Below are 288358 nucleotides of genomic sequence, written 5' to 3' on the forward strand. Positions count from 1 at the left end.
AAGAGCTCAGGGGGAAATTGAGGCACATAATGGAAACGTAATGGGCTTAGTGTCACTGTCGTGCAGACAAGCCCACGGAAGATGCCGTCAGCGGCATTGACCCTCCCCCAACTCCAGTGGATTTATGGAAATTACCGGAATAAGGGACAAACAGCCTTTACAAACAAACCGATACCTTAATTCCTGCCTGTCTATGGAATATCGAAAGCGACAGACAGAGTATCTTGCTCTTGAGAAAGAATGCAGCTCTACAGGCCCAAACCCGGCTAATGTTTCTCATTCCTCCACTTGAGACATATAACCCATTGTTTGTGAACAAATGTGTATCAGCTGTAGAGATTTGGGTAAAATAAAATTTGGAGATGCACCGATGTATCGGCCAACAATCGGTATTGGCCGATTTATTTCACTATTGGCCATCGGCCGATTGTTCAAAATCAGCTGATGATCAGGGCCGATTATATCCTGTCAATCAAAAGGTGGTGGAAAAACGTGTCAGACTGCAACTCATACTGTGAGTGAAGAAAATCTCTGTTGAATTTAGGGCTGTCAAAATTAACGTGACAATAAGGCATTAACAGTAAAACAAAAAAAGCGACATTAAAGCAGGCTCTATTTGACCAGATGAATCACCCCGTAGTTCAAGCCAACATTGCCAGATCCGCAGTTTTTCTCTATACCAAGCATTTGTAGTACGCCTTGCATCCAATAATCACAAAGAGCTCTGTGCTTTCTTACTTGTGATAAGAAACAAACTCTCAGCTTTCAAATCCTGTACATTCTATCACGAAATACAAACATTGAATACCGTTTTGACGCTTTTAAATGTGACGTGACCGATCGCCATTGCACCTCACTTCAAGTTCAAGTCTCTTCCAGTTCAATAAGTTATAGTGTAAAATACACATGAATGTACATAAGATGTTGAAAGATACAGTATGGCTTACCAAAATGTATCATGTCTGTCTAATGTAATCGCTCAATCAGTGTTTCAACCACGTAAAGATGCCCATAAAACAGACTGTGAACAGTATGTCACTTAACATGACATTTACCTCAGCAAAGTTATTCCGCTGTTCACAGTTCATTAGTTAGCTATAAAACAACATTGAAGAGGAGCTTTTTTACTTGATTATATATGTTTGAATAAATCTGGCATTGTTATTTATGAAGAAAAAAGGAAAGTTTATGTTTAAGTTTATGGTAACAAAAGTGGTTAACATTCAACCTGTTCTTTTTCATCAGTATTATTTGTGATTTTAATTTTGTGAACGGGAGTTCCTTTTTTGCTGTGCTTTAAGCTGGGCACAAATGCGACCTCGTCAAATTTGAACTCACACATAACTATCGGCATCGGGCGATATTCTAAATAATCGGCTATCGGCAGAGAAATTCAGTATCGGTGCATCTCTAATAAAATTTGAGAATTCCTATGTTGGCGGATTGAAAAATGTTAAAAAACACTTCAAGTCACTCAGTGTATTTGTTGTTTTAATAAAAATTCAAATAAGGCTTCACCAACCAAAAATTCAAAGAGGTACTTCATGCCATTTACCCTCCAGAGACCAATGAGTAGAAAAACTAATGTAGTATAGAATTGTGCTATTTACTATTAAAGGAATAATTAACCCAAAAATTTACTCATCCTCAGGCTATCCAAGATGTAGATGAGTTTGTTTCTTCATTGGAACAGATCTGGAGAAATTTACCACTTACCAGTGAATTCTCTGCAGTGGATGGGTACCGTCAGAATGAGCGGTCTCTTTTTGGATTTTGGCCAGAAATATTAGTTTAAAGATAAATCCCCTTAATGATGGATTTCTCAAAAAAAGGCAGCTTTTCGCTTCACAAGATGTTAATTGATGGACTGGAGTCATGTGGATTGCTTGTGGATTATTGTGATGTTTTTATCAGCTGTTTAGACTCTCATTCTAACGGCACCCATTCACTGCAAAAGATCCATTTGGCGAGCAAGTGATGCAATGCAAAATTTCCCCAAATCTATTCCAATGAACAAACAAACTCGTAATCCATGTCTTGGATGGCCTGAGGATGAGTAAATTTTACATTTTTATGTACTGTAACTATTGCATCTTTAATGTCGAAACTGACAATCAAAAAGAGGTTTTAATATCCATTAAATCAGGAAGAAAATTTGTATGCTTAACAAACCTCAATTCCTTAAAGTCCGTGTAAAGTGATATTAAAATATGTTTTCTGAGTTTGTCACACAACAGAAAAATGTGTTATTAAGCACCCAGCCAAATTTTAATGATAAAAAAAAACACCAAGTAACTAAAATAAGTTATCAAAATAAGTTTTTAAATTTTATGCATTCTGCCACATATTGATGTCTCTGGGCTAAGACCCGGGTATCCATTCCCCCTAGAACCGTCCCTGCCTAGAATCTGTATATCTAACATCACAGACATTCAAAAAGACAAACTAAGAAGAACTTTACCTCTCACTGTAGTTATTATAGTGTTAGGGGCAAAAAGTCCTGAACACAGAATTGGTGAAAAACTGTTTAACGGTTTAACTCCACAATTCAGTACTACATAGTTCAGAGTCTTTGTAATGTGTTTCAGCAATACATTTCTAACATTTGTAATGTGTTTAGAAACAATTATCAGAATTCTCTTTACACGGACTTTAAGGTTTCCCCCAGTTTTGGAATCTTTTACATAATATAATAATTGGCACATTTGTTTACATCTACCATTTTTGGTAAATTTAAAACAAGTAGCAAACAAGACACCATTGTAAGATTCCATGTCTTTAATAGTAACAACAATAACACATTCATTGGAATGTACCATTCTAGGACGGGGGAGGACAGGCTGTCTGAACTTAACTGTTTGAAAGTATAGCATCTGTGCTTCCGAGCCAAATGGAATCAATGATAATAGTTCTAGAATGCTGAACTGATTGAGTTCAGTTCTGGAACTAGTGTTAGTTTGACAGCAGACATGTACCATTTGGATGAGGAGCCCAGTTTGTATGAACTTTTAACTTGATCATGTGGGTTTGGTTTGATTTTGTGGAGTGAGATTTCACAGAGTGAGATTTAGCCTTTAGGAGCAGTGTACTGGCGCAGGAGAGAGGAGATAGCGCTAGACTCTGTCACCTCCTCTGGAAGGGAGCCTTCTTGATCTTTGATTGACGGGTCAGCTCCGGCCTTCAGGAGTAACTCAACTATTTCTGCAAACTCACAAGCTGAGGCTAGAGAGGGAGAACACAAGAAGAAAAATAAAATTTATACTGTTGGGTAGTATATTTGCATTTTGTGCAAGGGAGTCAGTCAGACACATTGATAGAATAGCACTTTAGCGGGAAATGTGACTATTTTCTCAAGTCAACTAAAACAAACTATATTAATGTATTCTAAAAATTTAATAAAATTATAATAATAATAATAATAAAGTAACTGCAAAATTACACAGTATATAAATACTAGAATATTTTAAGAATATTTTTCATAATTTAAATAAAATTACTATTTCATTAAATAAAAAACATGAATTGAAATAAAAATACTTATTAAATACTAATTATATATTCTAAATACTTATTATAAAATACTTATAAAAATGTAGTTTATTTCAGCTAGATGCCAAGCCAATAAAAATAATTAAATCTGAAATAAAAATGAATAAAAACTTTATAAATATATTTAAAAAATGCTTAACAAAATTACTAAAATAAAAATTAAAACAAAATATTAAAATAAAAACGAATTAAAAATGTAGAAAAAGTATAATAGTACCTCAATGATACTAAAATAACACTGCTACCAGTTAAAAAAAATTATCCAGTCCTGTTTTCTCTCCCGTACACTTAAAGTAATTGTCACAGTACGCATGAAGACTGAATGTGCAAGCTGCACCTGTAGTTGAGCAGCACGCTTGCATTTGTGCCCCATTAGGAGGCTGCAGGGCCAGGAGGGGCGGCACTCCTGTAACCCTGTTAGTGGTGCCTGCCACGCTGATGCAGGGACATTCTTCTAAGCTTGAGTGCTTTTTCACGTCTATGTCAACTACTGCCTTCTTTTAAAAAGGAGGGAAAAACGCTCTCCTTATTCTTTCTCTTAGGTGAGTGGCTGATGTCAGCAGGAAAACCTTGAGTGACAAAAGTGGCTTTTAACCTCAGACCCCCGACCACGAGAGAATGAGGGAAGGGAGAGGAAACGAGAACGAATAAGAGTGAAGGAGAGTGAAAGGGAAGTTAAGTACAAGAGTGTTCTGAGCATGTTGCCATGTGGTTGATGCTGTAGATTGTTACCAAGTGGATGCTCACTGGCCAAGTCATAAGAGCCCATCTTAAGAGTGCCCAGTCTCTATGATATCTGGTCTCTATACATGGATCAGGTCCCACTTCAGTATGCAGTACAGTTTAAATGTTTAGGGCTGGTATGATTTTTAAATGTCTCTCACGCTATTTAATAAAAAAAATACAGTAAACCCAATAATATTATAACAGTTTAAAATAACTGTTTTCTATTTGAATGTAGTTTATTCCTGACATGGCAAAGTTGAATTTTCAGCTGCCAATACTCCAGTCTTCAGTGTCACATGATCCTTTTTCTGCTCAAGAAACATTTCTTATTATTGTTAAACACAGTCGTGCTGCTTAATATTTTTGTGGAAACCACTAAATGTTTTCTCGAATTCTTTGATGAATAGAAAGTCAACAGCATTTATTTGAACTATAAATCTTTTGTAACAATGTAAAAGTCCTTTACTGACACTTTTGCTCTATTTAATGTATCCTTGTGGAATAAAAGTATTACATTTCTTTAAAAAATTAAATCTTCCTGAGACAAATATTTTGAACAGCAAATATTTTTTCATGTTTTATCATGTGGCAGGTAAAAAACTAAATTTGTAAAAAAAAAAAAAAAAAAAAAAAATAATAATAATAATAATAATAATAATAATAATAATAATAATAATTATATATATATATATATATATATATATATATATATATATATATATATATATATATATATATATTTCAAATTAATTTGAAAATAAGAAAAGAAATTAAGTATTGTGGTACAGTTTATATAGTATGATAAATTGCTTTTCTCTATATGACCTTCCTTTTTGTGTGTAATAAAAGTTGATGTAAAATGTCCAAGCTGCTTTTTTTCTATACATTGAAAGTGAATGGTGAACATGGTTGTACTTAGTCCCCATTTACATTCACTATATGGAAATCTCTTTTAAAAAGTCAAACAAGTCTCTCTTTTAAAAAAGTCATACAGGTTTAAGACAACATGAGACTGAGTAAATGAAGACAGATTTTTCATTCTTGGGTTAACGGTCACTTTAAGTAGGAAGAATAAAAGGAAAACATTTCGATTTTTTTTCTCTAGTCCATTTTTTTTGTTACTGTATTTTATTTTCGGCACGTGTGCGGGTCCTTGGGCAGTAAAGCCCCTAGTGCCTCTGGGGAGCTGTAGAGAAGAAGAACAATTTACAGCGTGCAGTAAACCCCTCAATTAATCATGTGTCAGCCGCATGGCCCCACACAGGGAGAGGTGGAAATGAATTTTCATTCTGTGCTATTCGTCTCTCTGAGTTCATCGCTTATGTTTATTAGTCACTTTTTTATATCCCATCCCCCCATAATTTTTCTGCTCCCCCTCCCCAAGGGGTGCTCGTCTTTAGACGTCCACCCTGCCACGCGACCAACCTGAGGACAGATGGCAAACACACACACACATAGAGAACAAGGGCCTGGGGGCCGCCCATGTGTAGTGTCACATGACAGAGGAACACTGTTGATTTCCTCTGGGACAACTGGTGATTATTACAGGTCCTATTTGCCACACATGTGGCTGTGGACAAATGTGCCCATGCTCTCACACACACACACACACACACACACACACACACACACACACACACACACACACCTTCCTCCTGTAACCTGTGAGGTGGATAAGAATTTCATTCAGAAACCATTTTAGATAGATTTCATAGAGATTTAAAAAATACTTTTGTTCAGCAAGGGCACATTAAATTGATCAAAATAGTAAAGACATTCATATTAATGTTACAAAAGATCTTTCTATTCTTCAGGGAATCCTGAAAAGAAATTAATCACAGTTTCCACAAAAATTATTATGTAGCACAAATGTTTTCAACATTGATAATTGATAATAATAAGGAATGTTTCTTGCAAACAAACACAGTATATTATAATGATTTCTGAAGGATCATGTGACACCGAAGGCTGAAATAATGGCTGATAAAATTCAGTTTTGCCATCACAGGAATAAATTACCTATTAAAATGTTAAAATAGAAAACAGTTACTTTAAATTGTAATATTTACTGTATTTTTTAAATCAAATAAATGCAGCCTTTCAGAGCTTAAAATACTTATTTAAAAAAAAAACATTTTTTAAAAATCTTACCAACCCCAAACTTGGGAATGGTGCATAATAATGTCTCATCTCTCAATTAATAAAAATGTTTACCAGCTTTGCATAGTCATATTAAAATAGATTTTGAAAATTGAATACAACCTGTTACAAAGAAGATCCCAGTATTTTAAACACATAGTCTATAGTTTTTAAACAGTGTATTAAAACATTTATCCCCATGTAATGCTTTGCTTCCTGGACGTCTATTGGAATGGAACGAACAGAAATTGTTATATTCTCTTATTTTCGTTTTACATCATGGCAACTTGGTTTAAACTAAAATATTCCTTTAACATATATGACTCCCATTTGAATTTTAAGAGTAAAAAAAAGTATTGCCACAGCATAGTTCTGTTCTTACCATAGTGCAGTGCAGTCTGTCCTTCATCATCCTGTGAAAAAGAAAAAAAGAAGTTTAGAGCTATAAAAGATATCGACCATTACAACTATACATCTACTGTGAAACTCTTTAGACACTTTCTAATCTTTTTCCATAATGACTTCGATTCCAAAAAGAACCATAAAACAAACAAACATGTTCAAGTGTAAGGTCTGCCTGTTGAGTTCAACTAACGCCACATGATACAGCCTAAAACAGGTGATTTCGACTTGGAATAGATTAAGAGAACTGATTAAACATTGATTTCCTGTCAGATAAACAATTAGATCCTTTAACCTCCAAAACAGACTTTTGAACAAATAACCAAGATCAGAGGAGCTTGAGGACTTTGTTTAGATGGACATATAAACCAGTTTAATATGAACAAACCTTTGACCCGCGTGCTTAACGAGGCTATGAGGCCATCATGGTGTATGTGTATAAAGCTCTAGGATGATCTATTCATTGTCCCCTGCAGGGACCGTGTCCGATGCATTAGCCACGGGGACCAAGGGCATCACACAACAATAGATGCTTATACAATAGGCCCAATCTGCCTGGTGTGCTGGTGACAAATTGCCACAGCTTGTGGTATCAGAGGTGCAATGCAGAGAAAGCCATATTTAGGCCAAGGATTAAGGATCCTGCGTGTGTGTGGATATAAATCCAGTGGAATGCAACACTCAAGGGGCCGGGAAGTTCTGCGGATGACACGTGCCATCGGGCGAAATTCTATTTTAATTGCTACTTCAATGTGCCTTCTCACCCTAATAACGATGACAAACGGCATTATTGTTTTGGCTGGGTGGTTGGGGGAGATCATCAGAACCCAATGAGAACTACAGAGAGTTTTTATGTCTCACGTTTGCCCCTCTGACACAACATCAGCCTGCATTATCCTCCATAGACAATATCATTAGCCACTGTACAGACTCTTGCTCAGAGGATTTACTCTACAGGTCATGCATAGTGTTTAAATTGCATTTGACAATAGACTTGTTATCATGTTGAAAAGCTTACAGAGCAATACTCTAACAAGTAAAAAAAAATACTGAATTATTAAATAAAGTAGAGCAGTTTAATGCTTAATTTAACAAGTTACTTTTCAGTATTGAGTTAATAGAAGCATTTTAACATTTTTCAGAAAATAAGTCACACCTGACTATAAGTCGCATTAGGCTAAAAATGGCATTGTTGAAGTCGTTTACAAACATTATAAACACTACAAACTGGTATTTTATTTCTTACTACTCCAAAAAAATTTACAGTATTCAGAATAGAAAAGAATTTTGAAAATTAAGTATAAATTAGTATATTAGTGTAAAATTACATATATTAAGTGCCATTCTGTATAAATAACATTTATTATAGAACACCAACGTGAAATTTAAGCCACATAAAATGCGAAGGGCCACAAATTACCATTTGCTTCATCAGACTTTATTAAAGACAATATTTGCCGTTTTACTGATTTGGAAATGTAGTTTATTATTTATCTAAGTCTTGCTTGTCCTTATCCTATTTAAATTAATACTGAACATGAAAATAAAATAAAAATATCTGGAACAAAAAAATGGATTAAAAGTTTGTTTTTCTATATTAATGCAAAAAAATCCATTCATACTCAGAGTATTGAACAAACTCTACATTCAAGGAAAACATTCTTGAGCAAATATAGTTCACAAATTTCTTTAGAGAAAAGTATTTTTACTGTTTATGCCCAAAATAGGGCGGAGTGCACATCACTAAGCACTAAACACATGCAATCGGTTTCATACTGGACACCAAAGGGCACCCTCACGCAGAAACTACACGTATGCATTACAGACATAATAGAACTCATGACACTCCAGGACATCCCTAAAATGAGCAAAGGCATCTAGCTATAGCTATGACTGAATAAAAAGAAGATTTAAATGCTTAAACTGATCAAACAAGAATACAGTAAACACACAAATGACAATATATGGTTTATCTGTGTTCTTCAAGCCATCTCTGGTATTTTCATAAAATTAAAGTAGATTTATAATCCAATGCTAATCCAACGCTGGCCGTCTGTTGAGTACCCTTTAGGAATATAAGACACAGAATATTTATCAGATGATAAAAATAGTGTTTTATGTTCTGGAAAACATGGTATAGTAACATTTCTCTGTCCGCCATTTGAGCTTGTTGCAGTACATTCTGGGAAACATGCTGCAAAACAAGGTATTTTGCAGATTATATTTCGAAACAGGCTTCGCATCAGGAGAGCCTATAATGCCTTAAAATGTAGGTTTTGGAAGAGGCATTATCAATTACCCAAAAGTGATGCTATCGATCAGAACTTTGTTCTTTAAGCTGTAACCGATTGAAATTTCTTCTCCAAAGTAGTGAGCCAAGGTGGATGGCCTTGTCAGTCAGATGCTGCTAAAGTCTGATCCCACTGTTCCTAATACAAAAATCTTCATCATACCAGGGCCAGGGCTTTCAAACGATCCTAGAGTTAGATGCTATTGTTTATGGAGAGGCGAGAGAGCGACTCCAGGGGCTCTCTGATTGGATTAGCTAGTTAAAATCCCACTAGACGAACAGAATACTGATGCAGTCTCTCTCCTCACCTTCTTTGATACAGTTCTCTCTGAACAGGATACGGAGTACACGATTATCAGTTAACAATAAAATGCGACAACGCAGTTTTTTTTTTTTTTTTTAAGAATTTTTGTTTTAATTTTCACATTTTAGATGAAGAAAATAATTTTCATAAATGTGATACCTATATATAAAAACTCTTTATATTCACCATGATGACCATAGTTTTCAACAAAATTCTAGTTACAATAATTTTTGCAACCATGATAAAACTGGGGTAACTTTAAAACAACAAAAAATGGTTTGATTTTACAGTTGCAACAATAACTTTTAACTATGTTATTTTGACAGAACAAATCATGGTAAGGGAAACATTGCAACTTAAACTTATTTTTAAATATAGAAATTAGTCAATGACAATATTTATCATTGTCACATGCATTGTTAAAAAAAATCAGAAGAAAAAAAAAAGTGGCAGATGTTTATGAGAATGGTTGATACAGTGTATGGAGATTTAACATAAATACATATAGCCATAATTAAACAGTGTGGGCTTTACGTAACAATCTTCTTTCACTAATCTTGCATGCAGGCAACATCCGCATTGGCCCATAGCTTTAGAGCATGGACACAAGAGGCAATGTGTGGATGGAGACTGCAGACAAACAGGTTGGCTAGAACATAAACTGCTATGATTCATGGGAAATGGATACAGACATACACCTGTTAAAGTTAGTCTATTCACACCTAGTCTATACTACTTTTTTCTCTTTTTTAGAATAATAGCAGAATCATTTACAGTAATATTTTAAGTATACTGTTCAATCCTGGGATTCTTTTTAAACAGTACAGAAGAAATTCATAAGTATGCTGAACACTTATTAGATGCTTCTCCTTCACTATCGCCTTACTATTACTCAACTAACTCATTTCAACAAAACAAAACAAATTTTCTAATGTTGCAAATTAAAAACATGCAGCTCAAACATGCAGTTCTGTGTGTGAGTGCATGGGTTCATGTATGTGTGAGCGCATGCTTATATGTATTTATGTGTGTGCCTGTGTTAGGGGGTCAGAGACTAATGTCTCTAGAGCAGTCTGATGGAATCAGGCTTAAATTGGATTGTCCTCCATTTGGTTTTCAAGGGAGAAGCGGAAAAGTCAAGTAAGAAGCCAGCATAGCATTTTTCCCAAGCAAACTCCATCCTAATCAGGAAACTACATAGAAAGAAACTGCTAGACCTCTAGGTTTCCTTGCCTTGCAGAAAACACGAATATCCCTGTGACACGTGTGAGAGCATACATATACATATATACAGTATCTCACAGAAGTGAGTACACCCCTCACATTTTTGTAAATATTTTATTATATCTTTTCATGAGACAACACTGAAGAAATGACACTTTGCTACAATGTAAAAAAATAACTCAAAATAACTCAACACACAGCCATTAATGTCTAAACCGCTGGCCACAAAAGTGAGTACACCCCTAAGTGAAAATGTCCAAATTGAGCCCAATTAGCCATTTTCTCTCCCCGGTGTCATGTGACTCGTTAGTGTTACAAGGTCTCAGGTGTGAATGGGGAGCAGGTGTGTTAAATTTGGTGTTATCGCTCTCACTCTCTCATACTGGTCACTGGAAGTTTAACATGGCACCTCATGGCAAAGGACTCTCTGAGGATCTGAAAAAAATAATTGTTGCTCTACATAAAGATGGCGTAGGCTATATGAAGATTGCCAAGACCCTGAAACTGAGCTGCAGCACGGTGGTCAAGACCATACAGCGGTTTAATAGGACAGGTTCCACTCAGAACAGGCCTCGCCATGGTCGACCAAAGATGTTGAGTGCACGTGCTCAGCATCATATCCAGAGGTTGTGTTTGGGATATAGACGTATGAGTGCTGCCAGCATTGCTGCAGAGGTTAAAGGGGTGGTGGGTCAGCCTGTCAGTGCTCAGACCATACGCCGCACACTGCATCGAATTGGTCTGCATGGCTGTCATCCCAGAAGGAAGCCTCTTCTAAAGATGATGCACAAGAAAGCCCGAAAACAGTTTGCTGAAGACAAGCAGACTAAGGACATGGATTATTGGAACCATGTCCTGTGGTCTGATGAGACCAAGATAAACTTATTTGGTTCAGATGGTGTCAACCGTGTGTGGCGGCAACCAGGTGAGGAGTACAAAGACAAGTGTGTCTTGCCTACAGTCAAGCATGGTGGTGGGAGTGTCATGGTCTGGGGCTACATGAGTGCTGCCGGCACTGAGGAGCTACAGTTCATTGAGGGAACCATGAATGCCAACATGCACTGTGACATACTGAAGCAGAGACTGGGCTGGAGGGCAGTATTCCAACATCATAATGACCCCAATTATCATTACCCAGTGATGTCATCATGGAGGAGTGGAAGAGGACTCCAGTGGCAACCTGTGAAGCTCTGGTGAACTCCATGCCCAAGAGGGTTAAGGCAGTGCTGGAAAATAATGGTGGCCACACAAAATATTGACACTTTGGGCCCAATCTGGACATTTTCACTTTTGCGACCAGCGGTTTAGACATTAATGGCTGTGTGTTGAGTTATTTTGAGGGGATAGCAAATTTACACTGTTATACAAGCTGTACACTCACTACTTTACATTGTAGCAAAGTGTCATGTCTTCAGTGTTGTCACATGAAAAAAACAATCAAATATTAGCAAAAATTAGCAAACATGTGAAGGGTGTACTCACTTCTGTGAGATACTGTATATTTGTATACAAAAACCAATTCACATCCCAATGTGGATCATAGAAACTTATATTATTGAAAGACAGGAAAAAAAAGCAGTAGGGTTCAAAAGTCCACGATGAGAGCCTGTAATTCAAACTTTAAATTCATTTTTCTTCTCTTGTTTTAATGCTGACAATAGCAGTAAGTAAAATGCAGTGTACTTTTGTACAAAATACACTACCATTGAATCACAGGCACTTAGGGCACTTTTTCTTTCAAAAAAAATGATTGCTTTTATTCAGCAAGGATGCATTAAATTGATAAAAAGTGACAGTAAAGACATTTATGTTGTTTAACCTATGTTCTTTTGAACTTTCTATTCATCAAAGAATCCTGAAAATAGTAATGTTTCCTTAAAACTGTTATTTAACATTGATAATAACAAGAGAGTGCACCAAATCAGCATATTAGAATGAATTCCGAAGGATCATGTGACGTGATCCTAAATATTCAGCTATACCATTACAGGAATACATTATTTTTTTTAAATCGGTGGCCGAGAGAGCTCAACATGCTGCAAATAGAAAAAAACACCTGCAAATTAAGAAAACAACATCAATTTAACAACACGTGCTGCAAATGCTCACAACACAAACAAATAAAGAAATGCACTGCAAATAGAAAAAAAACACCTGCAAATTAAGAAACCAACATCAATTTAACAACACGTGCTGCAAATGCTCACAACACAACCAAACAAAGAAACGTGCTGCAAATAAAATTATTTTGCAGTATTTGCAGTACCTGCTGTCAAACTGATGAGGATGTTTTCTTGATTTGCTGGTGCTTTTTCTATTTGCATGCGTTTTCTGAAGTTGCAGCGCGTTGAGCTCTCCCGGCCACTGTAAACCCGTTTATATTGTACACTTATTCACTATTGACTACGACTTTTCCCTCAATAAATTCCTAATTTGCTGCTTATTAATAGTTAGTAAGGTATTTGTTAAGTTTAGGTATTGGGTAGGATTAGGGATGTAGAATATGGTCATGTAGAATAAGGCATTAATACGAGCTTAATTAGTACTAATAAATGGCTAATATTCTAGTAATATGAATGCTAATAAGCAACTAATTAAAAGACCCTAAAATAAGGTGTTCTCTTTATTTTTTTAGTTCAGCATCAGAATGATTAATTTTTATTTTAAATAATATTTCACCATACTACTGTTTTACTGGATTTTTGATTAAATAAATGCAGCCTTGCTGAGCATAAGAGGCTTCTTTAAAAAAACTTTCTTACCAACTCCAAACTTTTGACTGGTATGCAAGCTTATAAAATCTAAACTTTTCTATTCACACCAACAAGCCATCACAGATCGGCATCAATATACACTCAAAAGTGCACTGGAACATTTCTCTTTCCCATTACTGTCAATGTATTTCAAACCATTCAGGGAGCATCATCTAATGAGATTAACCCAAAGAGGAATACCTCAAAACAGCTCTCTGATGACAACACAAAGGGGAAGAAAGTGAAAACAACAATATAAAAGCGATTAGTGGAATAAGGGCAGTGTATCAGGGTAAAGTGGGAAAAAAAAGAGGAAGAAATGGAAGAGAAATAGCAAAGATGAGGTGAAATGTAATAGTAAAACGGATTAGACAATGTTTCTGCGGCATCTGTGGTAGAGACTGCAGTCGTACCATCTGTGTAGGCTTCAACGGGAGCTGGCATACATACGCTGCCCACCAGGTCACTAAAAGCTTTCATGTTTTCATACCAGCACAACCCGGCAGTTCCCTGCGGCATATGGTAGGTGTGCTGGGAGCCACCATCACAGCTTTATCTAGCACGACTAAATCTCTCACAGGAATACCCTTTCTCTTTTTATCTCCCTCTCTCACTTGCTTTCTTTCCCTCTGCTGTCCCGGACAGAAACATTAAACAAATGGGGGAAAAATGCACATGCAATTATGATTTATGATGACTGTATGCAGGGAGCACAGGGTTTTTTTAAATGACCCTGGCAGTAGACAGGAGGAGGAGAGAGGGATAGACAGAGGAGTGAATCGATATAACCACACGGCATTCATATGCAGATACGCTTATGATGAGCAGGTGCCATTAATCAGAGCATGCAGAAAATGCAGCCGTATGCATGATCATAACACCTATAGATATACTACAAGATTTATGAATATCTGGGTTCCTTCTTTACACTAAAGAAGTTCTTGTTCTTTTGCATATATTAAACGGAAGATATTCAAGTTGCAAAGAGGAAATGGTTGTATGTAAACATTTATGGTTATTGCTATTATGCAGTATCTTTAGTAATGTTCAAAAATGAATAAGCTGGCCTGTAATTTAAGGAGGTATTTTTATAAAAGGTATTTATGGTATAATAAATTGTGAGATTTTTTTTTTTTGTCAAATCAAGGCACTTAATTAACATTTCTTTTAAATATTCATAATTTAAACATTGATAACATTAAAAATAGTTTCTCAAGCACCAAATCAGCATATTAGAATGATTTCTAAAAGATTATGTGACACTGAAGAATGGAGTAATGGTTGCGGAAAATTCAGTTTTGACATCATAGGAATAAACTGCATTTATAAAATTTAAATTGTAATAACATTTCACAACATTACTGTTTTTTAACTTTATTTTTGATCAAATAATTGCAACCTTGGTGAGCATAAAAGACTTCTTTCAAAATGTTACAGAAAGTGAGAAACACTAATACCACAAAACAAAGAATTTGTTAACTTTAATTTTTTATATTTTCTGATGCTCGTGTTGTTTTCTTACCGAAAATTCTGTAATTTCCTGATGATATAATTAAGGACCTTAATACATTAGCAATTAAAACAATATGTGACCCTGGATCACAAAACCAGTCTTATGTAGCATGGGTATATTTGTAGCAATAGGCAAAAATACATTGTATAGGTCAAAATTATTGATTTTCTTTTATGCCAAAAATCATTAGGATATTAAGTAAAGATCGTGTTCAATTAAGATATTTTATAAATTTCCTACCGTAAATATATTCAAACTTAATTTGAGATTAGTAATATGCATTGCTAAGGACTTCATTTGGACAGCTTTAAAGGCAATTTTCTCAATATTTAAATTGTTTTGCATCCTCAGATTCCAGATTTTCAAATACTTGTATCTGGGCCAAATATTGTCCTATCCTAACAAACCATACGTCAACGGAAAGCTTATTTATCCAGCTTTCAGATGATTTATAAATCTGACTGGTTGATCATTGACCCTTATGACTGGTTTTGTGATCCAGGGTTACATATTCTCAAATGAACACGGCTTTGTTTGGACATTTTAATGAGAGAAAGGAAAAAATGAAATGTACCTGGAATGTGTCTTAATAAATTGCTGGTGTAAGTGTATAACACCTGTATAAATAAATAAAAAGTGAGTTTAATATTTTAACCGATATATTAAGACATATGAAGAAGACACGAAAATACTGCATAGTAGAACTGACCCATATGAGTGTGCACACAAGGATACTTTCTCGTTGGGAGAGCTGTGTTAAAAGGATCAGGCGGGTGGACCGCTCCTAATTGAATCTATTTCACCTCTGTGTGCAGTGTGTTAACCTTGCCAGCCAGTCTGTGTGTGTGAGTTTTAGCCTGTCAGTGCATATCACTCAATCCCAAAATGTCCTTGACAAACCCTCTGTAAAGATCAGGTCAGGCTTTTTCCCCTCACAGTACCATCTCAAAACACTCGAACATCTTCACTGAGGCCGTTCAACAGAGGGCATCCATCACACCACAATCAATTATAAACATAATGCAGATGGTGGATACTATATAATAAAACAGAATCTGAAATCTGATTGGATGGTTTGGAGCAGCTATTAAAATATACACCTGTGACTGCACATCAATTATTAAAGCAGTGAGTCTATACAGTATGAACAATACACAGTTTGGATAATGAAGTATATTATTTGATGGATGAAGTTATTATAATGTAAATTAGTTATTGAACACTGGTCAATTTTTATCATACTACTGTTGCTGCCATTGCATAAAATTTAAAAAATCATTCAAGTTACCAAAGGTTCTTGTGACGTAGGCCTATTATTTGACTAAATCCTTAATCCTGAGAATAAGTATGCTAAACTGAAAGTATAAACACAATGACATTATCTGCATGTAGATATCTTGCCTATCAGAGTTAAATCTGTGCCTTAGCATTAAAAAAAACACAAATCGAGAGAGATATAGAAAGACGTAGACACAATTGTCTACACTTATGGAAACACTTATAGAGGATGGGGCTGTTTAAGTTGGCTGTAATATTCAGAGGGAGATTGATTAGTAGCAGCACGACTGATTGATTTTTTTTTTCTTTTACAGTCAATCCTGGAGGCAGAGCACCTCTCTTCTCTCTAATGCACAACAGCATACGTATGTTAATCAGCTGCATAACCAGCACTCACGCCTTCCTACAACCGCATTAAATCATTGTCTGGGTTTTGTTTTTGTTCTTCTTCAATTAGTGACTCTCTTTTCCCATTGACAGTCCTTGGGTAAACGCAGAGCATTTAAAAAGAAGCGCAAATGAAAACAAAACACATTCGTGGAATTCAGTCCCGCCCCCCTCTTGCCCGTGTCTGCATCTCAGTGTCCACCCCAAGGGACGTCTTAGGATCCATTAAGCAATTTCACATGAGCCAAGAGTGGCGGAGAATTACCATGGGCAAGTCCAGGATCATCAGAGCAGTTCAAAAAGAAATACATAAAATAAATAAATGCATAAACCGCTCTAATATGAAAATCAATGTTGCAGGCGCAGCTAAATCGCTGTGGGGGAAAAACTAATAAACCACAGGGCAAGCTCTGCCCCTGCTGGGAAATATGCTCAATCTCTCTCTCTCTCTCAGCACACAGCTGTGGACAGCTTTAATGTCCTTCACAATTTATGTGGATGGTTTGAAAACAGGAAGAAAACTGTTGAGTGTACGTATTGTGGCAAGGCGGCAGGAAGAGGGAGAAACAGATGGTTCTGGAGAGGCTTTTCATCAGAGGAGTTTAGCTGCCTGCGGCTAGAATGAAACACTTCGCTGAGAATGAATTGAACCCGCTGATAGCGTCGTTTATTTTCACGTGCTTTCTGCATTTTTGTGCACGATTCACTGAAGGAATTATGCAAATCAGGAGATGACGCAAAAATATGTGCCGAATTGTGCGATTCTGGTGTACTTTAATGGGACTTGCAGCAATGTGTCATAGTTGCATGTGTATATTTCTCATGCTTTCTATGACCTTGGTGTCAAGTCACTTTTATTTATATAGTGCTTCATACAATACAGATTCTGCTGCTAGCACCTGCTTTCTACTTTTTGAGCTGTATTTTTAAAATAAAGGTTTACTTATTAATTTACAATGCGATATAAACATGGACCAGTTATGCTTTTCTCCATTCATGAATGATCGTAATTTGATAATTAATGCTGCTACAAACATTCAGTTTTTTTAAACAAAACTGCACTACTCCTTCAAACAATGTTAAAGGGATACTCCACCCAAAAATGAAAATTCTGTCATCGTTTACTCAACCATGTCATTCCAAACCTGACATTCTTTCTTCTGTGAAACATAGAAGATATTTTGAAGAACGTTGATAAACAGTTTTGGTTCCTATTGACTTCAATTGTATATTTGTCCATACAGTGAAAGTCAATGGGAACTGTCAGGTTACCAATAAGACGAAAGAAAGATATACAGGCATGGAAAGATACAAGGGTGAGCAAACGATGACAGAATTTTCATTTTTGGGTGGACTGTGCCTTTAAATGTGACAGGCAAAAAGTGGCCACTTTTGTGAATAATAATCCATATTTATAAAATAAATTCCATAATAAACCTAATTTACATAAAAAGGAGGTGAAAAGAATGATGATTATGCTAATGCTTACAGGATTCTTGTAGCTCAAAGAGCAAAGAATAGTACTGGCAACACTAAGATCATAAGTTTAGCTCCCAGGAAATGCATGAACTGGTGCCAATCATAAAAGTTAATAATTAGCCATTGATTTGCAAAGTGTTTGTAAATCACTTGTCTGCTAGGGAGAATGCTGGAAGTCAAACTAGAACCATAAACAAATATTTGATCGATTCTATTTCACCTACTTGGATAAACAAAGTGATGAACAGCAAAAACATGTTTCACTTACAAAAAAAAAATGCAGAGCAGGGACTTCTGGGAACACTCTTAAATAAGACACACAAATTGCTTTTTTTCTTTGCTTTTGCTAAAATGAATTGAACTAGCAATCAAAACTAGAGAAACCAAAATCACTGACTGCCCCGTAGTTCTGCTCTCAGCTTCAAATGTTACCCTACAATGATTGCAATTTGTATAGCAAAGCCAGCCTCAGATCAGAAGCAAAACTCTTCTGAATGAGCTGTAAGTGTGTGACTCTCAGGTGTTTCACCCCATGCGGCTAAACCCTCCCACCACTGAGCCCCATTCTCATGCAGCTGGCGATTGGATGCCTCTCCTCGCCAATCTTATGACAGATTGCTTTGGGTATTTGTTATGACGTGGAGGATTGAACCATTTGTTATAGTGGACCTGTGGCAGCAGCAGAAGGACCTGAATGTGTAAGAATGTTCTCAACAGGGAATTTTAAACAGTTGCTAGGATTAAGAATGTGTGTAGAAACACAACTATTTTTTTTTTCCCAAACCTACCTAATCTGTAGTCTTCCAACTACATAATTTCATGCATCATTTTAAAATAAAATTATGTAACGGGTGACATTTTGTAAAACCAATCAAACCCTTAAAACTGCTGGTCAGGAACATGCACGAATGCGAAATCTCAAATTAGCTTTCCATTTCCACAGCACCACTAAATTACCTGTAAATAAACAGCATCCTTTCTCTGTCCCAAACAATTCCTCACCATGAACTACTAGTAGCCCAGGCAGATATTTATCACTATTGATCTACCTGGTCCTCGCCAGGGCCTTTTGTTCTCTCGGCTCCAGGCTCTGACCTCAATTAAGTTATGAATTTCAATCTGATGGACTGAGAGCGTGTGGCCAGCGCAGCCGTGCAAGAAGGGGAGTGGATTAATTAGACACAGCGGCTCTGGGATTCACCCTCCACTGCTAGCGGCTCGTGTTGTTTTCATAAGAAAACGCACACAGAGAGGAAGGACAAAGATGAGAGAGAAGGACAGAGAATTAAAAATACAAAGAAAGAGGGAAAGCAGTGGCTCAAGCTAAATATTACAACTGCATTAAACTTGATGTTTCAAAAAAGGCCACAATACAGCTGACTGGCAAATGAGTTCAAATATCAAACTGACTATATAAAAATCTTGCTTGCATTTCCAAAACATAATGCACTTTTGAGGCAGCAAACAAAGTATAAATTATTAATTAATGACCAATCACAAATCATTATGCAAACAGAATTAAGGAAGACCAACTGTGAATATATCTTGCATCACTGTCTGTCACTGTCTGTTTTGAATGCTTAGATGAAACACATTCTATCAGATGCCAAGAATTTTGGATCTTCAGTCTCTAATTTCTAAAAAACTATAACGTTTACAATGAGAATACATTGGTGTAGAAACAACTTTCACTCAAAAATTGCTACATTTCACAATTACAAAAAAACGGCAAGTAACACATTGAATTAAAAGTGAATTTTTAAAGAAGAAAGTTCACAGTGAACCAAGTTTTATGTCAAAGGCTGAAATAATCTACAAAACAATGTTTGAACTTAGTCTGTACATAAAGCGATTCAAACTAAATTAATTGTGGAAGATTTATACTTGGGACAGAATATTTGTAGAAATTTTTTTTTAACTCTAATAATTGCTAATAAATTGAACGATTAATTAAAAAGAAACAGCAAGTAACACATTGAATTATACATGAAATTTTGAAGTCAAAATTGTTTCTTATACTCTAATAAATTTCATTTACAACTTTGAAAAATTACTTTTTTTTTTTTACAGCGTACTTAATCTGAATACTAAAGGAGTGTCACTACAATGCTGCCTTCCAAGCAATGCAAAAAATTGACATTATACAGAGTGTTAATCAATGACTACGTTTACATGCGCACGAATAATGCGGTTATTTCCAATAATCAGAGTAAGGACTTAATCGCATTATGATGTTTACATGTCAAGAGCAATGCTCTTCACTCCCGCTTACATGCAATTTACATATTCTTATTATTCGCTATGAATTGTGGTTAATTTTTTACTGCCATTATTCACATACCCCACTGCACAGCACAAATGATGGACTCAGAAAGAGCAGGTGTGTTTGGCCGCTGTTTTAATTTTTTTACGTCTAATGCATAATGATTTTGTATGGCTGTATTCCATGCTTTTTCGGCACCATAGAAATGTGATGGAATTAGTTTGCCTACGCTGCCGTCACGTTCTACACACCGTTTCTGGATGAGGGTAAGGAACAGAGACTGGTGGCAGCTAGTTGTGTTTTCCCCAGAAATGCAATGCTTTCTTCCCCGTCATCGTTTCTAATCTGCGTATTATTACAGGTGCGCATCACGTCATTCATGAATGACACAAGCGCATGCGCACTTTGGTCAGAGCGGCAATACTGTGACTAAGGCAGGGGCGTAGCCATCATTTCAAAAGTGGGAGGGACGGAATGTCTAGTGTTATACCTGTTTTTTTGTTGTTGTTTTTTTCAGTTAACCCTTGTCTAATTGACAGGTTTTATTTTTAATCATACCTTTTTGCTTAATATGCTTTAAGATTATATTATTATGTATGATTATAAAATAGAAGGAAAGAAAGATAGAAAAAAGAAAAAGAAAGAAATACAACAGCTTGTCACTGGGACAGTACCCTTAAAAGCACATCTTTGTACCTTATTTACCCCAAAAAGTTTCATAGTTGTACATATTGGTACTCTAATGTACGAATATGCACCTTTTTGAGTATAAGTTACAAAGATGTCCTTATAAGGGTACTATTGTTTACATATTTCAGATTGTATTTTGTGTGTGTTGTATGTAGAGTACATGACACACAGTAATGGATACTTGCACATTCACATACTCCTTTATTCTGTTCTGTTCTATTATACATTAGTCTGATTACTCTATGTTAAAAGAAATATCTTATCATAGACAATGCTGTAAATAATCTTTACCTCTGAAGCCTCACTGAAACTTTCTGCCTCATTCACTCTCAACTGTGAATTCACTTCTGCCTCCGTCTATAGCAAATAAAGTAGTGTTTGAAACATCTACATACAGGGAATAGTGACATACAGAAGAAAATGACACATTAAGTACACTGCTGGACAATAACCAATCATTTGTATCCTAAATTAATTTTTAACACTTTAGAATGATAAACACATTCACTATTAACTATGACTTTTGCCTCAATAAACTCTTCATTTACAGCTTATTAATAGCTTGTAAGGTAGTCGTTGTAGTTGTTAAATTTCATCAAAACTTGCTAATTATTCAACAAGAGCAATAGGCAGAGTCACTCAACATTGTGCAACACTATTCGGATCCCACATGCCAACTTACGCTGCTTGACTTCTTCGTAAAAAAGGAGTGAGAGTTGAACTCATCTCGACCTCTAATGAATGATGGATACAGCGCGGGACCGCGGGCGCGAGCCTGGGCATGTCGTGACGTCACAAACTGAGTGACTGATTGCCATGGAAACGTAAACGTCATGTATAAATTATCTTGTCTCTTTGAATTTTAAATCATTCTGCATTTATATACATTGCTCCATTAAAACCTCAACATGCCGAGAACACAACTGTCCAATGAAAAAGAGCGGGGGACGAATTTACTTTTTATAAAAAGTGGGGGGGACACGTCCCCCGCGTAATCTACGCCCCTGGACTAAGGTGTTTACATGCCTGTATATTTCGATTAAAATCGCGTATGTTAATACGATTATACTTGCTGCGATTGTGAGCTTAATAGCATTATTTAGATCGAAGTATTGCGTTTACATGAGGTAAAGTTTAATCTTGCCAAAATCTTATCATAATCGCATTAAGAGGGTGCATGTAAATGCACTCGACGTTTTATATTTTCACAGAAGTTTCATCAAAAGCATGTTTCTTTGTTTGAGAGAAGCGCTCATTAGTCAGGCCTTTGAGACTCAAAACATCCTTTGTGGTGTTAAGCTCATTAAGCTCTATGTGCCATGCTCTAATTGCTGATCATGCCACTAAAACTGTTTATACATTGTTTAACATGCAAATAACTTGCAAATCATCTGCCCCTGAAAGAATAAAGAACAGTTTAGAACTGTGTGTGTTTGTATACATCCATTTTGAGACCGAAGATACAGCTAGGACAGCATGAAATGGAAATGGAGGGTCTGACATCTTAATTTGTGTTCCGAAGATGAATGAAGGGCTTACGGGTTTGGAACGACATGAGGGTGAGTAATTAATGACAGAATTTTCATTTTGGGGGGAACTAACTCTTTAAAACTAACGATGAGAAGTTTTTTTTGTTTGTTTTTTAAAATAATGAATTAATTGATGCAAAACCATCAACACATGATATCTGTAAAAAAATAAAATAAACAAATCCAACTTATTTCAGAGTTCAGACATCAGAAATTTAAAAACATAAAAGCATGTCATGACGAAAACACATTGGATGCTTTCAATACACTCCGCTTCATTGATTTTAATGAGAATACTAAGGTTTTGATGCATCAGGCCTCTCATATAGACTCTCATACACAAGAACACATGCCCATAGTTGACTGTGTTCTACTTCCTCTGCAGTGCAGTTGAAAACAACAGATGCCTGAAATCATGAACCCAGACTTTAGAGTTCAAATCTGACTCTACCACACATGAACTACATTCTACGAGCATGGAAAACGAATCCCCCCCCCAAACTCTCCCATGTGTCCCAATTCTGTACAATTATGCAGAGAGAACTGAATATATGTTGTCGTTGTGATGTTGTCCAGGTGGCTGTTGACAGGTGGCATATGAGCTAATCTGAGAGAACAAGGGGACTTTTTGCTCCTATTGTGGTTCCCCTTGATCCAGGATTACACCAAAACACCACCATATTCAAACTCCACGACCACCGCATCCATCAGCTGATTAATTTCAATACAATTTTCATTGAAGACATAATAGCCTTTTTTCTCCCGTCCCCCTTTTTCAATCAACAAATTAAAAATATAAACCACTTTTATCTTTATTTAACACTAAGCAGAAATCAGATCACAGGACAGATGCGTGAAAATGCTGCCCTCGCTCACAGTTCATGGTTCACCCATTACTATTTTCATTTATAATGTTCTACCTTTAGTCTTAGATTTTATATAATCAAAGTCACTTGGAAAATATGAATGTATAAGTCTCAGAAAACATTTATGAATAAGAAAAGACATCTAAACTGAGCTATTGGTTTTTTCTTTGTGTGCTTTTCAAATGCAGTCATGGCTCACACTTGAACCTAATGAGTGGCTACGAAGTTTTATATTGCAATCAAATCACACTTCCTGAAAGTATTAACATAGGATAATAATTTTGGCAGGAGCAGTAGCATGATTTAATACGGCCATATTTTCTCTCATGCCACCTGAACGCTACTTAATAAATCTGCCCTCAATAATTCTCCTGCTGTGGTCCAGCAATATTCACCTTCTGCTGGTCAGTGCAGTAACCCACAAGAACTTTTGAAGGAATTCTGTAGATTCTACAGTAGTTGTAGTATATATTTATTTAATGCCATGTCAGCATCTTAGGCTATTTTCATGGCTAAAACTATAAAAAAAATACATGTATAACATACAATAAAAACCAGCAAACAAGTTATATTAAACAAGATTTTTTTACATTAACATAAGATAAAAATCCTAAAACTTTTCTATAGATTCTACAAGGCTGATCCAAAACGAACATCAACAAAAAACAGGCCAATTTATGTCCAAATTCAAGTAATGATTTTATTTCCAAGGAAATACAGTTCTTGGCTCCAAAATATATATGTATTATATATTTATTTATTTTCACATATTATAAAATATGAAATAATAGATTTTATTATATGTGACCCTGGACCACAAAACCAGTCTGGTTTTATTTTGGGTATATTTGTAGCAATAGCCAAAAATACATTGTATGGGTCAAAATAGATTTCTTTTATACCACAAATCATTAGGACAGTAAGTAAAGATCATGTTCCATGAAGATATTTGGTAAATTTCCTACTGTAAATACATCAAAACTTAATTTTTGATTAGTAAAGGCGATTTTCTCAATATTTCGATTTTTTTTTTGCCCCCATAGATTCCAGATTTTCAAATAATTGTCCTATCATAAACCATAAATCAATGGAAAGCTTATTTATTCAGCTTTCAGATGATGTATAAATCTCTATTTTGAAAAATTGACCCTTATGACTGGTTTTGTGGTCCAGGGTCACATATATTTATGCTATACAAGGCCGGTGATAAAATGTCTGTTACAAATAATATTACGTAATTTTATGTTGTCTGTTGCAGTTCTAGTGGAGATTTCACATTAGTCTAACTGTTAAAATACAACAATAGAACAGCATTGATTGTTGTCTAGGCCAAGCATTTTCTCTCCACCCACACAAATTAAGGTCCACAGCCACCAAAAAAATAAATAAATAATAAAAAAGAGAGTAATTTGCAAATGTTCTGATTATATGGGTTGTATAATGCAAACAATTTGGCTGATTACTTCCAATTGATTTGTCTTAGCGAGAATCAGATCAAGCCAGTGACCGCATAACTGTACTTCACCGTATTAATTTCCCAATGCAGTATTCAGCCAGCTTAAAACAAAGCCAAATCTGCCATTATGACCTGTAGTGTTTTTTTTAAATACAGCTACCTGCTTATAGTGTGTTGCTTAACGCCCACCGAGATGCTGATACGATATCTCTAAATGATTAAAATACAGCCGCTGCTAAGCTCAGGGATAGAGGATGGCCGCAGGACTTCCCATTTCACTGTTCTCCTAGACTAGTGATGAGGAGGGTCTATCAGCGCTGGGATCGAAAAGTTAAATATGTACTTCTATACAAAATATTCAGAAGTTCACACTATTTTGCTCAATTTTGAGAAAATTTAAAAAGTTACATTTAAGACATTATTAGGGTTTTTAAAGTTAAATTAACTTTAGTTGCATTATTTATCTGAATGTTAAAATATAGGAAATGGGCATGCACAATTAAATATTCATTATCAACTGATACAATAAATAAAATAAAACTCTTATATTGACCTATAACCAATATATTGTGCACCCAGAATACACAGTATATTTGTCACCATACTGGATCCAGTATTGGTCAAATATTAGGACTATCAAATAAATAAAAATATTCAATAAATTAATTGCATAATATGCAGATTAATTCATTAAATTTTAATTAAAAAACTTTTTTTTTGTATTCCATATCATTGAACCTAAACCCATTACTTGTCTAACAGTTCACAGCAATCCATTTTGCAATTGAATAAAAATGAATAAATGTTAATTTCCTTTTTTTTTTTCCTACACTAAACTTTAAAATGGTAGTCTATCACAGTTTCCATAAAACTATTAAGCAGCAAAAACTGTTTTCAACATTGATAATAAGAAGAAATGGTTCTTGAGCAATAAGCATAAGTGCATAAAAGAGACTTAATTATAATTGAATGTTTTTGCATTTCTGATCAAATAAATGCAGCCTTGGTGATCTTAAGAAACTTAAACACTAAACTTGTGAACAAAAAAATCTAAATCTAAATAAATAATTGCACATTTATATGTATAAAATCAGTAACCAAACTTTTTTACAGCATTTTTACAACATAACTGTAATTTAAATGATGGCAAAGGTAATCTAAAATGTAAACATATAGAAAATGAGCATGCACCATTAAATATTCAATACCAACCAATACCAATATATTGTTTGTTTTATACCATATCATTGAGCCTAAACCCATTACTTGTCTGTAGTTCACAGCAATCTATTTTGCAATTTAATTTGTCAATCTGTTTGTTGATGGACAAAATAACTATTTTGCCATCTCAGCTTTAGCATGAAAATGATCTTGTCATCATTGATTAGCCAGAATGTCTTAATGTGTGTTTACAGACTCACCTGGCTATTGATATCAGCGTTGTTCTGCAAGAGTAGAGACACCAGGTCTTTGTGGCCCCTGTCACATGCCCAGTGTAGGAGAGCCCGCCCCTGAAACACACAAATAATTCATTACCATGAAAATTTATAGAGTAAAAACTCATGGTTTAAATTTTTTCGGCTCGGTTTTGCTTCAGACAATGCACAATACATCTTTTAGTCACTCTAGGGCAGGGGTCGGCAAGTAAGTTTGGCATCGGGCCAAAAAGAATTTCACCACTAGATGGTGGGCCAGAATATAGTCAAAGGATAATTTAAGATATTAATTGATGAAAAGTGCAACCAGAATTGCCTATGACTGACTGTTACAGTGTATTTTGTAACTGGTAGTGAGCTGTTACTCTGTGTAAAATCCTGCACAGTCATTAACAAAAAGCCACATTTGTGTGGCGGTGTCCGATCAGCAGTGACGGCACTAGGGCGGGGCTTGCTTAGCTTGCTCATTACCATTGAAAAATAAACATTAAAAACCTAAAGAAAGTGCCTAATATGTGGCCTATAAACAATTGATATTATGGGGGAGGGGTCAAGCAACTCAAACAAGCAACGCGCAAACTGTACGCAAGAGTTATGCCGGTGAACATCAGTCAATTCACTATAGAGAAAGAGAAAGTTTAAAACAAAGAAACTGACGGCTAACACTACATTAACGGCGCATATTCTCTCTGAGACAACGAATCTACTCTAACATATGCTGATAACGGTATATAATTGTCTTAAATTATTCCCTTAATATTTCTCTTGTGGCTCGTATATAGTGAAAAACATGAGAAGAAACGTTTTTGAAAAATCATGAAATAAAGCTGCTCTGAATTTTCATTGATGACTGCAGTGTTAATAATAATAATTATAGGCCTATTAATAGAGTATTAGAGTAAATTAATAGAGTATAAGTTTCAATGAGGAGTGAGCTATAGCCTATTTTATTATCCTCACAGCGCATCATGCAGTGATGCGCTATAAAATTATTGCAATAATTTAATGTAATTTATTAATAAAAGTACTCTAATAATAATAATAATAATAATAATAGGCCTAATAATAATAAGAATCTAACAGGCCTACATTAATTGGAAATGCTAAATCCTTTTAATATTGTCAATTTTTGATGATATTGTAATTTTAATCAACACAAGGAGGATATCACCTGCAATGTGTGCCCGTGTGGAAATAGTTTATTGAATTGAAAAAGAAAAAAAAAACAACTTTCTCTCTTTTCTATATTCGTTCATAAATTATATTACTTTGTAAGTGTCATATTTGGCAGTTGGCATTAGTATATTACTAATAACAGTGGCAAATGAGAAGTTTAATACCACAGGAAAAAAGTAAAATATGCCTTTTTAGAAGCTGCTGTATATAAAAAACTGATAGCTAAAGTTTAGGTGTTCATTACTTTCAATTTAATAATTTTTTTTAGCACCCCTTCTGAACTGTTAAGCCCCCCCTTTAGCACCCCCAACAAAAAAATCCTGGAGTATGCCGATCAGAGTATGTGAGCGGAGTGGAGAGTCAACAATTTCCCCTCCGTGCTCCGCGTCTAAAGCATTTCAGTATGTTTCAAATATCACAGTCCCGTTTCCGCCACTGAATAAAAAATTTAAAAGTTTATTGCGACTTTTTACCTCGCAATTCTGACTTTTTTCTTCTTCTCAGAATTGTGAGATATAAACTCGTAATTGCGAGTTATAAAGTCAGAATTGCGAGTTAAAGTCCAGTTTTTTTGGGGGGGGGGGGGGGGGGGGGACTGATATGTTCTCAGAATTGCGTTTATATCTCAGAATCATTGACTTTTTAACTCGCAATTGCGAGACCAGATATTATTGCTGACGGGCCGCTTGTTGCCGACCACTGATCTAGGGCGTTCGATCCCATAATTCAATCCTTTACTCCGATTTAGATACAATTTTTTCATAATCTCTCTTTCTGGCTTTGATACGGTGCATAAAAATGAGCACCAGCCAAGAGGCGTGGAGAATATTCAATAACATCCCGTATTTGCAAAGGACCTTTGCTACCCAAAACCATAGATGTGTTCACAGACCACACAACCTACAGGTCGACTCCTTCAGATGGATGAATCCCTCTTCACCTCTAACACGTTCATTTATTCCCTTTTGTTATGTGGACCTCTATAAAGTTAACTTCACAATAGATTTCTCTCCTCCAGAAAAAATAAATTATGCACAACAATTTATAGCTCAGAGCCTTTAGACCCAACTATTTAACGACATGCTGACAGGATGAGTTCTTCTCTGGCCACCGTGCAGGCGAGAGAGAAGGGCATTGTGGGAGGGAAAGATCATGGGCGCTCCAAAAACAAATTGCAAAGGGACGGGAGACTCTTTAGCAGTGATTGATGCGGTTCTGGGGACAAAAAGAGAGCAGACCCTTGATCACCAGTGCTGCCCCCCAGGCCTGAAGCCGCTTGTCCCTATCAAGGCTGCAGAGTTCATTTTTCAGTGAAGGCCAATTAGATAAAGCCAAATCCTTAAGTCGTATTCCATGGCTGAAATTATATTGATCTCCACTGCTGCATGTTAAAATTGATATTTATGAGGGAGTCTGAAGCCTTACACCCTGAGTTTTTTTTTTTTTTTTTTTGAGAGTAGGGTATCCCCTGGACTGTTTGTCAAATTTTCATCAGAGATCTAGCCAAACATTTTTCTTTTCTCCTACTCTCCTCCCAAGACATATCATTCTCTGGATCCGTAGCCCTTGACTAACAAATTGTACTACATTGGCTTTTTGGACATGGCTCCATGATAATACCATGGCTTCTAGACATGGTATTTTTGAAGCACTGTGTAAATAGAAAAGAATCGCACATGAATATATACCATGGTATATAGTAGAGCACCATTGTATTACAACCCGAATTCCGGAAATGTTGGTACGCTTTTTAAATTTGAATAAAATGAAAACTAAAAGAGTTTCAAATCACATGAGCCAATATTTTATTCACAACAGAACATAGATAACAATTTAAACTGAGAAATTTTACAATTTTATGCACAAAATGTGCTCATTTCAAATTTGATGCCTGCTACAGGTGTCAAAATAGTTGGGATGGGGGCATGTTTACCATGGTGTAGCATCTCTTCTTCTCAAAACAGTTTGAAGACGTCTGGGCATCGAGGTTATGAGTTTCTGGAGTTTTGGTGTTGGAATTTGGTCCCATTCTTGCCTGATATAGGTTTCCAGCTGCTGAAGAGTTTGTGGTCGTCTTTGACGTATTTTTCGTTTAATGATGTGCCAAATGTTCTCTATAGGTGAAAGATCTGGATTGCAGGCAGGCCAATTCAGCACCCGGACTCTTCTACTACGAAAGCCATGCTGTTGTAATAGGGAAAGGGAAAAGGGAAAAGGGAAAGGGAAGTGGTGTGTGGCCAAGTATGGTGACCCATACTCGGAATTTGCGCTCTGCATTTAACCCATCCAAGTGTACACACAGTAGTGAACATACACCCGGAGCAGTGGGCAGCCATTGCTGCGGCGCCCGGGGAGCAGTTGGGGGTTCGGTGCCTTGCTCAAGGGTCTCACCTCAGTCGTGGTATTGAGGGTGGAGAGAGTGTTGGTTATTCACTCCCCCACCTACAATCTCTGCCAGACCTGAGACTCGAACCCACGACCTTCGTGTTACAAGTCCCAAGTCTCTATCCATTAGGCCACGACTCTCTATCCATTAGGCCACATAGCTGCCGTGTGTGGTTTTGCATTGTCCTGCTGAAATACACAAGGCCTTCCCTGAAATAGACATCGTCTGGAGGGGAGCATATGTTGCTCTAAAACCTTTATATACCTGTCAGCATTCATAGTGCCTTCCAAAACTTGCAAGCTGCCCATACCGTATGCACTTAGGCACCCCCATACCATCAGAGATGCTGGCTTTTGAACTGAAGGCTGATAACACGCTGGAAGGTCTCCTTCCTCTTTAGCCCGGAGGACACGGCGTCCGTGATTTCCAACAAGAATGTCAAATTTGGACTCGTCTGACCATAGAACACTTTTCCACTTTGAAACAGTCCATTTTAAATGAGCCTTGGCCCACATGACACAACGGACCATGTTCTGGACCATGTTCACATATGGCTTCCTTTTTGCATAATAGAGCTTTAATTGGCATCTGCAGATGGCACGGTGGATTGTGTTTACCGACAGTGGTTTCTGGAAGTATTCCTGGGCCCATTTAGTAATATCAATGACAGAATCATGTCGATGAGTGATCCAGTGTCATCTGAGGGCCCGAAGACCACGGTCATCCACAAAGGTCTTCGGCCTTGTCCCTTACGCACAGAGATTTCTCCAGTTTCTCTGAATCTTTTGGTGATGTTATGCACTGCAGATGATGAGATTTGCAAAGCCTTTGCAATTTGATGTTGGGGAACGTTGTTTTTAAAGTATTCCGCAATCTTTTTAAGCTCTCTTTCACAGATTGGAGAGCCTCTGCCTCTCTAAGACATCCCTTTTATAGCTAATCATGTTACAGACCTGATGTCAATTAACTTAATTAGTTGCTAGATGTTCTACCAGCTGATTTTTTTCAAAATTTCTTGCTTTTTCAGCCCTTTGTTGCCCCCATGCCAACTTTTTTGAGACCTGTAGCAGGCATCAAATTTGAAATGAGCTCATTTAGCGGATAAAAGTGTAAAATCTCTGCTTTTAAATATTTATGTTCTCTATATTCTATTGTGAATAAAATATTGGCTCATGTGATTTGAAAGTCTCTTAGTTTTAATTTTATTCAAATTTAAAAAACGTCCCAACATTTCCGGAATTCGGGTTGTATTATTACATAATTTGTATTATCACATAATTTTGGATTTACCAAAACTGAGTTACCAACTATGTTTTTGTCAAACTTGTAATTAGAAGATACAAATAACAAGCTAAATGATTTAAAAAGCGGTTTAAAAAGTAGTTAGGAAGTTGCTGCTACATCTTTTTCAATTTCATATGTCATTTTATCATAGCTTATTTCTGCCTTGGAGTAAAAAATTAAATGAGGTAATTGTAAGATTAGATATAAAATAAGTTGCCATTATGAGAAATAAAGTAAACTGCAACTGCAAAGTAAAAAGTCACTGTAAGTTATAAAGATAAGACTATAATAATAATTAGGTCAGTAATTTTATTTTTGTTTTTTCAAAGAAATTAGTCATTTTATCTAGCAAGTATCAGTTTCCACAAATATTATTTAGAAGCACAACTGTTCTAAATATTTCTTTAGCACCATATCAGCATAATGACATCTGGCAGCTGAAAATGAAGTTTTTCCCTCACAGGAATAAATTATATTTTAAAATGTTCAAATAGAATACAGTTATTTAAAATTGTAATAATATTCCACAATATTAGTTTTAACTGTATTTTTAATCAAATAAATGCAGCCTTGGTGAGCGTAAGACACTTCAGAAACAAAAAAAAATTTAACAAATGTATAGACTTGTGAACAGTATATATATATATATATATATATATATATATATATATATATATATATATATATATATATATATATATATATATGAATTTAAAGAAATTTTGAACAACTTCAGTATTTTGCTGTAAATAAAGACATGTACAAATCCATGTTATTATTGAAACAAATGATTTCCTAGGAAATGAAACACTCAGTAATTAAGAAATTCTACTAAGATGTGAATGCAGAAAGGGCTAAAATCATCCTTCCGGTGTAAGGGTGTGCGATATGACGATTTTTGATTGTGGACGATAAAAATGTCTCCACGTTCTGCTTTTAAAGAAATATCATAGTATCGTGCTACATCTCTATATGCTGTACAACGCCACATGCATTCATCAGTGTAGAGTTACTCTCACGGGATACTGCACTTATTCGCAATCACAAAATTATATTATTTGCGTGTATTATTAGCCTTGCTGGTTAGATTTTTCACTCACGTGCTGGTCTGACGTGCTCTTTTTCTGAGCCTGTACACCCGAAGCGCGTGAACTAAAAAGCCTGTCTAACAGTGCCTGATTACTCAACTAAGTTATCTTTTGAGCTAATACTGTCAAAACACAAAAGGTTTACATATAGACTCAGTTGGTTATATCTAAAATGAAAGTAAACAGTTGAGAGAAAAACGGATGCGTGCCTGTATATTAGATGCGTGCAGGTCTTAAAGGGACAGAACTAAACATTATTAATTTCTTTCATGTGGTGAACACAGAAGATATTTTGAAGAATGAGGGTAACTAAACAATTGCTGGTCCACATTGATTTTGATAGTAGGGAGGAAAAAAATACTATGGAAGTCACTGTGGACCAGCAACTGTTTGGTTTTCCACATTCTTCAAAATAGCATTTATGTTCAGCAGAAGAAAGAAACTCATTCAGGTTTAAAACTAATTTTGAGTAAATGATGGTATAAATATAAAACACTGACAGAATCGACAGACAGATGACAGAATTTTTATTCTTTAATGTTAAAACAACAAAACACAAAGAGAAAAAAAGTAACTACTCTTGACTGAAAATAAAAGTTACTTTAATTGGAATCAGATTTTCATCTCGCCCACTTTGGCCTAAATATCCACCATTCTTTTTTATATTTTGTTACCTTGAAAGGATTTGTCTTTATAATAGGGAAATTAGTTTGGCTGTACTGCTCAGAAAAAAATAGTAAAACCAACATGACAAAGAATTGTGATAAAATCGTGAAATTTCTCAAAAAAAAAATTGCGATATGATATTTTTGCCATATCGCCCACCCCCTGGTAACAATGTCTCAGCAAACATAACTAACACGCAGAAAAACCTATATCATCTTCCCTAATTTCCTTCCTGCGAAGCGGAAGAGCTGTAGAAACAGTAAAGAGATAGAAATCCCACTGATTACACCTTCCTGTCCCGGGAGAGAGCTGTGGATTAAGTGTGACAGGCATTTACTCTACTGCGGGGCGGTACATTGAGCAGGGCTCAGTGCAGATGAATAGGAAACCTCTTGCTTTACAATGTCCTTGCCAAAGAGGGTGGAGAGCTGCCGGCTCAATTGCCTGTAATTGATGGGGCTGTTCCAGCACAAACAGAGAGAGAAAAGGAAAGCAAGAAATTCTTGGGACATTTGCACAAATGAGTCCGGCCCTCTTTTGTTCAGGCGGAGGGGCTCGTGCCTATCAGAGGCGTGTGTAGACCTGTCGTCCTCAGGGCATTTAAGATATCACCATTATAAGACAGAAAAAACATGACACACAGTGCATGTCATAACAAAGCAGCAGAAAAAAAACACCTAAATTCACACTGACAATTTAAGAAAAGCTCTTCAATGTGTCAGATATAAGTGCATGAGTTAGAGCGCTGTTGTTTTCAGTTAACATGATCTAATTCAGAAATAATATACTTTAAAACATTATGTGGTGGTAGGGTGATGGTATGAGATTGTAATATCACAGTACTTTGAAATATACTGTTGAATTTAAAAAAAATATTTTAATATAGACAATGTCCTTAATTGTTTTAAATTCCTGTATAATATAATTACCGTTAATATAAAACGTTTGGATCCAACTGTATATTGACCCCCCCCCCCCCCCCCCACTATTTATTATCCTACTATTTATCATTTATAAATAAGATTAATATTATTATTATTATTATTATTCTAGCATCATCAAAAGTCTGAGTCCACTAGTAAAATACTTACATTTAGCATTTTTGTATTATTTTAATAGCATTTTTTTCCATTACACATTATATTGTTAGAAAAAAGTCTAATAAATAAATGAATAAATTTCCCTCATTAGAAGTAAATAAATGACCTTTTTTAATATATTTTTTTACAAACAAATGTAAGATAATTTATGTCTTTGTTTCAAATTCAAATAATATAATATATTATAATGTAATATAAAATAATATTTTCTCAAACATTTGAACCCCACTTTACATTCAAATTATTTATCATCTAAGCTGTCATTTATAAATAACATTAGTAGTAGTAGTTGTAGTATAATAATGATAAAAGTGAAGGATTAATATGAATAACTTTTCATATCATTGTGGAAATATTAGTGAGTGTAGATCAAACTAGTATTTTTAAGACAGAGCAGTTTTTCAGATTATAGTATCATGTGGAACTACAGCATAATCAGTCAGTGTGTCTCTCAGATTGCAAAACACAAGGGCAACCCTAAATAGTCACGTCCACCTTCAATGCGTGGCCATGGTTGTGCAATCCATTCCACCGTCTCTCCAGTAGTGAAGTGTAAAGCGCGTGGTATCCCCCAGGTCCCAGCACCCCTCTGGTCTCCATCCACTATCATCCCACATGGAATAAGTTTTCCAGTTTATCCTGATCTATTGTCATCATCATTGAGATTATTTCCTCGCTGCCCTGCACTCAGCTGCACTTGTACATTAAGGGTAATGTATTTCACCCCTGCAGAGTCGGGCCAAGCTCTAGGAGGTCAAATGGCAGCTATGAAGCTCATCTCAGCCCAAATTAAACCACTGGCAACAGCCTCTGCTGAAAACATCAAATGGCATTATGTTCAGAACAGAGCGCATACGTCACTTCTTAATGCTGCAGTGAGTTAGAGCCATGCGACGACGTTTAGGACTTCAGGTTGGAAGCAAGGCCTCATTCCTCACAGGTCTGACCTTGAGCATGCAGTGGAAGATGGGAAGATGGCAGAAACATACATATATACATCCACGTATAAATACATAAAGCAGATTTTAAAATTCAATAGTGCCCTCTAGAGGTTAATCTGTTGAACTGTACTAGCAGGACAAACAATGGTGGATTGACAATGGCTGCCATCTGGCCGACCCGATGGTGAGCCAACTGGTTCCCCACTTTCAGAATTGGAGTGCTGAAAGAAATGAAACGGGCCAGTTGGTCACGATGATACATGAATAAAAATGGGTTGAGCGGATGGATGGTGCATGCAGTGACCTTTGGAGTTTTAGTTGTGTGGGAAATGCACGGATAGACAGAGAAGTAGGGTGAAAGTGAGAATCTGCGCTTTGATTCACAGGGTCCCTACGCAGTGTTCAGTGTTCTCTTTCCTTGATTAAACTTCCCAACAAACACACTTGAGTCACACAGATTATAATTTTTGGGTATACTTGTGTAAATACATACATATTACATAAAATAATAATAAAAAAATACTTCTATATAAAATAATACTATCTGTAAGATGTTTTTGAAGATGTGATTTGTTTGACCAAAACGTATAGTAAAAACAGTAATATTTTGAAATATTTGTATAAAGTAACAGTTTTCTATTTTAATATATTTTAAAATGAAATGTATTTCTGTGATGGCAAAGCTGAATTCTCAGCAGCAATTACTCCAGTTTTCAGAGTCACATAATCCTTCAGAAATCATTCTAATGCTGTTAATTTTATTTTTATAATTTATAATAATGTATTATTGGCAAATTATATACACAATGTAAAAATACGTAAAAGTTTATTACATTTTAGAAATGTATCATTTCATTTATTTCATAAATTAAAAAAATTAAAAGCCTACCTCTTCATCCCTTGTATTCACGTCCAGTTTCTTGGAGCTGATGGCCTTGCTGACATGCTCGATGTTGTTCTCTCGGCAATAGTCAAAAATATTTTTGTCCTCTTCCCTAAAGTCAAACACAACAAGAGAGAAAATACTCTGAAAGAATGTAAAGCAATGATCACAACTTTTATGAGATTTCATAGAAATCAATTAAAGAACATTAAATCGTAGTAAGGAATTAAGAAACACATTAGTCTTATCTTAAATATTACATAACCAGGGTCAGGGCTGTTGCTAGAAATTCTGGGCCCAATAAATGTATATTGCTGAGTGATCACCCAAGAAGGAAGATAATGCCAGACTAAACTGATGTGCACAGGTGCCACAAAAATCATGTCACTGGCAGGCGTCTCACGGTCACACGCTCATCCACCTCTGTGGATGCGCATTCTCAGGAGTCTGGCGCTCACAGCAGCAGTTTTAATTATTTTCCCCTCTAATCACCTTGTGGCATTTGGGCCAAGCCAGGCAGAGCAGAGCGAGAGATCAAGAGAGAAAGAAAAGGGTTATAGGGGACGAGGTACAGTTGGTTGGAGAAATCTCATTAAGAGATTTACCCCTGCCCCTCTTGCCCATGCAGGATGGCAGATTAATTGCATTTGGAGCACTATTGTGTGGCCACCCCTCACTCTCATTACAGGGGCAGGGCAGATGAGACTGGCAGCAGACGGGACCTCCGTGCCTGAGAGATACAGGAAATAGACAGATTGCCCAACCTAAATGAACTGATTTCTGAGAGTGAATCAGTGCAGTACAGAGTATGTCAATGTTATAGAATCAATACACTGACACAAAATAAATAATAAATATAATATTAATAATATTAGTATATTTGAAATATACATACAACAGGGGAAAGGTATGTGACAAGCAAATTATTTTCATATTCTAAACAAAATACATCAATACATTAATCTAAAAATCTACAAAAATGCAATAAACTACTCACAGTAAGAAAATAAACATTTATAGCAGATTCCACAAATGTGACCCTGGACCACAAAACTAGTCTTAAGTCGCTGGGGTATATTTGTAGCAATAGCCAAAAATACATTGTATGGGTCAAAATTATAGATTTTTCTTTTATGCCAAAAATCATTAGGATATTAAGTAAAGATCATGTTCCATGAAGATATTTTGTAAATTTCCTACTGTAAATATATGAAAACTTAATTTTTGATTAGTAATATGCATGGCTAAGAACTTCATTTGAAAACTTTAGAGGCGATTTTCTCAATATTTAGATTTTTTTGCACCCTCAGATTCCAGATTTTCAAATAGTTGTATCTCAGCCAAATATTGTCCTATCATAACAAACCATACATCAATGAAAAGCTTATTTATTCATAAAAATGTACCCTTGTGACTGGTTTTGTGGTTCAGGGTCACAAATAAGGTACAAAAAATGGCCTGGATTTTATATAAAAATGTATCAAATAAATATGAATGGAAGAACTTAAAAACTTAAAAATATATTTACTTATTTTAATTTGGCTTAATACTTAATATTTAATACTTAATATTTAAGTTAAATATGCTAAATTTATAAAATTAAAAACAAAAAAAACCTACTATGTCAGAATGGATACTGGAGAAGGAAATTTAGTTTTTTTACTTTAAAACTACATCATACATGTAAGTAATAAAATAGTTTATCCAACATATCTGAACAAATTCAAAAACTAATGTGTTTTAAAAAGTAATGGTGGTACAACAAAGAGCACAGTTATCATGGAAATTGGCGTATCCCTATATATGCATGCAGTAAACCTGGCCTTATCTCCGTTGTAGTAAATAAGGCTGAATATGTGAGCGTGTGTGGTCTTTTACCGTGACCCAGTGTGTCTGTGCCATGTGGGCATCATTCGTCTCCCGGGGCAACTAATCAATAAAACTGCTCATTCGTCAGACTGATGCTGGCCTGTGCTCCTAAAGCCCTAGTACACACGCGCACACAAGCGCACGCTTACACCTGATTAATAGCCCACTGATAAACGACATGGCATCAGCAATGCCGCTGAGCATGCTGGGAAGGTCACTGGCTACTCTGTCATTCCACACAGCTTGATCAACATTTTCTGACTAGTGAGAGATCAAACAAAAGATCTATGTTGATGTTTTCACACACAGACTCCAAATGCAGATTATAGAGGTGAAACTGTGTGTAAATCTTCAAATATTAAAAAACAGATATTACAATATAACAAACAACTCTTTAATACACAGCATGAGTCTTTTAATACTCACCAGCCCATGCTTAAGAGATCCTAAAAATGAAAAATCTGTCATTTTTTACTCACCAAACATTTCCTATTGATTTCCATTGTATTTCTGTACATATAATGGAAGTCAGTGGGAACCTGAAACTTTTTTGGTTACCAAAATATCATGTTACATGAAGAAAGTCAAACAGGTTTAAACAACATTAGGGTGAGTAAATGATGACAGAATTTTCATTTAGGGGTGAACTATTCCTTTAACACCTTGTCCAAAAAAGCACTACCCTCAAAATAGCCTCAAACTATTCTGAAACTGACACCTCTGCTCCCATCAATCAGATCAGATCAATCTGATTCATTTCTCTCCAAGGCGTCCTCACAGAACAACTCATCCATCATGCATTCTTCAGAGGAGAAAGATTCCTCATTCTTGACTCCTCCAAAAGCACAGGGTTATGCAACTCATCAGCTGTTGTTTCCTAAGTGAGTTTAAGCTAAAAAATAAAACAATTAGATGGCCTTGGAGTTACAGGTCGTCTGGTTTAGCAATCGGGCAATGCAGAAGCCATTAAGACTCTCTAATCAAATGCTAACGAGAGGTTTGAAGGAGGGCTCTCAATCACCGAGCTTGGAAATTGGAAAGCAGCGAAGCAGTCTGCATGGCAGTCTGATTGGGTCACGCCCAAAATGGGCCGCTCAGCGAGCGACAAATGGGAGGAGAGGAGGGGGAACGGGATGTTAATTGCCTCTTTGCTTTTCCGTCCCCAATGAACGACTCACATTCTCCTGGGACACGTCAACTTGGGGAATGAACCCCTGTTGCATTGATACTTCCATATATTTCTTTTATTCATCCATGCCTGGATCCATTTTACATTCTTATCATCGATATAATCATAAAAAAAGTCATTAAACTCTACCGCTTCCTGAGGCCTCTTCACCCCCTATGCATGCATACTAATACTGTTAATTTAAGAGGTAAAACCATGTGAATTCAACCCTTAATTTGTCTTGTTAAACAGAAGAAGCAACGGGGCGTCTGGTATATGGGAGTTCCATGAGCAAGAAAATGAATTATGCCACACTGATGCAAGAGTGATCACTGGATCAAATAAAAAAACTGAAGGAAATTATAATACAATCATCATATTCATAAGCAGGATTTGTTACCTTATCTTTTCCTCTTGGTATAGAGAGCTAACCACTGGCCCGCCAAATCCAGTTCGCTTCTCTCCTCTTCGCTCTGACGACTGAAAGAAAGACACAAATTATGGCACACACAAAGAAGAAACAGGAAACTTTCATAATGCCCGCAAATGAAGCCAAGAGATCCATTTTAAGGTTTTAAAGGAGTAGTTCACCCAAAAATGAATATTTCATTGAAATGTACAATCAAAGATGTAGATGAGTTTGTTTCTTCATCTGAACAGGTTTGAAGAAGCACTTGCTCATCAGTGGATCATTTGCAGTGAATGGGTGCCGCCATGATGAGAGTTAAAACAGCTGATAAAAACATCACAAGTAATCCACACAACGCCAGTCCATCAATTAATGTCTTGTGAAGTGAAAAACTGCGTTTGTAAGAATCTCCTGATTCAAACAAAACAACTTGAGAATGCAATATTATGGATAGAGGACTCATATTTTAACTAAAGCAACAAATTATAGTTAAAAACATCTTAATATGTATTTGTTTATAACAAACACTTAACTGATTACCTACGTTAATTGTGGATAATGGTGATGTTTTTAAATCAGCTCTTTGGATCCATTTGGATGCAATAATGTGCAAGTGATGTAATGTTAAATTTCTTGATGAGGAAACAAACTCATCTGCATGTTTGGATGGCCTGAGGGTGAATAAATTTATAGTAGATTTTAAATGTCAAAAACATGACAGAAAACTGGCAGGACGCTGCACGTGTTACTAAACTTGTGCTAGACAGGTTTTGTATTTTTTACCTTGTTATATTCCCTTTTCTTCCCTTTTTCAGACACAACAGCATTGATTTGGCAACAGCAAGAGAGAGCGCACAAAGGAGGAATAGATTAATATTGCCTTGTGCAGCCAGCCAGCTCTATTATACAGCAATTTTAATTCAATGACTTAAAAATATTACCGTTTCGAGCAGAAAAGTGCTGCATCTGCACTTCTGTTTGAATAGTAGGCTTGTATTAAAATACCGTAAATTCGTGCACTTTTCTTTTGTTCCTCCACAGCAGGTGCACATAACAACAGAAGTGCACAGGAGGTCAGGAACAAGCTATTGTCTCTCCTCCCTCCCCGGCTCTTTCTCTCCATCTCATAATGGAGCTTCCTGCCCTCTTTTAACACACTAACGCAATCAGTTCATTCTGTAAGGTGGGGAATTTGTTTATGTGCTTTTGTGCCGGTCTGGATGGCAGTCAGATTGTGTTACCTGCAGCAGTATCAGTGAAAGGGATGTGTCCGCTTTGACATGGGGATTATGGGTAAAAAGCAATAAGGCAGAGGAAAGGGAGATATGGAAAGTATACAAAAGCAAAAGAGAAAGGAAGAGAGTAAAGCTAGAGAAAATTAAGCTTAAAAGGAAAGGATTTGAGTTAAACTTGACTCAAAATATATTTGGATATTATTTTATTTATAGCTGTATAATTAGTTTCTTTCTCTTTTATTACACAGACAGTAGAGAGTGACAGGAAATTTACACATTGCAGGTTGGTCTTAAACCTGCATCACTCACATAAGCACCATGACTCAATGGAGCTTTGCAATAGCAAGATAAAGGTTTTGCATAGGAACTGCATTATTCCTGAGGAATTTTATAACGAACATGAATCATCTACAGCTCCAATAGAAAAGTAGCAACTCTATTTCTGATATCTTTTGAGCATTATTCTCAACATCTATTTCAGAACAACTGCACAATCAGAGACTGCCCTCTTCTGGACATGTAATTCAGTAACATACAGAACAATGCCTATAGTTTACCAAAAGACAAATCCACTTACAATAAGTATAGTGTAATTGTAAAAACATACTAATTAATGTTACGCTTAATCTAAAAAGCAAAAAAAAAAAAAAAAGACAAGTGAAAATCTCTCCAAAACAATATAATTCACAACTGTTTTCAATCATTTGTCTGGGGGGACTGGAACTTGTGAATATCAACAGATAGTAAATCAAACTATTTAACTGCAAAAGAGAAAGAAAAATCTTGTTTTACATCCCATCATGCAATGGCCCCTACTGTAGGTTTAATCCTTACCTTCTGGCTGCCTTCTGGATCCAGGGCCCGTACACAGGACACATACTCCTGCATGGCCTGCTCCGCACTCATGTCCCCCATCTGTTTCCATGCTGACCTGTGAACAGGAAGCACTCTGTTGGATTTTAAAAACTTTTTTTTTCTTTGCTCCCAAAAAGCTCATGTTATTGGACACAAATTGAATTTACATTTACATTCATTTATTGAGCAGTCGATTTTATCCAAAGACTTACAGTTACGGAAAACCGCTAGCAATTTGTCATAAGAGCCAACAATTTTGATAGTACTAATCAAGAACTGATTAGAGTTCTGAAGACATCAGATGTCACCATCAACAATGCAATGTCCAAATCAAAATTCAAGATTTATCAAGAAATGCATGGCTTGTTAAGAGACTTACCATTTTCTCTGACCCTCGAAATCGAAGAAACCAGGTTTTGGTGTATTGCACTTTCCAACTTTGACCTGTCAAACATAAGTTTATTAATATATTTATGGTTTACTTAATAATAACAAATGTTCAAATAACTCAAATGTCAAATATTTTAGACTATAAACCAATCTAAACTTGACACAAAATAGATCTGGATATTTTGTTATTTATAGGCAGAGTGGATCTTTATTAATTACTTATAATTCATCTTTTTTTTTTTTATTAACACACAGCAGAGAGTGACAGAAAATGTATTGGAGAGAGAAAAAGGCAATACATCAGGGACATAAACCTGCATCACTCACATAAGCACCACAACTAATAACTAATATATTTAATACTTACTTAATAATAATTACTGTCCAGTCTTAAATAAATAAAAGTAAGTAAAATACCAGACAATCTCCAAGTTTAGTATCGTGTTTGCAGGTGATCTCCTATTAATATATCATCAGTCCAGTATAAGACGGCTGGGTTTACCTGTTTGAACCTGGCGTACAGATACAGCAGCTGCTCTCTACCGGCTGTCTGGACGAGATCTCTGACCCGGTCCGCTGCCGCCTCAAATTCATTCTCTAGACCGGCTCCTTCTAATCGAAGCGATGTATCCCCAGCACCACAATCAAATTTCCCTAATCCGAAATCTGAATCTGAATCGGATCCTCCACCGAGCGGCTCTCCGGTGTCAGGCCGGGCTGGATCAGTCCCGGAGCCCGTCGCTGAGTCGGGGGAGGAGGACGGAGATCTAGACGCCATTGAAGACAATTAAGATACCTTATAGGGGTAATCAACAGTATTTTACCTTAATTAATATTAAGTTATAATAAAAACAGCGCAGGCAGTTGACTGCTTCAGTACGTTATCCGTAATCCGATTCAGTCGGACTTGTTTTGAGAATTGGTCCGTGAATGGTACGCCACAATAATAAGCACGAGTGCGTCCTGCGACTACTGCTAACAGTTCCAGCGGTTTTAGGTCCTACCAGTTTTATAGTTGACGCATGACGTGTGGAATAGAATACTGCTACCGCACTAGAACTTTTATTCGCATTGTCTATTAAATCCATAGATACATATCTATGATTAAATCTCTCACTTTATATTCTGCTATATTATATTACCATACACTATATTACTACTATCATATTTAGCTATCGTTTCAAAACTTTGAAAGAATTTCAACTTAAAATGTAATTTACATGATATGGTTAGCAACAAATATTCTTATTTGCTCTTTTCTTGATATTATTTTATCATTTAACATTGATTTATGCGCATATTTTTGCAATGCAGACATTGGCCACGTGATGGCACACAACTCATATTTTCCTGAGCGAATCCCGATATAACGGTCCCACTTCTATTTTATTCCTGTTCAACAGCGTGCTATGCCCCTTTCTTATTTCCTCTCCCTTTTTCATATTTCTGACTAAATGCTCAGAGGGACTGAATTTGATTTTTTCTTACATTTCCTTGCTCATTTCTGGCTTGGAGTGTAGTAGTAGTCCAAAATGTTTTATTTACACCTCCCTGTGTTGCCCAGAAGCTGTAAGTGCCACCCTGGTGCTCTAAAATATACCAACATAAAGCAGGAATGCAGGCCTCTTAAATCAGGTCTCTATGGCCTTGAGTCAGCAAGCAATCTATCAGTTAAATGTAAGAAAGCAGATTCTACATAAACTAGAGTAAAGGGCTCAGATGGACTGCTGGATGGCTAAATAACTTTTTTTTTTTTTTTTTTTTTTTTATAAATAAACCACTGCCATTGGGCCTATGTGTATAAATTATATGATTTTTGCATATTGTATCTACATATTATGTCATAAGCATTCATTTTTTTTTATAACAAATAAAAATAATTAGTAATGTCTAACAATTACTTTTGCAATACTTCAACTAAAAGCTTTACTGTTAGCTAGCTACTTGTTTCCTTCTGGCCTGTAAAAATCATTCTAGACCAGATAGGCTACATACATTTGACGACACAGTAAAAATATCGAAATAGTAATAAATGGCGTCAAACATTATTACAGATTATATACAATATTATGCTTATTATAAAACATAATTGTTTTAAGAAAAATCAATAGAAAATGTACATTAATAACAAAAAGTATTATGTACTTTTAAATATTCTAAATATTAAGACAAAAAGCATGATAAGATTAATGACAAACAGCTATTTGGAAAAGCTCCTCACGGCGCGCTGTGACGCACTGATGCGCGCGGATGGAGGACAACAGCTACTTCTTCAGACGCACAGAGTCACTCCCAGAGACGCCCGACCGGGGCTGTAGCGCTGTCATTTAGGCACCTGTTTTGGGAAGTAGAAGGAGGTTACTTGTAGTCCCTTTTTGTTTCAGTTTGAACGGGGTAATATGTGGGACCGGGGAATAGTGGACTGTGAAAGACCGGACAGGATTTAGACAACGCGCGCGGCTCTGTAACTTAGTGACAGAAATAACAAAAGCCCCAAAAGAAGACGCTGCCCGACCCGAGGACATTATTATAGTCCGACTGTGGATATCTGCTCCGCCAGCATGAAGTTTGCGGAGCACCTGTCTGCCCATATTACTCCAGAATGGAGGAAACAGTATATTCAGTACGAGGTAAGAGATTTATGTATTTTACTTGATGCATGTAGTCCGTCGTTGCGTGCCAGAGACTGTGAAGCTACTCGGCGGTACCAGTAGGCTATGAGCAAAACTTCAGCGGGTTATTTGATTTGAACAGTTTGTAATTGTGCAGATTGTGCGAGCTATGCATTATTGTTTAAAGGCTTAAGTTAAATGATCTATTTTTTTTTTGTAAACCGGATCAGACCTAACTTGAAACAATAATGTGTCTGGAAAATAAATTGCTAAATGTTTTTTTATTTATTCATTTAGTTTAGTTAGTTATTTTATTTATTTATTCGTTTATTTTTTGCAGTTTTCCATTGAAGCATGCTATATGATAGCCTACTAATATAGTATGCATCATATACATAATTTGTTCTTTGACATTTATTAATGAGGGAAGCATTGGCAGCTTTTATATGCAGACTTTTTTATGTTTAAATGTATTTATTAGTATTTTCCTTTTTTATATTTCAGTTCATAGTGATTTTATTCTTGTTTCTTGACACTCACAATCAGTGCATCTGGAGCATTGTCAAACACCTGCCTGCACATTTGGGACAAAGAAGGAGAAATCACCTTAAAAATCTGTATATTATATTCTGTTTTAATATAACAGAATTATAAAGTTATATTACGTAAACTCACCTAAATTCTTTCTTAAGTTTTTTTTTCTTTTTTGGGATTAAGCCAGAAAGGTCATTTGATGTAATTAGTCTGCTCACCCACTTTATATCTGCAGCAATTAATTTGCTGAGGGTCGGAGTTCAAATGATTTCTGCAGTAAAATCTTTTTTTATTTTTTATTTTGAATGAACAAGGCTTGATACAACAGCATATAATATATACAATAGCCATGATTTCTTATTGTTCTTATTAAATATATAATATTGCATGAAAGCAATATCATGAAATATATTTATACATTTCCACTATATAAGGTAGGTTTAAAATGCACTTCCTTTTCTTCATTTATGAAAGGTTTAACAAAGCTGCAGTCCATGGCTTCCAAGGTTTTCATCCACCATTAGTTTTATGAATTATAAACAAAGGAAAGAGCTCTGAGAGATTCATGGTATATCCATCACTAAATATAACATGCACCACTATCAAGCCTCTGCTTCAGTAGAATGTAATTCAACTTAAAATAAAGTGTAATTAGGAAAACTTTCTCAGTTAAAATTAAGACCTTTAAGAATTACTTGTGTTAAGAAATTATTGTTATTATATAGAGTATGTTTAATTATTTTTTATGCTGTTTTATTGACCTCTAAACAGTAGATGGAAAAATGTTGGACTGCTCATTCAAACTGTTGAATAATGAATGTTTTTAAGAATGATTTTAATCGTATGTTGGTTTATTTATTGTTTCTGTGCTGTGAAATTATTGACTGCACCCTTAGACAATAAATCAATGTTATTTGTTGTGTGATGGTGGATGGACAGAGCTTCAGCGTCCGTCTTGGCGCAAAGGAGGAGAAATCCTTTGTCTGGAGCACTGAATCCGTAATCAGACGCAGAACCCAGACAAACATGAACTGTTGGAAAAACTGTAAACAAAACGTATTAATCCAAGAAAATTGCAGTGATTGCTTATAAAGAATCACGGCAGTAATCTTTTGTTTTTACATAGCTTGGCAGATTGATTAATATCAGACCATTTAATAGAAAATAGATGCATCTGTTGCAGATATTCTCAGGTGCTTTAGTGAATTCTGCCTCTATATCTGTTGCATCTAAGATTGATTGGGTGGACTTTCATTGTCAAACCTCAGTTACTAGCCGCATGTGCCAATTTGCATGTGCAAATGGACTGCAGTGAGATTCCAGCTTGATCTGTCAAGGACAAGACAAAGGACTCAAGGAAAATTTTTAATTCATAATGATCAACCTGCCATTTGATACTACCTGGGAATGTTATATGGCTCTGCGAGCTGTAGTTACACCGTTTACATGACAGAGATATGATTAGCAATATCCTTTCCAGCACTGTACAGCCTTATCAATGAACTGTCTGATTCTATTCTTTACATGCATTGATAGATTGTGCAGAAGTGGGAGTCTAGCTCTGATTTTCTCTTGACAAGATGAAGACGAACATCTTTTTTCAGCTACATTCAATATAATATGATCCATAGCAGCTCTGTCTTACGGAGTGTATTCCAAAGAAAAGCAGAATTTATTATTGTTTGGTCATTGAAGTCCCTCTGTGAGCAGTTAAGTCATGATTACTAGATGGACTCGGTCTCTGCTCATCTATTGCTTTGCTGCCTGTGGCTGACAGTGCCATAGAAAGTCAATGGGAAGCAGCCCCACAGGCTCTACGCAATAAAACTGAGTCCATAAACTGATTTTAGGAGGTTTAAAAAAAAAATTTCTTAAGAAAGCGACAAGCTTCTTTAATCCTTTCCTTAAAACTTTGAGCAATGCAACATGTGTATTGTTTAATATTTTAAATAACATCTTAACAACAAATGACCTTGAAAATATTATGACACATTGAGTGATTTACATGCTAAAATGGAAAGAAGATTGCAATAATAGAAGGGTGAAAGAAGATTTAGAGGAACATAATTATGATTGTCAATTGTACAATCATTATATATACTGTATTTAGCAGTATCATGTTATAGTTGAAACGACTTCATCAGGAGATTCATCTAATGTCAATACTGATTATTTTAATGTGCTCGTTCATTTTTTCTTAATTATAGAAAAGCAATACCACTCTCCACCAGAGAAAATATGAGTGGTGGAGGATGGTGAAGTATATTTAACACATGTTCACTTTTGTGTGAATGGTAAGGTGTTGTGGGTGGTTGCTAGGGTGTTGATATGCATTTCCTAAGTGTTCTAAAAGTACTTGTTATTAGGGTTTTCTGGGAGGTTGCTACATGGGTGATTCTATCCAGTTGCTAAAGTCTTCTGAGTGGTTTTCTGTGTGGTTGCTATGTTGTTCTTGGCAGTTTCTTAGTTGTTGCTGTGCAGTTACTAAATTTTCTGAGAGGTTCTTAGTGTTTTGCTATGTGGTTGCTACTCTGCTCTAGGCATTGGAAATGTTAGGCTTTTGCAGAGTGCAAAATGAGAAGAGTCAACCAAGTATTTGTGATCCCTAATAAGGGCTTGGATCCTTCCTTTTAGGGGTGGGTGACATGACCAAACTCTTATATGAGTAATTATGAGTAATTTTACTTCACCATAACAATATATATAATAATATAGTTATTTTTGCTTTAAACACAGTCTTTAAATAAGGATATGACCAAAATCTTATTTCACAATAGGAGTAAATTTATTTCACAGTAACAATATATTTCACAATATAGTTATTTTTGCTTTAAATAAGGTCTTTATTATATCACAATTTTTGATACCATTAACATTTTATAATTCTTGTCACCAGTGACAATATCACAAATGCAAGTAAACTGAAGACAACTGTTTGCGATTAAATAAGAATAAGAAACTAGTTACAAGCAATAGGACAAAAAATTACAGTAGAACAAATAAGAAATGCTACATACACTGCATAATCAAATGTATAACAACACTGTATATTCTTCACTGTGTAAATTAAATATATATATTATCCTTACTAGAGTTACAAAAGAGATATAGTCGAGAGCAGTGACAGATTTTCTCTTTTGTTGTTTGATTAACATGAATGACAGACAGCAGGAATATTCGACTGCTGTAACTTTAAGAGCTGCCCGGATCCAATACAGTGTTAAATGTTTGTTTTTCTTTTTTCAGCTGTTTGCTTTCACTTAAGACCTAAATTACTGTGTTAATGATGATGCTTTGAAAGAGCCATTTTGACATAAAATTGTGTGTATTTAACCGTTTAAGGCCTATAAAGCAGCAAAAATAAAAATCTTTTCAATACTCCCACGTCCTATGAGCACCATCTTCATGTGCGCGTGCCTCTCAGACAGCACGTGCATATAGCGAATTGAGTTATCATTCACTGTTGATTGCATTTCAACTGCTTAAAATCACTTGTTTTTAAACCAGAATGCTAAAAATCGTGCTGTTTCACATCACGTGAGTGTGAAACAGCAATAAGAACGATAGTCCAAAATCTCTACCAGTTGATAAATTTCTACTGGTTAATTATGTTTACCGCTATATCACCCACCCCTACTTCCTTTAATGTACATCTGTAAGATTAATTTAACCTCTTTTATTGTCATCTGGGTGAAAATATTATTCCAATCATTTGAAGTAAAATTCATGTGTGTAGCACAACAGAACGAATCAGGTTTTGGGGGGCAATTTTTTTTAACTTGAAGGATTGATAGGAATAAATCACTAAAACTAACAATGTAACCTTGAGCGATAGTTCTAGTGATACTTGCCTTACCAAATATATAATATATGTTGTTTTGAGCATGCATACAGTATATTTCTTCAAAGCAGCCGGTCTGCTTACTGGCTGGGATGTATGGATCTTGCTGGCTGACTTCACAACCTGCTGTTCACACATGCACTGACACACACTTACACACACAAACACATATACACACAGGGACTTGTGCTCCCTCTCCCACTGGGATGACATCTGCTGTCAGGCTCGCTGGATGCAAAGATCTGCCCAAACCTCACAGAGACGCATGCACATATTTCTGGAGGATGGGCAGATGTATAGTGTAAATGTATCCTGGTTACAGTCTTTGCTTGTATAACTTGAATACTCTATAGAGCACATCTAACCTTTGTGTCATCATCATCATTGCCATGGCAATGCCGCCATCTTGACGATTCTCTTATTTCATTTATTGATTGACACACCGACCAGGCTTTGACCTTGAGTGTGAGATTTGTTTATAGTGGAAAGAAGTGTTCACAGCATCTGGACAGCCCCATGTTAATTGGCTTTGGTTGGTGTTTAGCTTGAACGAAGGATGTCTGCTTAGCAAATAAATGTTCTTGATTGTGATTTTGTCTTTTTTTGTGTCTAGATATGCATTTCAATCTATGTATATTGACTGAGCACTTCCCTGCACTGACAGCAGCTTGTGTAGTAAATTGCCAGATAATGTTTCATCCCCTGTGTGCTAAATGTTTATGTTGACTACATCCGATAGATCTCATTTTATTATATAGAGAAGTGAGTCTGTAATCTTCCACTGTAGAAGTGTGTTTTGTCAGGTAAATAAAAAATGAGCTTGATAGACTAAATTAACTCATTGCATTCATGTAAAATATATTACATTCATTTCAATATATCAAATGATTTATTTTACATGACTAAAACCAGTTAATTTAATCCAAGCTAATTTTCATTTACCTGACAAAATTGGTCTATATTTTATGTATAATGTATTTTTTAATTTACATGCAGAATTTATAATGTATATTACTATGAATAATTTCAGGTCAGGTAGAAATGGATTTAATTGTCCTTAATATTGCAATTGCACTTTTTTAGCAAACATTTTGATATTTTAAAGGATACTTGTCAACTTTATAAAAAAAGTGAAAAGCATCTTAAAATGATGCATTATCTTCAAAACCTCCCTGAGTTTAAAAAAGTCAGTTTTGTTCTCGAATGAATGAAACTACACCAATTACTGAGATTAACCTTGCTGTCATGAAATCAAATGCATTCAAATTACTGAGACAGCCCTATAGGAGAATCTATCAAAGACCTTTGGGATGAAGTTATATGTTTCACAGCCAGAAGTATCTGGAAACAGACAATGCTGAATTGTCCGATGTTTTTCATTATCTGCAAGGTTAATGACATGCTAAGAGAAGTAGGTAACCATATTCCCAAAGAACTGAAAGTCACCATTTCACACAGAGTTTAATATTCATGTTTAAAGAAACAACATGGCCCTCATAACATGCTAGATGAATGTTTGAAGTAACCTCAATTAGTCTACATATTCAGCCAAGTCAACTCTCTTTGCCATGACAAGTTGCCTTAATAGGCTGTGTAAGACTTCGGTACATCATTGCCCTATTGACCTGCACCATAAGACTGTGATCTCATCATTACCGTATCTATTTTTCTGACACAGGCTTTCAAGGAGATGCTCTATGCGGCCCAGGACCAGGCCCCATCCATAGAAGGTAAGGAAACTCCCTTCTGAACACGTAACCAACCAAACCCTCTTTCCATTCTTTACTCGTTTCCACCACCATAGAATGAACTCCTACTATAAATAGAAGAAATTTCAGCACTGCTGCATCTCTCGCAAGACAGTGGGTCAGCTCGGCATAGCTATAATTAATACAGTACGTCAGATGTCCGCCGAGGCGTGAGGGTGACAGGGGAAATATTTTATCTGAGGCACTGTTGCAAAGAAGTAAACAGAGTTCTTGGATTTCAAGTCATTGAGTCTCAAAGTGACGCAGCGTTGATGTTGTTCTAGTGCTTTTAAATTAGTCTGTTACCTCTGATTTTCTATATGGTGATTGTTTCAAGGTGAATGTTTGGTTGGAGACATCAGTGATGAAGTTTTATGTCTTGGTTTCATGTGGCGTTTAATTACATGACAAAGCATAACACAACATGCTTTGCCGTGACATGAAATGATATGGTGCGACTATGAATTATAGTTTAAAGTGTCCTATGAGACAGTTGGATCATGAGCGACTGGACGTATGTTTTGCCAGAAACAAGACTGAGCAAGCCATTCATAACAGTGCCAGACACCTGAAGAAGGTCCACACAGTTTGGCATCCATCTCTTGGAGAACTAACAACAAACAGCCCTCAGGAGATTGTGTGTGTGTGTGTGTGTGTGTGTGTGTATAAGGTCCTGTCAAACTAAAGAAGAGATGTTCTTTCCAGTCAGTGCTTCTGTATGTCTCTGTCAGACTTTGTGTGTGCGTCTGGCAGGCCACTTTGACCTTGTTTTTGGAATTCAGGGTTTCGTTGAAGTGGGAAATGAAAGCAAAGTTGGCATGTCTGTTCCTCAGTATAACAGATTTATTGTGTTTAAAACGTTTTGGGTGGAAAAGAGGAAAATGCCTGAGCTGCATTTTAACTGGGTTTTGCTTACTGGCATACAAATACTTTTTCCTGTATGTAGTCACCCTGGTTTAACATTACTTCAATCCACAGGTTGCTTGTAACTGTGATTTACTCAATACAAACACATGAATTGTTGTTATTAGAGGTGATTTCTGTGGCAGGAACCTTATACTTAGGGTTAGACATTTGAACTTAAACTTAGTGATATAATTCATCCCACATATTTGCTCATGCAGCCTATTGCAGAGAGTGTGCTGTTACTTTTGTCAAATGGGTGAATAATTAGGCATGCGATAATCACCATATCGGTTACAGGCCAATATTACAGATTTTATTTAGTTTTTATTTTAGCGATATTGTATTTTTTAGTCAATATTGGTTATTGAAATATTAATGCTTATTTCACAATTTTTTATGTTTAGATTACCTTTGTTGTCATCTAACACTCACTTAAAGTTAATATTTAAAAACACCCATTATTTAATATCACCGTTAAATGTAATATTTATCATATCTCAAAATATATATTATATATTATTATACTGTACATTATAATATAATGTTGTAATGCATAAATACTCTTCTATTATTTAAAATGGCTGATTTTAGTTTTTTAGTATTTATTGAATTTTTTTTTTTATACAACATTTATAAAATTTTTAAAAGCAGTAATTTATCTGAAAATAATTACTGGCTTGTCGTATAAACCAGAATTTTTATATTGGTTCATCTCAAGACAAAAATACCGTAGACCTACACATAAGGTAAAGTATACTTTTAATTACTCAAGTTACATCCTAGGATCTGAATACTTTGGATGCAAGCGGTGATCCATTGAACAACAGTTGTGATATCATGTAACTACTGGATTAAGCTAGTTTAAGTCTTAATGATAATGTGGCCAGTATATGGTATTATAATCAATGCCAGTGTCTAGATCCAGCAGATAAGAATTAATCCATTAAGATCAATGGCTTTCTCGCTTTCCCAGCATTCAGTTGAAGCCCCACACAGTTTCCAGTATCAGTGCAGCTGTGGTGCCGTGGTCTCTTCTTTCTTTCAAAACCGCTTTGATGTCCCTCTGCAGGGAAAGTGGATTGATGGAAAATGAAAGGGAGGAAAATAGAGTAAAGGAATAGGCAGACTTATTGAAGCACCTGTCATGTGGTTTCTTGTCTATCAAAACTCTTAACATGATTTGTGAGGATTAACGCAGTAGTTTTTCACATATAGGTTTGCAATGTCAGAGTCTGTTGAAATCAAGTGATGATTTTATTAAATAAACCTCCAATGAAACGCTAATTACCACAGCTAGATTTATGAGGGAGTTTTTTTCCTTCACAGTCTGCGGAGTAAAAAAAAGAGGAGTTTTGATATTCTGTGAACACACTGGTGCCCCAGGGAGGCAATTTATTGGGTTATTACGGCCCTCTTTCTCTCTCTCTTTCTCTCTGGCCTGATCTGATATAGTCATATTGAAAGCTCAATATTGAGAGAGGGGCAGTTCAAAGTGTCAGCATTCCCTTACGCTGTCAGGAACACAGATTGGCTCAGTATGCTAACGTGTTCAGGCACGGAAATAAGCAGTTGAGGTCCCTAATGGGTCTGAGGTACGTGAGAGTTTTTATAAATTCTTTGAAAGACAGAGGATGAAAGATCACTGTAAACTTGCTGTAGACCCTTATGCAAGACCCTTTTTTTGTGCAAACCTAGTGTACCAACACTTAAATGCACTTTAAAAGGGAACCATGAAGAAACTCAGAATGTAAAGCAAGTTCAGTGATATACAAAAACAATACAAAAAATTATTTGGCTAATATTGTTGTTTATTTTCATTTTTCGGTTATTTGAGAAATGGTTCATTAGCTTAGCAGCATGCTAACATAATCAACTGTGAGCAGATTTGTGGCAAACAAAGCTCATTAGCATGTGTAAATATGAACTTGAGCCAGAGGGGTTTGCCAGGACTTTTTTTTTTTTTTTTTTTTTGTTGTAAGGGACAGGAATGGTTCGCACATGGTTACCTAAAGGTCATCTGACTCCCACTACAACATGATTCATAACATTGTAGTCCTGCCTCTCAGCCTAGCTTGCCAGTTTAACACTCTTCAGTTTAGATGTAATTGAGGTGAGTGCATTCAAATTGCCTTCGTGTGCGCTTTCCAAGACTTTTATGGATTTGGAGTCTCATGCGTTATTTAACCTGCACTGCGGACCTTTTGTCTGAGCCTAGAGATTTTAATTAAAGACGAGACAGCAGTGAAGGAAATATGAGCGCTAGCTTTCTTTTTTTGCTTGCTTAATTTCTTGCTTGCATGTATCTGTTTTGGCCAATTGAGATCTAGATGTAGATGCATCTTTATTGATCTTCATAGGAGGAATTGAATTGGACACAGCAGCAACACAAAAAACCACAGAAAATAAAATAAATTCTAAGAGTACCAACAAATATTAATATAAAACTTAAAATATGATATTAAGGCACGCATATGAAAGCTGGAAAATGCTTCCTCAACAGGCAGCATACGGAGGAAGGCAACATTGCACATCCGAATCCAATGACTGCAGCATAGATGCGTCCTTCGCTGTATATGATACACTATCCTGTGCAGTCAATTCTGTTACATTCAAGATAAAAAAATAAAAATGGCATATGAAAGTTGAGGTCAGTTTGATGTCATTTCTAGTGAGAAATTAGTAACCAAATCACCAAGGTTTTCTTGTAAATCACTAAGCTGCCTTAGGGCTAGTTCACACCGAACACGTTTTTTCATTCCACTGCACTACTTTTCCATTATTTTTCTATGTAAGCAAGGTAGATGGATGTGTTTGACTATGTCATGTCAATCTAAAAGCGCAGCACTCAAGTTAAAAGGAGTTCAATTTATTTTGGACACAGAGGGGCTGTGCGATATGACGATATATATCGGATGAACGAAATAAAGTCTATCGTTTCATATCATGTTCTATCGTTTATTTTGTGGTGTTCTAAAAATACATCGTTTACGGTAATACTTTTTCATAATTTGGATGACTGTGATCTTTACATGCCACCATGGGGCGTGAAGGGAAGACAGAACCAGGTGGAGAACGACCAGAACAAAACGAGGAGCTTGTTCCTAAACGAGGGACTACATCTGTAGCATGGACATGCGTTTTTAAGCACTGCAGTTTTAAAACAACCGATTTTAAGCCATTGAAACACAAACAACAGTAATATAAAACTGCGTGCGCAGTCTCCGTTTCTGTGTGAGAGGAGCGCGTTTTGTTTTTTTTGCCGCTTTATTGGCTTTGAACGTTTACATAAACACACTTATATGCTTCAGAATCCCCGTCTTTGCAAGTATCCTCATAAGCACAGTGATTTAGGTCTTAAGAGAGAGTAAACAGCTGAAAGAGAAAATGCATATGTAACAGTATATTGGATCCGGACTTCGGTCTTAAAGGGGAAGCTGTCCAGTATTCGTTCTGTCTGCCATTCATATTAATCATAGCACATTGCTAGAAAATCTCTCACTGCTCTTGACTAAATCACTTTTGTAACTTTAATAAGAAGAAATAAAAAAAATTATAATAATGATATATGTATATATATGTATAGATCTATACATAATACACGTGTTAATTATATCTATCATAGATAGATAGATAGATAGATAGATAGATAGATAGATATAATTAACACAGTGAAGACTGAATGTATGTAGCTTTTCTTATTTATTGTAGTTTTTTGTCCTATTGCTTGCAGTTAGTTTCTTATCCTTATTTCATCACTGACTGTTTATTTATCTTGAGTGAGCTTTTTTGTTTTTGTTTTTTTGGTCTCTTTTAAGGCTTGTATTAGTTTGATATTGACATTGGTGACAAGGATTATGAAAATTCTATGGTATCAAATATTTTAATATCTTAATCTTTTTAAAAGAAAAAAAATTACTATATCATGATATATATTGTTATCGTGATATAAAATTAGTTATATCGTGATATAAGATTTTGGTCCTATCGCCCACCCCTAAGACAATGTATATTAAGTCATGATATGAGATCAAGTGACAGTAAATTAAATTGATCATTACTTCAGATTTACAAACAATAACCACAGTAATAGACAAAAGTGAGTGCAATTTGTTCTTGTGAAAGTCAGGGGCATAGCAAGCCACCAGTGTAGAAATTTCTACATTCAATGATACTTGATTATATTTTATTACGGAGTGTTATTGTGTATGACCACACTGAAAATTGTGGAAAACTGTGGCAGTCTGGTACAGCTGCTCAGCCACTTATTTTGGTTAGGAACTGTGTACTTAAACAGTATGACGCTGTACGACTGACATAACATTACCATCCACAGTTTTTTCTCTTTTATATACTGACGTTATTTCAGCTTGTCATATAGAAATCACTTTTCACAATACAGGCAGTTCCAGAATCAAATAAATAAAATCAAGTCTGTATATTTCTCATGAGTCTCTTCATGCATTTTGAAATCTCTCTTTTTTTATGTTTCTGTCTTTGTATGGACAGATTCAGGACCCATTCCCATTGACTCCTCCAGCCTTTCAAGGTTTAATGATGCTGAATCAATACCGGCAGAAAAGCAATCGTGTGCATCATCTTCTACTCTATAGGTTAAGCTCCTGGTTGGCTGGCTGCTCGGGCACACCTCCAGTAATCCAATAGAGCGAGAGAGATGAGATGGAATGATCTTCCTTGTTGGAATGAACACAGGGACATAAGAAAGCATCTAGTATAGAGTCCTGCTCTGTATAGAACAAGAAACAGGGGAACTGGGTGACCTTGAAACTTGTATCTGTAGGTCACACACTCCTTGCAAAGTTTTGTTAGAGACAACTGCATTTAAATGATCTTTCTACAGTGTAAAAAATGCTAGTCATTTTTACAGAACAAAAACTTAAAATGCTACTGTAAAATATTTAACTGGTATATTACCGTACCATATCCACCTTAGTTTTAACGTAAGGTGAGTGCGGCCATTTGGAACTTGACCGTGCTAAGTTCCCAGTGTCGTTGACTTCCAGTTGTTTTACCTGAACAAAAACAGTCTGTTATGCTGCTTGATATTTCTGTTATTTAATTCTTAATTATAAACCCACTGCTTCATAGCACAAATAATGTTTAATGTTTTTAATGTTTACTGCACTCTAATGAATAGGATGTCTCGCACAAAATAGCTTACTTCCATGGTGCAAAATAAGGTGAATATTGTGAAAAAATGTAAATGGTCGAACAATGTATTATATATACAATATATATTATTTTTTTTACTGATTATAGCAGGATGTATTTGACTGTTTTGTATGTGTGTGTTGTACATTACGCTCCCACAGCTCATTTAAAGCTGAGTATGGCTCTTGTCATGGGGAGCTGTGAACAGCTTGTTGCCCACTGAGAGAGCAGCCAGCGTAATTAGTGTTTGGGGCTCGTTCTGATCAAAGAGCAGCAAACGGTATCATTCTCTTACTTCCACTTTGAGTCTGGACACTGTTCACACGCACACACACAAGTTATGATAAACCTTGGTTGTCTGGTTCATAGTTTTTTTTAAATTATCCATTTATATTATTCAGGCACACTTTATTCACAAATGATTCCGTGCACATTTATTAAAACAGATCAGACCATATTTACCTTTCATTCTGCTTTTTGTTTGCTAATTAATCAGGTTTGAATCAGCCGTTTTAGAGACCATCTGGACTACCTACGATTCCTAAAAGAACATTTGAATACAAGGTTCATGTAACCCAATTAATTAAAGCCATTGCATAAATAATAATGGCATTTTCATTCTCTCAGCTCTTCTGCAGTGGAAGTTTATTTTCAGTTTTGTGTCCCTCCATCCTGTTTTAGACTGCTGTTTTGACAGACATGTGGTGGCTCATTTTAAGTGTAGGAGGTCTTGTTGTTGTTGTTGTTATTCGGCACACGTGTGGAGGTGCCGAGTCTCTCATTAGCACAGATTCCGATCGGGGAGCTTTGGGAGTGCGCTGTTCCTGGTTGTGCTGGCCCAAGGACACGAGGCCAGGCAGGGGCCATGTTCAAGGGGGCCGCTAGCTTGGCAGAATCAGCACGGCGCCAACCCCCCCAGTACTCTGCATTATTGATGGGCTTCTTCACAAGCTGCCACTCAGATGTGGAGCTCGATGCTAATTGTGCACTAGCTAGGTTGTTTTTACTTCCTTCTTGGTGGAGAAACAAAAACACTGTGATGAATAAATAAAAAAACATTTTTAATTGTTATAAATATCAATACAAAAGTATATTTGTTATAATAAATGTAGTGAATTTGTTCTGTTTGTGAAAAGCATTTATGCTAGGGATATTTGTAAGGTGGATAAACATATATTAGTGCAGATCAAATGTTATGTGCGTAAATTAACTTGCATTTTCAATGTGTTTAACTTCAATGGAAATTCAGTGGGAATTTCAGAATATTCAGTGGGAAATAATGTAGAGCAGTACATGATTTATTTATCTGGATTTGATTTGATAAATCAAATTTATTTTTATATTTTATTTTATTTTAGAGAAATTCAGGGGGATAAAGGTGCATTTTTCAGAGAAATTCAGTAGGAAATTCAGTTTATTTATTTTATTTTAGTTGTCTCTTTGTTTTTGTCTTGTTTATTTTATCTTGTTTATAATATTTTTCTTTATTTATGTGCACTGATAAATCTTGTGCAATAAAACCATGAACACTTAAGGAAATGTAGGCATGCAGGAAAGTGAAATTTAGACGTAGGAAAGTGAATAGTCAATTTTGATTTCATGTTGCCTTTTAATAATGCCATGAGCTTTTAAACTAAAAGCATTGAGATGAGCAAAAAATGGGTGCATTTAAGTGAAATGAAAGCTTGCAAAAACGGTTGCTGAGGGACAGGTATTTTAAGGAAAAAACAGAGTCAGCAAAAAGAGTACAGTAAGATATTACAAATCTCTTCCTCCTGTACTGGAGTGAAACATTTCAGAACAGGACAGGATGGTTTGAAATCTGCTATTGACAGCCTAAACTAGCGCACAGACTGACAGCCAACAGAGATAGAGTCAGGTGGACTGTAGGAGAATCCCACATCTCATGTTAAATGCAGTTGCCTCAGCTACAGTAGCTTAGAGCAGTGAACCCCAAATCCAGGAGAGATGAAAGTCTATCCATTATTCATCTGTGAATTACATCTAGGCCGAACAGTGTGGGGGATTGTCAGGAGTAGAGGAAGAACAGGGGGAGGGGAGGACAGGAGGTTATGGGAGGCAGTGGGAGTCAAGGTCTTATTTGACAATGTGCACTTAAGCTTTTATGGGGAAGTCATGGCCTAATGGTTAGAGAGTCGGACTCGTAATCCAAAGGTTGTGGGTTCGAGTCTTGGGCCGGCAGGGATTGTAGGTGGGGGGAGTGAATGTCCAGCGCTCTCTCCACCCTCAATACCACGACTGAGGTGCCCTTGAGCAAGGCACCGAACCCCCAACTGCTCCCTGGGCGCTGCAGCATAAAAAATGTCTGCTCCGGGTGTATGTTCACGGTGTGTGTGTGTTCACTGCTGTGTGTGTGCACGCGTGATGGGTTAAATGCAGAGCACAAATTCCGGGCATGGGTCACCATACTTGGCAGTATGTCACTTCACTTTTTTTCACTTCACTTACACATCTAAGACAGCACATGATGGATGCACATATGACTCGCTGTTTCAATATCCAGAAGCCGCAGAATGTTAGCCATAAAGATAAATGGAAAAATATGTTATTAAAAGAGTTAGCACATACTTATTCTTACAGTAAATGCAGTGTAAACAGTAAATGATTTGAGACATTGCTTGATGTGTAGCGTAAAAACGATAGATTCACTGCAGTATCTTGAAAAGCAAAGAATAGAATTGTAACTTGTATTATCAAACATTTTCATTTTGGCCACTATGACACATTGACATTTAGCAGGTTATGTCTTCCCTTTGTAAATGAGCCGTGGAATATATACTTTAGTTTTTTTTTAAACAGACAGTTGAGTTTATTAATTTTCTATTGATGTCATATGGGAATAGAGACATAAGCTGCTCTGTAATGTTTGTTTTGTCAAACACATTCCCTTTCATTTATATGCACAAACACATGCGGGTACAGTGTCTAAGGGAGGAGGTCGAAAGGAAACTATAGGAGGCGGCTGTGATACCATATGCTCAGGTATTTCAAATTTCTGCCACGCATTCAAAAGCACGTTTTCCTCTTGTTTTGGTGTCTTAGCCTTGTGATCTCTTGTTTTATACACTACTGTTCAAATGTTTGGGGTCAGTAAGATTTTTTTTGAAAGAAGTCTCGTACATTTGTTTTTGACCACTAATACCATAAGTAAAATAAAATATTATTACAATTTAAAATGAGTTTTTTTCTGTCTCAATATATTTTAAAATCTAATTATTTCTGTGATGACACAACTGAATTTTCCAGTTTTTAGTGTCACATGATCCTTCAGAAATCATTCTAATATGCTGATTTGCTGCTCAAGAAACAATTCTTGTTATTAATGTTGAGAACGTTTGTGCTGCCTATGTTTTTGTGGAATTAAAAAAATATATTTTAAATAAAAAATAAATATAATACATTTTTCAGTATTCTTTGATTAATAGGAAGTTCAAAAAAATAGCATTTTAGCATTTATTTAAAATGGAAATCTTTCAGAACCTTATAAATATATTTACTGTAATCTTTGATCAGTTTAATGCATCCTTGCGAAATAAAAGCATTTTTTTTTCTTTTGAATTGTAGTGTCTGTTCACAAAAAATATAAGGAAACTAAAATTGTTTTAACATACCTTGGAGCTGTTCACACAGGTTAGTTGGTAAAGTTACATAAAAGGTATATATACATATGACCTTGCTTAGGAACTTTCCATTTGATAGGAATAATCGATTGTAGTTTGTTGAGCTATATTTCAAAAAGCAAACTTAATATACAGACTGTTTCCATCCCTTTAAGGTCATCCTGGGACATCCTTACTCCTTCATGCTACCAAAAAAAACAGACCATATCCATCAGCATCTCCACTTACACTTTGATAGCTGCAATCTGACTGGTTGATCTGTGTCTCTCTAGTGTGTCTCTGCAGAACAGATTGTGTTGCTGAGAGGTCTGCTGTCTTCAACACGCTCATCTTTAATCTATATTCTAATGGACTTTCTCTCTGGGGAGTTTACAGGTGCCAACACCCCCATAGCAATGTGAGAAAATTGAGCAGATCTATACAGGACGTTCTGCAAGTGCTGAAATACGAGGGTAGTTTTACATTTTGATGGGATGTTGTGGCTAACATTAGATTTAAAAAAATCTTTTGTAGTCTAATTGTGTTTCTCAGAGGATTACTGGTTTCCTGTTAGTCATCGTGTTTATGCAATTTTGTCACCTTGGCCTATTTGCCTTTTTTATCATGAACCCATTTTTTTTTTTATAGGGGCTAAATTTATCCTAGTGCCTTTGTGTGCCAAAGCAGGTGGGTTTATTTTGAGTGTGGCCCCTCTGGGTCATTGTGTGTGTGTATTGTGATTGTGTGTGTGTGTGTGTGTGTATATTCCCATGTTGACTTGGATCCTTTTATGCCGTACTGTAGCCCAGAGCAAAGTACAGACTGGAGATACTCTGTTGACATTGACAGGCATTGGTTGACATTATAGGAAGAAGGAAGAGTCCTGGAGCCCATTTCTTTACACTTGAACAACCACCATGCACTTCTCGTTAGCCAAGTCTATGACATGAAGATCACAAAAACAGCCCTCCCATTTAATTGACATGAAATGATCATCATTGTATTTAAGCACTGAAATAAACAGGGTATTATCTTTAAAGAAATGTTTTTTCTCCAGGAGCCTTCAGATATAAATCATATAGGAGCTCTCTGAAAAGCCAGACACTCTGAGGGAAATGGTTATATGAATTATTGATAGTTATTGTTCCCGGTCTGCTTGATTTATATTAAATGATAAATTATTCACAAAGGAGAAGATGTGAGATGCAAGCCCACCTCAGCATTTTAACCCTGATTTTATTGGATTGGAAATTAAATAAAAACTACACAACTGTCATATTAAGTAAATGAAGCTTTTTATTATCTTATTTTATTACGATTTATATAATGATTATGATGAATAGTCAAGTCAAGTCACCTTTATTTATATAGTGCTTTTTACATTGCAAATTGTGTCAAAGCACTGCACAATATCAAAAAGGAAAATAATGTGTCAATAAGTTTAAATAGTGTCTTTGCAATCAGGTCGACGATATCGCTGGAAATGAAGCGTCCCCAACTAAGCAAGCCAGAGGCGACAGCGGCAAGGAACCAAAACTCCATCGGTGACAGAATGGAGAAAAAATAAATAAATAAATAAATAGCTCTGATGAATGTATGTAAATCACCTACAGCTCAACAGACCAGGATTATTTTTTTTAGGGCACGAGTTATATTGTTCATATATATTATTGATAGATCACCTCAACATCTGCTGGTAAAGCTTTTAGAGAGTGACTGTGTAATTCTTTGAGCGAGAATGCAGTGATTATCCACAATTTACGTTCTCGCCTGAGGATGCATGCATATTTCAGCACATCCACGTCTTGCGGGTAATGTATTCGAGATGAGTATTAATAATCACCAATTACCACTGTAACCTAATTGTAATCCAACACTAGAGTCTCTCACGCTTCGTACAGATGGCCCACGTAAGCCCTGGGGAAGAAATGATGGAGACAGAGGGAGGAAGTAGACGGGAGTTGGAGAAGTAGATAAAAGGAGAGATTTGATGATAAGACGAGTGGAGGCGAGGTTAGCGATATGAAGAGATTCATGTAATATACTTTCATTAGCAACATACGCTCAGCTTCATTGTGTTTACCACATAACCAGCCTGTAGCTTCCCAGTGTCTTTATTAGACAAGATTTCATAGATTATATTTTTTAGATGATTGGGGGTGAACTACTGAATAAATCATCTACCTGCTTACTTACCTATGGAAGCATATGTGTAGCTAAATTCAATTTGAAATGTAATATGCAAAATGGCAATGCAATTTGTAAAATGGCAATGTATTTATGTATTTAAATATACATTTTCCCATTCATATGCAACATTTAGTGCAAAATGAAAATTCAGTTATATCATTTAAATTTGCCATTTTCTACACTAGTTTTAATATGCAAATTAAAAACATATTTTAAAGCTTTATAAGTTGCAAAATTAAAATGTATTACCCAAATTGATTAGATATGTTTAACATGTCCAAGCAAAAACTGTAGCAAAATTATCATTTGAATGCTGTTTTACCTAAATGCATTTAGACTTAAGGGTAGGACACATGGGATTGCATTTTCATTGTGATACCGCAGGATAATTGAAAATGCATTCTGAGCTAAAGGTGCAGCAAAAGAGTAGCAAAATGGTGATTTAAATGTCTTCTTAAATGCATTAACACTTACATACATGACATTTCAATTGCATTTTCATGAAATACCCTGCAATGAATATAGTTTAAGTCATTGTGGATTTAAAAATGCATTCTGAGCCAAGCACGCCCCCGAGCTGTCAATCATTACATCAAGGCGGGGCTCGGCAACAGGACGCACGATAGGTCAATATTCACCATTAACCAAACACTTTTCACCTACCTCAACATCTCTCACCGTTTACACTCGGATTGATGCACATAACCAAACAGACAGTGCTTTTCTACACTTATTTACTACCTTACATTATATTTCATTACTCTTTATTACTCTTTTCTATTTTTAATCCGTAAAATAGTGCGTGTTCCATGGCACCTAAAGAGGGACGTGCAGAGAGTTCCTCAGGGGCAGAGACTCAAATGTAAAAAAAAGAAAAGAAAAAGGGGCAATGTAAAAAAAAAAAAAAAAATGATAGATCAAAAGTTTGGATACATTACTATTTTATATTTTTGCAATAAGTCACAAAATTTTAATATACTTTAAAATACATTTTATGCAATGCTGATTTATTAGCAATGTTGGCAACCAGTCATACTTTTTTCAGGATTCTTTGAATAAAAAGTTAAATAAGAACAACATTTAATTAAAATATAACTTTTGTAACAATATACACTACCGTTCAAAAACCTGGGTCAGTATTTTTTTTGTTTGTTTGTTTTTAAGAAATTAGTTTTTATTCAGCAAGGATTTGTTAAATTGATAGAAAAAGTGATAGTAAAGATCGATATTGTTAGAAAACATCTCTATTTTGAATAAATGCTGTTCTTTTTAACTTTTTATTTATCAATGAACCCCCAAAAAGTATCACAGGTTCCAAAATAAATAAATTAAATAAAAATAAAAAGCAAAAAATTAAGCAGCACAACTTTTTCCAACATTGATAATAAATCAGCATATTAGAATGATTTCTGAAGGACCATGCGTTGAAGACTGGAGTAATGATGCTGAAAATTCAGCTTTAAATCACATAAATTATATTTTAAAGTATATTAAAATAGAAGAACATTCTTTTAAATTGTAATATTTCACAATATTACAGTTTTTCTGTATTTGTGATCAAATAAATGTAGGCTTGATGTGCATAAGACACTTTCATAATGCTGCATAATGATCGAAAATGGTAATATAATAAAGTCCTTTCACGTCACCATTTCGCCAGCCTACATTTCACATAATAGGCCTGTAGGTGGCACTTGGGCTTCATTAAATAAGAGAGTTTCATGAAATAGTAAATGGTGTAGGATATCATACATAAATATAAGTGAATTGAATAGCCTACAGATTACCGTTATTGCACTTTTGTTTTGTGCAGTGCTTTTGTAGTCATTCAGCATCTATTTTCTCAGCGATATAGGCTAATTTGATTTATAAAATGAGACAAACCGCAGATCCAGATCGCTCCACAAATAAGCTTGTCTATCCCATGTCATTTTCTACCGATTTATGAATAAGAATGAAAAACGACCACTCCACTTCACATTATTGTCCAATGAAATTTGAACTTGAGCCAGATCATGATTGCTTGGTGTATTATACATGACAAATGGGCATTGATGGATTATGTAGCCTAATATTCTAAAATATATAATATAGGCCCATGGATTTTTTATTAATTTCTCATATTATTATGAGATTTTTCATATTAAATTAAATGAAAAAAAGTTTAAAATATCTTTAAAATAGCACTCACTGAAAGAACCATAGGCTATATGGCTTGAGAGCCTATGGTTTCCGAACAGACTGTGGAATATCAATCAGTCAAGCAAAACGCACGCAACCCATAGCAATACCTCAGATTTGACAGATATGTAAAAATAAACAGGAATTTTCTGACTTTTGAGCGATTAGTTACCGTTTTGTTACCGTTAGAATTCAGATGCATTTTGTTTTATTGACCACAATATCATTGATATTTGTCTGAGAGGGGCACTTTTGAATCATTTTGAAAAAAGGGCAGGGGCTTGAGCCCCCAAAGCCCCTGCCCCTGAGGAACTCTCTGCACATCCCTGTTTAGGTGCCACGGAACACACGCTATTTTACAGATTAAAAATAAAATCGTAATAAAATATAATGTAAGGTAGTAAATGAGTGTAGAAAAGCACTGTCTGTTTGCTTATGTGCATCAATCCGAGTGTAAACGGTGAGAGATGTTGAGGTAGGTGAAAAGCGTTTGGTTAATGGTGAATATTGACCTATCGTGCGTCCTGTTGCCGAGCCCCGCCTTGATGTAATGATTGACAGCTCGGGGGCGTGCTTGGCTCAGAATGCATTTTCAAATCCACAAAGACTTAAGCTATATTCAAGGGGTAATTAATGAAAATGCAATTGAAACGTCATATATGTAAGTGTCAATGCATTTAAGAAAAATAAGACATTTAAATCACCATTTTGCTACCCTTTTGCTGCACCTTTGGCTCAGAATGCGTTTTGAAACTCTCATTGCATTTTGCTACAATTATCCTGCGGTATCACGATGAAAATGCAATCCCAAGTGTCCTACCCCTAAGTCTAAATGCATTTAGGAAAAACAGCATTCAAATGATAATTTTGCTACAGTTTTTGCTTGGACATGTCATTTTGGGTAATACATTTTAATTTTAATTTTGCAACTTATAAAGCTTTAAAATATGTTTTTAATTTGCATATTAAAACTAGTGTAGACAATGGCAAATTTAAATGATATAACTGAGTTTATGTGACATTCATACTGCTTATGAAAATTAAGCTCCTGTCATCAGAGTAAATCATGTTAATGACTTGTGTTTAATAAATAGAATTATAAGAGAACGAATATGCATTCTGCATGCAAATGAAATGTTAATTTAGTCAGGGCAACTGTCATGATTAATAGAGCCACTGTATTTTGCAAATATATTTGTGAAGTGACCTTTTCAGTGTGGCTAAAACGATAGTAATTTCCATTTAATATGGGTAATGTGTAATGCATTTTTTAATATGAAATGACTAATTTGATGAAAAATCAGTTTAAATTGGCATAACCAATGCACTAAAAACAATCAGAGCAGCGTAGCAACAACATAACACCCTGGCAACTACTCAGTTTTGATAATGTTTACTTTTCTTTGGCAAAGGTCTGGAAAATGGTTTGCTAAATATATTTGAATGATTTTACCATCCAACACGTGTCATATGTGAAGAAAATAAATGAAACCGCCAAGGTCAATGTTGTATTATTCAATCAAGCATGGAAATTGCTCATAATCAAATCAAGCCGAGTAAAGCATTCCCGTATATAGGGCCCTGCGTCAGGATGATGGAAGAGGAACTCTTAAGGGCATTAGCAGTGGGATTCAAACCACCAGGCAGTGAGGATGTCTCTGTACTGTCAAAACAAGCACAGGAATGACACAGGACAAGAGCTTTCCACCTCTGCTCATGTGCTGTTTACAGCTCACCTATAACGTCTTGTTAGGAAACATGGGGAAGTGAACATGGGTTAAAAATAATATATGGGATAAAAATGTTAGTTAGAAGTGTTTTAGAGATGACTTCCTGGAATCATGGAACATGGTTAACAAGATTCATATTAGTTCCCAGAGAGAGAGGCGACTGGCAAAACAGGCATGCTGATTAAGAATGCTAAAATTAGCTGCCTCCTCTAGCACAGCAATCCGCTTCACATCTAATAGGATTATTCTCCTCTGTACAATAACAGTAATCAAATGTTAACTTATCAGAAGGTATTGGATGCTACAGCATTGTTTCCTAAATCTATTATTATTTTATTATTGTTATTATTTTAGTCTTACTAAAAAATATTGCACTTTAATGATGGCTGTTTAATTTAAACAATTTGTCTGCCACATTGGCTGGCCTGTCAATTTGTTTTACTGGCCCATCCATCCCTTATCCCTAAGTCATGTCCTGCGTCCCACCTCATGTTGATGCTGTTTTGGATAATGAGTGCTTTTTATTGGATGGCGCTTTTATTGCATGTCAAGACACAGTTGGATTTGTGCCAAAGAGGATCTGTCGTTTCTCACCCCCGGCTGGAGCTTCCACATGTCTGTGTGATATGACAGGATTATAATCACTGGGAAGCTCATTTTATTTAAGGAGAGACTTATTCTTGGTTATTGTGTCAGGATACATATATAAACTCTCAGAATCTCAAAAGTGGGTGCATTTCAACTTGAAGACAATGCTGTACAGTATATAGCAAATGTATGTCAGTACAGGTTTACAGGATATGTTTGTGCTTGATTCGTTGTGCATCATTAATGCCACCTTCTTCCCTAGAGGGTACACTTCTTTTTAGGCATAGAGCCGCAAATACCTTGTTTTTTGTTATTATATAACATTGAATAAACATGGCATAAAAATTAACTTGTTTAAAATGCATTAAAACCCCTGTAAAGTGGTGATTTTGACCTGTTCCACCTCTGATGTACTGTATGTGGATTTAAACTATCTTGAGACGTGTCCCAATTTTTTAGGGGGGGGGGGGGGGGGGGAGCAAACCTCATATAAAATAAAAGAGGTCATATAATATTTAGTTTGACCTGCTGAGGACCCATCAACATGTTCTGAATGTTTCTACTAAACATTTGATGAAAAAGAAAGAAAGATGACTTCTTTCTTTAATAGTATCAGGTTGTATTTTCACCCTATTTTTTTTTTTTTTAAAGTTCCCAATATTTCAGGTTAAATATTACAAGAAAAAGCAAATAATTATGTTTTTAAAGTTGGCATTTCATGCCTTTTTAATCCATTGTTGTGAACAGCATACTCTCCTATCTGTTTGTCACACAAAGAGCTCAGACAGGCCTGTGTGAGTGTGTCCGTTACTCACTTTATTACTGTCCTCAAAGAAAAGCCCTGGGTTTCACTCCTTATCAACAGCCTGCAGCTGGCAATAGGCGAGACGCTAGCAATGCAAACATCTCCAGAGTTACGGGCTGAAGTCCAGAAACTTGAGGAAATTTAGATTTTTATATATATTTAGCAAATGATCAAACTGGTCCATCAGAGAAAAGTTTGCTTCAATATGTCTGTTAGTTTGAAGGTTTTTACAGTGACCTCAGTCTCATACGCTCAAATAAAGTCTATAATTGCCAGCTGTAATCATATTGGCTGGCTCATGTGAAATTTTCAGGAGTCAGGGTGCACAAGTGATTATTACTGCCCTGTGAAAAAAGTTTCTACATGCTTACAAGAATCTCTGGATTCTTACTTAGATTCACGGTTTATTGCAAGTTTAAACCTTAAACTTAAACTCAAAGCTATTAATTAGTGCTGTCAAATGATTAATTACGATTAATCGCATCCAAAATAAGTTTTTATTTACATAATATACAGTTGAAGTCAAAAGTCAAAATGTTATTTTAACGCTCACTGATGCTCCAGAAGGAAAAGCCATGCATTAAGAGCCTTTTGAAAACTTTTTGAATTTGAAGATCAAGGTAAATTTAACTTAAAAAAAGAAAACATGGAAGTATCTTCTGTAGCTTCTGAAGGGCAGTACTAAATGAAAAAATATGATATTTAGGCAAAACAAGAAAAATGTACACATCTTAATGCATGGCTTTTCCTTCTGGAGCATCCGTGAGTGTTTTAACCTTCTGTAATAGTTGCATATGAGTCCCTCAGTTGTCCTCAATGTGAAAAGATGGATCTCAAAATCATACAGTCATTGTTGGAAAGGGTTCAAATGCACAAAAATGCTGGAAAACCAAAGAATTTGTGGGACCTGAAGGATTTTTCTGAAGAACAGCAGGCAGTTTAACTGTTCAGGACAAACAAGGGACTCATGAACAACTATCACTGAACAAAAAAATCACAGCTGTAGATCATTCAGGTAACAACACAGAATCAGAATCAGAATTAGCTTTATTGCCAGGTATGTTTGCACATATGAGGAATTTGTTTTAGTGACAGTAGCTCCACAGTGTGACAGAATGACAGCGACAGGACAAGACACAGATAAAAATAAAAAATGTACAATATACAAAATGGACAATATGCAAAATAGCACAAACACAATATACAAAATAGACAATTCAGTATGTACGGGTATGTTAGGTGCAAATTTGAAATGTAATAAGTATGTGTGTTAAATAAATAAATAAAAAGTATGATAGTATTGTGTGTTTCATGTTTATTGTTAAGAGTTCAAATGTTCATGAGAGATGAAACTGTTCCTGTGTCTGGTCGTTCTGGTGCTCAGAGCTCTGTAGCGTCGACCAGACTGTAACAGTTCAAGGAGGGAGTGTGCTGGATGTGAGGGGTCCAGAGTGATTACAGGATTTGGTAGCAGAGCTGAACCAGACAGTTATAGAAGTGCAGAGGACGGATTCAGTGATGGCAGAGTAGAACTGTTTCAGCAGCTCCTGTGGCAGGTTGAACTTCCTCAGCTGGCGAAGGAAGTACAACCTCTGCTGGGCCTTTTTCACAATAGAGTCAATGTGAATGTCCCACTTCAGGTCCTGAGAGATGGTGCTGCCCAGGATTCTGAATGACTCCACTGCAGTCACAGTGCTGTTCATGATGGTGAGTGGGGGGAGAGCAGTGGGGTTTCTCCTGAAGTCCACGATCATCTCCACTGTTTTGAGCGTGTTGAGCTCCAGGTTGTTAAGACTGCACCAGACAGCCAGCTCCTTAACCTCCTGTCTGTAAGCAAACACGTCACCTTCCTGGATGAGGCCGATCAGTGTGGTGTCATCTGCAAACTTCAGGAGCTTGACAGAGGGGTCTTTAGCTGTGCAGTCGTTGGTGTAGAGGGAGAAGAGCAGTGGGGAGAGAACGCAGCCCTGATCAGCGAGCTCCAGTGCTGATCGTACGGGTGCTGGATGTGTATTTTCCCAGCCTCACTAGCTGCTGCCTGTCTGTCAGGAAGCTGTTGATCCACTGACAGACAGAGGTGGGGCCGGAGAGCTGAGTTAGTTTGGGCAGGAGGAGGTTTGGAATGATAGTGTTAAAGGCCGAGCTGAAGTCCAGTAAGGGGGTCCAGTAAGGGTCCAATGATGTCATTCAGATAAGCCAAAACAGTTTTTCAAATGACTTGATGACCACAGATGTTAAAGCGACAGGTCTGTAGTCGTTAAGTCCTGTTATCCTGGGTTTCTTTGGGACGGGGATGATGGTGGAGCATTTGAAGCATGAGGGGACTTCACACAGCTCCAGTGATTTGTTGAAGATCTGTGTGAAGATGGGGGCTAGCTGGTCAGCAAAGGATTTCAGACAGGCTGGTGTCACACCTTTTGGGCCTGGTGCCTTCCTTCTCTTATTCTTTTTGAAGACCTGGCGCACGTCGCCATCTCTTATCTGCAGTTCAGGTGTGGGGGAGAGGGGGGTTGCAGGAGGTGTAAATCCTCCTGCAAACCTGCAATAGAACTCATTCAGACCGTCTGCCAGTTCTTGATTCTCCACAGTGATGGGGGATGGTGTCTTGTAATTGGTGATGTCTTTCAGACCTTTCTACACTGAGAAGGTCTGGAAGAGAATACACAGTGTCACTGGAAGAGAATTGGATCCTTAGCTTATCGGAATAATTCCTCTTTGCCACTCTGATGTCCTTTTCCATTGTGTATTTGGCCTGTTTATACAAGACACTGTCCCCATTCCTGTAAGCATCTTCTTTGGCCTGACTGAGCTGTCTGAGTTTTGCAGTGAACCATGGTTTGTCGTTGTTATAAGTTAGATGAGTCCTGGAAGGAATGCACATATCCTCACAGAAACTGATATAAGATGTTACAGTCTCTGTGAGCTCATCCAGATCGTTTGCAGCAGCTTCAAAAAAAAACCCCGCTCTGTCTCATTAGTCCATCTCTTTACAGTCCTTAATACAGGTTCAACTGATTTCAGTTTCTGCCTGTAGGTCAGAATAAGATGAACCAAACAGTGATCAGAAAGTCATAAAGCTGGCCGTGGGACAGAGTGATATGCATCCTTTATTGCTGTGTAACAGTGATCCAGTATATTACTCTCTCCGGTGGGACATGTAACATGCTGTCTGTATTTTGGCAGTTCATGGGAGAGATTTGCTTTATTAAAGTCCTCTAGAATGATTAGAACAGAGTCCGGATGTTGTTGTTCTGTGTCTGTGATCTGATCAGTGAGTTTCTGTAAAGCTGAGCTCACGTGCGCTTGCGGTGGAATGTAGACATTCATGAGAATGAACGAGCAGAACTACAGTTGATGAAAAGCGTTTCTAGATCTGAACAGCACATCTTCTTTAACAGTGTTACATCTGTACACCACCTTTCATTGATGTAGAAGCATGTCCCGCCGCCGTGCGATTTCCCCGTTGATTTCGCGTCGCGATCTGCTCTGATCAGCCGGAAATTAGGCAGATGTAACACGCTGTCTGGAATGGAGCCGTTCAGCCAGGTTTCGGTGAAACACAGAGCAGCAGAGTTTGAAAAGTCCTTGTTTAACCGGGAAAGCAGAAGGAGTTTGTCCATTTTGTTGGGTAGAGAGCGGAGATTAGCCAGATGGATGCTAGGCAACGGCATTCGAAATCCGTGCTGTCTGAGCTTCACGAGCGCGCCGGCTCGCTTCCCCCATCTGCGTGTCCTAAAGCGTCTAAACAGCGTCATAGCTCCGCCGACTACTATGTTCAGCAAAATGTCCGAGTAATCGAAAACTGGTTGAAGATTTTGTGGTGTGTTCTGCCGAATGTTCAGCAGTTCTTCCCTGGTGAAACTGATCATGTTTGACAAACAAAAAACAGGAAAAACTAACAAAAACACTAAAACAACTGGAGATCCCAGCACAATGGCCTTTTTTCTGTATTAATAATTAAGCGTATGTAAACTTTTGAACGGGGGCATTTTTATAAATTCAACTATTATTTTCTCTTCTGGACTACATGTAAACATCTTTTATGTGAAATATCTTATTCAGGTCAGTACTAAATAAACAATAGCATGCATTGTGTATGATCCCTCTTACAGATTCTGCAAGGTGTATAACTTTTGACTTCAACTGTTTGTGTGTGTACTGTGTCTATTTATTATGTATATATAAATACACACGCATGCATGTATATATTTAAGAAAACTTTTATATTTATATATTAACTATATTTATATATAACATCATTATATATACAGAATATAAATATAAACATGTAAATGCATGTAAATATTTCCAAAATATATACTGTATGTGTGTGTCTTTTATATATACAAATTAAATATACACAGTACACACACACATATTGTGTAAACAAAAACTTTTATTTTGGATGCGTTTAATCATTTGACAGCACTACTATTAATACATTTTCCAAAAAAGGATGCATTAAATTGATTAAATTGAAAAGTGGCAGCAAAGACTATTACATTATTACAAAACATTTCTATTTCAATTAAATGCTGTTCTTTTGAGCTTCCTGTTAGTCAAAGAATCAAAGTTTCCACAAAAATATTAAGCAGCACAGATGTTTTCAACATTAATGCAATTTTTCTTGAGCACCAAAATCAGCATATTAGAATGATTTATGAAGGATGATGTCATGTGACACTGAAGACTGGAGTATTGACTAATGAAACTTTTTTTAATCACGGGAATAAATTACATTCTAATTTACGTTAAAATTGAAAACAGTTGTTTTAAACCCTATTAATATTTCACTGTATTACTGTTTTTAATTTATTTTTGCAGCCTGGGTACTTGGTAGCATAAGAGACTTTCAAAGGCATTAAAAATCTCGTACTGACTTTTGAACAGTTATATACAGTGGTGTGAAAAAGTGTTGGCCCCCTTCCTGATTTTTTATTTTTTTGCATGTTTGTCACACTTTAATGTTTCAGATCATCAAACAAATTTAAATATTAATCAAAGATAACACAAGTAAACACAACATGCAGTTTTTAAATGAAGTTTTTTATTATGAAGGGAAAACAAAATCCAAACCCACATGGCCCTGTGTGAAAAAGTGCTTGCCCCCTAAACCTAATAACTGGTTGGGCCACCCTTAGCAGCAACAACTGCAATCAAGCGTTTGATGATCTGAAACATTAAAGTGTGACACACCACTTTTTCACACCACTGTATGTATTCTTCTTCTACCTGGTGCGCTTTACTGAGTGTACTGTCATTCTCTCTTATTGTTGGCGGTGGTTGTGTATTTTACTTCGCTGAACTGTGGCCAAGACACTTTGGTTGAGATTAATGTCCTCTGGCCAGGCTATTGACACAACACTTAGTGTAGCGTTTATGACCCCTGAGCTGCATGGGGTAGTCATATCTCCTCATAAAACCCTGGCAGCAGGTGGCAGGTCTCTATGTTTCACCTGCTATACTGGGCTGATGCGTTGCATTATTGATGCCCTTCTTAGTGCTAATGGCTGTCTGAACTTCACACCAGCATCTCTGTTAATGTTCCGGATATCGTACTGCTTACTAATAGAATGAGATTTTCTCTGGAGCTATGATTTTCTTTTTTTACCTGCAGGATCAAATGCACACTGAAGCTCACATCACAGAGGATGTCACAGGCTGTTTAGAGAACCGTTTACTCTGCAAAAATTGTGGAGCAGAGGGCTGTCAACGTGAAAGTACAAAGATGAGCGGTGACAGGCCTGTTTCTGTTCTTTTGTCAGTGAGAGAGTATCAGAGACCTCTCCCTGTGTTTACTTGTTGAAACAACGCTCCTCGTGGCAAGATGAAGAGCCGATGAGATGAAAAAATGAAATAATCTGAGGCATATGCCAGAAAAGTATGGTGCCTCAAAGTATGATTGCACAGATTGCTTTTGAAAGGCTCACCTGATCTACTGAGATAATGCCTTTTTTGTGAATTTTAAACCGAATAGGATTTGTTTGAAAGATTAGTTTATAATTACATTTTTATGTGTATATTTTTCATTCCTTTAAATGAAGATGCAATCAATTGTCTTCATGTTCGAGATTGAGTTCAACTGCAAGGGATGCATGATATCCCTTGGCATCTGTAATCATATCAGTCTTTGCTATTTCTTCTTAAATTGTTTTTGTTTTGTATATTTAATACCTATATCAATTTTCTCCAGTATATTTTGATATTTTGCCTACATTTTATATTCTATACAGTGTGAATGCTGATAATAAAATAAAATAATAATAAAAATGTACAGTTTTTTAATACAAAGACAAACTTTATTTTGGAATATAATATGCACTGATGAAATGTGCAAAGGAACTGGAATGTACATTAAATAAAATTTTAAGTTCTGAATTCATTTCAACTATAAAATGTACCTAAATAGAAATATACATAAAATATCTAATATCTGTCTGAATCTTTGTTTAAAATGTTATATATTTATACATTACCATTCAAAAGTTTGGGGTCAACACATTTTTTTTTAAAGAAAGTAATATTTTTATTCAACAACTGCATTAAATTGCTCTAGAAATTACTTTTACATGGTTAAAAAATATTTAACTTTAAAATAAATGCTGAAATGCTTTATAACATTTAAAGAATCCTCAAAAAGAAATGTTGGTTTTTACAAAAATATAATAGAAAATATGAAGCGACGCAAATTAAAATGATAACTGTTCACAAAGCTGTGATTAGCATCCCATGCAAACCTGTCAATTTGTTTTAATCTGTCGAAATGCTGTTGTGTTTTGGTTGATGGATGGATGACTTGGCAGGTAGATGTACTGACTGAGTGATGGATGGATAGAACGTATATGGGATATTTAGATGGATGCTAGTTAGATAAACTTTCTGCACAGGTAGGGCTGTCGTATGCGGATCGATAGGTAGCAGTGCAGCAGAGACGCTTTGAAAGGTCAGTGGGTCCGTTGGGACTGCGGATGTCGGCATTGATTGCTGATTGGCTGATGGATGAGAGCTACTGTAAGTATCCAGGCACTCAGGAGCGTTGCTTGGTAACAGCAGTTTCACATATTGTGAGAGTGGCCTTGAAAGTGATTGACATTGTAAGTGCTCTAAAAAAAAAAAGCAACCCACCTCCCCCTGTCTTCACCTGACTCTTTCTTTATTTTCTTCTCTTTTTCTCTCTAGCACTTTTTATTTACATTCAAACTCTAAGCCTTTAGATGTAATCTTGATACCATCACTTTTATACTCTCATAGCAAAGCATGAAGGACTTTTAGCACAGGAACTATATATTTTTAAGTTCAGATAGAATTGTTACGTTTCATAAAGTTACTCACCAGATTGTCATTAAAGCTCTTTTTCTATTTTTTTGCACTGTGATTTAGTATAATAAAATATTACCTTTTTATTTTATTTTTTTATTTTACACCAGCTTTTTTTCATGGTTTTTTTACACTAATTTATTTTTAAAAAATTGTTTTGCGATGGTTGGACAATTGGTAAACCTAGCAAAAGTTTCATTGTGTTTTCTAACCTGCAGGGATGTTCTTGTGTTTAAATTGATATATGAATGATTTGATGGGTGGATGTACAGATTAATTGATTAACAAAAAGGACTTCAGACTTTCTGCTGATTTTAAGTCAAAGTGTATCAATGGTATAATGTATCAAATATTTTCTCTTATCCCAGTTGAATACAGAGAGACAGCTATAAGCTATTCATAGACTGATTGAAATGTTAAATAGCATTATAGTAGTATTTTTTTGTTGTTGCTTTTCTAGCATTCAGAACATTTTGTCCATAGGCTTTGAAATTTGAGGAACGAGGAGCACACATCTCGAAACAGCCTGTAATTATATTTTTTTAGTAGTATTGTTCTGTTTGTCAGTGTAAACCATGGCTTCTCCTCTGTGTGTGTTCATGTACTTTATGGTCTGTTTTTATGGGGTGTTTTGGCATCGGTTATGAAGGCAGTGTGCGCTGATACAGAGGCCCAGAATCTGCTCTCTGATTCACGGTCTGGATGGATGAATCACCTCGCTGCAGTCTTGAGAAAGTAAATTGAGATTTAGGGGTCCGCTATAAATTATGTTTATACTTTCTCAGAAAGAACTCTGGGTGAAATACAGGTCACAGCCACTGCCCAACCTTTTAACAGGAATAGATGTCTGTGATATTTTGGACTTGGAAGATATACTAGACTTATTATTAGCATTAAAGGGGTAGTTCACCCAAAAAAAAAAAAAATGTTGTCAATTACTCACCCTCATGTCGTTCCCAAACCTGTATGAGTTTCTTTCTTCTGTTGAGCACAAAAGATGTTTTGAAGAATGTGGGTATCCAAACAGTTGACTGTAGCCGTTGACTGCTTTCAACTGTCTTCAAAATAATATCTTGTACTGAAGAAGAAAGAAATGCATACCTTTTAGGAAACTTCATCTAAAATGGAAGTTTACTCACTTTCATGTCATGAATTTATTTCTTCTGTCGAGAACAAAATAAATAATTTTGAAGAATGTTTGGTAACAAACTATTTTGGTTACCATTAATTTCCATTGTATTTTTTGCCCATACAGTGGAAGTCAGTGGAACCCAAGACTATTTGGATACCATCATTCTTCAAAATCAAAATATCATCTTTAATGTTGTTGTTTAAGAACAAGGTTATCTATACCTGGAAAACGCTATCCACTAGCATTCTCTTTCATTTCATTTGGCATTTTCTGGTGTAGAGACAATGAAGGTATGAGATTTGAAATGATTTGGAAAAGATTTGTGATCATCATCAGCTGGTCAGTAGTCTTTTAATAGTCAGCCATTTTCACAACTAAAAATATTCATTCCTAAAAAAAACCCACTATAAAAGCCGTCTTTTCATTTGTTTTGGTAGTCTTTCATTCTCTTGAAATCACCGCTGATATCGCACAACCACACCTCAGAGTTTTGTTTTGCGTGTCCCTTAACAAGTAATCTGGTGATCTCCACCCCTTTCTCCACCTCCCTCGCCAAGGACTGATCATGTCCCTGCTGAACTCTTGCCTCTGTTGCCATGCCGACAGTCCTTTCTGGGCGAAACTGTTCACTCTCTGTGTGATGGCGTGATAAGTGCAGTAATTATGCAAATTCCAGCCAAAGCAAAGAGCTTTTGTAAAATTAGCCATCACTGTCACTCTCCAGCTTTCAGTTGCTAAACGTGAAAACTATCTGCTGTGTTGTTATGCTGATTGGACTCAAAATCAGTCTTGTAAAAAGTAACTAATATGAACAAACCCCTAATCATCAATATTAAACTTTGGTGCGCAACTCTTTCCACGCTGTTTTTCTGCTCCAGACATGAATGACCTCAAATCAGCGTGACACCTTATTTATTTATTTATTTTATTTATTCATTTAGCTGACGCTTTTATCCAAAGCGACTTACAATTGCTATATATGTCAGAGGTCGCACGCCTCTGGAGCAACTAGGGGTTAAGTGTCTTGCTCAGGGACACATTGGTGTCTCACAGTGGATTCGAACCCGGGTCTCTCACACCAAAGGCATGTGTCTTATCCACTGCGCCATCACCACACCTGTAGCATTATTCAAATCAGCGTGACACCTGTAGCATTATTATGCATGTAAATTTATGCATTCTACACTCCCTCCTGGCCAATCATTTTTAGCATAATTAGTATGCCTACACGGTACTCTTGTTGAACTTAAAGCAAATCTCTCTGCGCATTCTGAAATTCAGTGCAATGAAATGCACTGCCAAGCAGTCTCCACCTTATTTGGGACGAGAACATAGAGAGCAGACTTTGCTTTAATGTTGGCTCTTGTTTTGCAAGGGTTGTGGCTGGGATTTGGTGTGTTAATTTAATGCAAAAGGCTGGGCTTGATGCCAGCAGAGGAGAGCGCTGAGATGCCGGGCTGGAGAGAGCGGAGAGTGGTTTTTGCCGATAACTCTTGTGATCCGTCCACAGCGCAGCGCGTGGCAGCAAATCCGTGACCCAGAGGAGAGTAAACTACTCACTGATTCAGCTTGTGTGACATTAAGAAAATTGTTTACCAAAAGGAAGTCTCACTACAGCTCTCAAAGCACCTGGAAGTGAGAATTGTTTCATTTCTTTAAATTATAATCCATTTTCAAAGGAAAATCCATTGGGACTTGTTTAATGTTTCTACTGATAATTGAGAGAGAGTTTGCTGCTACTTTGTTTTTGCTGGTTGTGGGTGTAATTTATTTTTTTCCCACATGGCCTAATATCATTAAAATTGTTTCATTCTGTCATGCATCATCTTTTATTACCATCATCCAAAATTTCTTTGTTAGCAAAATATTTTAGTCCTGGGGGAGCTTAAGTATGAGATGGATACATAGGTGAATGAATGGATTGATAAATAAATCAATTCTAGAATGTGATCATGTCAGTTGTCAGTCAAAAAGGTGATATTAATTCTTGCTCTAATTGAGTGTATGGAGTGGAGAGCTTGAGAGATACTGGCATTATGATCAAGAACAGCTCTTAAAACACAAGGAGTCAAGGGTTTCACTATAAATAGTGAAGGAACACTCAAGAAGCACTCCACCGGTGTTTGTGGAAACAGATATGAGTTGAGTCCACACTTCTCGCGCGCACACTTGCAGTGAAAAGAAAGTCTTTGGCTATGATTGGAATGACATTTTGCTATATTACTACTACTAATAATATTTTCGTAGTGCAATAAAGGTCTGTTGCCCAACTGGAGCCTGATGGGACCCACAAAATGGGTTTGTGTCAGGTTTGTTTTTATTGTAATAAAGTATTATACTTACTAGTATTTTATATTTTGGTCACACTCTATTTTAAGGTCCAATTTTTGCTATTAACAAGCCATTAACTACGACTTTTGTCTCAATAAACTCCTAATTTGCTGCTTATTAATAGTCAGTAAGGTAGTTGATAAGTTTAGGAATTGGGTAGGATTAGGGATGTAGAATATGATCCTGCAGAATATGTACTTTATTAGTACTAATAAACAGCCAATATGTTAATAATAGGCATGCTAATAAGCAACTAGTTAATAGTGAAAATTGGTCCCTATATTAAAGTGTTACCCATATTTTATTATATAGAATGTTTGTATATTTTAAAAAATTTGTATTCCTAAATAAATATTTAATAAAATTAATTTTTAATTGCATTATACTGCAGAGCACACTTAATGAAATCGTGACTCCCTTAATGCAATGCACTTGTCCTAACTTTTCATTTCTACTGTGAAAATTCTAGAAGCATCTACTGTAGTCATCTTCTTGAACTGACAAGTTCTCATACTGACAAGTGTTTTTTTTGCATTATTTCAAAGATCTAAACTCTGACTTCTCTATTAAACATGCAGCATAATGAGGTCATGTGACAACAGTGTAGTATATTACTACTTTATTGCTTTTTAAAAAATTATCGTTATCATGCTGTTACTACTTCATTGTGCTGTATAAAAAAAACGAAATCAAATAGAAAGCAGTATGCTAGTGTTTTAGGCTCTGTTACATGGGTTCCGTTTATAGAGGATGTTTGCTGTGTATTGCAGATCCATTGCAGATCTTGCAGGAAGAGCTTGAAGCTTGTAGGCCTGCAGTAAATTATTCTGTTTAATCAACGAACCAGCTTTAAACTGTTTATGCACGACCAGTGCCTGTATGTTTCATGTGTAAATATGTATGTGCATGCATTGTGTGTTTAAAAGAGAGAGAGTACATGAAAGTAAGAGAGAAATGGGGATTTATTGATAGATTTGTAGCTGAAACAATAGTGCTTGAGCTCAGTGTGTTTTTTTTGGTCTCTCTCAGTTTCTCTCGCTTTCTTTTTCTTTCTCTCAGGACCTCTCATTGTTCGCAGTGATGTGTTTATTTCCTCCCTTATTGCTTATTTTCTCCTACAGCCATACACACACAGAACTGACCTTCTGACCTTTCAACACAGGAGCAGTTCACATCATGATTGCATGTATCATATGTTGATGGCAAATGTGCCGCCCACATCAGGATGATTCACTGCTGACTGCTCTTATTAATGCAGGTGAACTGAGCCACCAGACAGAGGAGATAATTGAAATCACTCATCTCCATTACACACCTTATGTTTTTCAAAAATGGTACAGATTTAAAAGGGAAGTTTAGATGATCACTAATTGATTCAAAATTAATCTTTTTTTTAGAATTGGATAGATCATGATCTGATATCTATAATAGACTAGACTTACATTTTCAGAGTAAAATGTGAGCTGTGTTCGATGTGGGTGAATATTATAGAAAATATTATATATAAATATTGTATTATATAAAATTTTATAGAAACATGAGCATCAGCATGTTGGTATGTGACACTGAAGTCTGGAGTAATGGCTGCTGAAAATGACAAAAATTACATTTTAAAATATTAAAATAAAAAAAGGTTATTTTAAATTGTAACATTTCTCAATATAACTGCTTTTACTGTGTTTTGACTAACCTCAAACTTTTGAGCAATAGTGTGTTTGACCAGAGTTTAGTATGAGAAGGGAGCATTTTTTTTTCATTCTTCTGTTCTTGATATAAACCGACTTCCTTCAGTTTCTCTCTCTTGTTTCTCCGTCTAACTATCTTATACTCTTTAGTTCCGCATTGATCTAATTAACGTCAGATTGTCTCAAGAACTTCCTGATTGCGCTCAGTCCAGTGGGGACATAACAAAAATAATTGAATCGCTGTGATAGCTAAAGCACACACACATACTCACAATGGTTTTACTGTCTCTCTGACCCCATTCTGAGCGTGCCCATACGTACCCACTACACCCAAATCTACCGATTTATGAGCCAAATTTATCCCTGTCTGGACAGCAGACAATCTCCATTTGGGCCCTGCCAATAAGTGGGCGGAGGAGGGGGGTTGCGGTCTCCGCTCATTTTAAATCACTCCAGAGAGTAAGGCTTTTATCAAGTGTGTGTGTGTCGGCATTACAAGCAGAGCAATCAATACCTAAGTTCATGACATTAGCATTATACCATAGCTGTGGGGCAAGAGCCAATCAGTGCTATCATTCTCTAAGGCCACATCACACATTACTGAAATCACAAGGGGTTTCTTAGTCATTCTTAGTCAAATAGGGTTGTTTGCTAGGTGCTTACCTAGGTACATCTGTTTTTTTTAGAGATTTTATATATGTACAGTAGAATATATATATATTAGGAATGTGCATCAGATACAAGTTGGCATTTGTATCGCGATGCATCGTTTCTAACATATTTGCATTGGTAAAAAACTATTTATTTTTATATATTTACTAGTGGATGCGCTACACTTTTATTGTTTAGAAAGTCTGTGACCAGTATTTTATATGTAGATTGATTTCTCCTCTTCTCAAGCGCGTTCTCTCATGAACGCTGCGCATGAATATGACGAATCACAACAACACTAAGGAGACCAGAAGAAAAGCGGGGATTAAAGTCCAAAACCTGACTTGAAATAACCTAACAAATCAATCGGGGCTAAAGCGGTTATAAACGACAATGTAAGTTCACACTATCTAACTAATTTGTGCACGCTTATTCTTAAGCAGCCCTTAATGTCGATCATGGATCACCATGGCAAACAGCGAATATATTTGTGCTCTTTTATACATTTGAGACATTTTATTTTCCTCAGTGCATAACTGACATGTCACGAGTATATTTTTCATCTGTAAATGTTAGAAAGTCATGCAAATATATCCATTATGCTGTCAGGAGTGGGCTTACGCGAGTGAACGAGCGCTGCTGCACGCATGCGCACTAAACAGATGGAGCGCAAGAATTCTGAGTCAAACATGCATTTTATGATAGCAGTGACTGTAAAGGGACTATTGTAATGGGTAAATAAAATGTAAACTAATACAGTCCTAATTACTAAGCTCAGATGAGTTAATGTGTGTTTCTTATAGCAGTTTCTTTAGTGATTTTAACCTTTAGTTTAGTGATTGTTAATGCTTTAAAGAGCATTGTTAGATTGTAATGTTCTAATGCTATCTGTTCTAACTATAAAAGGTACAGCTGTTATAAAGCCAGAGAGAAAGGCTGCATGGCTATGATAGTATGTGAGAGAGTCAGTGGTAATATCATTGCATTCCTATTGGTCAGTGAGCTCAGCTTAGCCTGACAGTTTGCCTGCCCTGGACCAGGTTAGCTTTCCAGCCTAAGTAGCCACAGTGACTGAGGTTGATCTTTGTTAAATTTGCTTTATGGAACCAAATCATTTGACAGTGAGTCAGACTAACTGAAATAAGCCTGGCCTAACTTGTTTTATGAAACAGGCCTGGAGGCGTTAGACGTCAGAAGACACATAAGTTAATTTATGATTTGCTGTCTGTCTGAACCAAAGAAATAAAAGCGTTCCTATTTTTTCCATTGCATCATATTGCATCGAATCGCATTGTATCGAATTGAATCGAAATATATATGTTTCTTCAATGTATCGAATCGTTGGCTATGCATCGAGATGCGTATTGCATCGGCTTCAGTTATGGAGATGCACATCAATAATGTGTATATGTACTGCAGAATATATATATATTGTAATATAATATTTAGTGTTACTACTGTACTACTCTGTTCAAAATAAATGAAAAGAAACCGAGCAAAGTAGATTTGTTGTTTTTTTCCCTGTTGTATAAATGTTGGGATCGTTCTGACTAATATACACACATGTTGTTCTGATGTAAGTGTTTCTTAGTATTCCTTTTAATTCCACTATATTTTCATAGTGAAATATCTCTTTTAACTTAAAACAAGGTTAAAAAATATTTTATATGGAGAAAGCACTTATCTAAAATTGTTTTTTTTCTTTATTCATGTCTAAGAATGTGCTCTGTACTGGAAGATTGGGTTGTTTAATAGTGGTAATGGATGTGAACACCTGTAATGCAGACAACTGAAGGTTATGGCATTTAAAAACAGCTTTATAGGAGCTTGTTTGCGTAGGAGCTGTTAAATGAGCAGTCTGCTGTGATTTCACTGTGTTCACAGCACAATTAAATGCAAAGTTGTTGATGTAAATTGGGGTCTCCCTCTCTAGTTCCCTGTGTCTCTGTGTTATTCATTAATGGTATAAGAGTAATTGAGGGGGACTGTGTGTGTCTCTGTTAATGTTTCTTCCCCGATGTAGCTGATTATCTGGGATCTGTGGGTGACTTAGTTTCAGGTGCTGTCTGTTCCTCTTCTCTAACAACATAGTTTAGACTTTGAAAAAGTCTGATCCACATTGCAACCTATTGTGGCCTCAGCAGAAAGAGGTTTTATGATCAATATGTAAAGCGAGTAACTACGGTTTGTTTTGTTTTCACATTCTATTTAGGGGCAGATTAAGGTGATCAATAAATATTGGTCAAAACATATCCAGTACTGACCCATATGGGTCGTGACGCCTAAATTTTCTGTCCGATTGCATTGTTTCAGTTAAAAATAGGTTTAAATGCATAAAAAGATGCCATATATATGAAGGGTCTCTCCCCTGTATGAAATTGGCCTGTCGAAAATCCATCAATGACCCATAAGTATATGTATGTGTGTATATATATATATATATATGTGTGTGTGTGTGTAAATACACGTTGGACACAATTATTGGCACCCCTAGAAATTCTTATGAGTAAAATATGTCTGAAATATATTCCCATTCATATTCACAGTTTTGAGCACTCCAGGGTGATTATGAACATGAAATTATCAAAACAGCACCTACTTCTTTGATCATATTTACCAAGGGTGCCGATATTTTTGGCCATGACTGTATATATGTGTGTATATATATAAATATATATAAATAAGTGTGTGTGTGTGCATACATATATCGGAGCATATATATACTCTAGTATATATATGCTCCGATCAGGACTTTTGCAGTCGATACCGAGTGCCGATTTCTTGTCATGCTGATCGAACGATGCCAAGTCTGATGCTTCAAGCTTTATATAACATATGTAATAATGTTATATAAATAATTACAAAAATTATTCCTTATACAGTGAACATTTTAATATTCCTTTAAAATGGTGTTTATGCATAACATGTGTATCAGGATACTTAATGTAAGACAAAAATAAATGCAAACAAAATGTGTCTGATGCAACCCAAGGCAGAGATGGGCTCGGACTCGAGTCGGATTTTTATAGCCTTCAGACTTGACTTGACCTGAAATGACTCCAGACTTTACTCGACTCGAGGAAAAGGACTTGTGAATATTTTGAAAGCAACTCGAGTCTTTTATCCTTGTGTGTGTGTATGTATGTATGTGTGTGTGTTTTATTTTTGTAGTGTTTTTTAAATAGAATTTGATATGCATGTGGTTTTAATATGGGCTATTTATACCATAATATGAAAATGGTTTTTGACTTCTTATATCGATATCTGTGCATCCCAAGGGAAGATACATTATTTGATATCACAATATTACACAGAAAAAAATAGAAGAAATGTGTCCAAAAAAAAAAAATGTTTTTGTTCTGAAAATAAAAAAAAATTAATTATGCAGTTCGGCTTGTGGATGTCAAATGCCTGTTCAAATCTTTAGAAGATCCAGTAATTAGTATTTCCTAAAAATGTATATGTAAATCAAGCAAATAATTGCTGTGCTGCAGTTAATATTTTTAGCATCAGGTTAGTGCTTCTTTTTTCCAACACATTGTTGAGATTTAGTGTCTAATAAGGCTTGTTGGTGATTATTTTGAGAACGTGGTGTTGAATTTGTGACAGGATCCCAGGCTCAACAGAGCGCTTTCATTCATGCAGTGAGGGGTAAGGTTGGGGGTGGGGCTAAATGAGGGGGTGGGGCTGACCGGGGCGGGGTGAATCTCTGGAGGATACATGGCCCATCATCACTCTTAAGAGCTTTTACAAGGATGAATAAATATTCAGATCCACACACACGTGTGTATATATATATATATATATATATATATCCCACTGGTCCTCATACATGCAGTTCACACCCTTCCAGCTCGTCACATGACCTGGTATCCATGGTAACAGTAGACAAAGGCCTTCTGGTAATTACCAGTGTGAAAAACACAACCAATTACAGATGAGCCCAATACAATGAAAGAAACACAGACAACAGGTTTTACCCACAATCCCTTTCTTTTTACAGCTGACCGCCAGTAAGTGAGTGTCACACACATGTCCCTGTTTCAACACCATCAGAAAATCTAGCATTGACTGTCATTAACAACGATTGAAAGTAAAATCATAAATAAGATCAGTTGTTTCTCCACAGCAGCATTTAAAATAATTTTATATTTTATTCATTAAAGATACATTACACTGATCAAAAGTGTCAGTAAAGACTTTTACATTGTTACAAATAATTTTTTAAGTAAATTCAAGTAAATGTTGCTTATCAACTTTCTATTCATCAAAGATTACTGAAAACAAGTTTGTTTTCACAAAAATATTAAGCGGCATAACTTTTTTCAACATTGATGATAATGAGAAATGTTTTTGAGGAGCAAATCAACATATCAGTATGATTTCTGAAGGATCATGTGACACTAAAGGCTAAAGAGTAATTATAGCATTACAAGAATAAATACATTGTAAAATATGTACAAATGGAAAACAGTTATTTTAAATTGTAATAACATTTCATTATATTACTGTTCTTATTGTATTTTTGATCAGATAAATGCAGTCTTGGTGAGCATAAATGTTTTTTTAAGACCATTTAAAAATCTTCAAAACTTTCAAAAGGTAGTGTATAAAATAATATACTTATTTGTTTCTAATTGTAAATAGTACAAATAATTTGTGTTGCCTGGTCACTGGTATTATCACATACATTGTGATGGAGATTTTGTCTGATCTCATTATGCGCTGCTGTGTAATGGTGCTGTGAACGGTAATAGTTGTGTGTATTATTGATTACGGCATATGCATAATCAATAGGCGGGTGGATGTCAGGAAGCACAACGGCAGGAGGCCTCCCCAATCAAAGCTACATTGATTAGTTTGCCTGCTGATTGCTTGCAACAAGCTCTAGCTTAAGGAAAATCTGAAATTTATGCCTTTTGTGTATGCGGATAAATGTTAGCTATGCTTCGTCGCCTATGGAAAATTGAAAAATGAAAACAACATTGCACGCACAAAAGAAACAAGTGCCACACAGCCGCAATGCTGTGGCTCCAACTCCCACACACACATGCTGGAATGCATGTACACACACACAGCAAACACCTGCTCATTCGCATGCATGCACACACACTCGTGTGAAAGCAATTGGCTGGGCGGTTGAAAGGCCGTTCTCCTGGTGGCGGTTGCTAATGGCTACAAGGTAACGGCGGGAGCCTAGTGACGGGTCGATAACAGCGATGTCAGTCCCACAAACACAGATGACATAAAATTGCTCTTTGGTAGGCTATGTCATTATTTCAGACGAAAGCAGATGAGAAATTGAAAAAGACAGAGAAAAACAGTAGAATGTGTTTTAGAAGTGTTTTTTTAGAATGTTTTTAGTAGAAACATCGGTGTTTGAAACTTTGTGCTTGTTGGCTTTTCAGATAGATGCAGTAGTATGTATAAGTAGGTATTTTAAAAAGCACAATTTTATTGTATACAACTATTTTGTGTGCAACTATTTATTCTAAACACTTGTGTGTGTGTGTGTGTGTGTGTGTGTGTGTGTAATACAAATTATATAATTCTATTTATGTACAGTAGTTTAAAATTTGAAATGATTAATAATATTATTATATTTAATAAATGTATATAATAATGTAAGACGAATAATGTAAAATTCTACTTTGCCATCAAGTTATTTAAAATTGTAATTTTTATAAAGTATATATATTACATATTCATTTCAATAAATGGAAAATTATGGGGATCACGTGACGCTTTCATGAGCCAAGACGCACATTAGCTGAGCTCCGTGTATATAACCCGTCTTTTACTGTTGTTCGTCGTCTTTTCTTACATTTGGGGTAGTTTTTTCGTTTGCCGGTTATCTGGAGATGTCACACAGTCGGAAACTTGCTTATCTTTCACCATCATCCTCGCCAAGCAGCCACGGCGGGCCGAGACATGGAAGACAATATGGCGATCACTATAAAGAGATTTGAGGACATTTTGAAGGCTGAATTAGCAGCAGTGCGCACCGAATTCGCTTCTCACATGACTACAATCCAGAATATATGTTCTAAAGTTGACTTTTTAATCGGGGAACAGAGAGAGCAGAAAAAAGTGATCAGCGAATACACTATGCATCTGGATGCCCTCGAGCAACAAGTGACTGATTTACAAGACCGCAACAGACGCAGTAATCTCCACCTGCTGGGACTACCTGAAGGGGCCAAGAAGGATTACCCGATTGGCTTTCTGAAACGGTCGCTGCCGATCTGGATCCCATCACTTATGAGCAGACATATCGAGATCAAACGTGCGCATCGAGTTTACTCCAGAGCTTCAACTGATCACTCCAAACCACGAGTGTTTCTCTTCAAACTGTTATGCTACAACGACAGGAATTTGATTCTAAAAGAAGCAAGACTGTGAAAGCAAATGACGGTGTGATGTTGAGCTTTTTCCCTGACTTCTCTCCCACGACGGCAAAGAAGCGGAGTTCCTTCAGTCCAAACGGAAGGAATTGAAAGAGGCAGGTCTGCAGACCTTTCTTCAGTATCCAGCTACTCTGAAGATCGTCATGAAACACGGCGAGATCAAACTAATGCACTCACCGGACGAAGCGCGTCAATTCCTGAGCTCCATTCCTGCTCCTCATTCTCCCGGGATGGACGTGGCATAAAGGTTTGATAATACCGAGTGACTCGACTTCTGATTTACAGATCTAGAACTACATGTGACAATCGGCTACTGGCAGTTCTTCATGTAAGCTAGGAAACTAGCACTAATGTACAGTTTTCAGTTTACATGATGCAATTATTTATGTTTGTTTCCTTGTAACAGAGAGTATACTGGCTGTCATGTTACTGTCACTGATTAAGACAGGGGAGGGCAGCAGCCTGGGGTTTTCACCCCAGTCTGTAAAGTTTTATGGGGTGGGTTTTCTTTGTTAATGGGTTTTTAAAGGCAGACTTAAGTTAATTAATTTGCAGTGGTATAACTTTCTCTCATTTGTTCAGTTCACTTATTTGATAATAATGACTCAAATTAATATACTAAGTTGTAATGTCAATGGTTTAAATGGCCCCCATAAACGTTCAAGTTTTTTAGAACTATTGTGGCGAAAGAGGGTTGACATTGCTTTGATCCAGGAGGCCCATTTGTGGAAGGATGGTGTCCATGTATGCAATGGTAAATATTGTGAGATGGTCTCTTTTGCTGCGACTGATAGTGGATCTAGGGGTGTTTTGATAACTGTTTGAAGAGATTTGAATGTTTTCATTTTGGACAGAAATGGTGATAATGCTTACAGAATTGCCAGTACATCCCTTGTGAAAAGTAATTCTCCCCACTGATAATTCTGTTGTTTCTGCTTCAGTTGTTTGCTCTTCTCTCCTCGAACAATCATGCAGACCATTGTCCATAACAACTATCTGGTCTTCTATCGTATTTCTTCTCTTTGATGTGTAGTTTTTGTATTCATGTGTTTTTTGGTTTTTCTTTTCAAGTATTTGAGTTTGCCTTTAAATAAAATAAAAAAAAATTGTTCACAAAAAAAAAAAGGAAAATAATAAAATAATATAAAAATATATATATTATTATAATGTTATTAAAACAATTTTAATAATAAATGAAAAATATAATATAAAATTGCAATTATTTTCTAACATTTTATATAATTAAAGTAATAAATATATACACACACATACTCATACACATACACACACACACACAGATACATACATACATAAAATTAATACAAGTTATATAATTATGTACGTACAGTAGTTTATCATTTAAAATGATTAATATTTTCATGTATTATTACTTGTTAATTGTTGCCTCTTTGCCACCTTTGCAGTGTAACCTGACATTAGGTTTGTACATCTCATGCGACAAAATAAAAAAACACATAACCACATGTCTCTCTCTCTTCCACACATGTTTGGAGAGTCTTCAGAAAGCAGGGAGCAGCTGCTGTGTGTCTTGTGCTGGTCTCAAGAGGGCCTGAGGAGACAGAAATGCGAGACATCTCATTAACCGCTATTTGAATGTGTCGTTGAAGTGCCCTGTAGACGTGAGACAGCAACAAGACTAAAATATGGAGCATGGTGCACTTTCCTGTTTTACAAATGACTACAGAGGTTACCTCAACATGTCTATTCTACAATATAAAAGACAAATTAATATTATTACAGCTATTGCTGAACAAGGCATATGATGTCGATGGATTGGGCAGGTGGGGGAGTGGTGACATGGAACAAAAATGAAAAAGAGTGTGTTTAACACCCTATAAAAATGTCATTGCTCCCATTAAAATCAGTGAAGCTGTCTAGATAAGGCTTTGATTATGGTGAGAGCAATGTAATTGTGTCATGTCATGATACTCACTTGTAGTGTAGATTAAATGGAACAGGTGTGTTGACATTGCTTTACTTGTTGTTGTGCATTGTTATAACTTGCTTTAATATAAATCAATGTATAAATATTTATATTAATTATTTCACTAGTAAGAAAGATTCTCCCAAAGATGGACTGGATTAATCAAAATTGGTGATTTGTAGCTTTTAGTCCATATCAGAGTATATTTATGCCAGGATACATCAAAATTATGTACTGTCTTTCTGTTCCGGGAAATAGACCAAACATATTGATCACTGACTCTAAATTCCTTTCAGAGGCATAAGAGGTAGGATATCCGCTAAAAATCTGGATCCAATTCTGGGGGGCACTGTATCCGGCTCCAAGCATTATCAGAGTCCTCTGTATCTTGAGATCCTGTCAAAATGCTTCCACCCGGCTCTTGTTCTTCCTCGGCAGCTGTAATAGAGCTGTATGGGCACCTGTGTGTGTGTGTGTGTGTGTAATGGGCCTGAAAGAGCAGTGGAATGTATCCATAAACTGGTTACTGTCTTTGCAAAGATACTTAAGGGAGGAGGTGATAATGAGCCGTGTTATTTAGGTTTGAATAGGAGAGAGAGAGAATAGAGAGTAGTGTAAAGGATTAGCCCTTATTTTAATTTAGCTTTTAGGGAATCTATTCTTAAGATTCGATATTGATATTTACATGATTAATCGATATTAATCAAAACGTCCAACTTATACCTTGTTAACGATACCTCATTAACGACTTGTCCAGCAAGCGTTAAAATCAGTACGTTATCGCTTAACAATTCGGTTTTATTCCCGTGGCCACGATAATAACACAGAATTGATTAGGTAATTTTGAGCATAGGTAACGCAATCTTTGGCAGATAGTTTAAGACTTGAAAATCACACAGCACCAGGCAAAGATTCCTTTATAAAATCAAAGTTTATTTTACTACTCTGCCATACTACTAAGCTAAATAACACAAAACAGAATACGTAAACACACACAAACACACACATTGCAGGCAATGAACTTGAAGAAAGCTTAAACCAGCACTCTTTTGCTAGTTACTGAAAACTTTGCCCTGAGGGAATTTCAAACAGAAAACTTGTCTGTCTTTGTTCTTAAATTACTTCAACCAGTTTCCAGCAGAATCAAGGAGATTTGTTTGATATTACTTGCTTCAAGTTGAGTTTCCGTTCCTTTCCTGGTCGAGGGAACCCCGGGTGCGGATTGGCTGCTGATGTGTCGTCATAGCATGATGTCACGGGGAATGCCCTCTTGCAATTGGTTGGTTTCTCTGTGGAGTGATGACGCTCTTAGGAAGTTTGTTTCAGTTCTTACGGCTTCAGATGATAAAGTTCTTTAGAAGTTTGACCAAGTCTTGATAGTTGTTCAATGCTCGGCCAGATGTTAATGGATGTTAATGGCAGTTTTCTGTGCGTAAATGAAGAATATGTCCTAGCAGATCCCTATAAGTGTTTTAATCATACATTATGATGAGAAAAGTCAACTTTCATCCACACCAAATTATTGCTGACGCAACTAGCTTTCATTCAAAATCAAACAACAGGTGTTTAGCATACAGAAAGTACATACATTAATTCTATATACTACATGGCTTAATGCATCGATTAACATGCTACCTTCTAAATAATCACACCAAGTATATGAAAGGCATAAGATACAACGTTAGTATGTATTGTTTATTGAGTATATTGTTTTAATAGAAATAGGAATAAAGGAATATCTGTTGGCAGAGTCAATAAAAGTTTGGGTGGTCTTTGCACAAGAAAAAAAAAAAACGAGGGAGGACGAAAGGGGGAGCTGTCCGAGGGTCATGAGTGTCCCGTTGGGCATGTATCTTTGAGACTTCAACGCCCAGTGTCATCATAAAAACGTCTCTCCTGGTTGATACAATCATTGAATTACATGTTAAGCAGTCAGGAGGTCATGTCCAGATCCAGAGGTCTTTGTCCTGTTTCTGGTTGAATTATGTTTAAGTGATAAGAAAGCCACAGTAAAGTCCTGTTCTGGAATACGTCCAGATGCTCCCTCAAATTTATCCTGGTTTTAGAGGTCTCCTGAGATAAGGAGATTTAGGGCAGGAAATCGGCCAGCCAATCAAATGCAGATGCTGGGAGTGGAAGTCTTAACTTCTGCTAAGGAATGTGTCTGTCTTGAAATAATTTTGTGTGTGTGTTCTTGTTCCGACAAAGTTCTACAGTAGTAATGCCATATGATTTAAACCACCCACTCATGTTCGTTCTGCCTAAAGCATTTAAATCAGCTCATTATTCATTTGAGTAATCTCTGAATTAGCAATCTTATTAAGGTAATAGCTGTGCCTTAATTGGTTGTAAAACTTAAGATGAAGATTATATTTTAGTACCTTGTATATGGCTGTTAAAAATATGAACTCTTGTGTTATTAGAATCAGGGTGAAAAGAGACTTACCTGAAGATCGATTGCTTTATTCCGAAACAGGGATTAAAATGATTACAATGTTGCTTTCTATTCTTGGTGCGGTTCGCTTTCACACGGCAAAGTTTCTAAACGTACCAAAATTGTTAATACAAGTCACGTGCGAGTAAACTGTCCTCTCATTGGTCAAAGTTCCACGGAGCTGGAATGACAATTAATGATTCATTTGGAAAGAGAGGCAAACAAACTCTCTCTCTCACACATACACACACACGTCAGGATGGAACGACAACAGCTTTGAGGGCTTATTGTTGTTTTTGTTTTTTGTAGCTATCAATATATTAACTTATCATTTTGAGCAGGAGTCCAGGATTCGTTGACAAAACATTGTTAAAACGCACCTATACGAAGAGCATTACGATGGCATTATAAAATGAAAAGGCGCACTTTGATTTTGAATGGCGAAAACGTGCACACCCACTGCTTTTCACGGAACTAATGTAATTACCCATTATCCAGTGTGATGTAGCCTGGTCCGTTGGATCGGATTGCTTTCTCACTACAACCGAACCGCTCCAGAGTTCGTTTTTAGTCGAGCTGAGATCACCTCGTTCAAGCGGTCTCAGACCAATTGTTTTGGCGTGGATCCGAGCGCGATTGCCGTGTTCACATATGCCCAAACGAACCGAGCTAAGGGGGGAAACGTGCCAGGTTCCGGAACCACGGGCCAGGTGTGAAAACACCCTTACATAGTATATAACAAGATTTTTGAGTATCAGCATAAAATATGCTCCATTTTCTGTCCAAATGCTACCTGCTTGGACAGGAATGGGCCCGTATTGTAATTTAAAACTGAAATCAGATGTAGAAGATTTTTTTAATTATATTTTTATTTAGCAAGGATGAATTAAATTGATCAAAAGTGACAGTAAAGACAATTAAAATGGCAAAAAAAAAATCTATTTCAAATAAATGATGTTCTTTTTTAACTTTGTATTCATCAGTGAATTTTAAAAAAATTCATTACATTTTCCACAAAAATGTTGTTTTCAACATTGATAACAATAAGAAATGTTTCTTGAGCACCAAATCAGTAGGCATATGTTAGTTAATTCTTAAGGATCATGTGATAAGCTAGAGTAGTCTTGCTTTACAATCACTGAAATATGTTTTAAAACATATTAATATAGAGAGCAATACTGATATTTCACAATATTACTGTTTTTACTGTATCAAATAAATGCAGCCTGGATGACCATAAGAGACTTTAAAAAACATACTGAACCCAAACTTTTAAACGGTAGCTAGTTCATATAAATGTGTTCTTTTTAGATCTCTGTTCTCTGACATTTAGCGGAGATGAGATGCAGCACTTGTGCACAGAGGTGTTAAAATATGCACCCCTGCTAATTCAGAGGACAGAGCTCACCGCTGGGGATGAGATTAATAAGTCTTTTGTTTCATAAGCCTCTTGGCCTGCAGACATGCTGCCTGAAGATAATTGAAAGCTCCGTTCTGCCATTCTCAGAGGTGACATTACCTCTGTGGCGTCACAGTGGAATCCTACCATTGTAACAAACTTTGCTTTTGACGAAAACCAGGAGAAACAAGTTTTAAAGTGTCGTGCTTACTCCATTTTGGTTCAGGTATAGGGCAGTGAAATGTCTCTGCTGTAAATGCATGCTGAGGTAGACAGTGTTTTCACATCATGATTAATTCAAGAGACCTATTACTTTTAAAGAGGACTAAATCTAGATGTGCTGCATGACCAGAAAGTATTTAAAATGAACATTTTGTACGGGCTTAGATTTTAATTAAACGTGATAAAATAAAGAACATACTGTGGTTTAGGTCTTTTTTTTAGGTCTTTTTTCTATATACTTTACTATTTAATGTTATAAAATATCAGATATCTATTATTCTGAAAAGTTAAATTGTATTTTAATATTTTTCCCTGTGTATTTTATTTAATTTATTTATTTTTATTAGAAATGTTCCCAGACAGCTTTCTTATTCATATGCAGTTCATACATTATTATTATACCTGTATATTGAATAAATCTGTCAGACAGACATTTCCTCTTATTGTGAACCTAAACTCATGGCATTTAAAATAAGTATCTGAGTTAAACAAAGGAGACAAATCTTCAGTGGAGGTTTTATCAGTGACCTTTCTAGCTTCCTGTGAGTCAGAGAGAGAGTGAAATCTTCACAGGGCCATGATGGGGCTGTTTTTAAGGCAGAGCTTGCAGACGTCTGGCCTGTGTCTGACTGTGAGCTGGACTGATAACACTTCACAGCTGAAATGCTCAGTGGGGTTGGCACACTGCCAATCTCAGCGTCAGCTTTGCATTCCCACATCAGCTAAAGACAGAGATATTTTAAGACAGAACTCAGAATAAAACAGATCTCTGGCTGAGCCTCTGAATATCTTTTTGTGTGTGTTATGAGAGATTATGTGGAGATAAGCAGACAATCCTTTTTTTAAGAGATGCATTTGTAGTTATACTAAGGGCTGTTCTCATATTAAACATTTCTTATTATTTCCACTCAGATTCTCTGTTAATGTGTCCTTAAATCTGTTCAGTCAGTAAGAATAAGAATAAGCTGTCCAGTCTTTAATGTTTCCCGATTTATTCTAATGCGATGTTTCCACCCCAGGAACCTCTAACACTATTACAGGAGAATATCCTGTCTGTACTGTAGAGTCACCTAAATCAACCAAATTATGTTTGCTTGTTTACAAGCATTTACTGTCAAGTCACATTCTTGGTGAATGGAATCACTGTGTTGATCTGTCAGTATGAAGAGCAGTACGGAGCAGATCTTTCCATCTGATATCATGAGAATAACGGTCAGGAGGATGAGAACAAAGTTTACACTGAAGTAGTTATACACTTTGAAGTTTATTATTTTGAGGACTCCTGTGATGCAGTTTGAAAGATTTAGGTCAAACTGTGGAATCACGAATGCCTTCTTAATTGTAGCTTTTCTCTCAGTGCTTTGAGAATGAATTGGAATGTCTCATTACAGAGATTTAAAAGTGGATTGTTCTAAATAAACAGTTTAAAATAGTTTTTGGGATTGTTCTACAGTTGGAAGACAATTTCAGAACCACGGACAGCTCATGTACTTGAGTGGAGCTGCTTTCAAATGAGGCCAGGAAAAATATATTTGTTAAATTCACTAGACATTCTTGAACTCTGAAATGTAGAATTAATTCAATGATTTTTCCAAGGTATAATATTAACACTCACCAAGAACAAAGAAGTTACATTTCTTTCTTTTTTCTTTCTCTTTTTTTCCTGAATTAACTAACCTTTTGAAATGTTAAAATATTTTTAACCTTGGATTCATTCATTCATTTTTTTTTAAACAGTGGAACCCCCTTCTTTTTCAATTTGGCTTTTTGTTAAGACACATCAATTGTCTTTTTGTCTATTGTTGTTTTTTCCATTTTTAATTTTATTTATATTTGAGAAACTTTTGGAAAATATGTACTACTATTTTAAAAACATAACAGTTTTAAATAGTACTATGTGAATGTAATGCCCACTGATCTGTATTATTAAACGTCCCAGTTGAACATAGGGCTGGGCGATGAAACAATTATTACAATATCATTTTCCTTGATTAAAATAGAAATAATTAAAATAATAGTAATGCAGTAAAACAATAACAATAATTATCACAATATAATTTTCCTCAATTAAAATTAAAACACAAGTTTGATAAATGTTCGATTTAATGTTTATGCATGATGATGTCTCACGTAGCTAGACCTTCAGACTGATGGCAGAAGGTCTGGGAACCTTGGCCGCTTTGAATGGCTAAGACGTGCCCAAGAGACCAAATGACGGACAGGTAAAGCAACCAATCAGCAACCAAGTCGTGTCCTGTTTAGGGGCGTGGAAATGTCCTCACAATAACAGATCGTTGTGTACAACTCTTGTACATATTTTAAAGATTCTTTGTCGCAAACTTTCAATATTTCACATACTTTTACAAATCCAGCATTTACTTGATCCTGATAAGCGCTCATTGGCCCTTTTTACGCTGTCAGTTAAATGTGACCCAATTCCGATTTTTTGCTCATATGTGACACAGATCTATGACAGTGTAAACAGGAAAATTGGTTTCAGGCCTCATTCATATGTGGAAATAAATGTGATATGTGCCAATGCTGTCATGTAAACAGGCAGACCGGATTTTCTGAAGCATTGCATTCTGTACGTCATTAAAGCTGTGACAATTTAGTACTTCGCCACGGTTTAATGACGTCATATGGGACCCATGCTGGCAAAATGAGTGTAAATGCACACGGGCTATTTTCAGCTACAGGCAAAAAGAAAAAAAAAAAGTGAAAAATATCTAATTTGAGTTTTTCACAAAAAATTGTTCATTAAGCCCTCGTTTGAGGAGCGTCTCGCTGCAGCCCACAAGATCCAGGGGGCGTGGTTGGATCCAGATCCAGCTCCTCCCACCTTACATATACCTAAACCTACCCATCTCCACCCCCTGATCCCGATACCCACTCATCTCCACCCCTAAACCTACCAATCTCCACCCCCTAGATGTGGATCCAACGACGCCCCCTGGATCTTGTGGACTGCAGCGAGCCCTACTTGCCTCGTTTAGCTATCCCAATGCTCCAAATAGTAATTAAACATCTAAAAGTATCTTTAATTGCATATTTTCTGAGAGGATTACCTTTTCTCCGCTCGCTTCGATTGTGGGGAAGTTGTGGCCTAATGGTTAGAGAGTCGGACTCGTAACCTAAAGGTTACAAGGTCTCAGGTCTGGCAGGAATTGTAGGTGGGCAATATGGCTGCCCACTGCTCCAATTGTGTGTTCACTGCTGTGTGTGTGCACTTTGGATGGGTTAATTGCATAGCACAAATTCCGAGTATGGAATACTTGACCATACTTGGCCACACATCACTATCACTTTCACTTCTCACGCTGTGAAGATGCTTACTTTTAGATGTAAAATGATAAAGGTAATACATTATATGTTTCTTTCTAGGCTATTTGTTCCTCTACTGTATTTTTTGTTTGTTTTGTTTTGTTTTTTGCATCTGTTCTTATTTATAATAGGAAAGATAAAATAAAAAACAGCTATATTGTAATTATTGATATAGTAGCCTAATTATTAATAAGAAAAGAACTGTAGGAAAACTTTAATCTTTCTCATAATCAACCTTGCTGACTCTATATCGGCTTTAAACGGGTGTAGCAGTCATTTTTTGTCCGATTCCAAAAAATCATACATCATTTTGAAGGTCTTTTAATGGAGAATGTGAAAATAAAAATTAAAAAATTTTCTAATTTTCTCGAGTCGTTTTGTCAGCACAAGTCACATTATTCTCGGGAGGAAGCATGTGTGGAGGCACTAAATGACAACAACGCATGTGGGATGTTTCAGATGGTATGGCAAGTGTAAACACATGAATCGGATATGTGTCACGATTGAAAGAACGTGTAAACGGACAGCCAAAAAAAATCGAATATAGGCAACAAATCGGAATTGAGCATCAAGACAGTGTAAACTAGGCCATTGTCACAGTTGTAAATACAACAGCTTTCTTCTTCCATGAGGGGGTTTGGCATCACAACATTTTTGTTTCCAGGCGGAATGCAACACACATCTCCTGAAAATCCTATATAATTCAACCAATCCGATTACAGCAAGTATTTCCAATTTTTTGTGCGATATGGGCGGTCAGCGGTCAGTGGGCGTGACGTTTGAGGCTGACACATTTACATTTACATTTATTCATTTAGCTGACGCTTTTATCCAAAGCGACTTACAATTGCTATATATGTCAGAGGTTGCACACCTCTGGAGCAACTAGGGGTTAAGTGTCTTGCTCAGGGACACATTGGTGTCTCACAGTGGATTCGAACCCGGGTCTCTCACACCAAAGGCATGTGTCTTATCCACTGCGCCATCACCACCCTAAACAACATCACCACCACCCTACTGTGCATGATGCAAATTAGTGATGTACAGAAATTTCAACAACTAAACATTTTTGGCCAAAACAGCAATTTTGGATTTCAGCAGAAATAATTTTAGATTGCTGAAATCATTGACCATTAATAAGAGTTTCTCTGGTTCATTTTGTCTGTGTCAGTGTCTATTTAATGCACATGACATGGATAGCATGTAGGGGTGTGCGATATGACTATTTTTGATCGTGGACGATAAAATGTCTCCACGATCTGCTTTTGAAGAAATATCGTAGTATCGTGCTACAGAAAACATTGTCAACATTGTACAGTTCTGGCGCCTCCGTCTATATATACTGTACAACATGACATACAGCAGTAGAGTTACTCTGACAGGACACTGCACTTATTCGCGATCGCAGAAGTACATTATTTGCATATAAGCCTTGATGGTTAAATGTTTAATTCGTGCGCTTTTTCTGAGCGGATACACCAGAAGCGTGCGCACTAAAAAGCCTGTCTAACAGGGCCTGATTATCAACTAAGTTATCTTTTGTGCTAATACTGTCAAAATACACAAGGTTTACATACAGACTCAGTTGGTTATCTCTAAAATGAAAGTAAATAGTTTAGAGAGAAACGGATGCGTGCCTGTATATTAGATGCGTGCAGCTCTTAAAGGGACAGGACACTAAACATGCTGTCGACTGTCATTAAAGGGATAGTTCACCCTAAAATTTAATTTCTGATTTCAAAATTGTGAATCGAATATGATATTTTTTCTATATCGCCCACCCCTAATAGCATGTAAAGATGCCAGCTCTATGGATGCTAGGAGCAAAACTCTGCCTTTAAACTTGAAAGAACTAATAAAGATTTGACATTTGTTGGGATAATTATTGATACTGACTGATATATTAAATATATTTAAAAAAATGTGATAATGTTTTTGGCCATATCGCCCAGTCTTAGTTTAACTTAGTTGAACATCACATTTTTATTTATTTATTAGCATGTAATATATGAAAAATATATATATATATTGTGATAATATTTTTAATATATTTAATTTTAAGTTTTGATAATGACTGGTGGCTGATTTTATGCCTTGCATATCCCTGATTAATTTACATTTTAAATAAAGAATTGTTGATGATAACAGTTTTAATTTTAACTATTTAAAAAATATTTAGTTAATTTACTGTATATATTAAATGAAAATAGCCCAAATCTCTTACTTTGACTAAATCTAGAAGTGAACAGGAACTATCAGGCACTTGCTAAAAGTATCTTGTCAGAATGATATGTTCAGCTGAATATTTCATTGTGTCATTTTTGTGAACCAACTCAGTGGCAGCGTCATGTCTCTGACCTGCTCACATTTCATACCCCACCATCCATTTCACATCCCATCTGTGTCATCCACCCCGCTTCCTAATGCATTCGCCTGGTCTGGATGCTGCCGGGAATCCCTCCCCACCCCCGCCCCCTACCCTACAGAAACCAAGATTTACACTCTCAACGTGCTGAACAGCTCTCTGATGAATGAGTCTAGACTGAGACCTCAGAGAGCTTCTCCCTCATGCTTACTTTGCTTTTATACAGTACACGTTATTTACACGGACACTTAATGTGCATTGCTAATCATCTCCCGACTCTAGAAGCTTCCTGATTGGTTGGGCTAATTGTGGCTTGAGGGACGAAAGCACTGGTGGAGAGACTGGGGCGGCTTCGAGGCTTTTCCTTCATCTCAGAGGATCTGGTTGAACTTAGCAAGGGGGTAGGGGGGCGAACGGATGGTTGGAAGAGGCTTTTATGTGCTGCTTTTCATGTATTCACTTTGTTTCTCTTTCCCAGCATGCATCATTCCTGCTTAACGGGTTCTGCCGCTCGGCTGTCCTCCTGCAATCCCACCCACACCCTTTTTAATAGAGCGTGCCAGCGAGAGCGAATAGTCACCCTCTCTAATTTACTCAGGATGATAGGTCCTCGTAAAAAATCCAACAACAGAGCATTTCCCGTGCCTCTTTATTGCCGCCAGGCGACCGTTTAATTCAACTGTGATGATTGTGATCTCCGTGTAGAGGCGAGATAAGGGACTCGCACCCATGTTTGGCAGCGGCGCGACAATGCAAACAGCAAGACGAGGGCGATAAATAGCATTGAGGCGGTTAAATGGATTGTAAAATGAGAGGTCATACAGCTGTCGGTCGAGGAATCGCTGCTCGCCACCAGTAACCCACTAATGAGAGATGATTATCACTAACTCTGGATAATACATGCAATGCTCTCTCTATCTCGCTCTCTGCTGTAAAATCATGTACTTTCTCAATTGAAATTATCAGTCCTGCATTGTAATCCTGGTGGTGAAGAATTGGGAATGAAAAAAAAAGCTTTTAGCTTTTTATTCCGAAAGACTAGACAGATGAATCCTCTTCCTGCAGGGCTTTTTGGGTAAAACAATGCACAGTTTTGATCCCTTGATCCATGGGCACAGTTCGGTCTGGTAAATCTAGGCACCCAGAGGGAAAATGTTATATTCGTGTGAGCCTATCAGGAGAGAGTATGATAGAGAGAGAAATAACCCCAGATAAGCAAAAGATTGTTAGTTGCAGCTTTATAGGATTTATGTGCAGGATTTAACAGATAGCAAGCTCCTTAGTCTGGAAAACTGTGCTGTGTCAGGGTTCTGTGCTTCATTTTCTAAATTAAAGCATAAACTTAGTTTTGTACAAATACAATACAGTATCAGTTTGAGATTTAACCCTGTAAAGACTGGCATATGAAATATTAGGCCAGAAAATCTTTTTTTTTTTTAAGATTAGTTCAGCTTTAGACTGAAAGAAATCTAAAAGACATTTTTGAGTATCATATCTGAAACATCGGGATTGTTAATTTTTTATTTTTAGTATGATGTAGGAGAATATGGAGCTCTTACTCGAAGGAAAAAAAACTTATTCAGTATGCATTTTGTGCAGTTGCTGATATTAAATGGTAAGATGTAATTCTGATAGCTTGTATTGTAAACCGAGATCTTTATTATAACTGTATAACAGACCACATGCATAAAATGCACATAAATATCGTAGTTTATTGATTAAAGCTGTGTGGATAATATTGTTGGGGGCAAAACATAATGCAGCGCAATACATGAATGATTGAGATATGTTAAAATAACCGTTCCAAAAGCCTGATGTATCATTTAATGCTCACATTTTAACATTTTTCTCAAAAATGCTGTATGGATAATCATGTAAGTGTATGCAAGTGTTTATCTTGAAATATTACTAACAATATAAAAGTTAATCTTGTGTTGTTTTTTTTAAATAAACATCACAGCAAAAAAGACACATTGACATTTTTAGAATTATAATGAAAGAGCTTTTACTTGCTGAAAAATATAAATATCAGACAACAGAAGGCATGTAGAAAATTGTGTATAACAGGTAATTTTGAGGCTTTTGAAAGTTGTGTATCAAATATGATACAGTATGCCTTATAGGGTTGACATTCATCAACAAAACTGAATTATATTAAAGTGATTGTTCACCCAAAAATGACAATTCTGTCATTAATTAACGTTACTCACCCTTGTCGTTCCAAACCCGTAAGGCCTTCGTTCATCTTCAGAACACAAATTAAGATATTCTTGATGAAATCCGAGAGCTTTCTGAACCCTCCATAGATAGCAAGGCAACTGACACATTCAAGGATCAGAAAGGTAGTAAGGTCATTGTTAAAATAGTCCATGTGACATCAGTGGTTCAACCATAATTTTCAAATGTTTGATTTCTTTTAATATTGATATGCACACACTGCACCTTTAGTGTGTTTCCATGCAGTTTTTTTGTTTGTTTGTTTGTTTTTTGTCTGGTCTCTCATTTCTCTCTGAAGTGAGTCTCTTGCTGAAATCATGTTCCTTTGTGTCAGGGTCATGACAACTTTGCCATAAAGCTAACGGGGGCTCTCACAGTGAACAGCAGGAAGACACCACTTAAGACATTACACAGGGCTTCCTCTGTTACCGTGACAACCCAGACCTAATGAGTATACATGCTTTTCTTGTAACAAGCTGTGCTATTTGTTTAAATTGTCTTGCCATGGTGACATGAAATTGTATTTAAGACTTACTTGATGTATGTAAGTAGACATATTTGTAGCTTTCAGTGGGAAATGGATCTTTATCCATATGGATTTGATTGGATTGTGGATGCTATGTGATATTATTTATCCCTGCCCACACTCTTTCTCTCATCACTATACATTACACAGAGAGTTTTGCTATAAGTTTGATACATAATAATAAATTCTTTGAGCTCCATTTGTTAATGATAAGTTGAAAATTAAGCCAGTGATATTTTAAGTTCAGTGTTCTTATGGAAATAAACTGTTTATTATATTTTCCAATTTTTGTATATTCAATGCTTTGTTGGGCCATAATAGTAATGTCAATTTCTTTATTCAACAAACCATACTGATGGATTAAATCCACTGAACTGATGTGTAACCACAGAACCCACAGACTCAGACATGTTTGTTAATGAATCTGACTTTTCTAGTTTATATTCAAAGGCAATATTTGATGCATGGTCTATATAACCTTAAGTAGATGTGAGCAGTTATATCTGATTAATATCTTCTTGTAATAGATGCTAAAAGCTTTTTACCTGACTCTGGCTTATTTACAGAGAGAGACAACTTGGGCAGCCAAATGCCTCAGGCATCCTTCCTTTACTAAAGTCAGCTGAGCGGAAGAGACCGACAGCTGCACTGTAAAACATGGTTAAATGTCAGACATTTATCTTAACTTTTACGGTCTACATTTTAACATAAATACGTATATTACATTCAAAATCTGAGATTTTAAATTTGTCGTTTGAAGCTCAAAGCACTGGTTTTATAACTCCCTCTGGCTTTGAGGAGTGAGTATAAAGGATGGAGGCTGTGAATGTTGATGTGGATTTTGGAGTGGATTAGTGGCCAATACTTAATATGAAAATGAACACAGATTTACATCTTTGTGCTTTGTTTCTTTCAGTCACAGATGAAGACACTGTCAAACGGTACTATGCCAAGTTTGAAGAGAAGTTCTTTCAGACGTGTGAAAAGGAGCTATCCAAGATCAACACATTCTATTCAGGTATTGTTTTCCCTGCATGCCTTCAAAAATGCTGAAGAAAAAAATAAAAAGGGTAGTAACTGGCAGTGGTGGAAAGAGTATTGAAAAAATATACTCAAGTAAAAGTACCATTACCTTCCAAAAAATGTAGTGTGAGTAGAGTAAAAGTACTTATCCAAAAAACTACTTGAGTAAGAGTAAAAGAGTAGCCTATTTAAAAGTACTCATGAGTATTGAGTAGTGAGTACTGAGCTGTGGATTCTACCCCCTCATAATAAACGCTGTACACTGCAATTTATACATTTAAAAAATGTTGTGCATTCTGTAATTCACATTATCTTGTTTGTCACAAAGAATGAAGAATATCTATCATCCAACAGTTTTAATTTTGACTGCCAACTCTTTAAAACACATCAAAATAGCACGGAAACCGTATTCAGTTGAAGAAAAGATGAAAGTTATTCTAATTACAATCATCCCTTTTTAAAATCATAAAGTTTGAAAAATAATTTAAAATCACGTGTAAGGCCACTGAGACAGCATGCTGTTGTTGCACATAAAATATTAATGTTTAGAATAGTGCAAATACAAACACCATTAGAAACTCATAGTTCAGCATCACACACCATGATATGGGTTAAAATGAGAGCCCATATTTCTCTCCAAAACGGTGACAGTTTTAACATTTTGCAATAAAGAAATAAGAATAACTAAACTTGATAATTTATGTTACAGTTTTAACATAAATGCACATTGTTCTAGAAGGATGGCATCATTCCATACCTTATATACATTTACTCGAATTGTTATGTCGATAAAACAATTTGAAACGAAAAATGCATTAAATAGCAAAGTATTTCTGGGGAAACTTTTTCAAAAGAAAACAAAAACACGTCTCTTTGCTGAGCCGCGGCGGTCTCGGTGAATCAGCAGCATCCACAACTGAATGGAACAAAAAGTGTTGAACTTGAAAATTGTTTATGCGCGAGTACACATGCTAAATGAAGGCGGATTCTATAAAATGGATTAAAAAAAAAAGTTTATTAATGAGCTGCAGTTTTATTACATCACGCACTGACACAGATGCAGTATTAACGCCACAGGTCATCAATAAGGTGCAGATTGGTCCTCAATTTGAGTACATTATTTCAAATCGTTTTACAGTGTTTCCAACACACTTTTTCACAGCATCACGCGCTCAAACTCATCAAAAGTCAACAAGTTCAACAAGCAGCAACGGCGTATTCAAGTGACTGCTGCAGCGCGCATGCGAGAGAGACGAGACAGCGCAGATCGCGTGTCTCATAAGTGAGTGGGAATTTACCGAACGTGGCACTTGCGGGAGTTGACACTGTACGCAATACCCGCAACCTTACACCAAATTTCAGGCCGTGTAGATAGGCAAGCATATATACAAATCATTTAGTAAGCAGAAATCCTAAATTTTCCTTAACATATTAGAGGAAGATGCGACTGAATTGATGCTTGAAGAATGCACTTCCAGCAGCTATGATAAACAGCAGTTGGCGGTTAAAGTTATCTATGCACAATTTGATTTGACGAAAGTCACGAGACCGATTACTATCTCTCTGTCCAATTACATTAATGGATAAAAATTCAATTAAAATAAGCATGTAACGATGTAAAAGTACTGATACATCACCTAAAATGTACTCAAGTAAAAGTACACAATTTTTAAACTACTCAAAAAAGTACAATTACTGATAAAAACTACTTAATTACTGTAACGTGAGAATTTGTAATTCGTTATTCACACCCCTTGTAACTGGTTAAATGTAATCTGGTTAAAATAATCGGATTCCAAAAATTAAGTATTTGTAATTAGATTAAATGACATTTTGAAATAATCTGAATCAGACTACAGTTAGGTCAAAAGTAATCTAAAAGTAATCAAAAAGTAGTCTGATTATATTGCCTAAAATGTGTAATGTAATGGATTACTTTACTAACTATAGTTTTTGTCATGCAATTTGGAATCTCTATAATACTTTTATTCAGCAGGATTTCATGAAATTGATCAAAAGTGACAGTAAAGACTTTTATGTTGTTAAAAAAAATTCCAATTCAAATATAAATAGACAGACAGACAGACAGACAGACAGACATATACAGGTGCATCTAAAAAAAATTTGAATAACATGAAAATGTTCATTATTTTTTGTACCTTATTTCAAAAAGTGAAACTTTCATATATTCTAGATTCATTAAATGTAAGTTAAAACATTTCAAACGTTTTTGTTTTGTTTTGTTTTGTTTTTTATTTTGATGATTAGAGCTTACAGCTCATGAAAGTCAAAAATCCAGTATCTCAAAATATTAGAATATTTCCTAAGATCAATTAAAAAAGGATTTGCAAAACACAGTAATATCATGGCCAGCAAACCACTTGGAAGTGGTTTTGGCAGTGTGGGCAGGTGATAAAGTCCTGCTGGAAAAGGAAATCAGCATCTCCATAAAGCTTGTCAGCAGATGGAAGCATAAAGTGCTCCAAAATCTCCTGGTAGATGGCTGTGTTGACTGTGGACTTCAGAAAACACAGTGGACCAACACCAGCAGATGTCACGGCAGCCAAAATCATCACTGGCTGTGGAAACTTCACACTGGACTTCAAGCAACATGGATTCTGTGCCTCTCCACTCTTCTTCCAGACTCCAGACATTGATTTCCAAATGAAATGCAAAATTGACTTTTATCTGAAAAGAGGACTTTGGACCACTGAGCAACAGTCCAGTTCTTTTTCTCCTTAGCCCAGGTAAGATGCTTCTGATGTTGTTTCTGTTTCAGAAGTGGCTTGGTAGCCCTTTTCCTGAAGACGTCTGAGCGTGGTGACTCTTGATGTGCTGACTCCAGCTTCAGTCCACTCCTTGTGAAGCTCTCCCAAGTGTTTGAATCAGCTTTGCTTGACAGTATTCTCATGCTTGCGGTCATCCCTGTTGCTTGTGCACCTTTTCCTACTCAATTTCTTCCTTCCAGTCAACTTTGCATTTAATATGCTTTGATACAGCACTCTGTAAACAGCCACACCTTTCAGTAATGACCCTCTGTGACTTACCCTCTTTGTGGAGGGCGTCAATGTTCGTCTTCTGGATCATTGCCAAGTCAGCAGTCTTCCCCATTATTGTGGTTTCAAAGAACAGGATATACCCAGAATTTATACTGAAGGGATGGTCATTAATTGAAACTCAAATGTAAATATTAAAATATTTTGAGATACTGGATTTCTGACTTTCATGAGCTGTAAGCTCTAATCATCAGAATTAAAACCAAAAAACTTTTAAAATGTTTTACTTTACATGTAATGAATCTAAAATGTAGGAAAGTTTCACTTTTTGAAATAAGGTACAAAAAATAATGAACATTTGCATTATATACAAATTTTTGGAGATGCACCTGTAGATGAATAGACAGTTCAAAAGCATATTTTCGAATTGGAATTTGTTTTAACAATATAAAAGTCTTTACTGTCACTTCTGATCAATTTCATGCAATCCTGCTGAGTAAAAGTATTATAGAGATAGATTAATAGATTCCAAATTGCATGACAAAAACTATAGTTAGTAAAGTAATCCATTACATTACACATTTTAGGTAATATAGTCAGACTACTTTTTGACTACTTTTGAAACTTGTATTGACTTGTATTATTTTAATTTAATTTAAAAATCTTAATGGCTCCAAAACTGAGTGTATATAATAAACACTTATATCTTCCCACAAAGATAAAAAGTGCACATATCCTGTCTTGAGGATTAAAAGAGATCTCTGTTGAGCATTAAATCGTTCATAGTTAACTTTTAATAATCTTAAATGTTTGGCTACAAGTATTGCATTCTTTCTGTAACTCATAAATAGCACAAGTGGAAACAATTTTTACTGTGTGTGGTTGAACTGCAGTGGCCAGCTAAATGCCGTCAAGGGATTCCCTGTGCATGAGGTCTGGCTGTACAGCAATATTTAGGAACATGATGTAATAGCTAATGCCTGTCATAGTCATTTTGACATGTGTCAAGGGGAATAGACTATGTTTGGACTGATAATATGCACACTGCAACATAAGCTGTGTTGTTGCTTTGACTTCAGGGTAGCAGGAATGTCTGAGCTCTACTGCCTCTAGTGGCTGGTTAGGGGATGACATGACAAACAAGTTCTTCAAGCATAACATTAATGCTTGCTTTGCACATTGATGCATTGTTTCATTGCATTGAGAATTTAACAGTAGCTAATTCTCCCTCTAAATAAAAATCTTAGAATGAGCCAAGACAGATGGATCAGCATTTATTCTGAAACAAATAAGCAGATGTACAATAATAATTTAACAAAAAAAGGAAAGCATCAATATGTTTAGTCTTTTTTTACTCCAGTTGCCACCGAAAATCATTCACTCCCTCAGTGCTGCAGGTTTGACAAACGGACCAAAATAAACTCTAATCGAGTTGCCCAGCCAAAGAAAGCTGGCAAGTTCATTAAGCTGGAAAAATCTCTTGACCCCATACTTTTATTTTTCCCTTGTGGAAAAACACATGGATGTTTTTTCCACAAGGACAAAATAAAACAAAACAAAGTTTAATTTGCTCAAAAATAGTCTTAGAAAAATATTTGAACATAAACATTAGTTTAATTATTCAGCTCTGCAGACAATGTTGTCCATGCACAGGTTGACTTAAAGGTTTATTTAGTTAAATGCAAGGCGTTATCATATATGATGGCCTTTAGAACTGAAATCTATATTAGGACGGCAGCCGCTGTTAGTGCACTATAACTAATTCTGTCTAGTTGACCCAAACTGTGTTATGGCTGAGACCCCTGCCTCCCCCCTGAGTGGTCCTGAATTAACAACATTGCTTCTAAACCTTGAGTACATGCAGTCTTTGTCCCAGTGGACAAGATCTGCTAAGCACATAAATTCTTAGCACTATCTTAGCCACGTACAGCCTTCAGAAGAACAGACCTTAGTCAGACTATTATAGTTGACTGGACACTATATTTACATTACATGAAAGAAAACAAGGATGTGCAGTCAATTCGATATGTTGTTTTTTAAAGGTGCCATAGAATACATTGATACAATATTTTAAATTGTTCTTTGATATCTACATAGAAGGTACGTGGCTTAGGAAAGGGCGAAAATTCTCCAGAAACAGTTTTACATGTTGATTTACAACCCTAAGATTTGTCCCCAGAATGAAACGGTCTGTTATTGGCTTATTTGGAAGGGTCGTGAATAATAATGTTGAGCTCTGCTCTGACTGGCTGTTTCACAGTGCGGCTCACTGTTGAGCTCTGTTCTGATTGGCTGTTTCACAGTGCGGCTCATTTCAGTAGCTCACAGGCAGGAAACACAGGGAAAATATATATTTCAATACTTTCTTGCACAGTTATATCGTTGGGTAATTATACTGTAAATAAAAGGCTAGCATCAGGGAGTCGCTATTAATATGCTGGGCATTGAAACTGCTTTGGAATGCACGATCGCATTTTACTTTCAGTTTCAAGATTCACGATCGCACGTACTATGTTTATACTATGGAGCGGCAGTACTTACCACACATTTTACAAGATCAGATGCTTGTCAGTGGTGCTCAGGATCTGTAAATCATTCGCCATCATCCTCAGGCATCTCTCCTTACTCTGTTTATGTGATAAGTGAAATCTTATGTACTGTAACAGGCTACAGCTAGCAAGGAGCTAACCATGTCCCTTTAGTGGCTCACGTTATTTTATTAGAACGCGTTATTTGTTTTCCGTGCCTTTCTGAATACAGACACCAACCCATCCCTGCACTTCACATCTCCCATTGCCATGAACAGAACTCTTATTATTCAACCATGCCAAGGTAAAGACAGTTTTCCATTCTATGGCACCTTTAAGATCAAATCTATGTTCACAGCCAATATTTTTCTGGACTTTAATAAACTGATGTTCTATCATCTTATCTTTTTATGTATTTGCATTATTAATGCGGTCCAAACTTCAATTTTTGGTTTTCTGTGTTGTTTGTTTGCAAATTCTGCTTGTAAGCTATTTAAAATCGTTAGCTACATACTTTTTCTAACTAACGAACATCTTTAAGAATTTGTAAAAAAGATTAGCGATGTATGCATTTTTTTTATGTTTATGAATTTATTCTTAAACATAAAAAATTGTAAAAACATTTACCATTTAATGACCAAATATTACATTCATATATATATTCATATATATAATTATTCATATCAATATACATATATTCATATAAATGTATTATAATAAATACTATTTTAAAAATACTAATATTAAATAAATGTATATTAAGATATTGAATTAATATTAAATAAAAAATAAATTTCTATGTAATATGAATATAAATATAAAATAAATTAACATTTATAGAAACGTTAAAAAAATTATATAACTGTATTTAAATATATAGCTAAATACATTTTAAATAATATTTTGTCATTTAAATTCATTTGAAAAACTACATTCATACTCTAGTTTAATCTTGTGAAATAGTGGAAGTAGACTGCCCTGAGAAAAACACATTAGCAGAGCCAATTGGGTAATCAGTGCCTTGGGGACAAAGTGTGGCAGTTCTCTTCCTCACTCTCTTTTCATCTTGGACTCCTCAGTCCCTTACTGAGGGTTATCACACATACGCCAGCAGGACTCCTAATATTTACATGTCTGATGAACATAATATCCCGTTTCCTTCCTCTGAAAGTGAGATGGGTGAGCAGGGTCCTGTTCACCAAACTGCGCTGGGATGCAGGCCAGCATGGATAATGCTGTCTGAGATATCGCCCTTACAGGAAGAGGCTCATCTCTAACAGGAAATCTGTCTGCTTTACTTTCCAGTTGATGGGTAGAATGAGGGATTTTATTTGTCATGCTAAATGGATTCTGGTGCATTTCATTGCAGGGTTGTAAGCTAAGCAGGCTTTATGTCTCTCAGTAGATGTAGTCGGATAGTTTTTAATACATTTAAGATCAAATTTTTCCATCCTGGTGTACAACCAGGCTTGTTGTTTTCCGTGTTCTCTCAAAGGCCGTAAATCAAGTAAAATGCTAATTGTCTATAAAACTTAATTATTAATATTGTCTTCTCTTTTTGGATGTTCACAGAGAAACTGGCTGAGGCACAGCGCCGATTTGCAACTTTGCAGAATGAGCTGCAGACAACTCTGGACGCCCAGCGGGAGAGCAATGCTCCAGGGCTGCGCAGTCGCCGCAAAACAGTGTTGCCTTTATCCAACAAAGAGCGCAACAAACATCGCAACATCAAAGACCTGCAGCTGGCCTTCAGCGAGTTCTACCTCAGCCTCATCCTCCTGCAGAACTACCAGGTCTGATATATGTTATGGTTTTTGTTGTTGTTTGTCTCCTGTTGTGAATGTTGTCCTGACTCCCTCTTGGGTTTCTTGACCTTTCCACAGTTTTTTTTTTTTTTTTCCTCTGCTGACAAGATGACACCTGAATCTGAAAGTTCAACATATGCTGGTCTTTTCAGCTGGATTCTCATTCTGTTTCATTTCCTTCCTCTGCAATTTTTTCCTGTATTGTTTTCTCTACTTTTTCTTTATCCTTCCAGCAGTCAAAATTTGGAAAGAATGATAGAGTTTGGATAGAGTTTCATCACTATATATTTTTAACCCTCAAAGACAGAGACAGCCGCCCGGAGCTAAAAATAACTATTGTTCTTCAATGTTTAATAACTTTTGAACCGCTAATCCTATCTGAATGCTTTAAAAAGTGTTGTAAAGCGGATATTCTCATTTGTCTCATTTGGATATTCAATGGCTCCGTAGTGTACGTGATTACGTCATCACATTTCGACAACATTGATTCGTCAGAAGAAACCAATGCATTTCATTCCTCTGAGCCAAAAAGGAACGATTGTTGATGCTCAGTCCCACCCCTGTGCCCAGGTTGATTCAAACTGTCTCATATTCAACCAATAAACATGGTTTTGGTCATTTCATTTACGATATTTCTTTGGAAATTTAAACAAACGCAAAGTGAAAGTAAAGTCTGTCGTGCGTGCATGAAAACAAACACAAAATAACACATTTGCCTGAGAGAACTCTGAAAAAGCACAGAAAAACACACGACTGAGTACTTTGACCTAAAACAAACCAAAAACAAGGATGAAACAGCGGTACATATCGGATAAAGCACTGGAATTTATGTCTTTGCGTCGCTAGGTGATGTCCTGGGAAAAAAATCGATTCCGACGCAGAGTACAGCCAGCGGATCGATTTATATTATGTATATTATTTTAACAATAATTATATAGTCCATAAATATCATTTTCACTTTTTCTTTTGCACTCTGTATCTTTCTCACTCATTTTGTGTGTAGTTTGTGAATCATTTGCACTGTTTGTGTTGCAGAAGACAATTTGTGCAATTGTTTTCACTATTAGCTGTATGGTTTGTGTGTTTGTTGTTCATACTCAGATTGAAAATATATTTCTCTGAAACAAAGTCACTTTTTTTTTACTGTGTTTTGTTATTATATAACACTGATTCCATTTTCTTTACTCCCTAAATGTTTTTGGACACATCTGTATTGTTAGTAAACTAAATAGACCTGTTTTTTCCACTGAAAAGTGCCTATAATAATATTCTAATAAATGGCTATAACTTTCTTGGGGAATGTTATATGTAGACAAAATTTTATTTGGAAGTGTAAAACACCCAGATACAACTTTCTAAAGAAAAATCCCAAACTTCAGGAGTTGCTGTTTGAGTACACAGTAAAAAAAACACCCAATTGTTGCTTGCATTTTTCTTAAAATTCTGGAAATTAATTTATTCTTAGAGAACACAAAAGGAAAATTGGGACTTTAAATTAGCTAGACTGAAACTTCAAGTTCTCCTGTTTATAATGATATATGGCACTTGATGCTGACTGCTAGAATAGGTCTGAAAAAACAATAAGAAAAATGCAGGCGTGTCAGGTGGCCCAAATATGTTCTAGGTCTTTAAGGGTTAATTAATTATAGATTTATTTATTTTTTATTTTCATCAACTCACAGACCAGTTTCCAGGGCTGTCCAAAGTGCTCTGAACTGGAATATATATTTTATTGCATGATTTTTTTTTTGGGAAATGTCTAATTATTTTATTCCATTATTCTAAATAGCAATAATAAGGACTGGGTAGGTGTGTCTTAACAAAAAGAACTCGAGAATAACTCTTTCTTGTTTTAGATGTGTAGAAAAGTGTGTTCACATCTTAATTTCATATACTGATTTACCCTAATCACATACAGAATCTGAACTTCACTGGATTCCGTAAGATTCTAAAGAAACATGACAAGATTCTGGACACACAGCGTGGAGCTGATTGGCGTGTGGCTCACGTGGAGGTGGCTCCATTCTACACCTGTAAGAAGATCACACAGCTCATCTCTGAGACCGAGGTAGACTGCCTGGCTCCACGTTTGGACTTCTGACTTCCTGCTCGTATCATGATCTAATTGTATTGGCGTTAGTAGCTGCTGTAACTGATAAAGGATGCCTAAACCCCTAGAGCACATTAAAATGAAGTGGAATTCAGGGCAGAAATGACTAAACTAGAGAATGGTGTCTGACCTTTCACCCTTGTGTGCCCAGGCTCTGGTGACCACAGAACTGGAAGGAGGTGACCGTCAGAAGGCCATGAAGAGGCTGAGAGTTCCACCTCTTGGAGCAGCACAGGTGAGAAGAAACTCTGATAATACATGCACACACACATACATGCATGCAGCAATTGTGGTAATTAACATGAATTATTGGTAGACTCAAAGCTATTTTATATACCAAAGTGACTTTCAATAAAGTGCATGTAGTTTGTTTTTATGATTTTTTTTGGTGATAAATACAAAATACTAAAGCAAAACCCACAGAAGAATAACATAATACCAAACAGCTGATGAAAAATATCTGCTGTGTCTTTTCATGCAGTACTTTTAGTTCTAGGTCAATAACAGTTGTGTAAGTACTCAGGAACTATATAATGTAAAAGGCAGCGTGGGTGGAGAGATACACCTGTGCTTGGAACATCATGTACAATACACTGCAGGAATAAAATACTGTTTTACCTTTAATAGAGAGAAAGTATGTCTCTCTGTCCTTTGGATAACGTTATAACTATAAAAAATGAACAGGCTTGCTTTAGTTGAAGTCATCTACATGTCATTTCAGGTTCAGTCATTACATTTAATAAGAATAGTTAAGCTGCAGTGACTTAAAATAGACAATTTTACGATAAACAATTACCCATGCGCAAATACTAATGAAAATCCATTTCATTCAGTGTAGGTGTGTATTGTAATAGAAAAGTTACATTGAGATGCATTTTGTTTGTGTTCCTCAATATTGTATGGTGTTAGAGCTTTAGAATAAGAACTGCAGTGATTTAAAAGTGCTTTTTCTCAACCTCAGCCTGCACCTGCCTGGACCACCTTTCGTGTGGGGCTGTATTGTGGAGTCTTCATTGTCCTGGCTGTCGCCTTTGTCCTTATTGGTACAGTTTTTAACCTTGTTTCACACTTAGTCCATATGCATCTTGTTGCAAACATTTCATAATGTCTAAATTCCAGCATTTCTGCTGATATACCACACATTTATGGTATAACAGTACAGTAATTTATACAGCCTTGTTGATAATCCAGCTGTTTGACTGATCCTTCCCTCTCAGGTGCTTTTTTCATTCGTAATCAGAACATCTGGCCACTGGTACGCATCTACCGTGGCGGTTTCCTGTTGATTCAGTTTCTCTTCCTCTTGGGGATTAACACGTATGGATGGAGGCAGGCGGGTGTCAATCATGTGCTGATCTTTGAGCTGAACCCCCGAAACAATCTTTCACATCAACATCTGTTTGAGGTGAGACATGTCATGTAGAAGGGAACTTTACAGGAAGCCTGTATAAAAACTTTAGTGTTTACAAAGGCTCCATTTATTTGATGAAAAATCCTGTAAAAACAGTAATATTGTGAAAAAATATTACAATTTAAAATAATATTTTTTATATATTTTACTTTAATTTATTCCCGTGATGGCAAAGCTGAATTTTCAGCATAATTGCTCAGCATAATTACTCAGTCTTCAGCGTTACACGATCCTTCAGAAATCTTTCTAATATGCTGCTTTGGTGCTTAATACAAATTTCTTTATTATCAATGTTGAAAACTGTTGTGCTGCTCAATATGTTTGTTAAAACTTATATATTTCTTTCCAGGATTCTTTGATGAATAGAAAGCTAAAAAAAAATGGGATTTATTTGAAATAGAAATCTTTTGTAACATTATAAATGTCTGTACTGCCCCTGTAGACCTTTTTTTAATGCATCCTTGCTGAATAAAACTTTAATTTCTTTTTATACTTTTGAACTAGTGTATAGCTATAAGGACATTGTATTCTGACAGATAAAATATTAGGAAAGAAAAAGGGAAAATTTTGAAAATCAGAATAATAATGCATCTGGATGTTCAATTTGCTCTTTTTTCCCCTTTCTCTTACTGTAGATCGCTGGGTTTTTGGGGGTGTTGTGGTGTCTTAGTATCCTATCCTGTCTGTTTGCGGACTACACTTGGCTCCCTATGCAGGTGAACCCCCTCATCCTCTACGGCTTCATGGTGCTCTTCCTTATCAACCCCTTCAAAACTGCCTACTACAAATCCCGTTTCTGGCTCATCAAACTTCTGGTGAGAGACAACACCATTACATTTTATAAACATAGAGCCTCTATAGCCACAAATAATGAATGATAAAAAGTGAAAAACCTTTTACGCCAACATAATGTAGGCGGCAATGGCTATTGCATGCTGTTAATTGGCTCCATGCAGATATGCAACACCCATATTTTATGATCCAATCAGTTCCAGATGGATTTAAAAAGTCCCAGTTCCTTCTCATTAAATATCCTGTTTAACGTAGAAATGTGTCAGATTACAAGTAAAGTGGGTTATAAACAGCATTTGCAATCATCATATCCTGTCTTGTTTAAGACGATAAAATGTTAACATTTTCACTGGAATTATTCTGCTAATAGCAAAACCACCTGTTCAAACACATTTCGAACACATTCAGTTAAATTAGCTAAGCGCTAATTGGCTCATTTCAATGCACAAACAGCTTTATGCATTTCATTTTCTCTGTCTGTTTCTATTAGTTTTATAGTAGTAACAATTGTTTCCCCTTGGCCTGTGTGAAAAGATACTGTGTGCATATACAGTATACTACTGTTCAAATAATTAAATAATTTTTTTTCTCTTATGCTCACCAAGGCTGCATTTATCCGATAAAAAATACAGTAAATATTGTGAAATATTATTACAATTTAAAATAAGTTTTCTACTTTAATATAAATTAAAGTGTAATTTATTTCTTAGATGGCAAAGCTGAATTTTCAGCATTCATTAATCCAGTCTTCAGTGTCCTTCAGAAATAATTCTAATATGCTGATTTGGCACTCCGGTAACATTTCTTATTATTTTCAGTCTTGAAAACAGCTGTGCTGCTTATTTTTTTATTTTGCAGAAACCATAGTACATTATTTTCAAGATTCTTTGATGAATAGAAAGGTCTAAATAACAGCATTTCTTTGAAAATAGGTATTTTGTTACATCATAAACTCTCATTACTCTCACTTTTTTCCAATTTAATGACCCTTGCTGAATAAAAGTGTTAATTTCTTTAAAAAAAAAAAATTACTGACCCCAAACTGTTTGTACAGAGTGTTTCAGTGAGGTCTTTGTGCATACATGTGTGTGATTATGTGTGTGTCTCTGTGTGAGGCACGGGACAGTGAGGTGAGGGAATATAGATTGCTGCTCTATCTCTGAGGATGTGAAGGCTGTGCTTGTGCAATCATTATTGGGATGGAGCCATCAGTAGCCGCCTGCCTCTGTCTCATTGCCCTCCCCACATCTAATTGACCTAGACTGGAGCCTTATTCCTTGGAGCACACGCAGACACACACACACTTCCTGTAGATTAAAACCGACACGTACTGATGGCCAAACAGTGGGTGGCTTTCCTCCCTGAGCTCAAACGAGCTGTCACACTCAAGCTGTGCATCGCACATGCAGCTGTAACCTTGAAATGTACCTCACATCCATGTATGTTTAAAAGCAGTTTCATCAGGTAAAAATAACTATATCAGGGTTTGTGTGAGGAGAAATCGATTTCCACTGGCATTTGAGACTCAAGAGTATGATGGCATAGATCGGTGTAGTGCAAAACTGTGTCGCTGGGAAATGTCAGCAGTGGCCTGAAGGCTGAGAGAGGTAAAATTTCATTTCATAGGGTAGTGTGATTGAGTCACAGAAATATATGTGGAAAAAAGAAAAAAAAAACAATGTGACTCAAGGGCATCAAAGGTAACTCGCCTAAATTAGCATGTAGCCTGTATGTATAGTATATAATATTTTTATTATATATTATTTAATTTATTTATTTATTATAAATATATTGTTTATTTTTCTTCACATCACTTATTTAACTGTTTTTGTTGTCATTTTTTATTTTAATTAAATTTTTCTATATAATTTTATTTATATATATTACATTATATATATATAATATATGTTATTGTGTATTTATTTATTTATTAAACGTATTTATTTTTTCCACATTATTTAATTTCTTTGATTAGTCTAATTGTGTATTTTTTATTTATTTACAGCTCTTATTTTGTAATTGTTCAAATTTCAGTGCGCATGCATATAAAAAGTTAATACTTGTTTTTATTTTTGATTAGTAAACCCATATTAGTTTACTATCATTTTTTTATTTTTCAACCTTTTAGTTTTTCAATTATTAATGATATTTTCTACATTTGAAGGCAAAGCTGCTGGTACTGTTTACCCTGAAGTCACACATGGGAAAAATACTTCAATGAATAATCATCATTACTTATACACAGTTAAAGCTGGTTTATTGGTGAGGTTAATGAGCTGATGATATTGCAGATGATCAGCCAATAAAAACCCCATTGATTTGCTTTCAGCCAGCTGAGTTCTCATTAAGATTTCCGCTCGCTGTCTCATAGAGTTCAGTCAGGGATGAGCTGTTATACAGTGCCCTCCAAAAATATTGGAACAGTAAAAACAAAATTGCTCTGTTGGCTGTGGAGTCAAGACGTTTACAAATATGATTAAAAGATTAATATGAGACAAAACTACAGAATGTCACATTTTATTATTGGGCGATTCAACACATAGATGTTTTACCAGCTAAGAAGTTCAGCACTTTTAGAGTGTCATCCCTCTATCTGATGTGAGCATAAGTATTGGAACAGTTGCCTCTCAGGTCTTTCTAAGTGATCAGCTGTCTCCTGTTGCATTAATTCTTCAGATATTAAAAGCAGGGAATGTGTCGTATCAGTTATATCCATTACTTCTGCATTCTGAATCTTGCATTCGATGATGACACACAAACCAGGATGAAGACGAGGGAGCTGACTTTGAGAGAAAAGCAAGCAATTTGGATGCTAAAAGAAAAGAGGAAGTCAGTTAGAGCTCTAGCAAAAACAAAGGGCATGGAGAAATCAAGAGTTTGGAAACCACCAGCGACACCAGCAACCAACAACGACCTGATCGGCTGAGAAAACAACAGTAGTTGATGACAGACAAATCATAAAAGCTGTGAAAATGAACCCTAAAAGACGTGTCTGTAAAATCACCAACAATTTCCAGAAAGCTGGGGTGATGCTCTGACAATTTACTGTCCTCAGGAGACTTTGACACAGAATTACAGATGCTACACAGCAAGATGCAAACCTCTGACCAGCACCAAAAATAGAAAGGCAAGATTAGAGTTTGCAAAAAAAGCACAAAGATGAGCCAGAAGAGTTTTGGAACTGTGTTTATGGACCGATGAGACAAAGATGAACCTTTATCTAAGTGATGGGGAAGCAAAAATGTGAAGAAAAAAAGGGAACTGCAAATGATCCCAAGCATACAGCCTCATCTGTAAAGCATGGTGGAGGTGGTGTCGTGGCATGGGCATGTCTCTGGAACAGGCCCTCTCAACTTTACTGATGACAGATATATGATGACAGTAGCAGAATGAATTTGGAAATTTGGAATTCAGAATGTGTTGAAACGGCTAATAATAAAATGTGACATTCTGTAGTTTTGTCTCATATTCGTCTTTTAATCATATTTGCAAATGTCTTGACTCCACAGCCAACAGAGCAATTTTGTCTTTACTGTTCCAATACTTATGGAGGGCACTGTACATAACCTCATTTTAAGAGAGAAAAGCACTTGTGGTGATTTCTCTTGTTTATTATTGTCCTCAATGATTACCTTAAGCACTGTATACAGTGTAAATATTTAAACTTCATATTTTCTGTGTTTGTAGTTCCGTGTGTTCACTGCCCCGTTCCACCGTGTGGAGTTTGCAGACTTCTGGCTGGCAGATCAACTCAATTCTCTGGTCATTGTGCTGTCGGATCTGGAGTATCTGGTCTGTTACTACAGCATGGAGCTGCAGTGGGCAGATCGTAGCGGCTTACTGCCCTCCACATATGGTAATTGATTCAGCATGTAGCCATCCTGTATTGTGCTGATGCTGATTCAAGTTTTGACTGAATGAGCCATTCATGTTGAACCATCCTAATTTCAGCATTAGATGTAATGGTAGATGAATGACTGGTTATGATTAGTTGCTCTTGCACATGAATTAAGATTGTACTGACAGTGTCAACATAGACAGGAGTTTTTCAGGTTCAATGGAGTTTATCATGTGAAATGGACCAGGAAATTCAGCGCATCAGCGGCTGTCTAATGGTGCAGAAATGTGTCACACCAGCTCAGAAATATAGGAAAATACTGAGAAAGAAGAGGAGGGAAAGTGAGTGAGCAAGGCTAAGAGAGAGTAACAGAATGTGAGCAACAGTACGGTCTGGTCAAGTAGTAGTACAGATTTTTACTTCCAAATATGATGAATAGGCCCAAATTATTTGGAAAATGGTATCTTAATTTTTTTCTTAATGAACTTTGTACTTTTATTTTTTATATATTTTTTAATATTATTATTACTATTATCATTAAATATTTTGTATTAATGTATTATTAGTAGTATAAGTAATATTATATAATTTCAATGTAATTGATAATATATCTTTGTGACAGTTGTAAATTTCACAAACACATTTTCTGGCTTTCTTGCAATTTTGACCAAATTTGGAAATTCCGTATTTGCATATTTTTGTAAAGTATATATGTAAATATATTTCAGTTTATCAAAACTAAATGCATAAGATTTCAAGACAAAATCCTAATTAAGTTCTTTTTGCAATTTTATAATCATAATTTAATTTGTAGAAATGCATATAGAAATTATGATTTTATGTTTGTATATGCTTTAACATTACTACAATATTGAGAGTACAGTCTTGGAAATATCAATGTGCATTCATAATTGTCTCCTCCTACATAAGGTGATGAAAGGTGTAACAGCTATTCTTATGGAGTTCGGGCCATCATTCACTGTCTGCCTGCCTGGCTGCGGTTTGTTCAGTGTCTGCGACGTTACCGTGACACCAGGAGGGCCTTCCCTCACCTGGTGAATGCTGGGAAATACTCCACCACCTTCTTTGTGGTCACATTTGCAGCCCTCTACAGAACTCATAAAGGTAAAAACAAACAAACTGCAATTAATTGCAAATATTACGTAATCATGTAACAATTTAATTCACTTATCAAAGCATGTTACAATTGTTATAATCAGCTTGACAAACAACAGTATGAACAGTCTGTGCCAAGTTTGGTCAATGTAGTTTAAAGGTATAGTTCACCCAAAAAATGAACAATTCTGTCATTAATTACTCACCCTTATGCCATTCCAAACCTGTAAGACAGGGGTCCTGGAGGCTGGTGTCCTGCAGAGTTTAGCTCCAACCCTAATTAAACACACATGAAGTAGCTAATCAAGCTCTTATTAGGCAAACTAGAAGCTTCAATGCAGGTGTGTTGAGGCAAGTTGGAGCTAAACTCTGCAGGACCGAGTTTGGACAGCCCTGCTGTAAGACATTCGTTCATCTTTGGAAGACAAATTAAGTCCCAGAAAGGTAGTAAGGACATCGTTAAAATATTCCATGTGACATCCGTGGTTCAACCTCAATTTTATAAAGCTACGAGAATTCTTTTTGTGCACAAAGAAAACAAAAATAAAGACTTTATTCAACAAGATTCTTCAAGATTAAAGAAGATCTAAAAGTTTAATCTTGATGGAAACTGGTTAAAGCTTGTTTGCACTGATATAATGAATTTGTTGTTTTACTGTTCTGTGGAAATTGCTGTTATAATCTTGCACTGATTGATGTAAAATGTTCTGTACAAAGAGAGCACCTGGGTGCCATTGTTTGCCTACATATACAGATGAATGGGCAACAAAAGCATGTTTTGAGAAAAGCAGAAAAAGAAAAAATTACCCTGAGCCTGTCCTTGTCTGTTAGAGACTTGGTTTATATAGCAAACATAAAAAGCAAGCATCTAAGTTTTATGTTGGAGATTAATTACACAAAGACTGGGACATTTTTTTTATAACCTAATAAGAACTCTATAGGAAACTGGTTGGAATTACATTTATGCATTTAAAAAAGAGCCGCCTGCTTTATAAAAACTCATTGGTCTCCAAACACCACATTATGCATTCGATCACAGTAATTATCCTACGTTCGGCTCATATGAACTCTTAAAGAGTTTAAAAGCATGCCATTAAGATTCCAGACATAACCCACGTCTAATTACCGTCTGATTATTGTGCCACTGAAATCCATCTGTAGTGCGAAGACTGCTGCTCAAACATGTCTTTCTCTGTCTGTCTCACTCTCTCTTATCAAACAGTCAGCCTCCATGCCTTCCCGTATCTCTTCAGAAAGACAACATCAGCCCAAATCAATCTCAAAGCACTCGGCTAAGCTGTTTCATCCATTTCATTTATATGCACACATGGTCGTTTCTGGTTATTTCCCTTAAATGTCAGTGTTTAAATATCAAGCATGGGTGCATTTTGCTCTAGACTTCAGTGTGTATTAGAAACATCTCTCTATCAGTGATATAGATGAAGTCTGGACCGCAGCCCAGAGCATCTGCTTCATATGACTAAAAGAGGCTACATTTAACCCAACGTGGCAACCTTGCCACACGTTTGATGCATTCATTCGGATCTGCTCGAGATGTTCCTGGCAGAGAGCCTGTTTAATTAATATATGAATGCATCAGAAATCACCTCCATCATTTGTGCCCTGATTCAAGCTGATGTTCACTCTAGTAAGCTGCCCAGATAAATTACATTTATTTTAGTTTTCATGCAAACTTATCCCAAAGGAATGCAACATGTCTGAGCATAAGTAATGTTTAAATTAACAGAATCATGAGCCCAACAGGTGTGTGAGATTGAGATCAGTGGTAGAGATGAAAAGCATTACTGTTTCCCCATGTGTCGAGTGGCCTAATGGTTCAAATCTAGATTTGCAACCTAAAGGTTGTAGGTTCAGTCCCAGTGATTTGTAACTCTTTGTGAACTTTAATTATTGAAGTTTAATGTGTTACTCACCCTGCACCCTGGCATTATGACTACAAGTTTTGCATTGTTAAGTGCATTGGTTCTTAACTGTCAATAACCCTGCTTTTATATTTAGTGCTCTATTTCATTTTAGAAGTGATTATAGAAATGGTAGAGAGTCAAAATCATCAAATATTTCATATAAACTTTAATGAGAAATGTCGATCTGCGCTTAAGCTCAGCTGAAGAACTCAATGACATCCAACAAGACAGAGCAAAATGCAAACAGAAGATGCTATGTGAACACTAAGAAACGATTAAAGGGCAGAGAAAATATGAAGAGAGACAGTGAAAAAGAAAAGAGGAAATGAATGAAAATGGACTATCCAGAGGAGGTTGAGCTGTAATTGCCTGTCTGTGGCGAGACAGAACATTGTGAGTGTATTGCTAGAATAATGATGAAGCTCTGAAGCACTGAAATATGATTGGATTTTTTTTCTCTCTCACTCTGTATCAGACCTGGTTCTTTGATCAAAACAAGCATTTTAGAGGAGAGTTATAGAGATTTGTACATGAACAAGTGTTTACCTGCACTGATGGCTTCATTAGACAGGTTTAAACTGTTTCATGCGGACCACATGTACCCAGGAATACATAAGGTCCAGATGGAGAGTGCAGCATGATTGACTATGTATTCACATATCACAGCTTGATTTTAAACTTCACTGTATTAACCCCCAGCATGTGCATAAATATTACAGGTTAGTACAGATTAATCAGTGAACATACATGGCCAGTATTGGTTTGGATTTTTTTTTTTCCATACCTGGGCTTTAAATTCAATGATGCTCTTTTTATTCTATTCATTCGTTTATTTTTAGTTTTCTTTTGTCATGTAGCCATCGTGTGGTCAGGTGCAGAGATTGACACATTCTATTCCCCGTTCTGTACTCTATTACTGAAGACACCTAAAAGCTGTCAGTGTTGAAAGGATGAAAACCATTTCTTCTGTGTCCGAGCACTCAGAGGGATGTTGAGAGTGATTTGTGGTCCTCTGGGAAATGGGTTTGGGTCATCGTAGTTCATGTTTACATAAATCTGCCATTGTATTATTGAGATTAACCCAAAGGAGGAATATAAGGATAAGGATATAATAAGGAACTAACACTTCTGTTTATTGGCCTAACTGGTGAATGCTGTTGAGCTCAAAATTTGCATATCCATCTGATATACGTATATCCATTTTTCTTATTGAAAGGAAAAATATAGTGGGCCAAATACATTCATGAACATTACTGTTAAAAAATTAGGAGTTGGTAAGAGTCTTTTATGCTCACAATGGCTGCATTTATTTGATCGAAAATACAGTGAAAATCATGTGAAAAAATACTGTATAAATACAGTAACACCATGTGAAACGTTGCAGTTTAAACCTTAACCTTTAACCTTTCTATTCGAATATTCATTAAAACTGTTGTGCTGATTAATATTTTTGTAGGGGCAACCATCCTTTTTTTTTCAGAAACAAAACTTTTTGTCACAAGTCTTTGCAGTTTTGATCAATTTAATGTATCATTGCTGAATGAATGAATATATATATAACTGACTACTGACTGGTGGACTACTGGTATAGATAATCAACAAAGTTTAGTTCATAGTATTTTATTTGACAAAAAATATTAGTCAAGGTTTCATGCACCCTAAAAATGTTTTTTAGTGTTTCATGACCATTTTGCAGCCTCTTTCTCTGACTCAAGCTATTTTTGCTCCTGTACCTTTAAGACTTCTATAGGTAAATGTCTTAGTTTTTGTAGGTGATCCAGTTTTGGTAAGGTTGAGCAAAAGGTTTTGTGAGAGTGCAATAATAATGCTCTGTCATGTGTATTAAGTATAGAAATATCTTGCATTATAAAGTGTGAAACAAAAGACTGAATATCAGCCCAAGCTTCTCCAGATTGCCTCTGTCCTGTGTGAAGAGATTAGACTAGCATTGCACTCTTAAAGGGTCTTATAGGGTGAACATCTGGATTTTCGGGTAATCTCAGGACACCATATTCAACATGGGCACTCGTAGATCAGGGCTGAAATAGGATGGACAGGGCTATTATGTGTTCAGGCTAAAAATGTCCTCCGCCGGTTTCCTGGCGCCTGGATGGCAGCGTGTGAAAGGCTTTATTAAGACTGATGGGCCTGTTCCAGATTCAGCCCTGTCTGCTGTCTGAGGCCTAAGAGATTTAACCATTCACTGACCTGAGACCTGCACTGTTCCACTATCTGATAAATGTCTCGCCCCCTATTACCTTAAGCTGATGCTCTAATATTGTACTGCAGGATGCCTCTTACTCTTATATTTCAGCTCTGCTTACTCTGTTTTTGTATTGTATTGCCCTTTTGCAAAATAGATATCTTTTGGCATGGTTCCATATGTTCTCCCATGCCTCATCATCAATACTAGCTGCTAATTTCTTTTCCCATACAGCTTTTATCCTCTGCCTTTCAACAGATTATACGCAGCTACTTCAGGGTTATTTATGTATAAGGGATGTATTATTGGTAATATTGGTCTTGTTGCAGAAAAATAGCTGCTGATCAAATAACATGTAGTTCTTTTTATATACTTGTTATAAATGAGAATAAGGAATGAGTTAGAATATTAAGAACTATATGTAATGTATTCATTTTGTGAAAGAGTAATGTAAAAATAGCTGGATATACACTGTTGTTCAGAAGGTTCGTAAGATTTTTTTAAAAAATGTTTTTAAAAGTATTTTATGCTCACCAAGGTTTAATTTATATGATCCAAAATATACTGTCCCCACAATATATATTGTCACACATATCTGATCAAAAATTAAAGCATTTTAAAATAATTGTTTTCTATTTTAATATATTTTAAATGTAATTTATTCCTGTAATGGCAAGGCTTCATGACTCCAGTCTTCAGTGTCACATGATCCTTCAGAAATCATTCTAATATAAAATAAACTTTTTTGCATTTTTATGTGCATATGCAACAAAGAGTAAAAATAGTACAGGCTAACTGTTCACTAGATTTTAGTTTATATAAAAAATATATATATATTTATTTTTTTATTTTTCTTGTAACTTTAAAGGTGTTAAAGCATTTTAATCATTGTTTTTAATAATATAAACACATTATTATATTATATGGTCATTTGACATTGAATGACCTTTTAGTGGCCTGAATGAATAACACTGGTCTCAAACAAAAACTAAATATGTAGTGTCTGGAATCCAACCGATTGAAGTGAAGATGGATGGATGGTAAACAGTCTCCCTCTAGTGGACATATTGGTAATATCAAATTCACTTCCTCTGTTTCAGATCAGAAACACGTGGATGCTGAGGTGTTTTTCTACATGCTGATCCTGTCTTCAGTTGTCAGTTCACTCTACACACTGATCTGGGACCTAAAGATGGACTGGGGTCTTTTCGACCGCCATGCAGGCGAGAATACCTTCCTGAGAGAGGAGATTGTTTACCCACATAAAGTAAGATATGGCAGAAAATAAAAAATCATCTTAATGCACCATATGAAACATATAGTAAAATGTGTTGCATAATGGTCAAAAATCTGCTCTGGTGAGCACAATGTTGTAGATTCAAACCTTCTGGGGAGCAAAACAAAATAATCCTGCTAATCAATTGGTTTGCTGCTCTTAAGATGGCTTAGTTGGTGACCAAAACCAGTTGGAGCCCAGCAGACCAGCTTAGGATGGTTTAAGATGTTTTCATTTTCAACAGGGATATTTATCTGTTACCACCAGTTCTCATGATGTCACTTTCTCTTCCTTTTAGGCCTACTACTACTGTGCCATTATAGAAGATGTGATCCTGCGCTTCGCCTGGACACTGCAGATCTCTCTGACTTCCATGACTGCCATTCCTTCCATTGAGGACATTGTGGTTACCATTTTAGCTCCTCTGGAAGTGTTTAGGTGAGATGATTGTGTAAAACAGGGATTCTCCAAATTTTCATTAGCTGAATTCCTTTAAGCTAAAATATTCACTTGAAGTAACACATTCACATTCTTGGTTCTCTATTGTTGGTTAATGGTCACATGACTTGCAGGTAAAGAAATATTTTTTTAATTATTATTTATTTTATTTTATTTTACAATTTTCTGATTTAATTCATTACTAGTTTTTCATGAACTCACAAACCCCCTCCAGTTTCCTCACAAAGCCATTTTTGGAAACCTTGTTGTAAAACATTCTCTCCTAATCATTTGAATTGTTTTCTCCCTGTAGACGTTTCGTGTGGAACTTCTTCCGTCTTGAGAATGAGCACTTGAATAACTGCGGTGAGTTCCGAGCGGTGCGGGACATCTCAGTGGCTCCTCTAAACGCTGATGACCAGACGCTGCTGGAGCAGATGATGGACCAGGAGGATGGAGTCCGGAACAGGCAGGGCAAAAAGAGCTGGAAACGGAGCTACAGCCTGTCCTTACGACGACCCCTGCTATCCTCACAGTAAGAGATTTTTATTTTATATTGTATAAATCATACATATTTATACATAGTTATAAGTAGGCAGCTTTGTTTAGTACACCTGTATACAATTCATATTCAATAAAATTATTGCTAAGATTAATTCAATTAATATTCAATAAAATTATTGCTAAGACTTAAAAAAAAAAAAAAAAAAACTTTCGGTAACACTTTATTTTAGGGTCTCTTAACTAGTTGCTTATTAGCATACATATGACACATGACCTTATTCTACATCCCTAATCCTACCAATACCTAAACTTAACAACTACCTTACTAGCTATTAATGAGCAGCAAATGAGGAACTTATTGAGGGAAAAATCGTATTTAATAGTGAATAAGTGTCCCTAATCTAAAATGTTACCAAACTTTCATAAACAACTCATTAACAAACATGTAATCCAATTCACTGCAAAAATGTAAAAAAAAATAAAAAATGAACTGAATTTAAAGTTAAAAAATATTTAATTTCACCAATAATCCAATTCACTGAAAAAAATATAAAACTAATTGATTTTATTCAAGTAAAATATTATTTAACATCACCAATAATCCAATTCACTGAGAAAAATGTAAAAAAATTAAAATGATTTTAAGTTAAAAAATAATATTTAACATCACCAAACCTATATAAATGCATTAGGTTACACACACACACACACACACACACACACACACAGACACACTCAAAAACTAAAACACAAACACTTTTTTATGGTGTAAAAAATATAGTTCTAATATGCTGATTTGGTGTTGAAGAAACATTTTTTTATAATATTTATAATATTTTCGTGGAAACCATGACCATTAACCCTTTTTTCCCCTGAAAGTTCAAAAGAACGATATCTATTTGATATGACATTTTTGCAAAACCAAAATCTTACTGACTCCAAACATCTGAGGTCAGTAAGTGGCATTTTATTTTTAATATATATATATATATATGTTTCTCTGACAGGTCTAAGAAGGATACTAAGGTGCTCATTGAGGATACGGATGATGAGGCCTTCAGCTGAACCCAGATCTCGCTGTCTCGCCACCTGTCTCTGCTTTCTATTGGTTCCTCACAGAGCTGCCTCAGCACACCTGATCCCAAACACACACAGATACATACATATTCACACACTCACCATACCATCCAAAGACAGAGTAGTGGACAGAGTTAAGCACAAAAACAGCCATGAGACATATCAGGAGACAACAGTGACATTGTACAAACACTAACACACACATCCAACGAGATATACACACGCACGGAAAAGCCAAGTGTGGAATTTTCCTCAAGTTACTTTTTTTATTAGGCTTTTTCATTTTGTTCCTCTATATTGATACTTTTTTATACATTTGTTTAGGTTTTTGAATCTATATTACTGCATATGACTGTTTACAAACTTAAAATAATAACTAGGAACTACAGGGAGGAGAGATATCATATGGAAGAATAATATATCGCACACTGCACAGACTCAAGTCGCACATTATAACTGCAGCGCATTTACAAATAACAACAGCTCAGTAGCTGATGTGTGTTATATTCTTTTAGTTGTCTTTTTCTTTCATTTTAGTTTTTTTTTTTTTTAGTTGTCATGACATCAGAGTACGGCCCTGGTGGCACTTTTTGGAAATGCTTCATATTTATAAACCATAAAAAAACATACAATGTTTAGAGATTTATTGTTTCATCATATTTAATATGCAAATGTTTTATTTTTTAACATGCATTGCTTTGATATCAAAGCTGTCATATTTTTGCCATGTATAGTTTGTGTTTGAGAGAATGGAGTGTGTGTGTGTGTGTGTGTGTGTGTGTGTGTGTGTGTGTGTGTGTGTGTGTGTTTGTTTTCTTTTGGGGAGTGATAGCTGATGTTAAATGAAAAGTTTATATTCTGCTGTCCTCCTGCTGATGTATATTATTATTTTTTTTTTATTGATATTTTGACCAGTGAAACTACTGTAAGTAAACCTGGATAATATTTGAAATGCTATTTGGGTAAAAGAAAAAAAGATCAGATTCTGTGAACTATTTCAAATGCAATGATGCACTAAACTGAAACAATTCAGGAATAATTGTCACACAACTGCAAACTGAATGGAAGTGGACACATTTTTATTGAACTAATGTGTTTCCTACAAGGCTTTTTGTATGACTTATTGAGCATTGCCATTACCACTGCAAGCCAAAGAGGAAATGCAAACACTGCCAGTCGATTATAATTCTTATGGTTGTGATATCAGTTTATTATTTTGGTAAACCATATGAAATGTGCATCAAAAAGTAGTTCCAGTGTGGTGAGGAGACCAGCTTTTTCCTTACCAACATCTAAACTATGGTCGCAGTTTGATTATTTGTATGCTTGATGAGTGTGGCAATATCTTTACGTGATTGTACGTGATCTATAATGTACATTTTTGCAAGACAGGTATAAAAAAACCTTGTCTTTCATACATTTTCATACATAGTCTCTGAATTTCAAACAGCATATTTAGGAGAAAAGCATCTGTTTTTTGCCTCTTTATGATAATGCTTCGATAGCAGAGAGTGAAAACTGATATTATAACTTACAAAGACTTTTTTATGATTAATATCCATTGTTGTCATCAAAAAAGAAAACGCCAGGGCTGTTTTAGCTGATGTGCTTTGCTTACTTCTTTCAGCTTTTAGTTTGCTTTGATACTCTTTCAACAGCGTGTGTCCTTGTATTTTTTCAAGCACAATCTTTCAGCTGTAACTAAAATCAAATGAAAATATGGTTTTGTCTTCACAATCTCTCTTATTATTTGCTCTTTAAAAGAAAAGTGTTAATGCTAACGAAAAAAACAATGTACAGATAGCAGGCGTTGTGTTTGAGTTTGTTATTTTTTAGTTTTTTGCTTAAACACATTTAAGGCTAAATTGAAATGTTCATATTTTGGATTACAAATCTAACACAGAAGAAAGGAAAAACTACATGTGATTTATGGTTGCAAAAGAATATAGAGTGCTATCCTCATTGAAAATGTAGTGTTACTGTGTTAATGTGCGGTCCTTTTGTCCGTTTAATATTAATGAAATGTCAATCTTGTTGTTCTCAAAATGATCCTTTGGCACACTGTGTCTTACTTTGCTGTCTTTAGTTCTTGACTCTGAGAACTCACTGAATCCTTTATCGAGTAGACGATCAAGTGGCGCACAAAACATTTTAGAAATGATACACTTTCTGAACCAATATCACCGTAAACGGATGCTGAGCACAAATTTGCCCCATCCAGTGCTTTTTGTAATGCATTGCCAATTGTCTTGCCTGCATGCTGCTTTTGTTTTGCACTGTAAATAGTTTAATTTTTTAAATTTGAAAGGTGTAAAAGAATGCCAGTTAATTTATTGTACTAATGATTTATGTACAAGTTGAAGACTCTTGTTTTAAATGAGCAGTATTATGGTAGATGAAAGGCATTTTTGATTAGTCACAATCCCACAGTCTTACATATGTGAATTCTGTCAAAATAGTGTAACTTAAGACGCTTTAGTGAATATGGAATGTGATCGGTTTTATCTACAGTAGGTGTATATTTCTACTCATAACACTTTCATCCCCAGGGTTTGTGCCCATTTGACAGGACTTGGGTGACGGTGATTTTAGGATGATATTATGAACTGATCTGGCTGGAGGGAGGTTTGGGATACGTTCTCATTAACACCCTATCTAGGGGTTCTGTTATGAGATGAACCCTCAAAATGTAGGGTTTTTATTTTGTACTTTTTCAAATACAGAACTGGAATAATACACAAGCCCTGACATCATTTCTTCATGGGGGGAAAACTATGTTGACTTGATTGCTTGCTAAACCCATGATGTTATGTGCTTGATATCTCTGCATCTCCTATCTTGATGTTGTATCCCTTCTTAAATACTTGAGTGTGACATTGTTTGTATTTGATAGATGGTTGTACTTTTGAGTAAGTAAAGACTTCAAGAAAAATAGAAAAACTTGTGGTTCTGTGATTAAATAGAGATATAAAAGAAAGAAAATGTCTCAGAGTTCCCCCTTTTACGGAGTAGTTTGTAAATGTTGAGTGTATTCCTATGATGTTCCACTGATGATCTCATTTGTGTTTCTGTATGCACTTTGGTGATCCTGTCATATTTGGGTTTTATAAACCACGCTTATTTTTAAAACCTTCATTTTGTGTCAGCATTTTTATTTTACTTAGGCTGATTCCAGTAACTAATTTGCTGAAAACTCAAATGTAATTTTTTTTTTAAAATGTATGATTAAAACAAGAGTAAACATGACACTTGTCATGCAATTTCTTATTTAGACTATGGTGAACTTTGACATTCAAAAACAAACCTCTGATAAAATGAATAATACTGTAGAAAATGTAGTCTTTATACAAGAGGAATATGCATTTGTTTAGAATTACGGGTCAAAGCAATTATAATGAGTCATAAAACATTTTAAATCAATGCAAAACAACTTTTCTACAACACTCTCCCAGTGAACAAAAACGTGTGCAGAATCCCATTCATTCCTGCGGCCGCTGAGATCCTGTACACTCCGCCTTCTTTCGGTTTGTGCGCATGCGCTATTCGATTCTCCACAACTCCCTCCGTTTCCGGACGCTAGGATCGAGCGCACAGCTGCCGCCGAATTTAAAGAGACATGCATCATTTGTTTAAATAATACGACCATTGGGAAAAAAAATTACATGCATTGTTTCTGGTTCTCTTCGCGGGTATCGATGGGGACTCGTTATTGATCCGAACACTTGACGGTGTAGTTTTAATAGGGATTGAGAGGTCTGACCACACTTGCGGGCTTCAACTGGAAGTCTATACTGGAGTAACTGGGTGGCCGTCGGTAAAGTAGACCGGACTTGTGGGGGGAAGAGAGCTGGGTGCCCCCCGATACGAACTGATTTTTTAACGCCAGAACAACCTGCAAACACGGAGGGACGGTAACGGTAAATCATCGTGGCTTCGGTGGCTGTTGGTGGGGAAGGAAACGCACCATGGCGAAAATTCAGGCTCGCAGCAGCACTGCGAAGCAAATCAACCAGATCCAAGACAAGGCCTATGTGGTTCAGAAGCAAGTCCAGCAGCAGCACTTTCAGAAACTAAAGGTAAGAAGCATTGCAGCAAATGCATGTGTTTCCTTCTCTCTCACACAGCGCATTGTGTATTAGGAAGTGCTGTGCTGGTCATATGCATATGGGGCATATCAAAGCATTCACACTGAGTGTGTGTGTAAACGGATTTGAAAAACTTACCCACTTATTAACATCGTTTCAAGCTGGAAAAGTCGATTTGCTGTCGCTTAGCGCACGGATTCCTGGTCAAAGCAATGCTAGTTTACCAGTCAAACATGATGGAAGTGTATCTGCTGGATTAAAGTCTAATGTTTTCTCGTGTTTTCACCGCTGCTCTTTGTTAAAACCAAAACCGGGGGATATTTATTGTAGCTCAGTTTATTCACACTCCGTTTGTTTAAGATAAAACCGATTTATTTGATATTATTGACGTAGATAAGAGAAAGAAGGGAGGGGGGGGTGCTCTGCTAACAGCTACTTTTGTCATAAATGTATCGCTTTTCGTTTTAACCCGACCTTTGAAAGAAACACAAAGTGTATGTTAAGCATACCTGAAGCGTTTCTCTGTTAAAAAGCAGTTTGAATGGCGTTTTGTTTGTTTTTGTTGTGAAATCGTAGCGGGGTTGTTGTGTGTTGTGACTAGCACTAGTGCTAACGCAGCAAAGCTAAAAGAGTCGGTGAGCCTTTATTTTCCTCACTGAATATTAATAAAACCACAAAGAGAATATAAACCGGCTGTTTTTCTCCCAAACCGCTTTATTTGGGTCACTTTTCTGCATCGCAGTGGTTGGGTAGGACATTGTAACTGTTCTTTTTGTCTTGAAGGTTTATTTAGGCGTGCGTTTTTTTTTTCTCGTTGGGTTTTTGTTCTTGTGAACAGAGGAAAAAATCGTATAACTTGCGGTTTGTATGTGTAGTGGTTTAGATTTCACAGTGCTTTTTTGTTTCGCTTGCGTAATTCAAAGAATGTTGACAATGTATTACTTTTAATAGTAGAAGCAAATGCAAAGTCATTCAATGTGATGTGGATCCTCATTCAATAGAAATGGACTTGATGTCCCACATCAGTCCTTTCCGAGTCAAAAAAATTGCCACAATACCACCATGGTGTTCTTCAGCGTACGTCCTTAGAAGAAGCACTGTGGCAGTAGTATGGAGCAGTTATTTGTATCATATGGTAATACCATGGTAGTGAAATTCATGCATCTTTGCATTATGCTCCAGTGTGCTTCCATGAATACTATTACCATTGTTACTTTTCAAAAAAGTAACTTTTTTTAATTGACATAAATACATGTTATTACCATCCCATACCTTTATTGTATCATAGTACCTCCACAGTACTTTTGTAACTGTATACATGCTTATTTTGTATTATATTGTTTGGAAACATAATTTGGGTAAACAGATTTACATCTGTTGCAGGTGGAGGATGCCTTATCTTACTTGGACCAAGTCAAAATACGGTTCGGAAATGATCCGGGAATATACAATAAGTTTCTGGATATCATGAAAGAGTTTAAATCTCAAAGGTATGTTGGTGTCGGTGCACTTTAAATGTATTCCAATGCACAAAAAGCGTTGTGTGATTGTATTTCTGATATCTTCATCCACAGCATTGACACACCAGGAGTTATCAACAGAGTTTCTCAGCTCTTCCATGGGCATCCTGACCTTGTCCTGGGGTTTAATGCCTTTCTACCGCCTGGTTATCGGATAGAAATTCCCAAGAATGGAATGGCATTTCTTCAGTCCCCGTTGTCCTCACAGGTAGGACTTGAGGTGCTTCAGTTTTACTACTTGTTTGTGTTGGTGTCTGTGTTTTGTTCTTCATTTTCACTGTTTCAGTTTTTTTTTTTTTTTGCCTTTTCAATAACACACATGGACTTTCTGGCAGAAGACAAAAGAAGAGGCGGAGCAAGTAATTTCATTTTAATGAGTGACTGCAAAGACTAATTTATTTTATTTGGAATAATGTGCACTGATGAACTGTGCACAATAAAACAGGAATGCGTATTAGGAGAGAAAATGGGGTTGATATTGATTTCATGTTGACTTTGGCCCTGTCCCAGATGGGCCCCTTGCTAGCTTCCTTCGAGTTCACGCTTTGGTGACAATTATGCCACATAGACATCAGGGAGTAGTCCAAATGACATTAGATGTTTTAGAATAAATGGGCTGTTCTAAATCTATAAGAGCTTTATAATTACTTACCAAGTAATTTTGATTGTCATGGTCAACATTTGTTGTTGTAATAACACGAAAATAATAATAACAAATTTATTACATTTATGTACCACAGTTCTGGATCATTCCATTCAAAGCAACTTTACACAGAGTTTTACAATGAATTCAGTTTGCTGATAAATTGTTCATACCTTCAAGCATATCAGATATGAGTGTTTTATACCATCCAACAGACAGCTTATAAGTTATTTTCTAACAAAACTTAATACTTTTATTCAGCAAGGGTGAAGACAGTTATGTTACAATGGATTTCTATTTCAAACAATTGCTGTTCTTTTGAACTTTCTACTTTCTTTTCTAAAAAAAATATCCCAGTTTACAATAAAGCACTATCATTTTCAACATTTATAATAGAAATAAATGTTCTTGAGCACCAAATCAGCATATTAGAAGGATCTCTGAAGAAACATGTGACACTGAAGACTGGAGTAATGGCTGCTGGAAATTCAGCTTTGCCATTACAAGAATAAATAACATTTTAAAATATACTAAAATAGTAAACAGTTATTTTTAATTGTAATAATAGTTCTGATTATTGAACAAATAAATACAGCTTTATTAAGCATAAGAGACTTATGCTTTAGAAAACATAAAAAACCCCCACTATATTAAATCAGTTTTGTTATAAAATATTGTTGCATCTCCATTAAATAAATGCACCTTTGGTGAGCGTTTGTTTCAAAAACATTCATGAAATCTTACCGACCCCAAACTTTTTAATGGTAATGTATGTTTTGTAAAAGTTATGTATTCCTGTTCTCCTGTTGTAATAAACCTATGTGGAGGTGTTGGCTTTCTTGGTGTATTAAAGTACGTCTTTTTTGGTTTCTTTTCTCACAGGTCTCTCCTGGACCAGGAAGGAGCACGGGCAGCTCTGTGGTTAGTGCCTCTTCATCAACAGTGGCTGAAGCAGGGCCGGCTCCGAATGAAGCTGTGACCTCTCCGGAGAGCATCGCTTCATCATCTGGACCTCCTGAACAATCGAGCAGGTTGTCACTTCCTCTGCCCAGCCGAGAGAGCCAATCACAGCCGGCCACCACGTCAGTGTCCCCTCCCACATCAGAGCCCAGTCCTGTGGAGTTTGATAGTGCCATCAGTTACGTCAATAAGATCAAAAAACGATTTTTGGACAACCCAGAAACCTACCGGGCCTTTCTGGAAATTCTACATACATACCAGGTGAGAGCTATAGTGAAATCACATTTTATTCATTATTATTTTCTTTTTTCTCAAGGTTTGACCCTACCTGCAACCTTTTGTATTACCAGCCCAGATAATAACCGGTTGGCTACCACCAATTTCACAGAGCAAGACTTTTGACTATCGACGTTGTTATCTGCCATTTAGGTCAGCAAAAAATGTCTGTAGCCTTTGTGATATGAATTTCTGTCACTGTAAAAGTATTAAGTTCTCATAATTTTACAGACATTAAATATACATTTCTGCTTGTGGATGTCTTGCATTTCAGCAAGCCAATCAGATTGGAGCTTGTGATTTTTAGCAGATGGCTGCCTTTTTCATGCAGTATGCACCAGACTGTCAATGAGCGGACTCTGGGCCATCCGTGGGTGTTCTGCCTGAGGCTGAAACTAGGCTACTACCTACTAGCGCTAAAGGAAATATACTCTTGGACTGTTTTCCTATCCATCCCGTAAACTTATCGATGGTCATTGATTTTTGCGTCCTGTGTCCATCTGCAGAAGGAGCAGCTGGAGGTGAAGGAGAGCAGGGGTCGTAGCACTGGAGGAATGACCGAAGATGAGGTTTTCTCTAAAGTTGCAAGCCTTTTCAAAGGTCAAGAGGATTTGCTTGCGGAGTTTGGCCAGTTTTTGCCCGATGCAAAGAGATCTCTGGTTAGATAATGACCTTTGTCTACTTTTTAAAAAAATTCTCTTGTCTTGCCCTTGTACCGATTTGCAACAAAAGGCTTTTCTCTTAAACATTTTCAGTTTATTTACACCGTCATGCAAAAGTTTGGGGTCAGCAAGTATTTTATATTTTTTTTATATATATATATATATATATATATATATATATATATATATATATATATATATATATATATATATATATATATATATATATATATATATATATATATATATATATATTTTTTTTTTTTTTTTTATTCAACAAGAATGAATCATACTGTATTGATCAGCAGTGACAGTAAAACATTTATAATGTTATGAAAGATTTCTGTTTCTTATGAGTTCCTTTGAACATTATATTCATCAAGAGATTCCAAAAAAATATTAGGCAGCACAGCTGTTTTTGACATTGATAATAAGAAAATGGTGTTTATTGAGCACCAAATCAGCTTTCAGATTTCTGAAGGATCTTGTGACAATAAAGACTGGGGCAATGGCTGCTGAAAATTCAGCTTTGCCATCACATGAATCAATTACATTTGAAAATATATTGCAATAGAAAACTGTTGTTTTACATTTTAATAAACATTTACAATGTTATTATTATTATTATTTATTGATTGATTGAACAAATACAGTCTTGGAGTGCCTAAGTCACTTCTTTCGAAATCATTAAAATATTTTACTGATCCCAAACTTTTGAAAGGTAGGGCGAGTGTTTATTTATTTATTTCTGACTGTGTCTTTGATTCCAGTTTACTGGAGGTTCTTTGCCTGGCAAAGACAGTCTGAAGAAAGCAGAGGAAGAGGAAATGAATAAACAGAGCAAGAAGAGACCTAGACCCATGTTACTGCCCCACATGACCCCCCTTCTGAAGGTCAGAGTTACAAAACTCAGCCAAAGCAGGGATACCATTTGTCTCTGTATCCTAAAGAGCTGAAAAGCTTAAATGTCCTGCAGTATATGCGGGTTACTTGTGCTTAATTTATTTGTTTTTATCCACATAGAAAAAATTGAAGTATTCCTGCTCCAAGGACCCATCTTTTGCTTCTGTTGGAAAGCATGGAGTTTTGCGGGAATTCACGTTCTTTGACAAGGTGCGTTTCATAAACAAAATTTAAATGTATGTGATGGTAAGTCAGCCATCGCCATAGGATTTATTACGCAGTCACAGCAATTGAACAATTTCATTAATTTTTTTAGGTTCGCCGTCTGCTCAAGAGTCAGGAGGTGTACGAGAATTTCTTACGCTGTATAGCTCTGTTCAATCAGGAAGTGGTTTCAGGGGCCGAACTCCTGCAGCTTGTGACTCCATTCTTGGGGTAAGAAAGGTTTAAATAGGGCATGTTTATTTAATCCTGTTTGTTTTCATATGGTGCATTTCGCAGCCCTTTCATGTCAGTCATGCGTTATATGCCACTGGTGCCTCATTCTGTAGGAAGTTTCCAGAACTGTACACCCAGTTTAAGTCATTTTTGGGTGATAAAGAGCTGTCTCATGCCATCACGGGCCTCTCTGAACGCTATATGGAGGGTGGAGGCAGAGAAGTGGATTACGCCTCCTGTAAACGCCTGGGATCCAGCTACAGAGCCCTGCCCAAGACCTACCAGCAGCCCAAATGCAGTGGCCGAACTGCTATATGCAAAGAGGTACTGCATTTTCAGAAATAGTTGAAATTGTGAAATGTTATGGAAACAATGTAATGTTTTTACTATTATTAATACAACTAATAATGTCATATACAGTATAATTATGTCTATATAGTCTGTGTGTATATTATACATATTACTTCAGTATTTGTACTTATTTTTGACAATATATAATTAATGTTTGTGCGTGTTTTTGTTTTTCTTTACTGCTTTAATACATTTCACCTCAGCATTATGCTATTAATCTAAGATAAAATTATGCAAATCTACCGTTACAAAATTGTCAGCCACTCAGCCGTTAGGTCTTTAAAGGAGAGGTGTTAACGATGACACAAAATGGGTTGGTCCCGATCCACAGATAATGGTACAAATCCGCAGAAGCCCAAATCTCCATGAATCATTTGGAAAATGGGGTGTTTCAGCCCCCACACTGCTCTTTTTTTTTTTCAGCTGAATTTGAATGGAAACACTTATCACGAATAGCTCTTTTTCCAGGGTGCCTGGAGAACCTGGAGGTGTCGCCGCCGAATGCTTGTTTGTAAACAGTAATTTTCTATGTAGAAAATAAGCTAGCTATTCATGCAAAATCTGAAGTGGCTGGTGTATAAGACATCTTTAAAAAGTGCAACCAGATATTGCTAAGGCTTCAGTCATGGGGTCAGAAACCTGATGGCAATACAAATGGTTTAAGCTCGTTGTTTTGTTGTAGGTGCTGAATGATACCTGGGTCTCATTCCCTTCCTGGTCAGAAGACTCCACTTTTGTGAGTTCCAAGAAAACACCATATGAAGAGCAACTTCATCGCTGTGAGGATGAGAGGTTTGAGGTAAGATGAGTTGTTTGAAAAATATCAAGAGATTTAGGTTTCAACTGAAACTCAGTTGAGATTGATATTGATTTTAATTTTGTTTTGCTTTGTAGCTAGACGTTGTGCTTGAGACTAATTTGGCAACGATAAGAGTTTTGGAAAGCGTGCAGAAGAAATTATCCCGCCTTTCGCCGGAGGATCAAGAGCGCTTCCGATTGGACGACTGTCTTGGTGGAACTTCTGAGGTCATCCAGCGTCGTGCAATCTATCGTATCTATGGTGACAAGGCTCCAGAAATCATAGACAGTTTAAAGAGGAGTCCAGCCACTGCAGTTCCTGTCGTACTCAAAAGGTTAACAAAAAGTCTTATTTTATTTTTCTCTCACCTAAATGACAATCAGGGTATCTCTAGTTACATTTGACAGCAAAAGTAATAAAATAGTTCAGGGGTCAACAACCTATTTATTCTGCATTTGCTGCTCTAACTCTGTATACTGACTCTTGCCTGAAAGCTAAATCAAAAAAGGAAAGAATAATGTAATTTTTACTATTTTTTTTTTTTTTTTTTTTTTTTTTTTTTTTTTTCTTTGCAGTCGTTTGTGTTTATAAAGTTTTAACAGTTCCTCAATTGTTACATTACATTTTGACTGAAGAATAAATGGATGATTTTCTTGCCATAGATTGAAAGCTAAAGAGGAGGAGTGGAGGGAGGCCCAGCAGGGCTTCAACAAAATCTGGAGAGAGCAATATGAGAAGGCGTATCTGAAATCACTGGACCACCAGGGTGTCAACTTCAAACAGAACGACATGAAGGCTCTTCGATCCAAGAGTCTTCTCAATGAAATAGAGAGCATCTATGACGAGGTGAGTTTAGCTGATCTTCTGTTTCTGAAGGCCTAATGACTCATTCTCAGTAGGATGGCCAGACGTCCCATTTTCCCGGGACAGTCCTGTATTTCAGCTCTATTTTAGTGACCTGTCCTGAAAAAATCATGTTTTGTCCCGTATTTCAAAATTTCTTTACGACTGGGTGATCAGAGCGAGTAGTAGTAGTGTTCTGTCATGCGATTACAGCCTAATCAAAGGTAGCTAAGCTTGTTGTAGAACAAAATTACCATCCCATCACAATTCTTTATCGATTAACTTGCAGTTATTGAAGGCAGGATAGGTGGAATCACGAATGACAAACACTAGAAGTACTCGCGCATGATCAGTTCTCCTTGCACCTGAACTGCCAAATACACACACAGTTGTCAAAATGTCCATCGTGTGGAGTATCTCACGTAAATACAGTCTGTTATGGCTTAAGCGAACGTAAACAGGTGGGTGAAAACCAGATTTGTCTTAGTATATTACATCCATTCATGCATTCTTAAAGGGAAGGCATCTTAATTAAATACTTTTCCGTCTCATTAATGTTAATCAAACAACAAATATTTTTAAATAAATGTATCGCTAACGCTTTAGTTTTTTCCCCATCTACAGAGGCAGGAGCAGAGCACAGAAGAGGGTGGTATGGGTCAGCTAGGTCGTGACGGCTCAGGCACAAATTCGACCAGCGAACCACACATGATCTTCACTTACGAAGACAAACAGATCCTGGAGGACGCCGCCTCCCTCATCATCTACCATGTCAAGCGGCAACCCACCATCCACAAGGACGACAAGGACCACATCAAGCGTATCATCCAGCACTTTGTCCCTGACCTCTTTTTTGCCCGTCGTGGAGAGCTTAGCGAGACAGAGGAGTTCACGGATGAGGAAGTCGAGGGTGAGGACAGCGCCACCACAGGAGGCGGAGTCTCAACAACAGGCGGCCAGCAACAGCTGAACGGTGATTCCAGACGAAGACGATGCACTTCCCCTCAGAGCATGGACACCTCTATGGCCGCCCACAGTATGAATCCAGAAGGGGAGGCCGTGGATCTGCGGGACCCAGAGGCAGAGCACCAGAAGGAGCTGGATGGAGTCTACAACCTGTTCTTCGTCAATAATAACTGGTACTTCTTCCTGCGGCTGCATCAGACTCTGTGCTCACGGCTGCTAAGGGTTTACAGGCAGGCCGAGAGACAGTTACTGGAACACAGGGCGGAGCAGAATCGGGAACGGCTGCTCATGGGAGAGGGGCGCAGAGAAAAGGCAAACGACCTGGCCATGGAGTTGCGTCTAAAACAGCCCAGTGAGTAGATTTCCTGAACGAAGCACATGCACACTTACACCTACACAAGTTTTGCATTGGATGCACCACTAACATTTGCTTTGGGATAGTTACTTATCTGCTTTTAGAACTAAATTATCAGGCTTGCACAAATTTTCACAAGTAATGTCTGTTGTATCAGGTGAAGTAGAGTTAGAGGAATATTATCCAGCGTTCTTAGACATGGTACGCAGTCTTCTGGATGGAAACCTGGAGTCTACGCAATACGAGGACACCCTGAGAGAGATGTTCACCATCCACGCTTATATCGGATTTACCATCGATAAGCTCATTCAGAACATCGTAAGACAGGTGGGTTGAAGAGTTGCATTACACAGAGCTAAGATTCTTGGGGCATTTGTATACTTTTAATTGCTTTACACACTGAGGAAGGCTTTGTAGCCGAAACGTTTGTCTTTTCCCCATCGGTGATGAACGTTAAATAAAACTAAAAAAGAAGACTCTTCTTGTGAGTGCGGATCATAATTTCTTATACTTTTAAAGGGGCCATAAATTTTACAACCATTTTTCAACTTGCAGATCTTTTACAAATGGCTGGTTTTGCTCTTGAAGTCTTGGAAGACTTTATGTAAATGAGTGGACACAGATTTATATGCCATTTCAAAAGAATGACAAGAATGCTTTAACGCCACTTCTGAATTGCTTAAGGGACGTAAAAAGCTGGATGGCCTCAAATTGTAATAAATAATATAATCGATAATAAAACAGATTATTTTCTTTGGACAAACTGAAAATTTGGTCTCTGTGAATGTAAATTTGGGTCCCCTGACTGTGTACAACAAAGTAGTTGTGAAAAATGTAGGTGTCTGGTTTGACAGAGAACTCAATGTTGTTAAATCATGCTTTTTCTTTTTTTAAAGTAAAAACTTTTCTCTCTGCTAATGATCTTGAGAAACTCATCCATGCCTTAATTTTTTTCACGACTCGATTATTGTAATGCTATATATATATATATATATATATATATATATATATGAGTTAACCAGACAGCTATGGCACTTAAGGGTGATCACGCTTTCTCAGTTGCTGCACCCAAACTGTGGAATTTGTTACCTGTGAGTATTAGATCAGCTCCGACTATCTCTAGTTTTAAATCATTGTTAAAAACGTATTTATTAACTCAGGCGTTTAATCTCTCTGGGTGCTAAGTTTTATGTTCTTTGTGTCTTTTCTGTGTGGTGCGATGTTACTGTCTGTGTACATTTATGAAAATGTTTTCCTTTATCTTTAATACAACCATTGTTGCCCAATGTGCTGTACAATTTGTGCATAATGAAATGACCTCAGTTCTGATTCACCCATTATCTTAATTGAATAGATATTAAATAGCCATTTATATGTATACAGGCATGCAAATTTATTTAATTAAATTGCATTCTGTGCGATTTGATGATAAGCCGTAATAAGATTTTGGTTTTATTTTAATTAATTCAGCTCAATTATGGCATCATAATCCTAAAAGTTTCCAAATAACTTTTTACTTTTTGCAGTTTGTGTTTCTTAAATGGTCGGAATGAGCTGACTGGGAAGGGAACCTTAGGGGCCGTTCACACAGAAAATGTCTTTGTGTCTAAAAACACGAGACGCAGTGCTCAGAAATGGTTAAAAAAAAAAAAGCACTGCGCAGAATGCCACCTCCACCATGTTTCTGTCAAATAAAACAATTTCCATGCCAACTTGCAAGTGTAAACAAAAGCTTGCACTGCTTGCCCCACCTCCGGGGTCTTCTGATAGAACCGTTGTTTTGGAACTGACATTGAAGAGTGGCGCTGCTTGTAAAAGTTGAAATTCTTTTAGCTTGACATGGCATCTTAAAAATGCACAACTGAGACGGTGCAAGAGACGTGAGCACAACACTCATACATTCGTATAGTGCATGTCTACATAGAATGTGTTTTTTTATTTTAACTACCTTTACATTTGTTTTTCTGTATGAATGGCCCCTTAGGCTGTGAATGTTATAGTACTTTTATATTTCAAAAGAGCAAGTAAAATCTTTTTTGTTTAGGTGTTAACATGCTCTTCTCTCTGATTGACTCCAACAGCTTCAGCACTTGGTCAGTGATGAGGTGTGTCTCCAAGTCACTGAGCTCTACCTGGCCGAGAGGAAGAGGGGTGCTGCTGGTGGCAATCTCTCATCCCAGTGTGTCCGTGCCGCCTGGGAGGCCAGCTACCAATGGAAGGCTGAGAGAGTCATGGCTGAGGAAAACTGCTTCAAGGTGCTTGACCTAATGCTGTACCGACATATGAACACAATTTATGTGGAAATCTAATTTCACAATTTTAATTGTTATATTCACCTCCTCAGTTGCATTAATCCTATGAATTGGCATGCTTGTTTTGTAATTACCTTGTTTAGTTTGTAATTTCTTGGCTGTTTCTCATCAGGTCATGTTCATTCAAAACAAAGGTCAGGTGACATTAACGATTGAATTGCTGGACACAGAGGAGGCCCAAGGCGATGACCCTCTGGATGTTCAGGTAACTCCACACAAAGTTCTGTATTTTTACAACAGAAAATACTTAAAAAAAGTTTCTAGGAAAAAACAAATCGTTTCAACTTTCAAAGCGTCAGATTTAATAGGGTAATCTGGTTTGGTGAGGCAGGAGTGTAATCTTGTTTTCTAGTGCATTAATATTTGTTTTGTCTTGTTTCAGAGCCTGTCTAATTATATGGAGCAGTATATAGGAACTGAATCTGTATGCTCTCAGACAGAGGGATACTACTTCAAGCCTGTGTTTCTACCCAGGTAAAAATCATGTTTGCACTTGTTTAACCTGCTTTATTTATGCCTGTTCTTTCTCTTTTGTAGCCAGGAGGTTAATTGTTCATCTGTTTAGAGGTGCATGAATTTTATTTAATTTCTGCTCTGCTCCACTTTTTTATTTTTGCTTTGTTTACAAGCCCAATATTACTTGCTTTCTCTCAGCAATACTCAATATTTTTAGACCCCTCATATTATTTGACCTTGTTTCTGGAATAAAGTATAAAGTCGCGCACTGCTTTTGGGGAAAGGGGGGAAAGGGAAGTAGTGTGTGGCCGAGTATGGTGACCCATACTCGGAATTTGTGCTCTGCATTTAACCCATCCAAGTGTACACATAGTAGTGAACATACACCCGGAGCAGTGGGCAGCCAATGCTGTGGCGCTCGGGGAGCAGTTGGGGGTTCGGTGCCTTGCTCAAGGGTCTCACCTCAGTCGTGGTATTGAGGGTGTTAGCCCACCTACAATCACTGCCGGACCTGAGACTCGAACCCACGACCTTCGGGGTTACAAGTCCAACTCCATTAGGCCACGACTGCCCTTTTTGTAATATAAACTAAAAATTGTTTGTTCAAATGTAATAAATTTCAAATTAAGGTGAAACTAGATTGACATTTTTTTTTTCTGCACCTCACCTTTAGGAATCTGAGGCATTTCCGTGGCTGGCAGCTCAAGCAGGTGGAAGCCATGCGCTGCCGGAGAGAGTGGCATCGGAAGATGGGTGTGGAGACAGCCGGGAACCTGGACTGCCGTTTCAAACTAAACACGCACAAGATGGTGTTTGTGATGAACTCCGAAGACTACATGTACCGTCGAGGGGCCCTGGTGAAGGCTCGGAGGGTATGTTCATAAAATACATATGTTAATAAAATACAACCAAAAGATTCTGAACATTTCTATAGTCAGTATACATTTTTCGTTCTAGTATTTCGTCAGTTAAATTTCTCTAACTCTATAAAAATGATTTTCAAAAATACTTGTAGAACTGTTAAATTCAAATAATAAATGATGCTAAACATATAACTCATGCATGGTGAAGATCACAAAAGAAGCTTATTAACCTTTAAAAGAGAGATGAAAATGCTTCCCATATACAATCCCATTCAAATGTTTGTGGTCAGTAAGACTTTTATAATGTTTTTGAAAGAAGTCTCTTATGCTCAATAAGGCTTCATTTATTTAATAAACACTATAATATTTGAAATATGATTACAATTTAAAATAACTGTTTTCTATTTTAATATATTTCAAAATATAATTTATTGATGTGATGACCACTGAATTTTCAGCAGCCATTACGCCCCTCTTCAGTGTTGAATGATCCTTCAGAAGTCATTCTAATATGCCCATTTGATGCCCAGTAAACATTTCTTATTATTATGAATGTTGAAAATAGTTGTACTGCTTTATAATTTTGTGGAAACCGACATATTTATTTTCAGTATTCTTTAATTAATAGAAAAAGAACTGCATTTATTTGCAATAGACATTATAAATGTCTTTACTGTCACTTTTGGTAAATTTAATGCATCCTTCCTGAATAAGTTATAAATCTTATTAACACCAAACATTTTTAAAAAGTAGGCGCTTTCTCAATGGAGGAACCTTTTCATAGTTTCTAGAACTATTGGCGGAAGTTCCCACTTTTTGACGTGTTCGCACCGCATGAACTGGGAACATATTTAGTTCTCGGAACTCCGTTTGGGGAACTCAATTGGCTCCTATTTCAGAGTAGGGTCTAAAAGAGTTCTATAGGAACTACCAGTGACATTAGTGTACACTGAGTGGCCAAAAGCATATGAAACACCAGCTACCCGGCATTTTTAAAAAGCCATGTAAAAATGTTTTCTCCACCAACATGGAAAACAGCGAAAACACCATTTAGCTACCTGTTGGCTGCAGCATTGTGTTCTTTTCTCAGCCGCTGATATTTAACACTGCAAGTTGTCACTTCTTTTTTTAAATGCTTTTAAATTGTGCGTTTACATTCCATCTACATTATCACGAAACCCACGACACACCACAAAAACAGCTCTGATCACAGCATCCTCCATTGTTCATGTTTGTAAATTGCCACAAATAAAGATGCTGCTGATGGCCACTTCAGCGTTCCTGCTGCCGGTGCGAATGCAACCAGGAAAATGGCCCGTGGGTGAAATTGGTTCTCTAGAACCACCATGCTTGCTAGTTCCTAGAACCACGTGGTGCGAAAGCCCCTAGTAGTGTATTTATTTATTTTTGTCCCATCTCTTCCTCTAGTCCCAGCACAGAGTAGCACGGGCAGAGCACGAGCGCTTCGAGCAGTGGCATCGGGGCTGGTTGAGCGAGCATGTGTCCTCCAGCGCTGAGCGCAGCGTGCAAGACTGGCTCATGGGAGAAGAGGACGAGGACATGATCCCTTGCAAGACCACCTGCGTGTCCATGCAGGTCAAAGGCTTACATGTCAACAGGTACCAGGTGCACTACAACAGCAAGGCCCCCGCCTCACCGTAACAACCTCAAGCCTTGGGATGGATTTTGTGATCTCTCTCGCTCTCTGTTTTCTTTCTTTGTCTCTTTCTCGCTCACTCTTTCAAATGGCCGAGCTTAAACATGCTTGGCTGAAATGCAGCGAACAGACAGGAGTGGTTTGAGGACAGACAGCTGCTCAGAGGAGGGAATGCCTCATTGAAAAGCATCACATCTCGACACTAGTCCATCATGATCGATGCAGTTACCAGACGTTTCAGAAATGTGAATGTCATTTTTTTTTTTTTTTTTTTTAAAGAAAGTCCATTGTAGTTTTTAGCTCCTGAAACCAGAGTTTTGTTTTGTTTATACTGAAGTATTGAGAGACTAGGTTTAAAGTATGTCTACATCTGTATGTCTTTTTGTACAGTAAAGTCGACTCAAGAGCTCGAGCAATTGCATATATACAGCAGAAAGATTATTCTGTGTGCATTTTCTTGGCTATGAATGATGACTTGGAAAAATTATGTTTTTCTGGCGCACACTGGCATCTTCTCCGTAACGTCCTTATTTTAGTTCTCTGTTTTGTGTTCTTTGTTTTCATCGTCTCTTATAACTGAATAGAGGATCGCCAGTGTCGCCCGTCAATCACTGCTCATGATTTATAGTCGATTTTGTTAAACATCCAGATCATGTATCATATCGATCTCGCCAAATCCTTGCTTTTGTTTGGTGTAATTTTTACATATTAAAACAGAAAAATGACTAAATATCAGTGTTTTGAAAAAATGTATAACATTTATCCTGTATCAGTTATCACAAAATAAACAACCTAGTTGTGCAGTTCTTAAAGAACGGGTCGTGATTCTTGCTGAATTCTCACTTTTTCGTTTTTTGTTTGGAATAGCAACTTTATCCTGTCTTGTGGTTTACTGGATGTTGCAATTTAATATTTATCTATCTGCAGGATACCATGGTGGAAAACCAGCTTTTTTAAAACATGTTTGGACAGGCAGAAGATTTTCTGTGAAATATCATCCAACAAAGTGTCAGGGTCAAGTTTCACCCCACAGTTTTTTTATTGACATTTAAGCACATTTCCTGAAGATCCTTTCTATTTAAAACCTCCACAAATGAAATCCTGTACAATAAATACTAGAAAGGTGTATATTTATTTATAAAAAACTAAAATTGGTAAATGTGTGGTAATGTTAAACTGTCATGAAAATGTCAAAATTAGACATTTTAGTGGTCTTCAATAAGCTTAATTTGATTTATGGTTTACAGAGTGTCATTTGTTTAAAAATCTTTTTATTTATTTTTGGCAGAAATATCTCCACTGGTATCATGATATTCACCCAGAAAGTTTTTTTTTTTGTTGTAATTATTATATATTTAATGTTTTTTTTTGTTTTTTTTATTGGGTAAATATGTTAAACTGTCATGAAAATGTCAAAATGCAATACATTTTAATATTCCTCAAGCTTAATTTTATTTATGGTTTACAAAATGTAATTTTGTTTTTCTTATGATTTGGGGCAGAAATATCTTGAATGGTTTCATGATATTAATCCAGAAAGTTTTCTTTAATTACTATGTATTTTATAATGTGAGTATTAATATGATATTATGTTTTTTAATTGATATATTAGGTTATTTTTTTATTTTTTTCCTTCCATAGCTTTTCAGACAGACGTTCAGTCTTGGACGTTACAAATGGCTTTCATTTGGGGCTTGTTCACTCTTTCATATCTATCTGTCTGTCTATCTATCTAGCATATCTATATGTGTTTTTTTTTTTTTTTTCTTTTAAGTTGTCTTCACAAAGCCAATTGGGTGCTTCCTCTTTCATAGCTTATAAATAGACCCAGATACAGGCTATATATGAACTTAGAAAGGGGATTTGGCTCTTACAGAACACTTTGGTTTGTTCCAAAATGTCAAGTTTAACATGACTTCAGAAAGGCTAATAATTTCTGTTTGAGAAAACACCTCATTGATCTCAAAAAGTACTTTTATGTACCCATTTTTGCTTTGATGCCTTCTATCTTGAGTTCAAATCAACACGTGATGAACTTTATTCCTTTTTGATTGAGGTTTGACCCAGCAGGGGGTGTGATTTGCCTGTTGGAGGATGCACACTTTTGCTGTGGGTGTGGGTGGCCTTGAACTACAGAGCGAGAGAAAGAGAAGGCAGTGAAAAAAGGAAAAACGGAGAGTAAAATTGCTGCAGTCATGGACTTGCGCTCAGAACTGCTCAAGTCCATTTGGTACGCTTTCACCGCTCTAGATGTGGAGAAGAGTGGAAAGGTGTCCAAGTCTCAACTCAAGGTGAGCTGCAAATTTATTCATGCCCTATGATAAAACTTTCAGATGTTGGAGGCTGAAATTCGGGGTCCTGTACGGCTCTCATATCTTATATGCTCTAACATATTCCTTGATCTGAAGGACAGAAAGAAGGATCAGTAATCAACTCATGCATAAGTTTTTTGTTTTTGTTTTTTTTCTTCCAATGTTAGGCTTAGAAGATGCCATGCACTTGCTTTAACTGCTTGAACTGTGTTTCCTGTGTGCCATTATGCCACATGCTCTATAGTGAACTTAAATATTGAATATTTGAAACTGAATATTTGGGTCACAGGTTTTCTTTTACAATTGCCCATTTATAAGACTGAAGAGACCTGTTCATTCATAGTCACATTATTTTAATGGGAATTCTTATTTTCTTTTTTCCCCCTCTCTCTTTCATTATTTCTTCTTTTTTTCTGCATTTATGAAGGTTATGTCTGATCTTATACCATGTACATGAGACTGCACTCCCATGATTAGTTTTTGTCCAGTCCATATCTCAAGCTGACTGGCTGTAACAGATCCTCTCTGACTCTTGGGCATTTTGGGTCTAATGCTGTAAATGGGCTCAAACTGTTTAACTTCGAGTCTTGAGAACGGTGGTCACCGGATGTGTGTAGTGAGATCACACTCTTTGTACTTTGTAACATCATGGTTTGATCTACTCCTCTCTAGTCCACAACGTCAGCTCTGTCGTTTTCAAAGAAACATTTAGAGAAGTTCCCAAGTAAAGTTAGAGAAGTGATGCAATGTAGCCCTGCTGTTGCTGTTGAGAGTCTATCAGCAAATTTTTCAAAATCTTGCCTGGTGTTATTTTAAATATTTTTTTAAGTAATTAAATAAGATTTTTGATCCCATGATTGTGGATTAAATCAAACCTCTGTGTGAGCAGAGAATGCTAAAATAAGTGTGTATAAATAGAGCAGACCTCTACCTGTGGCCTGCTTCCTTTCGAGGTTGTAATGATGCATGAAATATTTATGCTTCTAAAAATCAAATTTCAGGCCTATTCTGAAGTGTAAAATGGTGAAAAACTTAAAGGTATAGTTCACCCAAAAATGAAGATTTGTGGAAAATTTACTCACCCTCAAAATTTAGATGAGTTTGTTTCTTCATCTAAACCGATTTGGAGAAATGTAGCATTAACAATTTGCTCAACAATGGATCCTCTGCAGTGAATGGGTGCCGTCAGAATAAGAGTTCAAACAGCTGATTAAAAAAAAAATCACAATAATCCACATGACTCCAAGCCATCAGTTAACATCTTTTGAATAGAACAAATGTGTTTGTATGACCAAAATTCATTAGTAAACTATTGCTTTATCTATAATATTGTATTCTATAGTTAAAAAAGTTGTCTTGTTTCAATCAAGAGATAAATATGTGCATATCAAGCATGGTTTACAAGCAAAGACAGACCAAAACAATTTTAAACGCATGTTTTGGTGGATTTTGTTATCGGGACAAAAGGAATGGACTTTATCCCTGGAGGAAGCGTTATTATGAATTATGGACTTAATGATGAATTAGTTTCTTAAAAATACGTTGCTTGTCACAAGACATTGATTGATGGACTGGACTCATGTGGATTGTTGTGATGTTTTTATCAGCTGTTTGAACTCTCATTCTGATGGCACCCATTCACTGCAGAGGATCCACTGGTGAGCAATTTTATGTAAAGCTAAATTTCTCCAGATCTGTTAATATGAAGAAAGAAACTCATCTACATCTTTGGCCTAAAATTTCAGCAAATTTTCAATTATTCCTTAATGGACTAGTAACAGAATCAATAAATACCTGTACAATGTACTACTTTGTGTATATATGAGTTTTGGCATATGATGTTGTTTAAGATCGGTGTTATTGCTCTGCAGGTCTTGTCTCATAATCTTTACACGGTTCTGTGTATCCCACACGACCCAGCGGCTCTCGAGGAACACTTCAGAGATGATGACGACGGTCCAGTGTCCAGTCAGGGATACATGCCCTACCTCAACAAATACATCCTGGACAAGGTACACAGCCTCTCTTATTCTCTTACAGTATGTATTATGTTTGGAGACAGGCTTTATATATCATCCTGTGTAAGACGATGTGTTTTTTGTGCATGTCTATCATTCTGCTGTTCAGATACTGTTGCATCTGAAATACAAAATATTGTTTTATCAACATTAACATTATGCTCTAACATTTATCATGAACATTCTTGCATTTCTTCTTTAGTCAGTTTCTGACTGAGTGTTTGTCTCTGTGTTAGGTGGAGGAAGGCACGTTTGTCAAAGAAAATGTGGATGAGCTCTGCTGGACTCTTACTGCCAAGAAGAACTATCGGCCAGAGGGAAAGTGCGTTTTACCTGGAAAAGATGCCTTCCGGCTCTGGTGCCTGTTCATATTTCTCTCGGAGGACAGATATCCTCTAGTCATTATCCCTGATGAGGTGAGATTCATGCATTATGTGTCATTTAGATCAATTTTTAGAAACCTTAAGCCCATCAATACATGAGTTCTAGATGTTTCATTATTCTGAAAGTGTTAAATAATGGCTACAAATATTATTTAACACACTTAAGCCACACTTAAAAATGCATACATTTTATTTGATAAAATGTAGAAAACCAAGTGCAATCTGTCTTAAAGATAAAGAAGTTTCAAATGATAAACAACAGATATATTATTCAAATTGAAGACAAAAATATTTAGTTTCTGGTTGTCATCTTGGCAGACATTATTGTATCTCCTTATGATGAACTTTCACATGTGGTTATCCTGAGGAGAGCTGACATCACACATCTACTAAAATGAGACCAGATAGTTAAAAGCTTAAAATTCTGCTGAAATGAAATATTCACACATTATTAAAACTAGAATATGTTTTGTACCTTTATCTCTCTCCTGACTCTTTGAATACTGAGAACTTAAGTGCAAAAGTAACACTTTACAATAAGGTTAATTAGTTAACATTAGTAAACATGAACTAAGAATGAACAATACTTCTACAGTATTTATTAATCTTAGTTCATGTTAATTTCAGCATTTACTAATGCATTATTAAAATCACAGTGCATTAGTTAATGCACTGTGAACTAACATGAATAAACAATTAACAACTGTATTTTCATTAACAAAGATGAATAAATAGTGTAATAAATGCATTGTTTGTTCATGTTAGGCAATACATTAATGTTAACAAACGACACATTATTGTAAAGTGTTACCAGTGTAAATCATATCATACACTGTAAACCTGCTGCTAACAACAGGACCACCATTGGCTATGTTTTTTTGTTATTTCTGTTTTTCCTCTTCAACTGAAACAGTTTACCATCAAAAGCCCTGTAGGTTTTTCAGTTTCAGATATAATCATAGGGCCAAATCCGCTAGTAGCCTATGTCATGTTCTTCAGTACCCTGTCTGCTTTTCATTGTGAACGGCACTACACTTGCATTTGTGCTTCAAACTAGCAGTTGTTTGCTTTCTTTAAATAGCTTTTGTCAGGAAATAAGGGTGATGTAGCCGTCACTATGAAGTGAAGTGAAGTGAAGTGAAGTGACATTCAGCCAAGTATGGTGACCCATACTCGGAATTCGTGCTCTGCATTTAACCCATCCAACGTGCACACACACAGCAGTGAACACACACACACCGTGAACATACACCCGGAGCAGAGGGCAGCCATTTTATGCTGCAGCGCCCGGGGAGCAGTTGGGGGTTCGGTGCCTTGCTCAAGGGCACCTCAGTCGTGGTATTGAGGGTGGAGAGAGCGCTGGACATTCACTCCCTCCACCTACAATTCCGGCCCGAGACTCGAACCCGCAACCTTTGGATTACAAGGCTGACTCTCTAACCATTAGGCCACGACTTCCCCTATGAAGATGGTAGAGCTGATTTGGCTGATAACATACTACAGTCAAGCCTTTACAAACTGTTTGCATTCTAAATTTTTAGATATAATGTTTGGCAACTGCATTTACATGGTTAAAACAATGTCATTTTTTCTCTTTCTGTCTTTTATGCCTTTGCTGAATTTGTCTGTTGTCCCAATGCCGTTGTGATGTTTCTTGTCTTGCAGCTTGGTTGATTTCCTGTGCCCTGTTTTGCAACTGTTGGTTAAATGTAACTTGTGAGAGTTTCACAGAAGAGGAGAACGAAAGAATGGAGTACAAACATCAAATTTGGTGTTTCATAAAACAATTATAGTAGTTGCAGTATTAAAATAAACAAGTGCTGTTTGAACAGTATTTTGAAGCTGGTTGGTAAATGCACCGCAGCAGCATCAGATGGCTGCTCTCATCTTCACACAATCTCATATGTAAATATTATTACTTTTTTTTTTTTTTTTTTTTCACAGGTTCAATATTTACTGAAGAAGTTATGCATGGCTATGAGCATTGAGCTGAACAGTGTTGAACTGGAAGACTTCATTTCCCAAGATTCTGTTCAGCAGAATGGCTTCATTGTATGGGCCTTTCTGGAGATGATGAATTCTGGGAAACTAATGAGGGGCATTGCCAAAGAAACCATCAGTATGGCAATAGAGGAGGTGTACCGGGAAATAGTGGGTGACGTGTTGAAAGAGGTATTAGCTTTATCTATTTATATTAGTATTTATTTAATAATCATGTCAGTTATGTGGTAATGTCATTCTCAGGAAACTGAGCCATGACTAAATCATATGATTTTGTTTATGGTTGATTCTTAAGCCATTATCCCAAGCAGTGTTGCCAAGTCCACGGTTTTCATGCATACTTTGGCTACTTTTATACTGTTGCTGTGGGTTGTTCTTTTAGATTAGGAAACCCCCTGGAAGGAGGTTTTGACTCTCCGGAAACCGATTGGGTTAGTTTTGGCTGTAATTGGCCTAGTTTTGAGTATCAGTTGGGCTGGTTTGTTTTGCAGACCTGGCAACCCTGACCCCAAGCCTATATGTGTAGGTTTGCAAAATTCAAAAACCTATTTTTTCAAGTTCTATATATATTGCTGTTCAAAAGTTTGGAGTCTGTAAGATTTTTTTTAACGTTTTTAAATAAGTTTTTTTTTGCTCACCAAAATACAGTTAAAAATAATATTGTGAAATATTATTACAATTTAAAATAAGTTTTTTTTTTTTTTTTTTTTTTAAGTGGAAATTATTCCTGTAGTGACAGGTGAATTTTTTTTGTGTTCAGTGTCTTCAATGTCACATGATCCTTCAGCAATCATTGTAATATGCTGATTTTCTGCTCAAGAAACTTCTCTTTTTATTATTAAAGTTGAAGAGTTAAAAATAACAGCATTTATTTGAAATTATTTTGTAACAATGTTATTATTATAATTAGAATTATTATCATTTTTGACCGTTTCAATGAAAAATAACATTTAATATAAAAATAATCTATAAAAAATAAAGGTTGGCATTACACACTAAAAAGTAAATCTATTAAATAGTGTAATTTAAGTTTTAGTATCCTTTTAAAATATCAGTAGTATGTCACTGAGACACCCTAAACACACACATGGCATGAGAAAGATCCTGTTAAACATATAATGTGACACGTGTACATATTGAAATACCAACAACTTTCAGCAAATACTCTTTGTGCAATTATGTGTCTGTAGGTATATTTGATGTATTTATTTAAAAAACAAATCCTTGCTTCTTGACACCAGGGATATCTGTGGAAGAAAGGTCAGTTGAGGAGAAACTGGATTGAGCGTTGGTTCACTCTGAGACCCAGCACTTTAATTTACTTCGCTAGTGAGGACCGCAAAGACCGTAAAGGCAACATTCAGCTAGATGGAAACTGCTGTGTAGAGGTAGGGTACAAGTGTTTGTGGTTTGCATGTGTTGTTATTTGAAGTAAAGCTGGTATAATTATATAATGGCATAGTATCAGTACCACCTCATGAATACATGCTTGTCAGCATTTTTAGCTGGTTATTGGTTGTTCATTAACACACAATACAAAGAGAACATCTGCTTCTGTGATCAACAGAGTCATGTGTGAAATGTGTCTCTCCTCTGTATATAAGGTTCTTCCTGACAGAGATGGGAAGAGGTGTATGTTCTGTCTGAAGACGCTCACCAAGACCTATGAACTCAGTGCATCTGACACCAAACAGAGGCAGGAGTGGACTACAGGTCTGCATGCATTATGATTTGGCTTTTTTGATAATTTGTCAGGTGTTCTGTTTGTAAATTGTAGGGAGAGTTTGAAGATGTTTATTTCCCTGTCTAGTTTCCCTTTCTGCAAGAGAAACCTTGTTCATCAGGACACTTTTCTTTGCATTTACAATTGGCCATTGTTGCTGTGTAACCTTTAAACTAAAAAAAAAAAAAAAATACATCACTGTCACTGTGGTTTGGAAACGACTTTGTTAGTGGAAACCAGTGACATTTCGAAGGTTGACTTTTTACTCACGGGTGTTTTGTGAGACTTTCTAAAATGAATCCGCACAGGGAAACTTTTGAACTTACCTAGGTAACTTTCACCTGGAGGATAATAAGACAGGTGAAATAAATCCCATAAACTTAAGCCTCAATTATCATAGAGCATTGAAGATTGAATTGGGCCTGAAAGCAATTACCTAGAAACCAGAGCAATTACTCTGAGATCCTGCGTTGATCAGCTCGCTGGTTTGTTCACGTCTATCTTTAATGAGTCCCTTGCTACCTCCGTGGTTCCCACCTCATTCAAAAAATCTGTCATTATCCCTGTGCCAAAGAACAATAAACCCTCCTCCCTAAATGACTATCGCCCTGTTGCCCTCACATCTATAGTCATGAAGGTTTTTGAGAGACTTGTAAAGAGCCACATCTGCTCCTCCATACCTGATATTTTAGACCCTCTCCAGTTTGCCTACCACCCAAACAGATCCACTGACGATGCCATCTCTCACGTCCTCCACTCTTCCCTCACACACTTGGACAGCAACAATGGGAATTATGTAAGGCTGCTATTCATTGACTATAGCTCAGCTTTCAACACTATAGTCCCCATCAAGCTAGCTTCTAAACCCACAGACCTCGGCCTAAACTCCCCACTCTGTGACTGGATTCAAGACTTCCTCACCGGCAGACCTCAAGTGGTGAAAGTTGGCCAGTTCACCTCAAACTCCATCACTCTGAACGTAGGAGCCCCACAGGGCTGTGTCCTGCGTCCTCTGCTCTACTCTCTCTACACGCATGACTGCGTGTCCTCTCACAGCTCCACATCTATTGTCAAATTCGCTGATGATACTGTGGTTCTGGGCCTCATCTCCAACAACGATGAGACCGCATACTTGGATGAGGTAGAGAGACTCACATCATGGTGCCAGGACAACTGTCTCTCTCTGAATGTGAGCAAAACTACAGAACTACTACAAAACTACCAAGAGCTGATCATGGACTTTAGGAAGAGACCGCAGCGGCCCTACACTGCTCTTATGATCAGTGGGACCTCTGTGGAGAGGGTGAGTAGCTTCAAGTACCTCGGTGTAAACATCTCCTAGAACCTGACTTGGACTACACACATCCAAACACAGGTCAAGAAAGCCAGGCAAAGACTGTACCATCTGCGACAGCTGAGGAAATTCAGGGTCTCACCAGCAATCCTGAAAACTTTCTATTCATTGACTGCATCTCAGTGTGGTATGGAAACAGCTCCAATCATGATTGCAAAGCTCTACAGAGAGTTGTGCGCTTAGCTGAGCGCATCTCAGGGTCTGCTCTCCCCTCTCTGCAGGACATCTACCTCAAACGCTGCAAAAGTAGAGCTGTCAAAATCATCAAGGACTCAAATCACCTTGGTAACCATCTATTCACTTTGCTTCCATCTGGTAAGCGCTTCTGTAGCCTGATGGCAAAAACTGAGAGACTTAGGAGGAGCTTCTTCCCCCAGGCCATCAGGCTCCTAAACTCTAACTCCGTGTCATAACATCACATGACTCCATGTAAATATCATTATATCAATAAGCTATTCATAATTATTCATAATTTTTCTCTACCTCATATTGCTGCTATGTAAATACCCTGTACAACGTTTTGCACATTCCTCTTATTACTATTTAAGTCAAAAACATACTGACCTGCACATTCATATTTATATTTTTTATGTTTTATTTTATTTTATTCTCTTATTTTTTCTACTTTTCTTTTCCTTAATATCTGTATACTTTATAATTGCACTGTCCTTGGAGCGGACCTGACCTACATTTCACTGCTGGTTATACTCCGTATAATTGTGTATGTGACAAATAAAATTCTTGAATCTTGAAACCACCCACAACACTAGAGCAACTTCATAGCAAAATGCTAAAAACATCTTGGAATACCTTGACACCAATCAATAATTTTATTGTATTTTTATTTTTAAAAAAATTGCATTTATATTATTCCTTTTTTTCCGCCAGCTATCCAAACAGCCATCCGGCTGCATGTGGAAGGTAAAACTTCTCTTCATAAGGACCTAAAGTTGAAACGACGTGAGCAGCGGGAACAGAGAGAGAAGAGGCGGGAGGCGAAGGAGCAGGAGCTGCAGCGCTTACGGGCCCTGCAGGAGGAGCGCGAGCGGAAGATGGCAGAGCTGGAGCTGCTAAAGGAGGCGCAGAGGCAGGCGCAGGTGCTGCTGGAGCAGGACGAACTCCGCAGACGACAGCAACACGAACAACTCCAGCAGGCCCTGGAGATCCAGCTCAAAGAGGCTGAAGAGGTCATCTATCTATCCATCTATCCATCTATCTATCTATGGTTTGTTCGTCTGTCTGTCTGTATCTCTGTTTCAAAATGTTACCTTTTCCAGAACTTTAAAATAAGGCTTTGTCATGTCATCGTTCAAAATTGAACAGTTTTCTAAAAAAAATAATAATAATTTTTGCTTCCTTACATTTAAATACAACTTGCAATTTTGCATCCTGTTCGCCACCTGAATTTTAATTCAGTTTAAATGCATTAAACTGGAATTTAAAAGCATTTAGAATTAATTTCTGATAGATGGATAACGATAAATCAATGTGAGGTATATCTGACGTGTTTTTGCTTGAGTGCAGGCGCGGGCTAGCATGCAGGCTGAGATGGTACTAAAGGAGGCTGAGGCTGAGAGACAGAGAAAACGAATCAAAGAACTGGAGGCCATGCAGCAGCGGCTAGAGGAGGCGTTACAACAGGAAATCAAAGCCAGGCAGGACGAAGAGGCCTTCCGCTATGCACAGGCTCGGTGAGCAGCAGCACACAAACACTGTTGAGCAACGCACCCATGCTCAGTTTCGCACACAAACACACTGATGTTATGACAGGGCTTTTCAGTGTCACATCTGCAGACTGTTTGGTGCCCTCTTTGCACTTTCTATTAAATGTGAGTTGTGTCTTACAAAACAAGGTGCTAAAACACTTCAGAGAGGTACTATTCAGGGTGGAAATACAATGTTTTAAAAGCTCTCCCATGTAAAATTGCATGAGGTTATGCAGGAATTAATGAAGAGGAAGTTACCAGAGGAAGTAATAGACAAAAGAGGCTTTTTTAATACAAACATATTTGTCTAGAGAAATGAATATATACATAATAATGATATATAATATATACAAATAAAACCTGTTTCTGGGTCAGTAAATACAATACGACTCTACTACTGTTACAAATCTATTCATTCTACAATACATGCATGCAATATGCCATTGTAAGCAAAAAACACTTTAAATATTAATATACAGCTGAGTGCACATTTAATCTTAGACCACACTGAATATAAAGTCTTACGATTTTTTAAGATTTTAGACAAAGAAATTACATGACAAATGTCAATGTAATTGTAAAATATTTAAGATCCTGCAGTATTTCTAGGTAATGAAATGAAATGAAATGAAATGAAACTAATTAAATGAAAAAGCAAATTTGTGCCACATCAGATGTTCTTCCATCTAGTGAAGCACTTACTTTTCACATAAACATTTTTCTCAGATTATTATGTTAATAAAACATGCCTAATTTGAACACACTCTTGCTATTTTAACCTGCATTGTGCGTGATCGCTCACTGCCTCATTGGTAAAGGCTACTGGCTGAGGAAGAAGAGAAGATGAAGGCCCTTATGTCTCTCCGTGAGGAGCAGGAGGATTATATCCAGCGTGCCCAGCGGGAGAAACAAGAGCTCAAACAGGAAATGGAAAGTAAGTCTCGATCTCTGGAGGAGGCACAGACGCAGTTGGAGGAGGTCAGAGCCAATCGCCACCGAGTGGACCAGGATGTAGTGGTGAGTTTTGCAACTGTGTTTTTATCTAAACAAGGGCAGAGAGATTAGCTCAGATTCATATATTATAGTTTGAATGATTTTGGTTGTATGGTTTTTGGTTTTGTTGTTGTTTTTAATGCAGGACCTACACTACCATTTTAAAGTGCTTGTTTGTTTTTTATGTATTTATTGAAGAAATTAATACTTTTATTTATAAAGACCTACACTGCCATTTTAAAATGTTTATGTATTTATTAAAGAAATTAATACATTTATTCAGCAAAGATGCATTAAATTGATCAAAAGTGATCTATAGAAAAAATCTAATAGAAAAAAATACTTTTTATTAATTAACAAGAAATGTTTATTGAGCACCAAATCAGCATATTAGAATGATTTCTGAAGGACCGTGTGACACCGAAGACTGGAGTAATTTCAGGAATAAATGACATTTTATAATTTTTTTATATACTTTAAAAAAATTTTTTAAATAATACTAAATCACAATATTACTGTTTTTTTTTTTTTTTTTTTTTTTTTTTTGATCAAATAACTGCAGTGTGCATAAGAGATTTTTTTTTAAAAACATTAAGCAATCTTACCAAACCCAAAACTTCTGAACAGCAGTGTATTTTTGCAGTAGGTTCATTTGTAATATTTTCAGTTAATGTACTACTGATGCTAACATTAGCTAAATCTGTATTGTTTTATTCTGACAGGCTGCTCAAAGGAAGCTTCGTCAGGCCAGCACCAATGTTAAACACTGGAATGTTCAGATGAACAGATTAATGCATCCTATTGGACCAGGAGGTACGCACATTACCTTAGGGTTAGGTTAGTTTCAAGACACAAAACACAATCTAATTCACACTGTTTACCTTTAACAAGACATCAGGTCTTATGCTTCATGGTTTGAATTTGGCTGATATTGAGAAGATTCGTCTAAACGTTAGTCATCAAGATCTTTGGTTTAACTTGACATTTCAGCATATGTTGAGTAGGAGGTTAATGCAAAGACTGCGAGTGGCATGCAATCTAGGTCTGTTTTCACTGCGGTTTCAGAGAAAAAAATGCATATAACCTCATTCCCTTAAGACAACTCCTTTAAGATAATTCACCCTTGTTTTTCTGATTTCACAATAAATACACTCCCTCTAACTTCTCTATATATTTTTTTGCTTGTGTTTGTGTCCTCATCTAGAAAAACGGCCCTCAGGAGGCGGATCTTTTTCCAGCTTTCGCATCCCTTCGCAGAAGGATCCAGGACTACGTTTGAGGCAGAAATCAGATGAGCAGGATGAGGAAAGCAAAGAAAACGTGGAAAGCAGAGGAGGGTGTGAATCTGACAAGCGTTTATCTACAAATGGAGATATGGAAATACCTTAACCTCAGAAGAAAACCAATTTCTCTTCCTCAATGTTAAGACTGATTTGAATGAAGGAAAGTTAGTTTTGCTAGATGCCAAGACCTCATGCCGTTAAAAAAGGATACTTTTTAATATTGTCAGTGTTTGTTAATAGCTTGTTAAATAGTAATGTTTTGTACACTTCATCACACTGTTTGAAAAGTATTGTACTGTAGTTGTTAAATATCTGATTGACTCCTAAGTTACTCAAAACCTAAATGTACACTGAATAAATATTAAGTATTTTTCAAGATGTCTTATTGTGCTGACTTCAAAAAGGATCTGATGGTCTAATCGTTAGCACCAGAATGTGTTCATGTGTATTTTGAAATGTGTGACAAAGAGATTTGCAAAAGTTCATGCGTGTAAACTGGATTTCTTGCGAGGGAGGAACATGTTGAAGAGCTGAAGCCTCTGTGGTTTTGACAACTTCCTGCTTCTGCAGTCAGATAACAAACCCATGAAGACAACTGAATGGCACACACATGTACCTTGGAGATGAATTTATGCTTAAAATCATAGTGTATCAGCCATTCCCCACGTACATGTTTAAAAGCATTTCTATGCAAATTTAGAACCTGTTAGAGTGCTTATGCACACAGGAAATGTCTGGTACTCACAGAATATCAATCTACATAAAGCAGAACAGAAGTACAGAAGAAGAGCTTATACAGAATAATATGAAAAGTGTATGTACAGAGAGCTGATATACTGTGTAGAGGTGTATATGGTTGTGCAGAGAGTACAGATAAAATGACAAATGAGAAAAATGGGTGAATTGAATATATTGCACACATGGGTTTGTAATGGTATAAATAATACTGCACAGGAATTCTGTAATGCATGATGTGGAAATATTTATAAAGCGTAGAATAGTTTAGAAAGGAATAGTTTACTGTCAAGCCATTGTTATTTTTTCATGATTCTACAGATCCAGTTCAGATTTGTAAACAGAGGCACCTGCTGTTTGGTCATGGTTCCTACAACTCACCGTTTTTGCGTTATAATACATCCGCGACACCGGGTGGCGGTAAGGATCGCAGAAAACTTACAGAACCTCATTTTAACCCGGAAAAAATAACCTGGAAAAGTAGCTGTCTCGAAACAGCTTCACAGAGAATCGGGGGAAATGGCTTCACGCCTGAGCCGTATCTGGCCCACCCTGTCCCGGGTTCGTTTGAGCTCGGCGCTCGGGAGCCGCTGTGTGTCGCAGACGCCGAAGTCCAGCGCGTCTGGAGCGGCGGTGGCGTCTGATCTGCAGCCCTTGTCTCCCGCTGCTCAGGACAGTCATGGACACGCAGAGGTCAGCCCGTTTGAGAAGGTAAGAGGACCATAAACGCATGTGTATGATGCACGGAAAGTCATTAGCAGTGGGTTAATTGACATAATACTTTTAGGCTGCCCAATAAAATCTCAGTCTGAAGTTTGACATGCTTTGACAGGAACATGTTAACATTGTGCACTGTATGATCCAACTCCAATTTATATTTATTATATGCATGGTATTGCATATTGCAAAGCTGTGCCTGCTATGTTCTTTCTTTTCAGTTGCTGCAGTGATATTTGTGTTTACTTGTGTTTAAGTTCATAAATGGCAAATGTTCATCTGTCTTTTTAGAATCCAGATTTCCATGGCTTCCATCATCATGACTCTTTTGTGGATGAATGGAACATGAGGTTGGCATTTTTCTTTGGCATTTCTGTGGCCATTGTTGTTGGAGGGACTTTTATCCACTATTTACCAGATCATGGGTAAGTGCATGAATGAAAGGACTGTAAATTTTGCACAAAATACAGTGATTGACCAATCAGAATCTAATATATTTAATACATATGTTTTATATGTCATGAGTGAACCATGAAATTTATAACTCCGTTGTTAAGCTCCTACTTTTCACAACTATGCAATTATATTTTGCACATTACTTCAACTGAAAAGTTTTGGAATGTATTATTCTTTTCTGTAGATATTTGGGAAGAGACAGATAAGATCTACATCGATTATCCAGTCTGTTTGAAGAAGAGCTTGATAATATTCTTAATGACTTTGTTCTCTAATAAGGTTTAAAAAAACTAGGCATAAGATGAAGTCCCCAAAAAACATGTGTAAAAGTTTATTTTGATTTTAAGACATACATCTCAACTTTGAAGCTTGGAAAAAAACATTTAGCTATTAAATAGTGCAACGTGGAGGGTGAATTTGCTGCTTACTCTATGTATCATTGTAATTTAAAGCTTTTTCTATCTTGACCTACTTTAATTGGCTAATTAATGGTTTGCTTAGATGCATTGGTCTCCAAGTGTGCATTTTCCGTTGTTTTATTTCATCTGAAGGAATAATGGTTTGCCTTTTTCTTTAATGTAATGTCCATAATCTCCATCTCTATCTGGTTTTTCTCCTCCAGAATGAGGCAGTGGGCTCGCCGGGAAGCTGAAAGGTTGATTAAACAGAGGGAAGCCGAGGGTCTTCCCTTCATGACTGAAAATTATTATGATCCCAGCACGATTGTTCTGCCCTCTGGAGAGGAGTAGACAACTTTTTGTCAATAATTATCCTGTTAATTTGTGTTTTGTTGTACATTTGTCTCCCTTCAACTATAATGTAATAAAAAAATGTTATAATATAGTGGTTTGTGGTATTTTCAACTAATACTTGAAAACGCTTGAACCTGTAGAATTAGCTTTTTGTTTTCAAACGTATGGGTGAAACAAAGTTGAGTGTTTATGCATGTTGTTTTATGTAATCTTTCTTATTTTAATGATTGCACTATTAAGACTAAGAAATACAGACAGGGCCAAAGTATTTCTATGCTGTACAACAACTGAAAGTAGCTGTTGTGTTGTTTTTATGAAGAAGCTACATATATCAGTCGTTCTATATATTTTTTATTAAAGAAACAAATACTGTACACCTTCAGTGGAATATGAAAGAGCATCTACACTAAAGTTTACATGTAAAAAGGGTGTGTGTGTATATATATATATGTAAATAAATCAAATGGGGAAACATTGGCAAACAGAGGAAGTAAATTGAACCCCATCAATATTATTTCCAAACATTCCGTACACTGTTTTAGGACTCTGTCATATTTAATATTATTTAAATTAAGAGATATGATAAGAAAGTCTTTCAACTAAAAATTAATTCAAAAATGTTGCTGTTCTTCTTTTCGACGTCACTCCAGCGTCACTTTCTCTGATTGGTGGAAACGATCGACAATGGGCGTGTCTTAGCGGCGTGGCACTGTCTGCGGGGCGGGGCCTTGGGGTCGTACAGGAAAAGATAAAGAAAGCGAGGACATCTGAAACAAAAACGGTAAATACTCACACAAAAACACATCTGGTATTTACAATCGATATGTTTATTAATTTCCCATACGGTCTAGAGCTAATAAAACGGATTAGCATTTTAAAAACGACTCCAGTGAGATAAAAGATGCCTTTTATATGCGGCTAGCTCAGTGCTAAACGGCTAAGTGTGATGATGACGGAAACAAACGAACAACAAGATGCCGAACACGAGTTCATAATTACATTAAACTCCGATGATCGCGACTATAACACGTATGGAAAGTTTAATACTAGAATTGATCTGGGAATCCAGTCGAATCTAAGCCAAACGATGCTCATTTTACACTTAATAGGGCGCGAGATGAGGCGTCCCAGTTAGTATAGGGAGTAAACCGGGGACTGATCCAGTTTGGCGCAGACATGCGGCTGTTATAATCAACATCACTAGTTGTTCTGCAATATAACACTCAGCGCTTTAAATGCCTATTATATCAGTCATTAAGCCTTCAGTCTCGTTGAATCAGTGGTTGACTCATTGTTAAACTGTAAAAGGTCACTTGAGCGACATTATTTTGACCTAACTGCAGTCTAAATGGATGTGTAATGCTTTAATGTTTGTTTTTCCGGCGTTGATCAGTGAATTGAGTAGGGTGCGGTGTGTTGTGACAGCAGCTGGGAGGTGTGTGTGTGTGTGTGTGTGAGGAGGGCTGGTACTGCAGTGCTATAATGACACAAGAACCCAGTGTACAAATCATTAAAATGGCTGAAATATGAATGTAGACATGAGGGAAGGAACCCTAATGAGCTCACTTGTTGTTTTATTCTGAAATATAAGACAGAAAAGGCCTGAGGTTAATTATTTGTTTCTAACTAAAAGCAATCAATTTGGTTCGCAAGGAACAGCATCATTGACCCCTGTTATTCCTAATGAGTCCACTGAGACTCATATGAAAAGGCATTAACTGAATTAAATGTGCTTTTATGAACATTACTCGCATTGTTTTCATTGTGGAGATGGATGCTGACTGTCAAAAACTGAAACTGTAATGCTTTTTTGTAACTCAAAGCACTCAAAAGAAAATATTTTCTTAGTATCCACAGTGATTAAACTGGTTGATAAATAAATGCAATCTGAATATTTGAATACATGGATTTCATAAAAATATGGAGTTGCCAGTAGACCAACAAAAATAAACATTCATAACATTTAATAAGCTTCTTCGAGGTGAAAAAGATGCTCTTTGTGTAATTAAAATTCATAGATATAACTTTTTATTGTCAAGCTGGTTTCACACAATTGGCTCCTATTGTTCCTAATAAGCCACCTAAGACTCATAAATCGCTTTAACTGAACCAGTTGTGCTCACACACGCTTTTAATTTATGTACTTTACCCACTTACATTATTTTCATTGTGGGGACAAAAGTAATAATTGTTGAATATCAAATGCTAAACTAAAATGCATGTTTGTCCATTCTGGGGTGCGTTTCTCAAAAGCAACTATGGTCGCAAGATCCATCATTAATACCAGTAGAGTTCAATGAACTAACGACGGTTTTGGGAAACACACCCCTGCTTTGTAGTTCTTTCAATAAATGTTAATTAATCAAAAATGGAAGTGTTTACGTTTTAATAATATGTGAAGTATTTATATAATACTTCACATATATACATATAGTTATATGTAACACAGGTGGTTGTATGCCTGGCTTACATATTTATTCAAGAATGTCTGGAGTATTTCCACCTCAGAATTGATCTTCCACATGAAACAGTAGAGAAGGGCAGACATACACAAACAATTCTCTATTTATCAAAAAAAGAGAAAGGTTTGATTTATGTAATAAAAATGGTTGCCAATTCCAGCGTAGGAACAATTTCCACCTGCCTCCTGTAGTTATTGGCTGATCTTTTCATTTTGCATGACAGATGGCTGCAATTCGTAAGAAGCTTGTAATCGTTGGGGATGGAGCATGTGGAAAGACGTGTTTACTCATCGTTTTCAGTAAAGACCAGTTTCCTGAGGTCTACGTACCCACAGTGTTCGAGAACTATGTTGCTGATATTGAGGTGGACAGCAAACAGGTAAGAATGTCTCTTAACATCAAACCCAGAGTCACCACTGGTCTATTACAGCATACATGTGTCTCTTCTGTAGCAATTTGACCTTTTGAAACATGTAACTTCCTCAGATTGTTCATAAACTTCTTAGTGTTCTTCCTGTATTCTTATTTTTGCATTTTTATGCAAAGTTCTTTTGTAATGAATGGGGTTTTATTTTGGGTCAACAGTGAGTGATTGATTGTCTTTTGCTGTTGTTGGAAATCTGTGAAATGATTAACTACAATATAATAATATGTGTATTTATATAAATATATTTAAATACATTATAGAAATATAGTTAAAATATGAAATATTCAACATACACTACCATTCAAAATCTTGGGATCTGTAAGATTTTTAAATGCTTTTGAAAGAAGTCTCTTATGTTCACCAAGGCTGCATTTATTTGAAAAAAAAAATGAATATTGCAAAATAGTATTATAATTTAAAAACATTTTTCTATTTTAATATACATTAGGGGTGTACCGATACGCGTATTCGAATTGAACCGTTTGGTACGAGGCTTTCGGTTCGGTACACATTACTAATCCTATTACGTTTGGAAAATAAAAGCTTAAAGTGTATGAAATATCAGTGCCACTGCGCTCAACAAGGCAGCCCAAAGACGTCACAGGCAACGTGCTGTCTGCCCCACGATAACCTCCCCTTGCTGGGGTGCATCGAAAGACGATGATATTGTATCAACGATAGCCAGAGATATTGTCAAAATCATCAATTATTGGCAATCTTAAGAGGATTTGGCATTTCCAATTAATGTAGGGCTGTTGCATTCTTATTTTTATTAGGCCTATTATTATTATTATGAAGTTACTTTTATTATAAGTTAAAAGTACAATTAATTTGCCCCGCAATAATTAACGCATAACTGACGTGCTGCGAGGATAAGATATATTTATATATTTATAGATATATATTTACTCCTCAATTAAAATGTTTTTTTTTTTAAGTTCTTTTAAAACAGGTCTATTAGGCTATAGACTACCTACAATGAATTATAGTCCTATAATTAAAACATTAACACTGCAGTCATCATTAAAAATCAATTAAATAAAAAGCTTTTATTTCAAGCACCGACTTTCAAAAACAACCTGTTTAACACGAAATACATTTCTTTTATTTTCAGTATGTACGGGCCACAAGAGAAATATTAAGGAAATAAATTAAATCAGCTATAGGCTATACCGTTATCAGCATAAGTAGAAGTAGATTCGTCTCTCTTTGTCTCTGAGAGAATATACGGTGTCACATGCCGAAAGCTTCGTCATTACTTCGTCATTCCGTTTTTACTTTCACTTTCTGCTTATAGTGAATTGACTGAGATTAAGACGTTCACCAGCATAAACCTTGCGCAAAGTTTGCACGTGTGCAAACCCTGGCGCAAACGCGTGCTTGTGTGATATCCATTGGCTCGCCTTCATGGTTTAAAACAGAAATATTTCTAACATTGCTACTTAACTAATTGCCCCGCCCCCCGTATTGAAAATGTACCGAACCGTGACACCACTGTATCAAACCGAACCGTGAATTTTGTGAACCGTTACACCCCTAATATACATTTGTAATTTATTCATGTGAGGGCAAAGCTGAATTTTCAGCGTCATTAAGGCCTTTCTACACTGAGCGCGAAAAAAGCGAAACGAATTTCAGACGCGATGACGCGCTGGAATAAACAACAGCTTCCTATGGATGCTTCCACATAGATCGTGAACATTAACGCACCGAAAATGCAAATGTTTTTTTTTTTCGTCCAGTCCGACGAATCTTTTAAGTTTCGCAAAGTGAAAACACGGGCCATCCAATAAGATTTGAGCAAGGCTCACGTAACCGGAGCAGCTGCTGTTGCACAGAAGGGTGAGAATGGTGGCGCTGTTTCGAAAACCAGTGTGGATGCTGAGTTCTTGTTATCATTGGTATTTCAGAACAGATTTATTGTCACATGTTCTTCATACAGAATAACATTTCTAATAATTATCCACTGAATCATGTGATCTGTAGAGCACCCTCCATTTTCTTCCACGTGCACGAGTGTTATGAGTCAGAGCGTGTTCACTCTCTAGTCTAGATCTTCTGTATTAAAATGAAAAAACACTAAAAAATTGAGTGAAACATTTTTCTACACATGAAATATAGCAAAAGCAAATAGACATGATTATGATGATATATTTTCTGTATGTGTTTTGTATGCAGCTCATTTTATTTTTTTTTGAGAAATAAAGGATGTTTATGACTAATATTAGCAGTGAAAGTTAGCCTTATTAAACATACAAAGAGTGCATGTGTCTGTTTATTATTATAGAATCAAAATCAACTATAAATCACAATCAGAAGTCATTACAAGCACTCGATGATGGTTTAAAGTGGGTAAGCAAATACATTAATAATTAAATACATTTTCAAGTGTAGCTTGACGCTAATTGTACTTCTAATTATATTTTAGGATGTAGCCTATTCTTGTAAGCATTACAGATAGCGTGTTTCTGGTGTAGAACCAAACTTTGTTTATTATAATTTATTTATAATTATAATTTAGATGTTAAATCTGAGGAAAAAGACATTGTTGGTCGGCGCCACCTAGCGTGTAGGCGTGAATTAGCAGAAGGCTAATTCACAAATTCAGAATTTGTTTCGTGCTCGGTGTGAAAGCAACATTCGCAGGCGATTCGCTTCGCTTTTTCACATCACACTCAGTGTGGAAAGGCCTTTCCTCCAGTCTTCAGTGTCACATGATCCTACAGAAATCATTCTAATATGCTGATTTGCTGCTCAAATATTTATTCTTATCAATGTTGAAAACTGTTTTGTTGCTCAATATGTTTGTGGAAACCGTGATACATTTTCTCAAGATTCTTTGATGAATAGAACAGCATTTACCTGAACCAGCAATCCATTATAAATGTCTTTGTTGCTTTTGACCAATTTAATAAATGCTGAATAAAAATATTTTCTTTAAAAAAAAAATCTTACTGACCCCAAACATTTGAATGGTTGTTAACTATATATAAAAATTGCATGTATTTTTGTGAATAACTAATTTTTGTGACACTGAACATGTGGATGTTGGATCATTCTCAAATATAATCATGAGACTTTAAACAAACTTATGGAGTTCAGGCAGCTTGAGTGCTGCTAAATCCTTAGAAATTCATGTTCATTTGTTCATTCAGTGTTTACACAAATTGCTATGCTGATTATATAATTTTTAACCATTTGTTGTCAGGTTGAACTGGCTTTATGGGATACAGCTGGACAAGAGGACTACGACAGGCTGAGGCCCCTTTCCTACCCAGACACCGATGTCATCCTCATGTGCTTTTCCATAGACAGCCCTGACAGTTTGGGTGAGATAATCTTTTTCTGGAGTGGCCGGTCTTTAATATTAATTATATATATATAAATATATATATATAGGCCTAATTTCAGCCTTTTGAATATTTTATACTGTAAGACCACATTCCTGTGGTCACTCTATTGAAAACCGTACTCTATGCACACAGAGAATATCCCAGAAAAATGGACGCCGGAGGTAAAACATTTCTGTCCAAATGTGCCAATAATTCTGGTTGGTAATAAAAAAGATTTACGGAATGATGAACACACTCGACGGGAGCTGGTTAAGATGAAACAGGTGTGTGGGCTAACACTTTCTTTTTCATAAATCTGTTACTATATTTTTATGGAAATAACATAGAAAGTTAGACAAATTGCTGTTACTGCTGTGTTGTAGTGTTATGTTATACTGTACCAATGCCCCGTCAATGCTTTCTCCCTTTAACAGGAACCAGTTAAACCAGAGGAAGGGCGAGACATGGCTAATCGCATCAATGCCTTCGGCTACCTTGAGTGTTCGGCTAAAACGAAGGAGGGCGTGAGGGAAGTGTTCGAAATGGCCACAAGAGCGGCGCTCCAAGCCAAAAAACGTGGCAAGAAGAATCCCTGCGCTTTGCTATAGAGAACAAGAGAGGAAAAGAAAAGAACGAGGGAGGGAAAGGGGTAACCAAACTAGGCCAAGGAAAATGAAAGAGCTATAAAAGTTCGCAGATAAGAGGGAAGAAACGCCCCTAGTGTTAATTATGTACTCGGGGGTCGGGGAGGGTCATTTTCAATCCAGGCCAAAGGAAACTACAGAAGATTGTAGGGACAACTACACCGGCAAAAAGGGACTTTAACATTTTTATGGCCATCAGTCCTCTTTTAAATCAAGATTAGTTGACCTTAAGCCTTCAGACTGATCACAAGTGTAAGGATAGTGTGTATGTAGGGTAAAGATTGACGTGGTTTCACAGTGGCTCACAATCACTGATTGCTTTTAGGGTGGGATTATATGCGAGGTATTCTTTGGCCCGTACCACATCTTCTGCTTAGAAGGTCAGCACTATTAGCAAGAACAGAAACAAACGACTTGGTCTAAAAAGATTCCTTTTTTGGCACTAAGTGCATTATTCAGGGTGTAAAAGGCATTAGTTAGTACCCTACATCATGTATGCTACATGTCAAGCAGGGAGGTGTTTTTTGGATCAAGACATTGACTCCCGTGATCCCCTTTATAAACCTCCCAAGAAACTAGTGCCGTCTTATGTAAAACATTCATGCCTATATTTTTATGTTTAACAATCAATCTTTTTTCTGACATTAACACGCTAATACTGTTGGCTAACACAACTGGTTCCTCTGTGCCCTCCTGTCCTGTTGCAAAATTGGCGGTTTAGTCACTGGTTTAAAATAGCTGAAAGTAGTGGTAGTCTTACAACTCTTTATTCCAATAAGATTTAAATATATCTTGTACTTTTTTGCCATTTGCCTATAAATTCAAAGTAAGATGCGTTAAGCAATGATCATACTAATTCACCTTTTTTGTGAGTATTTTATGTGCTTGCTCATGTAATGTAATTAAAAAAAGAAAAAACTTTGGGTAAATCAGCCCTTGTGGAGCTCAAAGCAAAACCACAGCTCTGTATGTTGACTGTCAGACACTGTTCGATTTTGGCAATATATATACGTTTTATAAAAGGTGACAGTAACATTATTTTTGCGCGTATTCCTCTTTGCCTGCATGACAGGCTTTTATTTGGTGTGCAGAAATACAAGTGATATTTGTTTATCTCACTGTATAAATGAGAAACTCCCTCCATTTTCACTCCATTTGTTTTCTTTTCATTATTCCCCTTTTTCTCCTGTACTGTATGTTTAAAATATTTTTTTGTGAAATTCTACTGGCTTATACTATATCATTTTTGCGTATTTTACAAATTCTAGTATCTTAGAATTTAAAAGTTTTAAAAGAAATAAAGAAGGAAAAAAGTAGCGAAAATGTGGTTTTGAGAGAGCCGTTTAATGCCATATTATTAAATGCAAGTCATTTCTTAGAAGAGATTCTGCATTTCATTGTAAGAAAAAAAGAGCCTTTGATGCATCAATTATCTTTTGTATACCAGTGCATCTTTGGATTTCCACAGACTCGTTTGAAATGTATTGAAAAAATAAATTCTTATAGGGTAACTTTGCTTGGGTCTTTATTCTGCATCTCTTCTCCGGGTTATGTTTGCGTAAAATACCGTAAAATGCTTTCACCAGCTAGATGTGGTCTTCAGTAAACAAGTACACATGCTGACGATGTTAGGAGTTAAAAGCGGAGGTAGATAACAAAAATAAACGGTTGAAGGTTGACAGAAGTCTTAACACAGTCAGTCAGTTTTTACAGTGATCTGTGCAATCCAGCCACAAATTCGTGATAATAGGGCTCTGAAATGAGAGAAAAACGTAAGCTACAGCTCATGTTAAACTTTTCATTTAAAAGTACATGCTATCAAATTCTAACATCTGACCTCCAGTGTGTAACAAACCTGAGTCTGGCTCAATGATGGCATGTCTGATGAGGAAGTCCAGTACCACCATGGCACAGTTTGGCTTAAACTCCTCACTGACCAGGAGATCTTTCACCTGAAATCAACAAATGACACAGAGGAGAATGGGGGTAAGATGTGCCACCCCTTCTAGTCTAGGAAAATGCACATATTTTAGAAAGCTGCCTGAGAGAAAAGGAACCATTTTCAATGCTTTTTTTCTGCATGTCAAAGTATAAGCAAACGCATATGTCACAGCTATTCTTATATAAAACATCACATAGCATTCAAACCTAAAATCAATGGGATGCCTTCACCTTCTCGATTGGATAGTAGTAAAACGCTTGCACTTCTCCATCTCCAATGTGAGGCTGAAAATTGAGAGGCAGCTCTAAATCAAAGACAAACTGACACTCAGGAAATATTCCTTCTTCATCTTCGTAGGTGTAGCTACAGAGAAAAGAGACAGAGGAGGCATGAATTGATTGCAGAACGTCTTTCAATTTAGCTAAACAGTTTCCAGGCAGAAATGATGCCTGTGACAGGCATTCATGTCTTTGATCACATTGACGTGTTCTGAGCCTGTATAAAACTTGAATTCTGGTCATCTTCATTCGTGCACACAGAATATTTCTCTGGAAACCTGCCAGTTGGAAGCTATTTCTGGCATTTCTGCAGTATTAATCAGTCTCTCTAGCAGGAGAGTTGAGAGAGTTTATATCTACCCTGGTATCTGGGAAAGGTTTTGAATAGAGAAAAACTGTAATAGGCATCTTTAAGCTTAAAATTCAGCCGTTAGCAATTGCTTTTGTGCTTTGTAAAAGTAAAAAATAAAAAAGATTAAGCACCTCACAGTTCCCACAGGAAGCGCTTGATCTGCCAGGCCTGGAGGGATGCAGGCCTCCTCTTCACACTCTTTTACCATGGTATGCCTTACACTACAGCCTGCTGCCAGACCTCCAGCCGCCTGAGTGATAAATCAAATCCTTTAAAGACCCCATTACATCAAAATGGGAGATTTGTGGTTTTTAGTCAGTGTTTGTTAGCTCTGAGGTCATCTTTAAAAGCTAACTGTACTAATTTATAGCAGATAAACACAATTTATTACTGTGTGTATAAATTATTTTATACACTACTGTTCAAAAGTTTGGGATCGGTCTTATTAAAAAAAAAAAAAAAAGTCTAATACTCATCAAGAGTAAAAACAGTAAAATTAACGGTTTTCTTTAATATATTTTAAAATGTAAATGTTGGTAAGCCTGAACTTACTGCAGGCATTACTCCAGTCTTCAGTGTCACATGATCTGAAATCATTCAAATATGCTAATTTGGTGATTTGTTTTATTTTTTAAATACTATCAATGTTGAAAACAGTTGTGCTGCTCAACATGTTTGCAGAAGCCATGATACATTTTGTTCAGGATTCTCTGATGAATAAAAAGTTCAAAGAACTTTAATTTGAAATAGAAATCTTTTGTAACATTATAAATATCTTTACTGTCACGTTAAATAGTTTAATACTTGCTGAATAAAAGCAAATTAATTCAAACAAATCTTACTGACACCAAACTTTTGAACAGAAATGTGTTTAAATGGTCCAACTTCCTCAAAAGTCAGTGTTTTTTATTGTCATATATAAAGGGTACATAAGTACAATTAAAGTCTGTCTTGGGAAATTCCCACAGGTTAAGACAACAATGCAATGTGCAAAAATTTTAAACAGTGCAAATATAACTTGCATAAACAACAGACTTACAAAACACCACACAAAGGCTGAATACAATACATAGACGTTTAAAGTGTTGTATGTACATGAATGTATTAACTATGTAAAAAAATAAGTAATGTAATTAAACGGCAGCAGTACAAATGTAGCATTAACATAATTGGATGAATCCTTGAGGTAGTACTGTACTGAAGTGCAAAGAGTGTTGACGACATGAGATATAACTGGTTAAGATAAATGAGCGCGTAGTGTGAAGGAGTCATAGATTGAAGTGTTAAAAGTAACAGCATGATTCAACCTACTGTTGACTCAACCTGTGGTGTAAGTTTGGTGTGGCACTTCTTGTAATGAGCTGATTAATTAGTTTATTAATAAATTACCATGTTGTCCAGTCTTCCTGGATATGTCTGTTTGGTCAGAGATCGTCGTGCCAGCCACATATTAAGGTTACCACTTGAATCCCGAGTGTAGCCATTAACATGGACGCCGTACCGTTTCACTCCAAACAGACCTGTGTTTGACCATTATTTAGAAACAGCTATAAGTGACACTCTCTTTGACAAAGTAGCTGCATGAAATTAATATTTCATTAACATACTTGTAGCTGCTCTCTCCATATACATCAGCGGAGGGTCGCAATACCTGGGCATCACAGCGTATTGCTGAAAATAAAATACACTGATAATTCTACCAAATTCTATGAAGTTCATCCTATATCAAAAGTAATGAACTAATCAGGATTTGCAGGAACTGCTATGAAAATGTCTGTATGTATACTCCAACTTAAGGGCATGCGTACAAACTTTTTGTTCTCATTAGTAATTAAAGTAATCCAATTTTAATTAAGTAAATAATCCAATCCAATTTCGTGTTTATTATAATGCAAAGATAAACAGACAATCACAATATGCATTAATATTATTATAAAATACAAAAAATATTATTTCAGGGCAATATTTCTCATTTTCGTTTAGTCTGATTTGTTTACTTGATGTACTTAACTAAAACTGAAATAAAAATGAATTAAAACTATGTTGTAGACATTTATAAAATAAACAAAAACTACTAAAAAAGAGAGACAAAAACAACAACGACTAAACTTTAACTAAAATCAAATTGAAAATGGAAAAAAAAAATTATATTCAAAATATTAATAAAAACTATAATATCAAAAAATATGTATAAAACTGTAATAGTATCTCAATTACACTAAAGTAACATTAAAATGTATACAGTGGGATGCATTTAGCAAAACATTTTGTGCATATAGACATTTCATAAATTGTTTGTAGGAACATTTTGGGAATTGTCGTACTTCCACATTTAGGATCATTCCAAGCACATCTTTATAATTGAGGCCCCTAGGTATGAAATCACCAAAGTTTTAAAAATGACCCTGTAGTGAATTATTCTGGGTTTTTTTATTTAATACAAATTGATGGCATGATGTGTTATTTTATAAGATTGGGTGAGGGAGGCTTGAAAATCGTGCAGGGAGCAAATAATCCCCATTAATAAAAAATAAAATAAAATATTGCTCATTATTTTTGACATTGGAAGGAACTGACACATAACTGCTCAAGAAGTAAGGATGAAAATGGGCAATTATCTAGCATGTACCAGAGCGGTCTCACCTCATCTCTCCAGCCTATGAGACAGGTGAATGTTGCTTCTCTCCTCAGCTCCTGCAAGACCTCATCCACAGCCACCGATCTGCTCTCAAAAGTGTCAAGACCGGAGCTGAAGGTTATAGTGCTCCCATATGGTCTGAAGACAACAGGAAAACTACCAAGAATTGATGCTACTTTAGGGGAAATCCATCCAACCTGTTCTCCAGCCACCTCGAAACGTAGACAGCTCTCTAAACTAGAACCTGGTGTAAAAGAATGCATTGATGTTGAGTAAATGAATGCATTTATATAGGAATTGTACATGTATATTATAGTATTATATTAGTCACTGACAAACAACAAAAATAAAGTAATAACATGTTTTCCTTGAATACAGGTGAGTATACAGAAGTTTAAAAAAAAGGTGACGTACATTATTTAAATTTTTTTTTTTAGGTTTTCTTGACTTTTTTTATGAATTAAACATGTCATGGATATCAGGAAGTTACTCGTTACAAATATTTACGTTAATTCATACGCTGAAAACATGTTCATAATAAAAAATAAAGTCTTTGTCAGCATGAGTTGAACTTTAATGTAATTTTACAGATCAAGTAAGCTTTCATTGTCCAATATATGCATATGGATTGTTCTGCCATATGATTCTTTTAATATTTCCCCACCTGGTAAATGAAAGTTATTCATTCGACGCAGGAGTTGTAGCATTTTCTCCGACCACGAAGCCATTTTGTCGATTTCACAAGTGAAACAGTTAACTGTCCGTTCAGAAAGCGTGCATAATGATTTTGGGGGATTTGCGCTTGATTTGCTGTTGTCATGCTGTCATACACCCACGGGCTTCATGCTCGCCTCCATTGTTGCAGTTCCTGTTGATGTGAGCGCTGATTGGTTCGCAGGTTCTTGTGATCTGCGCGCTGATTGGTTGAAGCTCTATGACGAGTTCTTGAAGCGCTGTGACGAGGGTTGCGCACATGTGTTTCTCCACCAGAGGGCGAATGTGGATCAAAACAAAGGCCACTCAAAATCTTACTGGGCCAAATACTTTGTAATGAATGCTGAATATTCAGCACAGAATCACAGATCATGTTAGTCCTCCATATGCAATGCAAAATGTTTACTGGGTCTTCAGTAATTAAATTTTACGAGTTCACATCATATAATCTTTGTGAATCAGCCTTGGCTTGTTGCTTGGCACAGATAGTGAGGTAAGATCGGTTTATATACCATCCTTCTGTGATTGACAGTATTAGATATTAGATTAGGTAAGTCTATAAAAAGTGACAATTTGGTTAAAAAACCTAATATGAATGGCAAAGTAAGTCAAGACCCATTGGTTTTTCATTGTTTGGGACTTTACATTGATTGATCCAGGCTAAAACAAAACCGTGAAATACTTACTACAAAATGTAATTTGTTTTTGTTACTACCAGTGCCAAAAATGTCATTCATTCATTCATACACAGTGTTGGGGAAAGTTACTTTTAAAATTAATTCATTACAATAATGAGTTACTCTCTAAAAAGTAACTAATTGCATTGCTTAGTTGCTTTTTATGGAAAGTAATGTGTTACATTACTTTTGCGTTACATTTTCTCAGCTGGGCTTGCTTCTATGTTTTTAATATAAAAAAAGTTATATTTTTGGCGTATGTAAAAGCCCTTTCACATTTCAATGAATAAGCCTCAGACTGAAGGGAATGTAAATTCAATTATTAACATTTAGTTATTGCAGGTTTCCATCATATTCTGAGTTTGCATTTAAGTTTTTATTCATTTTGAGGAATGCTAAATCTGTTTTTGTGCAAGTGAGATGACTAAATGCATGTTCATATTTACTCTAGAACTACAGTAAACATTGTATTTACACATTGCACTTACTGCAGATTTTTCTCAACATGGGAACAGTAGAGCTGTTAGTCAATAAATGGGAAAATAAAGTAATTGGTGTTAATTATTTGAAAAAGTAACACAGATATTTTACTGTAAATTGTAGTGCAAAAGTAATGCATTACTTTACTAGTTACCTGAAAAAAGTAATCTGATTATGTAACTCAAGTTACTTGTAATGCGTTACCCCCAACACTGTACATACAATTAATCAATCAATCAATCAATCCCTGGAATTTACATGATACATTTTGATTTAAAAATAAATAAAACTCACTTCAAATTTTAAATAACAGGGGCATTTTTTTTGTCTCAAGCTGTGTATCATATCCATGCTCAGGCATAGATATATTAGATATAGCACTGCATTTGTGCCAGTGAGCAATAGGATTTATCCAAAGCCTAACAAAGAGATCTATTACAGATACAGAAAGCGAGAAAGAAGGACAGCAAAAATGTTGGTTATATTGCATCAATGTAATCTGCACCATAATCTTGGGGTCAGATCTCCCTCTGAGCACTAAAAATATACAGACAGTAATCACTGTTGTTAGAGGACTGAGAAGTATCTAGTGGTAGGCGGCTTTTTAATGAGTCAAGAAAAGCAAGCTGTTCCAAAATGCACACAGCTAGAGATGAGATAAACAGAAGAGATAGGCTACATTTCTTTGTAAGGGTTGCTTTCTATCTAACTGCCTATCTATCTATCTATCTATCTATCTATCTATCTATCTATCTATCTATCTATCTATCTATCTATCTATCTATCTATCTATCGTTCTATCTATCTATCGTTCTATCTATCTATCGTTCTATCGTCTATCTATCGTCTATCGTTCTATCGTCTATCCATCGTTCTATCATCTATCCATCGTTCTATCATCTATCGTTCTATCGTCTATCTACATTTACATTTACATTTATTCATTTAGCTGACGCTTTTATCCAAAGCGACTTACAATTGCTATAGGTCAGAGGTCGCACGCCTCTGGAGCAACTAGGGGTTAAGTGTCTTGCTCAGGGACACATTGGTGTCTCACAGTGGATTCGAACCCGGGTCTCTCACACCAAAGGCATGTGTCTTATCCACTGCGCCATCACCACCCCAGTCACCACCCCAGTATCTATCGTTCTATCGTCTATCGTTCTATCATCTATCCATCGTTCTATCATCTATCGTTCTATCGTCTATCCATCGTTCTATCATCTATCGTTCTATCGTCTATCTATCGTTCTATCTATAGTTCTATCATCTATCGTTCTATCGTCTATCGTTCTATCGTCTATCCATCGTTCTATCGTCTATCGTTCTATCGTCTATCGTTCTATCGTCTATCTATCGTTCTATCGTCTATCGTTCTATCGTCTATCTATCGTTCTATCGTCTATCGTTCTATCGTCTATCTATCGTCTATCGTTCTATCGTTCTATCTATCGTTATGTCTTTTGATTATTCTAGCATTTTATTGTTCTGTCTATCATTCTGGCTATCTAGAGTCAGTCACCTTCTCTAAACAGTCTGGGCGGTAGATTTATCATGTTCTCGACAGGCTTGGCTCCAGCCGTGTTTGGGGACGGATGGGGAATTCTAGGAAAAAGTAAACACTGATTCTCAAGTTGTCATGAAGAAAATGAACACACTAGACTGTTTGCTGTCTGAGGTTGGCTTACTTCAGTTGTATATCAAACCGTATTTTTGGAAGCGTCTTCATATACAGTCTCATTCCAAAAGCCACCACAGATGAAGGATGTTGCTAAAACGATTTCTGCGTTATTTGTTTGTGACATTTATATCCTGGTCTAATCTGTTTTTTTGGTTGGACAAGCAGGTGTACGAGGTAAACCCGAAGGCAGGAAGATGTGGGTGATGTGTTTACCTGTTTAAAATAATTTTTTGTCTTCATGAACATTCAGAGTTTTTATTATTGAATGAAAGACAGGAAGCTCTGGGCATGTCTTGTGGGGGAGTATTACATCAAATTGCTTAATAATTTTCTGTGTGGGAGGCAAAAACAAAGAAAGGCTATAACAAACTGGAGTGTAGGAGATGCAAACAGAATTAATAGGAACTAAATTACTTATTTGTCCCAGCCTGCTCCAAACACATTTTATATAATCAAAAAAAAGCTTACACTTGTGTGCTAATGTTGTGTTAGCCAACCACATTTCCTTGCACTGATTAAGGTCCATATTCTGAAAAGCCTTTATTCCAATAAAGAGATTTATATGCTTCACAGTTATTGGAATATTCCTGTATACACTGTAATTTACACATAAGACATCTATTAATGTTAATTTGTGAAATGTTTGCAAAAATATTCACTCTCATTTCAAACAATGTTTTATCAAAATCAACATTTCAGCACCTAAAATACAAATGAATATTTTGTGTTAAATGGATATACTGAATAAGATATTTACATGATAAAGAATTATGTAATCTTTGTTATTTTGATTATTAATGTGATTATTGATCGATTATTAACTGTGTTATTTTCTTTATTTCAATCTGTGTACCACGTATATGTGACTTGTACTTAAATTTTGATTAATATACACTGCTGTTCAAAAGTTTGAGGTCACTAATATTTTTTAATACTTTAATTCCTTTTTAAAATATTAAATTTGTAATACTTTAAAAATGAATACCTATTCAGCAAGCATATAGTAAAATATGACAGCAAATATTTCTATTTCAAATAAACATTGTTCTTTTGAACTTTGTATTTATCAAATTTGTATTTAATTTTTTCAGATTTTTTATATATTAAGCAGCACGACTATTTTCAACATCGATAGTAATCATAAATGTTTACTTAGAACCAAATCAGCATATTAGAATGATTTCTGAAGGATATATACAGTTATTACATATATTTTGAGAGTATTGCACAGTTTTTATGAACTTTTTCCCAATCATTTTAGGATAGTTTAAGTGTGCTATTGTTTTTTGTTCATTATACTTGTGATTTTCGCCTAGCTGGACAGACCCAAACCATATTCAGGGATCCAGAATATGAAGACCTGAGAGTTGACTCTTGTGACTCAGGCCAAAAGCCACCCCATCCAATTACAACGTCCTGGCAACAACCAACAATAGCCTAGAATCATGGTGAAACATTTGCCCAAAAATGTAAACGTGCTGAATTGAGATCATTTCAGTTTTGTCAATACTAAAACTCCTCAGATAGAAAATGGCATAAATTCTCTGTAATGTTATTTAATGAAGTAGTTGTCATAGCAACAGTGCTCATATGCAGTGAAATGGCCACACTGGATAGAAAGAGCAAGCAAAGTTGCAAAAGGCAATGGAACTTGAAGAATTTCTCAGGACTGTGGTGCCGTTGGCTCTTGGACAAACAAAGCTACCTTTCATATCAACAGGCTCCCTACAGACCAGTGTTTTCTCTGCTCTTCCATAAAACGTGCACTATCAGTGAAGCACAAACAATAATGAGCGTTTTAAGAGAGACTTCAAGCTATATTTTATTCATCAACACACAAATCTGAAATCCCACACACCGGAAGTGCATCCATTGACGTCAGAACATTCAATCGTGTAAAAGATAAGATTTTTTCCCCCCTTGAGGATGCTCTAATAGTTTGTTTTTCTCTCAGGACCGATGGGCGTTCGTTGAGAGGGAAAGGAGAGGCGGTTGGTGGGTCTTCAGGGCAAGTGAAAGAGGCGCTTTGTTGAAGCTGTTTTGATTTTATTTTTTCCCTCTCACTCCCCTGCTTCCGTTCCATTCCTTCCTCCTCACTCTCTGCTCTCACCTTTGCATTTCTTTTTCTTTTTTTCCCTCGGAGGGATGGGTGATGGGTTGAACATGATTTCCAGAGGCAGAATATAACTGGCCTTTCAGACGGTGCAGCCCTCAGAGTCATTGAGACAGCTGTCTCTGGCAGATTGTACCTGAACTGACTCCAGCATACAATAACAATGTACAAGCCTTTAGCTTTGTGTCTGTGTCTGTGTTTAGTGCTTTTAGTGGCTGAGGGAAAACGAGAAAAGGGAAGAAGAGAGAGACAGAGGAGCTCCAGACGATTCTTATCCACTGAAGATGCACCTGAGTATGATAACCCTTTCCTTCCAGGTGAGCAATGCTTATAGCTTTTTTTATGTGTGCCAAAAAATAAGAAGAGAAGATATGGTTTTCTGATATTGTGATTTTATATTTATTGTGCTATTGTCAAAAAAATAAGTTGTTTTAAAAAAAGTGGTTAAGCAAAAAAATTGACAAAAATAGTATTTTTTTATATAGTAGTGTGTGTGTATATATATATATGTTATTATTTAAAATTCATTGTGCAGTTTTATTTATTGAAGATTAGTGGTTGCACTGAATTGAAGATGAAAGGTCTGTACAATATTTGGATAATACAAATATTTGGACAAAAGTCATACTTAATGTATGAATGTCTTTGCATTACATAACAACATCAAATCAAGTAGCATTCATTTGACAAGCACATTTCGAGCAAAACAATTTACAAACAATTTGTTTGTGGGACACCATTGTAAACTTGAAGGAAACTGACATCATACACTAAAAATATTTTTTATTTTATTATTTTTTTAATTAAATGTTATTATATTCTATTATATTGTAGGCACTTATCTCATGCAGTGTCATTCTTGTGTTTTAAGTGTGGATTAAGGGTCCAACTACTTGTTGGAGCCACTGTGTGCTGAATTCTGAAATTTTGTCTGTGTGGATGCATGCCAGGGCATAGCAGCCAGTGCTTGGTGAATGGAATTTCTCTGTTTGAGGGGGCTGTCTGGTCTCCAGAGCCTTGCAGTGTGTGCCAGTGTAAAGATGAAGCCACAAGCTGCCGAACCATCCCCTGCCCGGCCAGAGGTTTGGGAACCACCATCTCTTCTCTTTTGATGAATAGAAAGCTCAAAAGAACAGCATTTAAATGAGAAATATTTGAAATAGAAATATTTTGTAGCATTATAAATGTCTTTACTGCCACTTTCAAACAATTTAATATGTTCGTGCTGAATAAAAATATTAATTTAATCTTACTGACCCCAAACTTTTGAACAGTAGGCCTAGTGCATGTTCCATTATGGCTTTTTGATTGTTCTTTTGGGTTTTACTTTGAAAAAGTAATTGGATTAACGATTTGTAGTAAGAGCTAAAGAGGACGGTGGTCATCCCTCTGGTGATGCAGCCTGGGAATTATGTAAAACATTGGCTCCTAGTGTGGTGTAATGCAGTGCTAGGAAAGGTGCCATCAAGGAGTGGGTTACTTGGTGATGGGTACTGATTTTCTGTTTGCCACACCATGTTTAGCTTCACCCACCCTGAAGTCTGTGGCCGGTAAGCCCAGTCCAACATCTGTGGGGAAAACAAGCTCGAAAAACAGACTGACAGGAGATGGAAAACCACCTGTGGAGATGGAGGTTCTGGAGGTGAAACCAAAGAAGAACAAGATGGTGATCACCCCAGCAAAACAAGTATGTAGACGTGCATGAGAAAATGTAGTATACTAATTTCCCTAATTATTGTACTTTTTTTCTTTTAGATGTGTATTTGTTGGTCCTAACTGGTTTAAGGTGGTCTTTCTGCTCTTTTAGTCTGTCTATGCTGGTGCTCAGCTGGTTTACCTGGTTGGCCAGTCAGTCTTCCGTTGTTGCCAGATGAAAAGTATCCAAAACCACTCTACACTCTTAAAGGGATCGTTCACCCCAGAAATGAAAACTCTGTCATTAATTACTCACCCTCATGTTGTTCCAAACCCGTAAGATCTTCGTTCATCTTCGGAATACAAATTGCATTATGGTACTCTCGTGAATGTGCATCAAAGACTGACACGGAAGATAAAAAAATGTTGAATAAAGTCGTTATTTTAGTTTTCTTTGCGCGCAAAAAGTGTTCTCGTAGCTTCATAAAATTGCGGTTGAACCACTGATGTCACATAAACTATTTTAACGATGTCCTTTCTGGACTTGAATGTGGTAGTTGCGTTGTTGTCTATGGAGGGTCAGAAAGCTCTTGGATTTCATCAAAAATATCTTAATTTGTGTTCCGAAAATGAACGAAGGTCTTACGGATTTAGAACGACATGAGGGTGAGAAATGAATGACAGAATTTTCATTTTTGGGTGAACTAACCCTTTAACGGGGTTTTCGGAGCAAAGTCATAGAAGAACCATTTTGGTTCCTCAATGTGTGCACATTTCTTAAAAGAAGCATTTTTTCTCTGTGTGAAGAACATTTTATAATCTAAAGAACTTTTTGTGCAAAGGAAAGATTCTATGGATGTTAACGGTTCCTCATGGAACCATTGATGCCAATAAAGAGCCTTTATTTTAAGAGTGTAAAACCAGCAAACCAGGCCAGCTTGAAATAGCAAACCACTTTAGGCTAGTTTTAAGCATACTTTAACTTTTTAAAATTTCAACATATTTTAATTGTTGTTAAACACTTACGTTTTCTATTCAGCCACCGTCAAATATCCCTAAGAAGCAAGTGAACAAAAACCAGGAGGTGATTGTGAGTCTGGATCCTGGAAAACCACCTAAGACCCCTGTAATACCCACAGGACCTCGGTTTATGAGACCAGTCCATTTTGATCATGATGACCATGATGATGACGACTATCTAGAGGACGACAGTCACAGCGATGATGATGACGATGATTACCACAGCATTCTGGTGTTCAGATCTGCTGTTCGCCCTGTAGCAATCGAAAGACGAGTAATACCACCCACATTCAAACCGGCTATACCACGAGCACAGCCAGCCTTTGCTCTTCCAACAAGAAAATCTGTGATCCTGCCCACTGGAAGGCCACTGCCAGCCCCCAGTGGGCAACCGGTAGATCGAGGTATTGGCCATCCAATCATTAGCACCTCTGTTCATATGGAGTCTCTCCCAGCAGGATGCCTGCTTTCAGACTCTCTTATTGCTTGTGGAAACACTCGCCTTACTCAAATGCCCATCATCAAAGATGCAGGTGTCAGGAGTCTTTTTCTAACAGGTGAGGTGAGAGCAGTTCACCTTGCTCACGAGGACTAATTATACCCTGTGAAAATTTTCATAGTTTTTTTGTCTTGTTTTAAAATAAAAATATCTGAACATCCTTACAATAAGTTCAGAGAAACAATTGTGTAAGATAATACATGTAGATATATATATATATATTTATATATATATATATATATATATATATATATATATATATTTTTTTTTTTATAGAACATGCCTTGAATTAAGTGTATTTTCTTACCTCATTGGCGTTTTTCTCCCCATTTAGGCTAAACCTAATTCCTTATATGCATTCATATTCATATAGATTAAGAAGTTTTGGGTGTGTAGTTTTTTTTTTTTTAAAGAAATTCTAAATTCAGCAAGGATGCATTACATTGATCAAGTGATAGTAAAAACTTTTAGATTGTTACAAAAAATATATTTTAAATAAATTGTTCTTTTGAATTTCCTGAAAAAACAATGTGTCACATTTGAAAATATATTAAAATAGTTATTGTAAATTGAAAAAAAATCAAGAATCACAATGTTAATTTTTTAAATCAAATAAATGCACTCTTGATAAGAGACCTATTTCAAAAACTTTAAACATCTTACCAAACCCAAACTTTGCAACAATAGTGTATGTATGTATATGTATATACATTGTGAGATATGAACTCTGAGTTGTGAGATGTCAATGTAACTTTTTTATACTTTTTGTACAAACCTCACAAACTTTTGTTAAACTAAAATAATACTTTATCTTTTAAAAGGGGGTTTAGAGTCTGAAAATAGCGGCCTGTGTTATTAGAGTTTGACAGATGTTTATGCATGTTTTTACTGTAACATAATCTGGCAGTGTCCTATTATTTGATGATTTTCTGTATGTGGCACTGCAAGAGCTGGCACTGAAATGTGAGAAGTGTAAACAAAGCGTACCATGATCCAGAAAAATGTGAAAAATTACTCTTGACTTGGTATTTTGCAGATAACAAAATCAGCAAGATCCCATCGCATGCCCTGGCAGGTCTTCCCAACCTGGAGTGGCTCGACCTCAGCAAGAACAAGCTGGGCGATTTCTCTTTGGGACCGGATGTGTTTCGGGTGAGATAAAGTCAAAGAAACCTTACTATATTAACAGGCATACTGACACATAACTCACACTGTTTGTTTTCACATTCCATTTGGAATCACATAACAGTCACTGTGATATTTCTTTGGACTTTAATAATGGTCAGATTAAAGTAGATCTGCAAAAATGGAGACTGATTTGTGATCTGTTATCTGTTACAATGGTGAGTTCTCAGGCCTTATGGTGCGGCACAGTGCAAGCTTGATATTTAGCAAGTAGCTGACGTGTTTTCGCAAGATGTCAGGTATGACATCACTGAGACAATTCTCACCAGGATGCTGCAGTGAACATGGGAATTTTCAGTCAATAGGTATTACCCCCTAAAAAGAAACACAATCATTTTTTTACCTTTTTCTCACTCGTGTGTCATATCTACTGGGCGCCAAGCACAGATCTTACATGTGACACATATATGACACAGCAGAATAGTGTTTTTTTTCACATGCTCACTGTACCTCAGTGTTTACCTCTGCTCAGTAGCATGATCAAGAAACATCTGTTCTTCATGCCAGATGAACTCTGAATATCTGTGTTGTGTAACTTCTGTTTCTGTGACTTGCAGCAAGCTTTGAAATATTTCCAGTCTGGCTTTGACAGTGTCATGAGTATCTTCTCGGCCTGTTGCAGAACTTGCCGAAGCTCAGGAGGTTGAACCTTGATGGAAACAACTTCACTAAAGTGCCAGCTCTCCCTCCATCTCTGGTGGAGCTGAAGATCAACGATAATAAACTCAGTGGTCTCACTCCCCACAGCTTTCAGGGTAAACACAAAACCACAGTGTCCGTATGAACTCAGTATTCAACACTCTGGTCCGGTAAAAGATCTGTTTTTCACGTTAGGGGTTAATCTGGGCATTTTAAAATGACTTTTGTCTACTTGCCAGTCAGTTGATTCTTAATCCTCAGTGATTTATTTCTCCAAGATAGCAGTGAGATTAAATGGATGTATTTTATGTATTTTTGATCAAATAAATGTGAACATTAGAGATTTCTTTCAAAAACATTTACAAATCTTACTGATGCTAAAATTCCAAAGTGTAAATGTAACAACTGAGACCTCTACTAAACTAAGCATAAATGACATATTTTGTCTAATCTAATGTTATTTTTACTCAGGTCTGTCTCAACTGCTGACACTGGAGTTAGAGGATAATTATTTCCACGATGGAAATGTCTCTCCTCTGGCCTTCAAGCCTCTCAGGAGGCTGATTTACCTCAGGCTAGATGACAATAAGTTCAGGGCTATTCCCTCTGGTCTGCCTGTTTCAGTACAGGTCAGTTACATTTAGTGTCTCAAAATGCCAAAATTGCAGTACATATACATACTATATACTCGGTGTAAAACTTGCACTAGATTTTAGTTTGGTGACATTGCCAAGTGTATTGGGGTGTTTATACAGTGCAGTAGATAATTTATTGTTGTTGATTTGTAACTTCTTCAGGAGCTACACCTGTCTGACAACAAGATAGAGGTGGTCCATTCAGGGCTCCTCAACAAGACCACAAACCTGCGAGTCCTGAACCTCAGCCATAACCGAATCCGAGAGGACCGCATTCATCCAAGAGCATGGATACACTTGCTGTGAGTTCAGATCTCAGTTCTCTGCCTTTCTCTGCTGTTAGGTGCCATCTTGTGGGCAAGTTCTGTAATTATATGGTGAATAAATATAAAAACTAATAATAGAAAACTAAAAATGTCAAGCCTAGCATATGATGACATGTCTGTAGTACCAAAGTAATTTGCATACATACTTTATGATGCTTCGAAGACATTTAAAAATCATTATTGATATAATTATATTATACAATTACATATAATTGTACATTATAATTTTAGTTTATACAGTTTGGAAAATTAAATGAATGCTATATTATTTTTCCATTGTCCCTCCCACATTGAAATACTTTATAAAAGTTTGGGGTCAGTAAGATTTTTTAAATGATTTTGAAAGACGCCTCTTACACTCACCATGTCTGTATTTATTTAATAAAAAATACATTACAAATATAGTAAAATAACGGTTTTTATTTATTTGAAAATTTAATTTATTCCTTTAATGTCTTTTAATCCATGTCATGCATCCTTGCTGAATTGAATTATTTATTTAAAAACTTATTACTGACTAGCCCCAAACCTTTGAATGGTAGTTTGGGAGGGACAGTGGGGAAAAAACAACTTAATATTCCAAATTGTAATAATGTAATTTAATATATATACATATATATTTCTTTGTATTACATTACAATTAAAAAAATAATAAAATAAAATAAATAGACCTCTAAACTTTTACTAAAAACTATTAGTGTCACTGTGAACAAAAAGTACATTAACTTTTGGAAATGTATTTGTCATAATATAATATGTAGTTACATAGTATAAAATGTTTATTTTTTGTATATATATATATATATATATATATATATATAAGTATTTCAAAATTATCTTAAACAATCTTCAAAAATGTCTTAATCCACACAGAAAATTGGAGTATTTGGACCTTTCCCACAATAAGCTGGTTCACGTTCCCTCTTTCCTGCCGGCTGGTCTGCGCCAGCTCATCTTGCATCACAACCAAATTGAGCGTATCCCTGGCTATGTGTTTGGCCACCTGCGACCTGGTCTGGACTCCCTACAGCTGTCGTACAACCGTCTGCGTGAAGACAGCATAAATGAAGTGTCCTTCCTGGGCCTATACAACTCACTGACTGAACTTCTGTTGGACCATAACCAGCTCAGATCAATTCCACGAGGCATTCTACAGTTAAAGAACCTGCAGCACCTGAGACTGAACCACAACTACATCAGGTTAGTGAGTCTGTCTATCTGTCTGTCTGTCTGTCTGTCTGTCTATCTGTCTGTCGGTTTGTCTGTTTTAACCTGATCTTCTCCTTGTAGCTACATCACTATGAACTCGTTGTGTGACACTACGGCCCGTGAGGACTCCTTGCTGCAGTCTGTTCACCTGGAGTACAACCTGATTGACCGCCGCCTCATTCCACCAACAGCCTTCTCCTGCATCAAAACCTACCAGAGCGTCCTTCTGCGGCCCCAGAGATATGAAGAGCACCATGAATGAAAGCATTTTTTGGGGCTGTAGTTTACAGTGCATCACAATTCAGTGCTTAACTTGATAAAAAGAGATGCTAAAGATGCAGCTCCCTTTTCACACCAGAGGCCTTTTATTTTGTGTAAGTTGTGTTTTAGTTGTGTTCTGATTGTCTCTTCTCTGTCTCGTAGGGGGTCACACATGCACATGCTTTACTGCAACTAAACTACTGCTGACATTTGTTGTTTGACATTAGCATTGGCTGTTTCTGCATTAACAGATTTGTAGGGGGTTTCGCACAGATTTACATGGTGCTAAATGTGCATCTTTCCTGTTGCAGTTGGCATTATATTTTGTGTATGTCTGTTGTTGTTGTTGTTGTTATATATATAATGTCTGTCTCGGTTTGTTTTATACCTGTATGTCTGCAATTTACAATCAAAAGCAGACTTGTATGTGCAAGGATTTCTTTCTTTTTTCAAATTATATGCAAAAGGTTTTTAATAGATCAGCTTTATACATTATTTATTTTTTGATTAAACTGCAATGCATCACTTTTTTATTTTATTTCAATATCGTGTTAACAATTTCCAGTAGCAAAGGCTTTGACTTTTATATTCAGTTTTGTGATATCGTGTGTTGTCTGTGCTTTTGTATTCTCTTTGTTACAAACTACAATAAAGTTGAGAGGTGACAATTAATCTGGTGTCAAATAGACTTATTTTTCAGACTTTTTATCATTAATATTATAAGCGCATGTCTGATGGAAATGATGCACTGGTGTCCTGATGTTCAAGGAGTTGATTATTCAGCATATGTTCTGCGCTCGATGCTTCTGATTCTCTCATTGGTCCACAATGGGTCAGTAAATGTAAATTCTAAATCAATGATATAAATTAATTGTTACCCATTTTATTTAATAAATTATATATTTTTATCAAAAGTTACATTTACATTCAATTCTGAGCTCTCACTTTTTTATAACCAAGGCAAAAATAATTTGACAAATGTTTGCTTTGTCCTTTCAACAATTTTCAATTTATTTTAATGTACTGACAGCCCTACTTTCTTTGGCTTCTTTAAATTTGTGGAGAAAAATGAACTAACAGGTCATTTTCTGACTGGAAGTTTTTTGTCTTGCTAGTTTGATATTGCTTTTTATAGCAAATGCCGACAGCAGCCAGTGCTTGTTGAGCAGAGTTGCATGTTCATCATTCTGTATTATGACACTGTAGCCTAGCACACTGGGCAGTGGCACTCTCTGCTTGCTCTATTTCTGTCCAGAGAAACTCTCTTAAAGTGGTAACTCACTGCCACAAGTGCTTCTTTTTCTACTTCACAGCAGGCCTCTGTCCCAGATTTATTTTCTTTGGGCCATCCCTACATTGATTCTCTGTTGATGTATATATTTCTGTGACTGCTCTTCATTTCCAGGGCGTGGGCCATATCCTAAACCATGAAGAAAAACTTCCTTATATTAAAAGAGCATGTCCTTAAGTAACATCAGTCTTAGTGGGAAAACCTGGAAGTCTGTGGTAACATGTATTCACTGAGGCTTTTAGCATGTCATACATACACTTCTATGTAAATATATTGTGTATCTCTCTCTCTCTCTCTCTCTCTCTCTCTCTCACCTGTCTGTCTGTCTGTCAACGTTATCCATCCATCCATCCATCCATCGGTCTGTCTGACTATCTCTCTTTCTATCTGTCTTTCTACTTTGTCTGTGCCATTTCACAACATCATGCAAATACAGAAAGGTGTGGATGGATACTTCATGTTCCATTAATAATATGTATCCTGGATGTTTAATAGTTCAATAAAGGTAGATTTTAAACTTAAATGTCTTAAAAAGTATAACAATAACTGTGTTAACTATAGTACTTTGGTGGAATTACCGGCCCACACACTCACACTGTCTAACTCTCTCTCTCTCTCTCTCTCTTCACCCAAAAAGAAAGAGAAAAACAGTGGGAGGGAAAGACAACTTAAGTGGGAATGTCTCAAATACACATTTTTTTCCCTCTTTTTACAAGCTGTCCTGTGTTTTGAATTGCAGGTACAGTTCAGTGCTTTGTGACCGCCGGCAGCCAAGGACCTAACAGACAGTCATCCAAAACAATGATCAAACTATAAATCAGTTTGCCATCAGAAACCTTAAAAAGAAGAGATAATCTGCAAATATATCTCATACATCAGGTAAGATGCTTTAATGCTCTTATTTATCTTTCTGACCTGTTCCCCAGTTTTGTGCACTTGATTAGTTTCCATGGTAACTTAATTCATCTTTTTTCCGTTGCAACCAGTTCAGTTCTTTGAAAAGCTTACAAAGTTTATTTGAGCTCATAAAAAAGACTGCTACTTAAATTAGTTTTAAAATCCTTTATAAATGTTGCTCTAGTTTTGTGCGTCACTCAGTCATCCACGTCACCTCTGTAATCTTGACAACATTCAGTAATGTAGTCTTTAATTAGCCCATCTCACCTCTTTAATATAAGATGCAATTCAGCTTTGCTTGACCATTTGGCATCATTTGGATATTATACATCTTTAAAGAAAAATCTAGACATCTTAACCTAATTTTTTAAAAGAAAAAGAAAAAAGAAAAAAGACATCTGCATCAAGCTCATAAGTAGATATATAAGTGGATACAAACTATTTTAGACTGAGGCAAAGACTTTTATAAGCTGAAAAAACGTTTCATTCATACTATTCATAGTTAGTAGTATAATAATTGTTCTGGCAGTGGTAAAATCAGGCTGTGCATGTCATCATTTTGTGTGCTTTAAAATGAGGTCTGTCAGTTTATTACATAACATTACTGTCATATTTTAAGAGGATATGATTTTGGTACATTTGGTGCCTGTATTTCGGTGCATGAATCAGGGTGGCTCTCCAAAAACAATCTGTTAAACTTGCCAGTAATGTGGTTCTTCTGCCATTCTGAGGTAAAGGGTGTGGGAGTGAATTTAAAGAGAGAAAAAGAGCTCAGAGGCAGTTTAAAAGCACACACACAACACGTGGCACAAAAAAAGACCTAGTTACTGCAGATCTGATGGTCACAGAGTCTAATAAATGTGGATCAGTGGGTCTGCATATGAATGATCTATTTTAGTATTTTTAGTATAATCTATTTTAGTAGCATTTATGTGATTGTAGTATTTATTCATATTTTGAATTGGCTTTTATTATTATATTTTCTGTTTTGTAATTTTGTTATGTGCATTTGTCATTTTTATTATATTTTGTCTTGATACTTAAATTAATTTTATTTCAGCTATATTAAAAGGAGAACAAATGGAGATTTGCTTGCATTTCAAAAATACACTAAAAGTTTTCATGTCTCTCCTCAAAAAAAATTCAGAATTTAATCAACTGTACTCAGATTTGCCAAAATGCCAAAGTCAAAAAATCACTCAATTATCTGAGCTATGTAATCCACACTTATTTTATAGCTTTATACTCTTACTGCATGTCAACAAAATCATTTTTATATCTCCTAAGGAATTTTAGACTAAACATATGAGATTGTTGATACTTAAATGAAACAAAACTATGAAAGAGCAATTAAATTTTCCTCTAGGATGGAACTGCTATTAGTTATTAGTGAGTCAGGTCACATCTATAATTTATTTACATTAATTATATACATCTTTCATATGTTTCTTCTGTGGAGACATGATCAAATGCACCAAAAGGATTGCACTCGGTTTTCATCTCCTACTGACGTTGCATCAGTGTAGTTTCAGCTGTAATTCATCTAGACAAAAGACACAAAAATACACTCAAATACACCCATTCTGGGAGAAAAAAAGCTGACTGTAAATATAGCATGAAGACAGGTTACGAAAATACACATTTGCACACTTCGATGCATCTGACCCAAGCAAGTCTTTCCCAGTCTCAGGTTTTAGTTTTAGTAACAATGAGATATTTTCCCTATTGTCGATGTGGAGAGCAGATTGGTTTATTGTGACTGTCAGTGAGATGGTTGCATATTCAAAGCTTAATGAGACCACGGAATAATGGATTTTACCAGAATCCGCTTTTGGATGCAAAGTAGCATTTATGGTTTTTATAAAAGTGTGGAAAACAATTGTACTGCCATATTTTGAAAGTTTCTCTCTTTTTCGCAGATTAAAAAAAACGTAGCAGCCATGTTGTCAGTCTATGTGGCTTTTCTGTTTCTCTGCACTGCCCACCTGCCACTAGACTCTTCCGCCCTTCCCTTTGAGCAGAAAGGATTCTGGGACTTTGGCAAGGACATTGATGTGAAAGAGTTGATGATGATGATGAAGGACCAGGAAGAAGGGTCAGCTGTGGATCCATACCAACCGGAACATCCCACATGTCCATTTGGTTGTCGGTGCGACCTCAGAGTCGTACAGTGCTCGGATTTAGGTGGGCTTAAGATGATATGTGTTTGCAATGGTGTCTTGGTATAGACAGACAAGATAATGACTGTTTAGTCTAAGAGGTTTTGCTTCTAGGCCCAAATTTTATACTGGACAACATAGTGCCAAAATTGTTTTACTGCACAAATGTAAAAAATGTTCTAAACTTTAAAAAAATATATTGCATAGCCCTAAAAATAAGAAAAACAAATATTAATATGGCATGCACAGGATGAATATGAAAACTAAAAATACTATGGGCTGCTTGAAAGCTTTTTGTGTGTGTGTGTGTGTGTGTACTAAATATAGTATAGCAATTTATTTATTTTATTTTTTATTTTATAGCAATTTTATTTTTATTTAATACAGTATTATCCGAACAAACTTGTGACCCATTTTTGGGCTGCAACTCACCATTTGGTAACTACTGGTGTAAAGAGTGAAGTTACACTGGTTTGTGATTAGGATGGTTTGAGTTAAAGGATATCCCGTTTATATCACCCATCTTATCCCAAAATTACTAGCCTGTGACATCAAGGAAAGATCAAAGACCTGCCTATCGTATTTCATTTTTAAAATGTGGTACGCATGAGTGTGGTATGAAACACAATGATTTGAATATGAGTTATGAGTTATATATATACATAAAACCAAATCAAATGTAAATCAAAGTTGTGGCTGAAAGTAGGGAAAGTGAGCAGGAAATTTTGGCTGAAAGCTAAACAGAAATGTCAGGTTTTAACATCCACATCAAAGGCCTGAATGAGATCAGGATCAAATTTAGCTTGAGAACGGATACCAATTCAGACACACCGCTAATCTGGCCCATCCACATCAGACAGCACATGTGGTGTGTGGTCGTTCACCTGAGAAGACAGACACTCTGGTTATTCTACTCGGTACAGCAAACGTGCCATAAACTATGATGTCGGTCACCAGGAATGATGGATTTAAAAGCAAATGGACAGTTTCTGTGAATGCCAGGTACCACCCAAGCACAGCTGCCCTCTTTCCTATCTCTCTTTTATGAAGTACATATAATACAGCTATTTTCCTCTCTTTTCTCTCTCCACGTTGTAATGTGCTACGTGGAGCCATGGTCATCTGGCTTCATCTTAATTATATGGGAAGCTTAGAGGGGAATGCTAACACACAACAACAGAGCACAGCAAACACAGAGAGTCCCAAAGCCCAGAGAATTACCAAACATTTCCGAAATTATAGCCCGATGAAAAGTTTACAAGTGAACTCAAAGACTCTGAAGTAAATCCTGAAGAAACTGTTTCTTAAAAGAACTGACTTCCTGCTGTCTAAAGGCGTCATAATGCTTTTAATTTATTTTTAGTTTTTGGTTCGACGGATATAGCATCCATTATTAAGGCTCTCTGGAATAGGCTACTTGATTTTGATTGGCCAGTTCTGGCAGGCAGCAGATGGATATTTTCCATAGACTATTTTCTCATATTTGCCATCGCCCATTTATGGCAACGCTGTATCAGTCTTTTAACTGTTTAATCCTGGGCTGTATGTGCTGTTTTAGCAAATTGGAAATAAGAGTGTGCTTTCTTTTACAGTCACGTGACGATGACTGACGATACCTGAGAGCTGCGCTACTTTCTTGTCTACCACACCGTGGACTCGTGCTTTCGTTTCGTTACGCACCTCGCGCCATCTGTCGTTGCATTAATGACCTTAGTGTATCTGTTTTAATATTACTAGAATATAACTATTTTTTTTTTAACGAAGGCTGAAATTTTAAAACAATTTAAACTCAAATCAAAATCCAATTGTTTCTTGCTTTTTTTTTTTTTTTTTTTTTTTTGTATTGCTATAATATCTGATCGCCATTTATAGCTTTTAAAATTAGCATGTACCTGTATGCCATTTTAATTTCATAATATGACAAGTAAAGTTTTAACAAGAAAATAATTAGGGCAGGACTTTTCCATTTTATCCAATGTGGCTGTTGCATACAAGACGGTATAGAAGTGCTGGAAAATAAGAGGGTTTGGTAATGTCAGCTGAAAAGGGAAGTGATTTCAGAGCCATTTTAATTAAACGTTTTTTTTTTTTTTAATGAAAATTAAAATTAGATTTGGAATGCACCAATAAATCTTATAATACACGGCCATAAAGTGTATTAATAAAGTAAATTGAGTAATTTTCATTTCATGTCGAGTTTCCATTACCCTGGAAAATGAATTACCACAGCAACAATGAAGCCTAAACAACATTTGATCCACAATATTGACACCCCCCCATATCTCCTTTCTACCAGTGTATCTGTTCTTGTTTGTTTCCCCAACAGGTTTAGGTTACGTGCCATATGATATTCCTCAAGACACACTGCTGCTGGACCTGCAGAGCAACAGGATCACAGAGATCAGGGAAGGAGACTTTAAAGGAATGACCAACCTCTATGTGAGACCTAACATATCTTTATTTCATCATTTGTATCATAATTGCATTTGCTCTCTTTTTTGTGAATTAATTTAGAAATGCCAAATTGTACTTAATGTAAATACATTTTTGTACAGCATTCCCTCATAGTCCTTGTCCTGTTTCAGGCCCTGGTGTTAAGATATAACCAGATCTCCAAAGTTCATCCCAAGGCATTCCTTCCTTTGAAGCGTTTGCAGAAGTTATACATCTCACACAACCTTCTGACTTCCATCCCCAAAAACCTGCCTCCATCCCTTGTGGAGCTGCGTATCCATGACAATCACATCAAGAAGGTGCCGGCATTTAGCTTCTCAGGGCTCCACAACATGCATGTCATTGGTAAGACTGTGTGTTTGATTCATGATTTCTAACTGACCTTTGTCAGGTAAGATGCCATATTGAATTCATCGTGGATGAGGGATGGAGTTATTACAATGGCATGCACTGTACCACGTTATATTTGCAACTCACAACCTTCAAAACTGTTTTATGGAGTTTTTGTCTACCAAATTTTTTTTTTTTTTTTTATATATATTTTGTCATCTGAACAATAGTACAATTTATTGAACACATTATGTACTTCTGTCCCTCATTTTCATTCCAGTCAAAAATTAAATATGGCACTACCCTGACTAAGGTCTATCGCTGAAGCTATAGTCCTGTAACGTTGCTTTCTGACAATATTCACTGATAAAATTTGCTATATAAATAAAACTAAAGACTTGATTGTGCCTCAAACACTGGTTGATATTGCAGAAATGGGTCGTAATCCTCTTCAGAACAGTGGTTTCGAACCTGGAGCATTTATGGGCCTTAAACTGAACTACTTGCGCATTTCTGAAGCCAAGCTCACTGGAATTCCCAAAGGTAATATGAATGATGGTCAAAATTTAATATAAATTTAATTTACTTAATTTACTGCCAATCTCTTTGGCATATTTTCATATTTTTAATAAGTAACACAGAATAGGGGTGTCCTTGTGTTACAGAGAACAAAATTCTTTTCTACATGGAATGTGTCCCATTCTTTTTTAAACACAATGCAACTCATTCTGTTCTATATGGAATGTGTCTCATTCTTATCAGACCTTCCCAGTAGTCTCAATGAACTTCATTTGGACAGTAATCAGATTCAGGCCATCGAGTTTGTGGAGCTCAGCCAGTACACCCAGCTGCAGAGGTAAACCCTACACATTCCTACTTTTTTGGTGTGATTAATACATGTAAACAGACTGTATTTGTTTCTAAAGGGATATTAAATGAAACATTTCCCTTCAGTTGAACTTCTTTCATGGACTTATGATATAAAGTTTGCTTTGGGTGTCCTCTAGTGGCTAAAACCCCTCTGTCTCTGTGTTTAGGTTGGGACTCGGCAGTAACCAGATTCGCCACATTGAGCACGGTGCTTTATCTTACCTCACCGACCTGAGAGAGCTGCACCTTGACAACAACCGTCTGTCCAGTGTGCCCAGCGGACTGCCTCATTTGAAGTATCTACAGGTGTGCTTGTATACATGATTCTACTAATTCTAGTTCATTTATACTAAATAAACTAAACCACACTTTCATCACAGGTTGTCTACCTCCATTCAAACAACATCACTAATGTTGGAATGGATGACTTCTGCCCTACGGGTTTCGGAGTGAAGAGGGTGTTCTACAATGGCATCAGCCTCTTTGACAACCCAATCAGGTATTGGGAGGTGCAGCCTGCTACGTTCCGCTGTGTCAGTGACCAAATGGCTGTACAGTTTGGCAACCACAAGAAATAAAAAAAAAACAATCCAGGAGGAGAACAAGAGGAAAATGCCCAGAATTTGTGTAAATCGAGATATTTGAGTGAAGAAGATGAATAAACATTTTCATGGAGGCATAATTAAGAAGAAACAAGGACTCCATTTAAACCGAAGTCAAAGTCCATCCGGTCTATTTAAAACTGAATATTGATGTGTGTAATTCCCTGCTGACATTAATGAATATATACTCCACAAAATGCCTTTTTGTTTAATTTAGTTGACATACAGCATTGATGATTCCTTGAGATGTCTATCAACAGCTTAATTTGCTTAGTTTTCATGGGTTGCATCTTTAAATAATGAGATAAATTCACAGTTTGTCATTCTGGACGGCTGATTGTCACTCATTCATCATGGTAATACTGTAATAAAGTGGATTGTGTTGTGGATGTTTATCATGCCATCACAAGACAGTCAACATTAAAGGTGACAGGCTATTTATTTCTAACTTTATAAAGTCAAGATCCTAAATGCATTCAGTGGAATTAATAATAACCTTCCGGTGGCAGGAGATGTGAAGGTGGAGTACCCAAAACAATGAAAGGAGAATGTCTTCACAAACAAGTCCTTCTGCTGGTTGCATGGCCACGCCTACAGGCTTGGCAGAGTCATTTAAATCCTTTTACCTCTAGTTTCTGTTCTTAACGCCTAAACAACACGAGAGATGGACTATAAAGAACAGGTACGTTTACAGAGATTTACTTGATGCATAGATGACAGAAATTAATATTTCAATACTAGCCTATAAACAATCTGTATTATTTCATGTTAAAAGGTTGGATTTTTCAAGTTAAGACTGCAAATTCGCGCAAGGTTCTATTAGAAATATCTCAGAATGTGTTCTATTTTATTAGCCTACTTACTCGTTTATTAGAACAGTGCTTTATAATAGACCTATAGGATTAGAAATCAACTGAGAATCATTACTTTGTTAGAAAAGTGATTATAAATCAGTTATAAGTAACGTCCTTAAAGAATGCAGTCGTCATATGTTGTCAAACTTGTTCTAAAACCTGTAACAGTTGTAAACGGGTGTAATCTTGACAGACTAAAACTGTCGTGCACAGGTTGAGCAGGTTGTATCCACCGCGCAGTTTGGAGATTTGATCGAGTTCTCGTACCCTATTGGCTATTCGCACTGGGGCGTGTACGACGGAGATGGATACATCATTCACTTTGCTGTTGCCGGTAAGCACGAGAACTTTCACTGTAGTATAAACACTAATTCTATACAACACAATAATATAGACTGCTACAAGTCAGATTACACTCTGAGAACTTACACCATAAGGGCATGTTGCCACAAAATGTCAGCATCTGAACTTTTTTGTTTCTTTGTTTTGTTTGTTGAATGTTAAATGCCTTTTCACAAGTGTAAAAAAATTCAATTTTATGTATATATATATATATATATATATATATATATATATATGTAAATGTCTCACAAACTGTCTCCTATCAAATTTGCTTTTTTCAGATGAAAATCAGGTGATGAGTACGTTTAGAAATTGTCTGCAGGCTATCTTCCCTGTTTGTGGTGATCTTTTGCTTGGAGAAACTAAGATAAGGCGTCAGCTCTTGTCTGAAGTTAACATCCCAAAAGGAGCTCGTGTTTCAGTGTGCAATAACCGGCATGCTCTCGAGCCTTCACCTGTGGATGAAATTAGAAAACGAAGAGATGCTTTACTGGACAAAGAGTTTACTTACAAACTCTTCACACACAATTGTGAGCACTTTGCCACATTTGTCCGGTCCGGTAAAGCTATGTGCAATCAGGTGAGTTCATGAATCAAGTATAATTTAACAGTAGGCCTATAGACGTTATGTGTTCAGTACATTTCTGACATGATGTTGATTCCTTTGTTTTAACAGATTCCAGGGAAGCCCAAAAACAAGGAATGTGTGGAATCTACAGAAACATTTAGCTACCTTGTGCCATCGAGTTAACCAAGAACTACAGATTATCACAATAATAATATATTATGTTTGATTAAGGATATGTCTCACACACTCATTAAACCAGTTAAGATTCCTGCTTGATGTCATGGAAAAGCGTTCTTCACATTGATCTGTAATAGTATATAGATCAATGGTTCCTCACTTTCTTCAGTGTGTCTGCAGGTCTTGTTTGGTCTCCTAGTCTTGTCAAGCTGGTCTGTCGGCTGGTTTTAAAATGGTTTGGGGTTCAGGCCAGGAGACCAGCTTGGTTATGCAGGAAGACCGTATTATACCAGCTTACACCTGCTTTTTTCAGCAAAATGTAGTCAAAATGTACATTGAATGTTTAGTAAAGGTTTTCACATGTTTCTGACTGTCCTTTTCACATTTCTAACTAATATGGCACATATTACAGTTTACACCACAGTTACAAAAACACTGTTAAATTGCTCGACAGATTTCTTCCCTGTGCTAATGCATTGTCTATTACAACAGAAAGTCCGGGAAATATCTAAGAGTTCATCTTTTTGAAATAGCCAACACCCAGCAAACACAGAACATTCCCCTAATGTTAGTATATGGTTCCAGTTTAATTACTATTATTTTTGGGTCCATATAATGTTCAAAGAACGTTTTCTGTAGGCTTTTTTTTTTTGCACGTGACTGTTTCACCAGAATAAACCATAAATTTTAAGTATATCTGCTAAAAGTGAATTTTCTGAAAAAAAAACAAAAACAAACAATTTAGATTTTATTGACTTCAAATCAGCCACAAGTGAAGAGAACGAATTTAAACAAAATTATCAAGCATATAAACGCTTCTTGGGTTTAAAATTAACCAATTTTTATTAAGCTTTTACATTAATAACAATGACTTGTAAGCTAATTGTATTTTGGATGAAACTGGTGATTTTTTTTCATACGTTAGTACAAAGCAGTGGTGTGGGTTTTTTTATCATTAAAAAATAAAATATTTAAATATTATACAAAGACCTGTTCTGATTCACTTTTTTTCTTGTACATTTATTCGTAACCGCAAAAAAAAAAAAAAAAAAATATTTACACATCACGAGAGTTTATTGTTATTTCTGTTCAGACGAAGCGTTTCCTACATTCCCCGGATGTTGCCCCACGCTTGCTCATGTCCCGGATGTACCTACATTTTAGTAGAGGAACAAAAAATGGGCTCATTATCAAGCTTCACAAAACCGTTTAAATTATCCCCACACACGATTATTGTACATGTATGAGGACCAGGCCGCAGTTTTGAGCAGAGTCCACGTCCATAGTCTCCGTGTCTGTAAAGTGATTCATGAAATCGAAGAGGTAAGACAGTTGTGTACATTCAGTGTTGCTACACGCTGTTGACGTTAGCTAGCCAACAGTCAGTTGCTGAGCTAAGTTTATATCAATAACAAATAACGTTTATTTATCTGTAGTAATATAGAAACATTAGAGGGGATCGCAATAAAAGATTGACAGTAAAATATATGTTTTCTTAATAGATTACGGTGTTCTTCAGCCACTCCTTGTGTATGCTAAGCATCAGGCTAACACACAGCTGTCCAGATAGATTTCAGAAGATTGTTGATGTGTAACTGCTTATTCATCAGTCGTTTTGTAGTCTTTAAACTTACATATGAAAAGAGCATATGTTAGTGTTTTTAAAGCCATGATATGGAAGTCAGATGATTGAAGCATTCTGCTATTTTGATATTCTCTCTCTTTAACCTGTTTGATGTTAATTAGTAGGCTACCCAGGTCAGTAACTTCACTGTTCCTCTGTCTAAATATTTGATCTACCATTATTTATTAGATCAAAACTGAACAAACAGGGTTAGATACAAGTTTTCTATAGTAGTTAAACTCTGAAAGGTTCTTAAATTGAAGCACTGTCTGTAGATGTGATCAAATATATAATCTGTATGATTTTAAAAGTAGATGAGTTATCGGAATATTTAATCTGTATGTTTCATATGTTGTTGTGATAGAATATGTACCTTTTTTATACATAGAGCTGATAACAGAATATATAATGGGTATGATTTTAAATGTAGATGTTATATCAGAATATATGTTTGATTAGATGTTTAGATGTCATATCTAAATATATGATCTGTATGTGATACCAGAATATAAATAAATGTTAAAAGTGGATGTAATATAGTCTATAAGTCTATAAACTTTAAATGATGATGTGATATCAGAATACTTATGATATATGATTTTCTAAGTGGTTGTGATACTAGAATTTGTATATGTTAAATTGATATTAGAATGTAAAATCTTTGCTTTATACGTAGATGTGAAATTAGAATATGTAATCTGTCTTTTCATATGCAGATGTGAAATCAGAACACACAATGTATATGATTTTATCTGTAGTTGTGATGTCAAAACATGACCTGTTTTTGATTTGTTGCATGATTGAGCAATGACAGCTCAGACATTAAATCTATAAAAACAGTTGAGCAATAGATCTGTTTAAAAAGCAGTGTAAAATTAACCGTGGTCATGTGGTAATGTTTGGCAATTTATTATTCAATGTTATATGAATCTATAATACTGTGGTGTTGTCAGTGACCTAATGCTTGAACATTCATTTTATTCTCTAGAGTGAAGTTGGAGGTGAGAGTTGCAGGCCGAGTGTGTTGACACAGTTGGAGCTGCTTCACACTGCTCACAGGGCCTTCCGCCATCCCCTCACCCGTCATCCGCCTAGCGAAGAGTGATGACCTCACAGCAGCATGGGAATGCCAACCCTGCCCTCCTCTCGCCACAGAACTCTTCATCAAGTCAGGGCAGGCAACACATTTCTCGTTCCCCGATAGACTCGTATTCCCGCTCCGGGCTTTCCTCTCCTCGGAGAGGCTGGGTTGCAGCGTCCTCATCCTCAACAGCTCATGGTAACTCTCTTGCACTCTCTCTAAGCCGATTGGCTCCGGCGTCCTGCAGTAATTCCTCCTCATCTCGGAGACCTGTGTCCGGCCGGGTGGAGCCGTGGCCGGAGGAGGCTGTGGATGACGCATATGGGCTTTACTCTCTTCACCGAATGTTTGATATTGTGGGCGCGCAGCTGACGCACCGTGACGTACGTGTGCTGTCCTTCCTTTTTGTGGACGTTATTGACGAGTACGAGAGAGGAGGGATACGGAGTGGGCGGGATTTCCTGCTCACGCTGGAGCGTCAGGGGCGATGTGACGAGACAAACTTCCGGCATGTTCTTCAGCTGCTCCGAATCATCACTCGCCATGACCTGCTGCCGTATGTTACGTTGCGCAAGAGACAGACAGGTTTGCGATCTTGTCAATTTCACTTTTCACTTTCTGCGTATTGATGAGAATATCAGCTCCGATTTATTAAAGTAGTTTAAATTAAAGAGACGTGATTTGTACTGGAGAACTCTGCGCTGAACTCGAGTCCTTCTTACTGGATTTCATAGCGTTGTTTAGTGCGTGATTGCGACTGGTCACTGTAATCACAAGCTCGCGCTGCACTGTTTTCTTTTGAGGGAGAGGCAGTTTTAACATTAAGTGACATGACATCTGACGCAAAGATGCCATTGGCACATGCCACTATGCTCGGTGGCACTTCCGGTTTCAGTGGCATGTGTCACTAAAACTTGTGACACTTGCCACTCTCTTGGCATGTGTCAGTGGAGAGTGGCATGTGTTACTGACATTGTCACATAAGTGTCGCAACTATATCTATAGAAGATGCAATTGTGATGCGATATCCTAAACAAATAACCTAATTTAGTGATTAAAAAAAAAAGTAATTTAAACGTATTTGCAAGTCGGTTATACTTTCTCCGATATGTCGTGAGTTTACGGCACATCTGTTTTTGAGTGGCAGATTACACTGAATGTTGTGCAATAGCCTACAGTGCTATTGTATGTGGGAGATCACGCAGACTACCCATTCTAGGATACAGGGGAGGAGAGGGAGGGGATTATCATGGATCACTACGAATACCGCATTCGTATAAATTTTACATTGGCCAGCGCCATATTGTCATCTGGCTTTAATATTCAATTGAATTCAAAATTGCTTTATTGGCATGACTGTAAAAAAAATACAACATTTAATATTCTATATGGTAATATAATAATCATAGATAAAATAAATTTAATTCAGTTTATAGTTGTAACTGTGTAACAAGAAACTCTCTCTCTCTCTCCCTATATATATATATATATATATATAATAAGTAGAAATTTTGTTTAGCCTTACTAGACTTACATTATACCTTGCAGACTTAGACTACATTGCATTGCATTGTGAAAAGCCTGTGTCAAGGTAGGGATGGGCGATATATCGCATCTGGTTGCATGCGCATCTCGTCAGTAAATGCGCATACGGAGCCGTAGTTCACTGACAAGCTACGCAATATCGCTTTCATTATTGCAGATATATCGCCTTCGACAATGAACGCAAATTGCGTAGCTTGTCAGTGAACTACGGCTCCGTGTATTAAATGCCGCTCCATTTGAAAACAGGTGATGGAGATTTAGCGCTAATCAAGGAACCGGCTTTACTGACGAGATGCGCATGCAACCAGATGCGATATATCGCCCATCCCTATGTCAAGGTCAAGCACACTTCTGAATGGTTGGTGTAAGTTTCGTAAAGCGCGTTAAAATAGTAGACATCGCTTTATAATGGTTTGTGGAATTTTCTCATGACAGTTTATATTTTTATGTAATTTCGGATAGGCAGGTGTCAGTTAGTGGTGGCACTTTTGATTAAAACGTTTCATTTTTCTTTTTCTTTTAGCTATGGCCTCTGCATAGTCTCCATTATTTTATAATTACTGATAAGCCAAATCTATGCCAAAAAAAAAGCGTATTTATTTACTTAGGCTATTTGAATGTATTGTACAAAGCAGGCTTCTGGAAATAAACTTACAATGAAAAATACACATTAAGGGGCATTAGACACATTTTTATCTTAATAGAGGAATATTTGTTGTACAAATGAATTTCGCGATGCAATGAATCGTATACTTGACCGCAACATACTGTTAATTAAATCAATATCGTTCTGTCGTTAAGTGCGTGTGTCACGCAATCTACATTATGCAGCGGCACCCAGCAGCAGGTGTCAGTCACTACCGAAGGTGCGACACGCACCACGACAATGTCAGTGACACAAGACGCAGTCCATTGACATGTTTCACAGGTTTTAGTGCCAATGGCATCTGTGCGTCAGATGTCATGTCACTTAATGTTAAAACTGCTGCTGTTTTGAGGCGAGCAGATAAAAGGTCAATGTGGTGCGCAGTTCAAATGAGTACCGGTATTTTTTTCTGCTTTTGACAGATTTGGCGTTTAACATATCTATCATGCACAACAGAGTGACAATGAATATTAGACAAAATGTCTTTTGTGTTATGTTTTATGTTATGTTTTATGTATGTTTGAGTTTATTAAACCTCGCGCTACAAACACCTATTAAGCACACAGAATAATGCAAGTGGACATTTTTAATTTTTACGATTTTACGATCTTTGAACGATTATGTAATCGTGGCATCCATAATCTGAATCACAATTAGAAATTCGATTAATTGTGCAGCCCTACAGTGAAGCTTCATCACTCTGCAATATCTTTTGGCAAGGTGCACATGTAACATGTTGCATATTATTTTCCAGTGTGCCCAGATCCAGTGGATAAATACCTGGAGGAGACGTCAGTCCGTTATGTTTCTCCCAGAGGAGCAGGAGAAGCCCACCAGGGAAGTCCTCACAGAAGAACGGGTGTGTCCTACATGGCTACATTGCTTTAGACTTCTCATTGGTGCTTTAAGCATTTTTTTTTTTTTTTACTGAATTACCACATTTGTCACTCTGTAAAAAAGAAAAGTCTAATTACTTGATTAGCCAATTTTGGAATTAACAAGGGAGGGGTTGGATGAGATGTGGAAGAAATAATCCTACTCACAATAGCGATTTAAGTAGAAAAACCTACGAGTGCCTTGAAATATATAATCTGATCAATGTTTTGAGGTGTGGCAACCGTAGTATAAGCGGAATAATTGACTTCGGTTCGTTGAATTATTAGAAAAATAATGCACACCCGAGGTGGTGATGCGGCCATGACGCGAAGCCGTCGTCAATTATTCCTTACGTAAAATAACACAATAGTGTTCTTCACTGCATGTTTTTATAGGCTGCTGTCTCTTTAAGACCAAATGCATGTACCTAATACTGACCAACATCCAGTTTCAACTATTTTAACTTTTAACAAAATAATGAATAATGTACATCAGTTTTGTTTTTGCTTTGTTTTTATTCAGTTTATGAAAGTGCTGTATATTTAATAGTTGTATATTCTAATCTATCATATGTTGTACATACATGCAGTTTAGCTAGATTTATTGTAACCTCAACCTGTAAACTTGGGGCTTAAAGAAAATTCTGAGTTTCTCGTAATTACAGTTAATTGTTGTGGCACTCATATGTGTTCAAATACGATCTTTCCAATGAGACAAACGCGCCATAGGTTTGGAATAATTTACAGAATAACAAAAGGCTGGAATACACTACTTAACGTTTAAAATATGAACAGATTTTGAATCTGTATGGCATCATGCACTTGCTGGGTTTGTAAGTGGTTACAATGGATCAGGATTACACACTACCTGACTTTCAGTAAAATTCTTAAACCAGGTCTAAATATTAAACCGGTTTGATGGCTTCCAACTGGATAGAACTGTAGTCTGAAGCAAAAAAATCGGAATCTGTGCTTATCATAAACTACTTGATTTTCTGTGAAATCTGTTAACTCCAGCTGCCCAAAATCAGACTAGCTCTAATGTTCTCAAATTGAGGTAAAAGCTGCGTAGTGTATTCCAGTCTTAACCTAATCATGATCGGTGGAAATGCATGTACTACAAGCGAGAAAGATATTTTGTTAGTGATTTTAACAATGTTCTGTTTCTCAGGAGCCCAGCCATTGATCTGCTGTCCTCCATCAGGACCCCAAGTATGCCCACCCCGTGCTAAACCAACCCCACCTCTGCCGAGCAGGAAAAGGAAGAGATCTCACACGACAGCTGACTGCAGAGAAAAACAGACCTGTGGTAAGACAACAAATCTGCTAAAGAGTGAAAAAAGATGCTCAGAAAAAGAAGGTTTGACTCTGTGAGATGAGATATTAATTGGGTCATAACCTCACCATTTTACCAAAAATTTTTATTGTTTTATTAACACACTCAAGCAATGATAAAACACATTTGGATCGGGCCACTTGGCGGCACTCCTCCCCAAATTTTGCCTAAAAGAAGTCACTTGAATAAAACACTTTATTTGTAAATTCTAACATTACGAACATCTTGGCAGCCTCTTTGAAAGTTGTTTTTTTTTTTTTTAAATCAGTCAGTCAGATTAAAACTGACCATTTTAGCTAGCACTTGCCATTATTCTCCACAGATGTGCCATTTGAGCATATGACCACTGACGAGATATATTTCTGAAATCTGTGTCCTTTGTAGGTGGACATAAAAGCCACTTTTTTTTTTTTTTACCTCCTTCCTTGTCTCGCAGATATACGGCTGAGGGTGCGTGCGGAGTACTGTCAGCACGAGTCGGCTCTACAAGGAAACGTCTTCTCCAACAAGCAGGAGGCGCTGGAGAGGCAGTTTGAGCGGTTCAACCAGGCCAATACCATCCTCAAATCCCGTGACCTGGGTTCCATCATATGTGACATCAAGTTCTCAGAGCTGACCTACCTGGACGCATTCTGGCGGGACTACATCAACGGCTCACTATTAGAAGCCCTGAAGGGCGTTTTCATCACGGACTCTCTGAAGCAGGCAGTGGGCCATGAGGCCATTAAGCTCCTGGTGAACGTGGATGAGGAAGACTACCAAGCTGGCAGGAGGAAGTTGCTGAGAAACCTGGTGGCAGGAGGTGCCGGTGCAGGGACTGGGAGCAGGGAGGGTCCCTTGTCCTAGTGGTGGGATTGACTCGGTAAGTGGAGGAAATTCAGAGAGACCCTGATGAGAGATTGGACACTAATGAGAAGGTATACATGGGGGGAGGGGGAGGAATGTAAACAGAGGAAGTGACTCTTAAAAGAAAGATACCCTACAAGAGGCCGGGATTTGCATCTTTAGCAGGTGTGGATGGAAAGAGGCGTTAAAAGTGTTCTGGAAAGTTATGTTATTTCTGTTTTATTTTGAGTATCTCAAGTTGTGGAAATAAAAGATGAAAGGGGAAGTATCGGACAAAGAAGGCATTTAGTTTCTTTTGTCTTTATTCCTGCGTAATTGACACTAATGCTTTTGTTTTTAGGCTTGTGCGAATTAGTTTTTGTTTTCTTTTTTGTGCTACATTTCTATTTAAGTCTTGTTGCACAACCATTTGCTCTTAGTGAAATTCTCTTGGTTAAATGAAATGTGTTCGCCTCAAAGTTTAACAAAGAGGACAGGTTGCATAAGGTTTGACTGATTTGCCTTTAAAAACATCACATTGCATCTATTCATTATGGAATAATTCCCCTGTCAATGTTGTTTAGCCATCCGTGTTTTTCTGGATGTGAACTTGCATAAACAGAATCTCAATTTTTGAAAAATCACACAAAATCTTCATTGCACACTGCAACACTGCACTTCGCTTTGGAATTGTGACTGCTTTATGGAGAACACAATCTCCATTTGTTTCATCACTAAAATTGTTGCACAATTGGGTTGGTTTTAGCAAATTCACAAAGAAGATTCTGAAGCATGGAGGATTGTTTTTCAGAATGGTTTATATGCTTTGTTGCAGTTTGTGGTTTCATGCATGTCCCTGTAATTTTCTTTTTCTTTTGGTTATGGAAAAAAACTAATAACGTTGGCAAATGTTCACTTTTTTTTTTTTTTTTTTTTTTTTTTTTTTTTTTGCAACAATGTGCTTTTTGTCTCGAATTTTCCAAAAAGATTAAGACATTTTGGGTCTCTAGGCCTATTAATATCCATGTTTGGACCAACTTAGCTCTGAAATTAATCTTCATTGTTTGTTATTGGTTGAATTTCTGGGCAGAGGGCCAATTGCAACACTAACGGTTTAATACAGAGATATGCCTTTGTAAAGTTCAAATGCATGTGACGGCAGTATTAAGGGTTTGTATTTTCACAAAGGTATAAATTGGCTACTTTTGTTCAATCCAAATTTTTTTTTTTTAAATGATTAGGCAGCTCTAGTAAAAAAAAAAGAAAAGATTTGTACTGTTATCGCTAGTTTAAAATGTGATCTCACAATGCAGAACACATGACAGAAGCTGAACCTTTTTCTTGTCTCATGATTTTGGGGTGCTCCTTAATAGCAGTTTTTAATGTGCTATATTTATAATTTCCACTCATTTGAATTCAAGCAAATGTGTCCTGAGAAACGGCCTCTGCCAGGGTTTATATGTTGAAATAATCAGCTGTAACCTCTGTCCAACAAGTCTTGAAAGATGACACAAAATGTGCCAACCTGAAGCGCAACCTGTGTTTTAAAATGACTGAAGTGAAAGAAAAATGCCTGAGCAACAAGCGATCGCAGGAAGATGTATAATTTGATTGACTTGAGATGTTTTTGCTATACTTTTAAAATACCAAAGCTGTTCCCAGACATTCATTCTCTTTAATTTCTCTCTCTCTCTTATTCATTCTCTCCTTCACCTGTTAAGATATAATGAAACTGTTGAAATATTGAAAGAAAATTGGTGACTTGTGGGGTGAGTGGAACAGACGTTTAGAAAAGTTAGCTGTGGATCAATTACTGCTATTATTATTATTACTACAGAAGGAAGAAAAGCATTTTGTAATGTTTTCCTAATGGAACTAAACAAAGTTACAGACTGGTATCTATTATATAGGTTACATGTTCTATTGATTGTGTTCAAGTGTTTGTCTTTATATCTTGCATGTATATGACATCGATCCCCTTAAATATCACACAGTGACAATTGAGCTGTGGTCTGTAGATTTGAGATATCTAGACATTTCTAACCTTTTTATACTTTGTTTTTCATAGAGAAAGAAATGGGATTGCTACTTTTTGGAGAGGTGAGATGAGTATTCTCAGTGACACAGTAGAACAGATGAAGACGGAGCACTTTATTTTTTACTCTCTCTCAAGTATTTCACCTATTGTAACCATATATAGTAATACACCATTCCAAAATGTAGGAGACATTCGGCATCATCGGCCATCTGTCGCATTATGACTCTGACTTTTGAATAATTTTATTTTTGTTGACCATGCCGGTGGTTGTGTTAAGTGAAATATTTACGTGCAAAATAGACAGTTGGTTCATTCAATGTCTGTACAAATCAATAAAACAAACTGAAAAATACAATCTATTGCAGTTCCTTTTTTAAAAACAAAAATATCCTGTTAGCAATACATTACTTGACCAACTGTATTTGTATGATGTGTCTAATTACTGAAATTTCAAGTTAGCCATTAATAGATTAATTTTTCCAAAAACTGCTGGCTCTGTGGCGTTCTCACAACATTGCCCTGCTTCTCTGAACTGCCTGACCTATTTTATTCTCAACCAAAAGTTGAGAAGATTAGCCATTTTTTCAAACCAAGGCAGATAGGGGGACATTTTGGTAAAGTTGTTTAGAAACTGCAATCCTGTAGAAATATGCAATGTGATTTAATATCACCTCAAAGAAGTTTTCAGATAGCATTCGTATTCATCTCCATGGCACTTGCTTATGTTGCCTGGTTTTGAGCCAATCATCTGAATCTAAATGTTATTTGTTTGATCACTATGAACATCACTGTTTTTTGGCTGATGGCACCAAAAGGATGTCCACGGTCCCAAACGTTTACAAAAGGTCTACTACTTTAATACATCGATATATTTGCGATTTAAATCTTGCTTGTCAGATTATCAATAGAGAATTTTTTTTTTTTTAACCAGATGGAGTAGTTACAGCATCTACCAGCAGGAGTTAACAGGGCCATGCTAACCAACCAAAACTTTTCCCCATTGGAAGTGGTGCATAGAGCATCATTAATGAAATCAGCCTTTAGCAAAAAGAACTAGTGTTACCAAAGACAAGACTTCACTCTTTTTTGGATTTTTTTTTTCTTGACCGAGACTTTCAACAATGTCCTGCTCATCAAGACCAAGAGCACACAGACTGCTGTAAACAAACTCATAATCAGCATTAACACATCTACGCAGTAGTAGGAATACCAAGGAAGCCTGTAGGACTCGGTGCGTAACCCTTATGCCTCATGACAAACTCCAGCCAAAAGATGGCACTGTCCATTGGCTTGATTGGAGTGTCACGATGTAGGCTTGACATTCTGAGCATGTTCTTCTGGTAGGGTTGATTTTCATCCAGTATGTCCCTTAGGGCTTGTGTTAGGGTATCTGCATCCAGGGCTGCGACGTCAAGCACTTGAGCCACCCCTCGGGCTTCCAGGCGAATCATGTTGTCAAATTGGTCGAAGATGAGTGGAAGTCCAAGCATCGGAATGCCGTGGTAAATAGCGTCGTAGATTCCATTCGTTCCTCTGTGGGTGACGAAAGCTTTAGTTTTAGGATTGCCTAAGAGGTTTATTTGAGGCAGCCAATCCACTATCAGGGTATTGTTCCCCAACTTTGATGGCTTTTACCCTACGTGCCTCCAAATCACCTTTTGTGGCAAGCGAGCAAAGGCGGAGGCAACGACTTCTGAAATGTCAGGAATTAGACTTCCAAGCAGAGTACCCAAAGACATGATCACCACCCCGTGCTCTCCAGAACTCTCAACAAACTTCTCCAATTCATCTGGTAGAGGTTTGGATGGTTTGCACTGGAAGCCTCCAATGTAATAATAAATAAAATAAATAAATAAAAAATTGACTCATGAGCCACAGATCTGCTCCTTGAATCAGAGAGTACACATTGGTGTTTGGGTCTATGTGTTCGCTGATAACTCCTTGATAAAGAGGCCTTGTGAGCAAGTGGTCTATGTATTGGCTGATTCCATAATGCAAGAAATGTTTCATTTTATTTGCAAAGCTCATTTTATCTGTCACCCTAGATCCGATAGTTGGGATGTAAGAAAGCGGTGAGAGTGCAATTGCAAAGTGCCCTTCTGCATTTGTTATCCATCATACATTGTACACCATTGGTAAACCCAAGTACGTGCCCAATATGACCCCTCCTGCAAAACCAGGATCAGTTAGCATCAAATCATACTTGGACTCTTTGAGTGTTTTAACAAGCTTTTTATCCTCTAGAATGGTCCTCACCATCTCAGCAGAAGACTTGTGAGACTCTTCTAAAAGAGTAATTATTTCATTCTACAGGGGAATGACCAAACAGATCCTTCCCCTCTTTGAATGTCAATGTTTCTCTTAAGAAAGGACGCCATGTACTCGGGGTCCTCCAGGCTGGAGAGATGATCGGCACTGATGGTGATGGGTGTATAGTGTGTGGTGTTCTCTGGGATGTACCATCTATTGGCAGAATGGACAACTGTCAGTTTGTGACCTCGCTGATGAAGCTCTCGTAGCAAAATGTTAAGCCAGTGGCTTCCATCCACTGGGTACACCAGGATCTTCCCAGCCAGGGAAAGTGGTGGGACGCTCCAAAGCAAGGCAACAAGGACAAAGATGGGGATGCAGCAACATTTTCTGAAAATATATGTTTGAGATTAGTCATAATTAAAATTTGGCCAATGGAAAAGGTGCTTGTGCTTATAAATTAGATACCAATGTGACCAATGTTGTTTGGACCTCTTGGACTTTCAAAAATAAATAAATGAATATATATAAATATAATATAATTGATGTATTTATTTTTTACTTATTCAAAATCAAGTTCATTTGCTATTTTGTAAACCGTAATAAATGGACAGATTAGTATGATTACAGAAAGAAGGCAGTGTAGTATGTTTTTGATAATATTGTATAGTTAGTGTAATAAGTATTATCCCCACATGATTACAAACTGGTATCGCTATCTCATTTTGTATTTTATTTATTTATTTGTTTCTCTTGTCTGTCACTTGCATGGGCTGCCCCCTTTATCCTATCTGAGAGAATCATTGCACACTGACCTGGCACTACTACACAATCTCAGCTGAACACATGTACAGTTTTAAGAGTTCACAGTGGGAACAAGAGAGACTAAAGGTACTAGAGTACACTGATCATGTAACTAACACAAATACATGTCCCTGACGTGTATGCTAAATAGATGTGTTATGTAAAGGCTATTCATCTGAGATTACACTTTTGCATACCAATGACTTGAGCATCAAAACCTGTGGTTAAAAAGGTTGCACAGTGGAAGCAATTTAGTGATATGCACAAATGTGTAAATGTTGCACAAAATGTGTACTCATTGCATTGTTCTGAATTACACTGTGCAATAGTCTCTATCTATTTTACATTTACATTTATGCATTTAGCAGACGCTTTTATCCAATGTTATCCTATGTCCGTTGACTAAACTGCAAAATGGACAGAGCTGGGTAGAAACTGATTACATGTAATCTGGATTATGTAATCAGATTCCAAAAATTAAGTACTTGTAATTGGATTAAATTAAATTTTAAAATACTGTAATCAGACAATTACTTTTTTTATTGATTACATGTCATTCACACAATAGCAATAAATTATTCATAATTTAAAGATTCTCCCTAATTCCTCTTTTTCATCTTTTAAATGTTCCTTTCTAAAATAGACTATATACTGCTTATATAGCCTGCATTTAGAAAATCTTCCAGTTTTGTGGACATTCACACAAAGAATACACGATTTTAAAATACACATTTACATTATTTCTTATTTACATGTAATGCAGGCATTCCAAAACTTTTTTGTCATCTGAACATCTTTCACCTAATATATTTACTAGAAGTACCCTGAGATTTAAAAATACATATTTTAATAATTAAGAATCACATTTGCATGTTCATGATTCTCTGTTGGTTAATGACATTTTGGTAAACAATTTAAGTATTTTATTTTATTAGTAAGTGTTTTATTTTGATAAGATTTTATTCTAAAATGACTTATTTTGATTTTCCATTTTTATGATGTAATTCATTATTAGCTTTTCGATAAACTCATGAAGCCCCTGCAGTTCATTTACAAACCCCAGTTTGGGAAACCTTGAAGTAATGTTTAATGCACTTCCTGTTATTAATTCCAATGCATAGAATATATATTTTTTACTCTTTGTATTTTTATATCAATATGGTATGAGATCATCCTATTTAAAACAATGTGATAAACGACTTTCATCTAAAAATAATCAGAAAGTAGTCTGATTACATTACCTAAAATCTGTAATGTAATAGATTCATTACTACAATTTTTGTCATGTAGTTAGTAATCAGTAACGGATTACAATTTCTAAGTAATTTACCCAGCTCTGAAAATGGAACATCTGAAGCATGCAGACAAGTAAAATGAAACTGTACCTGGTTTGAGGCGATGTCCTGAAGAGAAGTTTTGCAATGTGAAAGGATGCCCTAACAGTGCAGTTATTTTTCCTGATCTGGCAGGCAGCCTCGCAAAAGAGCAAGCAAAGTCCTTGACTTACGTTTTTCTTGTTTTGAAAGTGGTGACTGGCATAGATACCGGACTGGGAACAGCATGAGGTTGAACTTTGGCACAGATTGTACTTCCTCTGTGCTTTTATTTAGCCTAGCCTCAAAAGGGGGCTTGATCTGAATCATGTGTTTGGTGTAAGAAAGAAAGAGAGGGAGAGGTAGGCTCACAAACAGATTATGTCAGGGGATTACATACAGCACATTCCATCCATATTAAAACCTTTATTTGAATCTAACTCATTAAAACAGGCCTTTGAGAAGAAGTATGGAATATTCAAAGCTTGGAATCAACACATGTGATGGAAAACTGCACATTGTTCCACTTCTGACACAAGGATTTTAAAAGGAGTGCAATCATGAAGCTCTATCATAATTTGGAACCAGTCAAAGAAGAATTTTCTTTGAAGCAAATACTATTCAGGATAAGATAAAATTCCTGTATTTCAGAATTTCTGTTCAATCCAGTAGGATTGAATCCAGTGCCCTTCAATCCAGTGCCCTCTCACTCTGCTGATGCAAATACAGCATTATACCCAGACCAAAAGGGCACTTTTAAAATATACAGTCTTTATGTTAGAAATCAGCTCATTGCATTGTAAGAGATTCATCCCTTTCATCACGAATGGCTTCAGAAATCATGTAGAAATCTTGTACAGCACCATGGGATATAATTGCTGCTGTATGCAATGCCATTCTCCTCCACTAGAGGGGACAACATTGTCACTAAGTTCACTTGGATACATGAAAACAGTATAGGACATGAACACAGTGTGTGTCAACAAGTCATTCTTATTTATTTAATAACTTAACTTACTTCAAATTATTTTAAGTCAGTGTTTTATCTCATTTTTGCTTTCCCACTCTATAATTGCAGTTTTAGTATGCTTTACTAACATAAGTAGGCCTAAATAAATAAAAATTGTGCAGTGTAAAACAACAGCAGTGCAAATAGCTAAACTAGCTAAATAAACAGTTAAATTATCAGTATGAAATTAAAAGTAAAACGACAAAGTAACAGTGCAGAGTAAATTATGAAATTTATTAAATCAGTAATTAAAAATTAAAGGAACAAATTAATGTGTGTGTGTGTGTGAGAGAGAGAGACGTTTGGCGTTTTGGCAATATTATATGCAGAACAATTGTGCCAATAAAGTACTTTGAAATTGAAATTAATATTAATTGAGCCAAGGCTCTTTCTCGTTCTCAAATCCTTTGTTGGGATGTTTTATTAATGGAGCTACAGGCTGCATGAGTACTCGCTTTAGAATTAATACTTAGATGCCCAGCCGAGAGAGAGACAGAAGTAAATAAATTAAGAGCATTATCTTACATCTATGCCTTTTATTTTTTATTAATTTTATTGTTATTATATTAGGTCATTAACCTTATTTGGGTTCAGTCAAGAGTTTATTATTTTAAAAAAAAAATTCTAGACATTTTTATTTATTTGTTTTATTAGGTGTCGCGTATCGTTAATATGCTAACATTAATTTTTTTTATATATCATGTGGTCACTGTGGTCTCATCTATGACTAAGACCTAGCTCATAAATATTAATTAGGTTATGCTGACGCTACGTGGTAAGCGTCCAATGCCGAACGTCTGCTTCATGAATATTAAGTACATCATGCTAACGTATTGTGACAGCCACCCAATGGCGAATGTCCTGCTTATGAATATTGATTACTCGTGCTGAAGTTGCGTTGTTACCTTGCTTGGTTACCTTCCCAAGGCAAAAGCCCGGGTTATGAATATGAAAAGCCCAGCCCTCGCCATAGTATAATTCGTCTTTTACCGGGAAAAAGAAGGGATTGCGGAGAGAGAGAGAAAGAGGGAGGGAAGCGAGAGGCCTGGATCTCGATCTGCCCCTCCCCCATCTCCCGTCCTCCAGCGCTGGGATGCTGCTGCTGCTGCTGCCATCACCGAGAGATGCGCGTCAAACGGGCATCATCAGCATGTAAACCCACATCTCTCCTTCACCCATCACTTTATCAATCAGCGCCAAAAATAACAGCAACGATGTGACCAAAACGAGCCTCCTTTACTACGTTCCAGACAGCACAACACGCCGTTTTTAACCGATTAATTAATGTGGGCATGGTACAATCTCATCTGCATCATTCAGGTTTTCTTCCGCATAAGATGAAGTGCTCACCACCGTCTGCTGCCTCCTGCTCCCTTCATTTGATTTCTATTCTGCACCGTTGCGCATCATCTGCATTTGGAATAGCGTAAATGTCAAATGATGTGACTTTCATTTTTGTGTTCTCCATGATGGGCATGATTTGAGGCTAAATCACTGGATATCATTCCGTTTTTCCTGTCTTTTTTCGACTCAACGTCAAATGTCCTTGGAACATGGCCTGCGCGGTGAGTGAATATATTTGATACATGTTCACAAGTGCCTTGTGGTGTCAGCAGGGTATGTTTTGTGCTGGGTTTGTTTATTTGTTGCAGTCCAGCGTCTGCTAATGTATAATTAAAGTGCTTTATTATTATGATTACAGTTAGTAAGCATTGCATGGAAATTATTATCATCATCTACAGTATGCCCCGCACGTTTATATTGATATAATTCACCATATGTCAGGAGGTGGGGTATTCGTGATTGTTCAACAATTGTTTTTAATGTCATAAAATAAAATAGTAATGCAGGATAAATAATAATGACTAGTATAAATATAATAAAATAAAAATAAGTAATCACAAATATAACACAGTGTTATAACTATACCTTTGACAACTCTTTAACATTTATTTAAAAATATTGCATGTTCATTATTGTGCCATAAACTTAATTAAGAGCCGTGTATCTATAAATACCTGTATGCATGAAACAAATGACTAGTTTTTGATAGACTGAAAAGCAGGTGATGGATGGATGTAGCCTTGCTGTCTGGTTAGTTTGTTCAGCCTTTCATTTGAATCCCCGCCGAAGGTTTTTAATATAGCCTACATTTGTTTTACCTTCCCCTCGCTATGATTAAAACGAAAAATCATGACACAAATGCTACAGGCACTTTCATAAGCTGTCAGCAGCTGTACAGTGGACCAAGGTGAACATCTGATTCCTGAAGGTTACCAGGAAAGGGCATCATCGTCTATAAAGCGCATGTTTGTTGAGGAATCTTCTGGCCGTTTTTAATAAAAGATGAAGAGGCGCGCACAGATTATGGGTTTAAATGTTCAGTAACCTAAAGTAGGGAAATGGAGGCGCAGAGCTCAAGCGGATTGTAATGTCATCCAAAATTGCAGGCCTGATGGCTGGTCTTCGTAAATCTGTTCTGCAGTGGGATTGGGCAAGTGTTTATGTGCGCATGCGCAGGCGTTTCGGACTGAGTCAAGGCAGATTTTGCGTCGAGAGGAGGCACTGTGAAGTACATGGGTTGGGGAGAGGCGCACATACAACGCTTTTATCAAGAGAGAGTATTTCAAAATGCGTTTAGATAAGAAGTGATTGTCCTCGGACATTATGCAAACAATCCATTGCAGTAGGTGTGCGTGATGAACGCTTGGCTACTTGTTTCCCACAAACTTCCTACACCTGTGACATGACGGTGAGCAGAATGCCATCTTCACATTTGAGAACGTTAAAAAAAGCACATTTGAGCGTTACAATTAGGCTAAAAACTATGCGCGCACCACAAAATAACTTGGCGGCTAGAATGACCGTGTTTTTCAAAGTGGAGGAGTCTGAAATCTAAGAGAAGTGGGCATAAATGAATGGTTAAGTAGGAGATACCTGGGTTTTATAAAATTAAATAATACTAACACGCATTGAACTATATGACAAAGAGTCTATTATTTTATAAAGGCAGATGTTTGATGAAAAGCTGTTGATGTTTTTGTCATAAATGTCGGGGAAAGTTGTCACGTGTTTTATATGCTGCAATTTTACGTAATTCGTTCTTATTATTCAACTTCCTGCAAGCCAAAATAATGATTTGATGTTTTTGTTTGGTTGCCTTTTCGATTTCTGCTGTTTTGTAATTGTTTAATGTTTAAATAGTTGGAAAAAAAAATTATGCCATATTTCAAACTAAATTCTTATTTCTCGATTTAGTATTCAAACTTTGTTTCATGATGTTGGTGATTAGTCTATGATTAATTAAACTATAAAAATGTATTTCAATTTTTCTCAAATAGTGTCCAGCTATTTTTGTTTCATTATAATGTGTTTTATTTATTTATTTATTTTTTACTTATGACATTACATTTTTATGAAACAAAAATCATTAATGTATCTAATTTGTCTCAAGATTTTAAGGTTGCATTTTGATGTTTCAGAGCTGTGTGTTTTTGGTTTAAGCAAGTTCAGCAGTGCGCTTTTAACATTCTTCCTTTTTTGCTCCTTAGGTTTTGTACCAACGTTATTCCTGTGTCACTAGATCCCCTTTATTGTTTAATACTCAGTAACACTTGCTTCATTTGGTCTTCATGGAGATGGATTGGCACAATGGCTACCACTTTATTTGCTGACTTTTTCTTTATGGGGGGATATTTCAGGGGAACCCCAGCTACCGCACCATAGAATAGAAAACCCTAAACAATCTCACAATTCATGTTTCAGTATGGAGAACTACACAGAGAGCATCTTAGAAATAGGTGAGGAGGAATATAAGTAAGACAAAAGAGATCACGCATTTTCCCAGGTACCCATCTTTTAGCTCATAGCATCTGCTAAAAAGCTTCCAGTCTTCCACAACCAGCACACCATCATGGGGGATCTGGGCAATAGCACAGTAGACTTCCACCCTAAGAAGCCAGGGATGGACAAAGGAGGTCATGAGGGAGATTTTGGAGTGACAGTAGAGGAGCTGAGCTCACTGATGGAGCTCAGGGGAGTCGAGGCCCTGCAGAAGATCCAGGAGAACTACACAGACACAGAAACCCTCTGTCACAGACTCAAGACTTCACCTGCAGATGGTGAGTAGTACTAGTTTGGACGTGACCATGTCACTTGCTAATTACATCACACGTGCATCCTGAAACCGCCATTTTCAGCCATTATAAAAATGTTGTGGTCATTTACTCACTCTCAGGTCATTCAAAACTGTTTGATTTTATTTCTTCCTTGGAACACAAATGGAGAATTATACTGATTGCTGTGTACCATGCAGTTAGTCCCTATGGGGACTGAGGCTTTTATCAGAAAAGATGCAACAGCACCATAAAAGTATCATAAAATTGGTCCATTAGACTTGTGAGTTACATATTCATATAGTCTTCTGTAGCTCTACGATAGGTTTTTGTCAGGAATGGACCAAAATGTAAGTCGTTATTCACTGATAAGACTTTTAATGCTGTGCACAAGTTGTATGGACCATTTTTATGATACATTCATGCTTCAGTCCCCATTCATTGTTATTGCATAGATGGCGAACCAGTTCAGTTCTTCAAAACTGTTATTTTTGTGCATCTCAAAAGAAAGATTTTCCAAACAAAGGTTTGGAATGACATGAGAATGGGTAAATGATGACAGAATTCATTTTTGAACCACTCCTGTTGAACACTCCTTTTCAAAATAAGCCTGTCTTCACGGAAAGAATACTAAATGTCAGGTGCCTTTATCTGTCTTTGAATGCAGGCATCCCTGAAGAGCACCTGGTGTTGAATTTTATTCTACATTTTTCACAGGAAAAATGAAACGCATTGCCCATATTATCAGATGAGAGTATCTCTCTGTAATGCAGTTTTTGGAGCAGTTTTTGTATTCAAGTCCAGTTTTTCAGAACATCTCTGTGTGTGTCTTTATGCAACATCATAGTAGACTTTATTCATATTTAGAGAAAATTCTTGATTGTTCCAACACATTTTTACCCAAGTTTTATGATATATGTAGCTTTATAGCTAACAAGGAGCATGCCTGTTTTGATAAATCATTTTCAGTAATTAATAAAAAATAACAAAGCTGAAATAAAATATAGAGAGTAGAGGAAAACCTTAAGTTAAAATGAGAAATGTTGCTTCAGCAACTGATATAAGTTTAAGCACAAAATTTACAAAAACTGAAATAAAAATGAATAAAATGTAGAACAACAAAAACTAGCCTAATACAAATCACAAAATCACATAAAACTTCCTAAAATTTAAAAAGTAAACTGAAAATATAAAATTAAAAGGTAATTTAAAATTGCTATTGTAGTATATAAATATTAAAATAACACTGGAGCATATGCAAACTCAAACTGCACTTAAAAGACTAAAACTTATTGAAGTAGTATCATAAAACGTCATTAGACAATATCAAAGCTCTCATATTCCTCTGCCAAATGTTACTGCGGTGTTGCATAATAAATCTATATTCATAATTTGAGCATTTTTCTATTCCTCCATATTTCATGCTTGGAATGATCAGAAACAGTTTACTAAATAAAAGCACAGTGTTTAGTGTGCTAGGATTTAAACTCAAAGTAACATAAAAAATAATTTTGCTCGGAATCTTTTATTGCAGCAGCTATTCTAGATGATCCTACTTTGCGCTCTGATAATCACATTGATTTGCATGTTGTTCTGACCACTTGCTTTCAGACCAAGTCATGCGGTCTGCGTGCATTGCTATTTGGCAGCCACGTTGAGGTTACTTTAAGTTTATTGTAAAGCGCTTTCTCCTCTTTAATGCTGCTCTTTGAAAAACCACTCTTCAGAAAGCATGACAGGGATACAAAAAGAGAAGCTTACGGGCATGGATGGGAAGATGAAAGGGTTGAAGAAAGGGCTGGATGTACTGCAAAAGTCTTTCAATTCTGGTATTTCGCGGAAAGAGGATTGCATTGGTGTTTCTCAGTTGTCTTAATTTACTTGCGCATATTGCATGCTGAACAGAGACTGAATTAATTAATCGGGGCAATTGGAATGAGTTAGGGAAATTATTTCCTAAAACTCGTTGGAGTAACTCAATTAGGTTTTACAGTGAGTGAAAGGGAAGCTCTGATGGAAGATGAGAGGTTGCCAGGGGCAGCAGGTGATGATTGGCAGGGTGAGGATGCAGAGAGCGTGACAGTCTGTCTGGGTCTTGCTGCCAAAAATCACACCCTGTGGTGCATCCGAAACACACTGACTTAACCATCTGTGCCCTGTGTTCTCTTGTTATGTCCTCTCCCCTCCCTTCCTGTCACCCTAAGAGGTCAGGGATTGGTGCTAACAGAATTGAGCGATGACTAAAGAGCATCCAGGAAGTTCTCAAAACCATTTGCATAGAGAAAAACCCATTAATAAATGAATTAAGGGTTTTTAAGCACAATAACCCTGATTTACACCAGTATACATGTTCTTAGGCTGACTATTTCTGCACTGTAAAACATCCTGTTGAAAAAATGGGTCAAAATGTTTCATGCATTTTGGGTTGGCACTTTGCTGTGGTTATTTTACTGTATTTTTTGTGACTGACATTAATATTAATTAGGGTTGCAAAAAGGTGGAAATTTTTCAGTAAATATTGGAGACATTCCAGTAATTTTGGAAACTTTCCAGGATTTTTTGTAATCTTCTGGGAATTTTTGGAAAGTTTCTTTAAATTTACCAGAAAATTTCCAACCCTTTGCAACCCTAATATTAATATAGCAATTTACGTCTCATAGAATTTTGATAGTTTCATTACTAAGATTTGATCGGTGACAATGATTTTAAGCACCATCTTTCCCTCCAAAAGGATTATCGGACAATCCTGCAGACCTGGAGAAACGTAGGCAAGTGTTTGGAATGAACTTCATCCCTCCTAAGAAGCCCAAGACCTTCCTTCAGCTCGTGTGGGAGGCTCTACAGGATGTTACCCTTATAATCCTGGAAATAGCGGCCATTATTTCCCTCGGACTGTCCTTTTACCAGCCGCCAGGAGGGGACAGTGAAGGTGAATTGGGCTATTGAAGTATTCAGTGAAAAAAGTACAAATTTTCAAAAATGCAAACATAATCTGACCATGAAAGGGATTTCTGGCCTTTCATCAGAAGCTCAGGGAAAACGTGTTATGCTTCATATCGAAGCCATGTTAAAATTTCAATACTTTAACAGTCTAGTGACCTTTATTCTGGCAGTATTAAAACTGCTACTTGTACATGCTTATATCAAGACATTTTTCAGAGTTTTATTCTTAAATTGGTCTTGTGTTGTTAATTTGAAACCTTTTGAATGCATTTTTAAAGTAATCCTGAGTGCAAGTACCAGTATAGTCACATGGATAGCTAAGAAAGCAAATAATAGAAAGAATGCAGTGAGAGATGATGTATAGATAAAAGAATATAAAGGATTACAAGTAGACACTCAAACTCGCTGTCCTCCCACACATTTTTACCTTTCCATCTCTTTCTCTCCAGCGTGTGGTAATGTGAGTGCAGGTGCGGAGGACGAGGGAGAGGCGGAGGCGGGCTGGATCGAGGGTGCAGCTATCCTGCTCTCGGTGTTCTGCGTGGTGCTGGTGACAGCATTTAATGACTGGAGTAAAGAAAAGCAGTTCCGTGGCCTCCAGAGCCGTATCGAGCAGGAGCAGCGCTTTGCTGTGGTGCGGAACGGCACGGTCATTCAAATCCCCGTGGCTGAGATGGTGGTGGGGGATATTGGCCAGGTCAAATATGGTCAGTAGAGTTCAAAACTGGCTCCACAAATCGTCTTATATGAAAGCATCTTACATTATGAATGAATACATGGGGTGGTGTGAGCCCCACATGGGGTGATTCGTTATTAAAAACTTGAAAATCTTTAGGAGTCTTGTCTCTATTAAAAGTGTACTTTTAAGTTCCTGTGATCCCTACAAAATAACTGTTTGCTTAAATTCTTTATGAACTCATAATTTATGAAATTAACTAAATGTAAACAATGTTAAGTATAATTTATTTTCACTTCTAATTATAATATATTCATCGTTAACAGCTGGTCTATGTAATACAGTACATCGGGCAGGACATCCAAACACTCGCCTATCCTTCATTGACCTCAAATATGGCTTATATCATCTGAAATATGTTAGTAGCAGCAACTTGACTTGGCCGCTCAATCTAATGTGAACCTAGAGAAATGTGCGCTGCTGAAGTGTCTGTGCAGAGTGTAGAAACTGAACGGTAATAGCACTCACTGCAGGACAGATGGAGGCACCGGTGCGCTCACTTGCTCTTAAAATACTCCCTCATTTTTGCTCATACAGATAAGAGTAATACATCTTTCGAATCTGTAAAGACTCTACGTTTATTTGTGTGCACTCACAAAACAAGAAAACATTGCGCCTTTGTAAAATAATGAAAGCAAACAGGATGTGCTTTCTGCAGTCTCGGTCTCTGTGAACTTGAGCTCTGTGTATACTTGCCTTAGAAACATAAAAAATATATATCTATAGAGAGTGAAATGTCTACTTTCAAATGGACCAATTCAAATGGAAAACAAAGATTCTCAGATTATGTAATCCATATGAAACATGCAGAAAGGTGCATACTGTGGAGATAATGAGTCAGACTCATGCCGCCGACTTCATTTCTTAAACCCGAAAACAAAGAAGGCACTAGTTTATCAATGCATTTTTAAATGTTAATGCAGCCTCCTTACTGTTTTCCCTGACACATTCATAATCATTCCTTCTGCCGGTGCGCTGTGGCAAGCTTTATGCATGCGCTTGAGCGCTTATTATGCAATATAGGGAATTAAAGGCTCATTATTATTATTATTATTATTATTTAAATGGTTTATTAATAAACATGTGATTAGTTGACTAATGCTTCAAATGAACGACTACTAGTCAATATATTTTATTATATATATTATATATATACATTATATATTATTATTATTATATATAAATATATTTAATATACAAATGTAACATTTTTCTTAAATGTATACATGCATGCGTGTGTATTTAGATGTACATAATACATATACACAGTACACACACGTATGTTATGTAAACAAAAACTTTTATTTTAGATGCGATTAATCGCGAATAAACGTTTGACAGCACTAATTAGCATTATATTACTCATATAGCAAATCCTTAAAATGATACTTAAAATTGTGCATGTATATAAATTAAAAGTTAAATTTATAAAATTATTTCTGTATAATTAAAATATATAAATAGCATTCAAAAATAAAACAAGATATGCTAAAATTTATAATCGTTTTTCTGTATTAGCATTATTTAAAAACATATATAAAGGATGTGAAGATGCTTTTAAATAATTAATTTGTTAATTTTGGTCATTAAAGGTAGTAGTACTCAAGGGCTTGTAAAATTGATCTGTTGCTTTCACTCTGGGGTCTCCTAGGCGACCTCCTGCCTGCGGATGGTGTTCTCATCCAAGGGAACGACCTCAAGATCGATGAGAGCTCCCTCACTGGAGAGTCTGATCACGTACGCAAATCCATCGACAAGGATCCCATGCTGCTGTCAGGTAGGGAGTAAAGGTTATATAAACGAACATATGTTTGCGTGGGATTGTGTAGACTGGGTCGGCCATATGTTGTGAAGAATGTTTGAGTGTGTTTTTACATAAATAGTTCTAGATATTCAAAACATACAAATACTGAAAGATATTCACCATCTTTTTAAGAATTCAGATGATTTGGGATGCGAACAGATCGCTGGGACAGACTAGAGGTTAAAAATCCAGGCTTGAACATGCAAAATGGGGTTTTGCTTGCTTATTTCCAAGGGCACAAATCCCTTTATATATATGGTAACGTCACGTGTGTAGTATACTGTAAGGCTTCACAGAATTACCAGTATCAATTAATTTAGGCTGACACTATTGCAATCCATCTAAATTGAACCAATTTGCTGTTTGGGAGAATGGGGATTTTGCAAAGTATTCTGTCAATAGTTTAACACTCAGGTTGTGCAGTGCTTGGGCTAAATCTCATTGACTGGTTTAATGAGAGAACGTCCCTGAGGTCTGATAAACAGGTTAATCAGCTTCCTCCCTCATCTCTGCTTCCTGGAAAACGGCTCAGATTTGTGTTTGGCCCTCCAGAGACCTGCTCTGCCACTTCCTCCTAATGACTGCAGTTCACCAGAGCAGCAGCTGTTTCTTCGCTTGGCCACACATGCAGCGTTACCCCACGACCTCAACATAATCAAGTGTGAAAAATGGGAAATGGAATCTATGGAAACATAACATGCTTTTAGACATTTGATGTGAAAAATGCAGGTGTAACATGATTAGAGTGGACTCGCATAGCTAAATTGACATTAACGAAGAATAACGTCTACTAATTTGTAGCAAAGAAAACAATCAGAATATCGTTAACTCCCTTGAGTGTCCAATTCAGAATCACAATTTCTTGATTTGCCTATATGCTCAGTAACAAACTAAAATGGTTTAGTAAATGATTCAAACTAATTCTGCACTTTTACTGGACCATTGGCAGCTGAAAATTCAGCTTTGATAAATTACATTTTAAAATAAGGAGCAAGAAGATCTGACCTTTTGTACACAGGTCTCTTAATGATAAGTCTTATTTATTTGATTAATGACCTAGAAATAGTAAATATTTCTTAATTTTACATCGTAACTTTTCCTTGTTCAAAATCCTAAACTTCTATGGTTATTCCAGGTTTAAATAAATAAAAAAACAAACAGTTTGATGTGATCTCATATGATATATGATGGTAGGTTGAAGTATAGCGGTACTGGATCAGTTCCAGCCTGTGCAGTCCGTTCTTAAGGTCATTGAGGAGGTGGATGGCCTGAGGGAAAACATGTTTTGAAGGCAGGAGGTTCTTAATTTAAAACTGCTTTGATTGATCAGGATGAATTTGGAATAATTTAGTGAAACTCCTGTGCAAACTAAGATGTTTTCTCAATAAGGTTTTCTCAATAAGGATGTGTCTGAACTTTAAAATGACTAGTTTCCGTGAAGCTGTTTTGTTTTTATTGACAAGACTTTATTCATCAGCGTGTGCAATTAATCATCAAGGGGTGTATATTATTTTCTCAGTCACTATGGGAGAGTCATCTCTTCTCAACATGTATGTTTGAAGGCTTCTGTTGTGAAGAAGGAAATGCATGCTGCACAAAATAATTGTCTTAATCAGTAGTTTTGTTTTGTTGATCTCTGTAAAAATATCTTCTCTCACTGGCAATAGACATAAACCTCACAGAATTCTTTAAAAAAAACAATGGTGTAGGAAAAACAAACTTAATCCAAATTTTTTAAACAACTATTATTGTAGCACATTTTCTTCTCAAGTACATTTATTTGTATTTTATTTATGTAGTTATCTTTTTAAATGTGTTTTGATATTTTTTTCTGGAAAACAAGACAAAATAATGGTAAACAAAGCAAGAATTAATGTGCAGTGGATCAGGGAACAAAGAAGCAATCTGGTTCAGTTTAATTGTATTACACACTAAAGGGAAAGGCCATGGAGGAGACTTCAGCTTTAATTCTGATTCTTGGTTTAGACAAGTGCAGGGGCTAGTGTGAGCGCAACAAATAACATCAATACATTACACGAGGCTATCCATGACTCATACAATTAATTGGACGTTGATGAAATAAAAGTATAGGCTTATATTTCCTTTTAACCTCACCTTAAGATTGCAAAGTTTTTAATATGAATTTAAAAGATTTTTATGATACTTTGAATTCCTTGAAATCATTATTTGTATGAACGGTTACATGTAATTAATTGTAACAGGAGACACCTGAACTTCTAGTCATTTATAAAGGTTTTCATGTTCAAAATATATATAACTATGAATACTGGAGTCCTTTAGTCAGTAGCTAACCATTTTGAGATGTATATCTTTCAATTAGGGAAGAGTTGTGAAGAAATTGTTGAAAATATTTACTGCAAAAAGTCTTCGGTGTTTCACAAAATTCAGGCACTCATGTGATGGAGGGTTCGGGGAAAATGGTGGTGACCGCTGTTGGTGTCAACTCTCAAACGGGAATCATCTTCACCCTCCTGGGGGCCGGAGAGTTGGAGGAAGAGAAGAAAGACTGCAAGAAAGGTTGGCGTCTGTCAGTTCTTTATAAAAGTATTTTATAAATGCTTAAAAGTTCAAATTAAACATGCACATCATAAAAGAAAAATCCATTTTGCTTGAATACCCACATAGAATGATCCAGATACAGAATGTCTAATGGTCTGGGTCAATTCTATTTCAATGCATTGAAATGATCAAAAAATTTGCTCACTCATTTGAGTTGATTTTTCATTGCTTTTGGTCAACATTTAGGTTTTGTTTTATGTCTTTACATACCACCTTCGTTTTTGTCCTATCCTCTGTTTCCAACAATTCTATCAGAGGTCAATAGTAATTCATCCACGCAGTTCCCCACTGTTGAAGTCAAAGAACACAACATCATAAATGGTAGGTGACATTCACAATAGAGAGATGACCCATAAACAGACATCCTGCTTTTAACTCGCCATATCTGTCAAATATAATCCCTCCATGTTTTATGTTTTCTTTCTCATGCACTTTATTGTTCTTTCATGTCATCTACATTGACCTCAAGCAACAGAAACGATATTTGTTTTGTTTAAATGTCTGCATTAACCTTCACAGGGAAACAAGACGGGACCCTGGAGAACAATCAAAATAAAGGTGACTTTCAGGACTGATTTAGAATTGAGTTATGATCACTTTTAATAGGCATGTTCAGGCATGTTGATTTATGGTGAGATAAAATCGTTATTATTATGATAAACTATTTTCAGAATGAAAAACTGCACACTGTGCACATGTATATACTGAATGCTGCCTTTATTATGAATTTTAGATATTAACATGTTGAATATATTATATACTGCAAACCAAAAAAGTGCTGTTTACTATTGTGTAGTTTGCTATTTCTAACATTCCTAACAATTACCTATAATTCTGCTTGCCTGATCACTTTGTCTCCACCCACTATAGCTAAGAAACAGGATGAGGCTGTTGCCATGGAGATGCAGCCTTTGAAGAGTGCAGAAGGTGGGGAAGTGGAGGAGAAAGAGAAGAAAAAATCCAGTGTGCCCAAGAAGGAGAAATCAGTTCTTCAGGGCAAACTCACCAAGCTGGCAGTGCAAATCGGGAAAGCAGGTGGGGAGGTCTAAAGTTAGGTCAAGTTCTTCTGATCGTATTGGCTCAAGCGTTATTTTTGCTCATACTTGGGGATAGGAGGTTTACTGAACCTTTAAGAAATATTCTACTGTCCAAAGGTTTTTTTTGGAAAGAAATGATTCCTTTATTAAGGAAGAACCAGGGAAGAACGCATTATATTGTAATTTTTAATGCAATTTAAAAATTCACATTTGTGGGACTCATACATACAATTCTGTATTTGAAACCATTCAAAAGTTTTAAATTTTGAAAGACAAATACTTTTGACAGAGCCGTTAGCCTAGTAGGGAATGCTACGGCATATATAGTGTTGCTGAGTTCTAATTTTCAGTCTAGAGTTCAGTATTTCTTTATACTGAAATAAAGACAAAAATGATTCAATTGATCAAAAGTGACAGTAATACATCTATAAGGTTACGAAAGATTTCTATTTCAAATAAATGCTGTTCTTTTCAACTTTCTATTCATCAAAGAATCTGGAAAAAATGTTTCATGGTTTCCACTAAAATATTACACAGCTGCTATTGATGATAATAAGAAATATTTATTAAGCACCTGAATGATTTCTGAAGGATCATGTGACTGAAGACTGGAGGAATAACTGCTGAAAATACAGCTTTGCCATAAAAGGAGGAAATTACATTTTAAATATAAAATAGAAAGTTATTTTAAATGGTAAAATTATCTCTATATTACTGTTTTTATATGTTGTATATTTTATTTAGTCTTGGTGAGCATGGGAGACTTCTTTCAGAAATCTAAATTAGTAAATCAACCCCAGACATTTGGATGGTAGTGTATATTTCGGTCAGTAATTCAACCAATTAATTGTACATAATATCTCAAATTGTGCGGCTCTTTGAGGAGAGGTGTGCTATTTTCTAAGCAATCAAACGTATGATTTATTTCAGGTCTGGTGATGTCCGCCATCACTGTGATTATCCTGATGCTGTACTTTGTGATCGAAACGTTCGTCATTCAGGGACAGGTCTGGCTGACAGAATGCACACCTATTTATGTGCAGTATTTTGTCAAATTCTTCATCATCGGAGTTACAGTTCTGGTGGTGGCTGTGCCAGAGGGTTTGCCACTGGCTGTCACCATATCACTGGCCTACTCCGTAAAGGTGAGTCAAAAATTAATCATCAGTATTTTCTGACATGTTATATTGAAGAATGCACCCGGTTTTGTAACTCTGAGTCCATCACAGAAGTGTCATACACACACACACACACACTCAAGTGCCACTAACAGTTTAACACACTTCCTATTAATGTCATTCCATAGAAAATGATGAAGGACAATAACCTGGTGCGTCATTTGGATGCATGTGAGACTATGGGCAATGCCACGGCAATTTGCTCAGATAAAACAGGGACCCTCACCACTAACCGGATGACAGTAGTGCAGATTTATGTAGGGGACCAGCTCTTCCGCGACATCCCAAGACCAGACCAGATTAACCCAAAGACCCTGGAGCTCATCACCAGTGGCATTTCTGTGAACTGCGCCTATACCTCCAAAATAATGGTGAGAGTACTTTAGTAAAAGATAATAACTTTTGCAGTAAACCATGAGAGGCCATGCATTACAATGATATCACTACAGTTTATGACTGTCATTTCGTCCTTTCATTCACCTTTTTCATTTACTTTCTTCCACTCTTTTCACCTCTTCCTCCCAGGCTGCAGATAAGGAAGGTGGGCTGCCCAAACAAGTGGGTAATAAAACAGAATGTTCTCTGCTGGGACTTGTGCTGGACCTGAAGCAAGACTACCAAGCTGTGAGGGACCAGATCCCAGAAGAGAAGCTCTATAAAGTCTACACCTTTAATTCTGTCAGAAAATCCATGAGCACTGTCATTCAGATGCCTGATGGAAGCTTCTGCTTATACAGCAAAGGAGCCTCTGAGATCCTGCTCAAAAAGTAAATGTTGTCTTTGTATTCATGGTGATTTTTAAAATAATGTTGTGATGTTAAAATGACATGTAACATTGTTATCTGTTGAACTTGTATTGTTTCAGAACGTAACAGATGAAAAGTCACAAATCAGATGAACTATATACAACAGATCCGCCTTAGAATAAAAGAGAAGGGGTGGGTCAAATAAACAAGATAGAAGATCAGGGCTTTAGCTTGTCCAACAACACCTCTGCAATTTCTGACCAGTTTTGAATATTCCTGTCCTTTGTTTCACTGAGCTTTGCCTAGTGCCTTCTAGTAAAGTGATATCTCTAAAGTAGGATATCCAGATAAAAGCTGTAGAAATGGGCTGTTCTATCCAGAGCTTTAAAACAGTCTTTTTGGTGGCCATTCGTGCTGCCAATAAAGTACTTTTTTTGTTGTCCATTTAGCTGGAATGTAGAATTGACCAATAGCACAATAGCAGGAAGATCATGGGGTCCTGTTATATCTCTAGATGTAATATATCAGAAAGAACAGTGCATAAAAATGTCCTGAATGGTACATTCCCAGAACATATGTATACATGTTGAACTCATATTAATTAATAAACTACATTTATTTATAATTTACATGCACTGCCGTTCAAAAGTTTTGTTTGGGTTAACACACATTTCGTTTTCAGATAAATGTGGTTCTACTTTCTGTTTATCAAAGAATCCTGAAAAGAGACACTGTATTGCAGTTTCTCCACTTTAAGCTGCTGTTGTCAACATTGATGATAATAAGAAATGTTTCTTGAGCACCAAATCAGCATATTAGAATAGATAGATAAATGTTTAATATTTAGAATATTTTAACCATACACTGCTGGAAGAACACAGAATGGAGAGTACAAGGGTTCTGCATGTAACATTAAACATCAAAGGTTTTTTTTTCTTCAGAAAATCAGTAGCATGCAGTTTGTCTAAAAATATATAAAAAATATATATATAGTGTAAGTGTTAAAGGAATAGTTCATCCAAAAATGAAAATTGCTCCATGATTTACTCACCCTCAAGCCATCCTATATGACTTTCTTCTTTCAGACAAATACAATTGGAGTTCTATTAAAAAAAAAATTCTTATATGGTATTTTATATAATGACAGTGAATGGGGTTTAAGATTTTGAAGTCCAATAAAAGTGCATAAATACATCGTAAAAATTATTTCACACGGCTCGGGAGGTTAATAAAGGGCTTCTGAAGCGAATTAATGTGTTTTTATAAGAAAAATATCCATATTTAAAACTTTATACAACATAATCACTAGCTTCTGCTAACTGTTGTACTTGAATTCACGAGAGAGTGGCGTTCCAGCAGATGCCGTAGAACTTAGGCATAGCAAAGCAATGCTAGTCTCATGATAACCAAGTTTTGTTTACACCAAAGGAAAACCAGTCTCCTCTCGGCTTATATCGAAATCCTCCGATGAATGAACATTTTTAAATATAACTGATTGTTTTCGATTGAAAGAAGAAATTCATACACCTATGATGGCTGGAGCGTGTGTAAATCATGGGGTAATTTTCATTTTTTGGGTGAATTATCCCTTTAACAGGAAGAGACAAAACATCTCACCTCCTTATAACTGGCTTCTAAATAAATTAGTCAAAAAATGCAGTGTTAAAAAAAAATCACCATTTCTGCCTTCATCTCAGGTGCTCATTCATCTTGGGCCGTGACGGTGAGATTCGTGCTTTTAAGCCGCGGGACAAAGATGAGATGGTGAAGAAAGTGATTGAACCGATGGCATGCGATGGCCTTCGTACGATTTGCATCGCTTACAGAGAGCTCCCAGCTGACCCCATGCCAGACTGGGACAATGAGACAGACATTGTCTCCAACCTTATCTGCATCACAGTGGTCGGCATTGAAGACCCTGTTCGACCTGAGGTATACAGACCAGTTTACTGTCTTGACTTGGATGTGTGAAAAAAACATCTCGCCAATTTATCTAAAAAACCACACATATCCTTTAACGTCTGAGCATCAATAATCATAAGACGTTTTAAAAATGCTGTATGTGAGGCACAATTATAACATTGATATCTGTTCTGATTTGCTGATTATAATTCCAATCAGGTCCCAGAAGCCATCAGGAAGTGCCAACGAGCAGGCATCACTGTGCGCATGGTGACAGGTGACAACATAAACACTGCACGTGCCATCGCTGCCAAATGTGGCATCATCCATCCTGGCGATGACTTCCTGTGTATTGAAGGGAAGGACTTCAACAGGCGAATCAGAAATGAAAAAGGAGAGGTATACTTCCAAGTTTTGTATTATGGAGCTTATGCAGGAACTGTTTCTATATAAATCTTTACCGTATTGCCATGATTTACAAATATCTAGATTAGTGATGATATATGTAGTTAAATATATTACTGTTCAAAAGTTTATTTTCATTGTTTTTTTTTGTTTTTTATAAGAAATAATACTTTTATTCAACAAGGATGCGTTAAAATGATCAAAAGTGATAGTAAAGACAATGCTATAAGTTATAACATAATATAAAAATACTTCAAATATTAAGCAGCACATCTGTTTTCAACATTGATGATAATAAGAAATGTTTCTTAAGCACCAAATTACCATATTAGAATGATTTCTGAAGGATCATGTGACACTGAAGACTGAAGTAATGACTGTTGAAAATTCAGCTTTGCCATCACAGGAATAAATTACAGTTTCTAATCTACCAAAATAGAATTTTTAATAATATTTTAATATTATAATAATAATATTTCACAATATGCATTCTTCTTTTCAAATTCTTTTTGCAGATTGAGCAAGAACGCATTGATAAAATTTGGCCCAAGCTCAGAGTTCTTGCTCGTTCCTCCCCTACAGACAAACACACACTAGTCAAAGGTGAGTCTCTCTGTCAGTTGTGTTCATATCTTGTTCCTATGGGGACGATTACCTCTCCATTATGTTCTTGATGGAATTTTCTCATAACCACTTAGTACAATGCAAAAGTGATATGATTGCATTTATGCTGACTTGAGCAGTAATACCAAGCTTTTCCTGATATGAGTGCTAATTATTTTCAACTTTTTGGCCAAATTTACATTACATATATTTTGGTTGTGAATCGATTATTAGGATTTGTTTTATTTTGTGTGTGTCTTGTGTTCAGGTATCATAGACAGCACCATTCTAGAACAAAGGCAGGTTGTTGCAGTCACTGGTGATGGCACAAATGACGGACCTGCTCTTAAGAAAGCTGATGTGGGGTTTGCAATGGTGAGAAGATCCATCCACTAAATATATTAAACATTGCCTTCTATTTTTGAGGTTCTGTTACACATAGTGTAATGATAAACCCAGCTGAAGCTAAATATTTGGCTTTGGTTTGGCAAAGTTTTTTTCGTTGATTAGTATGAAAGCCATTCTCTAAACCACACGTCAAGTTAATTGGAAAAATAAGATGCAGTGCATATAAACTGATATACACTGACTGGGAATGCACCAAGTGTGAAAACAAAACTGTGACTCTTATTTTTTAAATTCAATGTTAAATTGAAACATACCAGATTTAAAGATGTAAAAATACTCAAAAAAAAAAAGTAATTGATGTCTCTGTTTGCCTAGGGCATTGCTGGTACAGATGTGGCCAAGGAGGCCTCTGACATCATCCTGACGGACGATAACTTCTCTAGCATAGTAAAGGCTGTGATGTGGGGACGGAATGTGTATGACAGCATCTCCAAGTTCTTACAGTTTCAGCTCACAGTGAATGTGGTGGCTGTTATAGTAGCCTTCACTGGTGCCTGCATCACGCAGGTACATGCATACACTTATATTTGTCTGCACACTTCAAAAGTTTGGGGTCAATAAGTGTTCATTTTTTCCCTTCTTCTTTTATGCAGGAAGGATGCGTTACATTAGTCAAAAGTGATGTTACAAAATATTTCTGTTTCAAATAAATACTGTTCTTTTGAACTTTTTATTCATCCTTTTTATTCACATATTCATGTATATCACGGTTTGCACAAAATAGCTAAATTTGCAGCCTTAGCCTATGTTTTTTTACTTATATGTTATATGTTCGGTCCATGGGATTCTGTTTTTGGCACATGTAAACACTGTCACATTCTTTACTTGCATAATATAACAAAAACAATAACTTCCACTAAATATTTCTTGTAATTATGATTTATGAAAAAATGACCACTTTATAATGTGTCTTTAACATATTGTTTCTTTAACAATGTACTGTACTTACATTTAAATAAATCGTGTTACAAGGCAAAAAAAAACCCAGCAGCACAACCGTTTTCAAGGGCACCAAATCAGTATTTTAGAATGATTTCTGAAGGATGCTATAGACTTGAGTAATGCTGATGATAATTCAGCTTGAACATCTCAGGAATCAATTAAATTTGAAAATATACTGAAATAAAAAACAGATATACATATATGCACTAATATAACCTGACATTGAAATTATTTTTTGGTCTGTTTTTGTGTATGTAGGATTCACCCCTTAAGGCTGTGCAGATGCTGTGGGTCAATCTGATCATGGACACATTTGCTTCTCTGGCTCTTGCCACAGAGCCGCCCACCGAAGCTTTGCTCCTGAGGAAGCCTTACGGCCGAAATAACCCCCTCATATCCAGAACTATGATGAAGAACATCCTTGGCCATGCAATTTTCCAGCTCATCATCATCTTCACCCTGCTCTTTGTAGGTACGGTACTTTGCGCACTGTTTCTGTCAAAGGATTTGATAGATACATACACTTTGTTGTCTTTCTTCTGACATTTACAAGGATGCACAATTAATATGTGTCAAATTAGTGATAGTCAATATTATACTGTATACTGTTTTAATTTATTGGTTTCAGTTGATATTGTGTACTCATGCCATCTTTTCCTGACCGTTTGCTCAGGTGAGAAGATCTTTGACATAGACAGTGGACGTAATGCTCCACTTCACTCTCCTCCCTCCGAGCATTACACTATCATCTTTAACACCTTTGTCCTCATGCAACTCTTCAATGAGATCAATGCCCGTAAGATCCACGGAGAGAGGAACGTGTTTGATGGAATCTTTTCAAACCCCATCTTCTGTTTAATTGTGCTGGGGACCTTCGCAATACAGGTGAACACGTACAAATCTCTAGATATATAATTCTAGATTCTTTGATTTTCTTATTCTTTTGATCTTTTTAAACTAAATGCCAAATATATATATATATATATATATATATATATATATATATATATATATATATATATATATATATATATAGGCCTACACACAACTGTTCTAAAGTTTTTGTTTTTAACAAATGTTTATGAAAGAAGTCTCTTATGCTTACTCTTATGTTTGAATTTATTTGATCGAAAATACATTAAAAATAGTAATATTGTAGTACAATAAGTGTTTTAATACATTTTTTAAATGTAATTTATTTCTGTGATGGCAAAGATTGATTTTCAGCATCATTACTCCAGTCTTCAGTGTCACGTGATCCTTCATAAATCTTTCTAATATGCTAATATTATTAAGCAAGGACACAAATGGACAAGATGCGTAAGAACTTGAAAAAACATGGAAACTGCATCTCAAATATACACTTTCCCTCATATATATTTGTACAATTTGATGAATTTGTGCTTTAAATGTGGATACAAGTAAACCACTCTTCTACTATATCTCTGTTTATGATTTGTAGATTGTGATTGTGCAGTTTGGTGGGAAACCTTTCAGCTGTTCTCCCTTAAATGTGGAGCAGTGGCTTTGGTGCCTGTTTGTGGGAATGGGAGAGCTAATCTGGGGACAGGTAAGTGCTGCAATCCACTGCTTTTCCACTCTGGATGCTCTCAGTGAAAATCACTTTCAAAAATACCAGCTTTAGTTGTACTTCATTGTATTGTTTTCTCTCTAGGTGATAGCATCAGTACCAACACATCAGCTGAAGTTTCTGAAAGAAGCAGGCCATGGGCCGGCTCCAGACGAGATGATGGATGAGGATCTAGCTGAGGATGAGGACGAGATTGACTGTGCGGAGAGAGAGCTGAGACGAGGACAGATCCTGTGGTTCAGAGGACTCAACCGAATTCAGACTCAGGTGATGTTCAGTCTTTGTCTAGTCCTGTCTGGTTTAATGTTGCTTTTGTGTTGTTTCGACAGGGACAGCTGTTCCCGCATAGACACATACTGCCTTAAAATATACCAAATGCCTTCTGTGCCACTTGCTCTAGTTTGCGCTCTTTTTTCGAACTTTACTTTCCTCATAACTCAAACACATTTTTCTTTCTTCACCAGCCTTTATAAATTGATGAAATATTAATATTTAACAAGCTTTCTGTGTTATAAATCTTAACTTCTCTCTCTCCCTCACTTCATCCTTTATTCTCTCTGCTGCTATATCATGCTGTTTTATTGAGTCTTTTTTGCTCTGCTACTCGCGTCTCCATGCATTATGCCGCTCCTTGGTAACTATTATTAGCCTTTTTGAACTTATAAATATTTTCATGGTTTGTATACACAATGTTTCTTTGTCACACTTTATTTTAAGGTCCAATTCTCTTTATTAACAAATCATTAACTACACCTTTTGCCTCAATGAACTCTTAATTTGCTGCTTATTAATTATGGAAGCATATGTGTAGCAAAATTCAATTTGCAATGTAATATGTAAAATGGCAATGTATTTCTGTATTTAAATGTACATTTTCACATACCATATGTGTGCAACATTTATTGCAAAATGAAAATGACAATTTAATTATGTAATTTAAATTTGCCATTTTCTATACTAGTTTTAATATGCAAATTAAATAATAGTTTGTAAGGTCGCTGTTAAGTTTAGGTATTGGGTAGGATTAGGGATGTAGAATATGATCCTGCAGAATATGTGCTTTATAAGCACTAATAAACAGCCAATATAATAATAATAGTCATGCTAATAAACAACTAGTTAATAGTCAGAATTGGTCCTTATACTAAAGTGGTACCTGTTTCTTCAAGTATAGGGACTTTTGCACTTACTTTCTGAACCAACAAATGTAATTTACCACATGTCAGATGGTTTTGTGTTTGATACGATTTTGTGGTGGACATTTATTTTTGTAAAATTTCACAAACAGCAATTTATGTATCCTAAATAGACAAAATTATTATTATTTTTTTACATTATTTAGCAAAATTACACCTTGATTGGAAATACTAATAAAAAAAAGTAATATTAAAAAATCTATTTAATTTCTTCACACATCATGTCTCATATTTCTAATGATTATCCTTTTTATGTTAGAAACAAAATTATTGGTTGTAATAGAAATGTCACTACTGAGAGACAGTCATAATTTGTGTAATAAAAAATTAATTAAACATTTATATATTTATAAAAGTTATATTTATTTAAAAATATTTGTTTTGAAATTAATAGTTTTAAAAATTTAAAAATACTTTTATGATGTATTTTTATATTTTAAAAATTAAAAAGTTGAAAGTTTGGCTCTTTGAAGGGTGAAACAATCCAATTTATACATTAAAAAAATGTTTCAATAGTTTTAATGTTTCATATAGCAACAAGAAAATTTAAATTATTAGACTTAATGAAAATCAAGTGCTCATAGTTGAAGAAACACCCTGGTTGGTTGGCGTGCACATTGGCAAATTATGAAATGCTGCTTTCCTTCAAGCTGTTCCTCCCCAAAACCCCCTCGAGTGATTAAAGCCACATCCCGTTCATTTAATGAAGCTCATTCGCCTGTCTGTGTGATGTCCTTCTCTCTCTCCTGCAGATGGAGGTAGTGAGTACCTTCAAGAGAAGTGGTTCGTTTCAGGGTGCAGTGAGACGCCGCTCTTCAGTGCTCAGCCAACTCCATGACGTAACCAATAATTCTACTCCCTCTCACGTAGTTCTCTCCACTGCCAATGCAACTGGTGCCCCCGGGAGTGAGTCCTTACATTCCGTTAACGGCACCTCGTAGAGCCCGTGCACTCAGATGGCTAGCATACACACCAACACACACATACGTGCATTGTTGCCTGCCTTCAAACGCAACTAGTCTGCTGAATGAGTGTGTGTGTGTGTGTGTGTGTGCGAGAGAGAGAGCAGATTATTGGAGCATCTGCTTCATCTCTCTACATGTGCTTTTTTAGTTTGTTTCGCTTATTTGTTTGTGGCCTTTCTTTCTTTCCTCCTTCCTTGCTACCTCATAACTTATTTCTTGCTCTTGCTGTTTAATTCTGGCTTGGTGCTGCCAAGATGAGTTTTCTTTTTCTTGTTGCCTTTTTTTGATTATCCTGTTGCTTAATTTTGCCAATAATTCACCCTCAAATCAATGTTGCCATAAAGGGCTACCAGAATTTCACTCGAAAGAGCCAAACAACAATTGAACTGACTTGAGAAACTAAAGTGGAGATGTTTGATCCGTTTGACAACATGGGAACAATGAAAGCAAAAGGTTGACTTGTAAACCTGCGAGTATAAGCCCATAATGGTTTCTGCTTACATTTTCATCTTAGGGATATTAGCATTGATAATGCTAACATTTTTCTATCCCGTTCAGGACAAAAAGCATACTTTGTGTCTTTTTTTTGTTTTGTTTTTTGCTCTGTCTTTGTGCACCTTGTTCAGATTCTCCTTTCTCTCTTCACAGGTTTCGTGTTATAACCTGCCACATATCCTGCTAATTGTTGCTGCTTGAGTTTCTACATAAGAAAAGCTTTCTTACTATCTGCTGCTATGATTTATTGTCGCTAAACAGCTGTAGTTTTGGACACGGCCTTCTTGAAAGTCATTCTCAAAGACAGCGATTTGTTTATGAGGGTTTAATGCACCAAATATAACATCAACATTGCCCTCCAGGTACCAGAAGCGATCTTTCCGTGGTCTAAAGAAAACAGCTGTGTCTTAGCGTTTCCAAATCCCTTCAAAGAGACCACCGAGCATTAGCCCAGCTGGAATGCCCCCCAGTTTCATTATCACTTCCCCTTCTATGTTAATCTTCAGTTCCTTTTATTTATGAACCTTTCAAAATGAAGTGTATTTTGTAACATAGGTTTTTAGTGACTTATCCGGTCCTGTCCTGTAAGTCTTGTCCAGCATATTGTTTTTTTCTGTTTATTTTTCATCTTTTGTCCTTGTTTCATCGTCTTAAGCATTTTGTGCTGTTATTTTAGATTAAATACAACAGAGAAAGAAAAGAGCCAGCATTTTTTATTATTATAGTTTCGCAAAATAGACATGGCTGGGTGATGTTGCACAAGAGGGCTGCTTCTCAAAAGCTTTTGTTGGGCAATCACGCCACAACAAAAGAACATGACTTTGTGCTGTAGGTTTAGACCTCCATTCTTCAGACGTCTGTCTTTTATCTCCCTTCTCTTGCCGTCTGTCATGAGGAGTTCTGATGTGATGTGTTTGGAGCTATTCAAACACAATCCCTTTTCTGTTTTTCCATCCAGTGCCTGAATTACAAAAGACTAGCTGATTCCTCACTTCCCCTCTTTAATATCATAAATTCTGGGCCTTATACTCGAAAGTTTACAATGTCAGTGCTGCGTAGCAAAGAAAAAAGCTTTAAATTAAAAAGCAGGAACCTCAAAACTAATGGCTCTTTGGAAAAACAAATCTGCAGAAGCGCTGTTGTGTCCATGTTGTGAAGTCCCCTCCCTCTGTCAGTCACATTGCTTTGTGGTCATTCCCGAATGTGGTTTGGCTATGCATGTAGAATGCAGAGAGCGGGGAAAAAACCTTGCGTCCAATGAATGTGATCGGTCCGACATGCATGGTCACACACACGAACGATTTTTCAAGATGCTTTTTCACCACGGCTGCTGTAGAATCACACACGACAACAGCGAGGATGTCAGAAAAAGGAACATGGACCGTTTTGATCAATGTTTTTACGGATATTTTTTTTCTATTGAATGTGTACTTGCATGCCATGCATGAACGGGAAGAGGAAACTTGAATTATTGTGCATGGTTGCATGGGAGATAAGTCCCATTTAATGTGTTCATACTTTTGAGGGCATAGAAAGTTTGGTTTTTCTTTTTCTTTCCACAAAAACAAGGCAATCAAGATCTTCTAAATGTTCTCGTTTTAGAATGAGCTAATATAATCAAAGATACTTTGCTTTGTTTCATTTATTTATTTTTTTCATTGATCTATTGAAAGTGGATTTTAAAAAGGCTTACAAATAGAAATGTAACAAATAGAAAACTGATGATGTCAGAACAATAAATAATGCTTACAGTAACTAATGCAATCTGTTTTTTCAAGACTGTTGAATCTGTATTACAGAATTTGTCAACACCAACAGTATGTGAATACGCATGTTTCCTGTGTGTTTCTTGTGTTTGTGCGTTCTGTGCACAGCCGTGTAGTGTAAACCTCACTGTGTGTGTTTTCTATGTGTGTACTGTGTACACTGCGTGTATGTGTGTGTTTGTACCACATGGCGGTGTGTGCGCCTTCAAAATCATTGTTTTCTTGGTGTTTCCTGTCGTTTGTTTGCATGTGTTTTTTTTTTGTTTTCTTAGTGTTCCATGAATTTTAATCACCTGGTATTGAACTGGCAACAGTGAAAGTTGTAATTCCGTTTTTGAACTTTGCAGACATACATGCCTTTTTATTATTTTCTTTGTTTTTTATGTTATTTTTTATGCCTTTCTCCTCATAAAAATATGAGATAACATCAGAGGTTAAAAAAAGTCAAACGTTTTGATCATGATCATGAATAAAGCTGAAATTGTATCAAATGAAAGGCAGACAGGGGGCTAAGGCTGCTTTGACAGATCATATTCACTATATTTATGGTATCCTTTCATTTTATTGGAACTATTTGTGTTTGCCGTCTTGTGTATCATCTTGATATTTCCTTTTCCTCTTGTAATTACAACTTGGGTTTCAATGATTGTTTTTGGACGTCATTCTATAGAGGCCTATAGAATGGCTGTGGAGTTTGGTTTCTTTTCAAAGGCCTACTGCACCAAAGGCCTTAATGGATGTGAAACTTTCAGCTCTCGCAGCTCAGCTAGCTGAAAGTGTGCGAGTAGTGCAAAAGGGGGACTAAACTTCTCTCCACCTCTCTGTCCCTTTGATCCCTCCATTTTCTTCCCTTTGACATCTCCTACCCTGCACCCTTGATGTATAGATCCGGGTGGTGAAAGCTTTCCGTAGCTCCCTCTATGACGGCATCGAGCGGCCCGATTCGCGGAACTCCATTCATGACTTCCAGGTGCACCCGGAGTTCATCATCACGGACTCGGTCCACAACATCCCCCTGATCGACGAGACGGACGTGGACGACGAATCGGAACGCTCCAACCATAACCACGTGCGTGTGGCGCTTCGTCACCCCGGCCCTCACTCTCAGCCCCAGGAGCCCCAGAGGCCCCCGCGATCCCGTTACCCGTCTCGCCCACTGAGGCAGCAGAGTCTGCCGGTCACCCTCAACTACAACAACAACGCCGCCGAGAGCCACGTCTACCTGGGCTCGAGCGTTTCCCCCTGCCCCGCGAGCCCTCTGCACAGCCTGGAGACGTGCCTCTGAAGGTCAGAGGTCAGCCGGTTGAGACTGCCAACCAGACGGAGAAACGCTTGTTTCTGTACCTAATCTTTGTTCCTATCACTATCACAGATTCACTGCTTCAAAATGTTTCAGTGGTTCTTTACAGTATCTTGTGTGACCCAAAGACAATCCCGCTCCGCATGAAAGTGACCGATTATGTTCTCATACAATGTCGAAAGAAAAACCCAAAACGATGAGATGGCTCTACGTGTGTGCAGGCGTGGACTCTGTCTAAAGATTTTAAAGACTGAGCCTAATGAAAGTGTACAAAAAAAAGAAAAAGAAAAAAAGATGTTTATTGGGGGATTACACCTTTCTCGCCTTTTAGTTAATAACATTGTTCCAATTATTATAGTGGTTATATTTCTGCTAAAACTACAACCATTAATACTCCAGTTGCTATATACTCCACTTATGATACTTCATCGTTTAGCTTTATATAACTATGTTTGTATGTATGACATAAGTCTGTATGTATGTGTTTGTTTGTTTGCTGTTGTTAAAATCCGTGTCTATGTTCTCATTGGTTCCACACATGCCCCTCTCTCTGTTTTCTGTGTTAGAGTGTGATGTGTATGTCCAATTAAAAAAAAGGAAATTAAATTACAGAACATATATCAGCAGCATAAATAAAATAAAATCTAACCATTGGAGGAAAATCTTAGAATATTTGCTGGAAATGACATGAAAAAGAGGCAACGGTACAAGAGCATCTCACCCATTACTGAAAACACCACATATTCCACTGTTCAGAAAAAGAGAAAATTATCTATACTATCTTTATATTTCTATCAATAGGAAGTATCAATTTTTTTATGATGCATTTTCATGTCAGTGAAGCAGATCAGCAAGATTTCCTGAATATTTATTTTCCTATCTGACATATTTTTCAAAAATATGTGGTATATTGGACGGGAAATAGAAATAATTTTGCACAAATGTCAGAACAGACATCTGTATGCTCAAAATATGGTGTTTATGGCTATAGACATGTTCAGATTTTTGATCAGATCATGTGGAACCCTTTAACTTTCATCTTTTAAACTTGTATCCAAAGTAATTAAGCATCTGCATGATTTATGATAAATTTATTCAGCACGGGTCAAAGAACAGTGCATATACTCTGCCAGAGACTGATTCATTGCTGTCATGCTTGAAGGTAAACTCATTTTTGCATCACTTCTTTGTATAAAATCAATAGTTCGATTGTAAGATTAGAATAAGATAACGATTACAATCCCGTTAAATACAGATTATAGCCTAATAACTAAACGAGATGCAATTTACAAAGAACACGTATGAATAGTCAAACAGAAGAAAACGCAAGATGCCACATTGAGTTAATAACTCCCATTGTAATAGGCTAGCCAACATAAATTACAGAGAGGAAAGTTTTGCGTATTATATGAAATCATTAAATTATTTTAATTGTATTGCTTATTTTTTCTTTATTATTTGTTTTAAATTTCAGTTTTTATGTTGTTTTCCCCCAGATGATGAACCATGAAAACATTGACAGCCAACCAGATTCCGCCTGACTTTAAAGAGCAGGAACATTTAACATCAGAGCGTGCTTATCATATATATCAAAGTCTTTTGATAAACACAGCGTGGACATTAATGTAGTTAATAACAGTTATTAACGAGTAACCAGTGAATAAACTGGTAAATTGCATATTAATGAACTATTCACTAAAAGTTCACCAACCGTTTGATTTTTTGTCCGCTGTCTACTTCGAATTACATTTGACTTAGAACGATGACTTTTATTTTGACAACAAACTCCGGAAGTTATCTCCGGAAGTCATCGCTGAGTGCAAAGAGTTGAAACTGGCTGCATATCTTCAAAAGAAACTGGTTTATTATTGTGGAAAACCTCCGCGTGAATTAAAGTTGTGGTCTTTGGTGTGAAGACATGAATGCACAGCTTATACTTCGAGCCAAGTGACCTGTTTTAGGTACATGACAGCATTTGTTTTTAATTTGGTATTTATTATTTCCTGTATTTGTTTGTCAGCTCGTTGGTCGTTCTTAACGATAAATCCAGGAAGTTCAAACTGGTAACAATAGTTTCAGACAAAATACCATACATTAATACAGCTTTGTCTTTAAAAAAATAATCTCTATCATTTTGTTTGTTTACATAATAATAGTACGTTAGCAACAAACTGAAATAACTAGGACGTTGGCTAGTTACCATTTAAACTTTTGTATTAAAGGCACTTGTATTTAACTTATGTATTTTATATGCTAAGATGTTTAAACTCATTTTTTTTAGTGAAAACAAAAATGCACAGATGAAAAGTAATCATTCATAAAACAACAGATTGCAACAATATGAAGGCTTTATTCAACCAATCCTACAGGTTTAAACTCTTCTGAGTGTCTTGCATGGAGAACATTGTGGTTTACATTCCCAAGGAAGCATGTGTCAAAAACATGCCTCTGCAGTCTCTGTCCAGCTCCACAGCCAGGAAGATCAGTGCCGCTCTGATTCCGCATGGATCAGAGAAACAGATGCCACAGACAGTGACTTGGATCTGTCCGGTTGAGCTGCGGGAAAAAGAAGTGGCTGTGGGCAAGGACCGTGGAGAACCGGTCCCACTGAGCCAGAGGCCACTGGTCTCCAGAATAACTCCAGGCCAGTTTTCACTGCCTGTTGTGAGTTCCAGCATCACTGCCTTTAAGGTCTTAAGAACAATAAGAGCACATAAGCCTAAAATACAATTTTCAGGGCTCGAAAATGATGCTGCCTCTCTACCCAGCATCAGGGAATCTGTTCGGCAAAATGCTATTATTGTGTATAATGGCCAGATCTTCCTCTCAGTGAGGAAGTCACATTGCAGGCGAGTGAGATTACAAAACTCTCCCTCAGCATCTTCAGGTGTGTGTCCTGTTTCTCCTAGTAAACAGAACCAAATAAATACACCTAGCTGTCAGGCGCAACCGCTTCTGGACACTTCACCCAGACCACAACAGAGCAAGGTAGGACATTTCCCTCTTTTATTATAGTTTTTTTATTTTAGGTGTAAATGTGATTTTTTTTTTTTATATCATGGTGATTCTCAGTTGCGATTTTATTTGCACTTAATATTTTGTAATATTATTGATTTAAAGAGAGAGTTCATCCAAAAATGCAATTCTTTATCTTTATTTACTCACCCTTATGGAGTTGAATCTTTATGATTTTTTTCTCTGTTGAACACAAAAGTCAGGATTTTGAAGAATATTGGTAGCCAAACAGTTGACCGTAGCGCTTCCATAGTATTTTTTTCATACTATGGAAGTCAGTAGCTACCAGCAACTGTTTGGTTACCAACATTATTCAAAATATTGACTTCTGTGTTCAACAGAAGAGAGAAACTTATATAGGTTTGGCACAACTTGATGGTGAGTAGATGATGACAGAATATTTATTATTGGCTGAACTGTCCTTTTAACTGCACTGACAGTGTCAGATGAGAACAATTGAACTGAAATAAGCTGGATAATGACACTAACTTTGCAACACTGACACTGTTATTAAACTGAATCGAATGAACAAAGACAGTATTGTCTTCTGTAGACATACTCATGATAACTTCTTTCTCTATTATCATCACTCTTTAGATTGATTTCAGTGTCATGTTGCAGAGAAGCTTGAAAGCGGGTCTAAATATGATCATGATGACAATTCAAAGGGACTATATGTCAGATAAATTCATGCATAACATCATTTTTACATTACTTAGCTAGAAATTAAACAAATTTTTAGTGATTCACTTTACTTTTTGTGAGATATTGTGCATTGTTTGCTCTAGGCTTTTGATACAGATTTTTATTGGATTTCTGATTTTTGCATGTCTCTTTCCAATCCATAGAGACAGGATGTTCAGACTCCAGTCAGAGATCTTGACATCAACATACAGATTTCACCACTTCTGCACAAAGACTCTGAAGAAATGCCTGAGCAATGCTGTACAGACAAAGAGTGTCAAAAGGTCAAGCTTTAATCTTTTATTTTGCTCTGTGTAAAATAAGTTTTGAACATGCATAAAATGTCCTAAGAGCTAAAATAGGTGTTGCCATTGCAAGTCCCACATTTTTAACTAACCAAGAAACTTGGTTAAATGTCTTCAGAAAGGTTTTCTGCCTGTCTATCATTTTATATGGATTTTGTTAGCATTCCTTGTATTTAAACCAATTACCTAAGCCAGACAGAAACTATAGTTTTTTTAAGAGCTCTCTAGAATACATGGCTACTTTTGAATGGCTGTAGTTATGACATGTACCAGCAGGGACTAACTAGTCCGTGCTAACCAGCCAAACCTTAACCACTTGGTCAGGAATACATATATTTCTGACTGAAATCCTTTACAGTACCTTTAGTAAATTTAGTGATTAGTGCTGTTTCAAAACCTTTGTGATCCCATGTTTATTAATGAATTTTGCCTTTGAACTCACAGGAAGATGAGTCCAGGTCACTGAGTAGCCCACCCAAACCTCCTGAGGATCTGGAGTCTGGTCAGGAGACGTCCAGTTCCCAGCCCAATATCCTCCAGCAGCCACAGATCATCCACACGTCTTCTATCATCTCAGAACAGCCTGAAGCAGCAGCAGGAGGAGAAAGAGAGACGCATGAGGATGACAATGAGCATTTAGAGGGCGCTTTGCTCCCCAGGGCTGAGAGCTGTCTTGCGTTTGATTTTGAACAGTTGGCACAGGAGGAGAGAATCAACCACCTACGAGCTCGGCTGAGACAGAAGGAAGCCGCGCTCAGCATCTTTAGCGCAAAGCCGACAGATCAGATTTAGAGGATCAGACTGCGCCAAAGATGTCTGTTCAGGAGGTATACAAGTTCCTAGTGCATCATTTTATGTGAACAGCAGAAGAATGTTTTAAAGCTTAAAGGAAGAGTTTACCCAAAAATGATTTATCATTTACTCACCCTTAAATTGTTCCAAATCTGTATCAATTTCTTTCTTCTACTGAACATGAAAGAAGGAAATTTTGAAGAATTTGGGTTGTTGCTTGTCCCCGTTGGCCTACATAGTATACGAGCCACTGTGTGGTTACCCACATTCTTCAAAATATCTTCTTTTTTGTTCATCAGACAAGAAAGAAATTCATACAGGTTTTTGACATCTTGAGGGTGAGTAAATAATGACAGATTTTTCATTTTTTAGGTGAACTATCGCTTTAAGATGAGTAGATCTGTTAATTCAATTGTTTATTATTTAAAAGCACAAATATTGTCATTTAAATATTTATGCCAAAAAGATGTTAGCAGAGATTTATGAAGATAATGTGTTTGTGCAATAAATAAAGTGAATAATTTGTGAACAGCAATGTTTGGTTTTGCATAGTTACCACAAAATCTGTTTGGATTTAATTTGTAATTTTAATTTTAGCTTCTAAAAGTGAAATTATTAAACATTAATTCTCAGTTCAAATAAAAGGTTTTATGTCATACTGAGCATTAGTCATTTCATTACATAAACCAATTGCTGTACATCGTACCTCCAGTTAATAATGTACCCACACGTCTGACTGTTAACATAACGTTTTGTCTTTATTTTATCTGTAAGTGTGTTCTCTCTGAATGGCTCTGAATGTGTTCCTGCATCTATCTTTGTTTGATTTATCATTTCAGCTGAAGCCTACACACTCCAAAATCACTTAACCGGCTTCTTGCTGAGATATACTCGTGATAACTTCTTCCTCCATTGTCGTCACTCTTAAGATGGATTTCAATGTCATGCTGCAGAAAATCTTGAAACCGACGTTATATAAGATAATGATAATTCAAAGCTTTATGCTTGCATATAATGAAGGATTTCTAAAGGAACGATATCTGTCAGATAAATTCATCCCTTTTACATTTCTGAGCAATAAATCATAGACATTAGGGTGTTAGTTTTGGTTTGTTGTTGTTTATTAATCGGATTTCTTTTATAGTTTCATGCATCTCTAGTAAAACACAAGCTTTGTGATTAGGAGTTGTCAGTGTGTAGAGGAAGGGTAGGATGTGTCCGTGTGTGTGTGCACCGTAGGCCCGTCCCCTCCTGGTCCTCCTATAAGAGCACACCGGAGTAAGAACGTCAGTAGCTCTTTAGAGAGACCAAACCTTGAAAAAAAAAGACATGCCATCAGACGGAATGCCTACCTGTCATGCCAGATGCCTTCAGATGCTTAGAGAATTCCTGAAGGTAAGACTCCACATGCACTTACATAGAAAAACTGTATTGAAATGGGAGGCACCAGGATCAGGCTTTCAAACTAAGGACAATTACACCTGTTGCATGTTATCTGGATGTAGAATTAGGGTAGCAAAGACCGCTTCATGCTGCTTTTTATCTCCTCTTGGGGCGTTTAGACTCAAAAGTTAGTAAAAAAAAAAAAAAAAAACTTTATTTTTTTGCTAAATGACTAGTTTCCATGGATGAGTCAAATTACCTTTTTGTGAGTAACAATTACTGCCTCCAATGCAGTTTTGCATGTCAGGGAGCTATTATGACGTCAATTTGTCGTGTGGGATGTAGAAAAATATAGATCTGCAATCCACGCCATCATATCAAAAGGTTAAAACAGTTTAAGCTTTTGGGAAAGGTCGTCATCTGAGTCAGCAGCTTTTTGTGTACACCTAAAATTAAAATTCTGTTTTGGAACTGATGAAGAACCTGAATATCAATTCTTTCTAGTGGAAGAAGGTTCTTTACATTATAAAAAGTTCTACAGAAAAAAGCAGTTTATTGAAAGGTTCTTTGGGGAATGAAAATGTTTCTATAGAATCACTGGAACCTTTATTTTTAAGAGTCTAAGGCAACATGGAAACTATTCGAAGGATCTTGCATAGGAATGCCATCTGGGCTTTTCGTACGTGCTTTCAAATCAGTAAGGTTTGCAAAACAAAATGTATTCAGAGCGTCATCCGTCAAGAATTGTATTGCTTTGACAAAAAGGAGTGGATCTGTCTGATAAGATGCAGGTGGCTGAGAGTTTGTTTGTTTCTGGTGAAGCAGGTGCCCAGCTGGCGAAGTGTGTGTGTCCTCTATTCCCTGTACTGTGTCCTGATCCTGCCAGACGCCGGCGAGGCTGCCAAAGCACGCTGTGGACGAGAACTAGTTGCTGACCTGGAGTTTGTGTGTGGAGACCGTGGCTTTTACAGAGGTGAGAGTCACCTACAAACTTCATCTTACACTTCTTAAGTCCTGTATTTTCAAAGATGCGTGTGCTGATTCTGTGAGTCAAATCGGGACAAACCCTGACATGGTTACTTATCGTGTACCGTTTGGTGGGGACACAGTGACTTGCATGTCTCTAAATCATTAAGCTCACTCATAACATCATATCATATTCATAACACTTAATATCAGTATTTTAAAAGTGGCCTTGCCCTGAAGATATAGACAGTGTTATCAAGTCAAGCTGTTATCATTATGGTGTTGATGCAGATCAACCAACCAATAGCAAACAGTAATGGACTGCTGTAGTAGGTGGTATGAAGTTATATTAAACATTTAATAAATGACAATATAAGTCACCACACCAACATGTACTCTTGATTTGCGGTTTTTGATATCAACATTTTTATTTCTGCTAACTTTATTTCTGAGGCCTTCACCCTGTTCTGTATCTAAGGCCACCTTGACACTTTTCGCTCACATTTTCTCATTCTCTCTCACTCCTTTTCTCAAAGTCTTAGTGACAATATCTAATTTCAGCAATTTTACCAAAAAAAATTTATTCTTAACACTGGACTACATAAACTATATACACACCATTCAAGTTTTTAATTGATTAAAAATACAGTAAAAACAGTGATATTGTGAACTATTATTACAATTTAAATGAACTGTTTTCTATTTGAATGTATTTTATGTAATTTATTCCTGTGCTGCAAAGCTGAATTTTCTGCAGTCATTACTCCAGTCTCACATGATCCTTCAGAAATCATTCCAAGTTAAAAAGAACAGCATTTATTTGATATATGCTTATTTTTTTATATATTCTGATTATTTTTTATTATAAACTTGATATATTTAAGTCTTATCTGTAACTTGTTCAATTTAATAAGTCTCTACTGAATAAAAGTAATATTTTCTTTAAAAAAAACTTACTAACCTCAATTTTTTGTTTTCAATTATTGTTGTAGTTTTATTAAGCGCATGATTTATTTTTAGTGCATACAAGGCATAAATTGTCTTGCATGACCCCACATTGGCAGTTTGATAGTTGCAGCTAATTCACATAGATGTAACTGGCATTAAAAGCATATTTTGCTTTGTCTCTGGTGGTGGTTAGGCAAACCTGGAGCAGCCCGTAGCGGTGGCCCCCGCTCTCGTGGGAAAGGGATCGTAGAGCAGTGTTGTGTGCGTGGATGTGACCTCCAGCATTTGGAGTCATACTGTGCAAAACCAAAGAGGGTGCGGCGTGACATCCCTGCATCTCTGCAGCAGACTCCGGTGAGACTTCAGCTCCACAGATACACATACAAATCCCATTCACCTGATTTGCCTTTGTAAAGCATAAAGGAAAAGTTCACCCAAAAAATGAAAATAGTCTTCATTTACTTACTAAACCATTTGACTTTCTTCTGTAAAACTGGTCACTCACTCACTTAATCACAGTGAATGGGAGCGGGAGCTTCAAAGAGGAAGAGTGCTTTTTTTAGTGTCTATTTATGTAGCCTAAATTTATTTTGTTTTAGTAATTTTAGTACTTTTAACCCTGGTTTGACAGACAAGGCTCAAGTCTAGTCCTAGACTAAAATGCATGTCTGGGCTGTTTTAACCGAAAGAACTTTGCACTGACTGGTCTTAAAATATGTCAGTTCCAATGTTTGTCTCAAGATGCACACTAGTAGTGTTTTTATCTGTATAATCATGTACCCATACCATAAAGTAGTGTTAAAGTATGCTTATAAAAAACTACTTAAATATCCTAATGGAACTATGGCCTAATCCTGTTTTAACTTAAGCCCTGTCTGTGAAATCAGGCCTTAGTATTTTATTTCAGTTAAGAACTTTTTTTAATAGTTTTAGTTAACAATTAATAATAACACTGTTCAATTAGTGAACAAATCTTCAGACGGGTTTTGTGAATTGTACCAACTAATTCATTGAAAAGAATGAATCGAACATGAATTGCTTCTCACATGAACATGATCTAGAGCGGATGTTAAAATTTTCAGAGAATAATGACACAAATTCCAGTTTATTCCTCACATATGACTATCACAAGAATGTTGTGCATGAGTTATACACTTTATACACTTATACACTTTTGTTATGCTTAAAAAGGGTTCAGGATATTGTTCATAAATGAACCTTTTGTGTTTTATGAGTCACACATAATACTGCCAATTCCAGTAAACAAAACCTTGCAACTTTGAAACCCAGCAAATTGCTTAAATTATACACACTGTCATTTTCCATTTGTTGCAGGAAGATCAGTTTTGGCTGGTGTTTCAGCGGCGATACCAGAAGCATGCAGAGATGAACAGAGATGAGGAAGCTGGTTCTCAAAGACTCAGAGAGCGGACGCTTTACCGCTGGAACTCCAGAGATTCAGTTTTATTAACCAACCAACCCTCTTCAACACAACAGCAACCTTCCACTGAGAGAATGACATCAGGGCCAACATTTCTCCCCCACATCCGATAGTCCTGGCTCTTTTTGGATCTGTGTGGACCCTATGAATCACCTTCCTTCACTAAAAAAAGACTTTTCCGTCCTGGCAGATGTATAAATTGAGCACTATGTAAGAGAAACTAGAAGTGCCAAAGCCACCCATGCCATAAAATAGTGAAGAGCAGGGTGTACCTGAACTGTCACGGGCTGTGCTAGTTTCATTAAAGGGGTCATTGGATGCAAAATTCACTATTCAAGTTGTTTGAACATAAATGTGTGTTGGAAGTATGTGTACACATCCATTCTATACTGATCAAAATCCACCCAGTGTTTTTTTTTTAAATCCCTATTTTAAAATCCCCTTTCTCAAATCAGGCTGTTCTGAGGTTCCTGTCAGAATGACATAGTTCTGTACAGGCCCCTCGCACGAGAGTTGATTGACACTAGCATCTTACCTTAGACCCACCCTGAGTGGAAGACAAGATGTCTCCGATTAAGCAATTGAAGTGTTTAGTTGTTTGATGCAATAATGAATATAGCAGTCGTCATTTACTCCCAACATCTGAACTGCTGAAGAGGCAGAGGATTAAAGTTGCGTTCGTTTTGAAGGGAATGCGGCGATCCCGATCTACCTAAATGCATCTATGTTCGTGCGAATCATTCTTGATCCAGCTTTATCTACAGAAGAAGTGAGTATAGGGGTTTTTATAAATCTTTACAAATCACCTTTCCTAATAATATGCTAGTTAGCCAGTTTCGCGGCTGAAGTTTAGCATGCTCCATAGATACATATAAACCTAGATGCCTCATTATGGACTGTTTCTATGGGTCGCGATACGTAAGCCATCTGCCATTTTTGGAACGGTCTGTGAATCTTTGAGCACATTGACTCTGTGCATCTACAACAGTAACTTATATGCTTGTTTATCTTTGAATATTCATTGGTTATTATGGTGAATGTGAGATGGCTGACGCGTCAACGTATCTGGAGCGGTCGAATAGGGAATCTACACACATCTATGGTTTGCTCGTCACTCCATGGAAGAGAGGGGCGGAGTCAGCCGAGCTCACTAGCATTTAAAGCAACATGGACTAGAACAGCGTGCTGAAAACGAAGTTGATTTTTACAGGGTAAAGGTGTTTTTTACACTACCATTGAGAAATTTTAACCGAAGTATGTTATAGACTTTTCATTAAGACCCTAAAGAATCATATCAGCTTGTGTAAAATGGGCATCCGATGATCCCTTTAAGCATATGCTGAATACAAGATGTATTTTTCCATTCAGTTTTGTTTTCAGCTTCCCTCTGTCTTTGGGTTAAAAAGTTCAAAGCAAGTTAAAGTTGAATGTGTTTGTATGATGGCTGAGGTAAGTCATTTTGAATGTAAATGTGACATTTTTTAATGAAAGATTACTGATGTTAGTGAATATATTTTCTTATATATTAATTTAATTAATATTAAGAGTTTTCTGGTTTTTGTAAAGAATTTAAAATAAAAGAAAACTGTGAGGATACCATGCTGTTCATTTTCTTGCTAATGGCCATAGTATTCTGACATACTCAGATCAGCTCTATTTTAAACAGTGCATAAAGACAGATTCCAGCTCTTCTAGTGAGAGCTCCTGAAAGCTGCAGGAGCTTTCTAAGATTCTTTTTGGATTATTAGATATCATCCCAATGACCTCTAAGGCAAGAACATTAGTCTGTTTACAGTGAATAAATATCACCACAACCTTGGTGTGTTATCACTATCTAAACATGGAATAAGTTTCTTTTTAATATGCATTGAAGTTTGGTGTTATGACTTGGATGTTCTTCACAAAGGTCTTTAGCTTTGCAGGCAGCATTTTTTACATTGCAGTAGAGCAGCAGTGATGAAAGAGTTAAAAACAAGCAAGACGAACAAGGACGGGGCCAAAAAGAAAAAAAAAAAAAACAGTTCAAAGCCGTTTAAACTAAACACACAAAGCAATACTGTAGTAGTTATTTTGGTAAAGTAATATTAAGAGCACTGGAAGGTTTTTTCCATCACAATCTACAACTACATTTGCCATACTTTAGCATAAAAAATATGCCAACCGCATTTGTACTATTACAATATTTACATTAGAATAATTGCTGTATAGTAAAGCATTAATAAAGTCTTAAGATTGAGCTACGTATTTTAAAGGAGAATTATTTACTAAAATCAACTTTTACGAAGATCAAGTAGCCATTAAATAGATACATAACATTGTACACACACACACACACGCACGATCAATTACAATTGCTGTTCACACTCATAAAATTCAGTGAGCTGCTGTCAGTGACTATTAGCATCTGTCATTTGTTAACTTATCTTAATATTACAGAACAGAATGAAGGCTACTGGAATTACTCCCCATCTTGGAGATTGTTCATATAAAATCACTGATGAGTGTAACACGTAATGTAAGAGATATTAAAAGTTAGCCATGTATCGTTCTATGTGAGGTTTGTCCAAATGAAAACGCTCTTTCTCGCCCCTCTCTGCCCTTGAGCTGTGATAAGAGGCCTGCCAGAGTTTCACAGGTGACAAAGCTGAGCTTCCAAGACATAGCAAACACACACACACACACACACACACGTTTACTTAGCTATCTAAATAGGGACAATCCATTATAGGCATAATGGTTTTTATACTGTACAGTCCATATTGTCTATCGCTCTACACCAACCCTACACCTAAACCTACCCCTTACAGGAAACTTTCTGCATTTTTACAATTTATAAAAAACGTATAGTTTATTTTTAAACTCATTTTACAAATGAGGACGTCCCCAAAGGGAGGTTTTTGGAGATGTTCTAAGGTTTAGCTCACTTTTGCTCTTTAAGGTAAATTGGCATACAGTCTGTTCATTTTATGTATGCAGTTTTATACCAAAAAGATTCTCATAATCTGAGGGCTCTGACATAATTTGCATCTTTGTGATTACTGCAGATAGACAGGAAAGTTTGGAATTGGTAAGATTTTGTTTGTTTGCTTGTTCATTTGTTTTCTAAAGAAGACTCCTATACATTAACAGTAATTTTGTTCAATATTTTTTCTACTGTAATATATTTTAAAATGTAATTTATTCCTGTGATACGAAGCTGAATTTTCAGCATTATTATTATTACTTCAGTGCCATCTGAAATCAGTCTAATATGCGGATTTGGTGGCCAGCAAACATTAGAAATGTTAAAAACAGTATAATATTTTTTGGGAAAAGGTGATACTTTCTTTCAGGATTCTTTGATGAATAAAAAGTTCAAAAGAACAGCATTTACCCCCCACTCACCATCATGAGCAGCACCGTGACTGCAGTGGAGTCATTCAGATTCCTGGAAGTGGAACAATCACATTGACAGGAGCTGCTGAAAGAGTTCTACTCTGCCATCACTGAATCCATCCTCTGCACTTCTATAACTGTCTGGTTCAGCTCAGCTACCAAATCTGACCTCAGAAGACTACGGAGGGTAGTCCGGACTGCTGAGCGAATCATTGGTACAACCCTCCCCACTCTCCAAGAACTGTACTCATCCAGAGGGAGCAAAAGGGCTGGTAAAATCAGTCTGCACCCCTCACATCCAGCACACTCCCTCCTTGAACTGTTACCGTCTGGTCGACGCTACAGAGCTCTGAGCACCAGAACGACCAGACACAGGAACAGTTTCTTCCCTCAGGCAATCCATCTCATGAACACCTGACAATAAACGTGGAACACACAACACTATTTATACACTTATTTATCTAACACACATACTTATAAGTATATATAGTCTACATTTCAATTTGCACATAATATACATGTACATACAAAACTGTCTATTGTAATATACCAGTACATACAATTGTCAAATTGTATATTGTTATTCTCTATTTACTTGTTCTATTTTTATTCTTTTATTATCTGTGTTTTTGTCCTGTCACTGGAAGCTTCTGTCACGAAAACAAATTCCTCGTATGTGTAAACATACCTGGCAATAAAGCATTCTCATTTACTTGACAGAAATATAACATTAGAAATGTCTTTACTGTCACTTTTGATCAGTTTAATGCATCCTTCCTGAATAAAAGTATTGATTTCTTTAAATAAACAAACAAACTTAGTTGATATGTCAGGAAGAGACAAAGTTGTAACCATCAGTGTAGAATTTCAACAAATGTGTTTCCCAGGCCTTGAACATTTTTGCAGTCTCAGCATCACATTTTTTTCAGATGTGAGAGATGGAGATGGTTTTATAATGCTGAAACAAACTTACAGCTGCTTGGGACTTAGATAAGAAACACAGTTGACACCACAATAGCCAATTTTTCCTTCTGTGTCAGAGTCCGGTAATACTGCTCACTCCCCCATTCTGGAGATGGACCAAATCTCCTGGGCACTCTGGTCAGGATAAACATGCCCTTTTAGCTCTGGAAAAAAGAAAGACTGATGGGCAACATTGTACATTTTTGTTGCTCTAAGTTGCCGAAGTTTCTTTCAGAAACATATTTAACTACTATTAGCTTTGGTGAAATAGTATTGAAGAAAGAAACCGCCAGAAAAACATACCTGAATAAAATGTTCATTGCTCATTTTTCTTTGAGAAAACACTTCAGACATAGAGGTGCAGGGACACAATTGGCAATTTTTCCTCTGAAATGTTGGATTTAATTAGCATTTTAACAATCTACTCATATTCACCTTCTGGCTCCACAGGAAAAGTCAAAGCATGTAAACAGGAAAAACTGACTAAAGATCTTGACCTTGTGAGCAAATTAAAAGGGAAATTGACCTCTCTGTGTCCTTCTATAGGCCAAAATACATCCAAAAAAAAAAAAGTGTAGTTAACTGAGGAAAAGCAAATAAAGTGATAGATATGGAAAATGAGTACATGTTGAGCTAATTTGACTTTTTCAAGTTAATGCAATGAACAACAGATTACAACATTGAGCTGTTTAAAACGAACAACGCACAAGGCCCACTTTTTTAGCCGTTAAAGAGACTTAGGATCTATGTACATAAAGAATCAACATGTTAGCAAACATCTGTGTAATGATTTACCAATTAGCAGGGGAAAGAAAACACAGCAAGAGGACCAGACAGAAGTGCCAAACAGACAGACGTTTGAAGCTTCTTTCCATTTGGAATTATATCTGCGTAAGTTGTTTTTCTTTATTGAAATTAAATTTAGTCCCATTCTCGTCTCTCACAGTAGATATTAGCAATCACCACCAGGCCTATAGGCTATATTGTATATGCTACTGACTATGAATAAAAATGGTTTGTTCTGCTGCTTACTTGAAATTATATTTATATGCATTTCATGTTGCGTTTTTAGTATAGTGTTTTTTTTTTTGAAAATGTTGAATATCAGATGTATGTGTTTAGACTACAATTTACAGATTTGTTTTTCTTTTCTCTCAAGGATTGAATCCAACAGCATGTGTCGCATCCTCCTGTTGCTCTGTGCAGGTGTAAGTAAATGAATTATAAGATGAGGACGTTTACACGATATTTTGTGGTAGTAAAATGAACATTTTCAAGTGACCTTTTATAAATTGTGATTAATCAATTCTTTGCTTTTACTATTTACTACCAAGTTCTTGTTCTGTCTTTATGGTCTGTAGGCTACAGGGCACGAGCGTCACGTCGTTAATCCACACCGCATGGATCACGATTTGCGTCGCGTCTGCACCATTTTGGACGTAGTCAAAATGTTGCAAACTGATTTCATATTATTTTCAAGTTTCATAATCACAAACACAGGTTTGTGGCACAAATAGTTTTTCCTTCTTGCTTCTGTTTACTCTCGAACATAATTAAAAGAAAATAGCTTACTTCCGCATTGTTTAGGCCTACTCTCTCTCAAGTTTCATTTGAAATGAAAACATTTTCATTTAACTATATAGATATAAAAAACTAATAAAAATGAAAAACACCAAAAAGTTTAAAAATCTAAATATTTTTTTAAATCAAATCCACATTTTTAATCAAAATTTAAAATGAAAATGGAAATATAAAACTATTAAAAATATTAATAAAAACTTAAATAGTAATGATAAAAATAACATTACTTCTAACCAACAACAGGATGATTTTGATGTGTCCAATGTAGACAGTTCACCCAAAAGTTGAATTAAATAAAAAAATTCTGGCTTTTACTCACCTTCACGTTGTACCATACTAGCTTGACTTCATTCAGTTTAATTTAAAAAAAAAAAGTCAGTCACTCACTTGCTTCAGAGAACTTGCATATACAGTATACCACTCATATACTGTAATATGGACCACTTTTACAAAACTTTAATGGTGGTTTTACAATCACCCCTTTCTTCAGCTTTCCCTGTCTACCTGCGACATCACTGTTCTGCTAAACTCTGGCATTCCCCTTACTTGTCTTCCTGATGATGCCCCTGTGCTGGCTGACCCCACATACACCTGGAGCTTCACGTCTGTTTACACACAGCAGCAGCACACACTTGAGGAGAAAGGAAAAATCCTGAACCTCAGAAACATAAATACCACCCAAGAAGGACAGTACAAGTGTGTTCAGGATGGCTTTAAAGCAGAGGATCGTATGAGGTTGAGCAGAACGTTCACAATACGTGTGAAAGGTTAGAAGGTTTTGTTGCATTGATGACTTATTATCTCAGAGGTCAATTAACAAATTGAACCCTTTCTTCTTTCTTAGCACCCCCGCCCTTTCAGGAATGGCAGGTGGTCAAAGAAGTAGCTTGGAATGATGTGACTCTTCCATGCAAGGTTGCCAAGTTTTTCTCTTCCGGAGGGACAGAAAACCGTACTGTTGTCTGGAAACGAGAGACAGAAAATGGTGTGATGCTTCTCAAGCCCGACAAAGACAAATATGACCAAGAGGAGAACAAGACACCTCAGAGGATTTTCTGGAACACCAGCCCTGAAGGACAGGACCACGCAATTAAAATTAGTCAGACCAGAAAGGAAGATGCTGGGATGTACCACTGTGTCATAGCTAATACATCTCATACACTGTCAGTGGAGCTTGAAGTGGCAGGTACTCCTTTCAGACACTTATTTAAAATGCAGTTTTCTGTCTGTTTGAATGTTATTCTCATATTTTATACTTAAAATAAATAAAATACATTAAAAATAAATTACAATATATTAAAATATTTATATTGTCAGCAGATATAATATTTATATTGTCAAATATTATATATTGTCAGCAGATAGACACAGAGGTAAGTGGGGAATGAGATGAGCAGAATGTCCAGGTAAGCAGGCAGGGAATGGGAATGTCTCTAGGGCTTATCTGAGTGTGAATGTCCTTTTTCCTTTTCCAGGGGATCCGGAGGTAACAGTGGAGCGTGGAGACGGTGGAGAACTGGAGCGGTTGAGAACAGGGATAGGAACAATGGAGCAACTGGTAAGTAGACAAAAGGTAAGTGGGCCAGGTTAGTTAACATGGAAAGTTTGAGACCAGACAGTGAGTGAACGGGAGGAGTGAAGGGATATAGTGCTCCTGACGCCCTGTTATGGAGACGGGGCCGGCCACGGCCACTGGGTGTGGGACGGTCAGGGAGGAGGAGGTACTGCAGGCTCGTCGGGAGACGACATTTTCCAGGATGCTGAAGGTGCGGAAGAGATTATGGAAGAGGCCTCTGCTGTTTCGAGGGCTGTGGGTAAACCCCGGAGGGGAATTAACTTGCAGGCTTTGAAGAATCTGTCAACTGCAACGAGTATGCAGGTATAACCTTCTGACTTAGGGAGATCTGTGATGAAGTCAACTCTGACGTGGGACCAGGGGCGACGTGGAATGGGTAATGGGACTAATTTTCCGGCGGGTAAGTTATGTGGAGTCTTGGAGATGGCGCAGACTGAGCATTCACAAACGTACTGGGAGACATTCCGGGCCATACTGGACCACCGGTAACGAGCATGGAGGAGCGAGAGAGAATGCTGGCTGCCTGGGTGTCCAGAGCCTAGGGAAGCATGCAGGGAGCCCAGAAGGGAAGTCCTCAAGGAGGTGGGCACGTAGGTTTTGCCCTCTGTGCCTTCCAGCGGAGTGGGTTTGGAGATGGAGGCGATGCGGATCTGTTCATCCAGGGCCCACTGAATGGGGCTCACAAGGACGGCTGGAGGGAGTATGGGTTCAGATGCATAGGGTTCGTCGGGGGCATGGATACGTGAGAGGGAATCTGCCTTGACATTCTTATCTCCGGGTCGATACGTGATGGAAAACTGGAACCGGGTGAAGAAGAGGGCCCAGTGAGCCTGCCGGGAGTTTAATCTCTTAGCACTTCTGAGATATTCCAGGTTTTTGTGGTCAGTGATGACCGTAAAGGGGTGTTGAGCTCCCTCCAGCCAGTGTCTCCATTCCTCCAGCATCAGTTTAATGGCGAGCAGCTCCCGATTTCCAATATCGTAGTTCCGCTCCGCTGGCGAAAGCTTCATGGAGAAGTAAGTGGAAGGGTGGAGTCGGGGAGGCTCTCCGTGGTATCGAGACAGCACTGCTCCCACGCAGGTGGAGGCATCTACTTCCACTATAAATGGGAGTTGGGGTTCGGGATGTGAGAGGATGAGAGCAGTGCAGAAGGCCTCCTGGAGCTTCTTGTAGGCGGCTCGAGCTTCAGAGTTCCAAGACAGAGACTTGGGTTTCTGACGGAGCATGGAAGTGAGGGGGGCTGAGAGGAGACTGAAGTTCAGAATGAACCTCCGGTAGAAATTTGCGAAACCGAGGAATCGTTGAAGTTCCTTTACTGACTGAGGCTGGGGCCAGTCCCAGATGGCTTGGACCTTCCCCTGGTCCATCTGGATCCCATCCGCACTGAGGATGTAGCCAAGGAACTGGGCTGTGTGGCGGTGGAACTCACATTTCTCGAGCTTCAGGTAGAGGTGGTGTTTCCTGAGTTGGCGTAGGACCTGCATCACGTGATGGCGATGTTCGGCCAGGTTCCGGGAGTAGATCAGGATATCGTCTATGTACACGATGACAAACCGGTGGAGGAACTCCCAGAACACCTTGTTCGTAAACACCTGGAAGACGGACAGAGTTGGAAAGGCCATAGGGCATGACCCGATATTCATAGTGGCCTGAGGGGGTAATGAACGCTGTTTTCCACTCATCGCCTTCCCGGATACGAATGAGGTTATAGGCGCTCCACAGGTCCAGCTTCGAGAAGATGCGGGCCCCACGGAGCTCCTCGATGGCAGCCGGGACCAGGGGAAGAGGACAAGGGAGCTCGACAGTGTGATCATTGAGGGTCCGGTAGTTGATGCAAGGCCGCAAGCCTCCGTCCTTCTTGCCCACGAAGAAGAAGCTCAAGGCCGCCGGAGAGGTGGAAGAGCGAATTAACTGTTGTTGGAGAGCCTCCTTGATGTAATCCTCCATTGCCTTACGCTCCGGGATGGACAGGGGGTATACTCGACCCTTGGGGAGTATAGCTCCAGGCAGCAGGTCGATGGCACAATCCCATGGCCGGTGCGGTGGTAACTTCGTGGCTGCCTGTTTGCTGAATACATCCTGGAACGCCAGGTAGTCAGATGGGGTCGTTGGAACCTCACGAGGTTCGGGGCTCTCCACTAGGGTGGAATGAACTTGGAGCTTCAGGTTACTAACCAGGGGCACAGGGACGTTGGAGGGACAGTTTTGGATGCAGATTTTACTCCATCGGAGGATCTCGCTGGTATCCCATCTGACTTCGGAGGAATGTTGAGATAGCCAGGGGTGTCCCAGGATGATATTGACGGTGGGTCCCTCCAGTACCAGAAAGGAAATGCTCTCCTGATGAAGACAGCCTACTTGTAGGGTGATCGGTGGAGACCGGAACTTGATGTGCCCACGCCCGAGCAGTTTTCCCTGTATGGTCACGATCTTCAGCTCGGCCTGTCTCTGGCGGGGTAAATCAAGCTGTTTTAGGACGGCTTGTGAGATGAAATTGCCTGAGGATCTGAGTCCACGAGGGCGGGTACTGAAATGAAATGACGTGGGGTGAGCAGTTGTACCGTTAGCAGTGGTAGGGTAGAGATAGCAGGCTCCAATTGGAGGGTACTCACCCGAATGAAGTGCCCTGGAACTCCACAGTAGAGGCACAGCCCCATGGCGAGACGTCGAGCACGCTCAGTGCGTGAGAGGCGATTAGTATCCATTTGTATAGGTTCTGGTACCGGAGGACAGGCAGCTGGTGAGGACGGAGAATGAGCGGTTATGTCCGGCTGACAAGCCGTGAGACGTTGGGAGATCTTAACGGCCTTCTGCATAAAGCTCTCCAGACCGACAGTGTCATCATAGATCACCATCTGGGCTCTGATCTGTGGATCCAAGCCCTGACGGTAAGCAGTGAGTAGCGCTGCCTCGTTCCATCCACACGAGGCTGCCAGAGGCAGACTGAGGGTGTGTGACCGGAGAGAGAGCTGTTCGAAGAGCACTGACCAGCTCTTCGAGAGGATCCGCAGCGGCGGGGTTCGGGAACTCCATCTCCGGTCGTCGGTTCTGGTCTGGTCTTCTGTCAGCAGATAGACACAGGACACAGACGTAAGTGCAATACAAACAACAGGTTTATTGAGCAGTAGCAGAGGGGAATGAGATGAGCAGAATGTCCAGGTAAGCAGGCAGGGAATGGGAATGTCTCTAGGGGCTTATCTAAGTGTGAATATCCTTTTTCCTTTTCCAGGGGATCCGGAGGTAACAGTGGAGCGTGGAGACGGTGGAGAACTGGAGCGGTGGAGAACAGGGATAGGAACACTGGAGCAACTGGTAAGTAGACAAAAGGTAAGTGGGTCAGGTTAGTCAACATGGAAAGTTTGAGACCAGACAGTGTGTTGAATGGGAGGAGTGCAGGCATATAGTGCTGATAGGTGGCGGTGATCAGAAATCAGGGGATTAGGATCTGGTGAGTGTCGTTGGTGGAGACTGCGGTGACTCTCTGACATATATATTTTATATATTTGTGCTGTTTATTGTAATATTTTTTTCACATTTAATTGTATTAAAATACAAAAATATTTAAAAAATAAAATGTATAAATTATGTTTTAGTATTATTATCATTATATTAAGAAAATTAATTATAAATTAAAATAAAATTAATTAAAACTTTAATAAAAGCCTGTTTTAACATTATTATTACACTTAGTAATTAAACAAATATTTTTATAAATAAAAACATTAATTTTGAAAAAAACAAATATTTATAAATAAATTCTATTTTAATATCATTACATTTAACTTAAAAATAATTTATGTAATTTTAAAATAAAATGTAAGTTTAATTTCTGCCTGTTTTAATATTATTATGACATTCAGGAAAAAAAAATTATTTAATCTAAAACAGACAAACATTTACAAATATTTTTATTTTATTTCTACATTTAAGGAATAAAATAAAACCAACATGAATATTTTAAAAATATTTTATTAAGAATAAAATAAAGAAAATATTTGAAGAAATTATACATTTTGTTTTAATTTTACTCTTACTATATAAGAGTAAAATAAAAAAGAAATTAGAGAATTTTTAAAAATAGATGTTATTTATGAATTTACTCTGGGGTCATCTACTGTAAAACAACATTTTATCTATAATTGGAATGAGATTTTCTTTTGGGGCTACATAAATTCTGATTAAACTGTATGAATAAAATTATGACTAAACTGTAATTTTATATCTCGAATCACATTCTTTTGGAAAGAAATGATTTCAGGGTAACCTTTACCTCCCATTTTAATCCTTAGCCCCCCCTCTGCCCCGCTGCTTTAACCACACTGGCCCATGGGAGGACTGTGAGGAACAGAACAGCAGATCAGGGAAGGCAATTCTTCAGGATTCACTCAGAGACTTCTCCGTCTCTGTATATGCCGAACTTAAAGGTTCAAAACCGCAAACCAACTTGATCTTCTCCCCGATCAGCATTGCTGTAGCTCTTTACAACCTGCTATTGGGTAAGATAAATAATGGAGGAACATCATACAGCCACCAAAAGGCTACACATTGTACTTTGTTAACCTGCTGAGCCTCTTACTTCTCTCTCTTTGCGTCACCCTCTTTCCAAGGTGCTCGAGGTGAGACCAGAACACAGCTGGAAGGTGCTCTTAGGATTCCTTCAGAATTCTCCTGTGTGCATTCTGAGACAAAGAAACTGAAACAAGTGATAAAGGACACACTGAGTATGGCCTCTGCTATCTTTTATTCCCCAGGTAGCCACAGTAAAAACTCACTTTAAAAACCACTCACCTTGTGAAAAAGAACTACATACTAAATACTTTAAAAGGAGAGTTATAATGGAGAATATTATCTAAAAAAAATATACTGAATGTAATTTTTCAGTTTTCAGACACTTAATTGCATGTTATTTAGAATTAATTGAAAATATTCTAGTTTAAACTTATATTGAATGCACTCAGTTAATCTTAAGAGTGCATTCAATATCAATTTAAACTAGAATATATTGTCACAAGGTGACATCTTTACAACTAATTTCAGAATTCTGTTGTTTTTTAAATTTGGTTAATGTGCTGCAGAATTTATTGACAAGTATTTATGATAAACTAAAATATCCTGTCATTTCTTTCGAAACTTGCGTGCCATGTAAGTACACATGATGAAACTGCAATTTAGTACATTTTAAATATATATATAACAGACAGTTTACTATAATTGAGTACTTTTAGGTGTTAGTCAACACATAATTACAAGGTGCACTTTTTAAAAGTGTACTTAAGTGTGTTAAGAAACAGTCATGAAAATCTACTCTAAGTCCACTTAAGCATTTCATTAATTATCTTCAAGTACAGGTTTTGAAAGTTTTAATTTCAGGATTACAATTGGGCTCACTTCTTTTTCACAAGGATATATGTTGTCAAAATTACTAATTACATCGGAGTCACTTATTCTGGACTTCATTTTGATACTGCCTAAATTAAGACTGCAGTCACATCCATAGCCTGAAGAGTTTTGTTTCCACATGGAGCAACAGTTGGGAGAAGCTTTTGTCAACCAATCAAAGGAGTTCTATGATGCCGTGCCAGAGAAGCTGACCAATGACAACGATCAAAAATTGATTCTCATCAATCAATGGGTGGCAAAGAAGACAAACAATAAAATCACTGAGTTAATTGATTTTGTGGATCCCGCCACCTCCTTTGTTTTGTTAAATGCTGTCTACTTTAATGGTAAGTCATATTATATATCTGAATACTGTGCATATTTATGTTTTATGACACTGTGTTTGTGTTTCTTTGTGCTTTACAGGTAAATGGAAGACAGTTTTTGAATCCACAAATAAACGAGAAAACTTCATGAAGTTTTCAGGTGAGGTCATAGAAGTGCAGACTCTCTACAGCTCCAAGTACAGCCTTCAAATGGGGTACAACAAAAAATTACAGGCCGAGGTAAGTGGCGCAATTAATGCACAAAGGTCATTATTAGGAAATGGTGCTATTTGTGTGCATTTGAGACCATTTGACTTGATACCGATATTATTAACAGAATACTTAACTTAGTTACATTATTTTATAGATTTACTTTGTTTTCTCTTCAGAATATCAGCCAATTTGCATGCCCCCTTTCACCCCTTTAAATATATATTTTTAATTAAATAAATATATATTTATTAAAAAAGTGCGACCATGCAGTGTTTTTAGATAGTTCTGAGGCAAGTTTCTCTAAGTCTTTAAAAAAATACATTGAATTAAATATAAATACATTTAGAACACAAATTAAATTTTAATTTAAAATGTTGAAGTAAATAAAAAATAATGGAATCTAAAATAGAAATAATTAAATAATAAAATATGAAAAAAAAAAAAAAAACTTTATTTTACATTGCAAAAATGACACCAATTCCTATAAATGAACTACAAGCACTTGTGCGTATTTGTACAAGTACAAACACATACATTGCAGGACTATTTCTCCAGGTCGGAAAGTTCCCTTTTATGGGTAAAAACAGCCTGTACATACTGATCCCACGCACAACGTCAGAAGAATCCTTTGTATTGATGGAGAATAATATAAACAAAGATTCTATTGAAGCAATGGTATCTGAGATCAATAAAATCCCAGTCCAAACCGCTGAGGTCATACTGCCTAAAATTAAACTGACAGTGGACACACAACTGGAGGACTTACTGAGGGATCTGGGTAAGACAGGCACTTCATTTACTCCAAAATGCTGCATCATTTACTCATCTTGTTCCAAATCTGTAATCCATTTTCTCAGTAGAACACAAAAGGAGATTTTCCATACAACGTAAATATTATCAGAAAATCATGCACTACAAGATATTCCAAGCCATATATGAACCTTTTGAGAAGAAAATCAGAAACGAGAGTAATTTTTCACTGGAAATATTCTGAAAAATGTTTGGCCTGTTTCTCACTAAAAACTATGATATGGCTTCAGATAACTTGGAATATAGTGCAAGAGTCATATGGACCACTTTTATTATAGGTTTGTGATCATTTTTTGGGGTGTTTTTTTAGTCAACAATGAATGGAAAAAGGAAGCATATACTCTTTAAAAATTCTAATTTTGTATTCCATTGAAAAATATATAACGGCATGCAGATTTGGAACAAATGTGGATGAGCAAATCATGACCGAATTCTCCTCACCTCTCCTCTCTTCTCCTCAGGTTTGTCAGATCTCTTCTTAAATCCTAACTTGTGTGGGATATTTCCGGAGGAATCTGAATCATTCATCTCAGACGCCCGTCACAAGGCTTTTCTCTCACTGACGGAGAAAGGAGTAGAGGCCGCTGCAGCCACAAGCATCTCTTTTTCTCACTCCTTCTCTTCTTTTGCAGCTCTACAGCCCTTCGTTCTGATACTGTGGAGCGATGAGGCTAGCGCTCCTCTTTTCATGGGAAGAATAATCAATCCAATTAATCCATAAAAAGACATCACAAAAGCATCTCACCACAAAAATAATCAAACTTTCTGTTCTACATTCAATCATTCTTTTATCACAAACAAATGCATTTATGTAACAATATCATGTTATGCATAGAGTTGGAATGCATGCACAATCTCGGTCATTAAAGATGTACTTCACATCATGCATTTGTTATTTATTTTCCATGAAATGACAAGAAATCTGATGCATGAATGAAAGATCATAAGACTCGAACGCACAAAACTCGCTCTCATTTCCAGCAGCCACTATTGCACCAATTTATTTCGGAGACGCAGTTACAGAGAGCGACACATGATGGCAGTCACATCAAATGTTCCACACAGACAGTCAACGAGGACACGTGAGCGAGAGTTGAATAATCCTCCTTCAGTTTGACCCCTCGTTCATTAACGCTCCCCCTGGAGTCCCATCTTGGCTGGCAGGTGGTGCCAGTCCATTATCTAAATGCCATGCTGTTTCATCAAAGGTAGCCTGGATTGTCCCAGTTCACTGAGCAAAAACAAATACCCTTAGATGGGCCCATTGATGGATATTAGGACAAACATAAGCACTGCAGATCGGTGGTCCATCAAAGCATATGTGACATTCACTTGGCATGCAGCTGCTTAGAACAACATTTGATAATTATACACCGCTTAGGCCATTCATTTGATAACTCAAATGTAAAAAAGAATAATAATAATAATAAAAAACACAGCAGAACTCCAAGTCAGGAACGGCGACGGAGGCCATGAAAGGACAGGGTTAACAATAAGTTTTTTGTGCAATTAAATGCATAAAATGTCTTCAATCAAGACCAGATGAAAAGTAGATTCAGGTAGCTGATTTACGGAATCTAATAAACAGCTAATAAATGCAATCACACAGATACAATTACAGACGAAATTCCCACGCATGGCAAGAAATGTGCATCGTTTCACAGATCTTATGTCAACACATTGTCAGGACGACAAAGCAAACCGACCCAGATTTTGTGTTCTGACAAAAAAAAAACGTCCTTGACAGGTAGTTTGTCCTTCAAAGGCTTCGTTTGATTGCTAATTTAACCCCTAATGGGGCGTGCAGTTGTGCATGAGGCCTGCCAGAGGCGATTCACCCTCCATACTGGCACTGTCCTGACGGTTAGGCCTCTAAACCAGTAGAGGGCGCTGGAGAGAGAGAGCGAAAAAGTTTGTCAATGTGCATCAGCGCTTGTTTGTTTTGTTTTTTTGTAGGAGACTGTACAAACATTCAACAGAGACACGTACAAAGACAAAACACAGACAGGGACATTCACACACATTCTCGTTGAGGTGACTGTCGTTTGGTTCTTGTCGAAGAGACAGGCGGCAGTTCTTGAGTGAACGTTTAAATCCATAGACAGTTCCTTTCATTGCTTTAGAGTTCCTTCATGCACCGTTCCTTGTGCTTTTCCTGTGCATCATGTTTTTGTCGGGCTGGAAGAGACTGTAAACTTTCATACGTAACAAATCACAAAAGGTAAATACATAGGTACGCATAGACATTTACAGTCAGCTGGATGTGTTGTGCTTTGACAAGTGTGCAAAATTACGGCACCACCAACTGTAACAAACACCAGGATGCTATTACACGTTTAACATGTAATAAACAATAACACTATAATATGGCATGAGTTCCTGTGGCATAGTCACAACACAGTACGATTTCACATAAGTGACGTGTAGACCAGAAAAAGGGGTCGATTGTTTGTGCGTCACAATCTGGGCTTGTGATCACACTTGCTTCTTTCTCATCACAAAAGAATGTGACACTTAGCTGTACAATAGATTATGATGCTTTTTCTCACGCATTAATATTGAATGTCATCGTCATCATCATCGTTCTCAGACTGAGCATTATTGCATTTCTTTATCATTATTACTCCATTATGTTTGTATTACTTTTCAGAGGATGAAGGTGTGTGCTTGTCTGTGTGTTAGTCACTGCTAGGGGCTCCTTGCTGTGTCAGTGTGTGCCAGTACTCCACTTTCTTTCCTTTGTATTTTAGACACTCAAACCAGTGCTTCAGTCTCTCTCCTTTTGCGTTAATCCCCAATTCAACACCACCTGAGAAAGAGAGAACAATAGGATACCAAATGAAAAATAGCAGGGCTGCAATGATTATGACCACAAAAAAAAAAAAATCATAATGAATAATTACACTACTGTTTAAAAGTTTGGAGTTAGTAAGATTTTTTAAAATGTTTTTGAAAGAAATATCTTATGCTCACCAAGGCTGGATTTATTTGATTAAAAACACAGTAAAAAAACAAAAATTATTTAATATTATAACGTAACCGCTTTATTCCAATATGCTGAGTTGGTGATAAAGAAACATTTCTTCTTCTTATCAATGATGAAATTTGCTTTTATATCCATTTTTGTGAAAACGATTTCTTTCCAGGATTCTTTGATGAATAGAAAGTTCAAAAGAACAGAATTTATTTCTAATTATTTAAAATGTTTAGAATAAATATGAATCAAATTTTCAATTTCTTTTCCAAAAGAAAAAAGAAAAATTTAAATCTTACTGAGCCCAAACTTTTGAACAGTAATGCATATTTCTTGATATTTTAATAGCATTTTTTGTGTGTTAGGCAACTGCATGCTATATTTGTCTAATATATTCTGTTTTATACTGTTCATATTTTACCCTGGGTAGTAATTAGATTAGATGCTTATTTACATATTTATGAGGTTGATATCACCGAGCAGAGACTGATGAGCATGCGACCTCTTCAATACCTGCTTGTCTATATTCGAACATAAATCTGTTTTAAATCTTGTGTTTACAATGACAGTTTTAACTTTCCCAATGGACAATGTAACTAAAACAGCACATGAATATTTAATTGATGAGGTAAGTATTATGGTTGGATGTTTCCCCACCGTAACATTCTAGCACATGCTATCTGCTTTTCAAAATTACAAGAGTATATTATATTACATACATACATATTGCTTATATATGTATATATATTTGACTGTGGCTTCTGCTGTCGAGTTGTTCTAGCCACTTCAGCATGTCTCTCCTTAGTCTAACACCTGAGCTTGCTCTGAATAATGAAAGCGCGTGCGAGTATGTTGGTGGACACAAGCTGCGTTTCATTTCATCAGGCCCCTCACGTACTGAGATTCTGTCCCGCTTCGATCACTCCTACACAAACACACACACACCTCACATCAATACCACATGCTCATGGCCACGAGCAAGCCATGACAAATGAACCCTACGCATGACATCCCTGCCATAGGGAATGAAAGAAAAAGAAAGGAAATAGACAGGGAGTGGGTGAAAGAAAGCGAGTTGGAAAGATCCAAGAAAATGTTAAATAAATACTAAGCTTCATTGCACTTGTCAATCAGAGACCTGCGTCCTCGGTGTGCCTTCACGCCTGGATGTCTCTCACAAGCCTCTGCTCATTCACATCCCTTCATGTCTTTACACTTCTGTTGATCACCCCATCCGTTCCTCAGCCATCCCCTCTAAATCAGTAACACTGACATCAATTACTCTCACTGTCCCGATCGTTACAGAGCACTCGTGTCATTCAACCATAAATAAACATGTCACAGCACAAAGCTCAAGAGCTTTTCTGTTCTAGACTCTTCCTCTGTTTCTTTTCATTAAGGGACAGTTCAGCCATCATTTACTCACCCGCATGTCTTTCAAAACCTGTATGATCTTTTTTCTTCTGTGGAGCACAAAAGCAATTATTTATAGCAGAATGTCCAGGCTGCTCTTTCATTAAAAGTGAACAGTGACCACAGCTGTCGAGCGACATTTTCAGTGATTAACGACTTAAATTTCAGTCTGTTCCTCACACAAAGTTATCATATGGTTCACATTGGACTACTTTTATGGTGCTTTGGGATGCTTTTTTGGTTTTTCTTTTTTCGGAGCTTGACAGCCCTGGACCCCTTCCACTTTGCCAAACTACTCCTTTGGTGCTCCAAGGAAGGAAAAAGGTTTGAATGACATGAGAATAAGCAAATGATGAGATTTTTAGGTGAACTACCCTTTATATAAAACTCTTTTCTTATTCTGAACAGGAAATGAGACATGCAAGTTGTAACATTCGCTTCTACAGGAACAAAGTATCAAAACAGCACCGTCTTAAAGGAAAGGTCCATGCCGAAATAGGTTAAGCTCTATCTGCAGCATCTGTGGCATGCTGACGATACCAGAGACAATCATTTGAGTTGTCGCTCGGTTTGCATTTACATGGGAAGTCTATGCAGCAAAGCTTTCTGCAGAAATGTTCAAATCAACTGTATATAACAGACATATTCTATAACTCTATTTTTTGGTACTTGTACTTAATTTTGCTGCAAAGTTGTGTGTATACAGTGCAAATACAGAATGTATAATTAAGTACAGGAAAGACAACATAACTAAACAACTGGTATAAGTCAAGGTTTTAACAATTATCATCAAGCGGCTTTAATTTTGAAACTGTGTGTACTTCATGTCTGGTGAAATGCTTCGCACCAAAGACTTCAATGGAAATGCATATTTTTGATTGAAAAACTCACCTATGAAGTCATTGCTCATGCCCAGGTCGTAGTCCCAGACTGAGATCTCCAGGGTTTTCTTGGCCAGCTGATCATGTGGGACTTCATAGGCAAACTCCTGGGTTGAAGAGAACACACATGAGTTTTGGTAGAGGGACAAAACAACGTTTATATTTACAATGAGTGGTCACAAGGTGTGGTCACACTCGGCTTTGAGCATGGAAAATTATGAACAACAGGATAGGCAATCAAATTCTAGGGCTTCTGTTTTTAAATAAACTATATCTTATAAGTAACAAAAATAATACAATAAAATTTGTCATTTATACCACCTACAACACTTTCCCACAAATTGCGAGATCAATCTGTGCATATAGAAATTCACATTTCAAAATTCATCAAACTTGAATTTGGTATGCAGCCAAGAATTAAACTTCTTCACTCGTTCCTGCGTTTCCGCTCGCTCACATTCACACGAATATAAATGGATTTACACAGAGCTGAAAGTCTAAAGGGCTGCATGACTGTGACAATACCCTAATTGTTATGTATTTCTCCCTGGTATTTTATTGTGATTATTACTTTAGATTAAAAAGATAATCAAGATTGGTTTAAACTTCCTCTTATGGCCTATAGACTCATTTAAATGCCTTTGATTTTCCATTTCATTTGTCTGTGACTGGTTACAGTGCTCAACCACTGCAAAAAATTGTGTAAAAGACATTTTTTAGTGCAAGTAGACTTAAACAGAAAGGAATCAGCATTTTTCCTTTTTAATTAATTGCGAGAACCATAATCTCAATTAATTGTGGAGCTTCATGTGACTACACCTTTAATAGGAATAGCTGACCTCGTTAAACTCCGGGTTTAGAGTCTTCTTCTTCACTGAGGTCTTGTATTTGGACTTTTTCCCCATGTCAGGCTGCAAAATACTGATAAAGAGAAAGAGAAAGAGAAATAGCCAGAAATGAATCACTGCTCTGCAGTGAGAATTTTATAACTTCTAAAACATCAAAGCAAATCATTAGCCCGGTTTGTCTCAAGCTCACAAAACATCCACGACACAATCAAGGCAGAAAAGAAAGCACAGACAAGGCTGTAAGAGCTCATTTTAGAGCATGACGAATTCTAGAGAGAGAGAGATGGTGATGGTGTTGTTCTGGGTGATTCATTCAATCTATTACAGATTGAGAGATGATAATCTCTAATTGAGGATGGATGGAATGAATGGATTGAGAGTATGTTAGAGGACAGATGATGCATCCACAAGGTCTGTGGCTCATAGAGTCATCAGTGGATTACCAATCAGGACTCATCATTTATTATTCATGAGAGATATCAACCTACACAAAATGTTACAAGGAGAGAGATGGAGAGAGACGTGTGTGATCTGAAAAAACGCATGGAGATATGATGCAAGAGACATATTGCCATCTACATGGATCCATGACAAGTTGTGAAACAGTTACACAGCACACAGTTAAACACATTTTAATAAACACTTAGAGGCTGAACAACATTAAATTCACTATGAATGAATCATGCCGGTGTATATTTGCACATGACATCTGTGTTGTTGGAGGCTGATTAAGTAAAAGAATTAAACTAATCAAGTAACTGCAATTCAGACACATAAATTAGCTCTTTAAAACGATGAAAGCACAAATGAATAGACTTTACGTCTGGATATATGCTGTCTTTGGTGCTTTTCTCCATCATTTGATGAATATCTGCAGCTATGATCAATAGAAAATGATATAATACAAATACAAAAATCTCTCAGATAAAATTAATTTAAATAATGGAATGCTAACTGGCAAATAGCACTGCATTTTGCGAATAATATACACAAAAATATATTATTATATAATAATGTTATATATAATAAATTACATAAAATCAGCTGTTTTAATATATTACCAAATTTTGTGAGTGACCCATTTGTTGATTTCTGAACTGTGTATTAGTTACTATTTTTGCCATAGAAAGATAAACACTGTAGTAAAAGTAGTAAGTGCTTTTAGCTATTGAGTCATTCAATTGACTGAATCATTCAAAAACACCAATTCATTCACAAACAAAATAAGAATGAAAACGTTCTGTTTACAGATTAATTCCCCCTAACACGTTTAATGTGCAATCTTTGATCATGCTCTAAATTTGAAATATATGCAGCCAAAGAAAAGTTATGGAAAACCGAAATTAGTTCAAGTCCCTACAGTGTCTTTTTGAGATGTCATAACAAAATTAACAAATCAGTCTCTGAGACAACTTGTTATTCCACAGACATATCAGAGATTCATATAAAAGAAGAAATAATCCATGAAAGATTGTACTACACAACTGCATTGAACACACAACGGTCCTGTGACTACTGTGTCTTAAATTAGTTTAATTAAGACACAGTTTAAATTAATTGGTTTAAATTAGTTTAGTTAGTTATCAGCTTATTTATTAAACTGGTGTATAAAAGCAATAACACACTTGCAATCACGCTGTCAGTTTCCATTAAATGTCAACTGGATAATATTGATGGATTATCATTTAACAGCACAGCGTGTGTTTGGTGCAAAAAATGATTTACCACTGGATAATAACCACTGGACTAATGACACACTATTGAAACTAATAATAGATGCTTGAGTGGTGATTCAATATAAAATTAGCCAATCTTTAGATATTGACTGATTTGCTGGTACATGTCAGGATATTAATCAGAATATTAATGATGTTTTATTTCTGTGTGACAAGCTTTATGTCACTGACAGGATGATTTTGCATTTCTAATGACTTTTTAATGTGATCCTATTAATTTTTTATTGACAAGTCCTGTAATAAGTGTTGGATATTAATTGGGTGTCATTTAAATTTACAACATTTCTGGATGTGTTCCCCTACCCCAGGCCCAAAGAATAGACAGGCGTGGGACATGGGACATGTTCCAGCTGTTTCCTTCATGTCGTCATGGAAAGTTGTGACAAAGACATCAACGGTTTGTCAGACCCTGAAAGAGTTACAGTGCGGATAAACTTGATTTAAATGTCAAAACTGACTGATGCTAAGCATGCTAATGTTAGATGCTATTACATTAAGCATGAGGCACATAATGTCCTTCTAAAGAAGAGCTGCAGGAAATTTCATTCTTGATACCACAGGGCTCACTTCAGATCTAACCCCAAGGAGACAACTGTCGTCATCTGGGTAATTAAAAGAATAACTGTCGTCCTGGAATAGCCTGTCTACAATGACAACCGTCAGTCCTGAATGAAAGAAGAAATTTGGCATGGACAGAATGTTTACGCCTACAATGAGACAGTCTTGAGTATTGGAAATCATAGTGTAGCGAGGACAAATTTAGAATAAGAATGACATTTTCAATATGTTAACTCCCAGTCTATTGGGCCCTATTCTTACAGAGCAAGTTCAGTTCATAAGAGGCATGGAAAAACAAGAAAAAAAAATCATTTTACATAATATTTACATATATTAAAGCTGAAGTGTGTCATTTGTAATTAGTGCAAGCAGCATAAAATTAGTGTGTAATTATCATTCCTGTAGCTCAAACAGTAGCAAAGCTGAAGGTCATGGGTTTGATTCCAAGGGCGAATGCATGAACTTACAAGAAGTACACCATGAAAGCAATGCAAACCGTTTTGCTTCTGCCAAATGTAAAAGTAATTTATGTGCCACTAGTGGCATCAAATGAAAATGTGTATAAGAATACTGAATACTCCTTCCATCTTCCATTAACGAGTCAAACTGACAGTCCTGCCTCTAACTGACGCTACTGCTGGAGCCAATGTTGCTGTGTTAGGAAGCTGAAATCACTGAAACAAACAGAGAAATGTTCTGAAAGCACCACAGAGTTCCAATGTTGACATGTTTCCTGGAAATCAACCTGCTGTAGTTGACTCTGCACAGAGATAGGAGAAAGTATTTTAACATCAAGAAAATTACATACTTACGCTTTAATGTGCACCTGCATCCATGTATCCGTGAATTAGTCACTAATTACATTTTGACTTAATCGTTTCTGCAATTAGTGAAAAAAGCACATTTAAGAAGTCGGTGCACGATGCCAAGCGTCTGAATAAACATTTGAACGCTAACCTAAATGTCTCGCCGTTGCAACAAGTTCAGATGAAAGCGGAACTATTGAAATTGTGTCCCGTGTAATGACATTAATTAGAGCATGTGCAATAATATCTGCATTCCCTTGTCTGTTCTAATTATGTGGTGATGCCGAGGGCCTGATGAAAATAGAGCTGAACTCTACGAGGTCTCATTCATAATCATTACATACACACACACAATCTAAAAAGTGGGGGCATATCTAAATCTCATCAGCCTCTCTAAATACACATTAGAAATATCATTAGTTTTAAATGCCTAGTTGCCACAGATACACTCATGCGAGAAAGTACTTGAAAGCATAAAACTAAACTTTCCAGACACGGCATTGTTGTGACAGATATGATATGAATAGAGAAAAATGCTTGTTTGAAAAAGATGGTTTTTCTTCTCTGCTGTTGTTCATGTCTTCGCTCCTCAGGAAATTTACTTTAGCGGCTCAGCGCAACTGTGCCAGGCGTACTTGAATCATGAATATTAATTATTTTGTGATGTTCACCCTAACTGATATGCTAAAAACAGACATTTAATTCTAGCCTCAGATGGATTATCGTTTACCATGTGCGTTTGCTCACTATAAAAGCAACCGATTGACAGAGGCTTCTGCAACATTAGATCAGAATTGACGTGGGGCCTGTACCATGAAGCCGGTTTAGCTGGCTAGCCAGGTAAGTTTCAGTTTAGTTTGCACCAATCCTGGGTTTTAGGTACCATGAAAGTGGAATGGCTTTTAGCTGCGTTCATTGCCATAGTAACTTACACTGCAAAGCTAACCTGCTCCACAGCAGGTTATGTTCTGGGTTAGAGATCTCAAACTGAAATTGGACCAATCAGATGTGAGCAAAGTGACACATGTCTGACACAAAAAAAGTCACTCCCCCAGTTTCTCTTCCTGCAAATTAAAGGTCACTGTGAAGTACCTTAAAAAAAGATATAATTATTTAATTAAAATAATAATTAAAATTTACATATGATTTATATTATTATTACTCCATTACACACACAAGCCCTTTTACTTTAACAACTATTATAAAGCATTTATTTTAAATGAATATTAATTTATACAGATCATATTTAATATAAATATAGAATCAATAGATAAATATAGAATCAATAGATAACACTAAAAATGGCTGCAAGTGACCATGCATGTTTGAGTCTATATCGCTATATATTATCAACTATATAAACTAACTTCACAAGTTTCACTTGTGACTGCACTGATAGAGCAAGATCATTTTCTTTATTTGTCCTCTTTCATGGACAAGTATTTCAGTGGAAATGCTGTTCGCTGCTGATGTCACACATTCACGTGCGTGTTCCATTAACTCAGGATCAAGCCTGAGTTGACAGAGAAAGTTGATGATCAGCTTCATGGTACCAACAAAAGCCAGATTGGAGTGTTTGGTTTTGGAGTGTTTGGAACTCAAAACCAATCCTGTAACGCTTGTTCAACCACCATCATGGTACAGGCCGTGGCTCTACTTTCTTAATACACTTTCCTGTTCTCATTATTTTTTGGTGCATGTTATTCAAAAGAAAATGAGCATCTTCTGAAAACATCTTTCCATTTTGGGTAATTTCACCAAACTAATGACCTCCAATAACCTGTCATAAATAGATCATTATCTATTCATATCCTAAACAGTGTTATTTTATTATCACTGAAACTTATAGTTTTTATTTTTCAATTTTCTATCTCGTTGTGTTTTGTCATTTTTTAATGTCTATTTTTTAGTCATTTTTATTTGAGTTTTAGTTCTATTTATGTTAGTACATCAAGTTAAACTAAATGAAAGTAAGAACTGTCACATTGAAAACTACTTGAAATAATTTGTTTATTTTTTTCAGTTAACGTTTACTTCAAATTACAGTTTTTTTATGGTTTCAATTTTAGTTTTAGTTAACTATAGCATTAAATGATTTAAACATTTTCTCATTGAATATCCTGTTTAGCTAGGAAATGCATCAAAGGCTGGAAAGTAAAATGGTTTGCAAATGCCATCAACATTTAAATCATTAATTTAGCCTTTTTATCTTTGTAAGCCAAGAAAATAAACCTCTTTAAACAATTATCAGATAATCTGAATTACGAAATTTGCTAAAGTGTTTGTTTGTATCTCTGCTGGAGATAATTAACTAATCACTGATTGCTCTAAAAATAACTTTATTACACAGAAAGGCTATGTCTACAAATGATTTGCTTGGTTAATTACATTCGAGATGTTTCGAACACAGCTGATGTGTCGATTCCTTTCCTGAATTTCTCTGAAAATGCCTGTAGCCTTGCTTTAGCACATTGATTAAATGGATTTCCTTCTAGCAACCTGGATATGGTGATTACATTCACATACAGGAGAGAAGAGATAGAGAGTTGTGGGTAAGCTTCCCTGCCTAAGCTTCTTCGGTTTTTCTCTGTTGCCCGAGAAGCACATCTCAGAAAAAAACAAACAAACATGTGAACGTCACTAGCGGTCCTTCTCTAAATCTAGAGATTTAGTTTCTCTTTCCCCCTATGGAACGACTACAGTATTGATTGGCCTCCAGTTTCCCTCAACAGTTAATCCCTACTTATGTCCAGTTTCATGTTCCCTCTATTATAGACTAAGCCAGTCCAGGACTCAACAATAACGTTGGTCTGCTGACCCGGAGCCAATGTGAGAGAGTTAGTAGCTGACCGACAGCTACTAGATGGAATTTTGACAAAATTGAGAGAAATACTTGACAGAGAAGCATCTGTTAGAATGGGTTAAAATTATATTACTTATTATTACTAGATATAATTTCAAACTGATTATTTAATATTTCTTTGGAATGATAATTCCAGTTAATAGTTTTTAATAAAGAAAAATAGCCACATAAAAATAGAAACAAAATCATAAAATAAAAATTAGATAAACATAAATAATTTAAAAATATCTGAAAAATTAAATAAAAATTAAATTTTTAAAAGAGTATTTTTGCTCTTTATTTTTGAGCCTTACTATTTAGCCCTGTTTCAAAATTTATATATAAATTTATATTAAAATGTAAATTATTTTCATTAGCTAATTGGTGACACTGAAAACTCGTGGTTTTTACATTATTGGTGTATTCCAATTATGTTGCTTCATTAAATTTTTTTAGAATCCATTAAATTATTACAATTAAAGCCTTTGTTGCTATTAAAAAGACAAGAGTGACTGATGCAGAAAATCCAGTCTAATAAAATGAGTTTGCTGCTTCAATAAATTCCAGCTAAATCCAGCCATAACTGGAATCAACCTCAGTGGACAAAAAGCCAAATAACATCTGGTCCAGCGATCACAATGCACAAACAATCCCATCATCAACACAAGCCATGCTGTCATACGTGTCACGAGAGATGGATTCAAAATTTCCACCTTATCCTAAACTATATTGACAAGTCTAGTCCTAAACAAGCGCTAAAGCAGCTGTCACACACACATGCACACGCACACTCCCAGCAGTCTATCCCGCTGTATAAAAGCAGTCCACTCTCTAACAATAGATTTCCACTGCTCCAGTGAGCCCATCAGTGCCTGTAACTGGCACGATAAACAAGGAAATCCTATCTCTTCTGAGCAGATAGCGGAAAAAACTCCTCTGCATCACACAACACATCAAAATACATTCACGATAAGAATGAACAGGACCCCATCAACAGTAAGAGAGTGGTCCAAGATTTATGCATGCTTTATCAGACTCGAGCGGAGGGAGAGAGAGAAAGAGAGCAAGAAATGCATAGTGTCGAGAAGAAGAGGTATGGCAAATGATAAAAGAGCATGTGATGGGAAACCGAGGGCGGGAAGCCGAAGCTGAGAGAGCAAGGTAAAAAAAAAAAGGCAACGACCGAGTTTTTTCTGACTTTCCGCTTGCCTCTTGACTCTCTGCATCCATCTCTTTGCCCCATTAATTCTCTATGCCTCTAAATAAAATCTCTTCATGTCTTATTGTGTGGGTGGACTTTGAATTACTCTTCGCAAGAACCCACAGGGGGATAAATTATGATCAACCGAAGGTACAGAGAGAAATAAATCACCCTGAAATGAAATCCATGATGCTAACTAGGAGGAGGGCGATGCCAGTGAATTGAGTCATATCGCGGTAACATGTACTTACGTTCGCCTGATGCTGTGCTATGCAATGATTCAAGGCAGGACAAACGAAATTATGCTTGTTAAAACTTGATTATTTGATCGTAATAAATGTGAAAATTAAATAAAAGCTGTGAAAATGATAATCATGCCCACCGTTGACTCACTACAGGAGCCCTGGGGATTGTACTCGTCTGCTAATTTGCTTTAACTCTATTTGAACAACATCGGTGCTTTGAGGTACTGATTACAACATTAGATCCACTCGTGTGGGGTTGTAGGCTCTAATCATCACACAAAACCCAAGGGTCTCATCTCAAACCACTAAAAAACAACAAAACAAACAAAAAAAACAGTCTGACGCATATTGCGAACAAAGCTGGAAAGCACTTTTTTGGATCTTGTTTATTCTGACTGCCTGGCTTTTTATGCTTTTGCAAGGCCAAAAACTCTGACTTAGCATGAATAGGCGTTTGGACTAAAAGCTTCCACTTTATTTTTGGCTTGGAGGACACCGGACATGTGATCCCCCCCGCCTCTTTATCAATTCCTGTAACTTTACCATCGTACACTGAAAAAACACAGCAAAAGACTCACATTTTGACAAAAGGGTCCGAGTAGCCATTCGAATCCATGGCGGCCAGGTGGGCACAGCGAATAATTCCCACAATCAGAGAACTTTTCTCTGTGAGGTACATCAGAGAGACCAGGATACGGCCACGCTAGAGAAACAGAGAAGGACAGAGAGGCTTAGTTCCATTGATCAATATTCAGATCATCAATAATACATTAAACAATATATGTCAGTGGGGTACAACCAGGCTAAACATCCCCTTAGGAACATGACTGTTTTTGTAGTTCTCAATAAAATGGTTATTTTTAATTGTATACAGATGGAATAACAAAATTTGCATTAAAAATAGATCAATAGATAGGCAGCAAATTTCCGAGTAACATTTAAGTATATACTTAAACTCCTTCAGTAAAATACCAATTTCTCTCAACTCAAACTAGAGAACCACTTTTAGTAAATGAGCAGCAACAATATTGCAGTTACAATATTAGTACAGGCAAAAATGATAAGAATGTTGTCTCAAAATACACTAACCAACAAAGTTTGGGATCAGACAGATTTTAAAATAAACAAACTAAAATGTGTTATTTTATTTAGCAAGTAAATTTCTGAGGGAAAATGGTTTGAGTGATGGCTGCTGAAAAAAACTGTAATAATAATTGTAATAATATTTAACAATATTACTGTTCTTATTGTATTTTTCATCAAATAAATACAACCTATATTGAGCATTAGCGACTTTTGAAAGGTGTGAGTATATACTTAATACTCCTTGAGCAAAGGATGTTTTTGCTGTTCATTTAATATATTTCAGAATTTCATAACCTGTTAGCTAAAATTAAAGAAATACTTTTAGTTAGAGAACACCATATACAATATAGTACAGGCAAAATATATTACAAGACTTGTCTCAAAACATTCATGATAATTTGAGAGATTCCCATTAGTGACATCCCAAAAAAGTTTTAAACTTATTTTAAATATAATCACCTTATAATCAGCTACTGAATATGATAACCTTATGGACCAGGACAGTTTATCAGTCCAAAGTGGAAAAACAAGTGTTCAGGAAAGTGCTTTGGTTGTTAATTGGTGTTTTGAGATAATAAAAATCAGGTCCTTTTATCCTGGGGGCTTTGTCCTCATTGTGCCCTCAACGTGAGTATTCTATAATCAGGGCAGTTTCAGTGTAAATAGGGAGTTTGCAGAGGTCTCAAGTATAAGATGGAAAGTATCGGATCTTTACCTCCTCTTCTGCAACAGGAGCCCCAGTATCCACTGCCTGGCTTTTACCCTCCCGGGTCTGTAAGACCATAGAAAGGTTATTAATAATACAGCAAATACCCAAACACTAAATTATGCATAGTACAAATTCCAATGGACATAACCTCACAACAGCCACAATGACTCTCACACACACACACACAAACACACACCTGTGTAATTTTCTCGAGGCCCATGTAGTATTTCTTGCTCTCTCCCTCCTTGAGTTTCTTGAGGGCCACCCTGACTTCACCTATGAACTCATTCCGTCCTAAACGATCCATATCACACACACACAGCCTGCAAGAGAGAGAGAGAAAGACGGCACTCAAAATTCTTCAGCTCAACTCTCAAGACAGAACGTGTTAAGCATGTTGCACGCACAGCCAAAGAGAATACGTCAAAAGAGGCTGAGGCTCTGAGCTGAGAAGTAGGTGGTATTGACTAGAGGCTGGTCATAATATCGTTTTTGACCATTTAATTTGTGCTGATAAAAAACATCAGATATCGGGAAATATTAACACTTATGTTAATTGGTGACAAAATTAATTCAGATAAAATGACTTTGAAGACTAGATTGCTGTATAAATGGGTGGTGATGGCGCAGTGGATAAGACACATGCCTTTGGTGTGAGAGACCCGGGTTCGAATCCACTGTGAGACACCAATGTGTCCCTGAGCAAGACACTTAACCCCCTAGTTGCTCCAGAGGCGTGCGACCTCTGACATATATAGCAATTGTAAGTCGCTTTGGATAAAAGCGTCAGCTAAATTAAATGAAAATGTAAAAATAGTCACACTATTAATTTTCAAACGTTTCACGCATCGCTATTTAATCTACAACGTCACAAAATAAAACAAATGACACTGTATCTGAGTTGAGCGTTTGCAATCTAAATGAATCATAATGATTTAAAAGACATGGTTGTGGCAAAAAACACCAACAACAATAAAAAAAGTTAACATCTTTTGTAATGTCTTTTTGGATGCACATGTAAAAACAAAAACAGTGCAGCCACTGCAGCCTGATTCATGAATGAATAGTTCATGAGTCTCTTTGATTCATTTGAATTGACACTTCTGAACCAGTTCTTTTAATAAACTAATCAACTTTAATGAGTCACAAGTTTCCACAACCAAAGGGCAATTTTTTGAATCATTCAAAAGAACAAATAATTCATAAGTCTATTTGATTCATTTATTCATCAGATACTTGGAAAAATGAATACTTATGTTAGTTTTTTGCACAGTTTACATCATCCTGTTCAACAGCACCTTTATGCAAACCTGAATATTACTAAAGTCACTTATAATGATCAGTCAAATATCAGTGACAAAATTAATTCAGGTTAAAATGAAATTAAACTGAGCCAATCTGAAAATCTAGATTACTGTATAAAATGTGTCACGCTATTAATTTTGAAGCATTTCATGGATCACTATTTGGAGGCAGAGCTACTAAATTTAAAGCGTCACGACAAAATAAATGATACTGTATGTAAGTTGATGATTTACAATCTAAATGAATGATAATGATTTAAAAATAACGGTTAATGAAAATAATAAATCTCTTGTCTTGTCTTGCTGGATGCACATGTAAAAAGAAATAAACAGTGCAGCCACTGAAGTCTGATTTATGAACAAATAATTCATAAGAGTCTATTTGATTCATTACATTTGACTACTGAATTGACACTTTTGAGCCAGTTCTACTTTAATGAGTCAAAAGACTCTACAACTGCAAAGTAATTTTTTGAATCATTCAAACGAATAATTCACTGAATCTGCCAGAATGCTTACTGAATTAACATCTGACTCACTGAGCCGCAACATAAAGTTCATTCATGTCTGACTTGAAACAAACCTCTTTCACAGTGTTTATGTCCATAATCCTCTATGGATGACATTATGAAATATGATGAGACACTTAAATCAGCAAAATTACTGACTGGTTGCTCAATTGCATAAAGGTAAAGCAACACATTGCAAGTTAAAGTTCAGTTTTTGATATAATAATATTTATATTTGAATATATTATAAATGAATACAAATTAAAATATGCTATTATAAATATGCCATATTATTTTTTCATTTGAAAAAATATGGGTAAATTTGCTTTTCCCCCTAACTTAGTTATTTGAACCTGCAAAACCTTTTATCGGTTTTGTCGGTATTGATTCTGAGAAAGAGGGATATTAAGGGAACAAAACAATAACAGCAACCAGAATGAGAAAAGAGGAATTGAAGCAAAGTGCACAATGTAAGAAAAAATAGATGGTTTTTACGTCAGCGACAGAGACGTAACGGAAAAAGAAAACTGAGTAAAGAATATACGAGGCAGAAAAACCAGGACGAGGAGACAAATACCAAAATGGAGGAGAGAAAGAGCTGAAGTGTTAATGTGGGTGTCAAAGAGCGAGAGCCCAAGAGGCTGCACGTAAGCAGATGACACTGACATCATGATCTTGTTGGCTTCTCACTTCCTTCTTGGGCTCGATTAGTCATTCCTTCCAGCCAGGTGTGCTCAAATAAACATATGCACACACACTCGTGTGGAGGTGGATAACAGGTGCTCTCTACTTCCTGTAACCTGTCCTGGGGACCGTTCCTGAAGCTGCTATTTATTACTCATGGGGTTGAGCTTTCCTTGTTAATGTCAGTCACAGTGATTATGTTGAGAGTTGCATGCATATGGAAGTCACCAGGATGCAGGACATCCGAAAGACAGGTACTATTCAGTGTTTATTCAGTACTGAACTGTGAGTCAGATGAGTCATGGCCAGACCCACGCCAGAACCTGTGCCTGCAGTATTTCACAAAAAGCTCCACAGGATTCTGCAGAATATGACTGCTCAATATTTTTAATTTTTCACATGTTTATTAAGTGGTTCATATGCTAATTCGATTAATGATTTCAACTACTAATAAGAATGCAGTATACGCTACTTCATTTAACACATCTTACAATATCTAAAACTGCTCCAAACAATGATAGAACAATGAATGGATGAATGGATGGGTGGATAGATGCATGGATGAATAGATAGCTAGAATGATAGAAAGATGGAAAGATTGACCAGTAGGATGATGGATGGATGGATGGATGCATATATGGATGGACGGACCGACAGAATGATGGATAGATTGACCAATCGAACAGTGGAGGGATGGACAGATGGCTAGAATGATGGATAGATTGACTGATAGAACGATGGATGGACGGACAGACGGACAGCTAGAATGATGGATAGATTGACCAATAGAATGATGGATGGAAAGAAAAGAATGATGGATGAGTAGCTAGAATGACAGAATGATGGATAGATTGACCAAAAGAATGATGGATGGAAGAATGGATGGACAGACGGACAGACAGCTAGAATGGTGGATAGATTGACCGATAGAACGATGAATGGATGGATGGACGGACGGACGGACAGCTAGAATGATGGATAGATTGACCAATAGAATGATGGATGAATGGATCGACTGACCGATAGAAAGATGGATGGATAGATGGATGGAAGGACGGACGGACAGATTGACCAACAGAATGATAGATGGATGGATGAAAGGTTGGATAGCCAGAATGATGGAATGATGGATGGAAAGAAAAGAATGCTGGATGGATAGCTAGAATGACAGAATGATGAATAGATTGACTGATAGAACAATGGATGGATGGATGGACGGACAGACAGATAGCTAGAATGATGGATGGATTGAACGTAAGAATGATGGATGGAGAGCTAGAATGGCAGAATGATAAATAGATTTAGTGATAGAATGATGGATTGATTGACCGATAGAATGATGGATGGACGGATGGATGGATGGACCAATAGAACGATGGATGGATGGATTGATAGAGAGCTAGAATGATAGAATAATGAATGGATGGACTGACGAATGGATAAATAGTGAAAAAAAATTTAGATACATTTTCTGATTTTATGATAATTCTAATTCATCCAATCCTAATTGTCAAAAATGTTAAAAAGTTGTCAAAAAATCCCTCTCCACAACTGTATTTTAAACATCAAACTTCTGATAAGCGGTAATCGCTGCATCATACATTTTCACTCTAGTGAGGGTAGAAAAATTATTCTGTAAAGTGTTACGTCTGGTTAGGGCACAGAGTCAGGGTGTTTTTAAAATGTGGCACAAATTTGTCAGCTAGGCTCCTAAAAGACCACTCAACTCACACTGCCTACTATATAAACAATGAACACACATACTGTACGCTTCAGTGACATTCACTACGATGGCGACTCCAGTAATAGCATAGGATGCTTTCCTATAATGGCACATTAGCACTATTGATAACGCAGCCATTCTTCAGAAAATGTTCCCTGCCAATAGCCTGCCAGCAGCACTCATTGTTCTCATGTGGGAAATTACATTCACATGACAAAAGACAAGCTGACGATAGAAAAGCAGTTTATTGACAAAGGGCCACATGGGAGGAAATATAGTAAAATATGGAACTACTATTTGCTCTGGATAACACCTTCAAAATCTTGCATAAAATATGAATTCCTCTCGCCTCACCCTTCACTGAATAACTGCAGCCGGATTTAAGATGGGCCAGCTGTCACAGCCCAGACACAGTCACTGTGACAAGGTGCTGACGCTGCCCGTGGTGACACTCCATATATGCCCTGGGCTCCGACAACCTGCTCTTCGGGATGATGGTCACAGAGCGTAACAGAGCAGAAAGAATCATCGAATCAAACTCATCCTATGGGATGCCAAAATGACGAGAACCCATGTTCACCACAAGAAACAGATCGGCACGTGTCACTTTTGGCACAATGTATGCATCTAAAAAAGAAGTTTGTAAAAAAAAATTCCCAATTTCTACAAATATCTCAGCATACTGCAGAAGCAAAAATCTCTGGATTGAAGCGCTGAGGTAAATCGGGGTTGAGTTAAAAACCCTTACAGCATGAAACTTGAATTTTTCACGGTCTCAACCAAAAAGTGGAACAAGTAAAGCAAGCGGCTTCGCTCTCTCTTTATCTCTGGCTGCCTTTCTCTCATCCCGCGAGAGCTCCTGCTAGGTTTGTTTCCCAGCTGTGGATCACAAGGGTTTCTATTACATTTCTAGAGAAATTGCCCCTATCTCGTTCTGTCCTCTGAGTTTTATTGCTCAAATTGTAGCGTACATCTACACAGAAGGTTAGACCCAAGTGTGGGTGTTACCTTAAGGCTATTGTGTGTTATTGCACCACAGACACTACATGCTGTCGAAGACACACACACACACACACACACACAAAATGTTCTGTGTAGTCACTATGCTTCTGCAGAGATCACTTGACCTCAAAGTAATGAAATTCACACATGCACACACACAAATGTAGTTCACACATGATATCATTGTCATTAATAAGTCGGACGGAGACACTCATGGGATTTGACACAGAACCATATGTTCAAAGGTGAATTGAAAGTGCAAGTAGAGCCAAAAATACTTGAAGCTGGTGAGGATCAGAGGTAGTACAGTACCTGAGGGTTTTGGTGGTCATGTCAGCAGCCGTGATGCCGTGATAGATGAGCGTTTCGTTCCACACTGGATTCAGCGTGTTCTTTAAAGTCTTGCTGCGCAATTTATTTGCCTGAAAAAGAGAGGAAGAGTGTATTGAGACTGATAACAAATTTAATTTATACACACACTGGGTCAAGACAAAGCTGCTCGTGCACAATTTCTGCTGGCTTTGCAACAGCTGTGCAGGCACATAAATTTGTTCTTACAAGTCTAATGTTGATGAACCCAGATTATTGTAAATGAGGGAGCGCATGCTTTAGTTAGTCATTAGGACAAGACACACCCAAACCATCTCCATACAAGGGCTTCCACAAAACCTTTCCAATCCATTCATCACTCTCTTAAAACGCTCTCTAAAGATCACTTTCACCTGAGCACATACAGCAATATTTCCTGCATTTTCTTGCAAAATCTATCTCAGACTGAGCTGTATTGGACATCATTTTTATTACTCTGAAAGTAACAACTTAAGTAAGATTTATTGTGGGGTAGCTAGTGAATTTTTTATTATTAATTTTATCTATATATACTGGTTTAGGCAGTAGGGTTATTATATATATGCATATATAATATATATATATATATATATATATATATATATATACACACAGTGGGTACGGAAAGTATTCAGACCCCCTTACATTTTTCACTGTTATATTGCAGCCATTTGCTAAAATCATTTAAGTTCATTTTTTTTCCTCATTAATGTACACACACACAGAAAAACACAGAATTGTTGACATTTTTGCAGATTTATTAAAAAAGAAAAACTGAAATATCACATGGTCCTAAGTATTCAGACCCTTTGCTCAGTATTTAGTAGAAGCACCCTTTTGATCTCTCTGGGGCTCTGGCTGGGCCATTCAAGAACAGTCACGGAGTTGTTGTGAAGCCACTCCTTCGTTATTTTAGCTGTGTGTTTAGGGTCATTGTCTTGTTGGAAGGTAAACCTTCTGCCCAGTCTGAGGTCCTGAGCACTCTTGAGAAGGTTTTCGTCCAGGATATCCCTGTACTTGGCCGCATTCATCTTTCCCTCGATTGCAACCAGTCGTCCTGTCCCTGCAGCTGAAAAACACCCCCACAGCATGATGCTGCCACCACCATGCTTCACTGTTGGGACTGTATTGGACAGGTGATGAGCAGTGCCTGGTTTTCTCTACACATACCGCTTAGAATTAAGGCCAAAAAGTTATATCTTGGTCTCATCAGACCAGAGAATCTTCAGGTGTTTTTTAGCAAACTCCATGCGGGCTTTCATGTGTCTTGCACTGAGGAGAGGCTTCCGTCGGGCCACTCTGCCATAAAGGCCCGACTGGTGGAGGGCTGCAGTGATGGTTGACTTTCTACAATTTTCTCCCATCTCCCGACTGCATCTCTGGAGGTCAGCCACAGTGATCTTTGGGTTCTTCTTTACCTCTCTCACCAAGGCTCTTCTCCCCCGATAGCTCAGTTTGGCCGGACGGCCAGCTCTAAGAATGGTTCTGGTCGTCCCAAACGTCATCCATTTAAGGATTATGGAGGCCACTGTGCTCTTAGGAACCTTAAGTGCAGCAGAAATGTTTTTGTAACCTTGGCCAGATCTGTGCCTTGCCACAATTCTGTCTCTGAGCTCTTCAAGCAGTTCCTTTGACCTCATGATTCTCATTTGCTCTGACATGCAATGTGAGCTGCAAGGTCTTATATAGACAGGTGTGTGGCTTTCCTAATCAAGTTCAGTCAGTATAATCAAACACAGCTGGACTCAAATGAAGGTGTAGAACCATCTCAAGGATGATCCGAAGAAATGGACAGCACCTGAGTTAAATATATGAGTGTCACAGCAAAGGGTCTGAATACTTAGGACCATGTGATATTTCAGTTTTTCTTTTTTAATAAATCTGCAAAAATGTCAACAATTCTGTGTTTTTCTGTCAATATGGGGTGCTGTGTGTACATTAATGAGGAAAAAAAATGAACTTAAATGATTTTAGCAAATGGCTGCAATATAACAAAGAGTGAAAAATTTAAGGGGGTCTGAATACTTTCCGTACCCACTGTATATACATATATATATATATATATAATAAAATAAAAATATTTAAACATCTTCTAAAGATGCATTTACTTCAGACTGGGAAGCAAAGTCTTATTATACACAAAATCGTGCAGGAGAAGACTTATTTTCAGAAAATATAGCTTGCAATTAAGCTTTTCTTACCCCATTTTAAACTTAATTCAACATATATTCTCTGAAAACAAGAATTTATCTGATTTGAATGACGCTTAGACATTTCTACTGGAATGCAAGACAAAAATACTGATGAAAACGATGACTTTTCTTCAGTGCAGGTGAGGCTGAAACATTTTCTCAAACATTATTCTATTAAAATATAAGAACTTTAATTTATCACCATCTACCCAGTGGAATGTTTCCACGACTTTCACGCAATGTCATCATAGAACAGCACCATGAGCTTATTACTGGGACAGTCGCCTTGGAGCACCATGGGGTTAAGCGCCTCGCTCAAGGGCATAATGGTGATGGTCAAGCAACCTTGCGATCAACAGCCTGAGTCTTAACCACTACACTGCATCACCCCAGTACATCCTAAATGAAGAAACTGAGCTCTAAACTCACCACTAAACTAGAAGCTCAATCATCCCCAAAATAAACATTCTTTCACATTTCACCACCTAAGAGCATTTGGGGCAATAATTAACACCTCCCAAGCTCCATCTGTGCACAAATTACCACTGCTGTAAATAGTTTCTGAATTTAAAGAATCTGTTAGAGTCAGATGCTGCTCAGATGTGCTACAGTCGTTTGCACTTTGTGCAGTGGGTGGTGATGTAGTGGTTAAAGCTCTGGGCTAGGAAAGGAAGGCTGCTTCAGTTCCTACAAAGTGCAACCCATGAGTCATCACCACTGTGCCCTTGAACAAAGCACTTAATCCCAGGTTGCACAAGAAGTTCTATGGTGATCTTCTATGAACATCAAAGAACTACGTATAAATACTGTTTGCACATAACTGCAGCTTAAATATCAAGAGCCAGATTTACTAAACAGGGCACATTAGCACGAGAACACAATTCCAAAACCGCGCTGATGGGCAAATTAAAGAACACAGACGCAACATCTCATTTACATACTGATTAACGCAATATAACAAGCGCAGCACAAATTAGCGTAGTCACAAATAAGCAGAGCCGGTGCTCATCAGGTGCGGGTGATCTACTTACGACACAGGCACAAAATAGTTTAAGACATGCTTTTTGTTAGTAAATCCCGTTGTGTGATTAATTTTGATACTCTCCTCCCATAAATTTTGCGTCTGAAAGGGAAACTCCAACAAATGTATATTCATTTATAAGTTCAGGGGCAAAAATATTTGTGTCCACGCCTTTTCAGTGCTAATTCTTCACTGTGCATCTTTAGTAAATCCTGACAGTACTATTTTAACACCAAAAGACAATTTGCGCTGTCGCAAGCTGTTAGTAAATCTGGCCCTATATACAGTCGTGGTCAGAATTACTGGCACCCTTGGTAAATATGATCAAAGAAGGCTCTGAAAATAAACCTGCATTATTAATCCTTTTGATCTTTAAATTTTTTTTTTTAAATCACAAAAATCGAACCTTTCATTGAACTAAAACAATTGAAAATCGGGGAAAATCTCATTATGAAATAAATGTTTTTCTTATATACACACTGGACACAATTATTGGTACCCCTAGAAATTCTTATGAGTAAAATATCTCTGAAGTATATTCCCATTCATTTTCTCAATTTCCAGGGTGATTATGAACATGAAATTATCCAGCCATGGCTTCCTGTTTCACAGAAATATAAATAGGAGGGAAAACAAAGCCTAAATTCTCTTAATCATCCATCACAATGAGAAAAACCAAAGAATATATTTCTGATGTGCAGCAAAGATAACTGAGCTTCCCATTTCCACCATCAGGGCAATAATTAAGAATTTCCAATCAACAGAAAATGTTACGAAACTGCCTGAAAGAGGGCATGTGTCTATATCGTCCTAACGCACATCGAGGAGGAGAGTTTGAGTGGCTAAAGACTCTCCAAGGACCACAGCTGGACAATTGCAGAAAATAGTTGAGTCTCGGGGTCAGAAACCCTGGTCAAAAAAAATAAATGGTCAAACAGCACCTACATCACCACATGTTGTTTGGGAGGGTTTCAAGAAAAATTCTCCTAGCTCATCCAAAAACAAACTCCAGCATATTCAGTTATCAAACATGACTTGCTTCTATGGTGAGATGAAACTAAAAAATGTGCTTTTTAGCAGCAAACACTCAAGATGGGTTTGGTGTACACAGGGATAAAAAGTACCCCATGTGTACAATGAAATATTCTGCTATATTTTTTGATGTTGTGGGCCTATATTTCTGCTGGAGGTCCTGGACATCTTGTTTAGACACATGGCATCATGGATTCTATCAAATACCAACAGATATAAAATCAATAAGTGACTAACTCTGTTAGAAATCTTATAATGTTTGGATCTTCCAACCGGACAATAATCCAAACACAAACTGCTGCTGCTAGAGAGAGGAAGATCCCCAGTAGCAGATCTAGACAGGTGGCGCTGGGGAAGTGGTGGGCTAAGATGAGGACACGCATACATGCAAAAAAATTAAAATAATAATAATTCTGATATACGAAAAGGACAAAGAGAAACCTAGGACACAAGGAGAAAAGAAGAGATAAAAGTATAAACAAACTACATAAATAGTTTGAGGCAGTGGTGTCATACACTTTTGCAGTCCTTGCTCACTTTGTGGCCAAGGTGAGATACA

The 288358-nt window shown here is 36.7% G+C and overlaps 16 protein-coding genes, 1 long non-coding RNA gene and 1 pseudogene across 29 annotated transcripts in view; 14 read left to right on the forward strand and 4 right to left on the reverse strand.

The window, feature by feature from the left end:
• Positions 1-1493: 1493 nt before the first annotated feature.
• On the reverse strand, positions 1494-42686 carry LOC306849022 (acyl-CoA-binding domain-containing protein 6-like). Of its 2 annotated transcripts, XM_079383860.1 has the most exons (8): positions 42237-42686; positions 41724-41788; positions 41324-41420; positions 39246-39325; positions 35815-35920; positions 26270-26359; positions 6797-6827; positions 1494-3222 (listed from the first exon to the last, which is right to left on the reverse strand). In XM_079383860.1, the coding sequence occupies exons 1-8, from the start codon at positions 42510-42512 to the stop codon at positions 3068-3070; spliced, it is 900 nt and encodes a 299-aa protein (XP_079239986.1). In that variant the 5' UTR covers positions 42513-42686; the 3' UTR covers positions 1494-3067. The 2 variants fall into 2 exon arrangements, with proteins under 2 accessions (XP_079239986.1, XP_079239987.1); XM_079383861.1 differs by lacking the exons at positions 1494-3222; positions 6797-6827; positions 26270-26359 and adding an exon at positions 35017-35146 and having other exon boundaries at positions 42237-42671.
• Positions 42687-43963: 1277 nt separating this feature from the next.
• LOC306849249 (xenotropic and polytropic retrovirus receptor 1 homolog) lies at positions 43964-129789 on the forward strand. The gene is made up of 15 exons (XM_079384143.1): positions 43964-44364; positions 50400-50451; positions 102530-102631; positions 109733-109953; positions 111884-112033; positions 112227-112310; positions 113037-113118; positions 113293-113480; positions 114122-114301; positions 117966-118134; positions 119047-119241; positions 124461-124627; positions 124935-125074; positions 125388-125609; positions 126586-129789. Exons 1-15 carry the CDS (start codon positions 44296-44298, stop codon positions 126641-126643), a joined length of 2079 nt encoding a protein of 692 aa, XP_079240269.1. The 5' UTR covers positions 43964-44295; the 3' UTR covers positions 126644-129789.
• A 427-nt stretch (positions 129790-130216) lies between these two features.
• Positions 130217-145568, forward strand: LOC306848999 (paired amphipathic helix protein Sin3b-like). 4 transcript variants are annotated; one of them, XM_079383811.1, is made up of 19 exons: positions 130217-130731; positions 132124-132230; positions 132315-132468; positions 133786-134124; positions 134646-134798; positions 135572-135694; positions 135825-135914; positions 136021-136139; positions 136256-136466; positions 137176-137292; positions 137388-137626; positions 137955-138138; positions 138760-139453; positions 139614-139783; positions 141538-141711; positions 141881-141973; positions 142151-142242; positions 142898-143096; positions 144516-145568. In XM_079383811.1, exons 1-19 carry the CDS (start codon positions 130621-130623, stop codon positions 144747-144749), a joined length of 3603 nt encoding a protein of 1200 aa, XP_079239937.1. In that variant the 5' UTR covers positions 130217-130620; the 3' UTR covers positions 144750-145568. The 4 variants fall into 4 exon arrangements, with proteins under 4 accessions (XP_079239937.1, XP_079239936.1, XP_079239939.1 ...); XM_079383810.1 differs by having other exon boundaries at positions 130221-130731; positions 132315-132480; XM_079383813.1 differs by lacking the exon at positions 130217-130731 and adding an exon at positions 130812-131817.
• On the forward strand, positions 145545-158892 carry LOC306849000 (differentially expressed in FDCP 6 homolog). Of its 2 annotated transcripts, none has more exons than XM_079383815.1 (11): positions 145545-147035; positions 148928-149068; positions 149311-149490; positions 151402-151629; positions 152700-152846; positions 153063-153171; positions 155424-155722; positions 156060-156226; positions 157060-157258; positions 157957-158047; positions 158439-158892. In XM_079383815.1, the coding sequence occupies exons 1-11, from the start codon at positions 146940-146942 to the stop codon at positions 158621-158623; spliced, it is 1842 nt and encodes a 613-aa protein (XP_079239941.1). In that variant the 5' UTR covers positions 145545-146939; the 3' UTR covers positions 158624-158892. The 2 variants fall into 2 exon arrangements, with proteins under 2 accessions (XP_079239941.1, XP_079239940.1); XM_079383814.1 differs by having other exon boundaries at positions 146851-147035; positions 157957-158071; positions 158439-158891.
• Positions 158893-159701: 809 nt separating this feature from the next.
• On the forward strand, positions 159702-161656 carry LOC306849318 (NADH dehydrogenase [ubiquinone] 1 beta subcomplex subunit 11, mitochondrial-like). The gene is made up of 3 exons (XM_079384260.1): positions 159702-159963; positions 160261-160394; positions 161048-161656. The coding sequence occupies exons 1-3, from the start codon at positions 159772-159774 to the stop codon at positions 161172-161174; spliced, it is 453 nt and encodes a 150-aa protein (XP_079240386.1). The 5' UTR covers positions 159702-159771; the 3' UTR covers positions 161175-161656.
• Positions 161657-161891: 235 nt separating this feature from the next.
• LOC306849321 (rho-related GTP-binding protein RhoA-A) lies at positions 161892-169553 on the forward strand. The gene is made up of 5 exons (XM_079384263.1): positions 161892-161958; positions 163863-164018; positions 167275-167395; positions 167552-167682; positions 167833-169553. The coding sequence occupies exons 2-5, from the start codon at positions 163863-163865 to the stop codon at positions 168004-168006; spliced, it is 582 nt and encodes a 193-aa protein (XP_079240389.1). The 5' UTR covers positions 161892-161958; the 3' UTR covers positions 168007-169553.
• Positions 169367-174158, reverse strand: LOC306849319 (uncharacterized protein). 2 transcript variants are annotated; one of them, XM_079384261.1, is made up of 8 exons: positions 173917-174158; positions 173258-173496; positions 172222-172285; positions 172004-172134; positions 170746-170864; positions 170215-170347; positions 169898-169994; positions 169367-169796 (listed from the first exon to the last, which is right to left on the reverse strand). In XM_079384261.1, the coding sequence occupies exons 1-8, from the start codon at positions 173978-173980 to the stop codon at positions 169750-169752; spliced, it is 894 nt and encodes a 297-aa protein (XP_079240387.1). In that variant the 5' UTR covers positions 173981-174158; the 3' UTR covers positions 169367-169749. The 2 variants fall into 2 exon arrangements, 1 of the variants encoding a protein (XP_079240387.1); XR_013782307.1 differs by having other exon boundaries at positions 169375-169796; positions 170191-170347.
• Positions 174159-178773: 4615 nt separating this feature from the next.
• LOC306849351 (extracellular matrix protein 2-like) lies at positions 178774-186996 on the forward strand. 2 transcript variants are annotated; one of them, XM_079384308.1, is made up of 10 exons: positions 178774-179234; positions 179868-179999; positions 180441-180604; positions 181592-182129; positions 183108-183223; positions 183879-184011; positions 184367-184524; positions 184693-184832; positions 185730-186056; positions 186147-186996. In XM_079384308.1, exons 1-10 carry the CDS (start codon positions 179081-179083, stop codon positions 186325-186327), a joined length of 2043 nt encoding a protein of 680 aa, XP_079240434.1. In that variant the 5' UTR covers positions 178774-179080; the 3' UTR covers positions 186328-186996. The 2 variants fall into 2 exon arrangements, with proteins under 2 accessions (XP_079240434.1, XP_079240435.1); XM_079384309.1 differs by lacking the exon at positions 179868-179999 and having other exon boundaries at positions 179018-179234.
• A 1358-nt stretch (positions 186997-188354) lies between these two features.
• On the forward strand, positions 188355-195351 carry LOC306849231 (biglycan-like). The gene is made up of 8 exons (XM_079384118.1): positions 188355-188496; positions 190434-190698; positions 193000-193112; positions 193259-193472; positions 193890-194000; positions 194220-194313; positions 194495-194633; positions 194708-195351. The coding sequence occupies exons 2-8, from the start codon at positions 190455-190457 to the stop codon at positions 194903-194905; spliced, it is 1113 nt and encodes a 370-aa protein (XP_079240244.1). The 5' UTR covers positions 188355-188496; positions 190434-190454; the 3' UTR covers positions 194906-195351.
• Positions 195352-195533: 182 nt separating this feature from the next.
• On the forward strand, positions 195534-197901 carry LOC306849064 (phospholipase A and acyltransferase 2-like). Its single transcript, XM_079383926.1, has 4 exons — positions 195534-195611; positions 195997-196117; positions 196407-196705; positions 196802-197901. The coding sequence occupies exons 1-4, from the start codon at positions 195594-195596 to the stop codon at positions 196874-196876; spliced, it is 513 nt and encodes a 170-aa protein (XP_079240052.1). The 5' UTR covers positions 195534-195593; the 3' UTR covers positions 196877-197901.
• A 105-nt stretch (positions 197902-198006) lies between these two features.
• On the forward strand, positions 198007-207185 carry LOC306849209 (death effector domain-containing protein-like). Of its 2 annotated transcripts, XM_079384083.1 has the most exons (6): positions 198007-198193; positions 199483-200160; positions 202521-202625; positions 203813-203950; positions 204414-204839; positions 206871-207185. In XM_079384083.1, the coding sequence occupies exons 2-5, from the start codon at positions 199599-199601 to the stop codon at positions 204821-204823; spliced, it is 1215 nt and encodes a 404-aa protein (XP_079240209.1). In that variant the 5' UTR covers positions 198007-198193; positions 199483-199598; the 3' UTR covers positions 204824-204839; positions 206871-207185. The 2 variants fall into 2 exon arrangements, with proteins under 2 accessions (XP_079240209.1, XP_079240208.1); XM_079384082.1 differs by having other exon boundaries at positions 204414-207185.
• A 714-nt stretch (positions 207186-207899) lies between these two features.
• On the reverse strand, positions 207900-212129 carry LOC306849121 (UDP-glucuronosyltransferase 2A1-like; annotated as a pseudogene). The gene is made up of 3 exons: positions 212071-212129; positions 211280-211426; positions 207900-209480 (listed from the first exon to the last, which is right to left on the reverse strand). The product of its transcript is annotated as a UDP-glucuronosyltransferase 2A1-like (transcript).
• Positions 212130-213224: 1095 nt separating this feature from the next.
• LOC306849311 (plasma membrane calcium-transporting ATPase 3-like) lies at positions 213225-239583 on the forward strand. Of its 3 annotated transcripts, XM_079384243.1 has the most exons (23): positions 213297-213781; positions 215768-216337; positions 219063-219260; positions 219724-219981; positions 221662-221787; positions 224224-224352; positions 224650-224715; positions 224914-224952; positions 225265-225429; positions 226362-226576; positions 226738-226980; positions 227135-227376; positions 229053-229287; positions 229477-229656; positions 230178-230265; positions 230534-230640; positions 230989-231180; positions 231874-232087; positions 232289-232500; positions 233078-233185; positions 233291-233473; positions 235155-235241; positions 238515-239558. In XM_079384243.1, the coding sequence occupies exons 2-23, from the start codon at positions 216130-216132 to the stop codon at positions 238911-238913; spliced, it is 3894 nt and encodes a 1297-aa protein (XP_079240369.1). In that variant the 5' UTR covers positions 213297-213781; positions 215768-216129; the 3' UTR covers positions 238914-239558. The 3 variants fall into 3 exon arrangements, with proteins under 3 accessions (XP_079240370.1, XP_079240369.1, XP_079240371.1); XM_079384244.1 differs by lacking the exon at positions 224650-224715 and having other exon boundaries at positions 213225-213781; XM_079384245.1 differs by lacking the exon at positions 235155-235241 and having other exon boundaries at positions 213298-213781; positions 238515-239583.
• Positions 239584-240724: 1141 nt separating this feature from the next.
• LOC306849312 (uncharacterized protein) lies at positions 240725-245300 on the forward strand. Of its 2 annotated transcripts, none has more exons than XM_079384246.1 (4): positions 240725-240889; positions 241298-241916; positions 242792-242911; positions 243377-245300. In XM_079384246.1, the coding sequence occupies exons 2-4, from the start codon at positions 241323-241325 to the stop codon at positions 243722-243724; spliced, it is 1062 nt and encodes a 353-aa protein (XP_079240372.1). In that variant the 5' UTR covers positions 240725-240889; positions 241298-241322; the 3' UTR covers positions 243725-245300. The 2 variants fall into 2 exon arrangements, with proteins under 2 accessions (XP_079240372.1, XP_079240373.1); XM_079384247.1 differs by having other exon boundaries at positions 240734-240889; positions 241210-241916.
• A 310-nt stretch (positions 245301-245610) lies between these two features.
• On the forward strand, positions 245611-248783 carry LOC306849313 (uncharacterized protein). Its single transcript, XM_079384248.1, has 3 exons — positions 245611-246080; positions 247215-247375; positions 248357-248783. Exons 1-3 carry the CDS (start codon positions 245738-245740, stop codon positions 248573-248575), a joined length of 723 nt encoding a protein of 240 aa, XP_079240374.1. The 5' UTR covers positions 245611-245737; the 3' UTR covers positions 248576-248783.
• A 4826-nt stretch (positions 248784-253609) lies between these two features.
• On the forward strand, positions 253610-254300 carry LOC306848914. Its single transcript, XR_013782286.1, has 3 exons — positions 253610-253691; positions 253960-254008; positions 254162-254300. It is a non-coding gene; the product is annotated as an uncharacterized lncRNA (long non-coding RNA).
• Positions 254301-254625: 325 nt separating this feature from the next.
• Positions 254626-263569, forward strand: LOC306849122 (plasma protease C1 inhibitor-like; the record flags this gene model as incomplete). Its single annotated transcript, XM_079383964.1, has 10 exons — positions 254626-254645; positions 254778-254793; positions 254872-255148; positions 255226-255567; positions 260247-260453; positions 260565-260707; positions 261479-261683; positions 261763-261902; positions 262431-262653; positions 263147-263569. 10 exons carry the CDS (start codon positions 254626-254628, stop codon positions 263404-263406), a joined length of 1833 nt encoding a protein of 610 aa, XP_079240090.1. The 3' UTR covers positions 263407-263569.
• LOC306848913 (double C2-like domain-containing protein beta) overlaps positions 263568-288358 on the reverse strand; it is a 34572-nt gene continuing 9781 nt past the window's right edge. The window contains exons 5-11 of the mRNA XM_079383707.1: positions 283519-283628; positions 278181-278307; positions 277991-278047; positions 276768-276892; positions 268793-268874; positions 267964-268060; positions 263568-265494 (exon numbers count right to left, since the gene is read on the reverse strand). Of these exons, the coding sequence (XP_079239833.1) occupies positions 265364-265494; positions 267964-268060; positions 268793-268874; positions 276768-276892; positions 277991-278047; positions 278181-278307; positions 283519-283628 (729 nt within the window). The 3' untranslated portion in view covers positions 263568-265363. The remainder of the gene's footprint in view (positions 265495-267963; positions 268061-268792; positions 268875-276767; positions 276893-277990; positions 278048-278180; positions 278308-283518; positions 283629-288358) is intronic.

This window comes from Barbus barbus (assembly GCF_936440315.1).
Source record: "Barbus barbus genome assembly, chromosome: 29".
NCBI classification, from domain to species: domain Eukaryota; kingdom Metazoa; phylum Chordata; class Actinopteri; order Cypriniformes; family Cyprinidae; genus Barbus; species Barbus barbus.

Bases quoted from the DNA above. Each gene is read 5' to 3' on its own strand.
- LOC306849022 (XM_079383860.1), bottom strand. From the start codon at position 42,512: ATGGCGTCTAGATCTCCGTCCTCCTCCCCCGACTCAGCGACGGGCTCC. The intron at 35,921-39,245 runs GTAACAAATCCT...GTTTGACTTTAG, and splicing joins TACCAAGAGGAAAAGATAAG to GGAAGAGGACAAAAATATTT. The intron at 3,223-6,796 runs GTAAGAACAGAA...CTCCCTCTCTAG, and splicing joins ACAGACTGCACTGCACTATG to CCTCAGCTTGTGAGTTTGCA.
- LOC306849249 (XM_079384143.1), top strand. From the start codon at position 44,296: ATGAAGTTTGCGGAGCACCTGTCTGCCCATATTACTCCAGAATGGAGG. The intron at 44,365-50,399 runs GTAAGAGATTTA...TTTCTGACACAG, and splicing joins AACAGTATATTCAGTACGAG to GCTTTCAAGGAGATGCTCTA. The intron at 50,452-102,529 runs GTAAGGAAACTC...TGTTTCTTTCAG, and splicing joins CCAGGCCCCATCCATAGAAG to TCACAGATGAAGACACTGTC.
- LOC306848999 (XM_079383810.1), top strand. From the start codon at position 130,621: ATGGCGAAAATTCAGGCTCGCAGCAGCACTGCGAAGCAAATCAACCAG. The intron at 137,293-137,387 runs GTAAGATGAGTT...TTTGCTTTGTAG, and splicing joins GTGAGGATGAGAGGTTTGAG to CTAGACGTTGTGCTTGAGAC. The intron at 141,712-141,880 runs GTGCTTGACCTA...GTTTCTCATCAG, and splicing joins CTGAGGAAAACTGCTTCAAG to GTCATGTTCATTCAAAACAA.
- LOC306849000 (XM_079383814.1), top strand. From the start codon at position 146,940: ATGGACTTGCGCTCAGAACTGCTCAAGTCCATTTGGTACGCTTTCACC. The intron at 147,036-148,927 runs GTGAGCTGCAAA...ATTGCTCTGCAG, and splicing joins TGTCCAAGTCTCAACTCAAG to GTCTTGTCTCATAATCTTTA. The intron at 156,227-157,059 runs GTGAGCAGCAGC...TCATTGGTAAAG, and splicing joins TTCCGCTATGCACAGGCTCG to GCTACTGGCTGAGGAAGAAG.
- LOC306849318 (XM_079384260.1), top strand. From the start codon at position 159,772: ATGGCTTCACGCCTGAGCCGTATCTGGCCCACCCTGTCCCGGGTTCGT. The intron at 159,964-160,260 runs GTAAGAGGACCA...CTGTCTTTTTAG, and splicing joins AGGTCAGCCCGTTTGAGAAG to AATCCAGATTTCCATGGCTT. The intron at 160,395-161,047 runs GTAAGTGCATGA...TTTCTCCTCCAG, and splicing joins CACTATTTACCAGATCATGG to AATGAGGCAGTGGGCTCGCC.
- LOC306849321 (XM_079384263.1), top strand. From the start codon at position 163,863: ATGGCTGCAATTCGTAAGAAGCTTGTAATCGTTGGGGATGGAGCATGT. The intron at 167,396-167,551 runs GTGAGATAATCT...CTATGCACACAG, and splicing joins AGACAGCCCTGACAGTTTGG to AGAATATCCCAGAAAAATGG. The intron at 167,683-167,832 runs GTGTGTGGGCTA...TCCCTTTAACAG, and splicing joins AGCTGGTTAAGATGAAACAG to GAACCAGTTAAACCAGAGGA.
- LOC306849319 (XM_079384261.1), bottom strand. From the start codon at position 173,980: ATGGCTTCGTGGTCGGAGAAAATGCTACAACTCCTGCGTCGAATGAAT. The intron at 169,995-170,214 runs GTGAAGGCATCC...TGTTGATTTCAG, and splicing joins ACTACTATCCAATCGAGAAG to GTGAAAGATCTCCTGGTCAG. The intron at 169,797-169,897 runs GTTTGTTACACA...CTCTCATTTCAG, and splicing joins CATCATTGAGCCAGACTCAG to AGCCCTATTATCACGAATTT.
- LOC306849351 (XM_079384308.1), top strand. From the start codon at position 179,081: ATGTACAAGCCTTTAGCTTTGTGTCTGTGTCTGTGTTTAGTGCTTTTA. The intron at 180,000-180,440 runs GTTTGGGAACCA...CACCATGTTTAG, and splicing joins CATCCCCTGCCCGGCCAGAG to CTTCACCCACCCTGAAGTCT. The intron at 184,833-185,729 runs GTGAGTTCAGAT...TAATCCACACAG, and splicing joins AGAGCATGGATACACTTGCT to AAAATTGGAGTATTTGGACC.
- LOC306849231 (XM_079384118.1), top strand. From the start codon at position 190,455: ATGTTGTCAGTCTATGTGGCTTTTCTGTTTCTCTGCACTGCCCACCTG. The intron at 190,699-192,999 runs GTGGGCTTAAGA...TTTCCCCAACAG, and splicing joins CGTACAGTGCTCGGATTTAG to GTTTAGGTTACGTGCCATAT. The intron at 194,634-194,707 runs GTGTGCTTGTAT...CTTTCATCACAG, and splicing joins CTCATTTGAAGTATCTACAG to GTTGTCTACCTCCATTCAAA.
- LOC306849064 (XM_079383926.1), top strand. The intron at 196,118-196,406 runs GTAAGCACGAGA...TGCTTTTTTCAG, and splicing joins CATTCACTTTGCTGTTGCCG to ATGAAAATCAGGTGATGAGT. The intron at 196,706-196,801 runs GTGAGTTCATGA...TTGTTTTAACAG, and splicing joins GTAAAGCTATGTGCAATCAG to ATTCCAGGGAAGCCCAAAAA.
- LOC306849209 (XM_079384082.1), top strand. From the start codon at position 199,599: ATGACCTCACAGCAGCATGGGAATGCCAACCCTGCCCTCCTCTCGCCA. The intron at 200,161-202,520 runs GTTTGCGATCTT...ATTATTTTCCAG, and splicing joins GTTGCGCAAGAGACAGACAG to TGTGCCCAGATCCAGTGGAT. The intron at 202,626-203,812 runs GTGTGTCCTACA...TCTGTTTCTCAG, and splicing joins AAGTCCTCACAGAAGAACGG to GAGCCCAGCCATTGATCTGC.
- LOC306849311 (XM_079384243.1), top strand. From the start codon at position 216,130: ATGGGGGATCTGGGCAATAGCACAGTAGACTTCCACCCTAAGAAGCCA. The intron at 221,788-224,223 runs GTAGGGAGTAAA...CACAAAATTCAG, and splicing joins GGATCCCATGCTGCTGTCAG to GCACTCATGTGATGGAGGGT. The intron at 227,377-229,052 runs GTAAATGTTGTC...CCTTCATCTCAG, and splicing joins TCTGAGATCCTGCTCAAAAA to GTGCTCATTCATCTTGGGCC.
- LOC306849312 (XM_079384246.1), top strand. From the start codon at position 241,323: ATGGAGAACATTGTGGTTTACATTCCCAAGGAAGCATGTGTCAAAAAC. The intron at 241,917-242,791 runs GTAGGACATTTC...TCCAATCCATAG, and splicing joins CCAGACCACAACAGAGCAAG to AGACAGGATGTTCAGACTCC. The intron at 242,912-243,376 runs GTCAAGCTTTAA...TTGAACTCACAG, and splicing joins CAGACAAAGAGTGTCAAAAG to GAAGATGAGTCCAGGTCACT.
- LOC306849313 (XM_079384248.1), top strand. From the start codon at position 245,738: ATGGAAACTATTCGAAGGATCTTGCATAGGAATGCCATCTGGGCTTTT. The intron at 246,081-247,214 runs GTGAGAGTCACC...GGTGGTGGTTAG, and splicing joins AGACCGTGGCTTTTACAGAG to GCAAACCTGGAGCAGCCCGT. The intron at 247,376-248,356 runs GTGAGACTTCAG...CATTTGTTGCAG, and splicing joins CATCTCTGCAGCAGACTCCG to GAAGATCAGTTTTGGCTGGT.